The 288,358-nt window shown below is 42.0% G+C and overlaps 1 long non-coding RNA gene, 1 other non-coding gene and 1 pseudogene across 8 annotated transcripts; 2 read left to right on the top strand and 1 right to left on the bottom strand.

The window, feature by feature from the left end:
* Window positions 1-17,152: 17,152 nt before the first annotated feature.
* On the bottom strand, window positions 17,153-17,953 carry LOC131925660 (replication protein A 32 kDa subunit-like; annotated as a pseudogene).
* A 19,998-nt stretch (window positions 17,954-37,951) lies between these two features.
* Window positions 37,952-38,024, top strand: Trnak-cuu (transfer RNA lysine (anticodon CUU)). Its single transcript has one exon. It is a non-coding gene; the product is annotated as a tRNA-Lys (tRNA).
* An 8,798-nt stretch (window positions 38,025-46,822) lies between these two features.
* LOC131925793 (uncharacterized) lies at window positions 46,823-279,533 on the top strand. Of its 7 annotated transcripts, XR_009383342.1 has the most exons (8): window positions 46,823-47,089; window positions 53,260-53,333; window positions 78,814-78,992; window positions 123,763-123,878; window positions 143,492-143,603; window positions 147,746-147,967; window positions 275,029-275,142; window positions 279,416-279,533. It is a non-coding gene; the product is annotated as an uncharacterized LOC131925793 (long non-coding RNA). The 7 variants fall into 7 exon arrangements; XR_009383345.1 differs by lacking the exon at window positions 78,814-78,992; XR_009383343.1 differs by lacking the exon at window positions 123,763-123,878.
* The last annotated feature ends 8,825 nt before the right edge of the window (window positions 279,534-288,358 follow it).

Here is a 288,358-nt window from a genome sequence, read left to right as displayed (position 1 = left end):
GAGAGAGAGAGAGAGAGAGAGAGAGAGAGACTGACTCATGGTTCTTTCTTTGGAAAAGCCCTGACTAGTTCAGAGGTTGAAGACAATGACAAGGAGACTCCACATCAAGCAGCTCTCGGCTCTGCATCCTTGTTTCTGGCTCTGTGGCCGAACTGGGGTGCTGGCATCAGACCAGTGGACTTTTGTGTTGGCTCTGCTCCATCTTTACTGTTTGTCTTCTTTGTAAGTCTCAGTGTTCCAGTACTTATAGTGGGAATAATTATAAATAATCACAATGAGGATAATTATGAGCTGCATATGATGCAGACACATTTCTCAGCACAGTGTTTAGCAATCAGTCAAGTGTCTGTTGTCTTTGTTTAGGCAGCCGTTGCTTCCTGTCAATCTGTTATCAGCAATGTCAGTAAAATAACTTATTCTGTCCTTTTCATAAATGGAAAAACTCTAGATGAGAAAAGATGCATGACTCTCTCCCTATCTGTAATATCTATCTATCTATCTATCTATCTATCTATCTATCTATCTATCTATCTATCTATCTATCTACCTACCTACCTACCTATCTACCTACCTACCTGCCATTGCTTTCTTTTCTGGAAGGGTTATGTGAGAATGGATGAAGGAGTGAGGATGCCCTGTGAGTAAATTACCAAGGCTTGGGTATGCAGCAAACGCCGCAGGTTGTGGCCACTGAGCTGGGTGAAGAGGTGACAGTTGTGAGTAGAATTCCTGGGTAGTCTCTGATGCAAAGCCTCAGGCATTTGACCAGCAAACTACAGGGGAGGAGGAGAGGCTGTCCTAGAGGAGCCTAGCCAGTGGGACAGTGGTCATTTCAGGAGTGACAGTTCTTGGCCTCCTCAAACACAGTTGCAGAGAGGTAGGATATAGACATATAGACGTGCAAGGGAGAGGCTTTGTAGGAGGTGACAGATGGGGTTTAGTGTCTGACTCACTTGTTGGCTTTTGTAACCTTTCTTAATGTTAAAGAATCTCCCTTAAGAAGGAAAGAGGTCTGTCTGATGGACACAGACATTCTCAGGAAAGTACCTGCTCTCGGTATGATCTGATGGTGGAGACTGTAACATCAGGGTCAAATGTTGCAACACACAGTGTTCTCCCTGCCCGAGTTCTGACCCTTCTTATCTCTCTCCTCCCAGGAGAGTTTGTGAGGCCTCTGTGGTCTCATGGCTTTGACCAACACCTCTCAGAAAGCAACAGAATCTTATTCATGTATACAATTCAATATTAAGACTGTTCCTGAACCCACATGTTATTTCTGTTTTATTCTAAATATTAATACACATTAATTGTGCAAATTAATGTGATTCACTCTGGTATGTCCTTATGCCCATACAGGTACATATACCACACACCTTTCTTCCCTCTTCTGTGTGGTGGTATTTTACTTGTACTGAAATGTGATTTTAATTGTATGTTAATAAATAAAGTTGCCTGGGGGTCAGAGTTATAGAGCCATAGCAAGTGCGTGGCGGTGGTGGCGCACGCCTTTAAGGACCTGGAGGGCGGTACATACAGGCAATGACAAGGCAGTCACGTGTTTAGTTTACAACCAATGAGAAGGCAGAACATCTAGAGTATTTAAAGACGTACACACAGGAAGTAGGCCTCTTTTTCGGAGAGCTCTCTTGGCTGAAGCAGGATAGCTGAAGCAGGAAGGGTAAGGCTCTTAGTTCTGACCTCTTGGCTTTCTTCTCTGAATCGGCTCTGTGTTTCTTATTTAATAAGACGGTTGGTTACATCTACACTTCTGTCTCATATTCCTTTCCTGAATCCCCTCCTTAGTCCTTAATAATTGTTCTTTCAGATTTTTTTTTTTAATAAGAAGAAGACATGTGATTTTTGTCTTCCAGTGTCTGACTTACTTTGTTTAACATAATGGTTTTCTGTTCCATTCATTTTCCTGCAGAAGACAGGAATTTATTCTTTATGGCTAAATGATACTCCACTATGTTCATATACTATATTTTCTCTATTCAGTCATTTGGTGACAGGCATTGATGTCAATTCCACAGCTTGGCTGTTATGAATAACATCATAATGAACAGATATGCAGCATTCAGCTGTCTCTTTGGTATGCTGACTTTATTTGGTATGCTGACATTTTTGCACCCAAGAGTGAGATGGCTGGGTCACATGTTCAATTTGTTTTTAGGTTTTGAGAACCTGAAATACTGTTTTCAATAATAGCTGCCCTAATTTACATTTCATCCAGCAGTGTACAAGGGTTTCTTTTATCCATACCTTCGCCAGCATGTTTTCTTGGTAGTAATCATAGAACTCTACATTTTAGAATTGAATTCTCTTGATTTCAATCCTTGAAGTTGCTTGTTGCCTACATCCATGCTTCTGTCTGAGGTGTGGCTCCTGTGGCTCTAAGGTCCTGATGACACAAGCTGAGCTCACCCTTCCCCATCACTTCCAGGTATGTAAGGCTTGCCTTTCTCCACCAGTGTCCCAGGGCAAGAATGCAACAACGCGTGACCAGTGCCCTTCGCCACCTTCCAGGGTCTCCATTTCTCATTTTTTGCCCTGTCAAATAGCTCTGTTGAAATCCTCTGAGGAGTTTTGCTTATGGCCACTGACCCCACAATGTACTCACTTCTCACTGTCCTCAGCACCCCAGCTACAACTCCACTTTCTGCCTTCTGAGTTATGCCCTTGTCTGTCTGTCTGTCTGCAGTCATGTGACCCCTCTGTCCTGCTTTTCAGGTTTCCTCCCATCCTTTGCTCCTGCATTCAGCAGGATGCAGTGAGTGTGTCTGGTACCTCTCTCCTTCCTTGCTGGCCTTCCTCCAGCCAATGCTTATTCATTAACTATCTCCTCACATTTCCTTCTTGCAGTTTGAATTACGGTGGCATGATGGAGTAAACTTTACAAACAAGGCTGAGGTGCTCAGAAGTCTGGTCTGATCCCTTCCTGGTCCAAATATCCTGGGAAAGTAATTAAGGAGATCTATCATCTATCTATATCTATATCTATATCTATATCTATATCTATATCTATATCTATATCTATATCTATATCTATCTATCTATCATCTATCTATCTATCTATCTATCTATCTATCTATCTATCTATCTATCTATCTATCTATCATCTACTATCTATCTATCTCCAGATTTTAAAAATGCTTGTATGTATGCATGCCATGTCTCTGTGTGTCTGTGTGTCTATCTGTGTGTCTGTCTGTATTTATGTGTGCTTGTATTCTGTGTGTGTCTGTGTGTCTCTGTATATATGTCCCTGCCCATAAGCGCATGCAAAATATGTCATATTTCTTTTGTATGAGCCTTTTTTTTTTAATCTAGGTGGTGTTATGCATGTCTTACTATTTTGTTGCTGTTATAAAATACCGTGCCCAGGGAACTTGCAGAAGGAAAGGTTGATTTGGCTTGTAATTCCAGAGGGATAAGAGTCCATCATGGTGGGGAGGCATGGTGATAGGCGACAGGCAGCAGGCATGGCAGCTGGAACTGGATGCTGAGAGCTCACATCTTGAATTGCAAATACTGGAAGCAGTACAAGTCTTTAAATTCTCAAAGCCTACTTTTAAATTCCAGTGACATACTTCCTCCAACAAGGCCATGCGGCGCACCCCGACCAGCGGGGAAGCAAGACACGACTCCAAGATTCTTCCTCTATCACGGTTTTATTGAACGCTGCTCGGTTATGGCTTCTCGGGAGAGCTGGTACGGGAGGAGGGCCCCGGGCGCCGGGGCAAGCTGGCTTATATGCAGGTTCTGGGGGCGGAGCTTGGGCGGTAAGCTGATTGGTCAGTACTATCGGGCGGGAGAGCGACACGTTAGCATTCGGGATAAACAGGAAACCAGCGCCATCTTGTAATGGCGTTTGAGCCAGCGGACTGCTGCAGTTCCCCCTTTTTGTTTTTGGCAACCCAGAGCTAGGAGTCTCCTCATGATGAGCTTCCTGCTCGATGGGCGAGTGCTGAGTAGGAGGAACAATGATACTCTCTAAACGGGTGCAATGAGCAGAGCTCTCCGTGTGCAGGAGCAGTATCATAGGCTTCCTAATCGGGTGCAATGGGCAGAGCCCTCCGAGTGCAAGGACAGCCTACAGTTCCCTCAGCTGGGCCAACCAGATACTTGGGGAACCGCCAGCATCCAGGGCGGCCATAGCATAAGTGTACGCTCTGTACGATTGCGCTTTATCAACCTACAGAGGATCCAACCCAGTATGACTAGACCAATCAAGCCCACTGTTCCCATCGCCCACACCCCAGCCCATTCCTTCACATAAGATGCAGCTGTGACCAAAAAATCAGTAAATTCTCCCAAGGTGGTCAAATGAGCACGCGTCTGATTTAGGGCAGCAATAGAGGCGGTGAAATTCAATTGTAACATTTCAAATTCTCAGGAAGGTCAGCATCATCTTCTCCATCTTCCTCATGTTGTTGTACCCCTCGTGTTAGTCTTGTCGGCACCCAAATCGGGTCTCTTGCATTCTGTGGGAAAACACAAAGAGATCCCCTTGACCTACGTAATACGGGGTCAGGGCCCATCCATTTATTTGTTAGCACATCCTTCCATAACACCATCTCCCGAAGGACTGGTGTTGCGCCCACATGGCGATCAGCAGAGGTCTTAGATGCTTCATCCAAAGTTAAAAAATTAAGAGTGAAAAGAGCCAAGGAGAGGCGCTCGCCAGGGGTGCGCCCTATTCCCCCTTTTTGTTTTTGAAGCAGTTCTTTAATAGTACGATTTGCACGTTCCACTATGCCTTGTCCCTGTGGATTATAAGGGAGGCCAGTGGAGTGTTGAACATCCATTGTTGCACAAAAGGAATGGAATGAGGAAGAAGTGTAAGCCGGACCATTATCCGTTCTCAAGAACAAAGGCTTACCCCAGCTGGCCCATGCAGCTAGACAATGGGCAATGACATGGCGTGTCGTTTCACCAGTCATGGCAGTGGCAAAAATAATGCCAGAAAAGGTATCCACTGAAACGTGAACATATTTTTGTTTCCCAAACTCTGAGATGTGGGTAACATCCATTTGCCACGAGGCTAGGGGTTTCAGCCCTTTGGGGAGAACTCCTATATGCGGTGGATGGTGAAAGGCAACACAATGTTGGCAGTTTTTGACAATCTTACGAGCTTGTTCCCTGGAAATATTGAACTTCAGGCGCAAGGTGTTAGCAGATACATGAAAATTATCATGGAACTTTTGTGCCTGTTCACAAGGTGTACTCATAATCCAAGCAGCTATGGCTATGCGGGTGGCCTCATCTGCCAACGTATTCCCGGCTGACATTGGCCCTGGAAGCCCGCTATGTGCTCGAATATGAGTCACATAAAAAGGTTGAGAGCGAAGTAACATCAAGGCTTGAATCTGTCTTAATACCGGCGCCACCATACTAGAAGGTTGTATATAGGCAGCAATTTCCAAATTTTTAAGTAAATTGACAACATATAGGGAATCAGAGACCAAATTAAAAGAAATATTAGGATATTTCTCAAAAACCTTTTGTATAATAAGACATTCTGCTACCTGAGGGGAGGTGGTAGGAAACTGGAAACTGTAGGTCTGACCATCGATGGACATGGCACCCTTGCCGGTCTTTGAGCCATCAGTATAAATTACAGGGGCATTCATGATGGGATTTTGAGATGTGATTCGAGGAAAATAAACAGTATCCTCCGAGGCAAATGTTAACAGAGGATGTTTAGGGTAATGGTTATCAATATATCCTGCAAAACTAACCACAAGAATAGCCCACCATGAGGTCGCACCTGTTAAAATCTCAATTTGTTCTTTGGTGTAGGGCACTATCAATGTTGCTGGTGGCTCGCCGAAAAACTCAAGGCACCACTTTAGACCATTTAACGCCTGCCTTGCCACTAAATCGGGATAATAGTGGACATTTTTAGATCCCAATCCTTGTCCATGCAGCCACCAAAGAGGTCCATTCTGCCAAACCACTCCTAGAGGGACAACCTTTGTGGGGAGGATTACTAACTGGAATGACTGTGTATAGTCTAATCTCTTTAATTGAGCTGTTTTTAACGCTTCTTGTATCTTTTGGATAGAATTTTGAGCTTCCAATGTCAATTGTCGGGGAGAGGTCAAATCAGGATTACCTTCCAATATCTTATATAGGGGCATAAGGTCTCCTTTTGGAATTTTCAAATATCCCATTAGCCAATTAACATTTCCTAAAAATTTTTGAAAATCATTCAATGTATGAAGGCATGAAGTTTGTAAGGTAATATTCTGGGGCATAATCTCATCTGGGGAAATACGGGTACCAAGAAAATCAACAAGTATGCCCTTTTGTAACTTCTCAGGGCTAATATAAAGCTCTGCATTTGCTAAAGCTTTCAAAAGGCTTTGCAAGCATTCTTCGACTTGCTTAACCTTTTCTCCAGTTATAAGAAGATCATCCATATAGTGTATAATTTTCAAATTGGGAAACTGACTTCGAATAGGGTCAATGGCGCGGCCAACATAAAGTTGGCACATAGTCGGGCTATTAGCCATGCCTTGTGGTAAAACTCGCCATTGAAAGCGTTCATCAGGAGCTTCATGATTAACGGCTGGAACTGTAAAAGCAAATCTAGGTCTATCCTCTTCATGAATGGGAATAGAAAAAAAGCAATCCTTTATGTCTATTGTTATCACAGGCCATCCTTTTGGTAATGCTGTAAGCATAGGGAGACCTCGTTGTACGGGTCCCATAATAACCATCTGTGCATTTATGGAGCGTAGATCATGTAACAATCTCCATTTTCCTGATTTCTTTTTAATAATAAAGATGGGAGAATTCCACGGTGACGTGGAAGGCTCAATATGATGCAACTGAAGCTGCTCTGCAACTAATTGTTTTGCCGCTTGGAGCTTCTCTTTTGACAAGGGCCACTGAGGTGTCCAAACGGGTGTATCAACTTGCCAGGGTATCTTTAATGGTTGCTTATCCTCAGAGGCCCCTATGAAAAACCCAACCCTTCTCTATACCTATGGGATGACGGCTGAACTGGACTACTTCTTCCCTGAAGGTTCCTTCCCAACCCCTTTCCTGGAAAATATCCCTGTTTCCTCATGATAGCTTGTGATGCAGGGGAATACTCATTGGTAAGCTGCAAATGCATCTGTTGTTGCACATCCCGTCCCCATAGATTAACGGGGAGTGATACAACGAAAGGTTGGAACTTTCCTTCTTGTTCTTCTGAGCGCCAAGTAAGCTCCTTAGCGCTCATGCTAGGTGTTTCTTGGTATCCTAAGCCTTGAAGGGACTGGGAGGCGATAGTAAGTGGCCACTTTGAGGGCCACTCTTCCTGTCTTATGACACTCCGGTCAGCTCCTGTATCCAATAATCCAAGGAATCGCCTTCCCTCTATTATTAATTCTAACGTAGGTCTCTGATCCAAACCCATGGCAAGCATGAAGGCATTTTTCCCTGTAGATCCAAACCCATTAAGGCCTCGTTCCCTATCAGAAGCGGGAAATCTAGAATGATGAGAGGGGAGAACTAACATCTGAGCTATGCGGTCTCCTGGAGCAATTGAAAACAATCCCTTGGGAGACCAGCACATAATCTTGATTTTCCCCTGGTAATCAGGGTCAATAACACCTGGCAAAACCATCAATCCTCTAATGGAACTACCTGATCTCCCAATTATAAGGCCCACCTCATTTTTATTTAATGGATTCATAAGATCAGTATCAATGGCCTGCACCCCCATAGAAGGAGTCAGTACCATTGAGGAGGCGGCACACAAGTCCAACCCTGCGGCTGCTGACGTGGCTCTTTGCCCTGATTGGAGGGAGGCGGGGGGAATTCCCCCGATGCCTCGTTCTGAATAGCCCCGAACACTTTCGGGCCCCGGGGTCGCGGGCCCCGTGATCCGTTTTTTGAGACCGCAGGGAACATCGGCTGGAGGGGCTGCCCATTAACATCTTTCACTGATCTACATTCATTTGCCCAATGTTTTCCCTTTTTGCATCGGGGACAGGTGCCTGGCATCCTCTGTTGGTTTCCTCCTGAAGGAGACCGACACTCTTTCTTTAGATGTCCTGGCTTTCCGCAATTATAACATTTTCCTTTAGAGCCACTTCCTCGGTTGACAGCTGTCATAACTGCTGCAGCGAGGCCAGCATTGGTGAGAGGGCCCCCTATCTCCCTACATGCTTTCAACCAAGCCTCAAGCCCCTTCTGTTTCCAGGGCGTGATAGCCCGTCTGCACTCCTTTGTACATTGTTCATAAATAAGTTGCTGCGTTAAGGGGAGAGCTGTTTCCATATCCCCAAAAATTTTTCCCGCAGCATCAAGCATCCGGGCTACGAAATCAGCAAAAGGCTCATTTGGTCCTTGAATGATCTTAGTAAGGTTTCCACTCACTTCTCCTTTTCTGACCAGTTTTTTCCAGGCGGATACGTGTATCTCTTTCACTTGATTGTAAATTTCAATGGGGAAGTTTATCTGGTTATTTACCCATTGTCCTTGACCCAACAACATATCCGCCGTCCAGGCTGGCTGGCCATTTTGTGCATTACGCCGGGCCTGAATTTGGGCATGGTCTGTGACCAGAGACCTCCATTCTAGATAAGTACCAGGGGGTAAAGCTGCCCTTCCAACTTCCTGATAGTCTGCCGGAGTCAAAACATCCTTAGCTATTCTGTCTAAAATAGACAGAGGATAATGGGCAGTTGGGCCATAGGTCTGAACTGCTTGTACTAGATCTTTTAACATCTTGTAAGATACAGGCTCATGAGACCTGACCTGTGTGTTTGGGTCCTCGAACACCGGGAAAGCATTTGCTAGTTTAGTCCAGGTTTTGGGAGGAATGCGATGACTTCCTGCGCAGCTTCCTGTACTCACTTGTGAGTTAGGAGCGAAGGGCGGTGGTCGTGATAGCTCGGCTCCGGGCCCTGGGCCATAGCTTTCACGCTCATACCCCGCAGCCTCCCTTTCTAGGTCTATCTCATCCTCAGTATCTAACTCTGAGTCAGAATCAGACAAATTAATAGCGGCCAGCTCCGACCATAGGTACGCTGGTGCTGAAGGTTCCCTTTCTGTATGTTGTAATTTTTGTTTTTTCTTTTCTCTTTTATTTTCTTTATGTTTAGAATTTTCTTTGCTAGCTTCTGTTTCCTTACCGGTTTCGGACTGACTATCCTGCCATTCTGCCATAGCCTTTCTCCCCTTTGCTACTGCTTCCTGTGCCTTTTCCTCATCCAGACAAGATTTCACCAATCTCCAAAAAGGCAAGGTGGCTTTTCCTAGATCTTGTTTGTGTTTTTCTAAATCTTTTCCTAGCTTTTCCCAGGAACTCATCGTGAGATCACCGGATACCGCGAACCATGGCGCATGTTGATCTATCTCTTTAAGCGCCCTTTTTATAGAACCGGAGGAAACATTAATATCCCTTGCACCCAGTAATTCCTTCACAGGTTTGACAAAAAACTCAATATGTGAGTCAAAGTTCCCCATCTTTGAAACTGATTTCTCTACACCAGGTTTACTCAAAGAAAACAACGAGCTAACGAAAGACTGTCCCCACTAAGGAGCTTTACTTTCGTTTCGCTCGCAGCAACACAAACAAGTTTCCTCCGCGCGGTGGCAGCGCAGCCAAAAGCAGCACCCAATCACCAAGATAACCCACACAAAAAATATCAACGGGAAAAAGTCCAACAAAAAGGCAAGATTGGTGTCATAGGCGTCAGTCATACCTTATGAGTACTCACCGTTCCCGTGTGAGGTTCTGAATCTTCGGCCCTCCTCCGAGTCGTTCGCAAGGTCCGAAGTTTCCCGGGTTTCGGCACCAGTTGCGGCGCGCCCCGACCAGCGGGGAAGCAAGACACGACTCCAAGATTCTTCCTCTATCACGGTTTTATTGAACGCTGCTCGGTTATGGCTTCTCGGGAGAGCTGGTACGGGAGGAGGGCCCCGGGCGCCGGGGCAAGCTGGCTTATATGCAGGTTCTGGGGGCGGAGCTTGGGCGGTAAGCTGATTGGTCAGTACTATCGGGCGGGAGAGCGACACGTTAGCATTCGGGATAAACAGGAAACCAGCGCCATCTTGTAATGGCGTTTGAGCCAGCGGACTGCTGCAAGGCCACATACCTATATCTCCCAAAACAGCACCACCTACTGGGGACCAAGTGTTCAAGTACATGAACCTATGGGGGACATTCTCATTCAAACTGCCATCACACACTTGTGTTTTATAGAAATCACTGGTTATCTCTCCATATGGGCCCCTGGATGAGGTGTTCTGGCTAACTTGTGGAATCTGATCTAGATTGGTCTAGACTGGTCTAGACCAGAGCATTCAAGCTTTTGCACTTGTATCCTCTTTCACCCAAGAAATTTCTATGCTACTCCAGATGTATGAAATAGGCTTACAAATCAAACATTGACTGATTTTAAAAATTAATGAAATTATATTAAAATAATTCTTTGGTATACACATAATTTTACCATTTATCAAAGATTAAATCTGCATACTAATGAGATGGATAGGCTCTTTGTTTTTACATAAAGGATTAAATCTTTTCCAAATATCTGACACTGTAGGCATATTGCATCCTCAATGTTTTCAGAGATGACTGGGGCTGTGATTTTGTAATATTCAATGTTGAGAACTTTGATTTTCATAAATACATAGTAAAAACTGTCAGAAGTATGTTTAGGGCTGTTTCAGAAATGGTTGGAAATTCTGTTTTAATCCAAAGACAAAGTTTAATTACTGATTTTTTTTTAATTTATAAAACTCATGTCAGCAATTCAAATAGCACAGTTTTTTTTTTTTTATAAAACTCATGTCACAGTTACAAATCAAATAGTTCAACGCAGTATAATCCAGAGATAAAATAATTTGATACTTGTGTGCCGAGGAATGATGGTAGAAAAATATGAAAGTCTTTGGTGTCTATAATTGAATCGTTCTATTTCCATAAGAGAGAAACCTTTGCATGTTCAGTAAAATCCCTGCAATTCATAATTACAGGAGTCCCAAGTTTGAGCTAAGGAACTTTACACAGCATTGGCAGTGGCTCACACAGAGTGAATAGTGCATGTGGTATGCTCAGACCTATGCTGTCAGTGAGGTTGTGTGGTGTGGTGGCTCACACAGAGTGAAGAGTGCATGTGGTATGCTCAGAACTATGCCGGCAGTGAGGTTGTGTGATGCAAGATAGGCAAAAAAATCCAGAAACTCCTCAGATTCACTAGACATTGGACTTCAAATTAATTTTGGGTTGCTGTGCATACAACCGTTGTGTTGGGGCATGCAGAGTCATGACCCATGGTTTAGCCCATACATGCTGATTTGGCTTTTGCCTCGCTGATGATCATTACGCTGTTCAGTGCTAGGGTTTAGCTACATGGCTTCACTGAACACATGGTACTCCCCAATTAGTGCAAATGCTACTCACTAATCTGTCTTCTCAGGGTCACCATTTGTTGTTGCCTCACTGAGAGGTGTAGAGTAATTCCTAGGCAGCCCACACAAGGGCAACCTTAGTGCCAGGAACACTGAGCAAGATAGGTGTTGCTCCCGTTTTATAGAAGAGCAAAGAGAGACTGCAGAGCTAAAGTGAGTCTAGTTGTGGCTTCTCTCTTGCTTTTTTGCTTGTTGGCTTTTTATAGCGCTGGAGGTAGAACTCAGGGCTTCACACATGCTAGGCAAGTGCTCCACCACTGAGCCCTGCTACCAGCTCATGAGTGAGGTTGTTAAGTGAGATTAACACACATTCTCACCCCAGTTCCTTAGGCTCACTCTCTCCACTCACGGTACCATGAATCCCATGGTGAAAGAAGCTACAAGACATGCTTCTTTTCGCCCTCTAATATGTCCTAGTTACACAATAAATCTTAATAAAGCTTGATTGATTATTTGGAAGACAAATTAAGGCTACCGTCTTAGCAGAGTATTTTATTTAGGTAGTTCAGCAACAATAAGAAGATGCTGGCATCCTAGATTAGCTGGCTAAAATATTATTAGAAGTTAATTCATATTTTAGCAGATAATTCCTAATTAATTTGCTGTAGTTATCTTGTTAAATGTCAATTAACTCTCTCTACATCCCTTACAGGTTTCTGCCATTTCCAAAATGTAATTATGCAGCTATTGCTCGTGTACCTTTACTGCTTGTACAATCTCCCAGTTAAATATAAGTCAAAAAGATTTATCTTCCAAGTTCTTAATAACATCACTAAATGCTCTAATTAATAATCAATAATCCATTTGCATAATTAATTGTGGAAAGAATCCTAGTGGGATGGTGCTTGTGGCTAACTTCTCTCAGGCTGGAACTGCTATCTCCTGCAGCAGTCCTGGCGCGAGTAGAGTTTATCTAAGCCGCTCACATCCCTCCAGGGCACAGAGCAGGAGTGGGGTGTTTTGTGGGAAGTCCTTATTTATGCAGTTGCTTAACACTATGTAATATAAGTGTCTCTGTGGAGCAGAACCTATTTGCTGGATATGAATTTTCACCGACATAGGCTCCAGTGAACAAAAATAAGTTAGTTCATTTTCCTAAATGGTGATTTAATTTTCTACATCTGAATTCTCATCGTACTTGATACAGAAACTTAATCTAGCCACTTTCAGACAATGTAGTGTCTGCTAAGTCAAATGAGGTTGGAGCTTGGCTATAGTATAAATGACTCTTAGGAGGGACAGGCTGTGAGATCCCCACCACAGGGTTCTGGAGAGACCTGTTTTGGTCCTTCTAGGCTACCATTTTGAGAGATGTTGTGGAAGTCTGGTCCTGCCTAGAGTCCCTTTCACGCTTCACTGCAGGGTGCTCAGCCTCATTTAATTATGATTCTCCTTGGTGCCAACCTCACTCTCTGAAGCTTGTGGTTTTGCTTCAGCTCATAAATCACCCTTTACTTGCCTCATTTCCACTCTCAGGTGTCTGTCCCTATCAGTCCATCCCCACTATTCTTCTTTCTCAGACAGGCTTTCTATGACCCTAGAAAGACCAGGGGATTGCCGTGGGTCTTCACTGTGTCCACACACCTGTTCTGCCTTCTTGTTCACATATCCAGAGGCAAAGTTTTGTGAAGTAAATGATGAGGTCTGCACTTGGATGTGGGCCCAGTGAGACACAGGTTTCAGAAAACAGTGACTCTGTGAGATTGCCTCAAAGCAATGGAGACATGGCACAAAGATAGACCCAAACATCTACCTTTCAGATTCCTTCCAAGTCTTCTGATCTCCTTCCTGTTTAGGGAGACCACAGGGCAGAGGTGGTTCCACACAGGGAAGTCACCAATTGTACATTTCCTGGTCTTCCCAGAAATCCCTGCATTGTGTCTTAGAAGCTGACAGTATTCCATTGTTGTTCTTTTGTTGTGGTGTGAAAAGTAGCCTTGTCAACAGATAGAACAAGGGTGGTCAGTCACAGGAGTAAAGAAACAATAAGCCAGATGTCATCTCACAGTGCTGCTCAGCCACACCATTATCATGTCAGAACCAAGGTGGGAACACACAGTCATGTGACACTCAGTCCAAAGAGGATCACACCAAACATGCACCACAGAGGCACAGAGCCACACCAAGTCCTGAGGGTTCTGGGATGTGAGATTCAGCTTACCTGTGAGATCCACAAAGGGAGGGTGAATGAGTGGACCACAGTCCCCAGAAGTCTGCTGTCTAGTGGAGAGATGTTTATATGATTCGTTTTTCATCCCAATTCTCTGACTTCGTTTAAAACATAACTTTATATGCTTGGAGCTGAAAGCTACGTGTCCTAATGGCTTTCAAAGGTCAGGAAAAAGTAATTTCATATAAAATCCTGCCATTGTTCGTTGACCTACCAGTTGCAACTGGTAGAAGAAGATAATGTTTTGATTTAAGAAGAAACCCCTGTATCCATCCATCCATCCAAGCCTGGGTGCCATTGTCAGAGGACACTGTCAGGACAATCATGCAGCAGATCAATAAGACTTGTCACCTCTCAGAAAGTAGATCACACATTGAGGCCTCTCACAGGGAAGAGGTGCCCTTCAGATCAGAAGAGCAGGAGTGAAATGAACTACGAGTCTTGCCAAAGTTCCCAATGGTCTACCTGTCTTTTTAGCACTGGCGCATTGAACAACTGCTGGGCACCCCTGGGAGGGCTCCTCCTTCTTCACCATGCTCTGCAGCTCCACCGGGCCTTTTAATGGCTTATCCACAAATGGTGATGAAGTAAGTAAAAGTGGTGTGGGTGTCGTCTTGTTTTTCTGCCTTTATGTGTTCTATGTTCTTCCCATCCTTGGGGATTTCTGGGAATTAACTGCCTTGGAGGAAAGTATACAGATCTGCTTTCCCCCAGGATGCTGGTCCCTTGCAAAACAAGCCCTCCATGAGGAGAGTGGTGCTAAAAACGATGTTGAATTATCGGTAACATTTCAGGAAACTCTGAAAGGGAGACTGAGGTCAGGGTGAACTCTGTAGATAGTCCACAAATAATATGACATGAATAAGATAGGATATCTCTCTAGGGATTGGGGACAGCTGGTGGCGACTTCAAGAGAGGTGCAGGGGGCACTCCTTAGGAGCCATGACACCTGGTTCACATCAAACTTCCGTGAGCCTTGTTTTTCCTGTTGGTGAATTGGGGGCAATCAATGTACTTTGTAGCCTACTCTGAGAAGTCAACAATGGCATGGCATAGATGCCTCCAGGTTATTGTCTTAGTTCACACAGCTGTTATCACCCATGGTTACTCTATGGATTCAATCAAAAGATTTTCAGATGGGTAGTAGAATACTAAACTGTGTCAATGGGAGTAGTTACCCTTTCTAACAATTTATCTTGTAAATGTGACTATGCAGCCAACAAATACCTCTTTCCCCTTGGGGTGACAGAGTTGGGCAAGTGCTGAGGAGAGAGATTATATGGAGGAGAGTGGCATGGCTGGCCAGTTAGTATGTGAGGAGAGCTCTCTCTCCTCTGTCTGTCTACACATTGTGTGACTTTCAGTAACTAGTGCCAGTGTCAGCAAGAGCTGAGAGCTGGGCTGCAGATGTACCCAGACCACATCTCTGTGTTTTATATTTCCCAAGACTGACCCATGTGCAGCACATCTTCATTCTGAGATGGGTTTGCTTAGCATACAGCCAGGTAGATAGACACATTGTGAATTGTCGAGATCTGGAAGAATTACGAACTCTAGCAGAAATAGCCAACTAAGGAATAGCTAAGGCATGCTTTCCTTCCTCCATCCCCCACCAGCATTGCTGGGTGTGTGCATCTTCAAGCTCACAGGAACAATCATGCACGCCATACATTCTCCTCTTTTTGGCTCTTATTGGTATAGCAGCATTACTCAGGCTCGGCTCTCCCATCTCCAAAGCCGATTTCTTTTGCATCTCTGTTTATATGGATATCGTTTGAAGAACTATCCTCCACTCCTGCTGTCAGCTCCCATTCCGCACTTCACATATTATAAACTTATTTAAACAGAAATCTTTCTCTCTGGGTGTGTGTTTTTCCCATCTGCTTCTCCCCTGCCCCATCCTAGCAATTCTCATTTTGCTGCTTCCTGTGATATCATTCATTGTTACTCTTTATTGCCTAAACTGCTTCTGTCCCTTTCAGGATGCAAGGGGGTGGGGATAAAGAGCACTGTGATTGACATTCAGGGCAATGCTTCTTACCTCCAATATTTCTAGAAGTGCTGCATCAATATTTAAGAGCAAAGATCTCACCGATGACTATACTTCATATGTGTAGGATGATTTGCCGTTGGTTTTGAAATGTACTTTAATTTTAGGGAGTTTGGGAGGCAGGGGGAAAAGTGTGGCTTATCCAGCTTGTTCTAATTGTCCAGACTCCAGGTGCATATTGTATTGAGCGGTGTCTGGGTGTTCAGCTTCCCTGTTCGCATGCCCCTTAAATGTGTCTTCTGAATGTTAGACTCACATGTGGTAGGGATTGTTTAAAGATGGTTCTTATTTTACTAACCAGTTGAAATATGGTGAAGCAAGCCTGTCTCTGAATATGAATGTATTTTTAGGTTAGTAATATTTTCTGGTGGTTTCTATTGGTTCAGAGACTGTATTCTGTTTCTTGGATCCAGGATAAATGTTACAAACCCTCCAGTTCTGTCCCCTAGTTCTGTCCAGTTCATGTAAATGTGTTGGGACAAAGAAGAAGATCCATCTACCCAGGGTGAATGTTCCCCCTTTCTACAGCAGCCTCATCCAGATGACAGGTCCAGAGCCTTCTGTGTCCTCGTGAGGCCAGCTGATATGTTTGAGGAGAAATTAGTCTTTTGGGTCTTTGAGGAAGCATGGGTAGATGCCACACTCTGGTAGCAGTTTCGCCAGGTCACTGCATCTGTGTTACACATGGCGTTCCTGGCTCAACTCTTACAAACAGGTCACTTTCTTACCTATAAAGAAGAGATTAAGTAGAGGATTATCCCACCAGGCACTGGACCTTGAGTTGAGAAACACCTTAATAATTAGAAATCTTTTCAAGTGTCAATGGGCTTGTATTAAAACTGCCTCATGTATAAAGGACATTACCAAAGCATCATCTATCCTGACTAATGCTGAGCTGGACTTTACAAGCCTACAGCATATTAAGGCTCTTGCTCCTTTTTTTCTTGCCTTGAGAAAGTAAAGAGGTTCCAGTTGCCCCCCCCCAGTAGAACTGTTTTCTTAAATATACAGACACATTCATTTTCCAAATTTGTAGCAACATTTCTTCTGTATTCTGCCCTGTGAGGCTATCATGTCAGAACTGTGTTCACATAAACCCACTTTCAGCCATAGGCAAGACAAGAAGGGAAGCAAAGTGCAGTTTGAAAAGTAAAGCTACAGACCCGGCATGGGAAGCAAAAGTAGGTGGTCCTTATCTGGCTCTCAGCCCACAGGACGTAGTATTGTTCATCATCCCAACAGGATGCCCTTCAAGAACAGAAGCTTCCAAGCATTAAGCATCCCTGCCTCACTCTCTTAGTAGCATCCCTTTTCCAATCCTGTTCATCCTGGGGTTCTAACTAGCTTATTTGGAACTTCTGTCATGAAATTGCAGCCTGGTTTACTCCTTGCCTACTGACTACCTCCCTTTGAACCTTGATACAACAAAACAGAAAGCAGTAAGTTTCAAGAGGATGTCAGTTGAGACCTTCTATTTGAAACCTCCTTCTTAGAAGTCACTATCCAAACCTTCACAGCTGGAGACAACAGATGATGGAAACAGGTCCAGCTGGAAATACCTCAGGTATCCAAAGAGCTCTGGTTGTACCTGTGGAGTTAAAGTAACTATCATCCACGGTAGAATAAAGGTGTCCTTCATTGTTCAGAAAATCCATTGCTTGCTTGCTTGAGGTTATAGGTGTGTGTCAGAGCTGGTTCCTAAGATCCTTAAAGTTCAGTCCTTCTGGTATTGAGAAGCTTTAATCAGATCCAGCACTTGGTTTGGGGCCATAGTGTGGCCATTTGCTGGCATGAAGTTATCCCCCTGCTCCTGCTAAAGTTTCCTGAGTTCACCCACTCCTGGGTCGCTGCTAGACCTTCCTGCCGAGCATCATGTGCGAGTTGATTGCTTCCAGAATATGTGTGGCAAACTCATTTATTTCTTCCAGAGGAATAATCTTTTTATTCTGTGAAGACCTGAGAGGGCCAGCCACTTTCACGTATGTTTCTGGAGGAATCACAATGTTTTCACCACTGGCATCATGTGTGTCAGCCCACTGGTAAATACAGCCTTTTAAGCTTCTATTTTGTAAACAATATTAGTTGGAGCTTTTTCTGTATATCTGATTATTCCCAAACCTCAACATTCCCAGTTTTAAATACTTCATCAGTCAGGGTAGCAGAAAGCAGCTGAGATATGGTACAGGGCACAGTGTGGTGGGCTCCTGTGCTTCGTTTCTTTTCTACTTAGAAGGACCTGATGCTCCCAGACTGTATGTGCAGGCTCCTCCATAGGTGGAGGTGCTGTAGCTTTGGCATCTGCTATTCCACATTGTAGTCTAGGTTCCCTTGAGAAAGTGGTCCAGAAAGTTCCAGTCCAATAGGCTGGGTGACTACCTCACCACTGTTTGCTACCCTGGTGTGGTGGTGGTTGCATAACTACTTTACACGAGCATCAATAGCTATTTGTTTGTAAGAATGAGCCCACGACTGTCTTCCAAGGTTCATTACCACCCTGGGGAACTTCATTAAGCCAAAGGAAACTTCTCAGGGGCAGGTCAGAATTGCAAAGGGTTAAACATTTTGAGGGTAGAAAACACTACACATACTACAAAAACAAGACCTTAAACCCCAAAGCAGACTCTCTCTTCTGGATACTTGTTTATCCTTTGGTAAGTCAGTCAATAGCTTAGATCATGTAGAAGTGGGGTTGGGGGACCTAGGAGGAAGTCAAATAGTTGGTCAAGGATAGCTCAGAATCTTGAGTTGAGGTGCAGAGTCCCCAGAATACCTTACCTATGTGGATCTCTGCTCACCCTGCCACATACTTTCCAGTTGCCTTTGGAAGAAGCAGAACAGTTGACTACATGTGTCAACACTGCACTGGGTGATTCTGAGGGGCAGAGTTCTCCACTTTACTTTAAGAAACACTAGAGGGGAGTGGGGAGACAGAATCACGGAGAGACACTCAGTTTTCTATCTTACGTCTCATCGCTGGCACTCCAGATGTCCTTGTGGGGCACACAGGGAAGACTTCTGATGGAGTTGGGAGCTAGATTGAGAACGGTCACAGTAAGGCATTGCCAACAGGCAGGAGCATTTTCTTAATTAGATCTTGATTGGAAGTGGGGAGCTGGAGGGCACTAAACAGCTCAAAGGAGAAACCAAGACAACTCAAAGACAAACTCCACTAACTTGAAGTATTGGTGAGGTTCAATCTTTGACAAGGAATTAGTAGAGTTAGGGGAACAGAAAGGAACTGTGAGACAGATTGGGAAGAAGTCACCAGGAAATAAATGCTCAGGAGCTTTGAAAGACAGACAAAGAGGTAAGAAGTGTGTGATTAAGAGGTGGATTTTCTGGTATGTTCTCTAGGTGCCTGTCTGCCCCTAGGACACAGAATCATGTGACATCTGTGGAGGATGTGATGGTAGAGTTAGCTTTAGGTAGAATGAACATGCTCTCTAGGGGTGTGGGTGTGTGTATGTGTGTGTGTGTGTAGGGGAGAGAGAGAGCTATTGGTTGTGTATAACAGATTCTGGAGGAGAGAACAACCATCCTGATCTCAGTTCAATGATGAGGACACTCTGTGAGTACAAAGACAGTGATGCCACTCTAGAATCAGCCTTAAGTATGGTTATTTGCTGTTGCTAAACTGATGATATCTATCTATCTATCTATCTATCTATCTATCTATCTATCTATCTACCTATCTACCTATCTATGTCAAGCCAGTCCATTGGCATGCAAGGTGCCTAGCTCTAATCTATTCTGATAATGACTTGAGTAAACACGTTGAGAATTTCTCACTCTCCCCTAAGAATGTACAGTGGGGAAGGGAAGGGCCACAAGGCAGCCTTTTCATGATTAATCAAGGAATAAAATTACATCATGGATTTATTCTTTTCATTTCCCCCATCTTTCACAGCTTTGGGATCTGAATTGGGCGTGGAAAGGATAGGGGCAGGAGACAGGAACTTGTTCTTGGAATTAAAAATTCTCTTTTTCACAAGGTCTTGGTTCAACTGTCCAATGTCTGCATTAAACAAACATGAATTAAAGGACAGTCACATTGCCCACCCTTGCCAACGTCCATGCATATCCAGGCCTCCATGAACCAAGTCTTACAGGCAGCGTGTTCATCTTCTCCTCCTTAAATGCTTGATTTTTCTTCCAGATTTATTCTCATGGATATCGGATCACTGTGATGACTGCTAAAATAACACGTCTTTCTTGTGAAAGTTCAGCCTCTCTCTGTCAACTGCATTCCATTCCATTTAGTCCTGTTCCATTTTGTCCCCTTTTCCCTCTTCATTTTGGAAGGGGTCAGTGCTGTGGGATGGTCTGTATGTCAAGTGTGTTGCTGATTGGTCAGTAAATAAATCACTGATTGGCCATTGGCTAGGCAGGAAGTATAGGCGGGACAAGGAAAAGAATTCTGGGCAGTGGAAGGCGGAGAGAGAGAGACACTGCCAGCCGCCATCAGGACAAGGAAGATGTAAGGTACCAGTAAGCCATGAGCCATGTGGCAAAGTAAAGATTAATAGAAATGGGCTAAATATAAGAATAAGAGCTAGACAATGACAGGCCTGAGCTAATGGCCAAGCAGTTTAAATAATGTAAGAGTCTGTATGTTTATTTTATAAGTGGACTCTGAGACTGGCGGGACTTGGTGGTGGGAGCTGGAGAGAAATTCACCAGCAACAAATGGCGCCCAACGTGGGGCACGAGTTTCCACCTAACACCTGAGTAAAAAGATTCTAAAATGGAGCTAAAAACAGCTTCCTAATTGTCTCTCTCAAATGAGCGGCAGCTGCTGGTTTGAGCTACTGGCGGGTTCCTAGCGTGCGTGCTCGACCTGCCGCCGTATGGCGGGAATGAGGCCTCTGCGAATGGCACATTAAGCTATGTGGTGAATTTAGCCTTTGCTAGCACAAAACAAAACAAAACAAAAAAAAAAAAGAGGTTTCTGCGCTACACGCTGCTTTGATAGAAGCATAGACCCACTGTTTCTGAGAGTTGATGGCTCCCAGAGCTGGCGGAAAACAGACTACCGCCATGTTGGGAAGCTGAAGTGGGCGGAACCAGCAGCCACAGCGCCAGTGCCGTTTCAGGCTTAGAAGGCTACAGTTTAAAGCAATAGGCTCAAGCTAATATAAAAAAAATAAGCCACGTAAAGATGGCTACCACACAGAGAATCTGGATTATGTTCTCTTTGATATTCATAATTGAAGAAAAACATTTGATTACAAAAGCTGTTGAGTTATGCCAAAATGTATATTTTAAAGGTACCTTGACTTCAAAATTTGGATATAAGGATATGTTGCTTTGGAAAAGAGTCTCTGCTCTTGTTTCCACAGAAAGCCAGAGACTATGGATTTGTTCCAGATTAAGATACATCAGGTTTGACCAGCCAAGACCCCCTGAAAGGTCTCCAATGACACCATGGCCCAGATGATTCAACATCCAGAATGGTTTCAAGTCAACTGGCTCAGATATACAGCCTCACGGACTACTCCATGATCCTAAAATTTTCTTTCTGTCTCCAGAAGATACAGCGCCCCCCTCCAGCAGAAAGTAGTAAGAGAAGCTACGCCCAAATTCCCAAATATACCAAGCTGGCTTTAGAGATGGAATTGGCTCACTCCCCCTCTAAACCCAGACATATTGCTCAAAAAAAAAAAAAATGGTTAAGAGATTCTTATGTCCCAAATCAGAAGAGCCCTCTGGTGTGGGACAGACAAAAACCAATATTTTTATTTAAAGCAGGTTGATTATAAATACAATCTCTTTCTAAAGAAAAAAAAGGGGATAGTTTAGATATGATAGGATGAAAGGGTAGATTAATGAACCTACTTTTAAAGAGTAACAACTTGTTTAAAATGTTTTACATCGCTATAGATTTTAGTTTATTGATACAAATTTAAACTTAATTTTGTTATACTGTATATATATTTCTATTCTTGTTTGAGGTATTATGTTTATGTAACTCATTTAAAATTATAATGGATAATTAAAAAATAGATTAATAATTAGTCATCTATGATAATCATATTTGTAGCCATGTTAGTTAAGTCTTCTAGGTATACATAGTTATATTTCAGATAGATAGGTAGTCTTCAAACACTTCAAAGACCTACAGAATATGGCATTTAAAATGTTTTAAAAATTTAGACTTTCTGGACAGTGAGACATGTCTGCTCCTGACAGCACCGATTTACTTCAGAGAGGAGGATGGGCATCGAAGACACTCCATATGGAGTTTATCTTCACCTTGACAAAAATAGCCATTTGGGCAAGAAACTGTTCTTGCCTGGACTGCTTGATCAACTGGACATGCAGGACCCATAGAAAGGTGACCACTGAACTTTGCTTGACAAAATGGTCCTTCAGGTTCCTGCTTTGCAGAGAAAACTGCCAGACATTCTACAAGACACAGAAAAAAGTGAATAAGAGACTCTAGGCCTGTGGGCTGAAGACAGATGCCCCAACTTTACAAGAGAACTTTGAATGACTGTCCAGGCTGCCAGCTGTCTCTGTCTACCCTACAAGACTCCTAAAAGTTGCTTATATCCTTCTCCATTTCTCAGGTAGTAGTATATCCTTCTGAGGTCTTTGATGTGGTTAAAGACTAGATACTTACAATTTTCCTTAGTTATAATAAAAGATAAGTTAGATATAAAACCTTAAACTCACAAATATAAGATAGATAGGATCTCTTCCTTAATATTGTAACTGTAATTCTTGCTTGATAATTGTTTTGTTATATGTAATTTTACTATGTTAAAGTTAAAACCTTCCTTTTTAAGAAAAGAAAAGGGGAAGTGCTGTGGGATGGTCTGTATGTCAAGTGTGTTGCTGATTGGTCAGTAAATAAATCACTGATTGGCCATTGGCTAGGCAGGAAGTATAGGCGGGACAAGGAAAAGAATTCTGGGCAGTGGAAGGCGGAGAGAGAGAGACACTGCCAGCCGCCATCAGGACAAGGAAGATGTAAGGTACCAGTAAGCCATGAGCCATGTGGCAAAGTAAAGATTAATAGAAATGGGCTAAATATAAGAATAAGAGCTAGACAATGACAGGCCTGAGCTAATGGCCAAGCAGTTTAAATAATGTAAGAGTCTGTATGTTTATTTTATAAGTGGACTCTGAGACTGGCGGGACTTGGTGGTGGGAGCTGGAGAGAAATTCACCAGCAACAGGTCAGAACCCTGTGTAGAAGACAGAGCCCTCTGTGAATGCTCCAGGTCTCTCACCAAAGCTTCATTTTGGTGATTGGGTCAAATCTTTGTAAGTGCTTACTTACTTGCTTTAATCATCCTATCACCAACCCCTTTCCCAAGCTCTCTAACATTTGCCAACCTGGAATAAGTGCTGTGCACCCTCTTAGGAGGCTGGGGTCTGGATATATTGATAATGTGGGGGCATTACTAGAGGGAAATAGAAAGGAATGCCAGTCAAGGAAAATTTACAAGTGCATGAAATATATTTATATTTCTCTCTTTATATCAACACTTCTCTCCCCTCATGTGGGTCCTTATATGAACAACTTCCCTTCTCTTTTGGAGTCACAGACCACACACATTACCTTTTCACCATATGCCAGCACATGTGTGTGTGTGTGTGTGTGTGTGTGTGTGTGTGTGTGTGTGTGTGTGTGCATGCTCTGTGTAACCTCATCCAGGAGGAAGCCTGAACTTCCTTCTCATTTAGACACTTCTGCCCCACTGGCTCTCATTTCCAAGGCAAACACTGCTTAACTGATGAGCTAAAATATTCTTGAGGGAAAACAAAAAGAGTGTGTCTTTTTCTCCTTGGACCTTTGGAATTTAGAAGGAGACTTTAGAAATTATTGGACTCAAAGGAATAAATCTTATTTGGTGGAAATCTGGATGTCATGATAAAAATATTTTTAACTGTTTCTATCATTCAGTACCTATATATGTCACTCTTTGTTGTTGTTGTTTCTAAGAAAAGTCAGTCTTGGGGGTCAGTGAGAGAGAAATTCTGATTACATGTGCCTGGAGTGGATTAGCAACTTCATTCATTTATAAAAACCTACAAGCATTGCTCATTCATCAGGAGGCATTAACTGAACGCCTACTGTTTTTCAGGCTACAAGAGATGCCTAGGATACAGATGATGAATAGGGCAATATGGCAGATAGTGAAAAGTGATGACCAGAGCTCACGTCCTGACTTCCTCTAGGCCAGGAACACTTGCCAACTCTTTCCCATCCATCAAAATGGGGAACAAAAAGAAGGGGGAAGATGTAATATAATGCAAGCTTGAATGCAACCCATGCAACTCTCTGACTGTGGCTTGAGAAGAGGGTTGGAAAAGCAAGAAAAATACTTCAGTCAGAGAAAGCTGCTCAGCATATTTAGAAATCAGTTTCCATTTTAATAGCATGTGTCTTTTCCATGTCAAATGACATGTCTGGCAAACACTAGAAGGAACACTTTTGGGGGCTTTAAGTGTCTCAACAGTAGATGAAGTCATCTTAAAGGGACTGACCACAAAGCCACTTAGCATCTGGCACTCTTGTCTCCATCCTGGTGGGGACAAGGGAAAAGAGTGCTGTAGCAGGAATCTTAAAAAGTTCTTATTAATAAGATCAAACCTGAGCCAGGTATTGGGGTGAATGCTGGAAGATCAGAAAAACAGAACACGCCATAGCCACCTCACCTTGCCAGTTTCTCAGCTGATCCTGTTTCCTCAGACTGGAAACCTCTATGTCCTCATCCGGAATGAATCTCAGTTGAACTGTGCTGCTCAAAGCCTAAAAGCTTAACCAGCCCTATTTCCTCCTCCTCATGCCTTATGTACCCTTCTGCTTTCTGCCATCACTTCCTGGAATTAAAGTCTCACTTCTTGAGATTAAAGGTGTGAGTCACCATGCCTGGCTGTTTCCAGTGTGGCTTTGAACTCACAGAGATCTGGATGGAATCTCTGGATCTGGAATCTCTGGAATCTGGAATGCTAGGATTAAAGGTGTGAGTGCCACCATTTTCTGGCCTCTATATCTAGTGGCTGTTCTGTTCTCTGACCCCAGATAAGTTTATTAGGGTACACAATATTTTGGGGAACACAATACCACCACAGAGTGCTTCCAAGTGGCAGTGTGAATTTGGCTCCTGTCTTGATGTGTGGGAAGACCTGTTCACCATCTGACCTTACTAAGCCTGCATGGGGATGACTTCCCAAGTAAGAGTAGCACAGTTCATCATTACACATAGACAGAGTTTCCACAGAAATCACAGCAGAGCACAAAACAAGGAATGGAAGGCATTCACAGAACCTGGGAACAACCAGTATTGCAGTGTGTGACTATCTGGTCTTTTAAAATTCACATGTGTGTGTCATGTGTGGTGGGCATTTTCTTTGGGTTGCCAACCAGTTCCCAAATAAAGACACAGAGACTTACTATTATTTATGAATGCTTGGCCTTAACTTAGGCTTGTCCCACTAGCTTTCTTAACTTAATTTAACCTGTTTCTATTCATCTACATTTTGCCTGAGGGCTTTTTCCCTTTCATTCTATATGTCCTACTTTCCTGCTTCCTCCCTGTCTGTCTGTCTGGCCCCTGGAGTCTCCCTAGCATCTCTTTTTCTTTCTTCCTTGAGCCTGAATTCCTCTCCTACTTACTCTCCCTGCCAGAAAGTTCTGCCTATATCTCCTTTCTTGCTATTGGCCATTCAGCTTTTTATTAGACCAATCATGTGCCTTGGGCAGGCAAGATAAAACAGCAACACATCTTTACATAATTAAACAAATGAACACATCTTTGCATACTCTAACAAATATTCTGCAGCATGCATGAATGTGCATGTGCATGCATGTGTGTACATGCATGTGTGTGTTTAAAGCAAAGCTGAGATCAACTAAATATTTTTTAACCAATGTAGGCCTGGAGTTGTGGACATATAGTTTCTGTGGATTCTGGGCTTAATGCTCTGCTCTTAACATCATGCAATTCTTTTTAAAAAACATTTATCTGTCTGTCTTTCTATCTATCTATCTATCTGTCTGTCTGTCTGTATGTGTGTCCATGTGCATGTATGGAGGTCAGAGGTAGTAGGTGTCTTCCTCAGTCCCTCTCCATTTCATTTTACTCTTGAGATAGTGTCTTTCACTGAACTCAGAGCTTACTATTTTGGTTTGACTGTCTGTCCAGCAAGCTTCAGGATCCTTCTATATTCACCCCCTCACTCTAGGACTGCAGGCATGTAATATGATGTCTAGCTTTTTATATGGGTGCTGGGGAAGTGAACCCAGGTCCTCACGCTTGTGTGGCAAGCATTTTACTGACTGAGCTGTTTACCCAGCCCACCATCACAGAGATCCTAATTTTCTCTTTGGTCCTGTGCTTTGTAAATGAAGTCCAAAGAGATGTATGTAAGAAGCAGAGGTAGCACATGTAATGTGGACAACCTATTCCTGCCATACTGCTTGCACAGAGAACTCACAGGGGCCTCCCAAGCACAGAACTTTGATGTCTCCACAAGGGAAGGGCCCTTATTAAAATCAAAAGGGAGTGTAAGGTATCATTGCCTACACCCAAATGCTGACAGTTGGAAGAGGCCACTGTCCCCTGCAAGCCAGAGCTTGTCCCTAATGTCCAGAAAGAGAACAAGAAAGCTTTGTGGAATGCGAAGGCCAGAAGATTCCACTATGTTTTTCCTAATTCATGCCATGACCTCTGTCAGCCACCACCAGAAATGCCAGGGAAGGGAGGAGAGGGGATAGTTCTTCCTCTTGTCAGTGAGGCAGGCAGTTGGTAGATGGCCTTGGTATCAAGAGGCGAAGTAAGAGCAGTTGAGTTTATTTTTTGTATCATTTTTCCAGTTCTGGCAAGAAAGAAACACATGTGTATAAGAACACCAGACAAGTGATTTGGGGATCCTGCAAATGCGTTAAATGCTTTTATTTGTATTTAAAACTAGCACTGCATAGTAGAAAGATGACTGCTTCAATCCAGGCTAATGATTTAAACAGTAAGTTTTTCTTTACTTAGAACATTAAATAACAAATTTAAAAGATGCCACATTAAATCAAAGGAGTGACCATGAAGATGGAGTAGTTCCTTCTATCTTGCTCATGGACTCCATGTTAGACTCCATCAAACCCTACAAATCATGCAGCCAGTCTTGGCTGGGTAATACATTGGGATCATTTGTACAAGTCATTCAATATAATGTATTATTTATCTGCAGTTTTCAAAAGACTAAAAAAAAAGAGCAGAAAGTATGCATGTCACAGAGTTCTCAGGTTGTCAGTGTCCCCACAGAGCCATGCATTAAAACCTACACTGAGACCTCATTGCTACCCAAAGTCCAGTGCACATTACATTCATTCTTGTCTCTGTGTGTGCATAGTAAATGGTGTGTGTTTGTGTGCTCATGTGTACATGAGTGTGGAGGTCAAAGATCAGCCTTGAGTGTCGTTTCTCAGGTACCATCCACCTTGTCTTTTGAGACAGAGTTTCTCACTGGCTGGGAGCTTGCCACATAGACTAGGGTGGTGGCTGGTGAGCCCCAGGGCTCTGTCTGTCTCTGTCTCCCCAGCACTGGGATGATAAGCATGCCACCATGTTCAGAGTTTTTTATATGAGTCCTGGGGATTGAACTTGGGACCTCATGCTTGCAAAGCAAGCACTTTACTGAGCCACCTTGGCGTTGTGGTTTTTATATGTTTGAACAAATTGATAATACCACACATTCACTACTACAGGATCTTACAGACTAGTTCATGCTTTACCTACCAGTCCTCTGTGAGCTATAAGCATGGCTTTAAAGACCATTACTAACATCTGCACAGCAAATGGCTTCATTGGATGAGTGTATTTAACTTATCTCCTATAGCTTTGGGGACATTTAGATAGCTTACAATGTATTTACAATTAATTGTTTATTATGATAAGATGAGAATCTTGCAAAATTAAATTTCTATATGCATACATGGTTATTCCCTAAAGGAACATGCAGGCAGGATTTCTGAGTCAATGGATTTTGAAGAGTGTGGAGATACAGCCATAGAGGGCTCCAGGGGAGCTTGTATCAACTTGTAATTTTCTTCTTAACACATCATCCATCCTTCCAGTTCTTGTGCATAACTGCTCATTCTGTCTCTGCCAATTTCGATGCCTTATTTATTTACCAACAACACATTCTGTGTACCAGGCAGTGCATCAGGAAGGCAGTGAGACAAAATGGCAAGCAAAAGAAGACTCAACTTTATGGGACTTTTAGTCAAGTGTCAACTAATCCTATAAAGTCCTGTGAATTTACAAACTGTGATGAGTCTTGTGAAGAAGGAAGGAGAGTTTGTAGAGCACTTTAGAGCTGAGGGCTTGACTTACCTGCAGCATTAAGAAAGGTTCCCTCAAAGAATTTATATCCAGGTATGATTTGAGGTGGTGGGCAGAGAAACTGACCATGGTGTCACAAGTGGGGAGTGCCATCCTGCTGTGGCCTGGGGCATGAGGGTCAAAGCAGGGTCTTGGAACCTGAATGGCAGTTTGACAAAGCACAGAGATAATCAGGAGTGTGGAGGAGAAGGAGGTGGGAGAACCATCAGACTAGATGTAGTTTCTATCAATAAAGCTTTATTGGAAGACTGGTGTGCTTGTTTGTTTTGTATTGTCTATGGCTGACTTTGGATTCCAGTAGCAGAACCAAGTGGTTGCAAGAGACTTTGAAAAGAGTTCATTTAACTTAAAACACAGAAAACAGTGCTACCTGCTGGGCAGGAGAATACCTGGCTGTGATGTCTTTGCCTCCATAGTGATGGGCATGATTGGGGTTGAAAGGAGTAGGCTCTGTGAGGAAGCATTCTTTGGAATGGACTGTAGGAGGCACAGAATGCTGCAAGCAATCAGGGAAGACTACTGTGTTCCTGGTGAGAGAACTGGAAGGCCCCAGTGTGGGAGATGAGACACAGACCACTGAGAAGTAAAATGAAGAGAGTAGAAATTGGTAGGTGAGGGAAGGTGGTGCCCCATATCACCTTAGTTATATATGTAGATCACAGCATCTCACTTAGAGAAGGTGGAAAGGACCCACGGGCCCCTGCTGGATACCAGTGGTTCATGTGGCTTACTCTGGGCTAGCAGTTGATAAAGGGCTCTGCATAACTTGGCCAAAACTTGCTTTGTGTCACACTGTAAGTTTTTCAGGTTTGCATTTGTTGTTATGTTTCAACATAGGAGAGTCTCCCAGGGCCTGTGATGTGCTAAGCACTTGATTATCTTCATGGGGATAGAGACAGAAGGCAAGCATTGGTGAAGAGTGTTGGAGCCAAGCCTCAAATCTGCTGCTGGAGCAAACAGCAAAACTAAAGCCCTGAATGACAATGGAAACACCACATGCTCCTTTGGGAAGCAGGATGAGAGCTTTGGGGCAGCACAGAAGCATGAGGCCAATGTTCAGAGGCAAAGGGGTCAGCTGCAGCCCAGGAGGGGCTGTGAAAGCTGCCCATGGGCTCTCCCCTTTTCACTAAGTCAGGCAATCCGCCTGAGCTCAGAGCGGTGCTGCACAACTTTATGCTGCTTTGGCTGGCTCTGCGCTCTGTTTCTGCTGAGTGTTGAGTGCTGTGTCACCCAAATGGTGGAGAGATGGCACCTCATTCCCACAGCAGATAGTGAATCACTCTCTCCTCTGCTTTCTTACGTTGCTATATCTTTTGTTCTTGTCACACACCATTGCTATCCAGTATTGTGCATCTCTGTCTATCAGGCATGAACACCTTAAGGATTGTGTCTCTGTCTTCTGTGTCTTGGGCTCCGAGTACCCAGAATTGTGCGTAACAACAATGACAGTAGCAGACCACCACAGGGCTGAGTTGAACAGGAGCCAGTAACTTCTGGCTCCAGTGCTGGCAGGTTGAGTGATCTGATGAAAAGTCTCAGGCTACATGCTGGTGAGGACTGGGAGTGAGAGAAGAAATTGAATTTGAATAATTGAATTTTAAGAAGCAGGCATATGCTTCTGCTGTAACCTCCCCACACCAGACAGCATAGCCCAGATGCAAGTCAAAATGCATTATGTATTTAATGTGTCTCCTGGGGTTGGCAGCTGAGATAATAGGAGGAGAAGGCATGGATTAGAATCAAAGTAGCAACATCTGAAGACATTTAGTGGTGGTGAAAGGTCAGGGCAGTCCTTAGATATTTAGTCAACCTTGTGCTAAGGGAGAGCGGCGACGATGAAGGGCTGAACCTACCTGTGTGTGTGTGTGTGTGTGTGTGTGTGTGTGTGTGTGTGTGTGTGTGTGTCTACATGTGGGTGTGAGAAGTTTAGAGAAGATACAGGACAAACAGCACTGGTTCTGGAGCCCCGAGGCAGACATTCCCCCGTGTTACTGTAGTGGAATTTCAATTCTGGTTGTTTATATTGATTTATGGACTCAGTCTCGGGAAGAATAAAACTTTGTTTGGGAGACTGTGCCTTGCTTGTCAATCTCTCCTGAAGTCAGGGCCAGTGATAGGTAGTGGGGTTTTGTGGAAGCAAGGAGGAATTGTATTAGTAGCAAGAGGGAGACATTTAGCACCTGTCAAGAATTTACGTTTAAACGTACCCCCAGCAAAGCTGTGAGTAACTCCATCATCAAGCTGAGGCATGGGGGTCCAGGAGACTGTAGGGCATCCTTTAATACCTCACAGGCAGAGTCGGGGTTCAGAGCCAGGCTTAAGTAAGCCCCAGACCCCTGATGTTATCTTGCCATCATAGATTCTGAGATCTGGAAAGAGATTGTAAAACTGCTGAAATATCATTTTATATGGATTCTTGAATGGTGGGCAGGAAGGGAATACATATGGATATTGGCATGATATGGACACGTGGTTAGAGAGGCCAGGCAAGGCCCGCAGTTGAGTCCCGATGCCCACTGCTCTGGGGGAGCTGTCATTTTTACCTGGAGGCCTGCAGACTCCAAGCAGACAAACAGCAGGAGTGGGGGAAGGGAAAAGGTGTTGAAGAAGCATGGTAATACCTGGCTACTGGAGGCCTAGGAAACTGTTGTTAAGCTGCACCACTACCTAAACTATCTCCCCATCATCATTACAGCTTTCATTTTATAGATAAGCTGAAGTCCAGGGATTCACTCCAAAACTATTGATTTATTGTTACCACAGGTTGAACTCAGAGCCTCTTCCATATGGGTACCCAGGAGCTGCATACCCAGCCTCTAGCATATTGATTTCCAGATGTGAGCTTGTTCTGCGGGTCTTCTGGAGTCCCTCTCCACATCAGGCTGTCAGAATGTCTCCATTCCCTCAGGAGCATGAACAGCTCAGGACTTTTTATGGAGCCTTTCTTTCAGTTACTTCTCAAATCCTAGACAGTTGCCAAAGGACTTACCAGGATATCTTTATTGTATTGTATATGTTAAAAAGAAGAAGAAGAGAAAAAAAAAAAAAAGGAAACTGGCCAGGGCCGAAGCTGAAAGACTGAACCCTTGCTTAACACATGAAAAAACCTGGATTCTGTTCTCTGCACTGAACCCCATAGGTATTTCCTATGAAAAGGTAGTGTATTCTTAATGTAAAAACATTAGAACAAACAAAATTAATAGAAAAATATCTTTCCATTATTCTATCCATATAATATTCACAGTACTTGAGAAAGAATTTCCAGTCTTTTTTTTTTTTTTTCCTTTCCATGTTGCACTGTATAGCAATGTGAGTGGAGGGTTGGGGATCAGGAACTGAATTTTAGGCCTGATGGACCTGTGTGTATGTACACACATGGATTATGTGTGTAAACATACATATAGTGCATGTATGTACACACACACACACACACACACACACACACACACACACACACATATGTGAAAGAAGGCGAGATTGATGTACCAGCCTATTACCTATGAAATCTATGGTAAGGAGAGTCACTATATGTCTGAGACTTGGGCTCTGCATTCCCCTAGAGATAAGTGTCTGGCAGCCCCACACATTATCAACAGCTCATTTTCTATGGATGTCACTCCTATGGGGCCCTGGAATCAAACCTTGGCCAGAAAAACCACAATATCTATTTCTAGGGTACCCAGTCAAAAGACCCAGCAAAGGGGAAGCATGAAACTAAAAACAGGAACATGTCATCAAAGGAGTGGGACTCCCCTGGGAACTCATCAGTGCTTGTCACCATCAGAGAGTGGCTGCATGGTGAGCTCCCTGTCCAGGAGGAAAGACCAGCCTGAAGAACAGGATCCCCGGGTGGCACAGGGCTCTTTGGTGATTCTTGTTCCTGAGTATAGTTCTGGAGTCTGGCCACAGCAAACAGTGTCCCTGCCAATCCCAACACTGCTGGCTCTTTCACTTTGCCTAGCTTTTCACTATCCAAGAGCCCTGTTAACCAGAAGCCTTTACAGTACTGTGAGGTCCTGGTGGCTAGCTCCTGCTGGCCAAAGCTGCCAGTGGCTGTCTGGGGCTCCAGACATTTTAAAGATCAAAATCAGGGAGAAAAAAATCAAACCATCTTTTGAAGCTGCTCTTCAGCTTTCTTTGGAGTGCAGAGAGCCTCCTCCCTACCCACTGCCCCAGGCTCTGTCTGACCCAGCCTTTTATGCACTTATGCACCAGAATGTTTCTAAAAATATACATCAGCTTAAAAAAAAAAAAGCCATGGGAGCCACTGTTCCCTTGTAGGCAGTGACCGCGTCCTCTTTCTTGGAGGACAGAAGCCTGGGAGAGGAATGAAGCCGCAGGTTACAGGGCTGGGCGGCTTCATGGGTCTTAGTTTTGCCCTAATGCACCCTGGGAGGAATACCACTCTCTGGAGATAGTGATGCCATTTGGATGGAATGACACCCTGTGGGTACAGTGGTGCACTCTTGGAGGAGTGGTACCATATAGGTACAGTAGTGCATTATGGGTAGAATAGAGCCCTCTGTGTGGAATGTCACTGTCTGGCAGAACTTCTATCTGAGGATTCCCATGGCCATCATCTGCAGCAGTGACCCCAGGAGTTCTAGGCGACAGGCAGGTAACTGTTCCAGTGCTGCCACTCACTGCTTGAAGTGACCCTGGGCAAATTATTTAACCCTTCTGAGCCTCAGTTTCTTCATTTATGAGTTGAGTATAATTCTACCATCTACTGGGATTTTGAGAATTAGGTTTGAACATATAGCCAAAGCTTAAGACTGCTTACAGGGTTAGAGAAGCTGTTGTAGACATTTTTACCATGCCTGTGTTATTCCTGACTTCCCTTCTCTGGATTGCCCCCCTGGTTGAGCATTCTGTATTAGTCACTCAGCTTTGCTGGGGGCAGGGATATGTGGATTGATATGTATGGGAGTAAAAAACATTCAATGAGTTCCAAATCTGATGCTTAAGAGGTGTCAAGAACCGGACCAAGGGCTACAGAATTGGTTTAGTGATTAAGAGCACTTGTTGCTTTTGTGAAGGACCAGGGTCAAATGCCAGCACCCACATGGTGGCTCACAACCATCTGTCACTCCAGTCCCAGGAGATCCAATGCCAATTCTGACCTCTTTGGACATCAGGCAAGCACAGATGTGGCACACAGACATACATGCAGGCAAAACACTCATACACATAAAGTAGTAAATCAAATCTTTTAAATTAAAGAAAATAATAACAACAAAAGGACCAGACATAATCCTACTGCTCATCAGGGAAGAAGGTAGGGCCATAAGGTTTAGGATCTTTAGAAGGACTTCATGCCCACAAAGATTCCTGAACTCCCAGTACTAAGGAGACCATTTTTTCTCATAGGAAATACTTTTTCTGTTAGAGGAAAGATTTCACAGAGGGATGATGGCATAACAGGTGTCTGAGAAGTGGAGAAACAGAATAAGAAACTATCAAAATCTCTGGTCATTTGAAGATCACAAGGGAATTGAGTATCCAGGCCGTGCATGTCACTTTCTCTTAGTTGTAGAATGGGAGTTTCAGATTCACCTCATCCCTCTGGAATTGTGAAAAAAAAAATCCAAATGCCAACTGTATGAACAGAGATGAAGTTCTGTGTTATTCTAGAATGTTCTTAGGCTGTTCTACCGTGGGCCAGTCTTTCTTCTGCCTACCAGTAGAGTTCCAAGGTGGAGTTTGTTTCTGTCATACCCAGCCCTTTTGGCCACATGGCTGGCCATCTGGGAGCATCAGGCATGCAGCACAGAGTTCACCCTGACTGGGCTGGTCAGAGCAATGCTTTCTGCTAAATGCTCATTTCCTCTCATGCAGGTCTGCACGAGTGGTAGAAAATAGGAGTTGCAAGCAGCAGCAGACCCCTGCCTGTCTGCTCTGACAACAGCCTGGGTTCTCCAGCATGCTCCTCCTTTGTCCTACTTCCAAGCCTCTCCGTAGGTACATGAAAGAATATCAGATTAGGTCACAGTAGATGGGGAAGATCTTTCTAACTTAGCCCTCTACCATCCACTTTTCCTATACACCCTGGCTCCAGTGCATGGAAGAGCGAGGGACTTGGAAAATTCCCTAGGAACTAGCCATGGTGTTATCTAGAGAAGGGGGTCATCAACCAGACAGAACTTCTTGAGTGCTGGCCAGGTGCCTGGTGCTATGCTAGATGCCAGGCATTGGCCTAAGTGGGGCTGTCTTACACTGTATAATGGTGGTGAGGTACAGTTAGCAACTTTAAAAAAGAGGGTTGAAAGGTAAGCCAGAGTCCATGGATGTAGGAACCTCTCTCTGGTGGCAGAAAAAGTAACATGATTTGAACAGTATGTGGCACAACGAGAGAACCATACAGAGATGGAGGCATGTGGGTGATGAGCAGGAGAGAGTCAGTACCACTGTAGACAGGGCTATGTTATAGTTCAGTCTCCACTGTTCTGATACAATACTCTGATTAAATAGCAAATTAGGGAAGACAGGGTTTACTTGGCTTCTGAGTGTTAGTATTCTGACCCGCCCCTTGGAGACCCACCCAGCGTTCTGATGTCATCGTATGTTAAAGCTTCCTTAAGAGGAAAAAATTCATGCCCCCTTTCCCCTCTCGCCAGAGGTAGCACACACACCTCTCTGTCTCTGTCTGTCTGTCTGTCTCTCTCCCTTCTCCTTCCCTCCATTCCCTCTACCCTTCCTCCAAAAATAAACTTGCCACGTGGATGTCGAGTCTGCCCTGTGTGCAACTTTCCACTATCAGCCGTGATCCTGTGGTGTCTCACCCGCTACAGGGCACCTTGGCTCCAAAATCTGCCAAGGCCTCCCAAGTGCCATATTATTACACTGAGTCCAGGTCAAAGTCCATTCCTGGGGAGATGGAAAGGCAGGAACTTGAAGCATCACAGTCATGAATAGAGAGAGAATAAATCCTTGCTTGCTTATGCTTAGCTGACTTTCTTATTCTTACGTAGTTCAGGGCTCTGAGTAGGGAATGGCGCCACCCACAATGGCTTGGGTCTTCCAATGTCAGTTAATAATCAAGAAAATCCCTCACAGACATGCTTGTAGGCTGACCTGATCTAAGTTTCTCAGTAAGAATCTCTTGCCAGAGAATTCTAGGTTGTATCAAGTTGACAGTTAAAATTAACCAGCTCAGGCTTCTTACAAGAAGGGCATCTAACTGCATCATAAAGTGCCTCTTGAGTCATAGAATATGTGGATCAAATAAAGATGCTTGAGGAAGAAGGAAGAAGGCATGAGACTAATGTGTTGGTGTCAGGATGGGGGAATCCTGCCTAAGGTCAGAATCACATTGGCCCTGTGGGCAGTGTGAGGTACCAAGCCCTGAGTTAGAGGTGTGAACAGAGACTGGGATTGGGGGTAGGAAGTTGCTTGAAGCCTTGGTGTGGCAACTTGTACCTAACATAGTAGGTAAGGTTAAGATTGCTTGACTTTTCCCCAACAAACAATATAGGCTTATCCGGAACCTGACATTTACCTGTGCATTGGGATAGAAGTGACTCAGCATGTCAGGGAATGGGAAGGGGGAGTGTGTCTTTGGGGTGGAGTAGCAGGATTCTTACCTGAACTACAGGCTGAGGGGCCATGAGGGATGCTTCTGAAAGTGAAGGTCTAGTCTTCCCTGGAGACTGCAGATATGAAGAAGAGAGAGGGCCTGGGGGGCAGCTCTGTTACTGAAGTATTTGCTGTGCGGGCATGAGGCTCTGGGTTTGTAGTCCCGTGCTGGGAAGGACACAGGAAGCTCCCTGGAGTTCACTGGCCAGACAGCCTAGCTGAATAAGCAAGTTCCAAGTTAGTGAGAAACTGTGTCTCAAAAACAAGTTAGAGGGTACCCAAGAAATGACATCTGTGGCTGACCTCTGACCTCCACATACACGAACACACACATACATCTGGGCACACATGGATAAGCACATAAATGTACACATGCGTACACATGTACATACACACACACACACACACACACACACACACACACACACACACACACAAAGAGATTTACCACCAAAGTATGAATCAAGAAATCTTAGGAGTGACTGGTACATTTCTGAATACTCCTTTCTTTTTATCCTGAACTGAAAAACAATGAAAACGTCTCACTGAAATACACTGCAGGCATCTCAAAAACTTCTGTCAGAGCCCTGGCTGATGGCAGAGTGTTGCTGGAGAATTTCTCTCCAGCTCCCACCACCAAGTCCCGCCAGTCTCAGAGCCCACTTATAAAATAAACATATAGACTCTTACATTATTTAAACTGCTTGGCCATTAGCTCAGGCCTGTCATTGTCTAGCTCTTACTCTTATATTTAGCCCATTTCTATTAATCTTTACTTTGCCACATGGCTCATGGCTTACTGGTACCTTACATCTTCCTTGTCCTGATGGCGGCTGGCCGTCTCTCTCTCAGCCTTCCACTTCCCAGAATTCTTTTCCTTGTCCCGCCTATACTTCCTGCCTAGCCAATGGCCAATCAGTGATTTATTTACTGACCAATCAGCAACACACTTGATATACAGACCATCCCACAGCACTTCCCCTTTTTCTTTTCTTAAAAAGGAAGGTTTTAAGTTTAACATAGTAAAATTACATATAACAAAACAATTATCAAGCAAGAATTACAGTTACAATATTAAAGAAGAGATCCTATCTATCTTATATTTGTAAGTTTAAGGTTTTATATCTAACTTATCTTTTATTATAACTAAGGAAAATTGTAAGTATCTAGTCTTTAACCACATCAAAGACCTCAGAAGGATATGCTACTACCTGAGAAATGGAGAAGGATATAAGCAAGTTTTAGGAGTCTTGTAGGGTAGACAGAGACAGCTGAGCCTGGACAGTCATCCAAAGTTTTCTTGTAAAGTTGGGGCATCTGTCTTCAGCCCACAGGCCTAGAGTCTCTTATTTACTTTTCTCTGTGTCTTGTAGAATGTCTGGCAGATTTCTCTGCAAAGCAGGAACCTGAAGGACCATTTTGTCAAGCAAAGTTCAGTGGTCACCTTTCTATGGGTCCTGCATGTCCAGTTGATCAAGCAGTCCAGGCAAGAACAGTTTCTTGCCCAAATGGCTATTTTTGTCAAGGTGAAGATAAACTCCATATGGAGTGTCTTCGATGCCCATCATCCTCTCTGAAGTAAACCGGTGCCGTCAGGAGCAGACATGTCTCAGTGTCCAAAAAGTCTAAACTTTTAAAACATTTTAAATGCCATATTCTGTAGGTCTTTGAAGTGTTTGAAGACTACCTATCTATCTGAAATATATCTATGTATACCTAGAAGACTTAAGTAACATGGCTACAAATATTATCATAGATGACTAACTATTAATCTATTTTTTAATTATCCATTACAATTTTAAATGAGTTACATAAACATAATACCTCAAACAAGAATAGAAATATATATACAGTATAACAAAATTAAGTTTAAATTTGTATCAATAAACTAAAATCTATAGCAATGTAAAACATTTTAAACAAGTTGTTATTCTTTAAAAGTAGGTTCATTAATCTACCCTTTCATCCTATCATATCTAAACTATCCCCCTTTTTGTTTTAGAAAGAGATTGTATTTATAATCAACCTGATTTAAATAAAAATATTGTTTTTTCTCTGTCCCACACCAGAGGGCTCTTCTGATTTGGGACACAAGAATCTCTTAACCATTTTTTTTTTTTGAGCAATATGTCTGGGTTTAGAGGGGGAGTGAGCCAATTCCATCTCTAAAGCCAGCTTGGTATATTTGGGAATTTGGGCGTAGCTAGGAACCCGCCAGTAGCTCAAACCGGCAGCTGCCGCTTATTTGAGAGAGACAATTAGGAAGCTGTTTTTAGGTCCGTTTTAGAATCTTTTTTCTAAGTTTTTAGGTGGAAACTCTTGCCACCACGTTGGACGCCATTTGTTGCTGGAGAATTTCTCTCCAGCTCCCACCACCAAGTCCCAGCCCGACTAGCTCAGTCGGTAGAGCATGAGACTCTTAATCTCAGGGTCGTGGGTTCGTGCCCCACGTTGGGCGCCATTTGTTGCTGGAGAATTTCTCTCCAGCTCCCACCACCAAGTCCCGCCAGTCTCAGAGCCCACTTATAAAATAAACATATAGACTCTTACATTATTTAAACTGCTTGGCCATTAGCTCAGGCCTGTCATTGTCTAGCTCTTACTCTTATATTTAGCCCATTTCTATTAATCTTTACTTTGCCACATGGCTCATGGCTTACTGGTACCTTACATCTTCCTTGTCCTGATGGCGGCTGGCCGTCTCTCTCTCAGCCTTCCACTTCCCAGAATTCTTTTCCTTGTCCCGCCTATACTTCCTGCCTAGCCAATGGCCAATCAGTGATTTATTTACTGACCAATCAGCAACACACTTGATATACAGACCATCCCACAGCACTAGAGGATGAAGACAAGAGGTTATAGCAAACTTAAAACTTGCCCAATGGCACACAGTCCATCAGCTTAGGCTTGGAACTTCTAGATCTCCCTTCTCTATCTCCTGTTCCCTAACTCTATCATAAGCACTAGCTAACAGTTGTGAGCCCAGGGACTGATCTTGGACATAGGAAGAGAGAATTGAAGAGCTGAAGGGAGATTGAAGATGGGGAGATCTGAGGAAAACAGAAGGCATGGACAGAGGCAGCCTTTGGAGACTGTTCACCAGGCTCTGTTAGCAGCCTTTGGAGGCTGTTCACCAGGCTCTGTTAGCATCCTTTGGAGGCTGTTCACCAGGCTCTGTTAGCAGCCTTTGGAGGCTGTTCACCAGGCTCTGTTAGCAGCCTTTGGAGGCTGTTCACCAGGCTCTGTTAGCAGCCTTTGGAGGCTGTTCACCAGGCTCTGTTAGCATCCTTTGGAGGCTGTTCACCAGGCTCTGTTAGCAGCCTTTGGAGGCTGTTCACCAGGCTCTGTTAGCAGCCTTTGGAGGCTGTTCACCAGGCTCTGTTAGCAGCCTTTGGAGGCTGTTCACCAGGCTCTGTTAGCAGCCTTTGGAGGCTGTTCACCAGGCTCTGTTAGCAGCCTTTGGAGGCTGTTCACCAGGCTCTGTTAGCAGCCTTTGGAGGCTGTTCACCCAGGCTCTGTTAGCAGCCTTTGGAGGCTGTTCACCAGGCTCTGTTAGCAGCCTTTGGAGGCTGTTCACCAGGCTCTGTTAGCAGCTTTTGGAGACTGTTCACCAGGCTCTGTTAGCAGCTTTTGGAGGCTGTTCACCAGGCTCTGTTAGCAGCTTTTGGAGGCTGTTCACCCAGGCTCTGTTAGCATCCTTGGGAGGCTATTTACCAGGCTCTGTTAGCAGCTTTTGGAGACTGTTCACCCAGGCTCTGTTAGCATCCTTGGGAGGCTATTTACCAGGCTCTGTTAGAAGCCTTTGGAGACTGTTCACCCAGGCTCTGTTAGCAGCCTTTGGAGGCTGTTCACCCAGGCTCTGTTAGCAGCCTTTGGAGGCTGTTCACCAGGCTCTGTTAGCAGCCTTTGGAGACTGTTCACCAGGCTCTGTTAGCAGCCTTTGGAGACTGTTCACCAGGCTCTGTTGCAGGATGTTTCTATCCATCTCACCCAGGGATTGTACCTAGTGGAGGCTTCTCAGTGGAACATTTGGAGAGCCTTCTCCTGGTTCCTTCCTCAAGTCCTTACTAGTGAGAAGGCAAGAGAGTTGACAGGGTAGGTGGGCAGTAGCCCCAGCTCCCTTTCTTGCTAGGGGCATCCATTGTAGAGGCCCCAGGTGCTGCTCTGACTTGGGTTCTTATCGGGCACCTTGGCACTATGGAGGAGACAAGCACTATATAAATGCTAAATAGACAAGGCTGTGCCTGTCTCCAGGATAAATAGACCATCAGTTCCTGCTGTCAGCTCTGCACCTTTTATGAACACAAACATGTCTCCCAAGAAGAGGATGCTGGTCCTGTTCTGTCTCCACTTTTTTTTTTCTTGCAATTTCTCTCAGTCTTGATAACAAGACACTGGTCTGCTTTTATTTTACTCTCTTTTTGGTATTATTGGTTTCTTTTTCCAGAAGGACTTTACGGTTTGTTATTTTAGTTTCCTGATTTCATAGAAGACAGAATGGTGGGATTTCTTCTGGTTACATGTCTAAAATGAGAATAGTAACAACGATCATTTGCCTCTCACTCTTTTTTTTTTTTCCTCCGGTTTTTCGAGGCAGGGTTTCTCTGTGTAGTTTTGCACCTTTCCTGGAACTCACTTGGTAGCCCAGGCTGGCCTCGAACTCACAGAGATCCGCCTGGCTCTGCCTCCCGAGTGCTGGGATTAAAGGCGTGCGCCACCACCGCCCGGCTGCCTCTCACTCTTGCATGAATTACCTCATGAGGATCTGCCAGCACTGGATACCAGTGAACAGAACTCTGTCTCCATTCCACCACCTACCCTCTGTGTGACCTTTGGTTCATAATGGCCTCTGAGTCCTAATTGTTTCATCTGCCTAGTGGTCATCTTGGCAGATCTGTTCTTCTTACCAAGGAATGAGTAGGATAATTTATATGAAAACTTGAGGGAGTAATTGATTTTCAGATGAGAAATCTGAGGCATTGAGAGACCACTTGGTTTCTTGTACTATAGGTTGTCAACAGCAGAGGCTCTGTATAAACACAAGACTTCTGACTGTGGGCGATCTATCTATGCACAGCTCTGAATGGTGCTGAGATGCTGAGATGATGCAGGTGGATGTGGAAAGGTTGTCTTATAGGATATTCTAACAGAGTCTGTTGGCACTGGTCACTGCTAAGAACTGCCCTGTGTGAATTCATCTGGTTCTTCCTTGGTAATCCCCAAGCCCACCATTGTTACCTTGGCTGACATTGCATTGTTGCTCTGTGCCACTCACTGCAGGGCCCTCTGCCATTCTGCCGTGCTCAGGTCATATCTGGTCCAGGATCGTGAAGGTGAGAAAGGACATTTTCCTAGGACAGCCAAGGTTGGTTGGGACACAATTCATTTCTTGGAGACTTTCAAAGAAGAAGGGAACAGAGGCTGAGGTGGGGACCACCAGACTTCCTTTTGAAGTCTGCTCTTTGTGGATTCTAGCCTGAATCTCTAGAAGGGCAGCATCAGACTCTTGGAGGACTTGTTAAAGCACTCGGCACTGGGATCCCTCTGTCCAGAAACCCTCATGTGTTAGGTTCATTGCTAACACATTTTCAAGTGATGTGGTCTTGCATCCCAGGACAACATTGTTGAGAACCAGGAGCCTAGAAAGTAAGAAAGATATACCACTGGGTATCTGTGCCCCTGGCCTCCTGTTTCAAACTCACCTTCCCTGGATAAGAGAGACACTTAAATGTCCACTCGGGTTCTCTGTGGACATGTGCAGTGGCCAGGAGCGTACTCATGGGGCCAGGGGCTCATATTGCTCCTGTAGGCTGAAGACAGTGGCTCTGCATTGTGCGCGAGCTGCTCACTGCAGACTGAGTAAATAAACCCGGCAGTGACCAACGGATGGCCCCCGGCCTCCCAAGCAGACCTTCTCTTCACTTCTGTTGTTTTGTTCTGCTGCGTTCTCATTGCCTTGTACTGACAATAGTCGTAAATAACGGCAGTGCTGTAGAGAAATCATTTTAACAGCAGAGAGTCAAATAAATACATTAGACCTGACAGCTTAACTACGCGCAGTCCATTTGGATGCGGTGGCCAGCTGCTCCCAAGGACTGCACTTCCAGGAGCAGCCACAAGAGGGCGCACAGAGTTCACCAGCTGGGCTTCAAACAGCCTGTTGGGTGTGGAAAGATAGCAGAACACAGTCAGGATCTTGAGGTTGCAATTTGGGTGTTGGTGCCGAGACTTGTGTCTCCTGGACCTGTATGGGTCACCTCAGGGGTTGCAGGAGCCACATGTGCTACCCTTGTGCTTTCCAGCCCCTTGCAGACATCCAGGACCTTTCCTTTCCCACCTCTGTCTTTAATACTTGTAGCTGACACCCATGTTTGACCTGCCATTGCAGGTTTTAGGCCTGGTGTCTAGTTTGCAGGGGTCTTTGTCTCCTTCTTTCCCTTTCTGTATTTAGTACTCACGGTATTCTGGTAGATGCCATGTATTCATGTTGTCCACCCTTTCCAGAGGGCAATGTGCCTTGGGGCACAAGTTTCCTCAGGGCCAAACACAGTCCTGGGTTTCATCCATGACACTCATGATCTCTAGGGTCCCATTTCTAGGAGCTACAATTCTGAAACCAGCTTGGCTCAGATGACAGTTCACCAACCAATACAAAGTAACTGGTTGGGAGGAGCAGGGTGTTACAATACGGCTGTTCTCCTGCAGCCTCACACAGACGGCCAATTCATATCAGACCCCCAAATGGAAGACAGACAGGTTCATGGGTAGCTGTGCTGCTGTGGATTCTATTCACAGCCTAGAGAAATATGGGCAGCTCGAGGAGGCAAGGTACAGCTGACGGGAGGGGGTTCTCAGCTCAGCCCAAGCCCTCTGTCTAGCACAGTGGGACTGGGGCAGAGAAGGTGTGTGGTCTTCTGCTGCTGTGTCCAGGGTTGAGAGTTTAGAAGCAGTTAGCTCAACGTCTCTGAGCTCTGATGCTGGTAGGGGGTTGCTTTCTCCTCGCTCATCTTCATGTATTCTAGGTGTCAAACTCTTGTTTATATAAACTTGGTTTTATTCCTCTTAGAACCACCGGAGTGGTTGCTATACAGCTGTCTTTTCTTCAGAGCTGGATTAAAGGGGACACATTTTAGGAACACTTAGTAGCTGTCTTTGGATCTGTGGTCATGAGGAGAATATTTCATATTCTCCAAAGGAAGTTTAGATGACATCAGGCCAGACACTTTTTGACGTAGAAGTTATTAGATGTTATGATGAATTCCATGCGTAGCTCTTGCTTTTCTCTTGGGACCGCATGGCATCATACCATGTCTTTGCCTCTTCAGAGCTGGAAATATTTCCCTACCACCATAATGGAGCCCAGGGTGGTGGGGTCTTGCATAGGACTGCCTGTTCTCTACTATCTGGTGCCTGGTGGGTGTTGGCCATTCATGTGCAGGCTGCAGGAAAGTAGTCATGTTAAAAGAATCACTCTCCCTATTGCTTGCTACATTATATGGTCTGACAAGTCAGCTTCTGATCCAAACCGATTCTAGTACTGTGCTGCCCCATGGCTGTAGTAGAATGTTCCACAGTGGACATCACATGTATAGCCCCATGACCATAACAGAATGTTTCATCTGTTATGAGTGGACATCGTATGTACAGCCCCATAACCAGAGTAGAATGTTCCAGAGTGAACATTGCCTGAAATGTCTGTTCATCCCAAACTTCCCACCAGGTATTTTGTCATTGAAATCGGGTTCCTGGGTTCAGATTGTTTTGGCAACAATGTTTCTGAGATTATGGATGAGAAAAGCAGAGGAGAAAGTCTTTAAACCATACATACACATGGGGGAAGGTAAGGGAGAGGAGGAGGGAGGGGCAGGAGAGAGGGAGGAAAAATGAAAACCTGCATGAAAGCAGGAGAAGTCAGTTCTACGGCTCCTGAATTGCTGACATTGGACAAGCCCTAGCTTCAGGTTGTTCTAACCCTTGCTTTGACTCGGACCTTGAGTTCCCTGAGATGCTTTCCTGCTTCTAGAATAATTGTCTGTGAGCCCTTTTCCCCTCACCCCAAGGTCCAACAGGTTATGATAACATGAGATCAAAAGGCAGCCTGATTAAGATATAACTAACAGCAAGCACCCCTGCACAGCTCTGAGAGTCCCCTTCACTGTGCAGCAGGCTGGTCAGCACCACCAACAGCTTTGGCTCTTATATCTGTGTGTGCTCTTTTGCCTTGGACTCTGCAAGCCTGCTTTACCTCCTACAGCCTTGTGTGAGATGTCCGTCTGTGAAGCTGTCCTCTCAGCCCAGGGCAGATGCATTTGTTCCCATAGCCTGTTCTCAGTCCTCTTAAAACACGTCATCCTTGTGTGCTTGACTCCTGACACACTTTAAGTGGGATCTGTGCAAGGAATATGAGACTTTCAGTTCTACCCAGAGCAGTGAAGTCTATCCTGAAAGAGTCCTTTTGGGCAAGGGCTCCCAAAGGACAGGTTGGCGATAAGGTGATAGACAAAAGAATGTGTCAACCATAGGTTGAATACAACCTAGAGAGTACCATTTCCTTCTCTTTCTAATTCCCTTTAACCTTTGTCCTTTATTCCAGCATTTGCACCCCTGCCCCAGCCCCTACTCTCTCTCTTTGCCATTCTCCTGCAGTCCAACTCTTTCCCAGTCTTTGGCACTGACTTGCATCTCAGCCTCTCATGAACTATTGCATTCAGAGCCTCCGCCCAGCCCTTATGGCCAAAAAGAACCTCTAACTCCAAGGTAGAAGAGAACAAGGAAAAGAACTGAAGAGGGAGATGAGACAAAAGGTGAGAGAAAAAGCAATATCTAGTTTCAGCATTTTGTTCCTAGCCACTGGTGCGATCTGTGTGTTTTGTACCGTGTCTGCTTCCTCGTGGGAGTTTCATAAATTGATGATGATAACAGCATATTTCTCTTAAGTCCTTAGACATTCAGTCTTTATTGCTTTCTAAAGTCTGCTTGGGGCACAGATGAAATGAGACTGCTGAGATTTTGCTCTGTCTATTCTGTGAGCTCCCTTGCAGAATTTGCACCCACTATGCTACTTGTTTTCTGAGGTAGTAGGTCATGCTGCTGCAAGTGCCCCAGGCTGGCACTGCAAGGTCCAGGACAGATGGTCCAGGGAGACAGAGCAGACTCACTCTGGTGGCTGGACAGAGAGGAGGGATCCTGATTAAAGATCATTTGGGGAGAGCACTCATAGCTTTAGAAAATCTCCACCTGCACTTAGAATTGTCTTTGAAAATTATACAAAATTCATTTCCTTCCCAGACCTACAATGAAGTGCACAGTAACACAAATAGCAGGGTTTTGAATGTAAAAGTCATAACATTCACCTGATCTGCTTAATTACTGTAACACAATGGTTTCCTCCATAGCTGAGAAGCAGTGCCAACAGGAACAGTGCACTGATGGACACTTACTCCCTGAGCCAATACATTTTTTGGCTTTAATGTTGATTTCATGAAATAGAAATGTGTGTATTTTGGAGTTCACATCAGAAAACAATGAATTCTGCAGTATGTCATTACTTGCCTACGAGAGGCAGGAGCTGAACTCCATCCAGGCTGGGTGAAAAGCCTTTGCTATTAAAAGGAACCAGTTCTTTTCAGACTGGGCTCTCGCACCAGGAGGCAAATCAAAATAATCCCAGACAAGTGGGTTGGTTTTCAGCTCATCTCAGCAGCTTCAACCCACCCAAGTCCTCATTCATATCCTCACATGCCCTTCTTTCCCCAGAGAGTGAATTGGGGTATACTGGTTGTGCAAAATGGCCAGATAATTTTTTTTTTCCTGCAAGAACAGTATAGACTCCAGCAGTGTGTGCCATTCACAGCAAAGCTGTGCCTGTGGTGCAAGCCCCATAGCCTTGGCCTTTCAGCTGCAACAGGATCAGGTCTCAAGGAGCCTGAGCTGGAGGTATGCCTGTCCCTTGTTGAATACTATAAAATGGTGCCCTGGCTCCGAGGCTCATGTGCATGGTTTTCATATGCGGTAGATGCAAGGAGGCCATTAGGACAAGACTCAGCATGCATGGCTCAGTGCATGCAAGAAAGATCATGCATGCAAGAGAGCCAGCTTCCTAACATGCTGGAGACACCAGGCTTGCAGGATCAACAAAGCCATTATGATCCCCCCCCCCATCTCCCCAAGGGCAGGCGTTTGAGCAGGCACACCCTTGTACTAGCAGACGGCACAAGCTGGGCTTGACATCAGGAATGAGCTGGAGATTTACGGATTTTATTATCGTAATGAACGCTCATAGACAGAGGAGACTGTTCACCGCCACTCCTAGTATCTTATTTGAAATCTTGGTTTTGATGCATGCCATCTAGTGGTCGGAGAGAGAATGTACCAGTCTCTTAAGTCTTCAGGACTGGAGATTGAAGTGGCTGTCAGGGGAACAGGAGCTGTCGTTGAGTCCCAGGGTGTAGCAAGTGGGCAGGGGTGGATTGATGCAACCTTGCCAGCCCACAGCCTTGACTCCAGGCCCTACCTCGGCATGAACTGGCATCACTCTTATGAAAATCCTGGACCCAGTGGGCCACAGTGACGTTAAGAATAACAGAGGTGACCTGGGGGGTGATTTGACAGTTGTGATCAGAGTGCTAGACTGTTCCCCTTGCTTCCTTTCTGGTTCTGATTAGTAAACACCAGAGTGTGGCAGAGAGAGGAGGATGCCTAGGCTGCAAACATTCTGATTCTTCGCCACTGTGCCTTCCCAGACTGCAGCTTCCTGGAGACGGCCACCCCAGTGGTGGCCCAGGTGGGCTTCAGGCTATCCTGTGAGGTATAGCTCTCTGGGACAGGACCACCCTACTGGTCTCTCCCAGGACCCAAGCCCACACAGGCTATCCTGTGCTGGCAGCTGTCAGGTTCTCCATTTCCTCTGCCTGGTACCCAATGTTCGCTTCTGAGAAATGTCTGAATGATTGCTTGTGGCCCAGGAAGAAATATTTGGTGCTCGTACATGGTCCCAGCACAGAGGAACCTCCTAAAAACTTGTAATTTCTGAGGGAATAAAAAGTGTCTTTTGTTAGTTGTAATGAGTTCAACTGCCTGGCTTTGGTAGTGAGGTGACTACTGGAGGCTGCCTGGGCAGCTTATGATGGGGTGAGGATGGAACCTTCAGCTTCATCCTCCAACCACCATGAATGGGAAAGAGGCAGGAGATGGGTGCAGTCACAATGGCCCATTATCCAATGGGCTCTGCTTACCTAAGCACATCTCCATGGAAACCTCAGACGTGGGTCAGCGTGTCCAGGCTGCTGAACTGTCCACTTGATGGGGGTGTGTGGCACAGCTGGGTTGTATGGGGCAGGAGCTTGGCTCATCTGGAATTCACTGTAGGTTACTCTTCATTACATCCTTCATGCTGCCTTTGTTACAGAGACTAGTATAAGGACAAGTCTCACTGAGCTCAGTGAGCCACTCTACCAAACCGGTGAAGCTGTAGAGTGGTTGTAGGCATCTCCTGCTTCACTACCTGGTCAGTCAGCAATACAGGTACCTATGGAGCTGCTGGTGGCATCTCAAGTGGGAGGGATATGAAATCACAGGGCAGATCTGAAGTGGGTTGCAACCCCTAACCAGTAGCATTGACACTAACTTGCAAGTGTCCTCTGGGCTGCAATGAGTTGAATGACACCTAGCTAGAGTCCAGAGATTAAGAGAGAACTGATTGGCTTGAGAAAAAAAGCCCTATTGGTTTATATCAAACATGTTGTGAATGAAAGGAGCTCACCACTGGAAGAGGAAAACAACAAACCAATCTAATGCAGACATGGATTTGTTTAAATATTTAAAATCCTCTTAAACTGTTCAGACAGAGCATAGTTCTTGCTCCAATGGGAGTAAGAGACAAGTTTATTCTGAACCAAACACATGGATTGTGACCATGGCCCAGGAACCCGAGTTCCTGGTGTTCTGAATGGTTTACTTCACAGTGAAAGAGCTTGCATGAACTTCTTGGTCACAGAACCAGAAGAAGCCGGAAGTCAGTGCATTTACAAGCTCTCTGGTGAGAGCGCCAGGCAGGCTGGTGACAGCAGAGCCATGTCTCCTGTCTTCATGGCTGGTGGGAGCTGGAGGTCTGCTAAGTTGTACATTCCAATCTACCTAGTCATCAAAAAGATGGTCAGATTCTGAGGCTGGTAATGGCTGCTAAGGAGTCTGAGGACAGCCTAAGGTGACTCCCTCTCTCCAGGGACACAGAGTTTTGACAGTAGACAGGACATCCCCAGACATGGCTCTGAAGAACTTCAGCTTACAAACTCAGCAATTCCAGCTGTGTATTTAGGAACTGAGGTCTAAGAACTAGCAGTTACGACTCCAGGCAGAGCTTGAAGACCTCATACAACCCTGTCAGGTCACAGTGAGTTTTAAAAGTGTTATTTATTCCTCTCTCATACAATACATTCTGAGTGCGGCTTCCCCTTCCTTGACGCCTCCAAGCACCCCCACCTGCTGTCTCCCTGCTCTAGGATTTCCTGAAGGAGGTGGAGCAGGACAATCACAATGATTATTGTAACCATTTTACCCTTGGAGAAACTGAGGATCTGGGGAGTGCGGTTGATAACATAGTGATGGAAACAAAATGTAGCCCCCTCTCTGCTCCCCCATCTCCCTTTTGTCATCCTCCTCTGCCCTCTCCCTGTCTAGTCCCTTTGTACTTCCTCTCTGTCCTCCTCTGTCTTCCCTCTGTCCTTCCCTGTCCTCTCTGTCCTTCCCTGTCTTCCCTCTGTCCTTCCCTGTCCTCTCTGTCCTTCCCTGTCTTCCCTCTGTCCTTCCCTGTCCTCTCTGTCCTTCCCTGTCCTCTCTGTCCTTCCCTGTCCTCTCTGTCCTTCCCTGTCCTCTCTGTCCTTCCCTGTCCTCTCTGTCCTTCCCTGTCTTCCCTCTGTCCTTCCCTGTCTTCCTTCTGTCCTTCCCTGTCTTCCCTCTGTCCTTCCCTGTCCTCTCTGTCCTTCCCTGTCTTCCCTCTGTTCTCCTCTGTCTTCCCTCTGTCCTTCCCTGTCCTCTCTGTCCTTCCCTGTCTTCTCTGTCCTTACCTGTCCTCTCTGTCCTTACCTGTCCTCTCTGTCCTTCCCTGTCCTCTCTGTCCTTCCCTGTCCTCTCTGTCCTTCCCTGTCTTCCCTCTGTCCTTCCCTGTCCTCTCTGTCCTTCCCTGTCCTCTCTGTCCTTCCCTGTCCTCTCTGTCCTTCCCTGTCCTCTCTGTCCTTCCCTGTCCTCTCTGTCCTTCCCTGTCCTCTCTGTCCTTCCCTGTCTTCCTACTTTGTGCCCTCCCTCTGTCCTCCTTTTTTTCCCCCCTACCTGACCCATTTTCTTTCTTTCTGTGCTCCCACCCCCATCCCAGCTGTCTTACCTCACTTTGTCTCTCTCACCAATTACTCCAGATCAGTTCTTTGGTGTAGATAACTTTAAAACCACTTCACTTAATTGCTGACCACTGTTCATTGGTTGTTTTAAAACCATTAAAAGAAAAAAAGTCTGAAACCAAAACAAGTCTCTCTCTCCCTCTCCCTCTCTCTCCCTTCACCCCTCCCTCCCTCCCTCCCTCCCTCCCTCCCTCCCTCTCTCTCTCTCTCTCTCCCTCTCCCTCCCTCCCTCTCTCTCTCCTCCCTCCCTCTCTCCTCCTCCTCCTCCTCCTCCTCCTCCTCCTCCTCCTCCTTCTTCTTCTTCTTCTTCTTCTCTCTCTCTCTCTCTCTCTCTCTCTCTCTCTCTCTCTCTCTCTCTGTCTGTGTCTCTCTGTGTCTTTCTCACACACACACACCGGGTGGGGGAGGTGGTATGGATCATTCTGCTTCTGCTTTTGCTGTGAGGTCTGGGTTTATATTGAAAAGCTTTCTCTGAGGTCCACAGGCCAGCTGTGCATGATGCCTAGCATCTCAGTGGTGCCCAGGAGGAGGAGGGAAGGGTGATCAAGGACATGGGGCAGAGAGACAAGGGAGCATGGCCGGCATTGCCTGGAGGCCTGGAGGGGGAAAGAAGCCAGCACAGGGTTATACTCCAGAGTGATGTTCACAAACCACCAGTCCATCTTCTGAGGAGGTACAGAACACAGACAACCATGTTTTGTGGAACGTCAAGCCAAGATGCTCCTGGGCAGACCTTGTTTTTCCCTTTCATGTGGCCTAAGCAAATCAGCTTATTAGTTGGGCCATAGCTCAGCAAAGTCCCAGTGGTTTTAAGCTTCCATTTTTAATTGATGATAGGCAGGATGAGAATGAGGCAGGCTGCGGCCACAGATGGCTGTGGAGTTCAGTACTTGCTAATCTCACAGGCCTGGGGCTGCAGCTGCTTCTGGAAACCTGGATGGAATATTTAAGAAATGTCCGTGACTGTGGGAATGCTCCTGTGTGAGCAGCTTTCTCAGGGTGGCTGGGAGGCAGAGCTCAAATGTTTAAATTCTTTCCAGAATTTGCGAGCAGGGATGGGGGCCTCAGAGCTGAGGCCATACCACCCACAGAGCAGGATCCTAGCACACCTCCCTGTGGCTGGAAGGAACACTGTCTCTCTGCTGGGGCTCTGCCCTTCAGGAGGTGAACTTGTGGTGCTGGCAGATGGGGTGCCTGTGGGTGCATCTTTGCTTCACATCAGAGTGAAAACATTTATGTGGCCAAATGAAGCTGCTCTCTACTATCCAAAAAGCAAATGTCCTTTAGCTATTCTTGTCTGATGTTTGTCTTCCTGTGTATTCTCTCTTATCTGGGGACTTTGTGGATTTTCTAAAAAAAATCAATATAAGAGGCTAAAAGGAAGTTAGCAAGAGTTACCTATAAAAGCTACATTGAAAAGGGAGAGAGAGGGAGAGGGAAAGGAGGAGCTACCCGTTAGGCAGTGAACATCTGTGCGCCTAGCCACGTGGTAGGTGTTACAGCAACACGGGAAAATAAAGTCCGCCCACCCCTTGTGGGGCTGCCCGGTGTTTCAGAAGGGAACACAGCAAAGGTGCTGAAAGCTTGGAGGGTGATCAAAGGATGTGGCTCAAGTGTTGGCTCTGCCCCCCACCATTGTTGAAGTGACTTCAACATTCGGGGCCCAAAGAAGTAAGGTGAAGTTGCCAGAGCTCTCTAGAATAACCAGTGACAGGCCTGAAACAGCTAAATGGTTATGTGTGTGGATGCTTCAGGGAAATGAACCCAGAGCGTATCATAAACTAGCAAGAAATGCTTTGTTCCCAACATAGCTAAAGAATTCCTACCATTTAATAATAGAGTAATAATTTATCTAAGTAGCTCAACTCCATGTAAAACTGTGCTGAGGATATGAATGTGGAATTCACATGCAAAGAGGAAGAAATGCAAATGGCTTCCTTGCACATTGGAAACTACCCAGCAATAAGATAAACCTAAGTTAACACGAAACTGACACTTGTTTCAAATATCATTTGGGGGTCTACTGGGCTGGTAGGTTGTTGGGAACATTTTACAGTGTTGCTAAGCAACTTGGCAGAAGGATAGAAAAGTCACAGACATAGCTGGTGGATCCAGCTCTGCAGTTGTGAAGACTTACTCTACAGTTGTATTCACACCAGAGGTAGATTTAAGCTACAGCATTATCCACAGGAGACTGGGGATCACCTGGGTTCTCTTGAACCCATAGTAGTAGCTCCTTAAGTAAAGTGAATGAGATACGTCTCTACACCCAGGTCACCAAGGATCTCAGAACTCTCACTATGACATGTTAAGTCAAAACATCACAGGCTATGTATGCACATGTGTGTACCTGTACATAGCACATACAGTTAGCCCTCAGTTTCCACAGGTTTCATATGTCATTCAACCAACCATGGATTGAAAATATTCAGATAAAAATTCCACAAAGTCTGAAAAACTCAAAGTTGGCGTGGTTCTCAGCCTCACTGCTGGGCAGGAGGATTGATTGCTTTTCTCCCCTGGCTGCTTGTACTGCTAGGTACTGTGAAAGCCAGTCCTTAGGGAGGGAGCTTACAGGTCAAGTCCTATGTCCTAAGTGTATGACATCTTGGCAGCAGGGACTTTAACTTCTGGGAGACAACCAAGGGACTAGCACCAATACCTTCCATTGCTTTGGAAATCTTTTGGATTCCTCTGACCAAAAATTTCAAAGGAGGTTTCTCATGCCTGATACAGAGGTTTTTGTTAGTCTATGAATCTTGAAGGGAACACTATTACCCTAAGTAGCATATCTTCATTTAAACTATATACATATGTACACACATATACTTAATGAATTATATGTAACTTTAGGTCAGCAAAATAATATTTATTTCCTATGGCTTTTTCAAGCATTCTTCTTATTCCTTCTTTTTCTTGCTCCCCTACTATTGCCCTCTCTTCTTTCCCAGTTAACCTCTCACTGTGTTTTTACCATTCTCCCTTCCTGGACACCTGTGTCCTGTTAGTTCCTTCTCTAGAGCTCTCATGCCCATGAATTTACCACATACTGAGCACAATTCTGACTCTACATGAATGAAGTGAGATAAGGTCTACCGTGCTGCAGTTTCCAGGAGCTCATGGTCCCTTCCATCACTCATCATGGGGGTGTTGTGGGTCTCACCTCCCATTTGCATACCATATAGCTAGACCTGCAAAGGCTCTATCTGTACTGGGCATTTATAGGGCCCCTCCCCTGTCCTTACTTCCTGGACTCTATGATATAACAGAGTAGAACTGTTTCCATTGGATGTAGTGTTGTGTCATCTTGAGATGAATTAAAGTTTACATGGCATATGCAGGGGCTCTAAGCAAAAACTAGGTCATTTTATGCAAGTAACCTTTGCACCCATATATTCCACTGAGCAACTGTATAAGCTTTGCTATGTATGTTAGCTTTTGTGTAAAAATTGGAACTAAAGTTTCTTGCTACCCTTTACACAGTATGTCTGAAATACACTTGGGAAACTGGTAACACTGGTTTTCTCCAAGGAGAGATGTGGACTAGCAGACAGGCTTGGGGGAAGACACTTCTGTTGTGATGTATGGGAGTATGTGTACAGTCTTTGATAATGATGGAGACTTTCTTGGGGGAGCTAAGGTCCTAGAAACTTAATGGCCATCAAAGCTGTACAGAGCCAGAGCCAGGGTCTGATCATAGAGGGTTAGTTTGAATTTAAGAGAGAAGTTTATTGTAGATTCATAGGTGGAAGCTCAAAAGGGAGAGAGGGAGGGAGTGAGGGAGGAAGAGAGAGAGAAAAATAGAGAGAGAGAGAGAGAGAGAGAGAGAGAGAGAGAGAGAGAGAGAGAGAGAGAGAGAGAGAGAGAGGAGACACACTGGGGGCATGTTTTCAGGAAATAGGAATAGGATACTATCTGGGCCTTTTAAAGGACTTAAGGCAGACACTGGGGTGAGAGGTGAGGTGTGTGCAGAGGGGTGAGCTGGTCCATTTCAGGTGTCCAGGTTCTGCTTCTCAGTCTCACTCACATGTTCATGTAGCCTTTAGTCAGAGGTGCTCTTTTAAGAGGTAACAAAGAAAGGGGACAAGAACTCTCTTCTGCATCCCTACCTCCAGCAAGTATGTCCTCAGAACTGCCACTTTGGGGTCCCTGCCCTCCCTGGTCAGTTTCTGTCACCTGTTGTCATCAGCTGTACCTATACTTTTTGAACTTTGTAAGTCAAGGTTTCTGAAGTCAAATGACTAAATTTCAAACACCTATTGTTATTTCCTTTTGGGAAGACTTCCATGAACTCTATTTTAGGTCCTTACTGAACTTGAGAAGGAATTGTGAACTGCTGCTTCTTCTGGACACGTCCAGCGATAGATGACAGACAGGTATCTGAGTTGTATGTGGCACCTCCATTGCTGACCCTATTCAAAGTGCTTTGCTTACACTACTTTTAAACTTTGTAGCAATCCTCCAAACATGGATGGTTATTATCACCCACACCAAACAGCATGAAATGGTGCCACCAAAGTGGCTGACCTGGCCTGTGAGTCAGGTGCTGCCTCTATAGTATCTGTGCTCTTAGCACCAGGACAAATCACATGGCTCAGTGAGGAAGTCTCCAGTCCCTTCACACAGTTTGTGTGGCTCGGTGAAGGAGTCTCCAGTCCACTGTTTAAAAATTAGTAAGAATGTCAGCATCAAAGCAAAACATTAGACCAAGCGTGGAGCCCTTCTGAGCATGGGGCCCTGGGTGACTTTATGAGCCACACCAGCCTATACTCCAGCCTCTGTGTAGAACAGAGTGCTTCCTTTGCTCTCCTTAAGTGGAGTTCTAGATATGTCCTGGCTGATGCATGTTGGATAGCCAATTTGGTCAAGTTAATGTTAGAAAGACACTATTACAGTGAGGCAAAGACTGTGGTCATTGCTGTCTGACATGTTGGCCCAGCTCAGTTTGGGTGTGAGATTTCTTTCCTATTGGAGTGACTACTTGATGTCCTGCAGGATTATGGCTCTGGAGTCCACTAGCCTCTAGCCATCATGAAGTTTGCCTCCTTATTCCCAAGCCCTGAGAACCGAAGTTCCCAGGGGGTTGAGGGAATCCCATACTCATGTTTAAGGGTTCTCCAAGGCCCAATGGCCTGTTAGAACTTCATGATTGTGGAGAGCTGGAAGGTGGCAGATCTTGAGCTGTCTTTACTTCCCTCATTAGCTGTCCATTCCCACCTCTGTGTCTGACCTAATGTCCTTGGGGTTATCAGGTAGTCTTTGAAGCCCATTAACTTAGCAAAGTACTTTCTTCTGATAATGCAGATACTAAGGATGTCATCAGATTGTAACCTACCCACCTGATATTCTCACCAATGTGTTTGCAAATGCCTCAATTTAAGGATTTCTTTTGTTCCATGACTATGAAATGTTCATGGAACCTCTTATACAGTAGAACATGTCATTTGTGCAGGACAACCCAAATCTATATTCTCAGATCAGGGTCACATGTTTGTATTAAAATAAAGTATCTCTTATTCCCATGGAGACAAGAGACACATTTGGTGTAAATGCCTTTTTGGAGCCTACCTCACACTTGTGAGTGCTTGAGGGTCTCATTGTCCGAACTCCAACAACAGTAAACAAAGCCCAGTTCTCATGGAGCTGATTCCCAGCTAGAGAGGGTGGTGGGTATCATGCAAACAAGTGGGATGGCAGTGTGTATCAGGCAGAAAATACCAGTGTGACCTGGCAGAATGCCAGAGAACTTCTACAGCAAAGATGCCTGCATGGGTTTTCTTGAGCTATTTGAGTGTAGAATCTATAAACTTAATCCAACATTTTCCATTGCATACTTGCCATCCTGCAGGCTAAAGCCCAAGACACTTACTGTGGGAACAGAACTGAATGAATTCCTTACATGAACAGAGTTTTAAGGGCAAAAGTGTGGGCACTGGTAGCCCTAACAAGCTAGGTTCAGCCACTGGTCCCAATATACTAATTAAAGAGATGAGGGATCAAATCTACTGGCATGTTGGGAAGAGGAAATGATAGGGGGTTCATCCTTGGAGCATATCAGAAGTTTAGACTTAAATAGAGGAAAACAAGATAAAGGATAAGAGGTCTATATAGTTAAGAAGCCCTAGTGATGTGGTCTGCCCGTCAGTTCTCAGAGTTCTGCAGTGATCGCAAGAAGCCCTTACTGCTTTAGGGGATAAGGTAGTTTTCAAGAGATGATTTCTTCTATCCTGGGGTATAGCCTCCTCCTCATGTATTACTTTCCTTATATGGGATGGTCATGTCTGTGACATTCTGCTGTTCCAGGAACCCAAGATGACTTGATAGTAAAAATGAAGGGAACAGTTTATCCTTGTGTCTTTCAGGGAGACACACAGACAGACACAGTGAAGAAGGGAGGAGTGTTGGGCTTTCATCCACCTTTGAGTTGCCTTGTGGCTGAGTGAGGACTCAGCATTTTACAGCCAAAGCATCCTCTCAATGAGTTTCATGTGAACTGCAGTTCCAGAAAGAAAAGCTGAACTTGTATTAATGATTCTGTAAGGCTGATTGACTGATTAGGACTCTGTTACTGGAGAGTTGGAATGTTACAGGTCCAAAGCTAAATCACTTTGGGCTATCTTTAGCCCTCTTAATAGCCATTAATTGTCCATCTCTGTATATGACCTAACATCCTTGTGACTGTTAGATAATTCCTTTTGAAACAGGGATGCTTTGTTACTCATAGTCCAATAATTGAAAGACGTTCTTTTATCATTTGGTGTCTTAGTTTCTTTTCCTTTTGCTGTGATGAAATAACTCTGACAAATCAACTTAACAGAGAAGGTGTGTTCTGGCTTATAGTTTGAGGCAATCTTTCATCATGGCGGAGAAGATTTAGCTTTGGGGGTGGGGCTTAGGTAATAGCAGGAGGCTGGCTTGTCACACTACATTGTCAGTCAGGATAGAGAAGGAACAGTAAGTAGGACCTGGCTGTAAAACCTCAAGTCCTGCCCCTCATGTTCTACTTCCTTCAGCAAGGCTCCACCTTCTAAAGGTTCTACAATGTTTCAAAAATAGCAGGCCAACTGGAGACCAAGTGTTCAAATGCATGAGCCTGTAAGGATGTTTCACATTCAAACCATAAACCCATAAGAATGTTTCACATTCAAACCATAATATCCATTAAGAGTCTTTGCTTTTACAGCCTTTGCTCCCCATATCACCACTCTTCTATTTTCTGTTCTAGTCATACATGTTTTCTGAATGTTGGTCAATGTTACCCTTGATGCCCTCTGAAGAAATGAAGGATTTGCTTTCAAAATAATAGGTTCCGTTAATCAAGGAAAGAGGCCAATCTCTGCACTGGACCCAACCAGCCTTATTTTGTTTTGTTGGTGTCTTGGGGTAAGAGAAGAAACTCCAGTAAGCAACTGCAGAGTGTTGAATTCATTCACTGTTAGGACACACATAGAAATTGCACCATAGGCTCTTTAGGTTGTTGAGACAGTGACACTTTCAAAGCATTAGTCTTGTCCTAGGTTTCTTGCTTAAATAAAAGCCTTTAGCACTCTCTATACTCCTTTGCCCCTGGTTATAGAGATGAACTTCAGGCTCTTATTCATGCAGTCAACTTTTTGACTGCAGTGTCCAAAAGCAGTGTTTTCTCTTAAGTTTATTTTCTGAGTGTCTCTGTTAACCAGCTCAACCCTCTGTTTTGAATTCACTGAACTCAGCATCAAAGTGCTGATGCAGCTGAAGAATTTTCATAGAAATTAATTTTTTAAGTGGTAGTGAAAGGGATAAGACCCTAATCCTGATTCTGTGCCTGATTCAGGCTAAAACTGATAAATTTCCCAAACCCTAATTAAAACAAGCCACCAAACACAACAGCAGCAGAAAATCCAGGGCCTTTCCTAGTGATGAATGTAACCAGCCTGCAAATGTCTTCTTGCTGGGAACAGAGATTTCCTGTGCAAAAGCAGCTAAACACAAAGCTTCCTGGCAATTTATATTTGGTAATATGCATGCACTTAACACTGCTCAGATCCTCCCCTCACCAAGCAGCAGCCCCCACCAAAATCAAGCAGTGAATCCAGAAAAGGAGCTTCCTTCTGCACATGTGTGTCTTTGAACGCAATCACTGCTGCTATTGAAGGGGTAAACAAATATGGCAGGATATTGACTCTTACATCATTTGAGTTGTGAAAATCTGTGGTGAGCCATCTGCTTTTAAATTTCATCCTGGCCTTCTGTCAATTAGCACTATAATTTCAGATGCAATGTAGGTTAACTTCTGATTGATCTTCAATTACCACTGGTTCTTATCTATTTCCTTATTTAATTCGCTTTCTCTCCCAGATACACAGGGAAGTTGTAGAATGACCTTCCTATGATTGTAATGCTGATTGCTCTTGAGCATGAAAGAATCTGCATTCTTTCCTAAGCCCTTCATCCCTGACTTTCTCATAACCCAGGTACTGAACAGTCAGTAGGACAATATTTGCTAAAAGAGCATTAAGAAAACTTCAAAGACTCATCAATACATAATCCTTTTCTTCCTTTCCTTCTTTAATATAAAATTTAGAGCTGAAATTTTTACCAAATTCATGCATTACTCCAAAAATCCTACAAATGGTTCTAATAAGATTTTAAGGAATTTGGAAGTATGCAAAATCACAGCTTTTTAGGACACCAGCTCTCAGGTCTCAAAAGTCCTCTTCCCATGCTCCCTTGGGAGACAAGCCACCAAAGTGTCCTACCAAGTGACCACTAGATCTTCCTCAAAGCTACTATCAGGCAAAAAAAAAAAAAAAAAAGGCAGAATCTCCTTTACCTGAAGATGTACTTCCTGTGATGTTTTAGCAGCTGGCTCATGTTTACTGGCTGACATAGTTCAGTTACTTTTCAGGCAATCTGGAATGAGGTATCATGATTCTGATAATTTCTATATGGTTTATGGCAGTTTACCATTGTGAGAAGTTATTCACTTTTGCTTAATACATTTGCTTAATGAGCTGAGGATGTGGCTCCCACGGAAGAGTGCTTGCCTACAGTACAAGGAGCCCTCGGTTCCATCACCACCAGCATTTTATGACCCAGAGATGGTGATATACATCTGTAATCCTAGCACTTGGAGGTAGAAACAGGAGGATCAGAAGAAGTTTAGCTACATAGTGAGTTCAAGACCAGTTTGAGATACCTGAGACCTTATCAAAATAAATGAATAAATAAAGTTGACTTATGAAGGTGTGTTATCTTCTTGTTTCATTTATGATGCTGTGATAAAACAACCTGACCAATAAGCAACTTATCAGAGAAAGGGCTTACTTGGCTTATAATTTCAGGTCACAGTCCATCACTGAGGGATTCAGACAGCTAGTCATATCATATCCACTGATAAGAACAGAGACAAATGAATGCACCCTTGTTGCCTGCCTGTTCTCATCTAGCTTCCTTCTGTCCTATAGTTCAGGACTCCACCTCTAGGGAATGGTGCTGCCCACAATGGGCTATATGTTCCTGTGTGGTGGTATTGTGTTCCCCAAAATATTGTGTACGTTAATAAACTTGTCTGGGGTCAGAGAACAGAAAAGCCACAATATTAAACATAGAGGTTAGGCAGTGGTAGCACACGCCTTTAATCCTAGCATTCCAGAGACAGAAATCCCTCTGGATCTCTGTGAGTTCAAGGCTGCATTGGAAACAGCCAGGCATGGTGACTCACGCCTTTAATCCCAGAAAGCAGCCTTTAATCCCAGGGAGTGGTGGTAGAAAGCAGAAAGGTTATAAGGCATGAGGACCAGAAACTGGAAGCATTTGGCTGGTTAAGCATTCAGAATTTCAAGCAGCAGTTCAGCTAAGAGCCATTGGGATGAGGACACAGAAGCTTCCAGTCTGAGGAAACAGGACCAGCTGAGGAATTGGCAAGGTGAGATAGCTGTAGCTTGTTCTGTCTCTCTGATCATTCAGTGTTCACCCCAATAACTGGCTTCAGGTTTGATTTTATTAATAAGAACTTTTAAGACTCATGCTACATTCCTGCACCAGTTTATAGTCAAGATAGTGTCCCACAGATAGGCAAACCTCATCTAGACAACTCCTCATTAAGGTTCCCATCCCAGATGATTCTAGGTTGTGTCAAATTGAAACACAAAACTAATTTTATGATGGCTTTCATTATAGAAATTGGATTAACTTTAAAATAATTTGTTTATTATCAGCATACTAGAAGCTCTCTGTACTATTAAGTAAGGGATAGATTTTATGGATAAAGTAATGCAGGCTAATGAACACATTTCCCAATATTATAGTTCCATAGTTCTTGAGGGTCTTGAAATCTTCATTCAACAAACATTGGAGGAAAAAAAAAAAGCAAAAAGGAATAGCGATGAAGTGAGGGAGTCTTGTGGGCCTAAAAGACAATGCTCAGGGTCCCTTCATCTACAAAAGGTCAGAACTCAGTCGCAGCTCACATGTGGTGATATATTGTGTACCTCAATAAAGCTTACCTGAAAGATCAAAGAAGCAGAACAGCCAGCCACTAGTTCTTACCTCTAAGAAATCCTCAGTCTAAAGAGAGTGAGTTCCTGTTTCCTCACGCCTTAAATACCTTTCTCTGCCCTGCCATATTACTTACTGGGATTAAAGGTGTGTGTCACCACTGCCTGGCTCTGTTTCTCTCATGTAGTCCAGTGCGGCCTTGAACTCACAGAGATCCAGACAGATCTCTGCCTCCTGAGTGATAGAATTAAAGGTGTTGCCACCACTGCCTGACCTCTATGTCTAATTTAGTGGCTGGCTCTGTCCTCTGATCCTCAGGCAAGCTTTATTGGGGTACATAATATATCACCACACTCACACCTAACTAATGGCAAAGTTATTGGAAAACATAGGCTTGCATTAGTTCAGGAAGAAGACACTGGTCTTAAGCTTCAAGCAGTTCCTGGCACAGGGCTGTTAGTATTTTTTGCTTTTGTATTAGGGATCAGGGACATGGATGGGTTTTTGCAATTTCTATTCAATGTATACTTGAACTTGGATGGATAATAAAAGAGAGATGTTAAGCTCTTGTTAAGTGTCCAGGACCTCAGGGTATAAACATTGTTATATAGAAGCACAGAGGATTCTACCATGTGGTGGACTCATGTCTCTATCAAGATGTGCAATTAGGAAAATCACCTCAAGCGCTAGGCCTGTTTCTTTCACCTTTTAGAACTGTACCAGATCTTGCTGTTGTTAAGAGTACACAGTTGGCACTGTTCAGGGTTTCTGCCCCTAGGTGAGCCAATAACAGAATAAGGGGTGCAAAAGACACCCTAGGGGTCCCATAGGGCTCACTGTTTCTGACAAAACTGGTCTCTCTGTGAATGATCCATGAGATTTAAAAAATAATAATAAATATTGTTTTATATATAACAAACAATTAACATTTAAAAATAATAACAATAAAACAAAGTCTTGAAAATCTACCACAGGCCAGAAGCTCCATTCAGTCTCAAACATGTCCAGTGAAGAGATGTCACTGGGCAAGATGGCTGACATTATTATTATTATTATTATTATTATTATTATTATTAATTAAATATTTTCATTTATTTTACATCCCAACTGCAGTTTGCCCTCCCTCCTCTCCTCCCATTCCCTCTCGCTGCCTCCTTCCCTGCCCCCCATCCACTTCTCCTCTGTTTCTGTTCAGAAATGGACAGACCCCCCGTGGGTGTCAACAAAGCATGACATATCAATTTGAGGTAGGACTAAGCTCCTCCCTTTGTATTAAGGCTGGGTGAGGCAACCCAGTATGAGGAATAGGTTCTCAAAAGCCAGCTCAAGCATGAGGGACAGGTCCTGATCCCACTTCTAGGAGTCTCATAAATAGATCAAGCTACACAACTGTCACAGATATGTAGAAGGCCTAGATCAATCCCATGCAGGCTCCCTGACTGTTGGCCCAGGGTCTGTGAGCTCATGTGAGCTCAGGTTAATTGTTTCTGTGGGTTTCTTTGTGATGAACTTGACCCCCCCCCCAATATAAACCTTTCTCCCTCTTTTCAACAGGATTCCTAGAATTTGGTCCAGTGCTTGACTATAGATCTCTGCATTTGTTTCTATCAGTTACTGAATGGAGGCTCTCTGATGACAATTAAGGTAGTCACCAATCTGATTACAGGAGATGGCCAGTTTAGACACTCTCTCCACTATTGCTAGGAGTCTTAGATGGGGTCATCTTTGTGGATACCTGGGAGTTTCCCTGGCATCAGGTTTCTCCCTGACTCCGAATTGCCCCTGAAATCAAGACATCCTTTTTTGTTATTCTCCCTCTCTGTCCCACCCCCAACCTGCCCAACCTGATCCCTCATGTCCATCTGCCCCCCCAGTTTACCCAGGAGATCTCTTCTATTTCCTCTTCCCAGGGAAATCCATGTGTCTCTCTTTAGGCTCTCCTTGTTACCTAGTGTCTCTGTGGCTGTGGATTGTAGCATGGTTATCTTTTACTTTACAGCTAATATCCACTTATGATTGAGTACACACCATGTTTGTCTTTCTGGGTCTGAGTTACCTCACTCAGAATGACTTTTTTAGAGTTCCATCCATTTGCCTACAAATTTCATGATGTCATTGTTTTTTACAGCTGAGTAATACTCCATTGTGTAAATGTACCACATTTTCTTTATCCGTTCTTTGGTTGATGGGTATCTAAGTTGTTTCTATGTTCTGGCTATTATAAATAACACTGCTATGAACATAGTTGAACAAGTGTCTTTGTGGTATGATTGAGCATCTTTTGGGTATATACAGATTGGTACAGCTGGGTCTTGAGGTAGATTGATTCCCAATTTTCTGAGAAATCGCCATATTGATTTACAAAGAGGCTGTAAAGTTTGCATTCCCACCAGCATTGGAGGAGTGTTCCTCTTACTCCACATCCTCTCCAACATAAGCTGTCATTAGTGTTTTTGATCTTAGCCATTCTGACTGGTGTAAGTTCATATCTCAGAGTGGTTTTGATTTACATTTCCCTGATGTTGAATAATTTTTTAAGTGTATCTTGGCAGTTTGAGATTCTTCTGTTGAGAATTTTCTGTTTAGATCAGTATTCCATTTTTTAATTTGATTTTTTGGTGCCTAGTCTCTTAAGTTCTTTATATATTTTGGAGATTAGCCCTCTGTCAGATGTGGTGTTGGTGAAGATCTTTTCCCATTCTGTAGGCTGCCATTTTGTCTTATTGACAGTGTCTGTCGTGTCCGCCTCGACCAGCAAGGAAGATGCGACGCCAGGCTCTTCTCCAAGCAGTTTATTCAGGAACCTTGAACAATATTCTGACCCCGGGGAAAGTCATTTTCTTCTCCACTCTCACTCTCTCTCCCTCACTCATACTCACTCTCCCATTCTCTCTCTCATTCTCACTCACAGTCACCCCCACAGTCACTCTCCCAGTCACTCTCCCAGTCACTAATCAGGAAAGTCAGCCCACGCCCTTTATAGCCACTGGGCAATCAACCCCGTGGTGCCACGTGGACAATGCCGCTAGGGTCAGACATATGCAAGCAAGCCAGATTAGGTCCAGGTGTGCAGAAGCAAGCCAGATCCTAGCCTTAGCCAAATAAGGAGCTTCTGCCATCGGGAAGGCAGAAGCCAGATGTTGCACCATCTTTGAGGTACGGCTGTGCACGGCTCTCTACAAGTGTCCTTGGCCTTATAGAAGCTTTTCAGTTTCATGAGGTCCCATTTATTAATTGTTGATCTTAGTGTCTGTGCTACTGGTGTTCTATTCAGGAAGTTGTCTCCTGTGCCATTGTGTTCAAGGTTATTTCCCACTTTTTCTTCTATCAGGTTCAGTGTAATTGGATTTATGTTGAGGTCTTAGATCTACTTGGACTTGAGTTTTGTGCAGGGCAATAGATATGGATCTATTTGCATTCTTCTACATGTCGACATCCAGTAATGCCAGCACCATTCGTTGAAGATGCTTTCTTTTTTCCATTTGTATAATTTTGGCTTCTTTGTCAAAAATCAGGTTTCTGTAGGTGTGTTGATGTATGTCAGGGTCTTTGAGTCGATTCCATTGATCCACCTGTCTGTTTTTATGCCAATACTGTGCTGTTTTTATTACTATAGCTCTATAGTAGAGCTTGAAATCAGGGATGGTGATACCTCCAGAAGTTCCTTTATTGTACAGGATTGTTTTAGCTACCCTGGGTTTTTGTTTTTCCATATGAAGTTGAGTATTGTTCTTTTGAGGCTTGTGAACAATTGTGTTGGACTTTTGATGGGGATTGCATTGAATCTGTAGATTGCTTTTGGTAAAATTGGCATTTTTACTTATGTTAATCCTACTGATCCATGAGCATGAGCGATCTTTCCATCTTCTGATATCTTCTCCAATTTCTTTCCTCAAAGACTTAAAGTTTTTGTCATACAGGTCTTTCACTTGTTTGATTAGAGTTACCCTAAGATATTTTATGTTATTTGTGGCTATTATAAAGGGTGTTTTTGTTTTCTGATTTCTTTCTCAGCTCATTTATCATTTGTATATAGGAGGGCTACTGTTTTTTTTTTTTAGTTAATCTTGTATCCTGCCACATCAATGAAGGTGTTTATCAACTGTAGTATCTCCCTGGTAGAATTTTTGGGGTCACTTATGTATACTATCCTATCATCTGAAAATAGTAAAAGTTTGATTTCTTCCTTTCCAATTTGTATCTCCTTGATCTCCTTTTGTTGTCTTATTGCTCTAGCTAGAACATCAAGTACTGTATTGAATAGATATGGAGAGAGTGGACAGCCTTCTCTTGTTCCTGATTTTAGTGGAATCGCTTTGAGTTTCTCTCCATTTAATTTGATGTTGGCTGTTGGTTTGCTGCATATTGCTTTTATTATGTTTAGGTATGTTCCTTATGTCCCTGACCTCCCTAAGACTTTTATGATCTCCCCAAGACCTTTATTATCAAGGGGTATTGCATTTTGTCAAAGGCTTTTAAAGTACCTAATGAAATGATTATGTGGGTTTTTTTCTTTCAGTTTGTTTACATGGTGGATTATATTGACATATTTCTGTATATTGAAGCATCCCTGCATCTCTGGGATGAAGCCTACTTGATCGTGGTGAATAATCTTTTTGTTATGTTCTTGGATTCAGTTTGCCAGTATTTTATTGAGTATTTTTACATCAATGTTCATGAGGGAAATTGGTCTGTAATTTTCTTTCTTTTTTGAGTCTTTGTGTTGTTTGGGTACCAGGGTAACTGTAACCTCATGAAAATAATTGGGCAATGTTCCTTCTGTTTCTATTGTGTGGAACACTTTGAGGAGTATTGATATTAGCTCTTCATTGAGATTCTGGTAGAATTCTGCACTAAAACCATCTGGCCATGGGCTTTTTTTTTTTTTTTTTTTTTTTTGGCGGCGGTGGTGGGGGTTGGGGGGGAGACTTTTAACAACTGCTTCTATTTCCTTAGAGGTTATGGTTCTATTTAAATTGTTTATCTGGTCTTGATTTAATTTTGGTGTGTGGTACCTATCAAGAAAGTTGTCCATTTCTTTTAGATTTTCTAATTTTGTTGAGTAAGGTTTTTGAAGTATGACCTGATGATTCTGTGGGTTTCCTCAGTGTCTGTTGTTATGTCTCCCTTTTCATTTCTGATTTTGTTTATTTTTATATTCTCTCTCTGCCAGTTGGTTAGTTTCTTTATTTCATTGATTCTTTGTATTGTTCTCTTTGGTTCTACTTTATTGATTTCAGCCCTGAGTTTGATTAATTCCTACTGTCTATTCCTCCTGGGTGAATTTGCTTCTTTTTGTTCTAGAGCTTTCTGGTTGTGCTATTAAGTCACTAGTGTTAGATTTCTCCAATTTTTTTTTATGTAGGCACTTAGGGCTCTGAACTTTCCTCTTAGTACTGCTTTCATTGTGCTCCATAAGTTTGGGTATGTTGTGCATTTATTTTCATTGAATTCTAGGAAGTCTTTACTTTCTTTCTTTATTTCTTCCTTGACCTGTAATGGGTAGCTGTTCTTGCTATGCCTTGAAGCACTACCCCTAGTGAGGTAGCAGGTAACTGTTACACCTGCCTATGACCTTGAAGTACATGTGCCTGGGGCGTGGCTGCTCTAGACCTTTAAGACCTAGGATGCAGCATGCAGCTCTCTTTACTACCTTGTGGTTTTGGATGCTGAGATGGACCAGGGCAAATCTCACCAGAGAATAGCATTGGACTGTGCCTCACCCTTCCAGGATACTGTGACAAATTCCTCTATTTGTCTTGTGAGTTTTCTTTCACAAATAAATTCCTTTGCCCATTAAGCAGACTCTGTGTATTGCTAGCAACATAATCCCATTGTTGATCCATTGGTAATTCAGTTGAAAGTTGTTCAGTTTCCATGAGTTTGTAGACTTTCTGTAGTTTGTGTTGTTGTTGAATTTTAACTTTAATCCTTGGTGATCTCATAAGATACAGGGAGTTTATCCCATTTTAAAAAATATCTGTTCAGATTTGCTTTGTGACAGAATATGTAGTCAATTTTAGAGAAGGTTCCATGAGGTGCTGAGAAGAAGGTATATTATTTTGAGTTTGGGTGAAATGTTCTGTAGATTTCAAGTCCATTTGAGTCATAGCATCTGTTAGTTCCCTTATTTTTCTGTTTAGTTTCTGTCTGAATGAATTGTCCATTGGTAAGAGTGGTGTGTTGAAGTCTTCCACTATTAATGTGTGGGGTTTGATGTGTGATTTTAAGCTTTAGTAATGTTTCTTTTACAAATGTGTGTGCCCTTGTATTTGGGGCATAGATTTTCAGAATTGAGATGTCATCTTGATGTTTTTTTTTCATATGATAAATATGAAATGTCCCTCTACATCTCTTTAATTAATTTTAATTTGAAGTCTATTTTGTTAGATATTAGGATAGCTACACCTGCTTGCTTCTTAGGTTCATTTGATTGGAAAATCTTTCCCCAATGCTTTACTCTGAGTTAATGTCTGTCTTTGAAGTTGAGATATATTTCTTGTATGCAGTAGAAGGATGGATCCTGTTTTTCTATCCATTCTGTTTTCTTGTGCTGCTGCATTGGAATGCTCAGGTCTTGCTGTCATAGGATCATTAAGTTCTGATGGTGCCCTATTGCCCTTTCTGTTATTGAATGTATTCTTACACTGGTGTTTACACACCTGCATTTGGGATGATGGTAGGTCTGGGTGTTGATTCTTGTATTTGTATTTGTTGAATGGGTGTTTTGTTCCTTTCTTATCTGTTTTCTTGTTTTCTGGCCTGAATGGCCAAGAGTTATGGTGACTGGCAGATCTTCAGGTCCAGTAGGGTATCTCAGGTGAGGTTTGTGGGGGTATGGGTGACTAGATCCAGTGTATCTTCCTGTTCTTCCAACTAGTGTGGGCTATACCTGTGCCTTTTGAGTCTGCTGGAGTTGTAGGGAAAGGCAGGCCATGGGGAGGATGATGAGGTTGGGGGGGGTGTTGGGTGGCAGAGTGAGTCTTGGGGGAACAGAATCCAGTGGGTGGCAGTAGTGGTGGTGCAGCCTGCAGGCAGGTTCTCACCTGCTGGCTGGCTGGTGTATCAGAGCAGTGGAATTCCACCACAGTTGGGGGCAGGACCCAGTTGCCTTGCTGGTGCTGAGATGGGAGGGGGAGAGGCATGGTATGTGCCCTGGAGGTTAGGGCAGCTCAGTTGGGAGGCCAGTTACTCACCTGTTCTGTGTAGACCGTTCCTATGACTATGGAGTCTGCTGGAGTTGTGGGAAGGGTTGGCCAAGGATGATGAGGTGGGTGGGGGTGGCTGGCAGAGTGGGTCTTGGGGAACAACATCCAGTGAGTGGCAGCAGTGGTGGTCCAGCCTGCAGGCAGGTCTCTCACCTGGTAGCTGGCTGGTGGGGACTGCTCATAGTCTATTTTTATTTCCTGTATGATCTTGATAAACTGTGGAGGCATCTTTTTTCCTGGCCATTTCTTTTTCATTCTCAACATATGTAAAGGTCTTCATGTAACTTGGATAGGAGTTTATAGTCTTTGGAAGCCAGTCATGGTGGCTCATATCCATAATACCAATATGTAGGAGGCTGAGGCAGAGGGTTGCCATGAGTTCTGGGTCAATATAATGAGTTCCAGACCAGCTTGTGAGACTCTGAGAAAGAGCATGGCAGGGAGCTAGAATATGAAGGAGCCTGACATGGCTCAGTACAGCTTCCTTTTCTCCAACTCACACCATTTCATAGATGTGATTTTCTAATGTTATATCTCACCAGTTGAAGATGAGTGGTTTTCATTTCTCATTGTACTAAAAACATAGAACAGCTCACATCACTGTGACCACTTGTGGGTTCACTTTACTATTACTCACTCAGTGTGGTAGAGGCATAACTGCTTCTATCCAGATGCATTCTGACCTTGGAATTCCTCATACTTGGGGCTAAGGGTTTATTTAGGCTCACCATGGTGGAGAAGGCACAGCTGCAGGAGCATGAGGTTGCTGGTCACATTGCATCTGCAGTTAGGAAACAGCTGACAGGAAGTGAAGTGGCTAGGCTGTAGGACCTCAAGTCCTGCCCCTAGTTACCTACTTTCCCAGCTAGGCTCCAACTCCTAAATGTTTCACAAATTTCCAAAATAGTACCATCAGCTGGGCCAAGTGTTGAAACACATGAGCCTAATGGATATATACCACATTGAAACCATAACAGGTTCTCACCACTTGGACATCAAGATGCCCCTTGTAAAGCCATGCTTACTTGCAAGCAGTCATTGCTCTCTGGGTCATCCTGTCATATCCACCCAGGAGGTAGCCTATAGAGCGATGGCCTTCCCTAACTCAAAGAGGCATCAGTATTTCTTCACAATTGTTAGTTTTCCAGGATATTTCCCACCCATCTCTCCTCTCAACAGAGTCTGCTTTCTGCTTCAAATTGTGAGAGTGGTAACTTTGGACACAGGATCCTCTGTTTTGCAACAGGTTAGGGATAGTACTGAGTGAGACTTGCTCCTTTAACAGTCTTAATTGTCAACTTGCTTGGAGTGAGAAGCATCTGTGAGATAGTAAAGCAGGCTTCTGGGTTTCCACAAAGGATTAACTACTGGGAGGACCAGACCATCCTTGAATAGAAGCAGCACCATTCCATAGGCTGGGAGCCCAAGTGGATTAAAAGTGTAAAAAGGAGAGAGCCCCCAGTGCAAGCAGTCTCCTGGCTGGGACAATATGGTATACTCTGTCACAACCTTCATGGTGGCCTGAAACCCCTTAAAGCATGAACCAAAATAAATCCCTGCTCCTGGGAGAAGTTTCCTCAGGTATTTTGTTAGTCAAGGCAGATAAAATTACAACCAACTCCATGTGAGCCACAGTAGACCTGTCAGTGAACCTCCTGGGAAATGACACATTTGGTTGGAAGGTCCCTTCTCTTAATGGTCCACTGCCCTTTGCCTACTAGTCTTTAATAGGACCAAAGAAATTATCACTCAACAACTGTACCCTGAAGTATAGCTGGAAATGAAAATAGAGGAGAACATCATCCAATAGAAAGAAGGAAGATGGCAGACTGAGAATGGCTACCCCAGGGGAGATGGCAGGTCTCTGATACACGGCACTCTCTCCCTGGCACAAGCACTTAGGAGCCAAGGATACTTCTTTCTCTGGGGTAACAGGAACACCCAAGAGGGGCATGCTAGCTCTCCTTGCTTGTGGTCAGAGACCGGCACCTTTAACACAGTTTAAGGTGTTTTAATACTGCTGAGAGGTTGGCTCCTCTAGGAAGAATGTGGAGCTGGTGAAGGGTAGACTTGTCATTCAGCTGCTCTGCTTTAGAGGCCAAGACCAGAGAGACCAGCAGAGCTTGGTCCTCCTCCAGCAGTTAACAAAGTTAACATAAGTCACCCCCTGTACCCACAGACCTCTACTTTTTTCTGTCTATCGTTTCATTGTTTTCTCTTACAGATGAGTGTATGCTCACTCTGACCTCAAACAATTTTTATTTCCTCTGTTCCAAGAAGCAGCCAAACACAGAGAAATAAACAAATTTGTGAGGGTTTATATAGTGTTGCCATTTGCAATGAGTTGGGTTAGGAATATCTAGAATTAAATATTTCTCAACCAGTAGCTGTAAAAGAATGTTTACCCTTATTATCTGGACATGTCACAGCAGATCTGGTGGATTGGATACCAGCTACATGGTGAAGGACACAAACTTCAGCAAGATTTGGTCATTCACAGTGAAAGGCTTTGTTGGATCCCTGATACATAGGAACAGTAAAGAAGAACAGACTGGAGTAGAACAGACTGGGGGTCATGCCCCCCAACACTGAGTCCCAGCACAGTACTCTGGTGCCGATGGAAGCATCACCCCCAGCTGAGCCTAGCACAGTGCCAGGTGCTGATGGGGCATCAATCCTGACTGAGCCCCAGGATGGTGCTCAGGAGCTGATAGGAGTAGGCCAGCAGGTATGCAAACTGAGGGAAAGGGAAGGACAGGGGGAGGAGTGGGAGCAGGAGTGTTCTTTCACTGAAGAGGCAAGGTGCTGGGGGTGGAGCTGCATCCTGATTGCTGAGGAGGTGAAACAGCCCTAGTTAGATGAGAGAAGATGAGAGAGGACTGAAGGAGTATGATGACCTACATATCTGTAAAGGACTTTGCTAGGAGATGGGAGGATAGGAAGCACTGAGGGTTGGCTCCCTCTAATCCCATTAGTAGAGAATGAGAGCATTTTTACAGCCACGGTTTTTCAAAAGCGAACAGTAAACCTGGATTGTTCTTTTCCTGACTTCGCTCTTCCATGGGGCTGAGTGTGCGCAAGCTGTAATGAGACTTCTCTTAGCGCTGATTTCTCCGTCTGCGGAGAGGGAAAGTCGTCAGGTGTCGGTTGTGCGTGTGAAGACTCCCCTCAACAATGGCTCTGATGAAGCAGCTAGAAAGTCCTTAGGAGCAAGAAAAGACTCCCAGCCTTGGCAGCCGAAGGGGAGGAAGGATATAAAGGGCTGCACACCTCCAAATCACCCTTTAGGCTCCACGGAGTGGAGGCAGAAGGGGGGAAGCATGCCGCCTGAATGCCAAGTACATGTCTGGTCAGCCTAAATGAGTCTCTGGAGAGAGAGATTAAGGGAGGGGGGCAGCAGCTCTGCCAAGCAGCCTCTGGCATGCAGGGCCAGGCCAGCTGGGGTTAAGCTGTGGAGCTGTGAGTTTCTCACGCTCAGATAAATAGCCAGTGGTGCAGAGCCTCTGGCATCCAACTAGGCCAGTTTCTAGACCCAGCTCACAGTGCCTCTACTGGATACAGAATAACTGTGCCTTTTACTGGATCCTGGGGAGGACAAAGAGACTCACAGATCTACTACCAACAGACACCTGATAGGATTCAGGCCATTCAGCAGGTAACTGACCCCCAGATTCAGAACAATGCAATTTGTGAATGGGATAGAAAGGAGAAGAGAAAATTAATTTTCCATCTACTCAGCTGAGCTCGGTGCTGTACTGACTCAGATTCATCACCTCCCAGGTCGTGCTGTTATTTCCCACTTGAATGTTGGAATGTTGGAACATGATCAAGACTCTAAAGACATTCTCAGTATCAAAATGATTCCTTGGCAGTTCTTATTTAGAAGCAGTTAGCCTCTGCCTTCCTCCAGGTCAGCCTCCGGCTTTCATACACTCGCTTCTCCCCTGAGTCATCCCTGGTGCCTCCAATGTGCACTGCCCCTGTGTCAGTGAGACCAAAACAAACCTTGACATCCAACTATCAATATCTTTCTTTCCTCCTACCTTGGCTGATGCTACTCCATTCATCTGGAACATTCTTTGAATATCTCCCTCTTGGTCCCCTTCTTTTACTTGTTAAAATCCTATCAGTTTGAAGTCTCAAGAGTTCTCTTCTTGCATTAGGTCTCCATCAAAATGCAAGTTTATTTTCTCATTCTGGAATGCTCATAGGACCTTTCCTTTCTCTTGCAGTCCTTCCTATGATGCTGTTTGCTATAACCCTCTGAGGTTTTATCTGGTTCTCTGGAGTGATAGGATGATAGATATACACAGCAGCTCTGGGCTACTTGTGTTCTCTAGAGCTACTCCATTAATGAGCTGTCCTCAGAACTCTGGTATTACCTAAATTGAGGACAACTCCCTGACCTCCTAATCCTAAACTCAAATGGCTGCCTTTGCAGGTATCCTGAACACCCTCTGCTCATGCCTTGCCTCACCCTACCTCACTCTACAATAATTATCCACAGATGAATCTTATGAAGATTGTCCATTACAGAGCTGGGAGGTGATGGCATTAACATTGATGGAAATGTAAAAATGCCTAGTAACTCAGGAGACCCTGTGACTTGTGAGTGGCAGAAAGGCAGCAGATCCCAGAATTTAGGCTGGAATATGGTAGTCCAGGGAAGAGGTGACCATCCAGAGATGGCTGAGATGGATTCTCTCCTCATTCTGGTGTTCTCAAACTTGTGTTCTCAGTGTCATGTTAACAACCAAGCAGAAACTCCAAGATTAAACTACACCAGTCATCACTCACTGTTCTTTCAGGCAATTACAGCAGCTGTCAAAGGTTTCAGAACCAACATCTGACCTGACCCTTTTAAAATGACTCAGAAGTGGCATTTTAATGAGAAGGCAGAAGTGTGTGTGTGTGTGTGTGTGTGTGTGTGTGTGTGTGTGTGTGTGTGTGACTGACCAGATATGTTATGGAAAAATTGACAATTTTCCTGTCTGTTCAGAGTATGTAGGTGGGAGGGGGCAGAGCCGAGGGTTGCAGGCCTCTGCTTTCTGCTTCTGCTCCCTGTCTCTACTGGCTGCAGCATCTCACACAGAGCAGAGACGAGCATGTCACCCTGGTTGGGTGTAATGATGTAGAATGTTTTGAGGGTGACTCATTTACCAATTCCAGTCAGTACCCCCTTTCCTCATCTCAGTGTGGTCGAGGGGAATGTTTTGAGTGCCACAGTGGCCTTTAGTGTATTAATAAAGGTGTGCCTCTTTCACCCCTAAGTCTACAGTGTGTTCAGCACTCGAGAGGCGAAGCCATAGCTTCTGGCAGCTACTGTCTGTTCCCTCCCCCGACTCAGGTCCTGGCAGTAACTAGTAACTTTCTGTGTCTATTTGCCCATTCTCTGTATTTCCACACAAATTGAGTATTGTGTGTATCTGGCTTCCTCCAGCGAGCATATTTCCAAGATGAGACATTAAAAAGGACAGTCTATGAGACAGTATTTTGTAACATGAGTCTTAAAAGGTCTTATTAATAAAAACAAACCTGAAGCCAGGTATTGGGGTGAATGCTGGAAGATCAGAGAAGCAGAACAAGCCACAGCCACCTCATCTCGCCAGTTCCTCAGCTGATCCTCTTTCCTCAGACTGGAAGCCTCTGAGTCCTCATCCAAATGGATCTCAGCTGAACTGCTGCTCAAAAGTCTAAAAGCTTAACCAGGCCCAAAGCTTCTAGCTTCTGGTCCTCACACCTTATATATATTTCTGCTTCCTGCCACCACTTCTTGGGATTAAAGGCGTGTGTCATCATGTCTGGCTGTTTCCAGTGTGGCTTTGAACTTACAGAGATCCAGGTGGATCTCTGCCTTCGGAATGCTAGGATTAAAGGTGTGTGTGCCACCATTTTCTGGCCTCTGTATCTAGTGGCTATTCTGTTTTCTGACCCCAGATAAGTTTATTAGGGTGCACAATATTTTGGGGAACACAATATCATGTCTTTGCTTCCAATACCAGTTTTGTGTGGAGTCTCTAAGATGATCAAATTTGAGAATTCATTAGAAGTACTTATAAAACTCACTGATATACATTATGCTCATGATTATAGCTTGTTATTATTATCATCATATTATTAATATGTAGTGGTACCCACAAGGCACAGCTAACCAGAGAAGGTGCCAAGAGCTTTGTTGTTTATGTTGTTATTTGAACTTGATTGTGTAAACCTGGTTGGTTTCCAGTCTCCTTTGGTAGCCATATGCCCCAAAGTCTCCACTTTAAATTCTGTTAACATATGGCTGACCAAAGCTCCATCTTTAGGATATAACAAGGGTCTAAATGTTGTCTACCAGGACCCAACAGCAAAACTTTCTTTAGGTGAAGTTAAATTCCTTGCTACATATCTAGTTCATCCATGATGTGGCCACTATCAGTATTTATTTCCCTGTCAGAGTGAATTGAGATTCATTACAGGGATTTACCATGTTCTGTTTATCCATTCATTAGTAAACCTTGGATTGTCTCCACTTTTCAGATATTGTGACCAGAGTCATCTCTCCAGATCCAAAGAGGATGGTTCCCCACCCAGGAGTCCCAACCCACCAAGATGCTCAAGTCCCTTAAATAAAATGATAGTAGCATATAACTATACATGTCCTCCCATGTACCTTAAACCATCTCTATATTATGTATATTGTATAGTATAATGTAGATGTCCTATTAGTAGCTGCCACTATTTACAAAAGAAGTCTGTACATATTCAATGCACACATAACCTTTGTTAGTACTGCAGGAATGAGACTCAAGGCTGATCACAGTCACATAACATAGCTAAGGAACATGAGGACCTGTATTGGGAGGTCATAGGGCAGGAAGCTAAGGCAAGGTGTGAATATGTATCAGTTTATTCATATGAGTTCCTTATTGTACCTGGTACATGGAAATTTCAAGTTTTGCATTATGGGCATTTTTCCTAAGTATTTTTGATCAGTGTTTTTTGCTTTTTTTTTTATATTGAACTTTTAGTTGTAGAGGGCTGACTTGCATTATTATGAGCATTCATGTATGAGTCTGTCTATAGTTTCAGTTCTCTTAGATATATTCTGAATCATGGTAACTGTTTAATTCAATAACTACTGGTCTGTTTTCTAAAATGCTCACATGATTTAATAGCACATTATTATTATTATCATTATTTTTTATAATTGTCCTTATAGAATGTTGGGGAATTTCACTGTAGTTTTATTTCCCTAAACATAAATGATATTGGGCAGTGTTTCATGTTTATTGTCTATTTATATATCTTTTTGTAGAGATGTCTGTTCAATCCATTGTCCGTTTTAAAGTTGAGCTATTTACCTTTGTTTTGAATTGTGAAAGTTCTTCATGTATTCTGACATAAGCTTCTTGTCAGACAATGTCAATATTTTCTCTCATTCTCTGGGCTGTTTTTCCACTTTCTTGATAGTATTCATCAAAACACACAATTTCAGAATTTCAATTTAATTGTTCTTGTATTATTTTTTCCTTTTGTTTTAGCATGATATTTAAGAAATCATTGGTTTATGCCTACATTGCTCTCCAGTGATTTTATCTTTGATACTGACTGAGGTTTTAATCCAGTTCAAATAAATTTTGGATGTAGTGTGAGGTAGGGGTCTGACTTCATGCTTGTGGATATGACTGCAGTTACTGTTTTGGGACCATTTGTTGAAAAGACTGTTTTCCTTTTGTTGAATTGTTTTTTGGCTTCCTTGTTAAATCAATTTGCCGTAAATTTAAGGCTATAGTCCTGAACTCTAAATTTCATTCCATTGATTCACACATTTTTTTGTTATATTAATGTCATACTGTCTTAATTTTTGTAGCTTCACTTTATTTTGTGAATTTGTTTGTAGTTATGAAATTAAGAAGTAAGAGAGGTTTTGTTTTTCTTTTACAAAATGATCTTGCCTATTCTGAATTTCTTGCAAATTTTATAACCCATATGTTAATTTTTGAAAAAAGGGGATAAATGGGAGGCTTGGGTAGAGACTACATTGAATCTGTAAATTAATTTGGATATACTGTCATGCTGACAATAGCAAGTCTCTAGTCCATGAATACAGACTGCTTTTCCATTTGTTTGTGTCTACCTTAATTACTTTCAATAATGTGTTTCTGTTTCTAATTTACAAATCTTTTATGTCTTTTGTTAATTTGTTCCTTAGTATCTTATTCTTTCAATGCTATTCTTAATGGGATTGTTTTCTTGATTTCATATTTGAATTGTTCACTATTCATGTGTAGATCTTACATTAATTACATTAATTATCCTCTATCTACCAGAAGAGGTAAAAAGGGAACAGGTTTATCCAAAGCCAGCACTGAAGGAGTTGAGAAGACACATCTCTGTCTCAGGGGATTCATGGCACAGGCATCTTTAATGGGAGAAGAAAGTGGAGTTCAGAAGGACAGTGTTGAGGAAGTCCATGGCTGACAGACAGAATGGCAGTCACGACCTGTGTCATCCCCAGGTGGCTCCTCTTTCCTCTTATGGAGTCTGAGGAAGTGGGAGAGAATTTCAATGGGACCCAGTTACAAAATTGCTGGAACTGTCTACAGATACTGTATGTATCCTTTAATATTTTCTATAAAAGATCATTTACTTCTTCCTTTTTGTGTGTAACTTTTATTACTTTTTCTTGTCTAATTGCTCTGGCTGTAAACTCTAGTATGGCATTGAATAAAAGTGGCAAGAGTGGGTTTCCTTACCTTATTCCTGGTATCAGGGGTAAAGTGTCCAGTCTTTTACCATGAAGTGTAATAATGGCCGTGTGTTTCACTAGGATGATCCTCACAAGGTTGAGAAAATTCTCTTCTAGTGTTTGCCAAGTGGTTTCATTTTCTCAATGTGAAAAGGTATTGAATTTTGTCTGATTATGTTTGTAGCTATTATGATAATCATGTGGTATATTTCTTGTATTCCATTAATACATTGTGTTAAATTGGCTTTCATATGGTGAGTTAACTTTATAACTGAGACAGATACACTCTGGTCATGGCACAAAATCACAGAGATACTCCTGAGAGGTCCTCAACCATTGGCTTCTGTTGCTGTTGGGACAAAAACCTTGAGACAGTGAAGGTGTCAAGTTTACGTGTGTGTGTGTGTGTGTGTGTGTGTGTGTGTGTGTGTGTGTGTGTGTAGGTACTCATCTGTGCACATGTGTGGGGACCAGGTATCACTTTCAGGTGTCTTCCTCTATTTCTTCCTATCTTATTTTTTGAGACAGGGTTTGTTGCTGGACCTGGAGCTTGATGCTCTCCCCAGGGATCCCCTGTCTGCTTCATCAGCCCTGGGATTACAGGTGCTTGATGCTACATCTGGGTTGATGTGTCTGCTGGGGACTTGAACACAGTCCTCATAATTGTGCAGCAAGCACCTTACTGATGAGCCATCTCCCCAGTCCCAGGCTGTTTTAGGTGTAACGTCACTACTCCACTCAAAGGGTCTGTTCAGCTTAAAATGCCTCATCTGAGCCATGTAAATGTGTAGATACAGTGACCTTGTCCCTTTGTCTCTGTACCCCAGGACTGAGCATTGTATGGTACATAGTAGGTATCCATCCTGTGCCTTAAAATGATCCAATTCATACACACACAGCAATTTCTGAAATAAATTCTGTCTGTTTGGATGTGTCTTCTCTAGCCCTGGGTTCTGGAAGATGGTGAGGTGAGACCCCAAAGAGGCAGCTGTGCCACACAAACACTGGGGCTTCACTGCACACAGGTGATGAAATTCTTCCTCGTGGTTGTTCAGATTGATTTGGAGTGAAAAACAGCAACTGAAGTCAGTGAGCAGCAGTTTTCTTTAAGGATACTTAATCTGGTGCCTCTCTGTATGTATCTGAAATGCTAGATCGAAAGCAATCATTATTATTCCATTATGTGGCTTTTAATGGATTTTCTCAGCTCTGCATTTGTAAGAGTGATGTCAACCCTGACTGTATTATTCCTCAATGACTCGTGCTGCCCACAGACCATGGCAAAGGTCTAATTAATATGTGTGGAATAAATAAATCAACTAGCAATAGAGATTTTTTTTTTTTGAGATTTTTACTCTATAGTCCAGGATAGCTTAGAACTTACCATGTAGCCCAAGCTAGGTTTGAACACTTGGCAATCCACCTACTTCCATCTCCTGAGTGGTGAGATTATAGGAATGTGCCATTGCACCTGGCTTTAGAGATAGAGACTGAATAAAAGACAAATAATTTAAAAGGGAATTGTGAAGCAGGTATTTCTCTAAGGATCTGAATAATCTAACATATTATGTCTTGAGTCAATCCTGTCTCCTCTTTAATTTATTTATCAGAATTATCTGGAAATTTTCCCACCCTCTCTTTTGCTCATTCCAAGTTCCATCCTTGCACTATAGAACCTTTGTCTTAGAGAAGATAATATAGATCAGGTAGGGCTACCAAAATAGCTGTTGTTAAAGTGCTTGCCACATAAGCATGAGGAGCTGAGTTTGGATTCCCAGTACACATGTAAAAAGGCGGGCAAGGGAGTCCCTGACCAGCCGGTCTAGCCAAATTAGTGAGCTCCAGGTACAGTGAGAGATCCTGTCTTAAAATATAAGGTAGAGAGAGTTGAACTTTGGCCTTCATACACACACACACACACACACACACACACACACACACACACACACGAGAGAGAAGAGAGAGAGAGAGAGAGAGAGAGAGAGAGAGAGCACACATGCACCCCCACTCACAGCATGTGCATATACGCATGTACAGACACATGCATGAACACTCTCAGACAAACCCCTTCCCAAGACAGATCGAGAGTTAAGGCCCTGGTATCAGGTTCAGGGTGGTTTGTGCTGTCAAGGTTCATGCGTCACAAGCTTGGCCCCACTGTAACAGTGCTGAAAGGTGGTAGGAACTTTTAAGAGGCAGCATCTAGTTGCTAGGTAAATTGGATTATGTCTTCCCTTGTGAAGAGATGAATGCTGGTCTTATGGGAAGCTTGAGTCTCATAGGAGTAGAAGGTGAGCTGGTCCTACCTCATGTTCCTGCGTCTTCTCTCACAATACAGCTTCTCTTGCTCTTGCTTGTACTCTCCTCTCATTGCAGCCTCTGTCTTTCTCACATTCCTGCCTCATCTCATGATGCCTATGCTTAGAGCCTCTCACCTTCAGAACTGTGAGTTGAACAAACTTCTTTTTTGTGAAGCACCCAGCTTCAGGTCTTCTATTATAGCAACATAAACAAAAATAATCAGAACAGAATCTCAGTCTCCATTCTAGACTTCTTTACTACTACTAAAATCTACACACATGCATCTGATACACACACAAGAAGATGAACTCTTGTTATAAGAATTTATCTTAATTAGGAAAATGGACATTGAATAGACATTTCATGGAGGAAAAGAAAAGGTAAGAGACAGCAGAAGAGATAAGATGCTTATGGGCACCTGAAAGGACAGTTATAATGACTGAGTGTATTTGGAAGAATTCCATAAAGACGCCTATAGCAGGGATGGGGGATGACAGACCAGCAGATAGATGAGAGAGGACCGATCATGTCTATTGGACCATGTAAATATGAGGCTCCAGAGCCTTCAATTTGAAGTCTGTGGAGCTTGTGTGAAGTCTGGAGAACCTCAGCTCAAGGGCAAAGCCTAAGACATTGGGAGAAGGTGCTGCTGGGCAGGCCTTGAGGTTGTAATGTCCAGATGCAAGAGAAGAGTGTCTCAGCTCCAGAAGGAAGTTGGAACTCCCCTCATTCTCTTCAGGCCATTGGCAGCTGAAGGTGCTGTCTACATTGGATGTGAATAGATATTTCTTACTCAGTCTACTGATGATCACAGATTTCTTCCAGAAATGCCCTGGGACACACCAGAAATAATACTCCCCAGGTATCTGGGTACTCTTTAACCGATGAAGTTGAGATCTAAATTAACTATCACACTGGGGTTGCTAGAGTAAGAATGGACTGTGCAGAGGGAGGAGAAAGCAGAAGGCATGCTTACCTACAGCCCAGAGTTAACAGTCCTTTAGCACTGAGAAAGGCAATTTTGCTTATCTAGCCTGGGCTTGATATTTCTTCCATGAGAAACACTCCGGGGACTTTTGTTATAGGACAGTGTCAGGAATGGGGTAAGACAAGCTTTCCTGTCCAATTCCTTTGCAGAGAGAAGGATTGACAAAAAACAATGGGAACATCTTTCTGGCACAGGTGGACAGTGTGCCTTGCTTCAGGTGACTCCATTGAACCTAGTGCATTGGAGACAGCTCCAAGAACCACTTCAGCAATGTGTTAGAGAGTGAAGCTGTTGGCTGAGAAGGGGGAGTGGCATATGGACTGACTGGGTAAGCAGCTCTCAAGGGAAACATCAGGCAGTGTGCTGATGATATCATGGACAAAACACAAAGGGCAGTTGGGCTGGCTGGGGTAACATGAGACAAATGGAAATTGATGGAGGATTCACAAGATGGTGTCACACCAGGAAATTTGCAGGAGACCAGCATGCTCACATTCTTTCTTTTTTTCTCTCATTTTTCTTCCCTACACATTAAGCATCCTTCATCTTTGTTGTGCACATTTCTAGTGTAAGGAATCCAAAAAGACAACTTGAAAATTGCCTGAAGAAAGACCACATTGTGTGCAAGTCAAAGCAGTCAACAGATTAGAACAGGAAGGCATCACCCAGCTTCCTCCCAAGTTACTGTGCCTGGAATGTGCAGACACTACCTGGAGAGGGCTTAATATTCCTCCCAAATAAATTAAAAAAAACAAAACAAAACAAAACATTAAGCCCAAGGAAGACCCCTAAAACCTAAAACCACTAAACAACTCATCTACCCACTAGTAGTGAGGGGTCTGTGGGGGAAAGGTCTTGTCTCTTTCCTCATTTGAAGTGTATGTACTGAGAGAAGTGCAGTAAAATAGCAGAAGAGATTTCAGTACCTTTTACCTAGATAAGGAATCGTGAAGATGATAATGTGTTTAAATGGCTTTTCTTTCCTCTTCTTCAACAGATTCAAGCTGACAGTGAGTAATATCTTAAGCATGGCTCTTTTGTACCCCTCCCCTACTTCTGTCTTATTTGGTTTGGCTGTTCTAACAAAGCAGGACCCTGGGTGCCTTAAGCATACCAGGCAGACATTTCTAAGGGTTCTGGAGGCAGAAGTCCAAGACCAGGGTGGCTAGGTTAGTTGCTTTTAGGCCCCTCTGCTGAGTGGCACTGTTTATCTCTCCTGGCAGAAGAAGGGTGTATGACCTATGGGTGGCTCTTTCCTGAGGGTGCTAATCCTATTCAAGAGGGCTGAACCCTTGTGATCTAATCCTCTGTGCCATTTTATTAGGGGTTGTTGTTTCAACATCAGGATCTGGAGGAGACACAGGCCTTCAATCTACTGTAGTAGTCCCACCACAGATTGTTTGAGGCATTTGGGGACCACTCTTAGATCCCATCACTACCAATGAGAAGTGGCAGTTCCTGGATTATTGAAATTTCAAGGCATTAACTTCTGCTTTGAACATTTATTTTAGAACCTTTACCTAACTGGCTCTGGGTACCAATGCTTCCCAGTCACTGTGGCTTGTCTATGACTTAGGCCATCCTAGGTGCAGGAGAAAACTGGATTAGACCTCTGGCCACTGGTGAGCTACTTTCACTCATTTCCTGCCCCTTCTGTTTGATTTTAGGGTCTTGTGTTTCCACAGAGGCATGTCCTTCTAGGATGGGAGGACACAAGAAGGTGGAGGGCTGTTTCTCTCCAGTACCTACTGTGTGCACAGGGCTTCCCTCTGGTGCAGCGAGTGAACCTGAGATCTCCCAGCAGGAGTAAGAGGCTGAAGAACAAACACATCCAGCCACAGATGCATTAATTTAATTTCACGGCCTGGCATCAGCTGCTCCTCTGCACTTAAAAGGGACATTTGCACCCATCTGTCATCTCTTCCTTTCATTTCAGAATCTCTTTGCTCTTCTTTCTCTCCTTTCACTCCTCCCCCACCACAACTTGATGAAATAATGGGACACATTTAAAACCCAAGCCTGCAATTCAAATTCTGAAGCAATGTGATTTTGTTCCACTCCAAGTCAACTGAAGGGTATCTTGGGAGTAGAAATCAAGGGGCCAAACAAAAGCCAGCCAGAGAGGGAAGATTTGAATGCAAATGAACCTCTTCAACCTATTTGAAACAACCTGCTGTGAACTGGGCCCATTATCACCTTGTTAGGTTGTCAGCTGGAGTGGCCTGGTGGGGCTGTAATGGGGAGAAAGTGGCTGGGACCCTTTCCGAAACCTCAGCTCCTAGGTACTTATTCTTCCCTACCCACTTCTAGGACCCACGGGACCAGGGTAAGAGTCGTTCAAAAGAAAAGGAAAGTGGGAGAAACAACTTAATTAAACTTCTTAAATTAGGGGGAGAAGAGAGCTCCCAGCACACCCTTCTGACTAAAGTAGCACAGACATTAAATTATGCAGGGTCTGGCAATAGATTTGGGGGGCACACTCATGTGTTTGCATCTCCTGCTTCAGAATATAGTCTTGAAATTAGTGAAAGTATAAAGCATATGGGGGACCACATGAGAGAACCTCAACCCTCAGGAAACAAACTTTAATCATAAAAGGTATGACTGGCACAGGGATTCACTTGCAAATGCCTTTAAAAATGCCCTATTTGGGGGCTGGCAGACAGCTCAGTGGGTAAAGCACTTGCTGCACATGTGTAAGGATTTTAGTTGGGATCCTCAGAACCCACAGAAGGCCAGCACCTGTAACCCCAATCCTCTAGTGGCAGGAGGGGAGAAGGAGACAGAAGCCCCAGAAGCTCCTGGTCAGCTGGTCTGGGTTACCCAGCAGTGAACTGTAAAAGACTCAACTGCAAAAAAGATGGAAGGGGAGGCTAGAGCGCTGAGAGTTGTCCTCTGACCTTTATAAAAGGTCTGTGACATGCCTATGCCTGAAAACACGTATACATATGCGCGCACACCCCCATATGTATACATGCATGCTTGCACACATGCACACATAAAGGTTTAAACGAAAGGAAGAAAAAGAATGCATTATTTGAGAATTTGGACAAGGAGAAGCTTCTAGAATATGCTTGATTTCTTTTCTCTATAGTGCTTTGTTGAGAGCTGAGTTAGTGACGTTCACCCAAAATACCTGACATGCAGGTCGCAGAGAGGTGGTGCTGGTGACAATATTTGTTCTTAGATAGTAATGATTTCACAAAGCCTATCCTTAGGCAGTATTTGTTTTCTGTCCTAAACATGAGACAAATATTATGTAGTTTTCTGTAAGCACATGGAGGAGTCTTACTGACTCTTTAATTAGAGATGCCAGGAAGATGGCATGGGAGTAAAGGGCTGTCACAAGAGTGGGGCAGGAACATTCGCAGGATCAGGGTTAACGAGGTTGGACTAACTTAGGGTCACTGACCTTACTGACTTAGAGTCTGCATCGATAAATAATACAGCAAGCAAACAGAAAACAATAGTAACTGTGTGAGTTAGTGCAGAGGCTGGGAAAGACAGCTACCAGCTCATCCATGCTTTCCATGAGGCACCCTGCCAATTCCCAGCCATGCTCCTTTGAAAGCATTTGAGAATTATCTCGTCACCTTACCCACACAGGTTTAAGTGGTTTTGTTCCTGGTAGGATGATAGATTCATGATCTGTTAAGGTTGCTGGAGTGTTTCTGAGCTCTAGGTCTGCTTAAATGGCAAGAAGAGGTAAATAACCCAAGGGTATTTGATGTGGCTCTTATTTTGGACTGGAAGTGGGGACTGAGATTTACAAAACAGGAACAATTGCTTTATCTTTCTGTCAGGATGAAAAATCTGTAATAAACAACCACGTTTTACTTAATTTTATAAAAGTGCAATGTGAGTACACAATTTTGTTCATGTTGAAATGTTGTAATGAAAGTGCTAACCACGATGGTCTCTGCATTCACTTCCCAAGGAGCTTTTCCCCACTTCTTTTTGTTGGCAGGACCCCCAGTGCTAACTCCATACCTACCTTTCTTAAGGAATATGGAAATTTCCCAGGGAGGGCAGTGTTCCCATGCTAGCAAAGGAACTTGCAAGGTTAATGAACACCCACAATGACTGAGGAGAGCAGGCATTCTGCACTCATGATGAGGACTCTACATTCTCTCCTCAGAGGTGATGATGGTGAGGAAGGTGCCTGATGATCCAGGGGCAGCTGAGGGCTGCAGCTTCTCCTGCCTCAAATGCTTATTAAAATTCATTTCCATTCAAATAGCCAAACTCCAACTCTCATCATCAAACAAGCACACTCTGTACATATTTAACAGGCAGGAGACCTGTGCCGAGTTCATGTCTTTTTGAAGTGAAGGCCTGTTCTCTAATGAGCGTCCACACTTATCTCTGTATGGAAATTTCTTTCCCCCATCTTCATCCCCCCTCCATTCACTACTGCCCCAGTTCTGGGATCTTTGATGAGCAGCCTGGATGCTTGTTATAATGATAATTCATATGGAGCAGAATGCAGTCGTCTCCTCTAGTCTAGCTCATTATAAAGGTGAAGCCCCCAGGAGGGCAGGCTGAGAATGAACAGGTTTACAGTGTGTTTTATTGTTTGCTTGTTTGGTTGTTTTTTTCTTCCTCTAAGTGAGGCAGAAGCAGGATGTAACTGGCTTTCTTGCTTCTCTAGGCTTTGGGTGTCTTTCCCTCTGAAATCAACCACTATTCTCAGACCTGGTGACTGTCCTTTGGGACCCTGTGACCCAGACCAAGCAACTCTTGCACAGTTAGGAGGGAGGCCCTACTGCTGTCACAGAGGAGCCCAGCGATAAAATTCAAGTGAGATGTAATTACATGAACTGATACTTTAGAATTGTTACAGTAGCATTGAAGACCCATTACAAGAAAGCTGTTGTCTTCTTGTCAAAAGAATGGCATGTACCTCTGGGTGGAGACCTGCCATTCTGTTCTCCCTTAAAAATTAATACAGTTGAATTAGCCAGTCACCTAGCCAGGGAGCCACCCCTCAGGGGGTAGGTTTTCTTTAAGCCATGTGAAGAGATGGAAAGAATAATTATTCCTTTCCTGAGGTGATATGGTTTTGCTGGCCAGACTCCTCCCCATCTAGTGCAGTCCCTGTGCGGCACCATGAAGGTTTTCTAGATCTGTTCACTTTTCTGAGTACTGACTCAGAGAAATATAGATTTTCTTTTTTTCCCTCCTGTCTTTTTTTATCTTTTTAAAATGCTGACCTAAGTATGATTTATATTATACTTTGGGCTTTATCACTCCTTCGTTGAAATTCTCCTCTCTACCATGTGGCTTTTTGTCAAAAATACGACTGACCTCCATACCTGACTGGAACAACATAGCTCTCTTTCTTCTTCACAAGCTCCTACTTTTGAATTTACAATGAACTTCTCCTTAAAATTTACCTTCTGTGGTTCTGTTAATTTTCAACAAAAGCCACTGGTTTGGGGTAGATGTTGCAGAATATTTGTTTAACTATCCAAAGATGTGTTGCATTTGTTTAACTATGTAAAGATGTGTTGCATTTGTGTTGCAGAATGTTTGTTTGATTATGTAAAGATGTGTTGCTGTTTTTACCCTGCCTGCCTACAGCACCTGATTGGTCTAATAAAAAGCTGAACAGCCAATAGCAATGAAGGAAGTAGCTGAACAGGCAATAGCAAGGACGGAGGTATAGGCCGAACTTCCGGGCAGGGAGAATAAGTAGGAGCAGGAATTTAGTCTCGGGGAGAAGGAGACAGCAAAGAGACACCATGACCAAGCCAGCCAGACACAGAGGAATCAGGAAAGTAGAACATACAGAATGAAAGAAAGGTAAAAAATCTCCGAGGCAAAACATAGATGAATAGAAACAGGTTAAATTTAAGTTAAAAGAGCTAGTGGGACAAGCCTAAGTTAAGGCTGAGCATTCATAATTAGTTTTTGTGTCTTTATTCAGGAGCTGATTGGTGGCCCAAAGAAAATGCCAACTACAGGTAGCTTTGGTGGCATTTTAGTCATCAGGGACTCTAGTCTCTCAAGGCAAGAAAGACTCCATCATTCTTAAAGACACCCCAGTATTCCTGTATCAGAGGTATTGACCCCAGTTGTGGTATGCTGTGTAGAGGTTGGCCTGGCAAAGTTTACTTTAAGATTATGAAACATAAGAGACATAATTTTCTCAGGAGCTTTGGAAATCTCAGAGATGGTGACCAAAAGCAATACCACAAAGCCCCCAGCTCATCAGAGAGGGTCTTGTTAAACTTATGGCTAGGGTCTATCTTCTAGTATTGATTCACTTAGTAAATGGTGAGAATCTAACTAAAAACTAATTGGAGTAGATTACAAATGCTTTTTCTTTCTTTCTTTCTTTCTTTCTTTCTTTCTTTCTTTCTTTCTTTCTTTCTTTCTTTCATTTCTCTCAATTGCCTTTAGCTAAAAAAAGAAAGAAAAAAGCAAAAGCTTTCATATCTAAAATAATCTACCCAGTCTTATAAGCTAAAGAATCTTTTTCTTTTTTTCATTTGTGAAAAGTCCCGATGGGGGAGAGTGGTAAAGGAAATTGGTTTTACAAAACATATGCTGAACAAAATATAAAATAAGTGAGATTTTGGGTTAAGCAAAGAAAATATTTCTTGCTCAGGGTCTGAATCTCTTGTTTTCTTTCTTCTGCTGAAACATATTGTCTTCTAATTTTAGAAACATGATTATTTGTAGGAAGTTCGTTTTAATGAAACTGTGCCTGTATTTTTTTTCCACAAAAAATTGGGTAAATTCAAGAAGCTTTCTAATTCCCTCTGACCAGAGAAGGAAGCAGCCCACAGCATCCAGCAGTGGTTGCCAGAGCTCATTTTTATGCCCAGGAGCCCCAAGAACTAGCTGGCCCAGCATAACTTAGACACCAAGTGACCTGACAATACCCACTTCTGTATTATTGCTCTGGCCATGTTGTTTTTCACTTAGGGAATGCCGCTCACTGCTTGTTGACCAATAAGAATAAAGTCATAGGGGTGTAGAATTATTAGTGTAGCTCTTTCATTCTCATCAATATCTAGGTTGGCAAACATCCCCCTTCTTATCTGTAACAGAAACCAACCAAGACCCTGTGAAGGATTCCGGGAGAGGCGATAGGGATGAAACCATTTATTAGATTTATGAGAGCTGAAGGAAGGCAGTGTGACTATCCATCTTCTGTGCTTTATTGAGGAAAGTCCCAGTGACTCAGCCTATCAGGACGTATCTCTGAAGCAGAACTGAAGCTTTAAAGTAAGCAGAGAATGAGTGAATGCACCTTAGGAGAAGAGGGATGAAGGCAGGAGTCGGAAGTGTATAAGATATCCAGATACACTGAGCACCAATCCATGACCTTGTGCATACGCTTTCATTTCAGAAGGCTGTAGATGGGTAGATCTCTCTCCACTGGAAGCCACAGCTCCATACATTGGGGAATGGCAGCAAAATGATGACTTGGGTCATGTAGGGTGCATGTATATGAATAAGTAAATGGAACCACAAATTATGCACAGAGGAAATAAAAGCTGTTTAATTGAGCAGTGGTACCAGGCAGCTTGCTCTGCACCCTTGCTGTGTAAGGAGAGTGCTGCAGCAAGTCCAGCTGTCTGGAAGAAAACCCATTCCGTGCCAAGTGTCCAGAGCACCTAAGTTTAAGGCATAAACCAATCTGAAGACACTTGCATTAGTTAGAAATGTGACCACATGACTCTTGAATGCCCAGCAAGGGTTTCGTTTTCATAGATTAGACACTGGCTTCTGGTTTCTTTTTGGCCCAAATTCTGCCAGTCAGAACTGCTCTCAAGCCACACTTTTCAGTTTACAAGCTATGTGATCTGGGCAGATTTAATTTGTCTTCTTTGTGGCTCAGTTTGCCAGTAAAATGGGGATAATAATAGCTCTTAGTACATAAATAAAACTTTATAATGGCTAAAGTGACAAGATTGATGCTCAATAATAAATGCTGGATGTTAATATTACTTAGAAAAGCAGGTAAAAAACAGCCTGGGCCATTCTAGAAGTGAGCTATCTTAAGGCAGGAAGAGGGCTGCGGACCAGGAGGCTTTTCTTTGACAGTTATAGATAATTAAGGCTAAGTTTTTAATTTCCTTGAAAAAATATTCTAATAGTTAAAAATATTGCAGAGTCTGCAATCAGTGCCTTCCTGTAGACTGTAGTCATGGAATGGAAATAAATAAACCTTCCTAACTTCCTTTGCTCAGGGCAGAAATGTTCATTAATTTAACAAATGTGCATTGACTATCTGGCAATGCCTAGTTAAGCAGGAGATGCAGCAGGTGCTTAGCTTTACATGGTGGAGCCAGGACATGTGAATGAATGTCTTCCTAGGCCTTTATGACAAGAATGACTGACTTCTGAATGACTGACTTCTCTTCAGGTCCCAATGGTCACTTATTTGCCCCTCCTCCCTGGCCCCTATCCAACAACCATGGTGATCCATTTCCCCAAACAGAAGATGACCAGGGTCCACATTTTATTTGCAGATATCAGGAGACAAAATCTTAAGGCAGGAAGTATACACATCATTGTTTTCCAACTGTCCTTTGTATCCATTAAGCTTTCCAATTTTACATCAAAACACTAATTTTCTCCAAATATCCATATCTGCACCAACAGCTTTCTCTCTATCAATGTAAATTTCCTGAGGATTTTATTTTGTTTATTTACTTAGTGATTTTGTGCTAAGTTCTTCCACATCCCAGAGTCTATACTTTATCTCCCTGCCAGACTGCTTTGCACATTTTAGCTCCTGCCCCTTTATTTCCACTTTCAGTGTTTAGCATGACTTTTCTGGGAAACCTCTCCACAATATTCAAGATGGTTTATGTAAAGGAAATGAATCCAGTTATAAAGAAGAGCAGAGGATGCTGGTCAGAGCTCTTCACTCTCTTTAAGGGAACAAGGTAGAAATAAAATGTTGATGGTTTTTATGTCATTCTGATCCTAAAACACAAAATTACTGATTTAAAGACAATGCAATTATTAGATGGGGTGACACCATGTTTTTTTCTTTTCTTTTCTTTTTTTTTTTTTAAGTATTTGTTTATCAGACAAACACATTTGTCTTTGGTTTACTTGACAGCTTCAAGTGCTATGGGCAATATCAATTTTCAGTGAGTTTTGAAATCCCAACAATGAGAACAAGCCAGATGCCTGCCTCAAATGAAGTTGAATACATGTGATTGTCATATAGAACTTGGCATTCTGTGTTGCCTTATGAAGACTTCTCCCAGGCGAGGGGGCTGTCCATGGTCCTGAAACTCACACCTTGCTCTCAGGAAAATTCTGACTTAATACAGCTTCCCAGGGACAGTATGCTTCTCTTATAACTACCTCCCACAGTGTGATTTACTAACATCCTCTTTTTAATTGTTGTTTTCTCTCTTGATTGATTATGGTTCATTGCAAGAAAATAGCAGTGGTTCTAGGGGGAAGGAACTTGCCCTTACTAAAGGCAGAGTATTGAATTGTAGCTACAATTTGGCATTTCCTGTTTCAAAATCGTACTTCAAAAATTTTATAACTTCACCACAAAAATTATACCGTTGGATAACACTTTGAAAAGAAACAATGTTCTAACTAATTAGGGGGAAATCCCATAACCTGCAAGGTATGCTCACAGGAAATAAAATAATGCCGAGTGCTTGGTTTCTCTCTAGTCAGTACTCACTGTGTGGGATTGTGGTTGAAAACTGATCACTAAGTACCAGATTAAAGACTTCAAATCCCAGCACTGCTCAGCACTAGCCCGTGAAGTTCAGAAGAGAGCATTGGCAATGCTGCCAAGAAATGGTGAAGGTGTTGGAGCTCACGAGCCAGCTGCTACACACCTGTTGTAGTTTTTGAACCAATATCAGTAAGAGAAAGAGGGCTTTGAGCTGGCAAGAACACCTAGAACCTGATACTTCTGAAAGCATCAGGGAAGATGACAATGCTTGGATTGCACCCAGACACTCGAGCTTTCAGAGAACAGGCACCAAGGTTTCTTTACATAATGGGATTTAACACACATACAAAGGAAAGGTCAAAACTTAAGATTTCTAGTTTTGTGCTATAAAGTGATCCATATATTTCTAGCTATACAGAAAAAATAATGAAATGACATATGAATTTATTTTTTCTGGTGTGGCAAAAAAAATACCTAGAATTTTAATATGAAGAATATTTGAAACTCCTAATATGTATAAAAATAAAAATGTTTGTTCTAAAAGATAAATGACTGGCATTTGGCTGCACTGTGAATTCCTTATAGCCATGACTACTCAGATAAAAGAATATAGAAGTGGCATTCGCCTGAGAGTGCTTCTCTGTTCTGAGTTAATCTATTAAATGATGTGTCCTGGGTGGTGGAGTGGACAGCAGGCCCTCTCCTGCAAAGGTGTTGCCATTGTTGATGATGTCAATTTCTTTATTTACTGTTGTCATTACAACAGACAGGGTGCTTATCAGTTGATTATAACTACCAGAGTTACCAGGCAATGCTCTTCCTTCTTCTTCCTCTTCATCTCAGCCCATTACCTCACACCTGCTCCGCAGTGCATGTCTTGTATCTTAATAAGATAAAAGTTAAATGTGAGAAGGCAAAAGGCTGCTGTTTATGCTCCAGGAGTGACACAATAGTCTTGATCTCTGTTTTGTGAACTTTCTATGTGATCCAGGCTTCTGCAACATCCTCTATGTCCCTGCTCCTTGGTGGTTGATTGCAAGCCATCTTCTTTGTTTGTTAGTTTGTTGACCTGGATATTTTCAGGTCATAATTTTATAACTATCTCTGTGCATGTCTGTTCTAGGTAAATGTCTCCCTACAAGTCCAAATATGTACAGTGGCCTTGTAATTTTCCTCTTTGTCTGGTCCTCTAGCATCAAACTACTTCATGTTGAATTGTTTTATCTCACTTATGCTTTTGTAAACATCTGTATATAAAAGTGGCTGAACGCATTCACATGTTTGACACTATTTTTAAGAAGATTTTATTGTTATTTTCAATTAAGTGTATGTATGTGTGTGGGCATGTGTGAGTGTAGTACCTATGGAGGCCAGAAGAGGGCGTCATCTCCCCTAGAGCTGGAGTTACATATGGTTGTGAGCTACCCTATATGGGTGCTGGGAACTAAATATTTTCCTCTGAAAGAGCATTATGTGCTCTAACCACTGAGCCATCTTTCCAGCTCCAAGTAATGTATTTTATTCCATATTAATATTATAGTTACTTCAACCATAGCCAGACAGATGACCAAAATTTTGTACATTTGCACCACAATTCAATGGAACTGATGGAAGTATCCATAACTCAAGTGACACACACTAGTAGTTTTACCTAGATAAAAGTTTACACATCAGGTACTTTCTGCATTAAGCCATCTTTTTCCCAGTAAACATATATTCAGCATTATTCATGGCTTAGATGTGCTGGCTTCATATTCAATAGTCATAAATCAGAAAGTTCACATTCCTATGCCGTATGAAGTTCGCATTTTGACTTGACAAATATTTGTTTTGTAGGTATTTTATCTGTCTGGAGATCAGGATGCCATGGAAGTAAGGTAGAGGAGGGAAGACATGTTCCCAGCCAATAATGAGAAAGATGGTGGTGTGGCACCCCAAGCTAGCATACTAGCCAGGAATCCGCTGACTCCTCACATGCTTCAGGGAAGTCCTGTGGATAAGTGCTTGGTGGCCACATACCCACATGACCCAGAAACCTTGCAAACTTTGCCAATTTCAATATTTCAGAATTTCACTGTGTTGCTCAGTTGTTTTAAACAGTCAACTGTTGAGTCTTTGGCTACCCCTTCGTGTGGAGTAAGAAGATAATTGCTCTGATCCCAGGGTGAACCATCTGCTGGTACAAATTGCTCTGCTCTCTGCTTCATTGAAACACTTGTGTTCATTATATTATGTTGAAATGTTCACGAGATGTGGTTTATACTGAGCTGTGTTTCTGGAAAATTTGATTCTACAAATGGGCAGAAGACTCTTAATTGCAAAAGCTCTTCTCTCTCTCTCTCTCTCTCTCTCTCTCTCTCTCTCTCTCTCTCTCTCTCAATTTCTGAGCTGCTTTTCTGGTTAATATGGGTCCCTGGAGAGTCAGCATCTTTGCCATAGTGGCTGATTATTGGTGCCTGATCAGATGAGGCGGTGGCCGTCTGGATTTATAGCTCTCAAAGTGCTCTGAACTGTCTTTCAGAAAACAGACATTTCTGAGTTCTCATATCTGAAAAATGCCTGTCTCACTTTTTGATATAGTTCTTGTGCTAATGCTGCTCTCAGAGGGCCCAGTTAGAGCTCTGTCTACCCAGCCTCACACTTGTGTGGCCGCACAATAGGGGCACAGGAAGAGATGATAAATGCCCATTCTTATGTTTTTCAATGTTGGTGTGCATATCTGTTACTTTTCTTGTTGCTGTGATCAAATACCTGACAGGAAGCAACTTCAGGCAGTGCCATAGTCTGTTTTTCTGTAGCTGTGACAAACACCATGACCAAAAACAACTTGGGGAGGAAAGGTCTTATTTCTGTTTACACTTGCAGGTCAATATCCATCACTGAACTAAGTCAGGATAGGTGTTCAAATCAGGAGCAGAGGCAGGAACCATAGATAAAGACTGCTTACTGGCTTGATCTCCCTCATGCTCAACAAGCTTTCTTTAAAAAATGTTTTTAATATTTATTTTATGTATATGGTGTTTTGTAACTCTGTGTGTATTTCTGTGTACTCGTGCATGCCTGGTGCCTATGGAGACCAAAAGAAGGTATCAGATCCCCTGTGACTGGAGTGGGTGCCAACAGTTGAATACAGATCTTCTGGGAGAGGATCCAGTGTTCTTAAGGACTGAGCTATTTCTTCGTCTCCCATCAACTGTTTTTCTTATGCAGCCTAGGGATGGTATCACTCACAGTGGGCTGGGCCATGCCATATTGTTAATCATCAACCCATACAATTTCTCACCGACAGACATGACCACAGGACCACAGGACCTCAGATGGGGGCAACTCTTTAGCTGAGGTTCTCTCTTCCCAGATAACTCCAGGTAATGTCAAGCTGAGAATAATAGCTAACCAGCATGGAGAGGTAGGGGTTGTTTTGACTTAGGGTTTAAAGGGACATAGTCCATCATGGTAGAGAAGGTCTGGTGGCAGAAGCATGAAGTAGCTGGTCATATTGTGTCTACAGTCAGGAAACAGAGAATAGGTAGGAAGTGGCACCAGGCTATAATAACTCAAGGTCCAGTCCTAGTGACCTGCTTCCTCCATCAAGACCCATATCCTAAAGATTCTCCTTCTAACACAGGGCTGCTAGCTGGAGACTAAGTATTCAAGCACATGAGTTTATGGGGGACATTTCACACTCAGACCACAGTGGGTTAGGATGGATCTCTCAGTGGACCTACATTAACATTTATAGATGGAGTTTCTAGTTTTCTGTGCTGGCTTGGTAGAAATATTAGAAGCAAGAGTGAGGGCAGACAAGAGATGATTCAAGGACATTAACAATTTCTTCCTGCCTGGATTTTTTTTTAGTATATTGTAAATACATCTAACATTAATATATTTATCCTTGAATTATAATTTTTGTGTGTTTATGTGTGTGCATGTGGGAGGCATACATACATACATGTGTATGAATAGGCATATAAGTATGTGTAGTGCGCGCGCACACACACACACACACACACACACACACACACACACACACACACACATTTGCCTGCATATGTTTGTGCCAGAGAATAATCTTGGATGTCATTCCTCAGGAATCATCCACCTTGCTTTTTTTTTTTTTTTTTTTTTTTGGAGACATGACTTATTTGTATAGGCCTGACTCTCCTGGAACTCTCTTTGTAGACCAGATTGGCCTTGAACTCAGAGATCTACCTGCCTTTGTCTTCTGAGTGCTGGGATTAAAGACATGCATCCACTTTGCTTTTTGAAACAGGTTCTCTTACTGGCTTGGAACTTGTTGATCCAACTAGTCTTAGTCTATCTGGCTAGTGAGCCTTAGAGACCCACCCATCTCTATCCCCCAGGCACTGGGATTACAAGCATATACTATATTTGTATTTTCACATTGTTTCTGGGGATTGAATTTAGGGCCTCATACATACATGACAAGCACTTTACTGACTGAATTATCTCCCAGTCTTTGAACTACAATTTTAAAAGCTATAAGACAAAGATTCAGACAGGATGGCAGATCCACTAGATTGAATGTTCCAGTTACTTTCTGAGATCTGTTGACACTGTGTGGTTATCAGCAAACCCGGACCCACCACTCTGGGGCATTCCTACCTCTGCTTGATATCTGTGATCCAGGAGACTGGGATACAGCAACTGTTTCTTTGGGCAGAATGATGTTTACCAATGATGATGTAGATATTGGGGACAAGGCTGAGAATGAGTCGCCTTGGATCCAAATAAGAGGACATGGCCAATAGGTGACTTTTACATTCTGTAGTAGGCCTAGACTAGATATGGAGGCAGTTAGGCTCCTGTGAGGTAAAGATAGTTTTAAATTCCCTCCTTTATCTTCTGAATGGCTTCAGACAGCTAGGATCAAGAGCTGAGCTATTTACTTGAAATATCTCTTCTCCATCTTTCTCTTCTCTACCCTTCATCAGTTTGATTCCCTTTTTATTATCATTATTTATGTTTTGTATAACTAGAAAAATAATTTGTCATAGATTACATCTTATTTTCAAGAGGCTCTGGTAAGATGGCAGCCAGGCACACACAATATATCATAATTTAGCAGGCTCTGTTGTAACTATACTGAAGTAATGGTGGAAAAAATACATATAAACAAGTCTGTGGACAGATTTTGAATGATCCAGTAATTTTGATTTATACTTGGTATTTGATGGAACTGTATTAGCAGTTAAAGTCAATGGCTAAATGATTCCCAGCACAAAAATGAGCCAGAAGTACAAAAGAAGCCTTACAATGCCTTCTTTAGTGAGCTGAGCCTCCCAGCTTAGATCGGCAAAGTGCACAGTAAATTATAGGCCTGGTTGTCACTCTTAACTAACAATTCCACCCAGTATGCTCTAGCTAGGTAATTTGTCCACTATGCTTTTATGAAGCAGTAAACACCAGCTTAATTCCGTTGGTTTTTCTGGAGCAAATTGCCTCATCTCTCATATCTACTGCAGGGAAGGAGTGAGTTTCCCACCTCTGATGCAAGTCAGCCCAGCTTAGCAAGAATGTGGGAACTGTCTGGGTAAAAACTGCCTCTTTGGTCTGTCAGTGGCATGGGGAGCTGGCTACCCTCAAGTGTCCTGGCTGTTCCAAGTGGCCTTGTTGTAAGGATGCTCACAGTCTTCTAGTTTCCCTCCCTCCAACAGCCATATGCTCTTTCCACATTTCTGCTGTGGTTTTTCTATCACAAAGAAGAAAGGGATGAAAGATTTGAAAACCAAAACCAGGCTACTAATGGCAAATATTAATAGGAAGGGAAAAACATTCCAGACTTCAATAAAGAGACTCTGACCATCCAAGCAGAACATGCAATTAGGTCAGCAGAGGCCAGCTCAGCATCATCCAAGAGACTGATTTCTGCTGCTCTACTCAGCTGACTTATTATTCTGGACAGGTTTTTGAGTGCATATGGTATTTGCTTATTCATTTTGAGTATTCGATTGAAATAAAGACCTCACCCAAGCCAGGCAAGGGCTGTATTGTAACGTTATATCACTACCCTCTTTTAAATACAGGGATTCATTAAGTTGCTCAGGCTGGTCTTGAACTCTTTACATAGCCCAGAATGAACTGGAATGTTCCATGCTCTTGCTGCAGGCTCCTCAGTGCTGGCATTGTAGGCAGGCACCACTGAGCCTAGTACTCTAGGCAAAACGATCATACCTCACAGCACATGTCTTAGGCAGAAACAAATCCAGAGATTGCAGGTATGAGGAAAATAACATCCAAATAGATGTTTGATTCCTCCAGATGACATGGGAAAGTGAATAGATTTGAACAAATGCTTCCTGGGGCATCACTATTAGTCACCTAGGGAGCTTCTCTCAATGTGTGGATTGTAGACCACTGCAAATCTTATTTTAGCTTGGCCATTTTCAGACTCCAGTCAGCCCTCACATGTCTTCACTGGTTTTCATTGCTCTACTTTGAATCAAAGGATATAAGCTCTGACGCTGTCATTCATTTCAAAAGAGTCATTATAATAATCTAATCATTTATTTACTCATGAAATAATTACTATGCCTTCACTTTTGCTAAACATCATGATGGTCATCAGGGATGCAATCATAAAAAGAGCTTAGCCACTGTCCTCACAGAACTCAAGGCCTAGTGGGAAAGACAAGCATGTACATAGACATAGAATTGCAATGATCACAATGATATGTGTGAATAATAGATGTGTTAATAGCAAGTTAGGTATCAATATGCTTGGAAGTCACTGGTAATGGACCCCTCCCTTACAACCAGCAGTTTGTAAAACCAGGGACTCAAACAACAGGATTCTGATTACTCATCAAAGAATGGGATCTGAGTTGACTCTCTGACTCTAGGTGGAGACATGACAATTTGAACTGTCCCCAAAATCATAGGTTATAGAATTTTCTAGTAAAGAGCAAAGACATACCATTGTCCCTTTCTTCAGAATTAGTCCAAATGGGTCTATCACCTGGGTAAGACATTGCCCTTAAAAAACCATCTGTTCTAGCTACTTTAGTGCACAGCGTAAATCCAACCTAAACATGTATGTCTACACAGTTATCCCTTGGTCCTCGGCCCACTCTCACCAACTGTCAATGTCCTACACAGTAGTCTTTCTAGCAATGCTTTTCTTCTGCACCATTTTTTCTGATCATTGCTTGCTCTTGCCCCTTGAAAGTGTTTTCTTCCACAATAGTTGCGGTGGTTTGTAGCTGAAGTTTTCCTTGCCAGCGGTCTGGACAAATCTCTCCCACTTGGGTCCCCCAAGTAAACACACAGAGGCTTATATTAATTATAACTGCATGGCTGTGGCTCAAGCCTTTTTCTAGCTACCTCTTATATCTTAAATTAACCCATAACTATTAATCTATGTATCACCACATGTTCCGTGGCTTTACCTGCACCCCATTACATGTTGCTCCTTGGGCGGCTCGCTGGCGTCTCTCCCCTGCCTTCTTCCTGGCTCTCTCTTTGAATTTCCTGCCTGCCTCTAAGCTGCCTTGCCAAAGGCCAAATGACTTTATTTATCAACCAATCAGAGCAACACATATTCGCAGTGTACAAAAAGACATTCCCCCACCAGTGGTTTGAAAGAAAATGGCCCCCAAAGAGAGTGGCACTATTACGAGGTGTGGCCTTGTGGAGTAGTTGTGGTTTTGTTGGAGGAAGTGTGTCACTGTGCAGGTGGGCTTTGAGGTCTCATATATGCTCAAGATACCACCCAGTGTCTGAATCTACTTCCTGTTGCCTGTAAGATGTAGTACTCTCAGCTACTTCTGCTCCATGTCTGTCTACATGCTGCCATGCTCCACCATGATGATAATGGACTGAACCTCTAAACTGTAAGTGAGCCACCCCAATTAAATGTTTTCCTTTGTAAGAGTTGCCATGGTCACATCTCTTCACAGCAATAGAAACCCCGAATAAGACCATAGTCTCTTTGGAACTACCCATTCTCCATAGGTGTTTTCTTCTGCAATAGTCTCTCTGGCCACTGTCTCTTCTTCCCCTTGAAGATACCCACTTTATTCTATAATAAACACATCTGCCCCCTGTGTGGTATTCTGAGCATCTCATCTGAATTCATCACAAGGCCTGGAGATCTGAAAGGAGACTAGAGTGGGATCCTGGCAATCAGAACCAAGAAGCCCAAGAGCATCAAGGAAAAGGCAGCTGCTTGAGAGACACAAGGAAGAATTATAAGAACAAGTGATGCTTGAATGAGTCTCTAAAATCTTCTTGAGAATTTGCAAAGTTGGGTAGAGAGTTACTACAGAGGTAGGGGAAGGGGCCTAGGAGTACAGGGCTATCAGTCGATCAGGAAGACATTACTAGCTGATTACTGTGTTTTCAGCATGGGCAGAGGAGTGCATCATGGCAACACAACTATTATTTACCATAGGCTCTTCCAAAGGGACATTCCCTCCAGGGTGGAAAGAAGTGGATGGCACTGAGAGGTCAGGAGGTTGGAGTCCATTATTGAAAGGACACCTGGAGAAGAAGATGATTGTGAGGCAGCTTCTCTTTGGAAGTGCATCTTCTACCCAGCTGACAAAATGCTGCCATTTAAGAAGACCCTAGCAGAGCTTTACTCTTTAATTTTTCTGCTCATTAAGCCTTCACTTCTGAGGTGTGAAAATGACTCCAGGCTGGTAATAAACTGCCGGGCAAGTCATTATTTTAAAAATGATCTTTCTCCCAAAGGGGCTGGAGTGGCACAAAGCATGATTGCTTCTAGATCAACTCCTGCAGGACAGTGAGTGTTCCGCTGTCTCAGTTATCATAAGAAGAAAGGGGAGATGAATGCCAAGTGCCCAGGCATACTCAATAATCACAATAGCCAATTTTTTGGAGAGGGGAGATGGTGCGTTTCAATGGGGGAAATTATAGTATTGTTAGCCTTCATATTATAATGCAAAGGGAATGGAAAGGGCACAGAAAAGATCCAAGGAGACAGAAGTCACTCTCCTTTCAGGTTTTGTGGTTTTGAAGAAGAGACCTGAAATGAGCCTGAATAATACTATTGTTATTAGGAACAGAAATAAAAACGACCTCCAAGTGCATTTATCATTTCTTTTGAGGGAACTGAGCCCTGAGCAGGCAGCACCTCTTCAGCTTTGCTGTTTCATGGGTTGCTCATTTTGCCTCCAAGTTAGCAATGGGTAGGCTAGTTTCTCCTAACTATTTCCAGAACAGTGAGTCTTAGACCTTGGGAACATTAACTTTCTGGGTCCTGTCCTGTCCTACATCCTCCTGCATTTCTGCCCTACATTTCTTTTCCTTCCTTCCTGTTTTTCTTCCAGTTATTTATTCCAAGTGATGATTATAATCTCCCATGAACACCATAACTTGTCAGGTAACCTCAGCATTCCTTTTCAAATAAAGTGAGTTAGGACCAATTGATTTGGGGGACTTTTTGATCATACTATCAAGCCCATTTGGGATAATCAGGGAGCTTCTTATTGCTTCCTGCTTGCAGGTTGTGGAGTGTGTAGCAAGGAGTGGGAGACAATTTGACTGTGGATCAAATGTCATTCTTGGAAATATGCTTCTCATCTGTCGTTTTTGAAGCCTCTGAGTAGCTGTTAGTGGCAGCAGGAGAGGCCACGGAGACATAGCTCTATGCTGCTACTAGAGCACATGAGACAGTCTAGAGACTACCACTCAGGCAGAGCTGGATTCTTGAATCACTGCAGAAATGAATTCCAAGATGAGACAGTATAAAAGAGATTTTGAGTTTATAAAGAAGGGATTTTCACATAGATGTAAACAGGGGCATTAATAGTAAAAAGCACTTGGAAAAGGACAGTGTGCAGTGCAGTGTGCGTGTGGCTTCTCAAGAGAGAGACCCACTGAAGAATCTTAGCCATTGTCTTTTGTCAACTTGACACAAGCTAGAATCACCTGGGAAGAGGGACCAGAGAATGATCTATATGAAGAGGGCCCAGCCCACTGTGGGCTATGCCATTCCTGCACAGATGGCACTGGTTTGTGTAAGAAGGCAGGCTGAGTAAGTCATGGGAAGCAAGCCAGTAGCAGCATTTCTCCATGGTTTCTGCTCCAGGTCCTGCCTCCAGCTTCCTGCCCTGACTTCTCTTTACTGTGGTCTGTAAGCTGTAAAATGGAATGACACATTCTTTCCCTCCTCCCCAAGTTTTGATCAGTATTCTATTACAGCAAGAGAATGCAAACTAGGGCACCATGTGTTTGAATTTTGTGGCTTCTGAAGTTTCCTTGTTCAAAGGGTTTCTAAGGAATCTCACCCATTCCCCATCTTTATTTGTTAAAACCATAGATCACAAGGAGTCACAAGTAAGTTAAGACTTCTTCAAAATTGTAAGTAAAGTGTGTAGTCTTATTTGTGAGATTCTCAGAAAATTGAAGGTTTGTAGCTGGGAAAGAAGAGAGGTCACACTTGGAGGTCATATACATTTAGGCTCCAAGAATAAATAACTCCCTGCTAGTTTATCACTCTTACCCGAAATATTTCTCTGTGCAGACAACCTCACAGTACATTTTGTTAATTGTGATGGAATTCATAACTTTCAGCTATTGAAAGACTTCAACCAGACTCTGGGGTGAAGGACTCTTTCCTTGAACCATGTACTCCTAATTTCTTTTTTTATTCTGCCTCACAGTTATCTCCTATATCTGAATCAACCAAGGAGCATGCTGAGAGGGGAGATGAGCTGTTTGATGGCAGGCATGGATGGGGCCATATAAGGAAGTGTTTTTCTGAGTTCAGCTATAGATGTGGTCCAAGGGAGCCTCATGACTGCTCCAGCTGACAGCGGAAGGTGGGATTGTCCACATGGTGCTGGTGGTGATGGCCTGCACATACAATGCAGGAGTCACTAAGGTTCTAAAGAAAGTGCAAGAGGGTTGAATTCCCTGCAGGGAATGCCTGGGATGAAGTCTAAGTTATGATTGTACCCTTGGATGTTGGAGATACCAGCTGCAAACAATACCTTCTGTGGAACTCTGCAGGCACCCAGGGAGAAGACACATGTGCTGCAAATAGCAAGTCTGTGGAGGCCCACAAAGGTTTCCGAGTGAGATCTGAGCCTGCTTTACCCAGCAGGGCTGCATTAGAGGATTGCTTGACCATGTGTGTGGTTACCAGGTGATTGGAAAGGGTCTGCAATTGCCTGTGCTGGGGGGGGGGGTCTTTTGCTCCACCCCTTGACATTCCTATAAAAGGTCCTTTAGAAGAGACAGAAGGGGCCGGTGGATAATGATCCAGGCCCTCCAAGACTATCCTGTATTTCTGTTTCTCTTCCCTCTATCCTTCTATCTAATATCTCTTATCCCTCACTCCTCAAGAGTACCCTGTCGTAAAATGTGGGATCCAGTCTGGGGGGCTGGGCTATAGGATTGTCTGCCTTGATAAGTTCAGGCTTTCCTTGCTATCCCTCCCACTCCTTCCTCTTGGGATGGTGATAGCTCCTCTGTGCCATTGTATTTTGGAAGCATGTATCTTTCTGACTTCACAGGGGCTCACAGTGAAAAGATTGCTTTTAGTCTCAGTGGAGATACTGTGTTTTTGAACACTGTTGAGATTCTTGGGACTTCTGGTTTTGGACTAAATTCATTTTGCATTATGAGATGGCCGTGAACCTTTGGGGTTTAGGTAGAATATTGTGGTTTGATTTTGAAATGTTCTCCACATGTTATTTTATGAATACTTGGTTCCCAGCTTGTGGAACTATTCTGAAGAAGCAGGAGCCTTTGAGAAGTGAAGCCTGACTTATAGAAGTGGGTGACTAGGGCCAGGCCTTTGAAGTTTTGCCTACCTCTGGTTCTGACTTTCTGTCTCTTTCCTGGTTGGTGTCATGTGAATAAACTTCTGCTGCACACTCCTCAATCATGAACTCACATGTCTTTCCACCATGATGGACTGTGTGGTGGTTTAAATAAGAATGTCACCCACCCAGAGTCTCATAGATTTGAATGTTTGGTGACCAGGGAGTGGCTCTATTAGGAAGAGTGGTCTTGTTGGTGTGGGTGTGGTCTTTTGGAGAAAGTGTCACTGGAGATGGGCTTTGAGTTTTAAATATGCAAGCCAGGCCCAGTGTCTCTCCCACTTACTGCTGCTGTTGTGATATAGAACTCTGTTACCTCTTCAGTACCATGTCTGCCTATCATGACAATAATGGACTAAACCTCTGAACGTAAGTCAGTCCCAGTTAAATGCTTTCTTTTATAAGAGTTGTCATGGTCACGGCATCTCTTCACAGCATTAGAACTTTGACTAAGACAGACTGGACTGTACCCTCTGACACTGTGAGTCAAAACAAGACTTTCTTTCTATTGTTTCTATTGGGTATTTTGCTTATAGCATGAAAAGTAACTAATATACTGTGGAAGCAACTTAAATGTCCAAAATGTGAATAAACATATACATCATATACTTACATCCAGGAAATCTTGTCATGTGAAGGTACATGGATGAAGCTTCAGGATGTTGTGCTAAATTGTCACAAGAGGATAAATACTGAATAATTATACTTATATAAAATACCCAACATCATTAAACTAATAGAATCAGAAATTAGATGGTTGGCTTCCAGGTTCTAGGGAAAGGAGACATGGAACGTTCTGCTCAGTACATATAGATTCAGGTACGCAAGGTGACATAGTCCACAGATCAGCTTTGTGACATTGTGCTTTGGGGTGACAATTGTGTACTAATCTTTTCAGATTTTAAGAGTATAGAATTACAAGGAAAACATGATTAACCTGACTGGAGTGATAGAGGTGTGTTACTGTTAATCAGCTTAGATCGTATTAACTATGGTGTATTGCCTGGAAATTAAGGTCATTAGAACCTCTGTGGCTTATTAGAGAAGTTTCAATAGCTTTATTAATAAAATCACCAAACCAAAACTACTAAAACTATCACTGCCATCTTTATCTCTGTCTTTACCATCATCACCACTGTTGTTGTTAGTTTTTGCTCTTTTAGGGGACCCACCACCCAGCTCCCAAGTAAACACACATGGAGGCTTATTATTATTAATGCCCAGCCTTAGCTTGGCTTAGTTTCTAGCCAGCTTTTCTTAACTTAAATTGTCTCATCTACCTTTTGCCTCTGGGCTTTTCCCATTCTCTTACTTCTGTAAAACTTACTCTTACTCCTCTTACTCTGTGGTAGCTTTCTGTGTATGTAACTGGAGTATTCCTGTGTGCACCTGGCTCCTGTAGCTGCTCAGGCCCAATTAAACACACAGAGACTTATATTACTTATAAACTGTATGGCCATAGCAGGATTCTTACTATCTGTTCTTATATCTTAAATTAACCCACTTTTATAAATCTATACCTTGCCACGTGGCTCGTGGCTTACATCATGCTTCTCCTCATGGCAGCTGGCAGCATCTTCCTGCCTCAGCCTTCCACTTCCCAGCATTCTCCTCCTCCTTGTCCCACCTACACTATCCTTCCTGCCTGGCTACTGGCCAATCAGCATTTTATTTATCAATCAATCAGAGAAACATATATTTACAGCATACAGGACATCCCACAGCATGTATAGCTGGGTGACTGGCCCCTGGAGTCCTCCTCCTCTGGCTACTTCTTTCTTCACTCCTTCATCTGTTTTTTCCTCCTCCCAGATTTCTCATTCTATATAGTTTCTCTGCCTTCCAGCCCCGCCTATCTCTCTCTCTTGCCTTGCTATTGGCCATTCAGTTCTTTATTAGACCAGTCAGGTGTTTTAGACAGGCAAAGTAACACAGCTTCACAGAGTTAAACAAATGCGACATAGACAAAAGTAGCACATCTTAAAATAATATTTTACAACACACCATTACTATCATACCATTACCCCTTTACCACCACTATGATCAACATTATTGCTACCATTTCCACCACTGCCACCGTCATTATCACCACCATCACCACCCCCATAATCACTATCACCACCACCATCATTATCACCACCATCACCACTACAAACAAAAACAACCCCGTAACCACTACTTGTTGTGGGAATTACTTTATGTAAAGTTGTATTACATTTGTTTGTGCTGCAGTTGTTTAATGATGTAAGAATGAATTACATTTGTTTATGCTGCATTTGTTTAATTTTGTAAAGATGTGTTGCTGTTTCACCTGGGCTGCCTAAGATACCTGATTGGTCTAATAAAAAGCTGAATGGCCAATAGCTAGGCAGAAGAGGGATAAATGGTGCTGGCAGGCAGAGAGAATAAGTAGGAGGAGGAATTTAGGCTCAATGAGAAGAAGAATAGAAAGAATGAAGGAGAAAGAAAGAAACATGCCTAAGGGCAGAAGCCAGGCAGCTGCCAACCAGACAGGAGAAGCAGGAAAATAAGGTAGGAAGGAAGGAAGGAAGGAAGGAAGGAAGGAAGGAAGGAACGAAGGTAAAAAGTCCCAAGGCAAAACACAGATGATGAGAAACAAGATAATTTAAGTTATAAAAGCTAGCAAGAAATGAGCCTAAGCTAGGCCGAGCCTTCATAACTAATAAGTCTATGTGTCATGATTTGGGAGCTGGTTGATAGACCCCCAAAAAAGCCTGCTATGACTAGTACTTTCACTGACATTTTCATGATCATTAGTGCTACTGATTGCCTGAGGGCAATGAATTTCTAGATAAAGCTGTCTTCCTTATATTCCAGAAAGTGCTTGTACCCTTCCCAAGGAACCACCATGGCTTAAAAAAAAAGATTGCTTATTTTGAACTTTTTGTTTACTTTAAAAAATGTGACTTTTATTATGATGAGACCCAGGAAATAACAAAAGATACAGTGAAAAAGTCCTCTCCCATTCCTGTTCTCTGCAACCTCCCTCCCTCCATGCTCACTGGGGACACTACGTATGGGTGTGTTTCCTCAGATGGGCTGTACCTGGGAGGTCTGAGCAAGCAGAGTTTCCTCTCTGTCTCCCTGCCTCCTATAAATTTTCTTTTTATACAAATGGGAACACAATACATGCATCATTTCTAATTCTTTCTCAATACTGTCTCTTAGACCTCATTGTAAGGGAATATACAAAGAGTTTCTTCAGCCTTCTTTTATATTTTTCACATTAAATTTTGGCCTTTACTTATATTGATCCACTCATTCTGTTATTTGAGGTTGTTTAGGCATTTTTATTATACCTTCTGAAGGACACGTACTTAACAATCATTGATTTTCAGTTCTTCCACTTCTTGTATATAAGCAATTACAGTATAAGTGTGTGTATATATATATATATATGGTATAAGTATATATATATTTATACTGCTATATATGTGTGTGTGTGTGTAAGTATCACAACAGGTTAAATAGTATGTATTTTTTATTTTTCAGTTAAATACTTGAAAATTTCTATTCTGCTTTATTCTTTGACTTAAGTCTATTTCTTTATTTCTAAAATAGGGTGTTTTTGTGTTGTCTTTTCAGTATTGATTTTTGGCTTAATTGCATTGGGTTAGAGAATACATTCTCTAAAGTTTATTTTTTTTAACTCTGTATTTACTTTGTACCTCAGCATATAATTATTTTTGAAAATGTTCCATTTTGTTAAAGTAGAGAGTTCTTTATACATTTCTAAAATTAATTTTGCTAGATTTTTTGTGAATTACTTTGTTTTGCTCATGTTTATTTCTTATTCTAACTCTTTATAGTTGTAGTTTTGGCTTTTACATATTTGTAAGTTGTGTTACCAGGTGCAGGCAAATACAATTTGTTTCATTTTTCTGCTCAGATTCAGGTTTTTATCATTATAATGTATCCTCCTTGTTTTCAGCTATGCTTTTAATTTAGATGTTCATTTTCAGTGATGTTTAATCTGTCTACATGAGCCTTCTTTCTTTTGGAAAGTTTTCAATCTATTTTTTAGAAAACTGTTTTTAAGTTTTGGACATATTTCTTGTGTGAGGCTTCCAAATGAGGGAAGGTGACCTAGCCTGGCCAGGAGAACACAAGCTACTAGACCTTTTCTGAGGCTGGTGACACAGTCATACCAGCAGAGTTGGCCACTGGGCCCCTAGTCCTGATGTTATCCCTTCCCAGGCACACCTCCTCTGCTGCTCCAGCAGTATCTACTTTCCTTGGAGCTTCCAGAGGGCTACCATATGACTGTCCTCTATCCATTTTGTATGAACTGTATTTTGGTATGTTGAAGGGAGGCTGGGAAAGATGCCTTTGAAGGAGGTGGACTTCTTTCTAAAATCATAAAATGATTATAGCTGAAAATATAACTTTATGACAGTCATCACATCTGTGGGAGACACAATGCTGAATATGTGCAGATTTAAACAAAACCAAGACCCCAGGTCCCCCCAATAAATAACAGAAAAGCTTGAAAGCAGGCCTGTGGGTCCATTGCATATGGAAACAGTCAGTGGTCAGCTATAGCAATCCAGGGAAAGTACTGATTGTGGGAGACCAGCTCCCACATTTATTTACCCGAGGGACTCTTGAGGAATGAGGGATAAGAGACTTAGGTAGAAATAAAGAGGAGAGAGAAACAGAAAGAAACATAAGATAACCTTGGGTGGGCCTGGATCCTTATTCACCAGCCCAGAACTTTATTCCAAAGGGCTTTTTATAACAATGCCAAAGGGAGGGGCAAAGGACCTCCCCCTTGCTCTATACAGCCAAGTATAGACCCTTACAAACACCTGGTTGCTGTGGGATATCTTTCTGTGCACTTTGTTGCTCTGATTGGTTGATAAATGATAAAGCTGCATTGACCTATGGCAGGACAGGATGGAGCCAGGTGGGAAAATCAAAGAGATATAGCAAAAGGAGAAGAGTAAGGAGAGGCTAGCCCCCACTGAAGGAGAAGCAGCGAGCGTGCCAGCAGACTGGTAATGCCATGGCCATGTGGCAACTTACAAATTAATAGAAATGGGTTAAGTTATAAGAGCTAGCTATCAAGAAGCCTGCCATAGGCCATACAGTTTATAAATAAAAAAGTTTTGGACATATTTCTTTTTTTATTTTTAGAAATTGAAATAATGTTACATCTTTCTCCCTTTCCCTTTCTTCCCCTCAACCCTTCCCATGTACACCTTCTTTATCTTTTTTAAATTGGTGGCCTCTCTAATTGTTCACACACACACACACACACACATATGTATATATATTCCTAAATATGTAAATATAACCTTATCAGTCTGTATGTTACTTGTATGTATACAGTCTTAGAGAAGACCATTTGGTACTGGATAACCAAATGGGGGAGGGGAACTCTTCTCTTGGGAAGACTATTTTTCCCACTCTCAACACTCCTTAGTTACCTATAGTTCTTTATCTAGGGTTAAGACCCTATGAGATCTCCCCCTTTCACATTAGCATGTCAGTTGGTGTCATTCTTGTTCAGGTCTCATTTAGGCAGCCGTGTTGATGAGACTTCATGGATGTAGCTTCCTTTTTCTTTCTAGGAGATGCATTCTCATAGCAAACATCCTATTCCTTTGTCTCTAAGAATCTTTTCATCCCCTCTTCCATGATGATCCACATTCTTAGGTACAGGAGTTGTGTTGTAGATGTATCAGTTGAGGTGGGTACCGCACGGTCATCACAGGTATGCTTTTCTGTGGTGGTCTCCATATGTTACAAAGAGAAGTTTCTTTGATAGTGGGGTGAGAACTGCACTTATCTGTGAGTATAAGGATGGATATTTAGAATGTAGTTAGGAATTATGTTGATTTAGTAAAGTGATGATTATAGGTTTCCCTCCACAACTTCACTAGCCCAGGGTAGTTGGCTGTGTTTTCAGTCTTGTTTCTCTCTTGAGAATGACATGATTTCTCTCTTGTTAAGCAGGCCTTATGTTCAATTACCGAGTTTTTGGTTACTGCCAAGTTCTGCATGCCACTGTTACATCCTTCGGATTACTGTGCTATGCTGGTCATTGTTGTGGTTCATAGTGTCATAGGTAGGTAGGACTATTGGTTGCTTCTCTCTTCGGAAGCTTGCATGGTGCCTTTTGATACTCTGAAAACTAGTTCCCAGGGAGGGGCCTTTCAGGTCAGATCTAGCTCGGTTTCTCTGAGTCCTGCGTCCAAAGTGTACGGTATCTTCAGCAAGATGGACTTACTTTCAATCTCTGGGAGGCAACAAAATACAATAACAATAGCCTACTATGTTTTGGGTGTTTTGGATAACACTGACCAATAATTCGAAAGCAGACTTCTCATGCCTGGTGTTGGGACCTTTTTAAGATAGTCTTTGGCTCTTGAAGGGAGCATTGTCAACATAGATGGGTAAATTTCATTTAAAACACACACACACACACACACACACACACACACATATAATATATATAGAGAGAGACACACACAGAGAGATTTATGTGTATTATAGGTAATTTTAGGTAAACAGGTAATATGATTTCTTATGACTTTTCAGACATCTTTACTGTTCATCCCAGCCTCACCTTCTATACTGACTTTTCTCCTCCTCCCTAATTCCCTAACTAAAATTCAATAATTAAAGCCCTCATCTGGATTTTCCCATCCCCCCTTCAAGTCCCTGTACTCTGCTATTCCCCTCTTTATTGCCCTAACCACCTCTGTTGTCTCTTTATACTTTCTGTTTCTAGTGTTTTCCATATTGTATACTAACATCTGAAGACTTTGAGCAAGGAGACACAGATAAGCAAGAACATGATGTTTATTTTTCTGGGTCTAGGTCACCTCACTTTATACGATCTTTTCTAGGTCCATTCATTTACCTGCAGGTAATTTCTCTAAGCAGGACTTGAACTCAACATCCTCCTGCCTCAGCCTCCAGGGTCCATTACATATGGGCACCATCCACTGTACTTGGTTGAACTGACACATTTTTGTCATTATATATTCTCTCTTTTATAGATTTTTATGACAAAAGCACAGTTCTTATTTTTACTAGGGACCTCAAGTTTACAACATGCATAATAAGGGAGCAGTTAATCAGAATCTTAGGACCCATAATACAACTTAGTCATTTTAGGCTATTATGGCCTTCGGTATGTGTTGCTGTCCACTGTTTTGATACCACTTATTATCACACTGGGCAGTGAGCTGCTGCTCTGAGCAGGTTTTGGCTGGTGTATTTACTTACATACCTATACTGAAGTTCCTGCACACAGTTCAGCTTGCTTCATGGCATTGTCTCATCCCAGCCTGTGCACTGTGTAAGAGCACTTTGGAGAAGCCTGTGTTTATTATACATTTCTAAAACAATATATTGATTGTGTTCCCTTCCTTAAAGGCATTTTTTAAAGGTGAGGAGTTACAGTTTGGTCCAATGAAGAATTCATTTGCACCAATGTCTGTTGTCCATTGTTGCTGCAAGAATTTCTGTTCTCAGTCTGATCTTGCTGTGTTTGAGATGAACTCTCCCTCCCTCCCTCCTTCCTTCCTTTTCTTTCTTTCTTTCTTTCTTTCTTTCTTTCTTTCTTTCTTTCTTTTTTTTTTCTTTCTTTTTTTTTTTTTTTTTTTTTTTGGTTTTTTGAGACAGGGTTTCTCTGTGTAGCTTTGCGCCTCTCCTGGAACTCACTTGGTAGCCCAGGCTGGCCTTGAACTCACAGAGATCCACCTGGCTCTGCCTCCCGAGTGCTGGGATTAAAGGTGTGTGCCACCATCGCCCGGCTCCTTTTCTTTCTTGTTCTTCCTTTTCCCTCCCCCGTTCTCCTTCTTTTCTTCTCCCGCCCCTTATATCTAAGACAAGGATTCACTCTGTAGCCTAGGATGATCTTGAACTTAAAACATAGCCCAGGCTATCGATGAATTCAAGTCTTACTGCTGCTTACCTGAAGGTCTATGGAAAAAGCACACCGTTTGTTTTATTTTTAAATGTTGTCACTTTCTGTCTGAGAAGATGTCTCGGCTGGCAAAGTACTTACTGCATAAGAATGAGGATCTAAGTTTAGATCCTCAGAACCCAGATAAAAACCTGGATGCAGAGATGCATCCTTGAAATCTATCTCAGCACTGGGGGGTTGGGTGTGGGGATGGGGAGGAGGATGCCTGAGACTCGCTGGCCCGTCCAGGCAAATAGATGAGCTTCAGATTCAGTGAGAGAGCTTGCCTCAAAAAATATGATGGGGAATGAGTAAAGAAGACACCCAATGTTGGCCTCTAGCCTTCACACTCACACACACACACACACACACACACACATACACACACACACACACACACACATACGTGTATGTATATACAGAAAGAGAGGAAGAACAAGAAAAAGGAAGGAAAGAAGGAAGGAGGGAGGGAGGGAAAGAAGAGTTCATCTCAAATACAGCAAGATCAGACTGAGCAGTGAAATTCTCAGTAACAATGGGCATACATGTGTATACACATGTACACACGTGTATATACATATGTGGACATTACTGACACAGAAGACACAGAAACACACACAAAAACTCTATGGTAGAAAATTTCAAATATGTATCTGGAAGTAGAAAAGCTACATAATAAACTGTGTTGTGACTTTGTACCATGCCCCAGCCTTCAGGCTGTGATTATTTCCATGTGTGCCACACAGTACTGCACCTGACCCACAAAGGCCTTTGCTTCCTTGCTTCCCACTTAGTTGTTGAAGATTTTTTTTCCTATAATTTTTTTCACATTCTGAGCCTTCCTAATTCTGTTGTGGCTTATTGTACATTTCATTTATTTCTGTATACCTTGTGCTTCTTAAACATTGGTCTTAGCACTTTTAATATTTCTCCCTTGCTTCTTGCTCTCAGTAGCTTCACAATGATATGTATAACACCTATTTTAAAATGTTTATCTTGTGTGGAATCTGTAGGTCATCTGAAGTGTAAGAGTTAGTGTCTTCCCTCCATAGTAGATAACTCTCAATCCCTGTCATTTTTTAAATGATGTTTTAATTGTGACTTTTAGTTTGATGTATGCATTTTCAATTAATTGAAACCTTAAAAATTTTTTGAAATTTATAATTGTATGTGTTATATAAATATAAAATAATAATAGTTATTTTAGGTTTTTGAGATAGGGACTCTTTGTAGCCCAGGCTATCCAGAAACTCATAATATAGTCCAGGCTGATCTTAAATTTGCAGCAACCCTCCTGCTTAGGCTCCTAAGCCTGTCGCTCTGCCCCTTGAAGTCTCTGGTCTGGGAGGACTATACAACTTTACAGGTAGTGTAACACCTTGTCACTACTTGTCTAATAAGTCTTGACCTGTATTGTTCCCCTTTTTTTTTTAAAAAATTTGTTTTTATTATATGTGTATGAGTGTTTGCTTGCATGTATGTCTGTACATGTATCATGTACATACAGTGCTCCCAGAGGCCAGAACAGGGTATCAGATCCCCTGGAACTGGAGTCACAGTTGTGAGCTGGCCTGTGGGTGCTAGGAACCTAATTCCAGTCCTCTGCAAGAGCAGCCCACACTCTTAAGTGCTGAGCCATTTTTTCAGGCCTTAACACATAATTTTAAATCTTCCTCTCCATTTCTCTTTTTGCTGGAAGAGACTCTGGGCTTCTGAACATCCAGTGTCAATCCAACCCTGACACTTTTGTATGTATCTTTCCTTTTCTCTTCACACTACTGGCTTTTTCCCACAAGCTTTCCTCTGTCCTCCATTTCCTGTTTGAGTATGGTCTGCTTGCTTAAGGACTTCTGAGGTTTATCTTGGGTCTGGGGTTTGGTGTCTGTCACTAATTTGGGGAGATCCGCAGCCATTATTCCCTTAACCACATTTCCCTTCTCTCACGTGCTGCACTGCAGCTGGATTAGTTCCTCCCTGTGTAATTGTTGCTCAGTTCTTAGAGTTTCTGTCCTGACTTTTTGTTCTGTTTTTCACCCACATTTTGGCTCAGGTCAGGTTTTGCATCTAACACATTATCTCTGTCATGGTCTTCTGTCATTTCCAACATTTTCTTCTTTCTTGTGAGTGTGTTTTCACCTTGCTCATCCTCCCACCTGTTCTGTATGCTGTTCACTCTTTCAAGTTCTCAGCATATGAATATGGTTTATTTTAAATTCCTCCTAATAATCCTGACATCTCTGCTCTGTCTAAGTCTTATCTTCAACTTTGCTCCTGTTTCTTTAAATTATACCTTTTGTCTTTTAATACATCTTGTAATAATTTTATGAAAGCAAGATGTGATATGCTGGACAAGAAGAAACTGAGACAAATAATCCTTTAATGTGAGCTTCCGTGCCTCTCTGTCTTTAGGTCAGGTTATATTTATAATTTGTAGTAGGTGTCAGAGGCAAGAATTTGTTCTGGCATTGTAGCAGTATTAATCAGCAATTTGGCAGGATCTGGAGTCACCTAGAAGATAAACCTCCAAGCACACCTCTGAGGGATTATTCAGCTTCTGGGCTTGGCTGTTGAGGGTTGTGTTGACTAAGTTAATTGAGATGGATGACCATTGAAGGCAAGAACTGTTAAGGAGAGTAGCATGGGGCTAGAGAGATGGCTCAGCAGTTAAGAGCCTCCCTGCCTTTGTAGAGGACCAGGTTCTATCCCCAGTGCCTACATGGCAGCTCACAACTCTGAAATTCTAGTTCCAGGAGATCCAATGCCTTCTTCAGCCTACATGGATACCAGGCACACATAGTGCCCATACATACATGTAGGCAAACAGTTATGCAAGAAAATACAAAGAATATTTTAAAAAAATCCTTTGGAGGTGTTAAAAAATTGCTGCCACGCCTATCATGTGGAGATGTGTGGAGCTGGTCTTTGATTTCTACTGTGAGAGCCTGATAGAGTCCCTAGAAGTGAGCTGAGCCTCATGAGTATGTAGCTGCACATCACCAAAACTGGAGTTTTCACCTCAACCTCATCCATATTTGACCTCCAGTGATCAGTTCCTTGCAGTTAAGTCTTCCTACAGCAACACTGGCTCTGCAGAGGTAAATGGGCCCTGACTTCTGCTCCAGGAAGCTATGGTTCTTCACATCTATCCTGTGCTACTTCTGCTTGGGGCATCAGTCTGCTCTGTGCCTTCAGCTTTCATTTGGATCTAAGATAAGTTGTTGATTTTCATTAGTTCACTTGTTTTCTTCTGAAGATAGAAATAATGACTTCCAAGCTCCTTGCATGCTGGTTTTGAAAACCCTTTCCTCAAATGTCGTGCTATTCTAAAATGCAAGTATTTAATTCCTTTAAGTAATAGGCATAAAATGTTGCTTCTAAGGCCTTTGATAGCTGAAGTCATCCAGGCCCTGTCTCTGCTTCTTGCTGTTTGAGTTGGCGTTCATCCTTTGCTGTCAGTTTCCTTATTGGAGTGAGACACTTGGCCACCAATGACCAAGGATATTATTCTCAAAGGCCCAGAATAAAGACAACATCCTTTAGAGCTAACTAGGGTTTGCCTTTTAGGTACCTGGAGGATGCAATCAGACTTGACATTTTTGCATGCAAACTTGAGCCATTTCCATTCACCACAGAGCTTGCTTTACAGCAGCTTTCCCCTTCTCTCCTCACTTCTTCTCTACTTGCCCTGTCAGGGTGTAGATTCACTTCTAAAGAGCCTGAACACAGAAGTGGTGGAAGTAGCTCTTTTCTGCCTAATGTATATACATGTAGGAATGTGTGCATATGCATGTATGTGCTGTGTGTTTGTTTATGCATGCATGTGTTTATTATGCACATATTTTGTGGATATGCATGTGTATGTATGTACATGTGTTTATGCATGTTATGTGAAAGGAGATTGCTCTATGAGATTCTACTTGATTAGAACTTGCATTTTCATTTTGTCTTTTTATATTTATAGAACCTATCAGAACTCTAGATGGCTTTATAGTTATTTTACCTTGATTTTCCCAGGGTGAAAGTGGGACCAAGTGCCAGCTTGTTCCTCTGAGTGCTAAATCTTTTTCTATTTTAAGCTTCGCAACAGCACATCTTTTCAGCTCCTTTATACTTCAACAATATTCTGTCTAACATTTTACTTGGTCAGACCACACATCATCACCCTCTGCTGTGAGAAACAGGTATTCCCCGCAAGTCTTCAAAGTGTTTTCTGATTCCTCTTTCAGGCTTTCGTTCAATGATCTGTCAGAACCACTTTCTTGTTCTCACCTCAAAGCCAGCACACACTGGCTGAACTAGAGCCAAATCTTAGGCAGCTCAGTCTCCTTGGCTGTCAGTTCGGATGTATTTGCTTTGGTTCTGGTCCTGGGCGTGTGGTAGAGTAGGAGCAACTATGATGTCATCTCAAGTAGCAGATCTCTAGCCCATAAATTCTATAGGTTTTAGTTATCATTTTTCCCCCAACTACACCTTATGTCTTTAAGCCAGTTTGACTCTTTGGGGCAGTTTAGGTCAGAAGTTTTCACAGATGAAGAAATTGAAACCCAAAGACAAATACTTTTAAGATTGTGTGGGTAACTTTGGAAGAGCTATTTTTAGATTTGTGTTCCTGTAACTCAGATTCATCTGATGTTAACATACCATAAAGCCACACTACAATGATAAAAACTAGGAAATCAACATGGGCTGATGCTGACATTTCTTAATTCTGTAAAGATTTCCTGAGTTCTTTCCTCCAGTTTCCCATCTTTCAGGACCTAATCAAGGTTCCACATTCCACTGAGCTGTCAGGGCTCTCTCCCTGGTCTCTTCTGGTGTGCAACAACTTTAGTTTTTTCTTGTCATTCATCTCTGAGTCACTTTTGAAGAACTCTTGTTACGTTGCTTTATAGATTGTCTTTTACTCTTTGGATGGAGTATGGTAGCACCCTCCTTTAATCCCAGCATTCAAGAGGTAGGGGTAGGAGGATCACGAGTTCAAGGCTAAATGTAGACTAAATAAGACCCTGTCTCAAGAACAAAAAAAATTAAAAGAATATCTCTTATTTTTTGCTATATGTCTTCTCATAATTAGGTCAAGATGCTTCATTTTAGGGCTAATGTACCAGAGGCACAATATGCCTTCTCTGTAAATCATGTCAGAGTTCGTAATACTGATGGGACTTGTAACTGGTGATGTTAATCTTGCTCACTTGCTTGAGGAAGATTCACCAGCTCCTTCTGTGGCAAATGAGCCACTTCCTTTGTAATTAACACACACTTGGTTAGAGATTTCTAGAGATGAAACTGTGAGTTACAAGTTCTAATGCCAGGAAAGGAGGAAGGTTTCAGGAGCCTGGGAAGATAACAAGGTGGAGAGGAGCCATATACTGATCAGACACACTTTACTCACTTTGTGGGAAGGCCACCATACAGACTGCTAGGCAGGTAGCTACCATCAGGTACCCAGACATATGTTGGTGGCACACATAGGCCATGCGTATGTTGGCCCAGTTGTTGTGGAATATTATTTTAACTGGGCAAAGATGTGTTATATTTGTTTACACTGCAGAATATTTAACTATATAAAGATGTGTTACATTTGTTTATGCTGTGGAATATTACTTTTAGCTGTGTAAAGGTTGTTACATTTGTTTATGCTGTATTTGTTTAATGATGTAAGGATGTGTGTTTAATTATGAAAGATGTGCTGCATTTGCTTCATTTTGCTTGCCTAAGGTACCTGGTTGGTCTACTAAAAAGATGAACAGCCAATAGCTAGGCAGGAGAGGGACAGGTGGGGCTGGTGGGCAGAGAGAATAAGTAGGAAAAGAAAAGAAGAAGAGAGAAGAGAACTAAGGAGAAAGAGAGGGGCACACCTGGGTCCAGAAGCCATGCAGCTGCCAGCCAGTTGTGGAGACAGCAGGAAAGTAAGATTTACAGGAAGAAAGAAAAGTAAAAAGCCCAGAGGCAAAATGTAGATGAAGAGAAACAGATTAAAATAAAAGCTAAGCTAAGGCCAAGCGTTCATAACTAATAAGAGGTCTCCATGTTATGATTTGGGAGCTGGTTGGTGGCCCCAAAAAAGAAAGCCTGGTATACCCAGTCACACAAGTAAACTGACACACAGGCTGAACAGAGCTTGACACACAGGCCTTCATACACCTGGGCAGGCTAGTGAAGGCTCAGGCAAAAACTGTCTCTAACCTCTAGACCATGTTTATATGAACCCACAAAAAAGTGACATTCTGCCAAAATAGTTATACGACAGATTACATCACTGTTTACTTTTGAGGTCCCTGAAATCCTGTGTCAGCCATTTTGTATTGACTTGTAGGCCCCCAGATGTCCAACAGTAGCCACCTTGGTCCATGCTAGAGATTCCTATCAGTGACATATTGTCTAAATGGGCCTGATCAGCCCTTGGTTCCCAAAAGACAAAAGCACAGTTTTCTTCAAACCCTTTGACTACTTACTCATCATTCATTGATTTCTTCCTGTATAGTTTCCTTTTATGAAGTGGACTCTCTGGAGACAAAGTCATGTCAGATTTTCATTCTTCCTCAGGGACCCAGGTGATGATTTAAGGTAGTTTAGGTTGAAACCAGAAGAGAGATTTGATTTATGAGTGTTAACTGGTGTGGAGAAGTTTGGTCTCAAGGTGGAGTACAACCTAGAATTATGGATCATTGGTATAAATGAAACCCAGATGTGGCTGCAACTACTTAAGACCAGAACAGCTCATTAGCAGATAAAATGAAAACTTGGACGACTTTATAGGGCTTAAAGGCAGATGAAATCATAAAACAGCTTGTTGACATCAACTCAAAGAAGGTGAAATATCAGGAGCAGTGGCCAGGGCTACCTGGGTGATTAGAGCTAACAGTGCTGCAGAAGAGAAGGGTCATACAGGGGTTTTTCAGAATTCCTTTTATCCAATCCATGTAAGGCTTTATATTAATAAACAGCCAATTTAAATATATACTATGATCATCTAAGGCAAATCATTGTGTTGTATCCAGTGAGGTACTGGTCTGGACCAAGCTGCCTTTGCATTTGCTTTGCTTTGATAAGTGTGTCCACTACTATTTCTTCTCTCTGTCTCTTCTGCCCTGAGAGGTATTTTGATAAAGGCTGGGCACAGAATGACTCAAAGGAACAAGGCAGAATTATCCTCCCCCTTACCTCCTTCTGGTCGGGAATCCTTCAGTGAGAAGTAAAGGGTGTTCTCACAGCTTCTGGGTTTCCTTATTGTCCTTTCTCCACTGGGATGGATGATGGAGAAGACCTGCTGTTTGCAAGAGAGTCACTGGAGGACAAGAAGAAAAAGAGGAAGTAAGAATAGATTTTTATGGTTGATATCTTTGAGAGAGCCTTGAAAGAAGGGTGGGGCCTTTGCTACATATTACCTGCAGCTTATTCTGTGTGACAGGGTAGAGGACAGATATTCATCCAAGAGCAGGAAGAAATGACTGATTATCCCTCAGCTGCTTTTGTTGTCACTACCTGTGTTGACAATGTGGGCACCATAGTTTTGACAATGGGCAGCAGGGATCCTTTGGGATTGGTACCACATCTCAGAACCTCCCATTGTGCCCCCTCCCCCAGTCTCATGTGTGAAAATGCCGCTTCTCTTGAGGAACATCATATAGCAAGTTAACATCCTCTGTGGAAGAAGCACTAACCAGGTATTTTGAAGCCTTAAGGCTCTGTAATAGGTTTCTACTACTGTTTCAACACACTACCAGAAGCTTAGCTTCTCTTGAGGAACATCATATAGCAAGTTAACATCCTCTGTGGAAGAAGCACTAACCAGGTATTTTGAAGCCTTAAGGCTCTGTAATAGGTTTCTACTACTGTTTCAACACACTACCAGAAGCTTAGCTGCGGTCCTGTAACTAAATCTCAGGTGTTTGTATTCCTTCCAGGAAAGGAATCTACTTCTGACTCTCATAGTTGGTTGGCCAATTCCCTGTGGTGTCTATACTGCCATTCTTCTTTCTTCCAAGTTGTCAGTAGAGGATCATTTTCAGCTTTTAGAGTCACTCTGCATGCTTTGGCTTCTGTCCTATATCATCGAAACTAGCAATGGCAGGTTAGGTCCTCCCTCTCCAGTCTCTGCTTCCGTCTTATATTTCTTACTTTTCCTTTGTTGTATCTCTTTTACAGACTCTAGCTGCAGATGTTGCTCATATTTTAAGGGATCAAGTGATTAGGTTGAGTACAGCAGGATAATCCAGAATAATGTACCTGTTTTAATGTCTGTAGCATTAATTAAATCTGCCAAGTCCCTTTTGCATTGTGATGTAATATAGTAATAGTCACAGGTTCCAGAATTTAAAGCTAGTATTTGGCTTTGCATAAGCTCAAATAAGAGGAAAAGGGAAGAGATAAGAGAGTAGACCAGGTCCTGAAACATTGCCTTCAATAAGCTTGCAGGAGGACACTAGGTTAAAGCAACCCAGGGAGCATGTGTGGGTCCTGTGAGTGGGTAGGAGATAAGAATTAAAACAAGAGAGGACAGCAGGGATGGAAGATAGCACTACCTTCCTGTATGTGGCTAGGCTGGCTGTGTTGACAACAGAGAGCGGGGTTGGCACTTGAAACATTCAGCTTGTCTGAAGAGTGTGTGGGTCTCTACCTCCAGAGAGACAGGTGCAGAACACCAGATAGGTCACTCCTGAAGAATGACCTGTGTGCTCCCAGGCTCAGCCCTCTGACCCTTGGCTGCATTGCCAGAGGTTCTGTGGCAGCCCTTCTGTTCCTCTGCTTACCAGCAAGAGGTTCTGAGACATTCTCACATTCCCCTACATTCATACTGACAACCTTTCTGCATTCCAGTGCCATCCTGTCCCTGGATGCCAGGATATCAGATTAGACCCATATAGTATACTGGATTCCAGGAGCATCTTCTCACATCTGCTCAGCCTGATTTCACCCCAGCCTCTTCTAGGGAAGCTGCCTTCATACAGGCATAAATCGCCATCTCATTGCTTTCTACCATTGTGAAATGAGCATCTTCACACTCCTGAGAAATAGGCAGGAGTTTTACCCTTGGGTTTCTGACCATGGAACAAGGGGGTTTGAGATAAGTAGTCTCCATATCCTTCCCAGAGTGGATGTTTCTGAAGCACATTTTATACTCCTCAGAAGAATCCAAGTGTACTGGCTGGTTTTGTGTGCCAACTTGACACAACCTAGAGTCATTAGAGTGGAAGGAGCCTCGGCTGAAAAAAATGCCTCCAGTTATAAGGCATTTTCTCAATTACTGATCAGTGGGGGAGGGCCCAGCCCAATGTGGCTGGTGCCATCCCTGAGTTGGTGGTTCTGGGTTTTATAAGAAAGCAAACTGAGCAAGTCAAGGGAAACAAGCCAGTAAGCAACTCCCTTCCATGGCCTCTGCATCAGCTCCTGCCTCCAGGTTCCAACACTGCTTGAGTTCCTGTTCTGACTTCCTCCAGTGATGGACTGTGATCTGGAAGTATAAGCCAAATAAACCATTTCCTATCCAACTTGCTTTTTGGCCATGGTGTTTCATTGCAGCAATAGAAAGCCAAATGAAGACACTGAGAAGACTGAAGTTCAACTGTCTAGAGCAGTGGTTCTCAACCTTCCTAATGCGACTTTTTAATCCAGTTCCTCATGCTGTGGTGACCCTCAACCATAAAATTACTTCACTGCTACTTCTTAACTATAATTTTGCTACTGTTATTAATTGTAATATGAATACCTGATATGCCAGATACCTGATACTTAACCTCCAAAGGGGTTATGACCCACATGTTGAGAACCACTGATAAAGGAATGATCAGTTTGACAATATTCCCCTGTATAGGCTTTTCTTTCTCCAGTTTTAACCCTCCACCCCCATTTCTTGATTCCCATTTCATGAGATTGCTTGATAGAGAAAATGACCTGCATGCAGCTCTGGCTCAATGACTTCTAAGACACATTCTTATATTAGCAGGTGAAGCTGAGGAAATTCTGAGTCAGGATCAAAAGTTTTTAATAAGACAAAGCCTGTTCTTAGACAAGAGTTAGAAGCCAGGCCTGGGAAAAAGCCTGTGGCATCTTTCAACATGACACCTGGCTCCTGGTGAGCCATAGGGCTCTGTAACACCCCAGGCTGTAGTCAACTCACTTGTGTGAATAAAAAAGGCAGTGAAGTGTAGCACTGGCATCATGCTAGTGTTGTAAACATCTTATATGGGCATCATGAGGAAACTAAGCAGAACGCTTGTGATGTATCAGTTCCTGAAATGAATTAATTGTAGTACTCTTACCCCCCCCCCCTTTTTTAAGGGTTAGGGAGAATTAGGCAGAGAAATAAGGCCACACTCCTCACATATCTTTCATTTAAAATGTATGATTTTGCTGAGGATATAGCTCAATAACAGTACTCTTGCTTAGCATCATGCACAAAACATTGGAAAAAGCATGATAATGTCTGGGGAAAGAGAGGTATTTAAAGATGCTAGAAAGGCCAGGCAATATAAGGCTGGTATAGAAACAGCTCAGCTTCCGTTCCCAGGACCATGCAGCCAAAGCCTTAACACCCCAGAACTGTAGTTGTCTTATCTGACATTTGGGGATAGTAATAATTTTATTCTCAGTGTTATAGGAATCATATAATAAAATGTATATAAACTCAAGTTAACAGACATGAACTGAGAACAATCTATATATCAGGACTTCCCTTGACACTTAGGATCAAGTGTTATGTGCCCTTGCTGCTGAAGAATTCCGGGGTGATGAAAACAGACAAGCTTATATGTGACTCCATAGAAGGCAAGTCATAAATGCTAAAATCTGAGGGATCCAGAGGGGAAACATTCAATAATCCTGTGTGGGAAATGATGAGCTGAAGTTTAAGCTAGAGGATTAGCTGTGGTCTTCAGGCACAGGAACTAGTGAAATGAGAGAGAGAGAGAGCAGAGGAGACAGTGCAAGAGAATGTGAGAGCACAGCTGAAGGCATGTGGTGTAAAAGTGAGAGACAGAGTTAAGGAAATGGGACGCTTGTTTGGGTCTTGTTAAATTCAGAGTCCCCTGGGCCAGTGTGTTATCCTGTAAGTTGCTGCAATTAGAAGTCGGAGACTTGGGTGAGAGAAGGGAACTAGACAGGCTTTGGACTAATTTGCATGCCTGCAATTGTTGATATGTGAGTGGAAACAGTGCTCAGGAGGCAGGTGTGTTGAGGGTAGACATAATTGGCTCAAGGACAGAAACCTGTAGAATAGCAATGTGTAATGGTCAGGGAAAAGAAGATGAACCTGCATGCTAATTTAAACTGTAGAATTGAGAAATCAAGACACAAAAGCATAATAAATTATAAATTGGTTATGGATAGATAACCAGGCATAGATTTAAAAGTACAGGAAAATGTTTTGTGAGGTTCATATCAATGAGAAAAATGCAAAAAGATGTGTAGCTATTTATGAGGACTTCTTTGGGAAAAATTAGATCTATGATTCACATTATATCTCATTTGAGTTCAGAATGGATTAGCTGGAGAGTTTGGAATACAAACCTCATCCTTAGAAGAGAGAACTATCAACTGGCATCTAATTCATGCCTACATAATCATTGAGTGAGAGACCAGCTGAGCTGTCCATGGAACCACTACAGAAAGTTACTGCATTTCCTCAAAGTGTGTTCGAGTCCCTAAAGAAGAACATAAAGGTCAAAGAGAGAATATAGTGCTATCTACAAAGTTATCTTAACCAAGAAGTTTGTGTTTATCAGTTTCCTATTACTGTTTAAAAATAAATAAACACCCAAGGCTATCATTTTTGCAAAGGAGGAAAGGGCTGTTTTGTCTTTGAGCTCTGGAGGTTTCAGTTCATCATCTTTTGGCCCCATTGCTTTGGGTCCATGGGATCAATCCTGGCCAGAGCAAAGCTGTAGCTAGAGTTTTCCTGCTTGGCCCAAGGTCAGGGCAAATCTCTCTCACCTGCCAGTCCCACAGCCGCTCAGACCCGACCAAGTAAATACAGAGAATTATATTGGTTACAAACTGTATGGCTGTGGCAGGCTTCTATGGTGGTATTGTGTTCCCCAAAATATTGTGTACGTTAATAAACTTATCTGGGGTCAGAGAACAGAAAAGCCACAAGATACTTAGGCTAGAAAATGTTAGCACACACCTTTAATCCTAGCATTCCAGAGACAGAAATCCCTCTGGATCTCTGTGAGTTCAAGGCCGCACTGGAAACAACCAGGCATGGTGACTCATGCCTTTAATCCCAGAAAGCAGCCTTTAATCCCAGGGAGTGGTGGTAGAAAGCAGAAAGGTTTGTAAGGCATGAGGAGCAGAAACTACAGGCATTTGGCTAGTTAAGCATTTGGCTGGTTAAGCGTTCAGGCTTTCGAGCAGCAGTTCAGCTGAGAGCCATTGGGATGAGGACACAGAAGCTTCCAGTCTGAGGAAACAGGACCAGCTGAGGAACTGGCAAGGTGAGATAGCTGTGGCTTGTTCTGGTACTCTGACCTTCCAGCATTTACCCCAATAACTGGCCTCGGGTTTGATCTTATTAATAAGAACTGTTAAGATTCATGCTACAGGCTTCTTGCTAACTGTTCTTACAGTTTAAATTAATCCATTTCTATAAATCTATACCTTGCCACATGGCTCGTGGCTTACCAGCATCTTCACATGCTGTTTGTCATCGTGGCGGCTGGCAGTGTCTCTCTCTCAGCCTTCTACTTCCCAGCTTTATTCTCCTCCTTGTCCCACCTATACTTCCTGCCTAGCCACTGGCCAATCAGTGATTTATTTATTGACCAATCAGAGCAACACATTTGCCATACAGAACATCCCACAGCACAAAGCTGCTCAGGATCACAGGAGAGAAACAAGGGGCATGTAATTCCATAGTCCCCTTTGACTGCACACCACTAATGACGTAAAAACCTCCCACGATGAAGTCCCACTTCATCCTTCCACCTCCTGGAGCTACCAGATGGGGAACCAAGCCTTTAATGAATAGATCTTTTGGAAGCACTCCAGGTCCAAGTTAGAGCAAAGCCTTATGCTAGAGAATGTTATATGGAGGCTTCAGTCAGAGAGCCCCCACCCTAACTCTGCATTATGCCCATGAAGGAAGTACCAGCTTTAAATTTCTTCCAGGCTTTGAGATAACAAAACCACTTTAAGAAAGGAGCAGACAGGAAACAACTTTTGCCCTCTTCTTGTTTTGCCTCCCATAACTCAATCATGGCAGGTTTCAAAATGGCAATTAGGAACAGTAAGAAAAAGGACAGAAATCAACCCCACTTCTGCCCTTGCTGGCACCCGCTTTTCTTCATGCTCTGTTGGGTTACACAGACAGGAGGAGAAGTCTGTGCTTTTAAAGAGTGAAATGCCAATTAATGGTTAATAATTTCCAATTTTTAAATCAGTTTCTATGGCTGATAGAATTCATTGGTTCTATCTAGTTCCCAAGAGTAACTGTCAGATACTTACCCAGGAATACCAGAAAGACATTTTCCAATGTCAAAATACAAATAGACAAAGAGATACTCCCCCCCACACACACAAAGATTTATATTCCATAAGTTTCAAAATTCCAAGGAGAAACTAAGAAGCTGGGGAGGGGGCAGCCCACAAGGGTCAATTAGAGATGTAGAAAGGAAGCAAAGGAAGAATTTAAAAATAGAACTGGAACAAGACACAGATATTCCCCATAACAGTGAGTCTAAGTGGGATTACCTATGAAGTCATAGTATCCCCCACTCCAAATCCATCAGTGACCAGAGGCTTTAATATACGCTGAAATGTGTGAAGAAATGAGCCCTTTCTAGGAGAGACTCTCCCAGTTGCTGTAAGTGCTGTAGCATGATGGGAAAAAACTTATTATAATGAGAAGGCTTGTCTGACCCTTAATGAACTTTAACAGCTGCACATGGACTGGCATGATGGATCAGAGTCTTGATAATCTCATTCATGGAGTTTCCACACATGAAACACCTTCCCCACTCAATCTTTGATGAATGCATTGGGACAGTTTTCTAAAGCCTTGGGTTATGCAGAAGAGTGGAGAGGGATTTTTTACTCTGGTATGAAGGGTCTTTTCTAAGGGGAAAGTGAGATCTAAGGGGCATAGGACAGAAGAGATGATAATTGCATTCGGCCTTTGCCAAGTACAGTATAGTGGAAGTGTAGATAGGTCTGCAGGCTGGATAGATCTTCCAGAGCATAGGGAACTGAGATCAGAGCTCAGGAGCCAAGGAAACCCTCAAGTGACCATAAGAGTTATCAGCCAGACTGTGAAGGAGAAAAATACTCTACACTGTGAGCATCAGGGAAATCTACAGATTTTCACAAGCACAGATCCTGATTCTTGCTCAAGGAAAAGATCTCATTTCATCTTCAGAATAACTGACATTGTTGGGAAGTTTGATGAAACCGAAGTTGCCCCAAATACCAGATCCAGTTGACATGCATTCTAGATTCAATCCACATTTGAAATCTTATCTGCCTTGCATAGAAAGAGGTATTTTCTGGGGATAAATATAGTTTACTTAATCTTTACTGTCTTTTTACACCTGACACCTTGAATACAATATGAACTTATAAAAATAAAAAGAAGCTTGAGAATGTGAACTATAAAAACCAAAAAGAAAAAAACTATGAAAGATCCATAAATTATCCAGCTGTAGAAATTAAAAGATGAGGGTTTTAAATGAGCCATTATAAAGATAAATGTTTCAGCAGATAGAGTATAAAAAAGAACCACATAGCAATATTAGAAATGAGAAATACAATATCAGAAATAGATAATCTATTTAGTGATATGAATACTAGTAAATAGTGGCCAACAATTTTTCAAAACCAACGAAAGACATCAACTCACAGAAACCCAAAGTTCAGCAAATCCCATGTAGAATAAACATGAAGTAAATGAAACAAATGCAAAATTATCAAATTTATGAACAGAATATATAATGGTGTCTTGGGCCAGCAAAGTGGCTCAACAAATAAAGGTGCTTGCACGGTAAGCCTCATGACCTGACTTTGACCCCTGGAATGCCCCCTCATGAAGATGGAAGGCAAGAGCCAGAAAAGTTGTCCTCTAATACACAGTCAAGCTGGGACAAACAATGCTCACATAATACATTGAGAGTGCACATACGTACACACACTAAACAATGATAATTTTTAAAAAAAATCTTAAAAGTAGTTAAATAAAAGTTATATGTCATATACTGTGCTGAAATGATAAGAATGATGGCTGACATCTTATCAGAAATAATGAAGAGTTCTTATCTCAAAAAAGCAAAACAATCAAACAAAAAAAAGTGACTAAGAAAACAAAGCAAAATCTTATCCTTTAATTCTTTAGTTTGTATCCAGTAAAATTATCTTTGTTTTTTCCAGACAGTTACAAATAGATAATTACTCTCTAAAAAAGCTTAAACTACAGAATGGAAACAGGATGCTACCAGACTGAAATCTTGCTTCCCATGAAAGAAAAAAAACAAAACAAAACAAAACAAAACAAACAAAAAAACCAACATAACAAAGAGTTCATCTGTAAGCACAAAAATCCTTTTATATTTAAATTCCCCTCAAAGGATTTTGACTATTAAAACACACACACACACACACACACACACACACACACACACACACACACACACACAAAATGATGGCAATGTAGGATAGTGTGAAGAACTAACCACTGTCCTGTGTCCTACAGGATCAGGGCCAAGAATTCCATTAGGATGCAGATGGTGCCAAGGATGCAATTTGTAAAGTCATAGTAGGACAGCCACGCCCGACAGAGACTCAGTGGTCAAGGAAGAGATAGAGAAAGTAAGTGTTTGTACCTTGTTGGTATCTTGGTTCTTACTACTAATTAGGCGTTACAAACATAGAAGAGGAGAGGCAACAGGAAATTCTACAGTGTTGAGTTGGAAGTGGAGGATCTGGTGTAAACTCATGGCACTGTGTCTCTCTAAAAATAGATAGGAAGGTACAGGAATAGAAACAAATATGCCTATATACACACTTCATAGCTTTGCCCATTGGGAATATATAAAAATCAATGGCACTTCAGGAACAGTGGACACAGCTAGGTTTTGATTTTAAGTGTCATTATTTAGGAAAATTAGGACTTTTTAAAGAAACATTTTATTCTGGAGTTGGGTCACAGGTTTATAACATCATTTTATGATGGAACAGAAGCAGGTGTCAGACATAGATTGACCAAGACATGACAGGGATATACAGGATGTGACAGGGATATAAGAGACTGCTACTTTAAACATTACTGGCTAAATCAGAGATAATTTGAACATCAAAATAACTAATGGTTTATTATTCATTCCATAAAGAATCTATAATTCCATCCTAAGACAAATGATGGAATAAAATAAAACATAAATATTTGAGTAGTTATAGGCATTTAAAAAACTCACTGTTTTACACACCATTTTGTCATGTGACATAGGCAAGAATCATCAATGAATTGTAGGATTAGCAAATTCCAATTTATGTAGAAGCAGTGTATTTTTGTACTAAGAACAGATCTCCCATACATTATTAATTAATAAGTAAAAATGCATGTTAATTAAGTTTGCTGTGGAGATACTTAGTAAAGTTCACTTTAACCAAAACACGCAAGTTAATAGCATCAATGTTAGAATGAGCAGTTATCCTGGATGTCTTTACATGGTTCATGGAGAAGAGTGTAGAATCACTGTAAATATTACTGCAGGAAACACGCGACCAGAATACAAGTGTGAGGAAGCATACAGCCTCCTCCTAAGGGTCCCTTCTAGGTGACTGACTGCAGTGACAGGAGCATCTGTTGGCTTCTCTGCTCACATATTTTAGTTTGGTATAGAAATGGGAAGCTTCAGAGGGTTCAGGAAGATAAGAGATCAGGGATTCGGAGCAAGCAAGACTTTGAAAAAGCCCTTTTGCTCTTCATGCTTTTTTAACACCAATTAGGGACTTTCTTTTATGACTAGTGAGCTCTTCTTTTAGGACAAAAGACATATAGGAAAGTAAAAACCCATATTATTACCTTAGTAGAAATTTCTTTAATTATATAAGTTCTTTCTTTGAACACTATCAGAATCTTAATTTGAATGAGTTGGATTTCCTTCTTTCACCCTTTTAATTCAATTATTTTGGGGTATTGGTGGTATGCTAGTTAGTTTTAACTGTCAATGTGACACAACCTATAATTACCTGCAGTGAGACTTAATGAGATCTAGATCACATTGGCCTTCAGGCATGTCTTTTGAGGATTATTTTTATTGTTATTTTATGTAGAAAGATCCAACCCAATGTGAGCAGCACCATTCCCTAGAAAGAGGGTCCTAAACAGTGTATAAGTAGAGACAGCTATTGCACTCTAGTTTTATGTCAACTTGACACAAGCTAGAGTCATTTGGTAAGGGTGAACATCAATTGAGAAATTGCCCCTACTTTATTGGCCTGCAGGCAAGACTGTGGTACAATTTCTTGGTTAGTGATTGGTATGGGAGGGCCCAACTCACTATGAGTGCTAGCCCTGGACTAGTGGTCTTAAGTATTAAGAAAGCAGGTTGAGCAAACCATGAGGAGCAAGCCAGTAAGCAACATTCCTCCATGGCCTCTGCTTCAACTCCTGCCTTGAGTTACTGCTATGTCTTGACTTCCTGCCCTGATTTTCCTTCATGATGGACTGTGATGTGAAGGTATAAGCCAAATAAACCCTTTCATTTCCAAGTTGCTTTTGGTTATGATGCTATATCACAGCCATAGAAAGCCTAACTAAAATAGCTAGCAAGAAAACATTGTGAATTCATTCATTTCTCTCTTCTCTTGACTGTAGTTGTGATGTGAGTAGCTGCTTTGAGTTCTTGCCTCAACCTCTGTCCAACTATGGACTGTAACATGGAGCTGAATAAAAAAATCCCCTTCCCACAAGTTTTTTGTTGGAATATTTTATCACAGCAACATAAATGAAATAAGAACAGGTAGAAACTTGGAGCATGTGGTACTTAGGCAGATCCATTTGCAATGGAGGAAGGTCAAGGGCACCCCATAGTGTTGGAGCCCTGCAGAAGAGAGCAACAAGATGGCAGTTGAAGATGGAAGAAAAGAAGCCCAACCAAAATTTTTTTCTGTCCTTTCCCACCCTTGTCTTAGCTATCTGCCTTCACATCCTGAAAATTCACCCAAATGGCCACTGTTCTGTGGGAGAAAGGTAATTGTAAACCCTTAGCATAGAACTAATGGCCAGTCAGGAAGGTTTCAAGGGAATAACGGTGAAACTTGTGCAGTCATCCATCACATCAGAGTGCTGACTAAAACTATAATCATCTGGGTGGAGTTGCAGCCCTATAGATGAATGGGGCTGGAAATGTCACTGGGGTTCCAGAAAGCTTAGATAAAAGGCCATAAGGCTTGCTGTTCTGTGGCTTCAGAAACATGATTCACTGAGCTGTCTATCATCCCAAGGCCAGGCCTGAAACAGTAGCTGTCCTAGAATGTGGACTTGGACATTGAATTATCAGAAAAGTGGGAAAATAGAACAAAGCAACACTGGGCTCTGTAGTCACTTAGTCATGACTCTGTAGCCAGGAAGAGAAGAGATGGCTTTTTAATCTAACAAAGACAAGAGTGGGAAGCAAAAAAAAAAAAAAAAAAAAAAAAAAAATGTCAGAAGGCTTCTCTCTGTCTGTGCATCTTTTAACTCCATTGTCTTCTCAGATCCAAGGAAGAGACTCATCTTGGTGCTGCTGCACTCTGGTGGGTTATCTGCAGACCCATCATCTGCATTGATCAGCGTGATTAAAAGGACAGAAACCCATAGTCAGATTTGATGGCATTTGCTAAATGAGAATGTCACAGACACCTTTGTGCTTAAGAGATTCACGTTGAGATCAGAGGGCTAGAGAATAAATTCAATCATCACTTGGGCCTGGGTCAGGGCAACCAGCTCATCAGTTTGCTCAGGACATTCCTGGCTCAAGCATCATGTCTTCAATACCTCCTTCATCCCAGACAAATCTGGAGAGTTGGTAATTCTCCCAGCAGGCCAGCCTCAGTGATTTGGAAAGCCCCTCCAGTCTTCAATTCCCTTTATAATGATGCTTGTAAACATAAGGCAATGTTGCTTTCATAAGGTGGCTTGAAAGGAGAAAATAATGATGGTGGTGCTACAGGGTATGGAGGGCAGAGTACTGGTCTGGGAATTGGTGCATCTGCCAATAAACAACTCTGTGACCTTGGGAAAAATCTTTCCTCTTTTAGTTTTTTATTTTTCCCCAAACGAAAGGAATTCATACAATGTTTTATAAGACTCCTTCCAACTCTACCATTCTATGGCTGTTTCCAGTGAATTTAAAGTGTGTCGTGTGAGCCTTGAGAACAGGTACTTGCATACCAATTCTCCCCATACCTGAGTGCATCAGGGGAGGGTGGGGAAATCGAGTAGCTACCAAGAAAAATAGAGTGTGGGAAAAACAGAGCTCAGAGGGTGTATTACAAATCTATTCATTTATCATTGCAAAAAAAAAAATGCCTTTTAGGTGCATAAAGCCCAAATTCCATCTTCATACCTTCATGCTAGAGAGGAGTAGAAATTTGGTCAAGGTGATACAGGCCATGACTGGTGAAGGTCAGAAGCTGGGTCCATGTCTCGAGGGTGTGCTGGCTTCCTTCATGCCTGTGCAGCCTGTGACATGTCCTGTCTTTAATAAGGGGATTAGTAGAATCTTTTTCTTTTCATCTTGAGCCTAAGAGACTACTAATGTCTAAAAAGGAAGCACAAGAGTCAGAGAATAATTTTCAGGCTTCAGTTCATCTACCAACTCATTGTCCAACCCTTGGCATTGTTGACAATATCAGACACGGGTTAAATACAGCAAGACGAAGTCAATGCTACACCTTAAAAATTAATTATTCAAGTATTCGGTCATTTCAGAGCAATGCACCGTGAAATTATGTTATTCCCTGGAAGAACTTCCATAAAGTTTAACATGCCATGACACATTCTTTTTCCACTGAGGTTTGTTAAAAACCGCGTACCATCTTTGGAGTCCAGGGATATGAGTGAACCTTGCTGCAGATGGCTCCAGACTTGTTAGAAAGGTGTTCAGAGCAGCAGATGCTTTGGGTGGCTGCTGAGGGACCTTTTCACCAAGCAGCTTCCGTGAATGCCTGGTATCCTTGGAGGCATGGGTAGAAGAAGTCATTAGTCTTGGTGCTTTTTACTGTTATTCGCACTGGGATAATGAGATTATTAGAATTTTTTTTTCTCTAATGAGTATGAGACAGAATACCTTGGTCTCTAAATGATTTAGTCACAGAGGGAAACACATTACTCTTCTCCTGATTGCTGTCAAATGCTGGAAAATTGGAATATTATACTGATATTTATCGTGATGGGCAATATTTTTCCTGCCTTCTCAGTGTCAAATGAGATGGGAAAAATATTTGTCTGAGAGTGATCTCTTTTACAAGGTTTGTAGAAAGGAAGACAGATGGAGATCTGGGATAAAGAATGGGAGATGGAGGTTAGGAGGACGATAATTGGAGGATGAGTTTTTGCTGTTTGTTCTTTTTTCCTCTTTTGATAAAACTCTCTCCTTGTTTTCTTTTCCTACAGACTTCTCTTGTGTTAGCTCACCAGTGTTTGGGCTAATTAGATGCTGTTTAAATTCACAATAGAAGGTTAATTTCAAGGGAAAATGGGCTGGTGTTGGTCTGAAGGTCACTAGGGGCATCTGGTTAATTTGTTTCTTGGGAAGGATGGCAGCCTGGGGAGAGAGAACTCCTTACAAGGCAAACAAGGTTTTTGTTCGCTCTTATTCTCGAGAACTTTTCACCTTATTCACCAGCAGTTTCCAGGACCTGCACAGACTAATTGGAGGCCCACTACACTGATGGTCAATCCAGGTCTTAGATGCCGTGGCAGCTGCACTGGTCCTGCCCCACCTGCAAACTCCTCTCCCAAGAAGGTGATGAATAAATATAAAAGAAGGAAGGTGTCTTCCCTGCCATTTTTTTTTTTTGTGTGTGTGATGTCATCGTTTTGCTATATCACCAGCAGGGAATTTTAGTGTTCTCAAATATTTTACTTTTCTTATTGCTGTGATAAAATACCAAAAGGAGCAACAGGGAGGAAGGATTTATTTTGGCTCATGGATGGAGGGGTACAGTCCATCATAGCAGGAAAGGAAAAAGACGTTGCAGGTTGGCTTATTCACATCTTACAAATCAGGAAGCAAGGAGCTAGCTGTGCCTGAAGCAGGACCAGACTGGTGACCCATTTCCTTCAGCAATTCTAACATCAAAAGATTCTACAATTTCCCACCACAGCACTACCAGGTAGGGATCAGGTGTTCAAACACATGGGTCTGTGGAGGACATTTCACATTTAAACTGCAATGTCAACATTGACACTAGGATTTAGACACTATGTATGTGACTTTCAGACGTCCTCTGCAGGATTCATTCTGAGGTCACCATTGTATATACAGACATTGATGCTCCAATCAATGAGGCCCTGATTCCATTAGTTGGGGAGATGATCTATTCATTTGCATTGTACCAGGATTGAGGCCTGCACACTTGAGGACTGACAAAATCCAACAGCTGTGTAACAGAAGAGAAGGCGTTTCCTAGGAAAGAAATTGACTTTCCTAAAAAAACACAGCTGACAGGTAACAGGGTTATTACTTGATCCCAGAGCAAACTCTGATGGGTTTTACTTGATCCATGCTGGGCCCCATGCTGAGTCCTCAGTGAAGACATGGACAGCGCCTGCCTGTTTCCTGTGCACCGTTAGTAACTAGTCATCCTTCTGCAACTGTGCATCCCCTTCTTGTGGTTAGCCACGAGGCTCTAAGGCATAAGCCAAAGAGCAGATTTTTTGTAAGACAGACACATAGACATGGATGTAAACCATGGTTCCCCTGGGAAAAGGAGAGACTTCAAACATAGAACACACAAGAAGTAGACACTGAAGACCATGTGGGAATGAATGAGATGCATATTTATGGAGCACATATGAACCTAGAAGTTTCTGGAAGAATTTGTATTTCAGTATTAAGTTATGTGTCATTTTGTATTCCAATGTCTTCTGAGATCAAGAAACTTATTATCCCAGGGACCCCAGAGAAGAAATATTCCTTCCTGTCAGGCAAGAGGGCACTTAGTCCAGATGATTCTCAAACCATAGTACCTCCATGAAACTTTGCTATCCTTTGAAATTCTTATATACCTCTGAGGTGATGATAATCACCCTGACTTGGTCCATTGGCATCTGTGGTTGTAAGTTAGTTTTGACTGAACTGAATATTGCTCAATGACATAAACCATGTATTTTGTTCATCTCTGTCCTACCACTGACAGTTTCTAGAAAGTCTCACCTGTAATTGACATCCAATCTATTTTCATTGATGTGATTCATGGTCAAAACAGAGAGGTGCACCCAGTGCATGATACATTCCTCTATGGATTCTGATAAAGTCCCTGGCTTCTGACTTTTGCCTTATTTTTTCCCTTCCTGGCTAGTCCCAGAAAAGTCACAAGTTTCTAGTTAGTGTTCACCTCTTTCTTCTTCTTCTTTTTTTTTTTTTTTTTTTTTTTTGCCTTTTCCATGTTTTTATTACTTTTCCTTGTTCAGGTTTATAAATAGGAACTTAGCCCTTTAGTGAGTCTCTGAAGTCTAAATATCCCTCATTTTCTCCTGCTTATACTTAGTACAACACAGATTACTTAACCTCTGTTTATCAAAACCTGTATATTTTCCTCATATGAGCTAAGCAGTTCTGCAGCAGGCAACAGCTGCTGTGCTGTGATTCAGTGTTGTTGGGGGTTTTTACTCTTTTGGGGGCCCAGCTACCTAGCTCCCAAATAAATCACGCACAGAGGCTTATTCTTAATTATGATTGCCTGGCCTTAGCTTGGCTTAGTTTCTAGCCAGCTTTCCTTAACTTATCCCACCTACCTTTTGCCTCTGGGCTTTTCCTATTCTCTTACTTCTGTAAATCTTACTCTTACTCCGTGGCTTGCTGTGTAGCTGGGTGACTGGCCCCTGGAGTCTTCCTCCTTCTCTGGCTCCTAGATCTTTCCTCCTAGTTTTCTCCTTCTATATATACTCTCTGCCTGTTGCTAAAGTTTTCCTGCCTGGCCCACGGTCAGGGCAAATCTCTCTCACCTGCCAGTCCCACAGCCACTCAGACCCGACCAAGTAAACACAGAGACTTATATTGGTTACAAACTGTATGGCCGTGGCAGACTTCTTGCTAACTGTTCTTACAGCTTAAATTAATCCATTTCTATAAATCTATACCTTGCCACATGGCTCGTGGCTTACTGGCATCTTCACATGCTGTTTGTCATTGTGGTGGCTGGCAGTGTCTCTCAGCCTTCCACTTCCCAGCTTTATTCTCCTCCTTGTCCCGCCTATACTTCCTGCCTGGCCACTGACCAATCAGTGATTTATTTATTGACCAATCAGCAACACACTTGACATACAGACCATCCCACAGCATCTGCCTGACATCCCTGCCTATCCTTTCTCCTGACTTGCTATTTACCGTTCAGTTCTTTATTAGACCATCAGGTATTTTAGACAAGCACAGTGTCACAGCTTCACAGAGTTAAACAAATGCAACATAAAAGTAACACACCTTAAAATAATATTCTACAACAATTCAGTTCAGTTCTGACACTTCCTGGGGTCTCATCAGATCCCACAGATTGAGGGAGAAGTTAAAGAGAAGTCATCTCAGGACAGAATGAACTGGCTTATTGAAACCATATGAGGAATGAAACCTCTGGAAGTGCCTTGGTACTTTTGCTATATGCAACCAGCCATAAAGATCCTTTCAGAGATGTTCTTCATGTGTGAAGGCTAGGAACCCTTGTTCTCCTGAGACTGGTCTCTGGCTGTGGTGAGCTGAATAAAGAAGCTCCAATGTGATCCTTAACTTTCTTTAGTTCCCGCATCCTGACAGATATTCCCTAGCAATGTCCCTGGAACTTCTCTCTAGAGTTTCACTTGACCTTTGTCAATGTACAAAGCAGAGATGCCTTACAATTGACCATTTTTTTAGAGTCCACTCCCTTGGGAAAAGCTTGACTCACTCCTGTGATTTTTCTCTTTTAGATTGTCATTGGGAGTACAGGAGATGTCTACACTCATTCTCCTCTAGACATTAGCCTGATGATCTCCTATAGTTCCAACTACAGACTGGGTTCCCATGACTTTCTCCTTGGTTCCACTACTTTGCTCCAATGTTTCTTAGAGCTCAAGGAACCATGTTATCTCTGTTTACTAGTTTGTTACCCAGGATACAGATAAGAGCCTGTGAACATAGTTTGTCTGGTAGAACGCTTGCTTAGTGAGCGCAAAGCCCTGTGTCCCATCTCCAGTATCACGTAAACTGGACGTAGTGGTGCATACCTGTGATCTAGCACTGGGGAGGTAGGGGCAGGAGGAACAGAAGATCAAAGTCATTCTCTGATACATAGCAAGTTCCACTCTGGGCTACATTAGACCTAGTCTGACAAATAGGAAATACAAAACAAAGACTAAAAAAATGGCCAGCCAAAGGAATAGATGCAAGGGCTGGGCAGGTAGACTGCAGCGGACTTCTGAGCTCTCCCTAGATATGCCTCTATCTAGGTATCTTCAACTATCCAGAAACTCATTAAACCCAGTGCTTCTGGATGTCTGTGGAGCTGCAGAATGAACATGGTTAACCATTTAACCTTCAGCCCTTCTGTTCTCTACAGGGAGAGAGATGTAGCTCAATATCAAATCTCTGTAGTCAAGCTTAGGCCTTTCTGGTGACCAGTCCCATCCTAAGCTCCTAGGGGCTGCTGGCCATCCCATAAGCAAATGGTTGGCATATATAAGACACTGATATCACTCTGGAGACTCCAAGGGCTCAAGCTTTGGGCCAGGAAATGACAGGTTCAGGGAACCAACTATACATTTCCCATTGCCTCAGTGGTTAGTGGCCCCCATTGCTGCTGAGGACCCTGGAGAAGCTGGGGACTCAAGTTTCATTTTTGCAACTGAATGCAAATGACTTCCTGGGAAGAGAGGGATAGGATATTCTAGTCATGCTCAGTTAGTTTCAAGATTGCTTGCATCTCACCCCTAGTAAAACCACTGATCTATAGCCTGTCAATGTATTGACAAGGTGGGAAGCAAGACTGTCCTGGGGTGTGGTGTGATCCAAGAAGGAGTGCTAATTGTTCCCTGATAGTTTATTTGCCAGGACATAATTGCTCTCTTTGGAATAAGTGTATGCCTGAATTTACTATGTGCTTGTGGCCTTGAGGGACAGACAGAGGGGCTGAGAACCAAATACCCATTCAGCAAAGATTTCCCAGATGGCAAAGGAGGGCTAGAGAAGGAGGATGGAGGAAGGAGGAGGAAGAGGAGGAGGAAACTGAGATTCTAATTCTACTCTTAGGGTTTTCCTGGAATTGATGGGGCCATGTGCTGTGGGATGTTCTGTATGGCAAATGTGTTGCTGATTAGTCAATAAATAAAACACTGATTGGCCATTGGCTAGGCAGGAAGTGTAGGCGGGACAAGGAGGAGAATAAAGCTGGGAAGTGGAAGGCTGAGTCAGAGAGACACTGCCAGCCTCCACCATGACAAACAGCATGTGAAGATGCCGGTAAGCCACAAGCCACATGGCAAGGCATAGATTAATGGAAATGGATTAATTTAAGCTGTAAGAACAGTTAGCAAGAAGCCTGCCACGGCCATACAGTTTGTAACCAATATAAGTCTCTGTGTTTACTTGGTTGGGTCTGACGGCTGTGGGACTGGCAGGTGAGAGAGATTTGTCCTGACTGTGGGCCAGGCAGGAAAACTCTAGCAACAGCCATGGGTAAGGTGTATGAAGAAATGTTTGTCTACATAGATGAAGAGTAGGAATCTTGTCCAGGGGAATCAGCATCATGGTTCAGATGGGTGGTGAGCTTTCCTACCACACAGGTAGCAGCAAGCATGGATGTGTACAATGGGGATAGGGAATCCTTGGAGCTCATATGCTTCCTTTCCTCATTGGGTATCAACATGGAGACTGGGGAAGCCTGTGGTTTTTCCAGCTGAAGCATCTTGCACTGGTCAGTTTAGAGCTGGAGACCCCATGAACTCTGCTGGCCACAACCTTTAGCAGACTGCCATGCAGGAGGCTGGGACTGGGCTGGGGCAAGTTTTCTTACAGGACTGCTGGCTGAGGGATGGGCAGTGCACAGCTGACACAGGGAAAGGCTGAACATAGGAGGGACGGGTTTCCATCAAAGCAATTTGCCCAGCTTTTCTCTTTATTTCCTTATACATTTTTAAAGCAGACGTATTGCTAGTTAAAGTGCTGGCTGGACAAAGCTCACCCCTGCTGTGTATGCTGCTTTCTCTTTTCTGAATATCTGTGAACCTCTCTAGGCATTTTGTCTCTTGGACATGGACTGGCAGAGAAACTTAGATAGTGTGGATTCCCAGTTCACTTTCTGCAGGAGGCTTTGCTGGCTTGCTGGCAGCCCTGCCTGGCTAGCTACAGCCCTGCAGGGCTGAGGCTGCAGGCTTGCAGCACCAGATGGAGAGAGGGAAGGCAGACCCAGTGAGAGTACCCAGGAGGAGTAGCAAAGGCCCAGGAAGAGGGAGCATGTGCAAGGCTTTCTGGACATGAGCCCAGCCTGGAACAACTCCCCTGATTTGGGGAAAATAAAATCACAAATGAGAATAGCAGGGGGCCAAGAACCAGCTGGAGACAAAGGAGTGTTAGCTTCTGGTGGAGGCTGTGAGACCAGGAAGGCTCTGATGACATACTCAAAAGTCTGGCCTGCCACGGACAGCTGCCATCCAAGCTTTGGACCTGGACTGTTGTCACAAGCCCAGCAAGCCCTGCCGTCTGCCTTATTTGAGATGAAGAAAGACTGACAAGAAAAGAAAGCCCCAAGCTCTCTCCTGCCCCCCAATCTTGCAGCCTTCCAGGCACCACAGGCTACTTAGCCAGTAGGGCCAAGATCTTGCTCCTTCCCCCTAGGTAGCTGACAGCAGGAGGAGGAGGAAGAAAAGGGGGAGATGGGGAGGATATGAGGAGAGGAAGGAGTTTTGAGCTGCTGATGAGGAGAGGGGCCAGAGGGGAAGGAGGTGGAGAGGGGGAAAAGGGTAGGTGAGGAGGAAGAGAATATGAGGAGGAGAGAAGGAGGAGGAGATGGAGAGGAGAGGAAGGAGAGACAAGCCTCTAAGGGTGAGAGAAATAAAAGGGGAAGGAGGAAGAGAGGAAATGGAAAGATGATGGAGAGGAGGAGGTAGGAGGAAAAAAGTGGAAAGAAGGAAGAAGGGTAGTTAGGAGGTGAACGAAGATAAGGAAGGGGAGGGGAGGGGAGAGAGGGGAAGGACAATGAGGTAGAAGAGGAGGAGGTAGCAGTCCAAGGTTTAGAGACCATGTAAGTTTCAGAACACAGTGGCTCCTCACCGCTATCATCCCTGGGACACTAACTCCAGCAGCAGCTGAGACAGTCTTTGCAAATGGCTCTGCAACTTTCACCCCAAGAAATGAAAATAGAACAGTAGCTTGGGGGGTTCCAGTCTTACCTGTTGGGCATATATCATTCTCTAGATCCATTCTTGAATCACTCATTATAGATATACTCTGAGATGACTGCTCATCCTGCAGGACTGAAGGGCATGTCCGCAGTCAGGAACCCTTTCAGGTCTGCTACTTCATTGCTTAGCATGCGAAGAACCCTTAAACCTTAGCCTCTCAGAAACAAAAGAGCTGGACCTGAAATTTAGCTATTGCTTTGTGCTAACTGGTTATCATCTCTCTGACCTCAGGCTTCCAGAATATTCTCATACTTGAATAAAGGTGGGTAGATCTTGAACAAAGAACTCTTCCCAGTAAGGGAAGAGTGAGTCTGTCTCTGAAGTTCTGAAGTGTATTGTGTTACACACACACACACACACACACACACACACACACACACACACACAAGAAATAATTATACAGAATTACAAATATTCACATATTTTTTGCATTTCCAGGTACATTGTTCTCATTGTTGAGGCTCATGACAACCTTCCAAGATACATAAGATTGAAATCCTTGTGTCATAGAAGTTAAGGAGCATGAGGTTGTAACATATAAGTTCACACGAATCCTGAATGACACAAGTGAGATTAACACCTAGTTTTCTCATCTAATATAGTATTTCATGTTTTTTCTATTATATGGTTCTGACTCTCAGGTATGAGTTGGGAGAATGGGAGCATGTGGGCCACTATTGCAATGTTGTTCTCTCTTTTTCCCAGTAATGCACCAGGGGCTACTTTATCTGTGGTGGTTCTTGGATCAGTCATTCTAATTAGAGATTATGAATCCTCAGTATTTACATCATAGATCCAGGATTTTAACAAAGATTTGTTAAAATTTGTTCCATAGTCTTGGTCTGCCCATGACTCTGAGAGTGAGTGGACAGTGTAGTACATCCAGGATAGAGAAGTCCCTGGGAATCCTTAAGCTTTGCCACCAAGCAGATCTGGGTTTGAACTCTGTATCAGTGTCAGCTCTGATAACTGGGGCAAGGTCCCAGAAACCTCAATTTCTCAGCTGTGACAAGGACAGCAATAAGAGCCCTCTTCTTTGTGTTTATAATTTTGACGGAAGAATTAAAGGTGGGTCCCCAACACAGCTTCAGACACAGTGGTCACTAAATAGCATCTTCAGATGATCTGTGGATATTTCTGTTTACATTTAGGCTATATTCTGTTTACATTGCCAAGGTGGATGTGATTTGACAGGATTCACTTAAACCTAATGGCCCATGTGGATCAAGATATTATCCTTGCAACTATTGAACGTTGCCACCTAGAAGAGGACTTTTGGGGACAAAACTAAGACTTCAAGGGATGAGTGAGATTCCCTAAGGGCAGAAAGGACCTCCAGATTCTTGGTCCTCTATCTAGCCATACCTGACATCTCTCAGATTGTTGGTGCAGCACAGAAGAGCAGGGCATGGAGCCTCTTGTGCTGCTCCCATCCTGCCCTGCCCTGAGGAGACTGTGAGAGTCATGTTTTTCCCACCTGACCCCATCCTGTGAGCTTCAGCAGGTTTTCTTTGGCTTTTCCTTCTCCAATGGACCAAAAGTGAAGAGTTGCTGCTACTGTAGCTACTGGACTGGAAGAAATCCTCCCGGCATCCTATGATGGTTGATTCTTACTGGAAATTTGACTGGGTTTGGAATCGCCCAGGAGATAGCCTCTGAGCTTTTCTGTTGAGGATTCACTAAGGAGGGAAGGCCTGCCATAAGAGTGGGGAGTCTGAAATAGAGTCTTTCTGCCTTTGCTTCTTCCTAATTGAGTATGCCTCCATATCCACTGATGGAAATGTCAGCTTCTTGGTCTTTCAGTGTGGGTTCCATATGGTGACTCTCCAGATATCATCAGGCTTCCAGCACCAGCTTGTGTTCTCTTATCTTTTGAGTGTGCAAGCCACATTTGTAATCAGATGTTTTTTGTCCTGATTGCCTGCTTCCCATCCTGGTAGCTGCTTCCAAATTACCACACAGAGACTTAATATTACTTATAAATGCTCAGCCAATAGCTCAGGCTCATTATTAACTAGCTCTTACATTTTAAGTTAACCCATATTCCTTATTTACACTCTGGCATGTGGCAGTACCTTTATTAGCATGCTGCATTCATCTCCTGCTCCTTCTGCATCTGGCTGGTGACTTCTGACTCCACCCTTCTCCTTCCATCATCCCTAGTTTGGTCCCCCTGCCTATACCTCCTGCCTGGCTACTGGCCAGTCAGCATTTTATTAAACCAATTCGAGTGACAAATCTTTGCAGTGTACAAGAGGATCATTCCACAGCACACATTGCCATACTATGTAGCTCCTATGGTGTAAGTCAAGACAGCATCCCCCTTATGTGTATATATACATTCTGTTGGTGCTATTTACCCACCTCTCACCCTAACCCAGATTTCATGTGCCTCTTTGACATTAGCAGTGCTGTCAACATACTTTCGCAAAGACAGAGACAACACTTAGCTTACAGAGGAAGTCAGCACCCTACACTTTCTTTGCAGATGCTGTGCAAGGCTTGTGAGAATCCGACTAAGAATGATTTCTGTCTCTTTTTGTTACTTTGTACTTCAAATTATTCTTTTGCTTTTTCTGTCCTAAAAATAGAATAAAATGCTCAATTTCATCCTCTGCTCTGACACAGCCACTGCATCTCTAGGCCTTATGTATTTTTTTCCCTCTGATGCATGTGGCATCTTAATAATCTTAACACTGGAGTGGAGAAACAGAATAGGAAACAGCATGACAAAATACTTTTGGGCCATGTTGGAATTAGTGATATTTTTCAAGAGTGATCAATTACATGACTTAACTAAAGAGCTCAGATTATAAAGAAAAATATAATTAGAAGCAAGTGTGCCCAAGCAATGGGAGCTCCTCTGTCCATTTCTCCAGGTTCCTTCAGGATGCATGCAGCAAGACTCCACCTAAGTTCTTGACAGCAGAAACAAGGTGGCTCTGAGTATTGCCTGTGCTGAGTGGAAAGAACTCCTACAGGGAAGCAGCAATCCAGCAACCATCTGGTCTACCTCCCTCACCAGGCTGTTTTCTCCTCTGTACAAGAGGGTTGCTGGGGTTTGGACAAGAAGTGTCTCCCACCACCTCATGCATTGAAAGTCCCCAACTGTGATGCTATTTTGGGAAGTTTTGAGGTTTTGGAAACTTTAGGAAGTAGTGGATCACTAGGGAGTTCCTTTGGTGGATGAACCATGTTCAGGATCCTCATTGTCTCTGCCTCTGTCTGTCTGTCTTTCTCTCTTCCTCACTTCTTCTCTCCCTCTCTCCATCCCCACTCCACCTGGTCCACTACTAGGTTAATAGCTTCTTCCACATGCTACTGCCACCGTGATCTGCCTTAGACCTTTGAACCCACAGGCTGAAACAAGCCCTTCCTCCAATAAGTTGTTTGTGTTAGGTACTTTGCCTCAGTGACAGGAGGTCTGACTAGTGGAGTGCCTATCACACCAATCCTTCCTGCTTGCCTATAAGCAATGGTGAGGCTGAGGCAAACATTTGGATGTGGACTTACTTTGAAAATTAGCATCTCTCTACTCATTCACAGGGAGGTTTAGAATATTACTTCACTTAATCTGAGTCTTAGAGAACTGGTTAGGAGTTGACTTTCTGGAAATGGTATGAGGGTTATCAGTTCAAGGGTAAGGCACAAGCCGGGCATGGGGCCCAATCACTAATTTGGCTGTACTGTGTGATATAGAAGTAGAAGCTGGAAACATTATATCCAAAATGTGTAACCTGGGCAGAACTTGGGGGCAGAGAAGTTTGGATTTTCTTTCAAAGCAACCAACTAGTTCCAGCAGGAATGGCATAGTCCAGTTAGCCCTTCAGAAAGACAGTTCGAAGTATCTGTGCAGAGATCTTTGTTGGGGTTTGGGGGAGGACTGAATAGGAAGCTAAGGCAAGAAAGGTGTATGTGCACTGGGGAACAGCTTGAGCAGGGAAATGTTGGGAGAATTCCTGGGCAGAAGTACTGACTGAATTTGACTGAATTGCCCAGAAGCAGATAGGATGAGAATTGGGGGGTGTGGATATGGGAGAAGAAGATTCATCATGGATCAGAGTCTGGGTCATAAAGCACCACTCAAATAGCTAAAAGAAAGAAAAGGGCAGGTTAGAGATCAGATGAATCAGGGCATTCTGAAATTAGGAGAGGAGTGATGCTTGGAGGGCATTTTCTGCCTTTCTTCATAGGCTTCTGGATTTCCCAATGAAAGGAAGGTGTAAGGACCATTACCACTGCCCCACCAAGGTCCTGAGACTGTTCTGAAAACCTTTCCATTGCCAGAGGCCACTAAAACCCTGGTCAGTCACATTAGTCTCTAGGAATATAGGAGACCAGTTTACAACTGATAAGGAATCACTCTTGATGCTGAATTTAGTGTTTTGGATGTCCCCAGTCCCCCTTCTTTGGGAATACATATGGTCTCAAGGGCAACTGCATTAATAGACAGCTACTCCTCTTGACTGAAGGAGCCTCCAATATAAAAGTGTTATCCGCACATTCCTTGCATCAGGAAAACATGACCACAGGCTCAAGACTGTCATAGAAGGGAGTGAATGAATGAACTGACAGAGTGCAAAGCTACACAACTTTTTGCTTCATTGCTAAAACTCCATCCTGGCTCACAGTAGAGATGGTGCCATCTTTGCTCTTACTTCTGGGTTTCTAAGTATTATTTTTACTGTGTTGTTTGTGTTTGTGCATGTGAATTTTGGTTTTTAAATATCAGACACATGCCTTACAGGAAGTGTATTGGTATTTCAGAAGTCACTGATGTTTTGCGCTATCAGCTGCTAGGGACAGGGGTCAAGCTGAACAACCTGACATAAACATTACCACGCTTGCAAACCTGTTTTCAAGTGAGACACCCAAGGCAATATTCATAGCAAATTTATGAGCTCAAGGCATCTAAATGTGATCCACTTTTAAATCTCATCTTTTCCCTCTGAACCCTTCAATCTAATTAGGCTCACATCAGTATATTATTACAGAGAGTAATCATTCCTTTCTTCTAATAACATTCATGGATAATTTTATTTCTCATTTCCAGCCTCCTCCCCCTCCTGTGGTGTAATTAGTGTCTCTGGCACCTCGTGCCTCTCAGAATGAGCTGCAGCTGCTAATTGCTAATTGAAAAATTAGAAACTCAGTTAGAAAAAGGATCTAATTAAAATGAAATTAGATAAAAATCCCTTCAAACCAGCACCCCCACACTTTTCTTTGTTTTTCTTTTTCCCTTTCTGCCTTCTTTTTCTACCACTATCAGCATTTGTAAAATACGTGAAAGTGCTGGGAGGCAAAGACCTTTCACAGTGGACAGCACAGTGGCCTTGATGAAGCAACTAGGGAAAGAGCATAGCAACTGAATTGAATGTAGAACTTGGGCTTTCTCCCTGTTGAGTGTAGATTGCATCTTACCAGTGTTTCTCAGGTTCTCTGGCATATGGTCAGCCTGGGTGATTCTCTTGAGTTTATAAGGCCCACTGTCCTCTTTCCTGACTGGAAACTAGGGATCCACTCACTGCTGGAAGCAAATCTGTCTCCACCTTTTTGTACATTGCATCCTACAACAGATAACTATCCAGTAAAGACTCAATGCTGGAGGAGACACAGCAGAAACCGTGGTCCCTTCTGTCTCCAAAAGATGTGCAATATGCTGAGAAGTCTAGACAGAGAGGATTAACAGACTAAGAGAATATGGACCCATGCAAAGTAGTTTTTCAGATATGTGGTGTTTGCTGCAAGAATGCAGTGTTCCCTAAGCACCTTTATACATGCCAAGAACTGCACAAGAACTGGGCACACAAAACACACACCACCAAGTTGTTCCCTAGATCATATCTGGGTAGTTAGTGAAATGTGATGTTTTATGACAAAGTCAAGAACACAAATGCACAATTGACAAATGAATTCAGTATGTGGGTAGGCTACAGGAGACCATGACTTCTTCCAACTGCTGTGGAAGTTCACAAAGAGAGAGTGAGAGAGCAAGAGTTAGAGAGAAGCATACATACAGAGAGCGAGAGAATGGGGGGGGGTGCCTCCCCAGTGGGTGACATTTTAGAGAAGAAGCCTTGCTCTATGAAACACATACAGCTATATGGTGACTTCTGATAATTTAAGGGACTGAGAATGTTTGAGGCTTAAATTGAAAGATGTGTGGCCAGAGTCAAGATTGGGGGAATGTGTAGAGACTGGGCCACAAGAATCTTGTATATATTAAAAAATTAAAGGTGTGAGAGGAGGGCTTAAAATCTGAGGGAAATTTTATTTCACATCATGGGATGCACATGATATTAGCTATGGATTTTGTGTGGTGAGAGAATATTCTAGATTAAAATTTAGTAATGAAAAAGTTGCTGTCAAGAACGTGAGTAGTTTTACTACAGCAGAGGGGCAGCTTACAAATACAAAGAGATGATGAGTTCAGATCATTTTAAAAACAAAAATAGGGCTGGAGAGATGGCTCAGTAGCTAAGAGCACTTGCTGCTCTTGCAGAGGATCTGGGTTTGGTTCCCAGCACCAACGTCGTGACATATGAAGATCTGTAACTTTGGTTCCAGGGGATCTGATACCTTGTTCTGGTCTCCTCAGAGTCCTGCATGCAGATGATACACATAAACTCATACAAATAAGTATAAAATGTAAAATAGGCTTATGTGGCTTGCCTTATTTTGTGTAAATAAATCAACTTTCCTTTTAATTGTGGCAGATAAAGCTGAGAAATCTTCAATTATTTATTTATCAAAAATCTTGAAACTAACTGGCACTTTTAAAAGACTAAGTTGTTTTCCCCACACTGTTAATAACATTTGTCCTCTGCTCTTTCCAGTGTCCTCTGCCCTTCCTTTTTTTTTGCTTCATACACTGACTAACTTGGGGAAGTCCAGACCTCCATGGTCCTTTTATTGAAGGGAGTGTATCCCTGCATCTGTTGCTTTCCAGGACTCCATGGCCCAGCATTTGAGGCATCTCATACCTATTGATCGAGGAGCTAGCACTCAGGGGAAGCTATCCTATTCCTCTAGAACTCCCAGTCAACAAAAATCAGGAATATGAGTGAGGAAAAGGCAGGGACTAATGGGCTGGGGAAGAACTTCCCTGTGTGTGTCCTGGAAGGAGACAGGTAGTACCAGGAATCCATTTGCTACTAATTTGCTATATCTAGAAAGGTCCAGTAATCAATTTTCTGCTTTGGAAATGATGGCCTCCAAAAAAATCTGAAATCATAGGTATAAATTTTCTGTTGTCATAATTTACTCTGATCTGAAGTGGTGTGCTGGCCTGGTGATTTAGAACAGGTTATGCCTCAAGATGCCCTTCTTTATCATTACCGTTCAGGCTTCAGTTCAGCTTCCAACCTTGCTCAGTGAGGTATGGCATTTTTGATTAATCTTCATCTTCTAGAGTCTTTAAAATGCCCAGGTTTGCTTATGATCAAACACACTGAAGACAAGTAGGGTAGATGAGGATGAGTAGAGAAGCACTCAATGGTGTTTCCATAGTGTAAATTTGTCATCAATGACATGAGTTCAAATCCAGAACTGTGTTCAGTAAATCCTGGCCATTATTTTTATTTTTGTTGTTGGAATAGAAATGGAAAGAAAGGTGAGAAAGTAGAGAGGGGAGAATGGAGGAAGGGAATGGCTGCACTGTTTGTAACATGAACTAGAGCCCAGCTAGACCCAGGCCTCTCTACAGCAGCAACTGTCCTTTGCTTGATTTGCTGCATGTGGCTTTTGTCACTGAAGTGGTACTACTTCTTTGCTAGTTCAGTAGAGATAGCTTCAAGTATTCCAAGATAAGAAGTGACACTGCTGATCTCTTTGTTGCTTATAGGAGGAGGCTGATCAAGAGCTCCTGTCACTGTTAGGAATAGATACTTGAGATGCACACCTGGGGCTCTCTCACTGCACCATCCTTGTGGATCTCCTGCTTCTCCTTTTAAAAGGTACTTTGAACTCTTTCTGGAAAATTTCTAGGAAGAATTTCATATTCATATCTCTTCAACTTCTGGGAGGAAGCCAGTATGGGAAAGTTATGTAAATTACTATGTTTTGGGAAAGAGTGTTGAAGGAGGCTTCCCAACTCAGGGCAATGTGCTCTGAAGGTATATTCTAAAAACAGGAACACTTTTTTGGATTACGAACTGCTATACACTCAAACTTTAGTAGCCACCAGCACATGCCTTGGGAAGCAGCCTCAGTAAAGGGCCTCTAGACCAATTTGCTAGACTATTCCTCATGGTCCATTCAGCAGCTCTTTCTCTGTTTTCCCTTTCACCTATCAGTGCAGAAGTACTTCAATCTGGCACATGGGGGAGAAGCATGTTATCACCCCCTTCTGGACTTTCTTTCTCCTTCCTGTCAAACATACATCCTAGAAATCAGCCCAAGCACCAAATCTACATTGTGAAGTGGGAAATGGGAAACTGTACATCTGTATTTAAAGCACAGTCCTATGGATAGGTCATTTTTTCTGGGATTCAAGTCATCTCTACTTTCATACACCCTGACTACAGGCAAGATGGGCAAGCTATTGCTGTTAGCATCGCTGCAAAGGAATTTTTAGAGAAAGGTGACCGGAGGATTCAAGGTGAAAGTCACTGTCAGCTGGCAGAGCGGGCTGTTTGCAGACAGAATTCACCAGGGGATAAGGAAGGACCAGGGCTCCAAGTGTGTGATGCAGCTAAGCTTCCATCTCAGAGAGGCAGCCGCTCTAATTATCTGTCATGTCACCTTGCTCTCCAGAGAGACAGATGTTTCCTTCTTTGAGTTTTTAAAAATCCATTTACAGTCATGGAAGGCCTTTCCCACCCCAACTATCAGAGATTCTAGGAATCAAAGTAAAAGTGGTAAAATGAGGAGAGATTTCTTCAAGGACTTTTGAATATGCTAATATCCAAAAGGAGGCAATGCTGCTGCTAGTCCCACAATTGCCTTCCCATGGATGGTTACTGTGAGTGCTGTCCAGCCCTTGTGGGGGAGTAGTGCTTAGGCTAAACCCACATACGGAGAATGATGCAGTACGTTAATGTGTCACACACAGGACTTGGCTGGCCTGGCCTGTGGGGCACCAACATTATTATAATAATACCAGCTTCCATCATGTGCAAATACCTTAAATCCTAATGCATGGTGATGTTATCAGAGAATTCAGAGTCAAAGGAACTGAAGTCATGTGACCAAGGGAGACCTGGTCTGTAGGAGGCACTGAAATTTTCTGATGAGACGTAGCAGACTCACCAAGGTTTTGGTGCCTCAGCTGTACAGGTTCAGAAATTTGATGATGCCAGTGTCCTCAAGTTCACAGGAAGAATCCATCACTAGTCACCGTACAGTGCTTAATAGAAGTATGCCTGTGTACATCCTTCATAGCACTGAATGACTGAGGCCTAAAGGAAACAGTCCAGGGACTGATCAGATTCAAAATGACAGGATTCAGTACTATGCCTGCTTCCTGATGACACAGTTTTCTGATGGTAAATGTCTGCTGTGTGACTTAGTGGCTGGCTAGTTGGCTGGAGTGGATGGTGGTATGGATGGCTGGAGGCATCGAGAAGCATCAGGACGGAAAAGAAGTCAGATACAAGGTTATAGTATCCACACTCCTTGATATTTATTGCTTGGCACTGTGTGGTGGTATTGTGTTCCCCAAAATATTGTGCACCCTAATAAATTTATCTGGAGTCAGAGAACAGACAGCCACTAGATACAGAGGCTAGAAAATGGTGGCACTCATGCCTTTAATCCTAGCATTCCAGAGACAGAAATCCCTCTGGATCTCTGTGAGTTCAAGGCCACATTGGAAACGGCCAGGCATGGTGACACACGCCTTTAATCCCAGAAAGCGAGCCTTTAATCCTAGGGAGTGGTGGTAGAAAGCAGAAAGGTATATAAGGCGTGAAGACCAGGAACTAGAAGCATTTGGCTGGTTAAGCTTTCAGGCTTCTAGCAGCACAGTTCAGCTGAGATTCATTTGGATGAGGACACAGAGGCTTCTAGTCTGAGGAAACAGGATCAGCTGAGGAATTGGCAAGGTGAGGTAGCTTTGCCTTGTTCTGCTTCTCTGATCTTCCAGTATTCACCCCAATACCTGCTTCAGGTTTGTTTTTATTAATAAGACCTGTTAAGATTCCTGCTACAGCACTGTGTATCCATCTGGTGATGAGTTGGTTTTTTTTTTTTTGTTGTTGTTTGTTTGTTTTACATAAATTAGTTGATAAGCCTTCAAAAGAAGCCAGGAAAATGGAAAAGTAGTGCCTCCCAATTTTACAAACAAGGAAACAGATTTAGAGGAAGGTAGGATGCACAAGGACACTGGTCAGTAAGTGTCATATAAGTATTAAATATTAGGAACAATTCACTAGATACAAGGCACAGGGTAGAATTTTTAATTTAAGATTTTATTTATTTACTTATTAATTTTCAGAGTGTCCATCTGTGTGTTGACATGTGAGCACTAAAGCACATGTGTAGAAGTCCGAGAACAGTTTGCATTAGTTAGTTTTCTTCTATCATGTAGTTGCTGGGGGTGGACCTCAGGTTGTCAATCTTGCTAGTAATGACCTTTACTCACTGAGCCATCTCACTGGCCCAAGGGTGCTAGAATGTCCAAGGAGACACCACAGTTGGATTTTATGGTGGCCAAACTTCTGATCAGCCATGTTTAAGCCTCCTTGTAATCAAAAGTGTTATTGTGGCCTGTGATCCCAGAATGAAGTTTCTATAGGGCTTGAAGATTTTTACATTGCCTAGTGCCTTTGTGTGCAACTACAACAGAGGCACACCACCAAGTGATTAAGCCCTCACAACTCCAGAGCTCATCTCCCCTTGACAGCACCAAGGCGAGAAGTTTTCCTATATCTGCTATTTTCCTTGTTCACCTGTTATCCTGACTTCTCCTGGAGGTCAGAATCTATTATGACCTTCTCTGAGGTTTCTACTCTGGTGCAGTGTGGATAGAATTTAGAATTACTTATGGTTAGCCTTATTTCTGTCATTTTTTCTGCTCCTGGGGTATGTCTTAGTGTTTCTTAACTTACCTCTAGGTGAATAGTGCAATGGGAAGGAGCGTGGCCTACTCAGCTGGATGATAGCACTTCATGGTCTCAGCCTGGTACCTTCCTACTCTACATCCATGGTGACCAGGGTAGTGTCATTTACAGAACCAAATTTGACAGTCATCAAATTAAAGTTGGTTTTTGTGAGACCTATCATAACTTTTCAATGTTCTATGAACCAAATAAACAGGAGAGATTTTTAGCTTTTGAGACTTTTGACTGCTCTCCTGCCTCAGTTTGTGAACTCCCACACTGGTCTTCTAGTCTGAATATGTATCATGGCTCAAGGACTTCAAAACTGGACACAGACCATATAATCACCTCCTTGTATGAAATAAGAGATACTGTGTGGCCACATCTTTTAAAACCACATGTCTATTTGGACATTAGAATGTCAAGATTACGCCATAGTCAACTTGTCAACTTCAAAGTTAATTGTGAACTTTTTCAGCGTATGTAAGACTTTTCTAAATCCTTTCTTGTGGTGGTATTGTGTTCCCCAAAATATTGTGCATCCTAATAAACTTATCTGGGGTCAGAGAACAGACAGCCACTAGATACAGAGGCTAGAAAATGGTGGCACTCACACCTTTAATCCTAGCATTCCAGAGACAGAAATCCCTCTGGATCTCTGTGAGTTCAAGGCCGCATTGGAAACAGCCAGGCATGGTGACTCACGCCTTTAATCCCAGAAAGCAGCCTTTAATCCCAGGGAGTGGTGGTAGAAAGCAGAAAGGTTTATAAGGCATGAGGACTAGAAACTAGAAGCATTTGGCCTGGTTAAGCATTTTGGCTGGTTAAGCATTCAGGCTTCTAGCAGCAGTTCAGCTGAGAGCCAATGGGATGAGGACAGAAGCTTCCAGTCTGAGGAAACAGGACCAGCTGAAGAATTGGCAAGGTGAGATAGCTGTGGCTTATTCTGGTACTCTGACCTTCCAGCATTTACCCCAATAATTAGCCTCAGGTTTGATCTTATTAATAAGAACTGTTAAGATTCATGCTACACTTTCTTGACTTTGTGGAATTTGAAGGTGAACAGATGATACCTCAAGTCTAGGAGAAGCTGGATATCTTCTGAGATTCTTCCTTGCCATTGAAGAAGCTAGACGAAGACAGGAGCTGATTGTAGCAGGAGGTCAGCTGCAGAAGCAGGAAGCTAATGACAGGGGATTTTCTTCTTGCACCCTTGTCCACTCTCCTTTACCATGCCCCCACCCTCCAGCTAAGAACTCACCAAAGCTGTCCTTACAAAGGTAAGTAGGACTTGCTTTTATACCCCCCTCATATTTCTTCTATTTTTGGTATGCTTGTATCACAGTGCTCTCTGGGTTCTTCATTATCCACTTATTTTCTGTTTGATTTGCCCCCTTCTCTGGCTAGCAATTTCACTGGTAGAGCTCAAAATTACTTTTAACAGTGTCTTTCAACTCATTTAAAATCACCTCCCCTTCATGCTAGACTAGGCTTTCTCCTAAACTAATCTCTGTGGTAGCAAATTAAGGTCAATCCACATTAGATATACCACCAATCAGAGTTTATAATGAGAATCCTTCCACTTATTAGTTTTGTTTTAAATTAAGTGGAATGATAAATGGGAAAGACTCAGAGAACTGAAGACCACGGCCGGAACTCTCCAGGCGAGAGTGGGGAGGGGTTCATCATGTGGAGAAGGTGCCCCTCCAGACATCCCCACACCAGAATAGCAGAGCAAGCTGCCTTGTAGGGGTGAGTTCTCATGGACCTGTTGACAGGTCCTGGACAGTCCTGTTTCTAATGTTGAAGAACTTCAGGGCACAAAGGCCAGGTAGTTCTCACATTCTGTAGGTCTAGATGTTTAAACATCCAGAATATAGCAAACTCATAAGTAAATACTATTCTTAATGCATTGGCAATTATTGTGACTGACTGATCGCCAGCTTACACTCAAGTTCTTAAACTCAGAATTCTCAGGGTGCTGTGCCATATGGTGGCATGGAATTATGGGGATAGCTGGTTCCTGGCATTGGCCTTTTCCTTTTTACTCCTATCTCTAACTTGCACAGAACCTTTAAACATGTGCTTGTGATGCCATGATGATCTATTCTTGTTTTGTGCAAAAAAAACCTGGGCAGAGGCTTAGCAAGTGTAGGACAAGTGTCCACAAGGCTCATAGACAGAGGCAGGCTATCATCCTGAGTGTGGGTATGGTCCTGATAGGTGGGTAAAATGGCATTATGGACTCTAGGTATCTTTGGCCTCTTGGTCCCATGGACCTTTTATTTTATGGGTTTGAGTGCAGTCAGAGGAACTGGATAGAAAGCAGGGATTCTCCAAAATGTAAGGTCAGGATTCAGCCCTCTCTTGATGTCAAAAAGTCACAATGGCAAGGGGACCTTCTAGGGAAGGAGAAGCAATACAGTGCCCACATTGACCAGGAGCAGTGGGGACAATTCACTAAGTAACTACTATTCTTTCCCAGTTGTAACAAAACTTCTTTCTGTTCTCGGGGAAGGTTAACTAATCAGGAGAGAGTGCTTTCACCTGACTCTGGAGGAGAGGTGCAGAGGTAAAATAGTGCACAATCAAGTGCATCAACTGCAATCACACAAGTCAACACAGTTTGACAATCAGAGCAGTGACCATTTTCCTACCCCAGGCTCCTCCTGCACCACAATTTGATTGGGTTTTTTTTGATCAGTTTATAAATAGGCTTTCTGGTTTTTGTGTGTGTGTGTGTGTTTTTTTTTCAATGAAAGTGAAAAGGAGAGCCTCTCCCAGAATTCCTCCTTGAAGGAAACAAAACATAGCAGTCCATGTCCTGACCTACCTAGCACTCACAGCCAGGTCATCTTAGTGTGATTCTTCCATTGTATGTAAAAAGAAAATGTCACCATGCCACCCACAGAACTGTTAACGTCCTCCCCACTGATTTGGTTTATTGACATAACTGGTCATAGAATTGCCTTCACTCTCTGATAGCTGCATCTCACTAAAACCCAAATCCTGAGATGCCCCCAAATATGCATTCTCTCCAACTGCAACGAGGAATTAACTTGTTTAATTCTAGTCATGGAGGCTGCCACTTTCAACCTTCCTAAAAAGTCTGCTTACACATTTTTTGTTTTTGGTGACTCTAGGAATGGAATGGTTGGTTGTGCTAAAAGGGTGTGCTTAATTTTATTAGACAGTTTCCAATTGTTTCCCCAAGTGGTTGCCACATTTTGCAGTCTCATCCCTATGAGGCAAGTGCATGGATTGCTCCACATCTGCCCAGAACTTCATGTTTTCACTCTTTTAGATTTGGCCACCCAGGAGGTATAATCTAGGAGTTATTTGCCATTTTAAATTCACTCCCTTGTTCACTGATGATATTAGCATTTCAAAAATGTGTGTTTGTGTATTATATCTCTTTTGGATTAAATAACTCCCTCCCTCTTTAAATTTGGTTGTTTGTCTTTATTGTGTTACAATAATCGCTAGAGCTCATTATATTTTGCAGATATTTATCCTTTTCATGGTTTATTTTCCCCTTTAGAGTATAAAGAACAACCTTTAACAATTTGGTAGAGGCTTAATTATCCATTTTTTATCTTGTAGTTTGTGCTTTTTAATTCTAAGACATCTGTGCTGGTTAGTTTTTGTTAACTGATACAAACTGAGACTCCTGGGAAGAGGGAAATTCAGTTGAGTAATTGATCCCATCAGATTGGCCTTCAGGTATGTCTGTGGGCATTTTCTTGATTTGGTGATTGATATGGGAGGGCTTGGCCCACTATGGGTGGTGCCACTCTCTTAAGCAAATGGGCCTGAGATATATTAGGAAAGTAGCTGAATAGACTAGGGAAAGATGAATTAGAAAGCAGCCTTCCATCCTGACCTCTACTCCGGTCCCTACCCCAACTTCCTTCCATAATGGACCATAGATGATAACCTGTAAGGTTAAGTAAACACTTTCCTCCCTCAAGTCAGTTTGATCATGTTTTCTCACAGCAACAGAAAGCAAACCAGGACAGAATTGGTACCAGATTGTAGACTATTGCCATGATGACCCTGACCATGCTGTTTGCAGAGGACTGTAAATGCCCTCGGAACTGTGTGTTGGAAAAAGCCATGGAGAGCCTAGAGCTTCATGAGCTGTTCTTTAGGAGCTTGCAAGAGAGTACAGAAAAGAACATGTGGAGGTCTGGCTTGTGAAGTTTTAGAAGAAAATGTTTGTTTTCTTAATCGAAGGATAAAGATTTTCCCCTATTCTTTTCTAGAAATCTTCAATGTCTTATTTGTATTTACACCTCTAACATGTTTTACCCACACAGGCCATTTTTAATTGCTGGGTACCCTCTTCTGACTGATAGCCACCACATCGAATGACTGGAGACGAGGTGTTTCAATATCATTGACCTTTTCAAGAGTCGGTCTATGACTCTGATTTTTCTCTGTGACTGTCCTGTCCAACCTTTTGATTCCTGTTTTTTGTTTGTCTCTTTGTTTATTTATTTTTGCTACTTTGGAAGCAGTGGCTTGTTCTTTGTGGAGTTTTTTTCATATAGAAATTTAGATTGCATATAAGATGTTTTTCTTTTCTATATTTAGCCCACACATTTTTAAATATTTCCCTATCATAGCCGTACATGCTAAGATCTATTTTGATTTTCTTTTTGATTCCTTCTTTTACCTTTGTGTCATTTAGACTTAATTTTGTAATTTTTGCTTTCAGATATCTGGGATTTTTCTAGATAGATTTTTTCTATTAATGTGCATTTTTGTTCTGCTATAGTCGGGGAACTCATGGTTTTAATTTTAAATGTATTTGATGCATGTTTCATTGGCTAATATGTGGTTACTCTGTGAACATATTTGTGCCCAGAAAAAAAGAGAAGTGTTTTATTCCTACTGAATAGAGAACTCTATTGCCAATTGGTCTTTGTGAATATGGTAGTCCTGTGTGTGTGTGTGTGTGTGTGTGTGTGTGTGTGTGTGTGTGTATAGCCAACTACTTTTTATCAATACCTGAGAACAGTCTTGACATACATAATAATAATGGTGGATTTATGTTGCTACTTAGTGCTGCTGATTTTCTTCATGTGCTGTCAGGCTCTGGGTGTTATGTGCACACACGTTTAGAACAGTTATGCCCTTATGATGAACCTTGACCCTATTATCACTTGGTTGTCCCTTCTTTATACCTGCCAGTGTCTCTGATTCTAATATCTACATGTCTGAACTAATGTGACAATGCAGAATTTATTTTGAGAAATATTTGTCTGGCATACCTCTTTCACCCATATTTATTTATTATTTGTGTGGTGCTAGAAATAGGCCTCACACTTCCTAAGCAAGTGCTTTATCACTGAGCTAACTGTCTAGTCCCACCCTCTCACTGTTGAGGTCTATGTTTGTCAACAAGGCACATTTCTCACTGACAGTAAAACTGGGTTTAACTTTTTAAACTATTCTTTCAGTTGTGACTGTTAATAGAGATGTCTGACTATTTCATTTAATGACATTGTTGTATGGGCACTCATCTGCCACCTGGCAATTTCTCTTCTACCTGCCACATCTTCTCTTTACTTCTGTTTTTCTCCTTTCTATTAATTAAATTTAAACACCACTTTCATTCAGCCTACTTTGAGCTGATTCTCTATTTATTGTAGAGTTTCAATATAGTTTGAACACATCACCATCTAGGTAATATTAAAATAATAGTTAATATTGAAAAGAAAATTATGTAACATTAAAAGAATCTGTGTGTGTAAGAGTCTCACCATGCTGTGTCTCCTTTCTCTTTCCTGCAATTTCAATCACTCATTTTATGTTTTTTATTATCATATTAGTTTACTATTTTATTTTCTTGAAATTGTCAATTATCCACTAAAGAGATTATAAAATAAGATAAAATGTTCTTTATATTTAAGCCTATATTCACCATTTATTGCTATTGTTCATTCATTTTGTAAATTGAAAATTACTTCAATTTTTAATGTGTACGTGCATTAGTGTGTGTGTGTGTGTGTGTGTGTGTGTATTTATATGTGCATGTATGATGTGTGGGGGTGTATGGGCATGTATGTATATATGTGTGTGTGTGTGTGTGTGTGTGTGTGTGTGTGTGTGTGTGAATATGTATATATGTATGGGAGGCACATTTGTATGTATGTGCCCATGTGTGAAGAAGACTAGAGGTTGATATTGGATGTCTTCCTCAACTGCTTTCCACTTTATTTTTTTTGAGACAGAGTCAGAGCCTAGAGTACATCAGTTTGGCTAGATAAGCTGACCAGCAAGCTTCAGGGATGCTCCTGTTTCTACATCCCTAGTGCTGGTATTATAAGAGTAGGTCATTGACCATTGACCCTATTGTTTTATAGGGCCTCTCAGGGATCAAACTCAAGTTACTTTACTGATTGGGATATCTCCCCAGCCCAAAGTATATATATATATACTCAAGCATATTAGTTGGTAATATATCATGTCAGCTGTGGGTTATTTTTATCTTCATATTTGAAATATATTTTTTCTGGATATTGAATTCTAAGTTAATAGTTTCTTCTTTAAATGCTTAAAACTATTTGTCCATCACCTTTAGTATTTTAATTGTGAGCATATGCATTATCTGTACAAATCAGTAACCTTCCCTGACATTCCATTCTTACGCAGACTGTGTTTTGGCCATGCTCCTGTTTCCTAACACTCTATGTTACCCTCCCCTTCTCTCACTTCACCAAGACCTTTCTTTCCTCACAGTCTATCTGCTCTTCTCAGCTCACCCTTTCCTTTGCTTATTTTACTTAATGTAATTGCCTCTAGTTTTATCTACTTTCCAATATGATCTACAATCTTTGTATCCTTATTACTTTGCAAGGATGTGAGTTTCCTCTCTTGTTTCTTTGTAAGGTTTCCTTTTTTATCAGGTTCAGAAATTTTATCATATTACACTATGGTGTGCTTTTTGTTATTCTGCATTTCTTTGAGCACATTGCATGTGTGTATCTATGTGTTCTTCAAATTTGGAAAATTTTGATTAATTTCTTCAACAATTTCCTGTCCCTCTCCATATTATCTCAGACTGATATACATGGCCATTTTCACAATGATTGTTGATTTAAGTTTTCTAATATTTCAGTTGTATAGAATGTTGTGTTGGCTGTTTTTTAATGTCAACTTGACACAAGCTAGAATCATTTTGGAAGAGGGAACCTCAATTGATAAAATGCCAGGTTGGCCTATGGGCAAGCCTGTGGTGCATTTTATTTATAGGTTATTGATGTGGAAGAGTCCAGCTCATGATGGGCAGTGCCACTCTAGGGCTAGTGGTCCCTGGGGAAATAATATAAGAAAGCAGGCTGAGCAAGCCATAAGAAGCAAGCCAGTAAGCAGCACTTCCTTATCACGTCTACATCAGTTCCTGCCTCTGAGTTCCTGTTTGCTTGAGTTCCTGCCTTCCCTCAGTAATGGAACATTACCTGGAAGTGTAAGATGAAATAAACCCTTTCCTCACCTAGTTGCTTTTGGTCATGGTGTGTTGTCATAGCACTGGAAACTATAACTAAGACATATGTGTTTCTATGTCTCCAGGTTTACTCATTCTTTCACTCATCTGTTATTGAACACAATCTTTTGTGGCATTCTGCGTCACCACACTCAGTGATAGTGACAATGAAATTGTACTCAGTGACTTAAAATATGAACCATTCTATGCAATAACATGCATGACTCTCAGAAACATTATGTAAACAAAAGAAACAGAAAATAAAAGGCTGTATTTTATATTACTGCATTGGTATAAAATCAAGGAGTAGTGGCAGAGAAGATTGCCTGATTGAAACAGCAGATACAAATGCTGGCAGAAAAGAGCAGCAAGAAACTGCAACTGTGGGGTGTGAGAAATGATCCTTGTCCTAGCTGGAATGGTAGTCATGTCGGTAAACTTGTTAAACTCAATGGACTTGTATGACTAAAGTCAGGGGTAAGAAGGGTACACTTCTCAGTAACATTCTAAATCTAGGTATGTGTGATACCTAATCTAACCTTAGCTTCCAGGCAGCTGGGGTTGGGTGGGGGGACCTTGTATTTGAGACTAGCCTGGGCTACACAGTAAGTTCAAGGTCAACTTGAACTATATAGTAAGATCTTGTCTTGAAAAAAACAAGAGCTGGGGGGTGTGACTGGCATGTACAAGACCCTAGATTTAACCTTTCTGCTAGCACTAAAATAAACAAACAAATCCTAACAATAAAAACAAACCAACTTACTCTAGTTTTCCTGTACTTCTAGAGTCAAGTGAAAATGTTTTCATTCCTTCTCCTGAGGTAATTTTCCCAAGAATATTGAGAAATTTAGTAACTTGTGCATTTTATGTCCAGGAATTCTATTTGAAAACACACACACACACACACACACACACACACACACACGCACACGCACACGCACACGCACACGCGCACGCGCGCGCACACACCTATCTTTTTTCATTTTGTTCTTGTTGTCTTTTTCCTTTCTGAACATAAGAAGTATATTAAAGACAGCGACTATAATAACTTCGTTGTATAATTCTCTGTCACCTGTCATTTCTAGTTCCATTTCAATTCAATTTTCTCTGGTTCTGGTTCATATTTTTCTACATCTTTGCACATGTTTGATTGAAAACAGATGTGAATGTTTTGTGTTGGAAGGTTGGACTTTGTAGTATTATCTTAAAGATTGCCACAGTTTGGCTTGCTTTTCAGGTACTTCATATCTATTTGACCTCAGTGAGTCTCCTTTTTTACTTCCCTAGTGAGGCACAGAGAAACATTTTGCTCAGGGATGATTAATCACCCTTCTAAGATGATTTCATACCAAGGGCATCTCCAGTGCCACAGGAACTGGAGTAAAGCCCATCCACAGCAAAGTCCAGAACTCTCGTTACTCTGGATCCTGTTTTCTGAAGCCTCTCTCCAGCTCACAGTCATGGTCTTTCTTCCATAGCCATATGTGCTCAGACAATGGCCTTTCCTCAGCTCTCTGAGCTTTCTCTGGGGCTGTCTCCTTCACTATTCTCTTCCTGTGCAATCTAGATAACATGATCTCCCTGAACCCTGACCTGTAGCTCTTCAGTGTGGTGCAACCATTATGCTCTCCTTGGATTCCACTCTTCTGAGCAGTGACTAGAAAACACAGGCAAATGAAAACACACTTCAGAATAGACCACAGTTTAGCATTCAGGTATATTATCTTCAGTAGACAGACAATTGCCTTGGTTGATTGGGTGAGTGTTGCCCTTTTCTCTGTGGACTGAATGTCTCTTCTCTCTTGCTCATGGCCTTTGATAACTTGTGGCTTTACTACATTAATGCTGCTCTTCGCCGGGCGGTGGTGGCGCACACCTTTAATCCCAGCACTCGGGAGGCAGAGCCAGGCGGATCTCTGTGAGTTCGAGGCCAGCCTGGGCTACCAAGTGAGTTCCAGGAAAGGTGCGAAGCTACACAGAGAAACCTTGTCTCAAAAAACCAAAAAAAAAAAAAAAAAAAAAAAAGCTGCTCTTCCTTCTATACGTGTCTCCTCTTCTGTCCTTCTCTTTTGTCTGTCTGATTATGTGGTCTAATTTGGCTGAATTCTTTATTCTAAGTTTTATCACAGTATGTGGGCTGGATGATTGCTGGAATAAGTACCCATTCTGGTCCAAGGATTTGTAAACTCGTAGCAAGAGCATGGAGTACCAAAGTGATGGCCCATCACTAAGGAATCACTCAGAAGTGTTGTATAATGCCAGCAGGAACTGAGAAGTTTTCAGAAGGGACAATCAAAGATACCATATATCTTGTATTGTCTGTACAGTCTACAAGTCTTAACTAAATTATTGAATGAGTAGGAAGGTTAAGATCTTCTACTTTGAGTAGAGCACTCAGCTAAGCTTCCTCTGTGCTTCTATCATGTGTCTTCTCTGTCTCCTTGTATTTCTTCTCTTTTGTTCCTTTGCAAATCAATCTGGAGTTAGATAATTACAGGTGGGCAGATTCTTTATTTTTGGATGAAATATGGTGTTTCATTTTCAGTAGCATCTTATTTCATGACAGCTAAGCACCTCATTCCTTATTATCTTGTATAGCAGATATGAGGATTCAGTGAGACCTTTTATCTGGTCCCCAAACCTAGTGTCTGTATATAGGGTGTGTTTAAGAACAGCTAGGTATTGTCTTCTATACTCTTATGTTTGGTTCTTTATTTAGACATATCCCAAACTCCAGAATTACTTTGAAATAGTTCCCTTCTTAGCAGAAGGTCTTCCTTGTTATTATAATGTTAGTAGCATTTAGAGGCAGCAGATTGAGTAGCATACACATATTAAGTTTTGCTAATTTATGTTCCCATCTTAACAGGGGTTTTGGTTTTAAAAGAGAAGTTCATTAACCCCCACAATGTTAGAGTTAAATATATACATCTTTAGCAAATCTAAGCTAGATGCAGGACAACTACAGGAATGTCAATTTAGGAGAAAATTTCAGGGAGTTACTTTGGCTCATTCCACTTTGAACAATTCCAATCAGCACAGTCAATTTCAAGTTTAATGTCTACGACTCCTAGAGATCAAAGGTCAGGTAAGTGCACTGTTTTTGTTGATAATCATCAGCCATCAAATGCTTAAAAGGTGGAGCAACCAAGTTCACAACATGAAGATTAGAAATGTTTTACAAAGAGAAATGATACCTGAGGTTGACCTCCAGGGATGGACCTGACTGGGGCAGTGAGTGAGTGAAGAAAAGACAAATAGATGGACCAAAAGCTGGAATTAGATGTTTGGGTTCTTAGCCAGAGAAACCACAGCATCTCAGAAGTTCAGTGTATTTATTATATAGATCTAGATAGGGAGACAAGGTTATTCCATGCAGCTAAACAGGGAGGTGGGGTTATTACATATTGATAAAGGAGGAGGCAGGGTTTATGGTATACAGCTGGACCAAGGGGACAGGTTTAGTTAATTTCAGTAGAAGTCTCTGTAAGGCTGTAAATATCCAGGAGAGAAAGATATAGTGAACATTTTGTACACATACTATCAATATCCACACCTGGACTGGAAGGGAAGGCTTTGCCATTTCCTTCTGAGCCTCACCCTGGATAGAAGGCTTTCTCATTCCTTCATGGGTCTGAGGCTCTGGTGTCCTTGACATGGATATGCTCATGTCAACAATACTTGCCCACTCAGGACTTTACTCACTCAGGGCTTGAATAGCTGATACAGACAGAGCATTTTCAACATTGATAAGTTGATCTATGTTTTGATTTTGTAATAGTCAATGATGCCACTTTGCATAAATACAGAAAACTGGCCTGTGGCCTGGCAGCCAGAAGATACCCAGCACTGCCCTGCCCCCATGGCCTGGAGTGGGTGGGTGCCACCACAATGAACAAATGTGTAATGGAGAGGTGGGAAAGAGAAAAATGGAGTGGTGCAGTATGTGCACTATGGAGAGATGGAACTGGAGATGTGATGGCGGTGACAGATGGAGGAGAGGGCTCTGAGGTCTACATGCTTTCATTGCCCAGTAGGGTCATTGGGATGGTATACAACAGTCTGGAGCTTAGGCAGATGCAGCCTCAGCCCCCAAACCTGATATCTGGCTGCGGGACAGATGCAGCTCTGTCCGAGATGAGGAAAGGTTCTGTAGCAAGAATCTTAACAGGTCTTATTAATAAAATCAAACCTGAAGCCAGGTATTGGGGTGAATGCTGGAAGATCAGAGAAGCAGAACAAGGCACAGCTTCCTCACCTTGCCAATTCCTCAGCTGATCCTGTTTCCTCAGACTGAAAACCTCTGAGTCCTTATCCAAATGGATCTCAGCTGAACTGCTTCTCGAAAGCCTGAAAGCTTAACCAGCTATAGTTCCTTGTCCTCACACCTTAAATACCTTTCTGCTTCCTGCAATTACTTCCTGGGACTAAAGGTGTGAGTCACCATGCTTGGCTGTTTCCAGTGTGGCCTTGAACTCACAGAGATTGAGGTGGATCTCTGCTTCTGGAATGCTAGGATTAAAGGTGTGTGCTACCACTGCCTAACCTCTATGTTTAATATTGTGGCTGTTCTGTTCTTTGACCCCAGATAAGTTAATTAGGGTGTACAATATTTTGGGGAACACAATACCACCACAAGTTTAATTTTCTGGGTTGGACCTCCTCAAAGGACCACTATGATCTGAGATACTACAGGAGGCCATGTTGGTGTCAGTGGTCCATGCTGCTGCCCCAGACCACCATGAAGCCTAAGATCCATGTGGACATAGGCAGTGTGTGCTGCTGCCTGCTGCCTCGGTAATGCCCTTAGGTGTTGCTGCTTTAGGGAGTCATCTGATGTGAGTGGCATGTGTACCCACCTGAGACCATGTTGAGGCTTGTGGTCCCTGTAGCCACTGAGGGCCATGAGTGGGTCAGTGGTCCTGATACAGCCAAGAGCTGTGTTGATGTCTGCAGCCATGTAACACTGAAGTCTATGCAGATGTCTGTCGTTGGGGCTGAAGTCATGTTACTGTCCATGGACATGGGAGAACTGGCCTGGCTCCTCACTGGCCCACAGCACTGCTGTGCAGGTGGTGGCTTGGACACTGGAGAGCTCACTCTGCCCTGCTTCGGCTACCACAGGGCTCTTCTCATCTGATGGCTTCGGGTGAAGATGCAGGCAGAGAAAGACATATCCTCCTTTGGGAGGCTGGGCACTAAGAATTTGACCATGCTCCAGTGAATATATGGACAACACAAAATGGACTTGTTTTTTGGAGGAAAGTCATGGGGAGAGGGGATGGACATGGGAAGACTGGGAGGTAATCATGATTGGGGTGCATGATGTGAGATTCCTAAATAATCAACAAAAAATAATTTTAAAAAAGAACTTGTTGCCATCAGCACTATCTGCCATTGATGTATTTTTTGCATAATCAAGTATTATCTCACACACATGTCTGATTTTCTTATATTTAAATTTCTAATAAGTAAAAACATAAAATAAAATAAATACAGAATGCTGAATGCCAGAAGTATGTTCAGGGTCATTCAGAAAATTTTAGAAATTCTGATTTAATTCCAAGTCAAAATTCATTAATTTTTCAATTAATGAATTCAATTAATTAATTATTCAATAATAATTATTATTTTTCTTTAGGGATTCAAGCTGGCAACTCAAACACTTTTTAAAGGAAACAAATATTTGAATGCCATGTGGTCTAAAAGCGCTTTAATTTCATATTTACCTGTCGAGGAATGATGATAGGAAAATATTAAGTTTTCTATATTTAAGTCATTATATTTATAGAAAAGCAGAAAATGTTGTATGCTTAGTAAAACATTGCAGTTCATAATATACAGTAGTCTTGAATCTGAGCTGAGGTGTTCCAGGTAGTGTTGGCTAACAATCCAAAGCTGGAGTACATGCAGAGCATTTTACAGAACCAGGTGATACCACATGATACAGCAGGAGCAACTGCTGCCAGAAACGCATCAGAGTCATCATACTGCATCAGAGTCATCATACTGTGGTGACAAATAAAGCTTGCCTGAAGATCAGAGTGCAGAGCTAGCCACTAGTTAGCTGGAGAGGCCAGAGAGTAGTGGCCACACCTTTAATCCCAGCTCTTGGGAGGCAGAGGCAGATGGATCTCTATGAGTTCAAGGCCACCCTGGGCTATACAAGATTGATCCAGTTTAAAAGAGAAATAGAACCAGGTAGTGGTGACACACACCTTTGTTCCCAGCACTTTGGATCTCACACCTTTAATCCCAGTACTAGGGAGGTAGAGACAGGAAATGATATGGCTGGGCAGAGAGAGGAATATAAGGTGGGAGGAGACAGGAGCTCACCCCTCTTTCAGGCTGAGGATTTGGTAGAGGTAAGAAGTCTCTCTAGTGGCTGCCTCCTTTACTGATCTTTTAGCATTTACCCAGATATCTGGCTCTGGATTTTTATTAAGACCAATTAGAATTCATGCTACATCCTACATTGATCTTAATTTTTTCACTAATGTTCAAGAAACCTTTTGACATTGCCAAGATTTTCTTGCCACTCATGTTCAGTTACATGACCCCTGTATGGTTCATGATCCACAGTTTAAGAAGCTATGTCCTCAAGGAATTAGGAGTCCCCAAGCCTTGTCCTTTCTTTTTCATCAGCTATGTGCTGACTGCTTTCTCTACTAATGGTGGGATGCAGTGGAGGAGTGGGCATTGGAAGAGAAGAGTTTCCAGACACAGTCTAGCTCTTCAGCATTTACAAGAATCTCTGTAAACTGGTCACTCTCCCACCCTCAATTACCTCTGTAAAACCACTGGTTGGCCCTTCTCTGCATCTCCCTGCTTGGGAACATCTTGCTCTCTAGTTATTTTAGCAGTGTTTCAGGCTATGCAGCCAAACAGGAATATTATGCTCTTTGTGAAAAACTGAGGTCAATACAATTTCTTCCCAGGAAAATTATAACCTTTTGTATTGAGATTGGGATTTTGGGATTAGGGTAGGGGAGAGGAGGAAAAAAGTAACTGGGGTCCCTAAAGCCCTTATCTCTTTCCAGAGCATCAGAGCTAAGACTATAAGTTTATTCTTGACAGAAAAACAGCTTTCCATCTCTCAGGCCCCAAAGAGAATGAAGAGCTATTCACAAGTCACACTATCAGGGCACTTACGTTGCGTGGCATGTGTTTGGGTTTCCTGGTGACTTCTCTGGACTTTGCAATTTCATTCCTAATTCCAGCATGGAGAGCACTGTATTAGCCACATCTCCACTTGCTGTGACAAACTACTGACAAAAGTGACTTGTGAGAAAAAGGGATTACTTCTGCTCAGAGTTTAAGGGTACAGTTCATCATGATGGGGGAGGTCCTTGTGGCAGGAGCCTGAGGTAGTTGGCCATATTGCATCCACCATTAGGAAACAGAAAGAAACAAATGCTGTTCTCTTTTTATTCAGCCCTTCTTCTTTTTATTCAGTCTAGGACCCAGTCCATTAGATGGCATCACCCTCATTTATGGTGGGTCTTCCTACTCAACCTCATCTATCTGTGACATGATCAGAGGCTTGTCTCTTGAGTGATTGTAGATTCTAGTTAAGGTGATGATACTGACCATCACAAAGCATGTTCAGTCCATGTCACAGTCTTGTTCCATGTCCGGGTCTTGCATTGAACTTAACAAAACAGGGGTTTGGAATTTAGCTCAGTGGTAGAGCACTTGCCTAGCAGGTGCAAGGCCCTGGGTTCAGTCCTCAGCTCCGGAAAAAAAAAAAAAGAGAGAACTTAACAAAACAAAGGCTGTTTTATGTGGCACTGTGAGTATTAGTTGTTTTTCTTGCTGTGGTAAAATATTTAACAAAGTCAACTTAAGGAAGAAAAAGCTTATTTTGGCTCACAATTCAAGGTATAATCCATCATGACAGGAAAGCCACCTTGGCTAGAATATGAGGCAGCTGGTCACATTATGTACACAATTGGGAAGCAGAGAGATGAATGCTGGTGACACTCACCTTTTTACTCAGTCTAGAATCCAAGCCCATGATGATGCTATCCACGTTTAGAGTGGGTCTTCCCACCTCAATTAACTCAGTCTAGAAACTTCCTCATGAACATGCCCAGGGCTTTGTCTCCTCACTGATCCTAGAGTTTGTTAAGCTGACAGTATTCACCATCACATTGTGTCTTGAGAGCTCAGGGTTATTGTAGAAAGTTTTTGAGCCAGAGGCATCTGAATTCAAACCCATTCTGTCTCTTATTATCTTCATGACCTTCATTTTCTCATTTACAAGCTGAAGGTAATGACACTTTGAAGGTTGATGTAATTTTAAGTGTATATCTGTCTTTTAATTTGTTATGAGTTTACTTTTCATTAAATGAATGCTGGCTGAATATCACGTTATCTTTGAAGGAAATTATACTTCCAAAGGAATGTGATACCTAGGTTGAGAGAGATGCAAGGAAGAGAGGAAGAAGTAGGTAACACTGACTTTGGGGGACGTTGGTGCAGCAGGTATTGGGAGGGTGGAGGAGGCTGGGAACTGGTTCTAAATATCCAGAGCTTCCAGGATATTCAGCCATGTAGAACCCCTCTTGTCAGTCCCAGGCTACTTTTCTCTGGGAGCATACCCCCAAAAGGACCATGTCCAATGCACAATCAGTATTAATGGTCTGAGATTACTAGCTTTTGAAGTGTCAGGATAAGTTTTCCATAGAAATGACCCTTTTCGGCCATCCCATCACCAGAGTAGGTAGGTCAGTTCGGGATTTCTCTACCATTGCCAGTAGTCTATTGTGGATGCAGAGATCCATGGCCAAGCCCCAGGTGGAGCTCCAGGAGTCCAATCAGTGAAAGAGAGGAGGGATTATATGAGCAAGAGATATCGAGACCATGATTGGAAAAAGCACAGGGACAAATAGCCAAACTAGTGGAAACACATGAACTATGAACCAATGGCTGAGGATCCCCCCATGGAACTGGATCAGACCCTCTGGATAAGTGAGACAGTTGATTAGCTTGAACTGTTTAGGAGGCCCCCAGGCAGTGGGACCAGGACCTGTCCTTAGTGCATGAGCTGGCTTTTTGGAACCTAGGGCCTATGCTAGGACACTTTGTTTAGCCTAGGTGAAGGAAGGAGGGGACTGGACCTGCCTCAACTGAATCTACCAGGCTGAACTGAATTCCCCAGGAGAGTCCTTGCTTTGGAGGAGGTGGGAATTGGGGGGGTGGATTGGGGGGAGGGTAGGGAGTGGGAGGAGGGAGGACAGGGGAATCTGCAGCTGATATGTAAAATTAAATTAATTATAAAATTAAAAAAAAAAGAAATGACCCTTTTCTCTACACCCTTGTCAAAGATTAAGCTGGACCTGTTCCCTCCCTCTTGTCTTCCAAATCTCAATCTCTCTGTGTGTCTGTCTTTGTTATTCTCTTTTTTAAATCTATCTATCTATCTATCTATCTATCTATCTATCTATCTATGTAACTATGTACTATCTATGTATCTATATATCTATGAATCTATCATCATCTATCATCTGTCAATCAATTTATCTATCATCTATCTATCAATCATCTACATATCTACCTATCCATCTATCATCTATGTATCTATGTATCTATGTATGTATGTATGTATCTATCTATCTGTCTATCTATCATCTATCTGTCATCTATCTATCTAGCTGTCATCTATCATTTAGTTATATGTTTGAGATGGCACTTAAGGCCTTCAAGCATACAGCTAAGCACTTCACCACTGAGATACATTCCCAGCACTTTTTGTGGGTTTTTATTTTGAGACAGAGGTCTCATTAAGTTTCCCAGGCTAGTCTTGAACTCACTATGTAGCTCAAGCAGGCCTTGAGCTTTCAATATTCCAGCCTCAGTATCCTGAGTAGCTGAGATTATGACTTCACCTCACCTCAGTCATGGCTGTGGTCCCTTTCTTATAAAACCTGGAGTATTTCTGTTCCTTCCAGAGTGTTTTCCTTTGTGCAGAAACATACTAACCAGACAGGCTTATTTTATGCCTCACTTTCCTCATGGAAAGCGCTGCTAGGATGCTATCAGTCTAGGATTACAAGGAGTCAGTATTCATGGCAGGAGTTTGTGTGTGTGTGTGTGTGTGTGTGTGTGTGTGTGTGTGTGTGTGTGTGTATGTGTGTGTGTGTGTGCATGAAGTTGCATCATTCAGTGTTCTGCTTCTTTAGACATGCATGGAACAAGAATCCTTGGATATCTTAGACACAACACATTCATGTACATCGTCTCTCTTCTTTACAACAAATGCAGGCATTCTTATGCTGTTTTGCAGACTCTAAAATAGAATCAGTAAAGTGGCTCACCAAAAAGTACATGAGATAAGTGGAAGGGCTAGGATTTGAACCCATCACCAACTGACAAGTTTGGCTTCTTTCCCAAAGCTCTACATAGCAGTTTCCCCAGTGAGGAGGTGACTCTCCCCAGGGAAGCACAAATGGTAACATCCAGCACAAACAGTGCTATAGCTTTAGAGAATTTTAGGATCCCTTCTGAATTTGGCCCAAACTATGACTTTTCTTGGTAGAAGCATGAATGTGTGTATCAAATTTTGTATCTAGTTTCTAGAGCTTAACTGAAGTCCTAGCCTTATCCATAGGCTAGATGCTAGGAATTTCTGACCTAATCCACACCATAGATCTGTACTAAAGATCAAAACATATTTTGCCAAACAAAAAGAATTTCCCACCCAGTCCAGTTTGTCAGTGTGTGGATAAGCAAGCACTAAGAAAGAGGAAGGAGACATTTAGTCCCCTCAGGCTGGAAGCCAGTCCACTTGTGTATTATTACATAGTAGGACCGCCCACACTCAACCATGCACTAGGAAATTTGGAGCACTCAAGCAATGAATTCCAGTCAAGGTGAGGGGAGGAATGGGCAGTAATTACATAAACACTGTTTTCCAGTTCAAATCACTGCTGGCTGCAGAGGTAGCGTGCACGGGTGGCTTTTGTTCCTTCAGGTGTTTATTAGTCCAAGAAGCCCGAGTCTCAGACACCTCATTTACTGGAAGCAGTTTGCACACAGAGGACTTGTGACATCAATATTCCAGCCTCTCTTCACACAGACAGATCAATGGCCCATTCTTACCCGACAGCATCACAGACATTTTTCCCTGGATCGAAGCAGGAAGAGAAGAAATATCAGATAGGATTTGCAGCTGGCTGGCATATCATGATTTTATTGAAAGGCTTTACTGTCCCCTATTGCCTGGATCCCCAAATCTGTATAGTCAAGTGTCTCAATAGGCATGGAAGAGTAGCAACAGGGCCATGCCTGTCAGCGTGCAGTGTCATTTGAGTCCAGTCCTTAACATATTGGAATGTTATGTTCTAGGATTCAAGCAATGTTGTGTTCTTATTAGAAAACCCATGCCATGTTTAAGTACAAATCCATCCCAGACCTGTTGAGGGTCCTCCCAAGGAGGGCCTATATACAAGGGGCAAATGCATGAAGTCACACTGTAACTTGGTTTAATTTCCAAAATGCACCACTCAGGGAAAAATCAGTTTTATAAACTTTATTGATTGTGTGCCTGGGAGCATGCCAGGCAATGGAGATATAAGATGAATAAGACCCAAGGCATTTATTTATTCATTCACCCATCTACTCAGCTGTCCATATTTTAAGGAAAAAATGTCTATGATTCTACACAAGCAGAGGAGTAAATACAAATCAAATTAAAGCCTTAAAGCTGGCTCTGGTGGTTCATACCTGTAATGTCAACATTAGGGAGGCTAAGACAGAAGGATTGGTAAGAGTTTCAGGCCAGGCTTGGCTACATAGTGAAACCCCATCTCTATTCAAAACAACTACAACAACAGCAGCAGCAAACCAGTTGATGAAATGGAATCTAGACTGATTCCATTTCTTGGCAATTTTAAATATAGCATCAGTTAACATAGATGATCAAGTATTTCTGTAATAGGACAACAGAGTCCTTTGTGTATATGTCCAGGATTGGTATAGCTGGGTCATATGGTAGTGCTATTTGAATTGTTTTTAGAAATCTCCAAACTGATTTTCCATTGTGACTGTACCATTTTACTGGTGAATGGGTAATGGCAATGAGCTACATACAAACACAGTGGAATTTTATTCAGTCGTAAAGAAAAGTAAAGTTACAAAATGTACAAGAAAATGGATGGAAATAGTAAATATTATATTAAGCAAGGAACTCAGGCCCAGAAAGACACACACCACATGTTCTCTCTTATATGTAGATAGTTCTCTCAGATTTTAAATATTTGTGTTTAATTAGGAGTTCATGTAGAGGCCAGAAAGCTAGGAAAGGGCTCTTGAAGTGATGGAAATGCTAGATGGAGAGACATAGGAATCAGTTGCAATATAAAAATAGAGGCAGGGCATACTGGGGGTATGAATGTTTAGGTGGGATAAGGAGTAGAAAGATGGTGATGGAGTCAGAAAAGGGTTAACTGAATCTAAGGATTATGAAAAAGTCCATATGGAAACCTACTATTTTGTAAGCCAATTAAAAAATATAATTATTGAAAGAGGAGTTGATGGAAGTGTCCTAAATGGATGGATAATGTGTACTCCTGGAAGCCATAAGTTATGAAATGAAAACACTACTATCAGATGTGGAATTCCCTCCTTATGAGTTTGTGGTCCAGAAGATCCTCAAACAGTATAGACTATTATTATTGCTGTTGGTTGCTCATCAGAACTAGATAGTAAAACCCTATTGCTGAAGACACTGAACATTGTGGTTGCAGGACACAGAGAAATAAAGCTGGAGCTGAAATGGAAGCTTCCTCCCTGCTGGATAGCATTCATGGTACTGAAAGATGGGTGCTATACAGGCTGCTGGTGGTGATAGGGGCATCATTAATGGTCATATATAACTGTGAACCTTGATATTGTAACATTGACCTGCCAGGCAAGATGTGCCAGTTGGTGCAATAAGAGCATGTCTGTTATGGGAGTAATTATTCTGCTGGGCTTGAAGCATGCTCCTTAGAGGTAATTCATGACTGGTATTATAAAGCTGATCAAAATCCCATGGCTTAGGACATCCTAGGTCCTGGGGAGTACCTACTAATGTCATTTTGCAAAATAGACATGTTATCAAATGCCTTCTAAATATTTGTTTTTAGCCATAGACTAGTGCAGATTTTAGATTTGGTCAAAGAAACTTCTTTCTGCAGTTGGTATTAGTTAATGTAGAGACCTACAGCTGGTTAAAGTGCAGAGAGTGATTGTTAAGTGTAGCTAGAGTTTTCCTGCCTGGCCCACGGTCAGAGCAAATCTCTCTCACCCTCCAGTCCCACAGCCACTCAGACCCGACCAAGTAAACACAGAGACTTATATTAGTTACAAACTGTATGGCCGTGGCAGGCTTCTTGCTAACTGTTCTTATATCTTAAATTAATCCATTTCCATTAATCTATACCTTGCCACATGGCTCGTGGCTTACTGGGATCTTCCCACGCGGCTTGTCATGGTGGCGGCTGGCAGTGTCTCTCTCTCAGCTGTTAAGTGATCAACCCTAAATGGAACATGCATATGGTGTAATGGAATTAAGAGGTAAGGCTGATGAGGCTATTCTGTCACAGAAGGAAAGAAAGCACTTATGAGAAGGTGCATTCCTACAATGAACAGTTTTGCTAGCCAAGACACCTTCAGCCCTGTGTGGCCCCAGCACTCATTCTTTCTTGAGGGTACATCTTGAAGGTATCATGTTGGGAACTGATGGCATACATCAACAGATAACCCAAACTACCTTGATCCTGGGAATTCCCAGCCTACAGACAAGAGAAAATGGGTTTCTGTGCTTTATAAATTACCTAGATTCTGAAGTTCTAGGATAGCAGCCTTTATGGACTAAGACCATGAGTTTTGGCAATCACATGTATTTCACTATTTCTGGTATAAGGATGAAGACTGCAAAGTTACTCAGTGGCCAGATCAACAGAAACTTTATGTGCTATGAAGATTGATCTTTATCTTGAAAACCACAAGGAGCAGTTGAAGGATTTTTAATGGGTGCACATTTCCATTATAAATGGATAATGCTGTCTGCATGGAGGAGGCCATGTCAAAAAGGGGCCAGGCTTTAGGATGGGAGATAAGTTAGAAGGCTGTTTTTTTGTAATCCAGATTAACTCAAAATAAAGCAGTAGTGACTACATGAGACAGGAGGTAAATATATTAAAAGGATATGCAAGATATAAAAGACTTGGCCTGTCTATTTGCAAGTATGAAAAAAAAGGACATTATGAGGAGAAGGTTGGTGAATGGGAGAAATGGTGAACAAGAAGTTGAAAGCACCTAGTGACAATACTTCCAAGAAGGTAAGAAATAGAAGGAACAGTAGGCATAATAGGCAAGAGAGGATGAATTAAATTTGGGCTATTGTGAATATAGGAACAGTAGGCAAGAGAGGAAGCTGGAAATTCTGTTGAGTTAGTGTTATTGTAGGGACACTAGACAAGAGAGGACTCTATTAACTGTGTTCAGTTAATGTGGTTGTAGGAACACTAGGCAGGAGAGGATGCTATAAATTGGGTTGTGTTAGTGTGGTTGTAGGAACATTAGTCAAGAAAGGAGGCTGTAAAATGTGTTGAGTTAATGTGGTTGTAGGAATACAAAGCAAGTAAGCATGCTCTGAACCATGTTGAGGTAGTATGTTTGTAGGACACTTGGAAAGAGAGGTGGCTGTGAACTGTGTTGACAAAGTGTGGATGTGGGAATACTAAGCAAAAGAGAAAGCTGTGTACTGCCTTGCATTAGTATGGTTGTAGGAACACTATGCATGAGAGGGTACTGTGTGCTGAGTGACTGACTGTCACTGTAGGAATATTAGGCAAGAGAGGGCTTGGTAAACTTTGTTGGGTTAGTGTTGTTGTAGAACACAAGGAAAGAAAGGACACTATGAATTGTGTTGATTTACTATGGTTGTAGAAGCACTCAGCAAGAAAGGCTGCTGTAAACTGTGAAGAGTTAGTGTGGATGTATGAGCACCAAGCAAGAGGGGATATGTGAACTCATTGAGGTGGTGTGTTCTTATGAAGACTGGGCAAGAAATTACACTGAACCATGTTTAGTTACTTTGGGTGTAAGAACACTAAGCAAGAGAGAACACTGGACCATGTTGTATTAGTGTTATTGTAGGAACACTAGGCAAGAGAGAATGCTGTGAATTATGTTGGGTTAGTGTAATTGTAGAAACATTGGACAAGAGAGGGTGCTGTGATCTGTGTGGGGTTAGTGTTGTAGGAGTACTAAGCAAAAGAAGACATTATAAATTGTGTTGAATTAGTGTGGTTGGAGCAACACTACATGAGAGGATGCAGTGAATTCCAATGAGTTAGTGAGATTGCAGACAAGAGGGAATGGTGTGAAGGTTGTGTTAGTGTGGTCTTAGAAACAGTTAACAGGAGAGAATACTGTGAATTGTTTTGAGTTAGTCTGGGTGTAGGAACAGTAGGCAAGAGAGGACACTTTTAAGTATATTAGTTTAGTATAGGTGTAGGAACACTAGGCAAGAGAGGACACTGAACAGTGTTGAGTTACTGTCCTTGTAGGTACACAAGGCAAGAGAGATTGCTGTGAACTGAGTTGAGTAATCGTCATTGTAGGAACATTATTTGAGAGAATACAATGTGATCTGTGTTGAGTTAGTGTGGTTGTAGAAAACAAGACAAGAGAAGTTCCAGTGAAGTGCATCAAGTTAATGTAGTTTTAGGAACCATAGGCAAGAGAGGAGGTTGTAAACTGGGTGGTGTGATTGTAGTTGTACGATACTAGGAAAGATAAGATGCAATGAACTGAGTTGAGTTAGTGTGGGTGTAGGAACACTACACAAGAGAGGATGCAGTGAACTGAGTTGAGTTACTATAGGAACTAGGCAAGAGAGGATGCCTGGAATGGTTATTAATTAGTTTATTAGTTATTATTAATTAGTGGTTCTATGGACACCAGGGAAGAAAGGACACTATCAACTGTGTTGACTGAGTGTGGTTGTAAGAACTCTAGGTAAGAGAAGATGCTCTGAACTGCATCGAGTTCTTTGGTTGTTGCAATACTAGGTAAGCTAGAACACAGTGAACTATGATGAGTCAGTGTGCTTGTAGAATATGAGGCAAGAATAACCGCCAAATGCTGCCTTGGTTTAGTGTGGTTGTTGCAGGACTAGGGAAGAGAATGCCCTGTGAACTGTGTCCTGTTGGTGTATTTGGATGCTTGCCCCACCTATAGTTCCTGCCTGGCTACTGGTCAGCATTTTATTTATCAACCAATCAGAGTAACACATATTCACAGCATCCAGAAAGACATCCCACAGCATGTTGGTGTGATTTTGGGAATTCTAGACAAGAGAGGACACTGTGATCTGTGTTGAGTTAGTCTTCTTACAAGAACACTAGGCAGGTAGGCTGGGTTAGTGTGGTTTTGACCACTAGCCAACAGAAGATGCTGAGAACTGTGTTGTATTAGTGTAGTGTAGAAACACCAGGAAAGAGCATGCTGTGAACTTTGTGGGCTTAGTGTGGTTGAGTGAACACTAGGCAAGAGAAAAAGCTATGAACTGTGTTGTGTTAGTGTGAGTTTAGGAGCCCTAGGCAAGGTAGGATGCTGTGGGATGTTCTGTATGGCAAATGTGTTGCTAATTAGTCAATAAATAAAACACTGATTGGCCATTGGCTAGGCAGGAAGTGTAGGCGGGACAAGGAGGAGAATAAAGCTGGGAAGTGGAAGGCTGAGTCAGAGAGACACTGCCAGCCACCATGATGAGAAACAGCATATGAAGATGCTGGTAAGCCACAGGCCACATGGCAAGGTATAGATTTATGGAAATGGATTAATTTAAGCTATAAGAACAGTTAGCAAGAAGCCTGCCATGGCCATACAGTTTGAAAGCAATATAAGTCTCTGTTTTTACTTGGTCGGGTCTGAAAGGCTGTGGGACTGGCAGGTCAGAGAGATTTGCCCTGACTGTGGGCCAGGCAGGAAAACTCTAGCTACAGTAGGACACTGTGGAATATGTCTTGTTAATGAGGGTTTAGGAAAACTAGGCAGGAGACAACACTGGGAACTGTGTTGGTTTAGTTTTTTTAAGGAACACTAAGCAATAATGGATGCTGTTAACTATCTTGAGTTAGTGTGTTTGATGGAACACCAGCCACAGGAGAACACTGTATACTGCATTTAGTGTGTTTTTAGAAACACTAAGCAAAAAAGGACCCTGTTAACTGTGTTGGGTTAGTGTTGTAGGAACTCTAGAGAAGATAGAATATTGTGTACTGCATTCAGTGACTGTGGTTATATGAACACTAGGTAAGAGTTCTTGAAGTGAACTCTGTTGATTTAGTGTGTTTGTTAGAACAGTAGGTAAGAGAGGATTCCCTGAACTGCATTGAATTATTTGGTCGTAGCAACACTAGGCAAGATAAGACCATGAACTGCTTTGAATTAGTGTGATCATAGGAACATCAGGCAAGAGAAAACTCTGTGAACTGCCTTGGGTTAGTGTGTTTGTAGCAAGACTAGGAAAGAGATGACACTGAGAAATGTGTTGTATTGGTGTGGTTTTAGGAAAACTAGGCAAGAGAGGCCACTGTGAACTGTGTTGAGTTAGTGGGGTTATAGAAACACAACTGTCAACTCTGTTGGGTTAGTGTAGTTGTAGTTACAGTAGGCAACAATGGTGACTATAAACTATATTGGATTAGGGTGGTTGTAGGTACATTAGCAACAGAAATTTCTATGAAAATGAGTTGAGTTATTGTCATTGTAGGAACACTAAGAGAATACTGTGTGAACTATGTTGGGTTAGTGTGGTTGTAGTTACACTATGCAATAATAGTGGCTGTGAACTATGTTTGGTTAGGGTGGTTGTAGGTACACTAGGCAAGAAATAATGCTGTGAACTGTCATGGTGAGAGTGGTTGTAGGTACACTAGGCAAGAGAGATTGCTGTGAAATGACTTTGTCATTGTATGAACACTAAGAGAATACTATATGATCTGTGTTGAGTTAGTGTGGTTGTAGGAACACTAGGCAAGAAAGACTTGTGAATTGTGTTGAATTAGTTTGCTTATAGGTGCTGTAAGCAAAAGAAGAGGTTGTTAGCTGTTTAGGATTATCATGGTTGTAGAGCAATATGCAAGAGAGGATGCTGTGAACTGTGTTGAATAGTATGGTTGCAGGAAAACTAGACAGAAAGGGACCCTGTGAACTGTTTTGTGTTAGTGTGGTTGTAAGAACACTTTGCAAGAAAGTGAACTGCATTTATTTAGTGTATTTCTATGAATACCATACAAGAAAGGAGATTGTAAACTGTGTTATTAGTGTGTCTGTGGTAACACTAAATAAGAGAGGATGCTGTTAACTACTCTGTTATTTTTGCTATAAGAACACTAGTCAAGAGAGGTCCTTGTGAAGTGTGAAGTGTGTTGAGTTAGTGTAGTTATAGGAACCATAGGCTTGAGAGGATGTTGTGAACTGTGTTGGGTTATTGTGATTGTAGAACACTAGGCAAGGGAGGATGCTGTGAACTATGTTGGGTTAGTATGTTTGTAGGAACACTAGGCAATAGAGGATACTTTGAACTCTTCTGTGTTATTGCCCTTGTAGGAACACTAGATAATAGAGGACCTTCTGAACTGTGCTGTGTTAGTATGATTGTAGCACACTCTTCATTAGAGGATGCTGTGAACTGTTTGAGGTAGTCTGTATTTAGGAACACTAGGCAAAAGAGAACCCTTGAACTCAATTGAGTTAGTGCGATGTAGAAACACTAAGCAAGAGAGAATACTGTGTACTATGTTCCCTTAGTGTGGTTGTAGGAATAGTAGGCAAGAGAGGATGCTTTTAATTGTGTTGCTGTAGCATGGGTATAGTAACACAAGGGAAGAGGACACTGAACTGTGTTCCATTAATGTGATTTTAAGCACACTAAGCAAGATAATGCACTGTCAACTATGCTGATATAGTGTAGTTGTAGGAACACTAGGCAGCCAGCTAGGATGCTACGAACAGTGTTTGGTTTGTGTGTGTGTGTGAACACTAGGCAGAAGAATACTATGTGAACTGTCTGAGTTAGTGTGGTTGTAGGAACACTAGGCAGGAGAGGACTCTGTGAACCCTGTTGAGTTACCGTGGTCTAGGACCGGTAGGCAAGAGAAAAACCGTGAACTGTGTTGTATTTGTGTGATTGTGGGAAACTAGGCAAGAAAGGACACTGTGAAGGTTGTTGGGTTAATGTGGTACAGGAATACTAGGCAAGTAGGATGCTGTGAATTGAGGTGGTGTGCTTTTAAGAACACTGAAAGGATGTGGGTACCATGATCTGTCTTGACTGTAGGAACACTAGACAAGAAAGAACACTATGTCCTGCATCATGCTGATGTGGTTATAGGAATTGTAGGTGAGAGAGGATGCTGTGAACTATGTTGAGTTAAAGTGGTTGTAGGAACACTGGGCAGGAGAGGAGAACATTGTGAAATGTGTTGGGTTAGTGTGGTTGCAGGAACACTAGGAAAGAGAACATTGTGAAATGTGGTGGGTTAGTTTGGTTGTAGAAAAACTAGGCAAGAGAGGATGTTGTACACTCTGCTGTGTTTGTATAATTGTAGGAACACTAGGCACAATAAGCTACTTTTAACTGTGTTTAGTTAGTATGATTTAGTCTTGGTGGGAGAGGACTGAGGGTGTTTATGTCCCAAAGAAGAAAAATCACTTATAAAGGGAGCAGTTTAACAAGAGAGAGAGATTCAGTGGGTTGCCATCTAAGAGGCCAAAAAAGAGAATGAGACCTAAAATCCAAACAGAGAAATCATGCTCAAAATACGGCAGAGGAAGGAAGAGTCCATGCATGGAGGAAACAATTGAGGTCATGGCTGAGAAAGCCAGCAGCAGTCATCTTGTGGCTTCTATTTTCCCCACAATGACAACAATTTTACATTTGAGAGGAACTGGACAGGTACCCCAAGGGGACTATTGGACCCCATGCTGAGTATAGGCTATTATAGGACCTACCATGTATCATAGAGTTACGATGGGACTAAAATGTAATCTTATTTTGGACTCAATGTTCTCACATTTTAATTTGAGTACAAATGACAATTGTACTTAAGTGTCAAAGAGCAGCTGTGAGTGGCAGGTGGCACAGTGAGCAGCAAGACTGAGAATCCAGGGTCTTCTCTGAAGGGACAACACTCTGGTTGTGAAACAGGACTAGTATTTCTAGTCTGTTAGCCTCTCAGAGGTAGTAACTATGGGTGAGAAGCCATCCTGTTAATGATGTGTCCAATGATGGATGTTCTGCTCTGAGTATGGATGGTTCTGTGTCTGATATGAGGCAAAGGCAGCTTCAGAGGGAAACAGCAAAACACAAATGAGTAGAAAGGAACTCAGAGACAAAGGATGAGCATATGAGTGTTTCTTCTCCCTTTTTGTATTTTTCAAGAAAAAAATGTTTCAGGTTACTAGATACATTGGAGTAACTAAAGAGCAAAAATTACCTATATCAGGGTTATGTCTGGGGACTCCAGATGTAGCTCAGGGAGTGAACATTTGCCCAGCAGGTGCAAGAGTCTGGGCTCCACCTTCAACCCTGAACATAGTCATGTCTATTTCTGGGAATGAGGGCTAAATAGATTCAGTCTGGTTGGATAACTTGGAGACAAGTATAGAAGTTAGGAAAGGAAGATAGAAGATGGTACTAAGATAGCTCTTTGAAACTTCCAGAGGATGTACCTCCAGGGTAGCTCCCAGGTCCCATGTGGCATGAAAGGGAAGGAAAGGAAGACATCTTGAGGAATCTCTGAGATGACTTCTCTTAGATTTATTGTGTGTGTGTTGAGACACATGGGCGCCAGTGCCATGACACGTATGTGGAGGTTGGAGGACAATTTCCATTATTATGTGAGTTTAGGAATTAAATTTAGGTCATTAGGCATCACCAAATGATGCTGTTGCTACTTCTCTCTCTCTCTCTCTCTCTCTCTCTCTCTCTCTCTCTCTCTCTCTCTCTCTCTCTCTCTCTCTCTCTCTCTCCTGGATAATCTGGTACTTCCCACTTAGACTGGTTGCCAGAGAGTACCACATTACCACATTTGCTCTGTGTGTGTGTGTGTGTGTGTGTGTGTGTGTGTGTGTGTGTACATGGGCTGCTCTATTGAATTTCTTACATATAAAGTCAGTCCAACTTCTCAAAAACATTATTCTGAAATGCCATTTTGTTCAACACATTTTGAAGAGAAAAAAAGAGAGAAAATCTAAGACATAATTATAGAGCAATAGGAAGTAACATGTAACCCAGACTGAAGCTATGAGTCACAGATTGTAGGTCTTCAGAAGTCTCCAGGGGAGGGCTAGAAGATCGCAATTGGAAGAAATATCAAAATCAGAGTTTAAAAGTACTTCCTTTTTCCAAACTTCATTCCATTTTGCAGTCTAGGATACGTAGGCTCTTAAAGTTGAATTTACTTGCTTGGGATGCCCAAGTGTTGGTGGCAGAGCTGTATGAGGACAAGAAAACATTGGCGGCAGCAGCCCGGAGGAAGGTTGTCAAAGCTATGGATGGTGTTATAACAGCAGGAGCTTCTGTGACTGCACACAGCCTCCCTGGTGGAAGGGTCCTCTGCATTCTCACAGCGCCATCAAGCATGCCTCCCATTTAGTGCCTGTCATGGCTCTCTGAAGTAAGTTGTAGGCACTGGTGGGTTCTTGTCTGTCTGTTCTTTTTCTGTAAAAGGTAGCCATTCAGAGTCTGAGCAATTTTATTTGTGAAACCCTTTGTTTTCTTTGGGGGCAGAGACCCTCTCCACAGACATTGAAAATGTAAAGCAATAGGTAGATGGTACTATTATCACAGATCACTGGATCTGGAGCTGGATGAGCTAAGATTTAATCCCTGTTTTATAGTGGTAATTTGGTACCTGGTGAAATTACTGGGCTTTTCTGTGCCTCAGTTTCCTCACTGGTAAAAATGGGGATCAAGGGCTGCCCCACAGAGGCCGTGTAAACATTAAATAAGTTAATATGTATAAATAACAGAGAAGTACTTGGCATGTAGTAAACACTCAATAATTGAGAGCTCCCACCATTATTTAACTTTCCAGTACTGCTAGTATGTCGGGCCTAGGCTCATGAGCCAGAACTCACCAGACAGACACACTTCCACTGACACAGGCTTTCTAAGGTGACAAGACCTTTCAGGTGTGCATTCTCTAAGGACCAAAGATGCCAGACACTTATGGTGGAGTGTCCAATGGCTCTGAGTCCATTGTCTCATGGAAATGAAGGTAAAAGACTGCATCTTGTGGGAGTACGCAAAGCTGAAGCTAAGTATATTAAGAATTATTAGGGAACAGTGAAAACCTGAAGGAAAGTGAGAAATTAAGAAAAAGCTAGTGGAATCTCTTGAAGGGAGGCATTTCTAGGAGAAGAAGCAGCTGTCACATTCCTTCATCTAGGGCTTGCACAGGGCTATGAGAGAAACTGGGCAAAGGATGGGTAATTGCTGAGACTGGTTAGTTCTCTAGGCTCCGTGTACTGAGCCAGGAGAATGGTTGAAGCCCACCTACCTCTGTCCATCTCTGACTCCAGCTTTATTGATTTCTGACTTTGACTTTCTGCTAGCCTTGGTCACTAGGCGAGTGTTCCTAGCTCCAACCTTGCAGGTGTCTGGAGTGCTGTTAATTTTGCTAAGTTTGTTTTGATCTCACATTCATTTGATCATCTTGTAGGTTTACCCTGGTAGAGGGGTAACTCTGTCATGCCACTGAAATTTAGCTGCAGTCTTTCATGGCCACCCCCTTGTTGGAAGGGTGGTCTGGAGTCTCTTTCTTGAAATGAATACAGGCTTCTTGGGAGTCAGCCTTACAGTTTAGTCTGCCACAATTAGCTGTGTTAGAAGCACAAATTATGAAAGGATAATAGTGTCTTATATCTGTCTCCTCACTGGCCCAGAGTCCTGTCCCTCCTCTTATTTGTATAGGTTGGTTGTCTCCTACCCAAATATTAGTTCCCTTATTCATCATCCTCAGCATCCAGGCTTTGCCATGTTGACACTTAATGTTCCTTTGAATTGAAATCTCTGTTCTTGCTGCAACATATGCGAGAAATTTGCAGTTTTTACCACAGGACTTTCTTCTTACTACCTACAGAGAGCTATCTCCTGCACCACCATCACATAGTAACAAGAAAAAGCAAGAACTACTAAGTAAAGTCCCTCTAGTGCCCAGTGGTTGTGACAGCAGCAGGAGCCACTATCACCAGATTCTAAAGACATCACTGCCAGCCTTTGATTGTTGGCACTTCTTAGTCTACTCAAATCCTGTTAGCAAATGTCTTTTCTCTTTAAATGTCCATCAAGTGTCTGCTGCTTCCATATAAGAATGCTGATTCAATAAAGTAGAGGTAAACTATTTTTGGATGTTAGCAGTTAAAAAACTTGTTCAAGCCTAGTGTAGAGACTAGGATTCCAATCTAGGTTCTCCTCATTCCAAATTCTTGCTTTTGTGTGAAATGCTATTCTGCAAAAGGCTCCAAGCTCTTTTTGTGTACCCCCTGTGTACAGAAATTTCCTGTGTGGGGCCCCTAACTAGTCTTCTGTGTGAATTCTGTTCCTGCTACAGGAATTATTGCCCTTCATTTTTGTCAGTTATCCACCTTTTATGTTGCCTTTCTTTTCTCAGAGAAACACACACACAGACAGACAGGCACACACACACACGCACACGCACACGCACACGCACACGCACACGCACACACACAGGGTAGATGGTGGTCAACATCAAAGCTGTCGATATACATAATTGTACTAGTTTCCTGTCTCTGATGAACCAAATAGCTTAAACCATGAACACTCACAGCTCAAGAGCTCAGAAGTCCAAAATAAAGGGGTCAATACAATTGGAGTCCTCATGAAGAGTCTGCCCTTTGCCCAGCTCTTGATGGTGCCTGTAAATCCTGGCATCCTTGTATCAATCCACCTTACCCCTTTTACCTTCATCCTGCCTGTGTGTCTCTTCTTTGTGTGCCTATATTGCTCCCTCTTTCTCTTACAGAGTCTACCCTAACTCAGTAGAGTCCCTTCCTAACTGAGTGCAGGGGCAAAATCCTTAGCTCCACGTAAAGGCGTGCTCACAACTATGGGGTTAGTACATGAACAGGTCATGTTGAGTGATATCATCTAACTCAATATCAGTGAGGAAAATTAGAGCATGATACCCTTAAAGTACATATGAGTATAGCTGCAAAGGAGAAAACACACAGGAAGCATCCAGGACAATGGTCTGCATGGGGCTTGCAACAGGTAAGCTGCTGGGAGTGGGGGAGCATGTGACCCCTCCTAGTAGGTGATGGATCTATAATGACAGAAAAGACTGTCATCTCTTCCTTCTGTACCTTCCCCCAGGTACTCAATACCACAGGGTATTCATTGATATCTTTTTTAAAGTTAATTTCTTCTATTGCATATATCTATAAATTCAAAACACACAGATAATAGAGCATGAGCTCATGACTTTACCACTACTTACTTGTATTGCTTTGTATCTTACTTTTATCTGTAATAGCAAACAAATCCACTTCAGTTTTTCATTCCTTTGATCTGTAGCTAGTGTTTCCATTCCCCCCGCCACTGTACAAGAAAACACTTAACAAATGTATGCCAAAGAAAGGAACCATAGTGTGTCTTTAGAATTGATTCTGACAAGCAGAGTCACTTTGTCAAGGAGTGGCCATGTAAAGTGTTCCCAGCAACTGCAGCCTCACAGGAATGAGCTCCCCAACTCCTTCTTCATAAGCAGTGTACATGAACATCTACCTTGGTGTATTGTCCACCTGGATGATTTGGGGATTTGCTAATTTGCTGCAGAGCTATATCTTTTCCACATTTGATGACTAGTGAGGCTGAACTGTTTTTGTCAACTCTGATTTCTTCTGTGAACCACCAGAAGAAATTTAAACAATTTTTGTTAGTTTCCTTATCTTTTTCTAAATTTGCAGTCATGATCCATACATTTTTCTGTGGTCATTGCAGTCATTTTTCTTGGAATCTTTCCCAGTGGTTATCATTATTCTGGCCGTTTGGATATGGAAGTCCGAGTGTTAAGTCTCATCTGTGTTTCCATGTTTCTACATTCCCTGATACTTTAGTAGGTTTACATTTTACATTTTTTCCTCGTTTTTTTTTCTTTTTCTTCTTTCTTTTTTTAATTCTTGGACATGATACAGCAGTGTGGATTTACTTTTCCAAGGAATGGCTGATTTCAATTCATTATTGAGTAGTCAATACAAAGTAATGGCATGCTGCAGACCACAGGGCAGCTCTGCCCAGCCCTATCTTACTGAAACATAGCTGCTTGTTCTGTGTTGTCTGTAGCTGCTCTCCCACCACATGCCAGAGCTGAGCAGTTGTAATTGAACCTTGGGGCCCACAAAGTCTGGACAATTTGCAATCTTGTCCTGGAATGGGCGATCTCTGAGCCCTCCTCTCTCACTGCCCCCAATACTTCCTTAGTACAAGGAGAGCTGTCCTGTGTAATGATTCTTTTTGAGTTCTATTTTGGTCCACTGAATTGCAAATCTATTCTTGGGTCAATGGCATCCCATATGATGATTGGTTCAGAATCTGCAGTGGTAACTGGTGTGGCAAAAGCCCCTTTTATTCCTTTTTCAAAAAAGTCTTTGCTCTTCACATACTGTTTTATTTACAGCCAGCCCTCTGGACTCTGCATCTGTGGGCTCAATCAACTATGGACATGGACACACACACACACACACACACACACACACACACACACACTTTAAAATTGTGCCTGTGTCAAACATGTAAAAGACATGGTGTTTTGTTTGTTTTTGTTTTTGTTCTTTTTTATTTGTCTTTACTTTCTAAGTAAAGGTCTATGGTCAGGTCTTTACATAGCAATCTAGAAATGATTTGAAGTCTAGGGCATTTGAAACAAACACTGTGTCATTTTATATAAGGAATTTGTGTGTCCATAAACATTGGCATCTACAGGGCATCCTCAGGCCAACACAACATTGACACAGGACTTGCAGGACCAACTTTAGACTCTCCTTCTCAGGTGCTAAACAAATAAACACACAAAAGTTCATGTGCTTTTGATCAGAACATGAGTCGGATGGAGGACTGACAGGGTTACAGTATTGATGCTGCACCTTCAGAAGCATGACAGGCCTCATCATTTATGTTAGACTGTGGCTTCCTTGAGCAAAGGTTTATGGCTTTCTTCTACAGGTCTTGCATATTTCTTGTTATATATTCTTGTTAGACTTGGACATGAGCATTTAATAGATTTTTATTGCTGCTACATATCAAACAGGGCTAATTCTGTCATTTTTGTCTCCTATATTCCAGTGCTGTGTGAGGAAAGTTTCAAGGTACAACTCCTACCTACCCCTTACTACAGAAGATAAAGCAGGGGCTGTTTATTCTCCACATTCTTGACAGCTAGGGAATGAGCATATAATTTAAGCTTGTTCATTGGAATGCCACTAGTAAGGACTTTAAATCTTAACAAATATGGTATGGGAGTAATGGGGGGTTGCTATAACAGCTGCTTGAAAGCCAGTATCTCACTCAGGGGGACCACAGAGAAGGTACAGGAAGGAGGCAGCCTAGCAGCATGGCAGTGAGTTCCCAGGATGCTCATGGGGCTACACTCTGTGACTCACCTGGGCATGACCTGACTTGGCATTGCCTGCCTTAGTTATGCCAGGATCTCTCCTAACAATCAATTTATGGATTCAACTCCTTTCAGGTGTGCTTCATTTCTGTCTAAAATCACAATAATTTTTTTAATACCCGAGAGTACACATGAAAATTCAACCCTCATTACTATTCATAATTGGCTATTCTGGGTATCTAAACAATTGCTGATTTATGTAAAAGTCTTTGAAGTCAAACCAAAATGTTGTATTTTCCATTCATGTTATCTATGCTTCAAGGATTCTGAAGTTGTAATATACCAAGATCTCCTGGTACTTGACCACCTACTATGTGACAAATGCGAAATTCCTTAATTACATCCAGTCTCTGAAATCTTCATGGGAATAGAAAAGGCATATTTGTTTTTACAAATGAGGATTTGACATCTGAAGGGAGGAATATGCCCATGACTACATAATGGTCAGGGATGGACTCTGAACTCATGCTTCTTCTGTTACTAAGCATCTTATCTTTTTAGTTCATCAAGCTGGCTTTCCAAATAAGCCTTGCCTTTTAAATATTTACTTCTGCAGCATATCTATGAAATATTTAGCATCCTTTTCTCTGGGCACCCTGCTAAGGCACTAGGTCTTTACTTTAAACTACCAGACTTAGTTCAGCATCCTCTTTGCCCTTAGCTGCCTGGCACTGGGGACAAGACATTTTTTGCTCCATTGTCACAAACATGCTACTTTCCCCTCCCCTTTCTTGTTTTACATATTTGAAATCAGCAGGAACCTTCTATGAGTTCTCTTCTTCCTCTGAACTTAAGCATCTCTCAGTTCCATTCATTTAACATCCGATCTTCCACAGCTGTACATTTTTATTGGCTTTTAAAGCATGGTTCCTCCACCACCCATGTGGAACTATTCCAAATCTAGAAGGCAAAAATGTACTCTGTTCCCCATCATGTCTCATAGCATCTGTGTTAAATGGCTTGCCCACAGTGACTCCAGCATCCCCACTGACTTTAAAATCTCTGAGGTCTTTAAAAGAACCAACCCATATTCAACCCATGAATGAGAAGATGATTTTTGTCTTCAAATCACTTTGGACTTGGTGAATATTACTTAAATGACTAAGGCATTGATAAGGACCAGCTAATTATTACAGTACCATTCCACACATGTGGAAGAAACTGGGCAGGGCTGCAGCCAAGGGTATCACACAGGGGCAGAGGAGGGGAGCTGCAGTGGAAGGGGGAAGTATCTTCCAATCAGCACAGCACTCCCCACAGCTGGGCAGAGGCCCCGAGGATGGGTCTTTTAGGCAGTATGGAACTCTTCCTTATTCTGAAGGAAGACAACTGCCATCAGTGATGATTTTTATTCTACAGAAATTTTAACTACAACAAAATGATCATGTCTTCTGAGAGTGTTTTATTTACCTAAGCACAACAGTGACAGGTGTGTGAGTAAGTGTTGATTCTCATAAATCACTGAAGTGTCAAAGCACTTTAAGTTTCCTTGCTCAGAGGATCTAAGAAAAGAAGTTGGGGCTGCTGAATCAAGCTGGTCTCATTCTGGAAGTGGAGAAGGGTCAGTGTCCCCAGTCTTTGACCCTTTCCATGTGTATTCCCATCCAGGGTCTCTCTTCTCAAGTTGGGCACACAAGAATCACATAAACATAGACTAACTCAGTATAACCTCTGCTGTGTCCCCAAGTCCTCCGCTCAAGCTCACTACCACACCACAGATATTTTTTTCCCCCAGAAGCCCTTTCAGATTGGGGGATCTTTTCCTGGAAAAGAGGATCTTCTTTTTTTGCAGGAAAAATACAGTTTGGGTTTAACAAGAGACCTTTATGAGAAAAACGAAACATAAAGCAGACTCTACAAAAAACTTCAAGGTATTTTGTAAAACATAGTTATTTGAGCACAATTTGGTAAACTTAGTCTTAGACTAATAGTGCCATCATCAAAGTGCCTTAAAGATCCCTCCCTCTCCTTCTCTTTTCCTTTTTCTCCTCCCCCCCAAAACCCTTTCTATACAAGGTTTTACCATGTAGGCCAGGGAGGCCTCCTTGGCAATACTATCAACCTTGGCTAGAGATCACTTCCCTCACTTCTGGTTACCTGCTCTGACCAGGCATGGTGACCCGAGGAATCAACATGAACATGAACATTTGAACATAAATCAACACATTCAATTTCCACCCTGCTTATATTTCACACAGTTTAACTTTGAGGGGCAATGAGGTCCTTGGTGTGTCTTCCAAACCTCCTGCTCAGGGGCAGGTGCTCTTCTTGGTGCTCAAGTCGTCCAGTCTTGGCAGAGGTGGCTCCTTGGAAGGATGATTGCCCACACAGCAGCCCTGAGGCTACCCTTTTCCTGAGCTTCCTCTGTGCCCTTTGAGGAGGTACAGCGCCACACTGTCATGTCCGGATTCAAAACTTAAGGACAGCTGAAGTTCCCACATTGACTTTCCAGCCATTAGCTTCCTCTTTCTAGAGGCTGAAGTAGTTTAGTTTGCATACTCTAACTTGCCCCTAATATGATTCAGTTTCCAGAAACAGAGTTATCAATACCGTTAGGGTTGGTTCCACCCTCTGGGTTAATGTGCTGATCAAATGTCCTGAAGATTAGGTAGCCACCTTTTCCAGTCAGAAAATCAGAATATGTGGTCTGACAAGGTGAGGAAAGATCTGAAATTGGGACTGACTTAGAAAATCCAGGACACGCAGCTGTCATACATAATGCTTCTGTGTCCCAGATAGCACTGTCGTTCCCGCATCGTGTTTGCCTCTGGACAGCTTTATTTGATGTCCGAGATAGCCTGTCTCTTTCTGTTTTGGGTCACCCATTCGGTAAATCCCCATTTCCTCTCGAAGGGATGAAGCCAGTGTTCATCTGACTTGTAGCATGGGATGACTGACAAGCTGCTTCTTATTCAGCTCTGCCTACTTCTAGGTCAACTTGGCTGCATGGGAAGGTGGCTTTTCTAGAGCCTCTGGTCCTGAAGGGAAGCAGCCAAGCCATACCAGAGCTAGAAGTGTGGAAGACTGTTGTTGGTGCATAAGATCCCTCTGGAAACAACCGACAAGAGATACAGGAAAGAAAGGATTCTTTTTACAGTCCTCTGAAGGAAGGCTTGGAAAGAGGAGAGTAAAGGTGGGGTGTGCTTGCTTTCCCAGGCAGCACTGAGATGAGGAAGGGTTGGTCCTGGTTTGGAGAAAGCTACAGGGCTTGGGTTTTTGCTGGGCCTTGGGAAATTCTGGCCATGAGTACCTTTCTTAGGACTCAAGTAGCCAAGGAAGACAGACAGCAGAAGAGGACCCCTCTTTCTATTCTAGAGCTCAGGTTTCCTAGTATTGATAGCTGGTGAGGCAACAGAAAAGAACTTCTTCAAGGGATAGAGCTAGGCCTGTAGATTCATGTCTCCGAGTATCAGAGAGAGCACCTGTAAGGGGTGATTGTGGTTAGGTGACCCATAAGGTGCACCCCTACCCAATCTTACTGAACCGCTGTCCTTGTAAAACAGGAATAGACCCTGGGGATGTTGCTCTTTCCACCTTGTGAGGACATGGTGAAAGGTGGTTGTCTTTAAGCCAAGAAGAGACCTCACCAGAAGCTAAGTCAGCCCACAACCTTGATTTTGGACTTCCCAGTCTCCCAAACTGAGAAAGTTAATTCCTATAGCCAAAGGCACCAGCTGACGGCTTTGTGTTGTGACAGACGCCACAGACTAAGATGAAACCTTCCACAGATGTCATTGCTCTTAAAGGAGAGGCTGAGAACTTGAAAGATGGATGAACAACAAAGGGGCAGCACTCTGTAGCCAGAAAGAGTAGGTTTGCATCCTGCCACTTACCTGTACTGCAAGACTGGGCAAGTTACCTCTCTCTGTGCCTGCCTTATCTGAAAAAAAAAAAAAAAAAAAAAAAAAGCCGAGGAGGGGGAGGTACAACAGCTTGAGGATTAAAATACAAAGTACATAGAGCAGTGGCTAGCATGTAGAAAGCGCTAGTGTTGCTCTTAATGGTTAATTTTAGTGCTACTGTAAGGGAAATGAGAATACAATAGTTTTAATGGAATTATTTTTTAGTTAATTGCAGATCTTGCTGAAGCTCCCTCAAACAACCTGCCTAGGTCTTTATAGAAGGTGTCAAGAACCTGTAGCCAATCAGTCAATTCATGCATCTTTGCAAATTTATACATAAATATTAATGTGACCTCATTCATGCCCACAGGCTGACGAGACTGTGAATAAGTGTAGCCTATAATTACAGTTTCATAACACACTGTGCAACAGAAACTGCCAGCCTCCCACCAAATCAAAAGCCTCCCCCTTTTGTGCAGGTGACTTTGGCACTGGCAGAAAGTGACAGAAACAATGTGTGCCCCCTGCAGGCTGAGCCTCTGAGAACTTCCTATGGGGCTATCTCATGAGCACCATTTCTAGGCACCAATAGCACCTATAAAGACCAGCACAGTGCCCTAAACACTGCAGATCCTGCCTAACCTGGGCCCTTGATGATTAGTACTGTTCACCCACCTGGCAAGAAGTGCATTTTTGCATATTTATCTTGTGTAGTCTGGAGGGTTATTTGCTGTATCATTTAGCTAGTGTGTTTCAAACATTGTGAGCCTCTTTTAAGCATAAAATATTTCTTTCACATTTCTTCAAAAGGGTTATTTACTCACAGCTCCATTATGAAGCTGTTGCTATAAATAAACAAGACTCATAAGGTTTGATCAGAAAGTTGTGGGTGTGAAAATGTGTGTGGAATGGGGTGGGGGCATAGGTGTGTGTGTTCATGTGCAGGTGCAGGTGCAGGTGCACGTGTTGTTTTTTTTTGTTTGTTTGTTTTTGGTGTGTGTGTGTGTGTGTGTGTGTGTGTGTGTGTGTGTGTATCAGAGGACAATTTTGGGTGTTGTTCCTCAGATGCTGTCCATCATAATTTAAGAAGCATCTCTTGTTGTCTTAGAGCTTACCAAATAGGCTAGGCTGTCTGATCAGCCAACCTCAGACATCTTCCTGTCCGTACATCCCTAGTGCTGGGGCTATAAGCACACACTGTGATGCCTATTTTTTTATGTAGGTTCTGGAGACCAAACTCAGGTCCTCCTATTGTATAGCAAGTGCTTTAAAGACTGGATTATCTCAGCCCCAGAAAACACTTTATGTTTATCTCTGCTATTGTCTCACATCTGCTCAGTGGGAGTAGTCCTTTGATTTCCATGCTACAGACTCAATTTGGCAACTGCAAATATGGACTCCAGTGTAGAATGCATTCCCCACTTCCAACACCATCAGCAGGCTAGAGTTGACTTTCAATTCCTCTACTGGGAACATGTGCCAGTGAGTCTTCCTTCCTTGGGGAAATATGGAGCTGTGGCTGCTTTGTATTTTATCTGACCCTTATAGGTTAAAGTGGAATATATACTATGGGTAGAGGTAGGGGCCTGGGGGACTAGGAAGGACATCTCTGCCTTACAGGCACTGTTGGCCTGAGAGATACTGATATTTTTATTTTTTCTTTCAGGCACTGCTGGCCTCAGTGACATTCTTTCACATCTAAGCCTTTCTTTCCTGCACTCTTATAGACTCTTTTGAAAATTGCCATCATTGATAGCTTTCAACCACCTGAAATTCCTTTGTTTGTATATGCATGCCTCTATCCTCATCCCTAGAAATTTACCCTCCCTCCCCCGCCCTCCTGTTCTCTCTGTTAAGGACCTAACAGCATCTTTTCAGGGGAACTATCTCAAAAAGCATCTGAACAAACTCTAACCTTGACCCATTCTTTCTAGAACCCTTTGCTTTGTCAAACTTTGAGCTTGTCAACAAAGCAGAGATGCTTCTCTCTTCTGCCACAAAACAGCAGCCAGTTCACCTTTTTCTGTACAGCATGATGGTAAAGTGTAGGTCCACTGTGGAGTTAGTTCTACAGCCCCATCCAAACACAGGGCCATGTATCAGCCCTCTGAGTCTTTCCCTATTAGTCTCTCAAAGTCAGATAATAGCCAAGGTGGAGGCCTCACCACAGATCTCTCTTCCTCTGTTACCTGAATCTTACTTGTCTTTAGTAAGGGAGGGAAGAAAGTCCCCAAAAGTCAGCACTTTGATTCTTATCATTTTTTTCTCAAAGTTTGTATCTTGGTGAGATATCTGAAGTTTGTATTCCTTGGGTGAAGCAGCCTAAGATTAAGGACACCTCCAGGATGGCACCTTCCCAGATGGGAGACCAGACAAAAGGTTAAAGGAAATTTTGGTGAGATGAGAGCACAGAGAGAGGCTACGGGCCTTGCAAGGGTGGCCAGATGCGTGAGTCAAGAATTAGTGACTTCAGTCTTTGCTCACTGTGACTGTGGGTTTGGGTTTATTTTTTGAGGGTTAAGGAAAATTGAGGGTGATTTTGGACTCTGAATAAAAACCCTAGGACCATCCCCTGAACCCCAGACTCTGCTTTTTGGCCCAACCAGAGATGAAATGATCACCAGCACTATACTGTTTGGGCTTAACTTTGTAGTCAGCTGAGAGCTGCTCTGTGTGTCCTAAACCCAGGATGTGTGTTGAAGACAAGAAACAGTTTCCACATTTACTGTTGCCTGCTTATTGCTGAGCTTTGGGCCAGCTGGAAGCTGCCAGGCTGCTGGCCCTCCTTTAACCCTGTAGTTAGCTATAGGTGGTTCTGCCATGGGTATATTTTTAACTTAGTGGGCGGGTAGTAGCATGAAGTTTCTATTTTGTTTTATTTCCATTCTAGCATCTGAAAATCTGCCTCCTTCCCTGGAGCCTATCCTTGCACTATCAGAGGCAGAGTGGTTAGAAAATGGCAGAGTGGTTAAAAAAAAATCGTTGCCTTAGTGGGGCTGATGATTCACATAAAAAGGCTAACATTAATTAATTAATTAGTTGACCATGCACAACATTATTAACAATGAGAGCCACACAAAGGAATGTTCTAGGGTACCGTGGAAACAATTGATGTTGATGTGTTTGTGAAAAAATATCATTGGGAAGTGGAGGTGCCAAGTGCAGATGTATGAGACAAGTGCTGTAGGCAGAGGGAGGTGGCTTTTGACTTTGGTAAATAGCAAATCTGAAGAATTCAAAGAGCAGAGGCCATTGTTCCCAAATTAACCCAGTAGATCATGTCATGCCTAGATGGCCATGTACAAGATTTGGGTTTTAATCCTTAAATGTATGAAAACTTATTGAATGATGCAAAGTAGGACAATGAGGAATCATATCTGTGCAAAGGTAACTACCATAAATGGGATGTGTAGGGCCAGGTAAACCTCATTATGGCTAGTCTTGGTTTCATTTTTCATTGCTGTAATAATAAGATAACCCAAATAGAAGCAACTTAAGAGAAAAGGATTTATTAGGCTCACAATTACAGGTTATAACCCATCATTGATGGGAAGTTAAGATGGCAAGAATGTGAAGGAGCTGATCATATTACATCCACAATCAAGAACAAAGAGCAATGATGGAATGCATTCACGCTAGTGTTCACCTTGCCCTTCCAGGAAACGATACCACTCACTTTCAGGCTTCTTACCTAACTTTCCTAATTAAGAAAATTCCTCACAGGCATGCCTGTCTAACCTAATCTAGGTAGTTCTTCACTCATACTCCTTCCTGGATGAGTCTACATCATGTCAGGTCAACAACCAAAACTAACATAGCTGTATTGGAGTTCAGAAGTGTGCATTGGACTGAGCTTAATTATGGGGACAAACAGGAAATGGGCAGTTTTTCTGGGATACATTTTGGGTACATAAACAAAAGGGCTTGGAAAGAAATGGGGTGAGAGAAAGGGGAGTATTAGAGATTTCTCCAGGGTCCCTCATGGGCAGATGAATGGAGATGTCAGTCACTGATGAGGGGAACTCTGGATAGGATCCAGTTTTAGGTGGAATGATGACAAGTTTAGTTAAAGACTCATCAAGTGTGAGTCTTGTTTGGGACTTTTTGTCTTTTAGAGGTGCTGAGCGGACATCTGTGTGCAGCAGTAGAGAATGATGAAGAGAACGCTGTGTGGAAGTCAGTAGTAGGTACTTTATCATTTGAAGGTTGCATAGGACAGTAGCCAGAGACACATAGCATTATTAAAGACAATGTATCGATAAATACCTGGTCACTTCTGTTGCCTTCTGAAGCAGTATCAAGTAGGAGGAAACTAAAGAGAGCCCAGAGCACTTTTGGGGGAACATTTGGGGGCACAGTAGTGTCAGAAGCCAGTGGAGAAACAACTAGCAAGAAATATTATTCAGTAGCTAGCAAGCAGTCATTCCAGGATCAAATACTGAAATGAGAAAGTTCATGATTACATAGGCAAAGCATGAGATTGAGGAGGAAGCAGAGCAAGAACACAGAACGAAGCTAGGGTGAAGGCCACACAGAAGAGAGCAAAGGACAATTAAGAATAGAAAGATCCTAAGGAATAACTCACTCAAAACCCCACACTATTGACGAGTAAGCAGGGGCCTAGAAATAACTTTGTCAGGGTCAGAAGTCACAGAGCTAGACCTGGCGCTGGGTTAGAACCACCATTTCATCAACACTTTCCCTGCCCACATTCCTCCCAAGGACTCTACCTATTTCTGCACAGATGTAGGAAGAGGAATGAGGCTTGGTTGCTGGGCAGCACCTGACTTCCACCCAGAAATGTCAGCAATCTGTAGCTCACAGCAGGGGAATGCTGGCTGGAAACCACCAAGCCTCAGCCTGTAGTTCATTAGCACCTGAGCATGCTTCTGCAGCTTTTTGTCTCTTAAGGTTGTGCAGGCTTAGGCCACGGGGCTCTCCCTCAATCCTCTGTTGGCAGGAGGACTTCATAAATGACATTTGATTATGCTCAACACAGCAGCCAGGGGTTGTACAAAAACTGCAATAAAGATGGCAAACACTAGCAATCTTCATAAAACATGGACGCCCCAGGGGATAAAATCGAAGTCTTAATGTACAGATCCTTGGCCACTAAGGCAAATGACGGCAAAATGTGAACAAATTGCAAAGCCAATAATAATAAAATTCCTGCTTGTGCTGTCCAGAGGCACTCAGCTCGTCCTCATCAGCCCCAGAAAGCACAGCTGGCTCTGTAGGGGGTCAGTGCTGGCTGGACCCCTGTGGTGGCTGAAATGGCACTGTGTTCAGTGGAGGGCTAGCCTTCTAACCCTGCCTTTCTCCTGAATAAGTCACAAGCAAATGTAGCCTCCTTCCTAAACCAGGAGCCTTTGAGATGGTTACTCTTGAATACAATTTAGAATTTCAATGCCAAAGCCTTGGGAATCAGTTACCCCCCATAAGCATACAAACTAAGATCCAGAGAAACAGAAATATTCCTCCCAAATCACCCTCATGCCATCCTTGACCTGGAATCTGGGACTCTATATGTGCAGTCACCGCTCTCGGGCAGATGCCGTGGAGGGAACTGAGCATTAAATGAATAAAGAGCTAAATATAGATGCTCTTTTCCCTTTTTCCATTTTAGGGGATTCACAGCATTTACCTCAGGGGAAAATCTATTTTGTTTAGGAACACACTTTATTATTACTTTTTTTCTTTTTGGTCATAAAAGGCACAGCCTTGGGTCTCATCTCAAATGGGGACATTCAGTTGTCTGTAAAACTACAGCAAGCAGAAGTGCACTTCCTCCAGGGCCAAAGAGGTTGCTGTGATTCATCTGACTGAGGAGAGTGGGCTGATGGATTGTCTCCAGAGATGGGCTCTGGTTGGCTCGCTGTGGCTGGAGGGAGACCATGCTAGGTTGGATGAATGAGGGCTGACTGTGGACCCCAATCGGGAAGAGAGCAGGGTGCAATCTCCCTGACAGGAATAAAGATATTCTTTAAAAAAAATTGTGCCTCTCCATTCAGCTATCAGGCTTTTAAAACAATGGACCCTAAGGAATTACAATTTTCCAGGAATCTTATTCTGGGAGAAAGAAAAGCCAGAGGACCAGCTTGACTCCTGGAAGGAGACTCACATTCTGACTTTTCCAACTACTTTGCAGGAGAGATGGGAGATCGGGCCCACACCCAGACAGGCACTGCTGAGTATGCATATCTATGCATATCTCTTGCTGTCCGCTTAAACCTACCTCGTGCCAGGACCCTAAAGGTAGACGTGGGAGCTCCTTGGACCCTTATTCCTCTTCCCAGTGTGCACATTGAATATATATCTTCATGTTCTGCTTTTCACCATTACTTTCTGCATCACCGTCTTGCTGAGCAAGGGTCCCAGGCCCCTATCTTAACAACTTTGCTAACACGTAGAGCCAAGGAGGAGGCTGGAGAGACCTTTTCTGGGCAGAATATCTGATGCTGTCCTTATATTTTTCTCAGTGACCTTTCAAGGAAAGGTTATTTTCACAACACTGCATCATATTAACTGTGCTGAGGGAGGAACGCACAGCCTCTGTAGAGAAGAGGAGGACAGCTTTCTTGGCCTTTTCCTTCAAGATGTGTAGGTGGAAGTAGCCAGAAGGGGGAATTACATCCCAGGGTTCTGACCAGCAGGTGCGTGACACAAGGAATGTAAGAAACATGACCTGACTTGGCAGCAAGGGAGCCAGGAAGGACAGATTGGACATAAGGCAGGGTCTGGGGACACTGGATTGGGCTGGGAACATGAATGGAAAGTGGGAGAAATAAGATTCCACTCCAGGAAATGAGAGACTAGACAAAGGTCAGATCTGCCCAGGGTAGGATGCTGGCTTTAACTTTATTCAATGACATTGTCATCATATTAAGAGAGGTTCAATTGTGTTCATTAAGGTTCTGACTATATGGGGTCCTGTTTTAAAGTACCATGGAAAGAACAGAGTCCTTTAGCTCCCTTGCACTTCTGCCTCATGAGAACTCCTAGCTCACAGCTAGGGAACTGCACAAGTTCAATGTACCTTCCCCTCTGCACCCAGAAGTGAGATCTTTTCGAAGAGCTCTAAGCAAAGGGATTTGGAGGAGAGGTGACTCTATGCTTAGCCCTTTGCAAAGAGCCACAGTGTTTCTTCTTCCTCCTTCATATTTGTAAGTTTGGAATGGCAGAAGAGTGAAATATCTTCTCTTTGGAATTTTGAAGTGAAGAGCCCAGAAAATCCCTCAGTGTGTAAAACAGTAACAAAGAAGAAAATCTGTTCTCATGACCAAATGCCACTGTGAGGCAAAAGAAAGTAAGGAATACTTTAAAGACATGGAAGAGGGGCATCAGAAAGAGTCCCAGCCCCTCATGGCGAGGTCTCCAGAGCTTGTGAGAAAACACCAATATGTATTTTTAAGCTGTGTACACCTTATTTCACTGTTTAAAAGGAAAATAGCAAACCTAAGCCACAGGGGGCCCAGACAGAGAGAGGGGGCCTTGGGGCGTACACACGCTCAATACTGTGACCTTCTCTAGTGTAAACCATCAGGAGATGAATTCTTTATGATGGCTGCTGGTGCTGAGATGGCTTCATAAATGAATGAATTAGGTTTGGCCACAGTAAATACAAACTGCATGAGTGCAAGGCCAGCAGAGGAGAACCTGCATAGCTTTATAAGAAATGAACTATTTCTCAGTTGTAGCCTGTGCAGCAGACATTAATTTTTGTACAGTAGGTTAGCTCTAAAGAGAGAAAAAGATTTCTGCTCTTTAATGCTGGTGCCTTTGTCTGTCTGCCCCATGATGCTTCTCTTTGCCATAGTGGTCAGGCAACCCTGGCTTGTTCAGGGTGACCCAGAGTCCTATTATTTCCCAGATCTCTCTTGCATGTAGGCCAATGAAATACCAATGGAAGTTACTAAATGGAACTTCTGGGAAATGTCCTTAGAAGGGGTACAAATTAGCTGGCCCCTGTTTATTTCTACTTGTTCACTCTCCTGCCTTCTTCTAGGAACTGGAGCAGGCCAGTCAGAGGATCATTTTGTTTCTTTATGCTTAGAACTATTCTGAGACCATGGTGATTTTGTATTTCAAGGTGTACATGAACAGAATAAAAAGAAATACTGAATACTGCATATTCTCTGTGGCCTTACCTGAGGATGCATAGGTAGAAGTATGTAGACCCTCTGCCTGAGGCAGCCACACAGGGATGGCTGTCCACTGTGGTATTTCCTGGAATCAAAGTTGCAGAGGGACCTCCCAGCAACCCCTCACTGCTAGAGTGATGTGATTTATAAAATACAATGCTGCATCAAAGCTAGAAACCTTGTTCACCCTCTGAGGACAAAATTTCAGGTAGATAGTCACACTGTTCCGAGTAGATTCTGAAGTCTTACTAGGTGTTTTCATGATCAGCATGGTAGATGGAATGGGATTCAGAAGACAAAAAGACTGTGCAGCTGCCCAAATGGCCACACTGTGGATGTCTAGAAAGGAGACCAGGACAAAGCTTGAGGATAGCTGACTGTTGAAGATACTATTGCACCTGCATGCTTTGCTCATTCTAGGGAAGTCTTTCTGTGTCTGAGCTTCATACAGGAGGAACTGACTACCGTTGAATTTGACAAGTCAGGCTCTACTTAAAAGAGTACGAAGGAATCTTTCCAGATTCTAGGAAGAACATTTTACAAACCATTCAAAGACCCCCCCTTTCTTAATTTGATGGCTTATCCCCACCCCATCCCACATCAAGTTGTACATGCTCTGCATGTTTTGCTTAGGTCCACTACAGCTTAGGTCCTCTTCAGTGGGCATGCTACAGGTGATTAATTCTTGCTTTCAGTAACAGAGCATTCCCATGGAGCACCAAAGAAAACATCAGCAACTGAGCAGTTAAGGGATGTAAATGACAGCAAAGATAGTAAAGGAAGCGAAACTCCAGAGCTTCCAGACCTGTCAATGTGCTCTGTGCCTGTGAGCTCAGCCCTAGTGATGAGGGGAAGACAAATATACTAACAAATCTTTCTCCAAATTTGGCAGCAAGGTGACTTTTTCAAAGGAAGCATATTGGAGATAAAATCAAGCAACCTTTTAATATCCTACCCCCAGCTGAGTTATTATGACTTGCTTTGTACCAAACAGCACCAGAAGCTGTGTCCCTTGGCAACTTCCCTAATGTTGCTCCCAGACATCTCATTTGTAGATCTGATGGAGACCCTGTAGAAAGGGCAGCTGCCATCTGAACAGTCCTATTCTGCAGGACCTCCCTCACACACAACATGCACAAAAGGAATTAAAATTGATTTTCAGGGTTTTGGCAGCCACCAGAGACTATGATCCCTCCAGTAGCATTTCCCAAAGATGACATTACTTATCAGAGCTGGTCAGCATCAGCAATTGCTCAGATAAATAATTTATATGAGGAACTAATAAAATAATGGAGTACTTTGGGAATGGTAATAAGCCAGTGAGACCAAGGCCTCCTGGGAAACAGGACAAAGGCATGTAAACCCCAGATTAGGTGTGCTGCTTACCTGGCTCTTGTTTCCCTGAGCCCCTCGCCAACAAGGCCTTCCTGACTGTGTCTTATATAAGCCTTGTATAAATCCTCCTGTATCCTAATAATCAGCTCGTTCACACCTCTCCAAACATAGTATCTCTCACCTTCAAATCTCTGAAGTAATTTGTTTATGTGATATGATAGTAATTTCTCTACTGCCTTACAGACATGTGAAATTCATGAATATTTCTTTACTTTTAGCATTTTGTCATGTAATTTCCTATTTCAGAGTGATCTTGAACTCATGATCCTTTTGATTCTGCCTCTGGGTGTTGGGATTACAGAAACCACACCTCCATGCTTGCCTTTATTTATTTTTAATGGCTCTTGCCCCCCCCCAAAAAACTCTATTTTTTTAAATCTGTCTTCTCCTTCTCTCCCTCCTTCTCCCTTCCTCTTTTTCTCTCCTCTTTCCCATCTCCTCCCCTCTTCTCCCCACTTTGAGATAGCATCTTACTGTATGTAGGCACACTAGTCTCGTACTCATTATATACATAGTTCAGGCTAGTCTTGAACTCACTACTCTCTTCCTTCATCTTTCCAATTGCCCAGACTATGGGCATATGCTACCATGTTAGTTTAGATTATAAGATAATTTGAAGGTGGGGCATGCTGAACTTGTATTTGCTGACTCATCTTAGGACAATACTCCTCTAAAAGAATCATTTTTTCTATCATGTGAGTATAACAAAGAATTGGGGGTCTACATGCACTGTATACTCAAAGCAAGTTCAAAGGCAAGAATTACTGTTTGGTTTTGAGGAAAAGAATAGTCTATGTAGGTCCAAAAACTACAGTAAAAATCAGATTAAACAGAAGGAAATTTGTCAAGAATGGGGGAGACAGAACAGCATTTAATCATTGTAGAAATTGTCCTTTCTATGATGTCTTTTTGTTGCAGCTTACCTTGGGTCAATAGTGTGGCATCAAAGAGACAGGGCCCTAGAAGCAGAAGGCCAGTAATGGCACAGAGCACAGCTGGTTTCAGCACACAGTAGGCCTGGCTCCTCTGTTTGATATCTTCCTTGGCAGGCTGTCTGAATTCTCGTCTCTTACCTAGGGATCTTCTTTGCCTAGCAGGGATCTTTCACAGAATCTTCAATTCTTACAAACATTGCTCTGTGGAGCCCTGAGCTGGTTCTCCCCTGGGGAAGTTTCCCATCTTTGCCTATCCAGGAAATCCCACGGCCTTTGATGAAAGCAAGGTCTCTGATGCCCCAGGTCCTTTTCACCTCCACCCCAACCCTCTAGACCTACACAAGAGCTCTGTGTCCTTCAATATAGTGGGGGCATAGTTTCCTTTTGGGTATTAACAGCTCTTCCAATTCCATCTGTGTCTGTTGGTATCTAGATTCAGACTAGCAACAGCATCCAAAATGCACATTGAATTGAAAGAAATGTAGAATATTCCTGTTTAGAACCTCAAATCTGCAGGAAAAAAAATGACAGCTGTCTTTGTCAATGAAGAGAACAAAATGTTAGAGAATTATATAGCTCTTCCTTCTTTTAAGAGACAATAAGGCCTGGGGTTATAGCTCACATGTATGAAGCCCTAGGTTCAATCCTCAGTAGTACAGAGACAAAGATAAAGGGATGTAGGGTGGTGGAATAGGGCATGTGGTCATGTGGTCCAAATGAACTTAAAGGAATCTCTCCTAACAGCAAATAGAAGCAACAAGATCATAATTCTTTCTCTTCCTCCATCTCTCCTCCCTTATTTTCCTCCCCTTCTTCCTCTCCTTCTTCCTCTTCCTTCTTCTCTACTGACATCAATCCTTCAGTCATATAACACGATTTATAAGGTACAACAGTCTTCAAACCGGCATCACAGGAAAAACATGGAGGCGGGTTGGGAATAATCTTTTCAGTGGTATAAGATGGTTGGTGTTTTCTAAACAGGGCCAGGCAATCTTTCTAGAAAAAAAAAAAGAATACATCCTCAATGATGAGTAGGAAGATGTTTTCACCAAGTATGACCTGACTTAGGTTTAGGGTATCATTTCTAGAGGAATGGAGAGGTTCATGCTCTGGTTTGGTTAAGTCTCTAAAGTCTGAGCTCTAGGTCACAGGCATTCTTTGATGTTCCTTTGTAATTGTCAGAGGAGTCTTTCATATTTCAAGATGTTGGCTTTGTTGGTCCGGCATATATTATTGAGTGGCCTCCATACACTAGGCATTCCCTCATATAGAATATGTCACATGGAGCAAATGATTGTGCTCACTACCATTACTGAGCTCACAGTCTAGCTGGTGAGAAAATCTTAAGAATAATTAATAAAGACTGATTCTCACCTGTATGAAGAACTATGAAACTGGAAGGTGAAGATGTGTTGCAGTAGGCACCTGGAAAGGGGCCTGGAGCAGATTTGGCATTGTGGCTGACTCAGAAGCTGGCAGTCAGACTGAAGGAGAGAGTGTTGTTGTTTGGTTTTTACTCTTTACTTTTTTTTCTTTGAGAGCCTGCCACCCAGTTCTCAAATAAATGCACACACAGAAGCTTATTCTTACTTATGAATGCCTGGCCTTAGCCTGGCTTGTTTCTTGCCAGCTTTTCTTAACTTAAATTAGCCTGTCTACCTTTTGCTTCTGGGCTTTTACCTTTTTTTATTTCTGTATACCTTTTCTTTACTTCTTATTCTGTGTCTGACTGTGTGGCTGGGTGGCTGGCCCTTTCTTTTCTCACTCCTCAATCTCCTCCTTCCTTCTATTTCTACTCTTTGCCTGCCAGCCCAGCCTATCCTTTCTCCTGGCTCACTATTGGCCATTCAGCTCTTTATTAGACCAGTCAAGTGTTTTAGACAGGCAAAGAAATACAGCTTCACAGAGTAAAACAAATGCAATATAAAAGAATGCAACACATCTTTGTATCATTGAACAAATGTTTCACAGCATAAACAAATGTAACACATCTTTAAATAATATTCTACAACATAGAGGCTAGGATAGGTAGTTGCATCAAGAGTAGCAGGTGCACTGGGTTTCTAGGCAACACTACTCAGCCCTTCCTTTTCTGCCCATTGGCAGACATGAGTGTATATGTGGGTGGGGACTGTTGTCTTCTGGTATAGCTAGGAGATTTTATGGTAGAGTAAAGGAGGCTGTTAGAGAATGTGTTATCATCCATAACGGTTGGGGGTTTCAAAGGATTTTAGGGGCACTGAGAAACCTTGAAGAGAAAGAAGTCTTCCAGTAGTCTTGACACACAATGTCAGAATAAAGAGCTAGAGGAAGATGGTGGAAGCAAAGGCCAGGCTCTACAGTATGAAAAATGACTTCCAGTGTCCAGATACACACATGTTTCACTGACCCATGTTGGCACACTGGACACAGGTATGCTCTCTTTCTGAGTAGTAGTGGGCCCGGAGAGGGCAGGTCAAGTTCAAGCAAATGACTTGAGGGCTCCTGCAGTCTCCGAAGGGCTGCCTACTGTCAAATGTGTAAGTTTTTCAACAACATCTAGATAACTGGATTTTCACAAACAATTAATTCATTTCCAAATATTACCTTCCATTGACAAAAGCACTTTGAGGATTGAACAATACCCTTTGTGAGCTGTGAGCTACATGTCAACCCAGGGCTGCAAGTGGCATGGAGATGGGAACAGGACTTGCCTTTGCTACTGTGATCTCTCACGCCCCAGAGCACCTGAGACCACTGTCTCCAATGTATGTGGGTGCCCAAGCACCCCTCCTCTAAGCAGTTTGGCTCTGCCTATCCAGCCACACTTCTATAGTCTGAATTTCTATAAGATATCAGTTTAATAAAAGATAGTCCAGAGAATTAACCCCCCACCCCACATTTGGAGGACAGCCATTCCAGTACTTGATTTCTTTCCAGCTTAATCACACACCCCAATACACCCAGACTTCTGTGGGTCAGACTGAGCTTTCTCATGGGTTCCAGCCTTTTCTTTAAAGCAGCTATGAAGAAGCAGTTATTTTTCCCCAGTCTGGCGTCTCAGAGCAGTTTTTACCAAACATGTAGTTAATTAACCCTAATTAATTGGAATTTCAAATGCTTTCCAAGTCTGTGGCAGTGTGAAGCTGTCCTCTCTCTCTAGTACAAAGATTCAGTGGGAAGTCTGTATTACCATTAAGAACATAGCATTCTTAAAGCAAGCTCTCATAAAGGGTATGAAATTGTTCAAAGGGAAAATCAGGAGAGATTGTCTCTATCAAGTGGTACAAAGCTATTTAGATAATGTTACTTTGTCAAGACAGCTTTGCGCTGTTATCCTTTGTCAGATATATTTTTTGCTTTGAGCATCTTTTTTTTAACACTACCCTACCCCCAATTCTTGTTAAAAAAAAATCAATATTCTCTAGAAGAACAGAGAAGAGAGTCTTTGGAAGACTCCACCTCCTGTTTGCTGCAAAAACATTAATAAATGTCACTAGCAAAGTTGGGTACCAGGGGAAACAGGATGACCTCATGAATATATTTTCTAAAGAGCTTAAAATGTCCATCTTGTATATTATTCATCCCTTAAAGAGTCTAAGAGCTATTGATCCCTTCGACTGCTGCAAAAAGCAATTTAAATGCACCAAAGGCTCTGTGTATGGATGGACAGAACAGAGCCAGTTCAGAATGGCTTTGGAATGCCTATTTTTCCATGTGCAGAGCCAGGCTACAGAAAGTGTGCCCCTTGGTGGGGCAAATGGTATCACTAGATCTATTACAGCAAAATAATGGGGAATTAGTGCTGCCTTTGCCTAAAGTGGTAGCATTTTATAGACCTGCTAAAATTCATCTGCTGATAAAAAGAGATTTAAAAAAAATTAATCAACTCCCATTGCAGGGCTATTTCCTGGTTCCTAAAGGGGCAGACATCAGACACTGTTAGCACTGTACCCACTGACATGCACTCCATGTATTCCAGACTTGAACAAAGCACAGAGTAACATGAGTAAGAAGCCACAGACAGAGATCTGAGTCTTACAGAAGGTTAAATGGTGCATCCTTTAATTTTTCTGCTCTTTTTTTTTCAAAAAAAAAAATGCATACTGGGTTGCATACAAGCATACAATGAACTTTGAGCACATCTGACATACACCACTACCTTCCCTTACCTCTTTATCTCTAAACAATTTAGAAAATGTGTTGTTATCACTGCAGAAGACCTTCTCTAGAGTATGCTGGACTACCTTTTTCACCTGCTTGGTATTTTCCTTGACTCAAAGACCAGCAGGAAGAAAGAAGACAAGTGTTTCCTGACATGAGTAGTGCATGTTTTTTCAAAGTGAGGCAACTGCCCATCTTGGCCCATAGTCCTTAGGGTAGAACACTTTTGTCCATCAAGAATTCTAAGGTGCTTTGAAGTGATTAGTTCTGGTTTTGTTGCTGCCATTTGAGAACCAACGGAGACCTTTTATTAGATCTAGGCTATTTCTGTTCCTTTATTTATATTGACACATCTCAACAGCGATACACATGGAGACCTGAATTCCCCAGTGCCCAGTGATGTGAAGAGTCAGACATATTTCTTACCACAGTAGGGGTAACACATGGCAATGATTATAAACCTGGTACTGAGGAGATCAGCGGTGAACTAGTTGAGTAAACTTGGCTAAGCCACTGGTGTTTCTGTGGTATGGATCAGACTTCTTTCTTCCTAAGGTCTTATGTGTTGGAGACTTGTTTCTCAGCAAGGCAGCACTAACAGGACGGTGATGGCTTAAGAAAGAGGACCTACCGGGAAGCTTTTAGGTCATTGTGAAGGCTGTCCTCAGGAAAAAACTTCTTTAATTTTCTGATTTTTCCATGTCTTGAGGTCATGCTAAATTAATTCTGGCATGGTTCCTGAGCCTTCAAAACTGGGAGCTAAAGCAGGTAAATCCTAAGACTTGAGGATTTTTTTTTTTTAATAGTACCAGAAAAAGACTGATTCAGATATCAGGGAGATACACGTTTTTGTATCTGTAAAATGAACATTCTAATAAAATGGTGGGAGCCATGAACAGGAAACTCTTCTTTAAAAGATAGGCTAGACACAAACAAATATTCCAAAATATCACCGGGAAGAGTTTCTCACCAGTTCTGTGTGGCTTCTTTGTGTTCACAATTCATCCTTGATATTGGCTCAGCCTTTTATTCTAAATTTCTCTCTAAGCCCTGTTACTTCTACTCCTCCCCCAACTCTAGCCTGAGTGTGAAAACTCTTGAGTGCTAATAATCTTCTCTTCAGCAGCTTTTCAGCTTACAGTTTACTGAGCAGATATGATACTTGCTTCTGCAAACATGAATAGAAGTGAGCCCATGACCATTATATTTTACCCCCATACATGCATTTGTTTTATATATGTATATTAAAAAATTATATATATATATATATATATATATATATAATTTTTTAAAGGATCCTCAGCTAGTAGCCAAATAATTTAGCTCTGTATACTCTGTGGTGTCAGTCTCTGTCAAATGGTAGATTCTTTCTCACTGACCTTGTTATGCTGCCCTCCATATTTGCTATAGCTTTGACAGATTCCAAATAGCAGCTGCATACTTCTCACAAGCAATAATGTCAGGCTGGGCAAAGGTCATGCAGTTTACAAAAGTTCACCGCAGGCAGAAGAGAATGCTTCCCTTCTGGAAAAGGGCTTTTGTTTTCTGATGTTGTGTTTAGTATGCTCATAGACCTCCTCAGCCCATGAAGGCTTTATTCCACAGTTGATCAAGTGGTGCAGCAAACTCTACCCACAATCCACAGGCCTTGCCTGGAGCCCAATATAAACCAAAATAAAACTAGCACATGTGTTACTCTGTCATAGTGTTCTAAGGTCATTGACCCCCAACAGGCTGGGACCTTCATCAGTTCTTCTAATTTACTATGATTCACTAATTCATGAGATCATTTTTGAACACAGATTGTTGTTACTGGACTGGACATTGTTAATATATATAATGGAGTTTTTATCTGAATCTGTCAAATGTTAATGGACTAGACATCATTAATGTAATCTTGACTGTGTATATTGTATATACTTACTGGATATAATTTTTCTTGTATTAGTTATAAGCTTTTTAAAATTTTAGACAAAAAGAGAGGAAATGTGGTATTGTATTCCCCCAAATATTGTGCATGCCAATAAACTTATCTGGGGTCAGAGACAGAGCAGCCACAATATTAAACATAAAGGATAGGCAGTGGTAGCACACGCCTTTAATCCTAGCATTCCAGAGGCAGAAATCCATGTGTTCAAGGATACAGACAGGCATGATGACTCATCACGCCTTTAACCTCAGAAAGCAAGACTTTAATCCCAGGGAGTGGTGGTAGAAAGCAGAAAGGTATATAAGGTGTGAGGACCAGAAACTAGAAGTATTTGGCTGGTTAAGCATTTGGCTGGTTAAGCAATTCAGGCTTTCGAGCAGCAGTTCAGCTGAGAGCCATTGGCATGAGGACACAGAAGTTTCCAGTCTGAGGAGACAAGACCAGCTGAGAATCCGGTGAGGTGAGGTAGCTGTGGCTTGTTCTGTCTCTCTGATCTACCAACATTGACCCCAACAACTGGCCTTGCGTTTGATTTAATTAATAAGACCTTTTAAGATTTCTGCTACAGATTGCTCTTTCCTAGGTCACATGAATCCCACAGGATAACCAACACTGAGCTATATTTCTAAAATGGCAGTCTGATCATGTTCTCTCACTGCTGAAGATGCCCTTTCACTTATGAATTCCTGAGTCTTACTTCCAGGACTACTTATTTCTGGGCAAGTACAACCCCTTGAAAGTCTACCTTTTGCCCTTGAGTCCCTTTATGGACACCTGTTTCTGTCATCCTGTTTGTTTCCTCAAGCTCTTCTCTGTCTAAAATGTTCTTTTGCTCATCGTCTGATGACATAACCATAGTTATTCTTCAATGTCTAGATCAAATGTCACCTCAGTGTGAAGTCCAGTGACCCTACTCTCTCATTACATATTTCTAACTACCTCATGCCTACTTTTCTGTTGCTCTCATTCTCTTCAGTGAAAGTTCCTGTCATAGACAGAGACATTTCATATCTGCCTGGGTACCCGAGAGCTAAGCTAAATGCTTGACATATAGCAAGTTCCAATAAATCTTTCAGAATAAAAAGAATGAGAGTTAAAATTAGCAAACTTCGACTCTTGCTAGTTTCAACCTTCCTTTTTAAGACTGCAGCATTAGCTCCTGCTTCACCTGTGTACCCCTCACAGTTGGCAGGTATCTCATGTGACACATCCTCTTTCATACTCTGCAGTCTTTTAAAGGAATCAAAACACATCCCCTCTTAACTTTTTCTTTGCCAATGGTTCTAATCTTTCTAATTCATTTCCATACATTGCATCCTGTTGATAATTTTAGTTATTTTATCTAGGGCTTTGGAATATTATGTAGCTAGAGTTTTCCTGCCTTGCCCACAGTCAGGACAAATCTCTCTCACCCGCCAGTCCCACACCCAACCAAGTAAACACAGACTTATATTGCTTACAAACTGTATGACCGTGGCAGGCTTCTTGCTAACTGTTCTTATAGCTTAAATTAATCCATTTCCATAAATCTATACCTTGCCACGTGGCTCGTGGCTCACCGGAGTCTTCACATGCTGCTTGTCATAGCGGCAGCTGGCAGTGTCTCCCTGACTCAGCCTTCCACTTCCCAGAATTCTCCTCTCTCCTTGTCCCACCTATACTCTGCCTGGCCACTGGCCAATCAGTGTTTTATTTATACAGAACCATATCCACAGCAGTATTACTCCATCATTTATAAAATGAGGTGGCTTAGGCAGCCTGAACTGATTGCAGGAATCCTAAGTGAAAGATTCATGGTTTGTATAAGGACACAGCATCGCTATGAGCTTATTGCAATGCCTTCTTATCCCTAAAGGCCATAGACTTTCTTTGGGAAGTAGTATCAGCATAGCCCAGATCCCTTAACCATTTGCTAATGATTATTCAGAGCCAGCCCTTAGAATACAGATGTTTTCCCTGAAGTCACTGCCTTATACTCTTTGATTGTGTGGAAATATGTCACCATCTTTCAACCTCCCCATGGTTTCTTCTTACTTCTTATGTGTAGGGCCTCATAGAAGGAGTCTTTTTGACTTGAAGAAATTCCTGACTACCTGTAGACATGGGGCTCTAACTAGATATTTTCTCTTCTACTTAATTGGCTAAAAATCTTAAATGAGAGCGATCAAGATACTAAAATCTTGGTGATCCTATTATTAACATTTTTATCACAGAATTCCCATTTATTTCAATCCTTTCACTCTTGGATCTATGCCAGTTCCCTGTCTTTGAAGAAAAAGAAAAGGAAGAAAGAAAAGGATCTCTAATTCAGCAATATTTTAGAAAGAAAAAAATATTACTTAGTGTATAATTTAGTTGAAGGCTTTTTGGAAGTAGAAATAATTGCAGCTCTTAATCCTATTTTACTAAGTTCTAATTTATTCTTTCAGAAACACCACAAGAACCAGGTTGCTGAGCCAAGCTGGATAAAGGCTAGATCTAGCTGCTGGTGGTACCACAAATATGCCAGTCACTAAGAGGGCCAGGAAGAAAGAAGGAGGAGAAAAAGGAAGAGCAGAGAAAGCCTAGCATTTGCAGTCTAGAGACCTGAGTAGGTGTGTGTATGTGTGTGTGTGTGTGTGTGTGTGTGTGTGTGTGTGTGTGTGTGTGTGTACTTGTGTGCTCACACAAAGAGATAATGAAGGAGACAGGTACCTATGAGAGGAAGCTGATAAACAAGCAGCCCACAGACAGCAAGTAGAATCCTGGTAGGAAGAAAGTTCCTTCAAAAATGGTTACTTCAATGAGCTGGAACTTAAGTTTTCAAAGGGTCTCAATATACCATATTTGTATGGATCTATAAGGTTGACTTCTAAAGGTACAGATTTCTTGTTTTTTTTTTTGTTTTTTTTTTTTCGAGACAGGGTTTCTCTGTGTAGATTTGCGCCTTTCCTGGAACTCACTTGGTAGCCCAGGCTGGCCTTGAACTCACAGATTTCTTAAGCATGGTTCTCCCTTGGTGAAGCTGCAATTATACACTACCTTTTACTATTGAACTTAAAATCACTTAGCAGACACCTATAATTTGTAGGTTATTGTGGAGGGAATGGAGATAGAGAGGATCAGATCTTTCTTGTGCTTTGCACATACTGAGGTCCTGTGAATTAGTCTACACATAGCACGGGCCTCCACCTACGTCCCATAGGAATGAAGGCTGAGGCAAGAACTGAGGAAGTGAGAGTAGCTCTAACATCCTTCTTCAGGTCCCCAGGCTCTTGACAGGTAGTAGAGTAGTGGTTTTCAAACCACTTCCCAATAGAGGCCAAGGAGTCAGAGGAAGGAGTCCCAGGGATAGCCTCAGCAAGAATGCTCAGGTCTTTTGTCCCAACTTCAACTAGGCAGTTTCATATTTAGATGATACATACATTGGAATTCTACATGTGACATTGTACTGGAAAGGTTTCCTTTCTTTACAAGATCAGATGTGAGGTAAAATTACAAAGCATTGTATGGAGTCCAAAAGAGTTGACAAAGGAACCTCCATAAAAATCTCACACTTGGAGATCTGGAAGGAACTCAGACACCCAGAACTTCTTTGAAAAGAGCAGCTTTGGTTTAGGATTCATGAAACCATTGGGAACATGCATAGAATCTCAGAGTAGACTCTGTCCACTGTAGACCACATGCTCAACAGAGGAAGCCTTTACCTTCATGCCCAGGAGCAGCAGATGATCAAAGGGGAACAACTTCTATTAGTTGCTGTGGAATGGTATAAGAAATGAAGTTCAGAGTGGTGAAGACTTTGGCTCAATGGCATGTGATAAAATAACTGCAGGTGGAGAGAAAATTCCAGGGCTTGAAAGTTTGATGATACCCTGTTGAGTCAAGCAAGGAGAGCAGTGTCTACATGCAGCATCTCACTTCATCTCATTTCCAGCCCTCTGCTTAATGATGAGGCATAGAGACAGTCACATTTCCAAGTCAAGCTGTTGGTAGCCTTGCATTCTGGCAGTTTCCATTAGTACTATGTGAGGAATGGTTCCCTCCGTTTTGTTTTGTATTGATTCCCCCTCTTGCTCTGTGGAATCAAGGAGAGTCCTTCCAGCAGCACTGCTGTGTGGCAAACTGATCAGGAGATCAGGACAGAAGTTTATGAAAGGCTGGATGTACTGGGCAAGGCTGCTCTGTTCTACTTCCTCCTTGTTTTCCCCCCTCAGTGGTGTTATTTATGATGCCAGGGTATTTCTTTTTTATTTAGAAAAGAAAAAAATTCAGCCTTGTATAAGAACAAGAGTGATGATTCAATAGGACTATTCTGTGCCAAATGACTTTCTGTAATCACATCTTTAACAGTGTTTCTTACAGCAGCAGGCTTGCAGGCATGCAGTGAAACCACTACCCAAATGCTCCTCTCTGCCACACAGCTCACTCCTAACACAGCCCCAGGATACCCCTCTGGCTTCGTGAGCTCAAGACAGGCTAACTAAGTAATTCTGATCCAGGACTAGGGTGTGTGTGTGTGTGTGTGTATGTGTGTGTGTGTGTGTGTGTGTGTGTGTGTGTGTGTGTGTGTATGTTGGGGGGCTGATAGTAAGCCATCAGGGGTAATGAAATTTTGATCGAATCATCTTTTAGATGATATAAATATTAGGGTTTGGGGCAGTGTAATACATCAGAAGATCATCATATTTAAGAATGTAAATAGCATTGAAAGGTACCTGTTTTAATCCCTTCCTGTCATAGATAAGGAAGCTGAGACACAAATCAATTCAGTAAGGATTTATTGACTTTCCTGCTGTGTGTAAAGGATTGTGGTCAGCCTATGTGGCCAAATGACTTTTTCAAAGGCCCTCTACTTACTAGCAACAGCAGACTGCTTACTGTCCTCACTTTCTTACAAAACTTCCTGTCACTTCTCTAAAATTTTGTTGTAACTGGCTTGCTATGTAGAATATGAGGAGAGGGAGATGCGAGGATGGGGTGAGAGAGAGAGAGAGACAAAGAGGGACAGAGAGAGGAGAGAGAGAAAGAGGACTGTAGCCAGGAGAGGTATACTGCATCTAAACTGAGGACAGTAAACCAGGGGTGCCAACTTTTGCTTAGGATTATATAGACCTTGATTACATTTCCAGTCCTTCCACTTACTGTATAACCTTGGCTCAGCTTCACAGTCACTTTCAGATTTACCTTGTTATATAAAAATGTACAATAAATATGCTTAATGCTTAACTTTAAAAGAGTATATGCAGATTCACACATGGTTTATTTTATTTAACACGTGCACATGCACGAGAGAGAGAGAGAGAGAGAGAGAGAGAGAGAGAGAGAGAGAGAGAGAGAGAGAGAGTAGTGATCAAGCCCAGGGCCTTGTATAATCCAGATAAGCACTTTTCCACTGAGGTCTAGCCATGACTTAATTTAAAGGTATAGCCCAGGCTTGTTTTGAACTCACAATCCTGCCTTGCCCTCTTCAGTATTTGCTCATTGGCATGCATTACCATGAATGACTTTTTTCATATGCTTCAATATCTTGGTTGGGCCTTTTTGACTCTGGAGAGACTGATGTCTCATTGCAACTCCACATGCACATCACCTTTCCTGTCAGGCTCCCATATTCCTGGCTACTATTTCTCTGACTTTACCATCCCACCCACAAATTCTAGACCAATAGGGCCAGGGTCCTTCTATCCTTAACCCACAGAAATTACTCACACTAGCCAACCCTAAGCCCTTTTATTCCTCTGAATCCATTCTGTCAAAGAAGCTGGAGTAAAGGCTTTTGCTTATATCCTTCCATTCCTTTGATTTCTAGAGCCTTGGTGCCTTCCTTGTGTCCATGGGTTCTGTGTTCCTGTCTCTGGAAATCCATGAAAAACAAGTATAATTTCAATGGAAGCTGCCCCATTTATGGCATGGAAAAATGGAAAAATAATATGATCTATACCACAAATCATAGAATGTTTCATAAAACACCACATGTATAAAGGCTCCAATGTCCTTCATATATCACAAGGTCCCCATGGAATACTGTGTGTGAAGTCACTATATACACAGATATGAATAGTATCTATTTCCCTCTTTCAAGGTACCTAATCACAGAGACTTATCACAGAATGAGGTGAGAGGTGAAAATTTTTTTCTGTGACAGGAGGAAGAGTTTAAATCAGTAGTTCTCAACCTGTGAATTGTGGCCCTTTTGAGGGGGTCACATATCAGATATTTACACTATGATTCATAATGGTAGCAAAATTACAGTTGTGAAGTAGCAATGAAATAATTTTATGGTTGGGGATCACACAACATAAAGAACTGTATTAAAGGGTTTCAGCATCAGGAAGGAAGGTTGAGGACCACTGTTATAAATGATAGAGAAACAAAGACTCAAATACAGTTTTCTGATGAACAGCCCAGAGTTGGGCTTTCACTGGGACCCATGACTTTGGGTTTTAGCTTGTCTTGTCTGCAGAACAAGAGACAAAGCATGCTTGGATGCCCCTGACACAGCCTTTACCAGCTAGCACTTAATATCTGGGATTCTGTGCATGCACTACTTGAGGAAAAATATTCATTTCTTTCTTGGCCTCCCTTCTATATTCCATATTCATTTATTTTCAATAAACAGCTTCAGATTCCTCATTTTTCCCCCTAAAGCTTACAAATAAATTTTTCTGTCTTGCCTTTCTTGCCACATTTACATAAAAGCCACAATGAAAAATTTATAGCAGTAATAGAAATCTTCAAGAAAACAAAATGTTCTTAGAACTTATGTAGCCTTAACCCTGTGCTAGGGAGCAGTGTGTTGGGCTCACAGGCTCTCAGACTGCTCAATTCCTTGGGAAGGTGTGGCTAAAGTGCCAGGTGTGCCAACAATTGTTGAAACTGGGCCAGTTAGAGAGACTGGCATGACTTTACTCACCAATGTCTTCTAGTCCACCTTCTCTTATAACCATGCAAGTAAATAGAGTTTTACTTGCTAAGTTTTGAAGCAATTGTATAAAGTCTATGAAACTTTACTATTTGGGAATATTAAAAGAAGGTTAGAGCAAAATATGGCTTCATGGAAAATTTAAACAGCAATCCTTTATAAATACTTTATAAAAATTACATTTTAATTAGTTGGAAATATAACACATGTAAGACAAGAGAAAAATAATTCTTCCTTTTATCCATTGAAGAGGTAATAAGCATGCACCTAGTACTGAGGACTCAAGGCACTCTATACTCCCAATGTATTTCCAGCTTAATGCTCATTAAAAGAAAATTAATATTAATAAACCAAATTAGTTAAATTGGTAAAATGGGTTATTTTATAATATAGCATAAACATGAAAATGCTTGGCACATGAGAATTTATTTCTTAATGCTTAGAAGTAAAAGAAAGCTTTCATTTATGGCCTATTCAATGTATAGAAGTTTCTGATTTTAGGTGGGAATCCATTTTATCCTGGAAAAGATATGATTTTGAGTCTTCTTAGTCAATCCAGTCACATAGGGTGACCATCATGACAGTGGTGCTGAGTCCATGTTATGTGGACTCTATAGGCTTGGCTGGTGCCTGCAATATTGCTCAGGCCTCAGTAAAGACAGCAGGTGGAGTCACTGGGTGGTTTCTAGCATTCCCTTCTTTAGACAAGAGAGTAGGGTAGATATGGAGTTTCTGAGAAGAGGAACAGAAAACACTGGCCTCTAATGGGCTAAATAAAACAATTAGACCTTTTTTTTAAAGTAGTTAGTGTCTAGAACTTCTCAGTCCAATTTTTCTAATTTTCCATCTCTCTTTTGACTCACCCCTCCCCACCTAACTCCAGCCCCTTTCTATAAAGTATGAGAAATTATTTCAGTTCACTGGAAACACAGCTAAGGTGTTCCCACCTTAGATGTGTCCTGTGTTCAGCATGGGCAGGTCTGAATGCTCTTTTCTATGCTGGGGATAAACTAATGAGGTGTGCAAAGGAGAGGGCATCTGGGCAACCAGCTGGGCAGAAAGGTTATACTTCTGGGAATGTCCATGGACCTGGCCATTGACAGGCTGTCTTTCTAGGAGGCAGCCATTACGATTGGAAGGAAGAGACTATGAGGCTTAGCATGAGTGTGAGCAGCAACAATTGGTACAACCTCTTGGGAGACAGAGTCACTGGATTACTGTTTTTTTCCTTTTGCTTTATGGCTTATGGAAAGTGGAACACAGAGCTATTTAGGCTACCCTGGACAATGCAGGAGAGGTTGAGTGATGCTCTTACTCTGTTTTCTTGACAGTCCTCAGTAGAGTGCTCAAACTGTCCTCTGTGTGGTAAATATTTTAATATAACCTCTCATACAGTGAAGATGTTAGTTTCCCACTCTCCTCAAGTAATAAATTTGACCTTTACAACAAGAAAAAAATAGCACACAAATAATCTGGCCATCTTCTCTCATATAAGGCAATATGGAATAGACTCTATATTCTAAATGGCCGACTTTAAATTCCAGCTCTGCTATTTTTTGATTGTATGAACTTGATCAAATCACCTAACCTGTTGGTGTTATATGACAGACTTTTCCTGGGGAGATGCAACACACACACATACACACACACACACACACACACACACACACACACGCACACACACACATGCACACGCACGCACACATGCACATACAGGCACACACATACATATGTTTTTGTTAGGAGCACTAACAGGAATGTATGTGAGGGGTTACTTATAGGGGCAGGGATGACTCAAAAGCAGCTGCATCATTAAAAAGCTTACCCTAACTCAGGTGACAATTCACAGAAAGCTGCATCCCTGGACTCTCTGCACAACTTGTAGAAAGATTGACAGGTCCAAGAATCTTCTCTAGGCAGTTTGGCTGGTGAGAGTCTTGGGTCTACCATTTCCATAGCCCTGGGGATGGGGTCCTTGACATGTGAAGTTAATTATTTCTTGAGTCTCACAAGTCTCCCCATCTTCTGGAAGGAATGTTTCAATTTAGAGGAAACTGTTTTACAACAGTATATGCTTCTGATTGAGGACACTCTTCCTCACATAGTTGATGTGAGGATCAGCACTTGCTTTGAATGTGGTTGTCCATGACTATATCATTTGCAACTACCATTTCATATATTCCTCACATCAATCCTGAAAGAGAATGTGTAGCCCAATAACATGATAAAGAAAATTGGTTCATGAAACTTCTATGGGTTCAAGATCCAATGGCTAATAATTGAGAGAGGCAGAGATTAGACCTGGGAGCCCCTCTGAAAATCTCTCAGTGTTGTGTAGTCCTTTAACATGGCAGCTTGTACACAGTCCCTTTCTTTGCCATTCTTTTGCACATATAATTTCATTTACCTGGAATGAGCCTCCATCTAGTTTATCATATTGCTTCAACTTGCCTTGAGAATTACTATCAAAGTGCCCCTCATATAGGAAGTCTTCCTCCCCGGCGTGTACCTCTCCCATGGATGCTATACTGTATCAAGCTTGGTTTTCTTTTAATGCTGGTTTCTGTAGGAAGCCCTAAGCTTTATGAAACTGAGTTAGTGGCTTTTTAAGATTGTTTCCCTCTAGTGCAGAGCCTAAAGATATTAAGTGCTCAGAGAAAGACTATAGAATGACCCTTATACCAAGAACCATCATCTCCCCAATGCCCAGATGCTGAATTCTTTGAATTAGACTCTCATTTACAGACAGCAAGCCTAAATTGTACTTCATAAACCAGTTGAAGGATCCTCTCAAAGACAGCCTCTGTCATGGTAGTCAATTGTGGTTCTTAGACCTTCCTTGGGCCAAATCCAAGTTCCATCCTCCTTGGTGGAGGCTTTCAGAACTTACTAAGATAGGTGTATGACACATGTGACAAGTCAGGACTTCCATGCAGTGCATTCCTTGTACTTTCCTAATCCCAGAGGTGGATCTTATTTTCATGCTATCACTAGCACTAACAGGGCTGCACAATTTACAAAACTGTTTACCCACACATTACATCATTAAGCTTTCTGCTAACCCTGGTATATTGGTAATCAACTATATTGTTTCATTTCTTCTCTATGTGCTCTACAGAAAAGCACCATGGTGAAAAGGCCTGGCAACAGAATGAGCTAGACTTCTGGTGGGATCTCACCTGGGGCACTTACTAGCTGTACATTTTTAAGTAAGTCAGTTAACCTGGGGAATCACAGGAACCCTCTGTAGAAGAGTATTTTAGCCACACCAGATTGAAATTGTGATTTGACTCCATCCTTGAAACTTCAGAAATGTTTCAATCTTGCTGTAAAATTGAAATGGAAAAGACATAACGCTAATGAAAATGGGAAATGCTACAAATGATTAAATTGAGCAGCATGGAACATTGATCAAGGAACTAAATTGGTTTAATGGAGTGCACTGGAAACATCCTTTTTCCACAAAAAAATATATTGATGTTATCATAATTTTACTTAAAATATTTGTACTTAAAATGCAGTTGAAGGTCAACATGGAGTAGAGATGAGCACAAAGTCTGATCCCACTTGCTTACTGAGAACAACTTCAAGTACTTTGATCACAGTATCATTCAGCTATAATGTCCAGGGAATAGAATTGTCATGTGGCCCCATTTTATGGAGATGGAACAAAAGCTGGCTCTACCAAGTATAGTATTCTCTTTGATACTCTCCTCATCTTAATCTACCACTATCTTATTGCCTCTCTATTGACATTGTATGATTTTTCAGCCCCATCAAATAAAATGTTTGGATACTGAAGTTCCTCCAAGGCCCCTGTGTTACAGGCTTACTTCCTTGGGTGGTGCTAGTGGGAGATGATGGGACCTTTAGGAGGCTGGGCCTTGTGGGAGGTCATTAAGCCATTGAAGGTGTGCCTTTAAGGGGGATTGTGGGACCCTCATGTCTTCCTCTTATTCCTTGGCTTATGAGGTAAGACTTTTTGTCATATACCTGTGCCATGAAGTGTTGTCTCTCAAGAGATCAAAAGCTATGAGGTGAATCCATCTTGAGCTAGAACCTCCAAAAATATGAGCCAAAAATCTCTGTTTCTCTTTGTATGTTGACACAGGGTGTTTCTTTATAGTAACCTTAAGTTGACCAGTACCAAGTCTAATCTGGGTGCCAAGATCTGAGGGCTTTGCTATCTGCTCCCAACTTCTTTGCTGGTTTGTCTTCTTATGGCTCTTGCACATAGGATACTCTGCCTATGTCCTTTCCTGACCCTATTTACAGAATGTTCATTCTCTACATAGGTTCCTGTTCTATCTACCCACCTTTTATCAGGTAATAGCCCTGCCTTGTCACATGTGTTTACTCAGGTCACTTTTCTCCATTTCCTGGAGCACAGGTGACATTTTGACATTTTACATTTTTTTTTTTAGCAGAATATAATCCTGTGGGGATTTCTGGGAGAAGAGGGGTTCTCTCTGTCATGTATATTGCTTTGTCTCTAGAGACTGGAACACTATCTGTTGCACAGTAGGTGTTTTATGGATAGTTTTTTAATTATGAAGAAATAAATGAATAGGAGCTCTTCATACACGAATCCATTACTAAGTACTAAAGGCCCTGCTTCCAGTTGAAGAGGCCTCATAGTGGATATATCAAATCCAGTTTGCCAGCACTCCTGCCCAGCTTTACTCTGACTACAGAGTTGCCCAGTACTTACGCAGTTGGTAAACTTCTTGACCCAGGCTTCTCCTCCCCAGTCAATGTTCTTTTGTTCCGACCTGCCATCCTGAGTTGCATAGCTCCCATTGGAAGGAATACTTTGTTCCCATGAGTGTCTTTCCAGTACAACCATGCTTTACTCAGTTAACAGATTTTTTTTTGTTGGGATTATAGGAGTGATTTCTGAGGTCTGCAGAGCATGTAAGCAACCTGCGCCTTTAGAGGAGGACTGAGGGCACTTTGGTATTGGTCCCTGTTTGCAGGTTGCAGATTGCATTCCTATTGACAGGTGTAGCATTGTGGATGTGCTTGCTCTGTCTCTCAGGTGGAAATTGATCTCAATCAAACAACTAGAAGTTGAGTTTCTCAATGACAAAATCAGCCCCTTTTTCTCTGCAGATTAAAAAGAAAGAAAGAAAGAGTTAAGGGATAATAAATGAGGCCTGTCATTTTGTAAGGAAAGAGACAATGATGGGTGAGAAGAGAAAAACAAATATCAGTTAAGATCATAGAACAATATTGAAAATAGAACAAGATCCTTTATTCTGAGCAAGGTAAGAGGAAGAGTTTTTGAAAAGAAAGGGGAGCCTTGAGTAGGAAAGGAAAAGGCATGGCAGAATTAGAAGACAGCCCAGTGACTTTCACTTGGATTTTGAAATATTTATTTGTATAAATGAAATTCTAAAGAGAGACAGGAAAGAAAAACCAATCACAGATCCCCTGAAAAAAAAACACAAGGAGAAGGATCCAGCTCAAAGTGGAGCTGTAGCTCTAGGGCTCATTGGATCATTCACTATGTTTAAGTGAGTCCACTCTGACCTGGCTTAGGAGTGGTGTTTTCAATGTGTCTGGGCCACCCTGATCCTCTCCACATCCTTGGTCATCTCAGGAATCCACCAAAGTTTTGTATCATAAACCAGCCAGTGGTTGGGGCCATGTGTGAAAGGAAGAAAGAAGAAAACACTGAGGCCATGTAGGAGTTCATGTAGACACAGGGAGAGATAATGGGAAGGGTTAAGGAGAACCAAGAAATAATTTGCTGCATGGTTACAGACATAGAGAAAGAGTCTTCTGGAAATAAGCAGGTAGAAGAAGAACCTGACATGGAGTGTCAGTGGGCCACCTGTCTTGAGGTGGGACAATCCTGCTGACGAGGCTATCTTTTGGTCCTTTAAAACCTTTCAAAATAAATAACAGAATAAATTTAATAGCTTTTCTGCAAAGCTTCCTGTAAGAGGTTGTAGGGGTATCTTGCATATCTTCTATCTTGGCATGGCTCATTTGAAAAATGCCGATGGAACACAGACCCTTATCTCATCCTGTAAGCATCTCATTTATCATGTGTCTCTACTTCTTAAGCTAGGACACAAGCATCAGTGGGATGGGTATTGAATGTTATATTAGCATAAAATGTACGAAAATAATGATAGTTATTATTCTCATTTCTCTGTAGTGCTGGGAATCAAATTCTGAGTCTCTGACATGATCTGCAAGTACCTGTGAACTACACCCCAGCCCTAGAATTGTTTTGAAATGTACATATTTGAACCCAGATCTACCTAATATTGTTTTTGTTCTGTTTTGTCTGATTGTTTTATGGGTCTTAATTGTTGGGATCCGGGAAGCTCACTGTCGCCTATGGAATAGGAGTCTGTCTATTGTGACGTAGTCACTCATTCCATGAATGTGGGTTCCTCCAAAAATCCATGTTGAAATTTAATCCCTATTATGGTGGTCATAAGAGGAAGGGCCTTAGTAAAGAGGTTGTAGTTATTTATGTACCTATTAAAGAGGCTTGAGAGCTACCTGGCCACCATCTCTTCACCCGGTGTGTGGATATGGCCTTCCTCATCCAGAGGATTAACAACAGGTTGCAGCCTCAGCAATGAGACTGAGCCCCCACCAGACATCACATCTGCAGGCCTCTTGATATTGGAGTTCCAGAACTTCGAAACTGGGAAATGTTATTTGTAAGTCATCATTTTGGTATAGCAGTAGGAATGGACTAAGGCCCCCATCTGCATGGGGCTAGCAGAATCTCACACTCAGCTATGAGGTGGGTCTCCTGGGCTCAGCCTGGCTCTGGGATCTGTTTAGCAAGTGGCAGGTTTAGTAATAGATATATAACGTACTCTGGTGATGATGCTGCATGGTCATTTGAAGGAAGTTTTTCCTCCTTGAGAGAATGATGGGAAGTTATGATTTCCCTTTTTATCATACTTGCTCAAACTGCAAACACCCATCCTTGTTGCTGGCAGCTGTTCTAGATGAATGGACTCAGAACTGAAATTTGTAGTGTGCCTGGCCAAACAGTTTGGAAATAACCAGTGTCCTTTATGAAAACCCTGGGTCATCAAATTAATAAATTCCAAAGTTCATTTCCCTTCATTTTTATGATATACACAGACACATTTTCTTATTTTTAAACTGATTAGATGTGGACTTTTTACTTGAGGCTGAAATTATCATAATAGATAAACATATTCAAGCCTATCACTATAATAGTGCTACTGATTTCTTTTTCCTCAATAAATGTCCCTAATGGAAGGTAATGCAGTAGAGTTGCCTCTAATACATTAGAAAGGGTGTATAACTCTAGGCAGGTCCATGTGGTCATGGTTTATTGTAGCCACTCTCATGTTTATAATAACACCATCAAAATAAGTACAAGGTAAGTACTATTCTAACAAATTTAGAGACAATAAAAGATCACATTATAACAGGCTCCCAGACCTTGGTAGGTCCCAGATCATAACATAACTGGTGCCATAATGGAAGTACCATTCAGGCTGTGGAACCAAGCATGTAGGCAGCAACAGTTACCAAAACTGAGAACAAAGACCTAACTAATCCATCAAAGTCCATAGTTCTGGGGAAGTCTCGCCATGCACTAACCTTGCTTTTTGGCTTCTGTAGTTCCACTTTGGGCTAACTGTTCTTGCTAATTGAGGTGTGTACATGTACACCCAGGATATGTTTTTTGTGCTTAAAAGCTCACCTTAAGAAAGGCTTGGGATTGCACTGGGGTCCTCGACACCTGGTATAGTCACAGGCTGGCTAATAGTGACTTTCTATTGGTTTAAACCCATGTCCAAATAGTCTTATTTGGTAACTACTTCACAACAAAATTCATCTGGGAAACTGTTTATCTGCTGAACTGAATGAATTTGAGCCTTCTTTGCAATAGGAGAGGAAGATTTTCTTTCTATTTGCAAAAAAAATTTAAACTAAAAAATAATTACCTCATTTCCTGCTCCTTCTCCCTATAACATTCCCCATCACTTTTTCTAAAATTCATGGCCTCTTTTTCTTTATTACTGTTACACAAGTATATAAATGTAAAAAAAAAAAAAACAAAAACAAAAACAAAACATTGCTGAATCAATTTAATGTCACTTGTATATATGAGTTCAGGACTGATCACTTGGTATTGGATAGCCTATTGGGGGCTGATCCCTGGGAAAGACTAATTCTACCCTTCTCAGCAGTCATTAATTGTCTATACTCTTCATCTAGGGCTGGTGCCCAGTGAGATTTCATCTTTCCACATTAGCATGTTTATTGGTACTGTCCTTGTTCAGGGCTTGGTCAAGCAGCCATATGTTGAGGTATCATAGGTGAAGCTTTCCTATAATTTCTAGGGGATATAACCTTGCAGAAGATGTCCTGGCCCTCTGGCTCTTACAATCTTTGCATCTCCTCTTCCTCAGTGTTCACTGAGTCTTAGTTTAAAAGAAAAATGGGTAGGACTTCTTATAAATTAGGAGATGAATTCTTGGCATTGGCCTAAAAAGCCACCTCAGGGCTATTTGAGGGGAGACTCATGTGGAAAGGGATTAAAGATAGTATCTGAGGGCTTTGTATGAGCTTGCGTGATTTCACTCTCCTATTCACCACAAAGCCTAAGAACAATACTCTTGCCTATTAGTCCCCTTGATAATGTCCAACAAGAAGCTCATCTTTATCATATTAAGTTCAAGGTCAGAGCTGCTAATATTCTGAAATGATCATCTGTCTTGTGGAGGAAGTTGAACTCATTGGCCAAATATGAGACTTAGATTTTCTGTGGGCCTTCCTTAACTTGATCACCTAACAAGTCCGAAGGGTAGATGCAAAGCTTGGACAAAGCAGTGTCCACAGCTCATGCCTTAAAGCCTGCCTAGAAGTCAGCGTAAGACCAATTAAACATTTAATATAATTATTTAAAAATTTTTAATACAATTAAAATATCTCAAGATGAGCTATAGACCTAGTAGGTGGAGCTTCTTTGTTTAATGACCTTTCCCACAGAGTGATAGCAAACACAATAGGATGGCCTCATAAATCATACCTCCAGTGAGCATCCACACAGCCAGTTCCACTGTTTGCATATTCAAATGTCACCCTGATCACAAGAGAAAAGACAAAACACTTTTTCCTCTCAAAAATGTCAGCATGGCTGGATTAGAAAAGATAATTTGGAAGTACTTCTAGACAATAATTACCTCTGGCACCTATCTGCAGTGTACTTAACGAATGGAAAGAGGACATTTTTTTAATTTTTAAAAATTATGATTATTACAGTAATTAATCAGCTGCTCCATGACAGCTTCCTTGAGGGGGAGAAAGCATCGCAAAGGCCATCATGTTTCGGTAGGGCGCCTTGTTGATCTCACATCGAGTATGCAAAATATGTCTCGTTATCATTAGCTGCTAAAATGCTGTGGCAGTGGAATTACCCTCCATTTCCTAAATAGCCAGGAAACTCGGAAAGTCACATTTCACAAGTGGAAGAGAGAAGGGAAAAAAATCCTAATCCCAAATGCTAGTTTGGAAAAAAAATGTTTCAGACTTGCTCAGCTGTGGTTGTTAAACCAATCTCCTACTTAATTACATGCAAAAGGTTCCCAGTTCTAATTACAGGCCTTGGGGAAATAGCCCATCTCCCCAAACCAATAACACCTCACGTTCGTTCGTTTGCTTCCAATCTTTTGTGCTTAATGTGCTGCCCTGGATTTCATCTTCCATGGATGATCTGAGTTCTGAGTTTTGCACTTCAGTTCCCACCACACTGCTCCAAACAGGATTAGGAGACTCACCTTCCTGGGTGACTCTTTTAGGAAACCTTTTGCTACTGAGCACAAACCCTCTAGCCACAGCCACATCAGAGGCAAAGTCTTTCTTCTGGTGCATTCTTCCTCTCTCTGAAGCTTGGTGCCCTCTGTGACTGTGTCAAAGCCTTGGAGTGATGTGAAGGCAGCAGCCTAGTGGTGAGGCTCATTGTCCCAGCCTGGAGGTAGAGGGCTTCTAGAGGTCAGCTGTTCCTGGGTTTGCTTCTCTGAACACTGCCTAAGCAAGAGCTGGCTGGAAGCAGAAACTTTACACCAAGAGCCAATGGAGGCTGCTTATCAAAGCCTTTGGATAAGTAGGGAGCCAGAGAATGAGCAAGGGAGAAAGATGTCCTTCCATCTTAGAGGCAGATAACAATTCAAGCAAGATTCTGCATAGTCTGGTCTACACACAGATGGTACTGGGGAATGGCTCTCTAAACTGGATCATCTTAGACTCAAATTATAAGGTTGCATTCCCACATCAAGAGAAGATGAATACATATGAGCTAGTTTACTGCTCTGGTCCTGTGTTCTTTAGCTCTTCTGTTACAGAATTCACTTCATGGATCTTACTATTCAATGATATTTTAAGGAGGATTCCAGGTATAAAAATCAACTTGTTTCCATTGTATGTATTCACGGTACACAGTAATGTGCTACTTAAGGACAAGTATACATTGTCTGGTGATCACTACCCCCTTGGTTAGGTTTAATTGTCAACTGGGCCTGTGGGTATACCTATGGGGGATTGAATTCATTAAGCTAATTGATGTGGTAAGACCCAGATCACAGATGAGAGGTCCTGAACTGCAGAAGAGTGGAGAAATCAAGCTGAGCATACGCAAACAGGTGAGCATGCATGCATTCATTTCCTTCTACTCTTAGCTATAGATGTTCCAGCTGTTAAACGTTCCTGCCTTGACTTCTCCACAGTAGTGGACTGTGACCTTGAACTGTAACCTTTATCCCCTAAGTTGCTTTTTGTTAGAGTGTTTTATGAGAGCAACAGAAATGAAGCCAAACACCCTGCATCTTTCCTTCCTCCGATCCTCTCTCCTCTTTGTCCCCTAGACAAAGGAGTTTCACTTCTGCTTTCCTATCATATACACATGCATGATAGTGTATCTATATAAAACCTAGGACTCACAAGTGAGAAAATGACATTTGTTTTTCTGAGACCTGCTTAATTCATTTATTATGATAACCTCCAGATGCATCCATTTGTCTGTGAGTGATATGACTTCATAACTTGTTGGACAGTGTTAATGGTTACATTTTTTTGCCCTTTATATGAAGCTACTGCTTATTATTTTGTACACAGTAGGTGCTCAGCTCAAAATGGCTCAGAAAAAAATGTGTGAGTGATCTCATCCTGCTTACCCCTCCTTTCCTTACCCATCTGTACTCACTGCAGACCAAGTACAGGATTCTCCTTCTCCCTTCTCTGTATTAATGACTTTTGTGCCCACAGCCAGTGTGTACAGGATATAGAGAGTCCCATGATCACAGACAGTTTTCTGTTTGGTCTACTCTCCTCATGTGTTTAATTTCTTGATGAGTCTTAGCTCCATCAGGGAAGGTACTGTGTGTAATATTTATCTGTAGGACCCTCAGCACCTGGCACAGGCTTATTTCAAGCAAGAAATCAGTCCAGATGGATTGCTGCAGACACTGTGGTCTTCTGCAAAGCATATGGTTTTATACATACATGGGCTCTTTGGCTATATTTTGTGTTAAAAATTTATTTTGCCAACTTTTAGGTAGGTAGTAGATCGCAGTTGACTGCAAAGAGATAGCTATTCTTCAAGGAGACAGAATGCCTATGAGTCACAGTGAAATAACATACTAAATGGAGCCAAGAAATCCACAGAACACAGATTCAAGGATGGGCAGCAAACAGACATGGTTGGGTCAACATTAGTAGCTGGGTAAACCCTCTGCTTGTAGAGCAGGATATTTGTAATTTGTTTCTGGAGTCACTCTCCAAGAGATGAATATAGTCAGTTTCTGCCTTGGGTAATTAGAAATGGTGAAAGTGACAATTTACCATGGATTGGGGCACAGAGCACAATTTAAGTCAACAAATGTATAACAAGTAACTAAAGCAAGTGCCTAAAATTCTTATCTTTCTTTGTTCTAGAGTAACAAAAGAAAGATTTGTAAATTTAACTACATAAACATTAAAAATATTTGCCCCGCAAAAATGTAATTTAAAAAAAAAAAACAACCTCACAGTTGTAAATACTTGCTAAGAACATATGCACACCATGGGCTGAGAGCTAATATATCCTAACAAAATAAACAACTTTTAAACTTGAGAATAGTTCCAAAAACTTAATATAATAATAATGATGATGATGATAAGTAAGAGACTTAGGTTGTCTCATAGTGCGTGACATCATGGAAACAATACAACAAACAAAAACACACCCAGGGTGTTGCTTCTCAGCCGTCTGACAGGAGTGTTTCGAACTGTCCTGTTCTGCCACTGGCTGTTGGGGAAAGGCCTGCCATTTGTTCTGGGGGGAAATTTAACAGCATCTATCAAAAATATGTACCTTCCTTTTGACTTATACCAACATGCTCTGATCTTATTCACGGCATCTTAGGCATTGTCCTGGTTCATTCTGTGTTCTACCTGACACAAACTAGAGTCTCCTGGGAAGAGGGGACCTTGATTTTGAGGAATTTCTCAGATTAGATTAGCTAATGGGCATGTCTGTGGGGCGTTTTCTTGATTGCTAATTGATAAAGGAGGGTCCCAGTCCACTGTGGGCAGTACCGTCACTAGGCAGGTGGTTCTGGGCTATATAAGAAAGCTTGCTGAGCCAGCTAGAGGAAGCAATCCAGTAAGCAGCATTCCCCTCTGATTTCTGCATCAGTTACTGCCTGAGTTTCTGACTCCTCTTAATGATGGATTGTGACACAGAACTGTAAGCCAAACTCTTTTCTTCCTAGGTTGTTTTTGGTTATGTTGTTTATCACAGCAAGAGAAAACAAGCAAGGACAGGCAGCCAGGAGTTTCTGCATTTGCTATCTTTCACAGCAATGAAAGGCATCTTGGTTTAAGGCTGAGAGCAGCTTTGCCTCAACTTGGTTATTATTACCAGTTTTAATTTTTTTCACATCCTTACATTACTTTGAAATGTAATACATGGAATATTTTAACAATTTAGAGAATGCATACATTTTAATAAGAGCAAAAAAAAAACTACTTTAATTCTCCTATCCTGAAATTTGGGCTTATTTCCATCAAACATTTCCCCCATGCTTTTAAAACCTTATTAAGATCATTCTGTATATTAATGTAATTTTTTATTCCACATTTTTGCTTAAGGTTATGATTTTTCCATATCATTAAAAACTCTATGTAAATATCATTTTAATAGCTGTTCAACATTCAATGATATTAGAAATTTCATTTTTAAATTTGACTTTGTGCCTAATATCAAAATGAATAATATTATTTTTGAGGAGTGTTAGCTGCCTGTCTCCATGGCTTGGTGACACTCTAAGGTTCTCTTTAATATGTAACAAAATTTTCTTTCTCTCAAGCTATGGCCTCCATCCAAAATGGAACAGGAACTCTGCTGGATGATTCTAGCACTTTCTAGTAGCCCTTCTTCCTTGCAACTTCTGACACTAATGTACACTTGGTTTCCCAGCAACTGAGCCAGTAATGCCTTTAGAATGTCACTAAGGTCAGACACCCTGAGAGAAGAGAAGAGGTCCCAGACAACTGCCTGTTTCTACCATGTACTGCGCAGTGATTAGTAAGCCATAATTTATGGCTCTAATTAATTCTTCTTTTTATCATGGAGAGAGACTCACTCAAGCATACTATCCAACAAAGCCCTGATATCCTGCTTCTCTCAACCCTGGATCTCCTTGCTGGGAACTCGTTTTGCAAAACGCATTAAGCTGGCAGAAGATCCAAAGCACTAGGGAGGGAGGTCCTTCTTCTTCCCACTCATTCTATTTTATTCCACAAACAGACTAACAGTAAGCAAATCCCACTATAGCCTTTAATGGAGGCCAAATCTCCTTCTAGAAAGGCATTTGGGGTGTCATTACAGTAGGGTACAGTCAGGTAGACTCCTATGGCTTCTGATATGATGTAGCAGGAGGTAAGCTGGCCTTCCAGCAAGCCCCTACCTATGTATGCTCCTGTTAGCATCCTTGGTGAGCTGGATTGGACCTCAAGTACTACTCTAGCTCTGAACCTATTGACTGGATCCCAGTGGATTCATTTTTCTAGAACTTCACAGAGGGCCTTTCTATAATGGGGCTCACTTGTGATTAGCACCTAAACCGAGGAGCCCTCTGTGTGAAATCTGCCCTTCTATGTGAGTGATTAGGACTAACTGAATATTAGGGACTGATTGATTCATTGCAAGACAGCTAACTGGGGTAGCTGCCACTATGGCTAACCACAGTAGATGTTCTGAGGGAAGGACATTGTCTTGTTCCCCACTGTATCCCTTTAACTTAGAGCACATACAGTATAACAGTGTTGAAAGCATGAATTCCCATTTCACAGAGCTAATATGTGCCATAGTAAAATACAAGAGTTCTTCCATTCTGGTTTCATAGCACATACTCTTAAACCTCTTTTGAGTATGTCCATAGGCTGAAGAAATGGCTCAGTGGGTAAAAGAACTCATGATATAAACCTGTGCCTAAGTTCAATCACCAGAATCCACATAAAGATGGAATGAGAGCAGTGACTTCTACACGTGTGCCATGGAACACACACACACACACACACACACACACACACACACACACACACTCTACTACTACTACTACTACTACTACTACTACTACTACTATAACTACTACTACTATTTTTAAAAGACTATGTCCTTGACATCTTCAGAGGTTTGAATTTATTTCCACTTTTGCAGAAGGATAAGTGTGACAAATAGGAAAAGGTTTTGAGTTAATGATGTAGTATGGACGCCAGGTGTTAATCACCACTAACAGTCAAAGTCCTGTGGCAAGAGACAGGTAGGTGTAGCTGTCTGCTAACTGGTAACTGATGTGGTGCCTATGTTGTTATTGAAGTAATTGTGGTCTCCCACCAAAGAAAATGTTTATTTTTTCCATCTGGAGCCACCCTGAATTATCTAAGTTTCCTTTCTTAGGACAGGCTTTTTCAATCTTCAGACACCTTCACCTTTAGACCTAAGGAAATGACCCATCTCTTCAACCACAAGGACATACCCCTTTCTCACACCTCATCTTTGTTCATTTGCCCTCTCAGTGCAATTTAATTTAATTTCTTCTTGAATCTTTAGATTGATAAAAATGTTCTCCTCATCTCCAAGCCTGCCTGAGCCTCAGACAGTGGCCTGGGTGGACTACATGAGAGAAACACCCAGGGCCATGGCTGAGAGAGAGGCATTATTTACATATTTATTAGAAATTCTGTCCTGCTGGCAAGAGACTCTCACTTCTGACTTTAATTCCGATAAGTAAACAACCCCATTGGCGAGGAAGAGGGGGAACAAACTAGAATAGTTTGCACAAGATAATACAGTAAGGAGGAACAATACTCGTAATGCAAAATCCATTTGCAGTGCAAAGCAAAAAAAAGAAAGAGAAGTCTTTCTCTAAAGACTAGCTGAAGCTAAACACTCTGAAGAAATAATTGAGAAGTAATTCAATTATATTTGGTATCAGTTTCCTCACAGGCCAGTGGAATGACAATTAATCCCTTGGTGCTTTTCTAAAATTTTTAATACTTTGTGGTTTGTTCAGGATCACCCTCCAGCAGTTAGCCACACTCAGCAATCCTCTTGCTGATTGAGTCTGTCTTCCCCTCCTCATCCATCCTGGCCTGATAACGCTTCACACCGGGGAGCCATTCTGTGAATTCAGCCTTCTCTGACCCTTCTCTCAAGCTGTCCAGCATCTTACCATTTTGCTTAGATGCCCTCTTGCTTCCCTTAATTATATCACATTGCTAGAACAGCAATAGAAGGAACTTAACATCCTACAGCTTTCTGTGAACATCCAGCATTGAGCCCACATCATCAGTCCTGTGACAACACAATGCATTAAATCCTCAGCGCCGCATGTCTCGCTATCCCCAGAAAAAATTACATTTAGGAACATTAAAATGGACTGACTTTAATCCACAATAGAAAGGGAGCGGGAGATATGGCTTAAATCCCGCCTGATGTTCTGACCTGAACTTAACTCCACAGATAAGATCACACTGAATTCTTTGCATTTGTATGGCTTCTTTCTGTCAGAGACTGCAGGGCACTTTATATACATCAGTCAGGGGCTTCAGGGCATTGCATACACAGAAGTAAGATTCACATCTTCTCTTGGTTGTTGTAACCCAGCTCCAGGATGGGTTGCTGCATCAGAAAACTGAAGGATGATGGGTGGAAGAAGACTGATCCAGGCAGCCTTCTAGACTGGCCCTGGTACAAATTTAAGGATGCAGGTATCTGGACAGCAATGCTCAATACTAAATTTGTAGAAATCATTGTGCTTCTAAACTGCAAAGCTATTTTTAATGCAAAAACAAAAATGGTGAGATGAGAGTTTTGCTTTGTTCTTTGATGATCCCATGCACATGAACTCACAGACTTAGAGTAAAGATAATTTCTGCTCTTAAATGCTCACCTGTTCTTTCTCGGTCATCCTGGTGTCCATGGAGGACATATGTTTTTAATGATGTGATATTTCCAAATATACCACTGGATATAAAAATAAGGAAGACATGTCATAAACCAAACAAGTGGGTTTATGGGATGGGGTCAGGGGGCACAGAAGCTGAGTCTGTGTCCTGTGATGATAGCTGCAGCTAACTCAGGGGGAATGATTGGGCAGCTGCTGTGTTAGACCTGTTCTGTGCATTAATGTAATATTCCTAGCAACAGACTGAGTCAGCAATCTCATTTGCCAGACATGCACATCATCTGGATAACTTCTCCAAGTTTACCTAGTCTGTTAGGCAGAGCTGGGATTCTTTTGGAGGTGGTTAGACCCTGGTGTTAGATAACATAAAACATACATCTGGGGGCAGTGGGGGAGGAAGAGGGAGAGGGGGTCAGTGGGGGAGGAACAGGGAGGGGGGTCAGTGGGGGAGGAACAGGGAGGGGGGTCAGTGGGGGAGGAACAGGGAGGGGATGTCAGTGGGGGAGGAACAGGGAGGGGGGGTCAGTGGGGGAGGAACAGGGAGGGGATGTCAGTTGGGGGGGAACAGGGAGGGGGGCCAGTGGGGGAGGAACAAGGAGGGGATGTCAGTGTTGGGAAGAACAGGGAGGGGGGCCAGTGGGGGAGGAACAAGGAGGGGGGTCAGTGGGGGAGGAACAGGGAGGAGATGTCAGTGGGGGAGGAACAGGGAGGGGGTGTCAGTGGGGGAGGAACAGGGAGGGAGTGTCAGTGGGGGAGGAACAGGGAGAGGGGGTCATTGGTAGAGGAACAGAAAGGGGGGGTCAGTGGAGGAGGGGGCAGTGAAGTGGAACAAGGAGAGGGTTCAGATAGGAGTGACTTAAAATCTTTTTTAATCTTAGACAAGAGGATCTCCAGCTCCTGGAAGGAGTTTGCTAGAGCTCAGAGCTCTTTGTTTCAAACAAAAGAAAGGCAGTTACCTGCTGTGCTTAGGAGCAAGTGTCCTGGGGGACTACAGTGCATAGGAATATGGGGCAATTGTTCTGCTAGACTGACAGCATGCAGAAACTGTGATGTATACATGGACCAATGGGAAAAACCAACAGACAAAAGCAGCTCCATTTTCCCTTTTAGCAAGGGATTCCTCACAAAAGTGGAACCAGAAGAACATATGAGTAGCCAACTTTTCTGCTGGTTTCTCTTCTCTATCTAAGGATATAATTCCAGGTACCACTCTGCATGCTGGTTTCAGTCTCTTTCAAGTTGTTTGAGTCTCTCTGGTTTTCCTTCCTTGTCTTTCATGGCCTTGACATTTATGAAGAACATCCATGAGTTATTTTTAGGAAAGATCTCTACTTGGATTTGCTTGAGTTTTTCTCCTGAGTAAGTGGAAGGCACACATCTTGGGAAGAGAATCAGAGGGATGCTATGGCCATCTTACTGATTCCTTATGTCAGAGTGTTGGGCAATATTATTTTAAGGTGCATTATGTTTGTTTATGTCGCATTTGTTTAACTCTGTGAAACTGTGTTACTGTGCCTGTCTAAAACACCTGATGGTCTAATAAAGATCTGAATGGCCAATAGCAAGGCAGGAGAAAGGATAGGCAGGGCTGGCAGGCAGAGAGAATATATAGAAAGAGAAATCTTGGAGGGGAGATTGAGGAATGAGAGAGAAGGAGGAGGACTTCAGGGGTCAGCCACCCACCCACCCAGCTACAAAGCAAGCCACAGAGTAAGAGTAAGATTCACAGAAGTAAGAGAACAGGAAATACCCAGAGGCAAAAGGTAGATGGGGTAATTTAAGTTAAGGAAAGCTGGCAAGAAACAAGCCATGCTAAGGCTGAGTGTTCATAATTAAGAATAAGCCTTTGTGTATGATTTATTTGGGAGCTGGGTGGTGGGCCCCCCATAAAGAGCCAAAAACAACAACAATATCAAAGTGTTTGATTTACTATGTCTTATGACTCTAATGTTGGGAGGGGTATCTGAGAGATCACATACCTGTTTTGTTATTTTGTTATACCAGGGTTTAGGTAGGATGTAAATAGGTCTTACTATACTAATGTTAACTTTGGTCACTGGCTGATGACTTGATCTCTAGTATTCTCCACTTGGATAGTACTGTTTCTGGTTCCTTTGTAATGTAATAATTATTTTTGCATAATGATTTGATACTAATGGGCTTCCTGAAAAGCAAAAATTTTTAAATGTGATTATATTTATTCTTTCTGGTGAACAGTGTTATGGGTTTTGATGAAGGTGTAGATGGTTTTGGGTGAAGATATTCATGTATCTGTCATCAGTTTCTTGCAGACTAGTGCCATCAGCTCCAAAATGTTCTTGTCTTCTTTATAGGCAACTGTTTCCCTCATCATGAAACCCCCAGAAGCCAAGGCTCCATTTTCCTTTCTTAGAGTAGTATGTACGTAGAATCATTTCATGGGGTACATTTTGAATTGAAGTTCTCAAACTTTGCAAAATTCATTTAAGGGTGATCCTCTGGTTTGTTAATCAATAGCTTGTTCCTACTTAATGGCTATGTAGTAGTCCACTGTTTTCATTTCTTTGGGGTTGATAACTAGAAGTAGTGTGGTTGGATTGTATGGTAGGTATGCATTTAATTTTTAGGAACTTCAAAACTTTTTTTCCAAAGAGGTTGCAATTGTTTCCATTCTCAGTGGCTATATGCTAGTGTGATAGTTGATTTTACTACTTGGTGTAGCCATGTTAAAAAAAAAAGTGATCAGTGGGGCTGGAGAGATGGCTTAAAAAAAAAGTGATCAGTGGGGCTGGAGAGATGGCTCAGCAGTAAGAGCCTGCACTGGTGTTATAGAGGACACAGTTCAGTTTCCAGCACCCACATCAGGCAGCTCATGATGGCCTGTAACTCCATCTCCAAGAGACCCAACACCTCTGGGCTGCTTGGTTACCTGTGTCCCTGTAAACATACCCATACACAGACACACATGCATACATATAATTAAAAATAAAACAAATCTTTTATAAATGTTCACTGTCTTGTTTTTTGACCTTTGCTTTTGCTGTTGTTTTGGTTTTGGTTTTTTAGAGACAGGTTTTTTCTGCTTTCACTATGCAGCTCAGGTAGCTCTCATACATTTCTAATTTTGGTGAATTTTAAGCTTTCTCACTTAAGAACCATGCTTTTAATGGTGTAGCTGCTTCTTCCTCTAATACAAGTTTTCACAGATTCTTCCTGATATTTCCTAACAGTTTTTAGTTTCATGTTTTATATTTATGTTTAGAATCTATTTAGAGTTGATGGCACATATGATGTGAGGTGAAGGGTGACATTATTTTTGCTTATTTGCAAGTATTCTGTACTTGTTGAAGACACTGTAATTCTTTTATCAATGGAATGTGTACCTTCCCAGTCAGCCCACTGTGTTTTATTTTTGCCATCTCTTTCCTTTCTCTGTCTACCCCCTGATTTATGTGTCGATCATTTTTCTGTACTATGATGTACTGAGTACCGTAGCTTTACAAAAAGTCTTGAGTCAAGGAAAATGTGTCCTCTTCCTTCATGTTTTCTTTCTGAATCATTTTGGCTTCCCTGGTCCCTTTGCTCTCTTTGTGTTAGAATCACTATGGCAATGTTTACAAAGATATGTGCTAGGCTTTTGTTGAATCCATAGCTTGAACTGGGGAGAACATTTCCACCAAGCCTTCAAAGCTATTTCTATTGATCGTGCTTAAACAGTTTTTAGCATTTCTACTCCATCAGTATTTTATAATTTGTAACATATAGATCCTATATATGGTTTTTTAAAATTTAGATATACTGTGGCATGATAGAGTAACATTCTTACTCATCTTTGAATTGAAATTGCTAACTTCAGTCTGTGACTTTGTCAAGCTCCTTTACTAGTCTGAGAATATTTCTAAGGAATTCTTTTGGGAAATTTCTACCTAGTCAATATCATACTTGTAAATGCACATGATTTAATTTTTATGTCCTATTTTAAGTAGGAGCCTATATTTCCAAGGATATCCAGATGATCAGCAAAGCATTCAAGTTCACCACCCCATCTCTCAGTCATCTCATGTGGTTTTAGTTCTTTGTAAAAGAATGACTTCAACTTTTAAAATGACACTTAATGTAAAGTTGACTGAAATTTTAGATTACAATTATTTTGTGTGGGGGGGTGGGTATAGGTATGCTCATGGTGCTCATGCTATGTGTGGAGGTCAGAGACCACTTTGTGGGAGTTGGTTTTCTCTTGAGTGTGCCAGGGACCAAGCTCAGGACGTCAGACATCTGCTGAGCATTTCACTGGCCGAGTATACATGGTTTCCTTTCTCTTTCCAGTGTGTACATTTTTACAGTTTTTCTTGCTTTATTATACTGCCCAAGCCTTGCAGAAAATAGTTGGGAGAGAGACTAGGCTTTTCCTAGGTAGGTGGTGAGTTTTTCTTCATTCAGTGTGATGTTCCATTAGCACTTGTTGGGTAGGAAATTTTTCTTTTATTCCTTGTTGTTGAGAGAGTTTTACCATAAGTGGAGGTTGAATTTTGTTGAGTTATTTTTCTACATTCATTAATGATTACTGGTTTTTATTCTTTATTTTATTGTTTCAGGGCCTTATTTTTATTATATATTTTTGCTAGCTTACCTTAGGCTTGGTTTGAGCCACTCCCCCAGTTTAAGGTAAAAGTTATGCCAGTGATTTGAACTTTTTTCAGTTCTTTTAAAATATTTTTATGACATTTACTTATTTGGTGACTGGGTGTGGGTCTTGGGCATGGCATAGCATTTGTGGAGGTCAGTGAACAATTTATGAGAGTCAAGTTTCTTCTTCTACTGTTCAGATCCTACTCTCAGACTCAGGTTGCCAGGCTTGGCAGCTGGTGCCTTTCCCTCATAAGCCATCTTGTCAGCCCTCCTTCTTCTTGTGGAAGATACTTTGTACTACTACCACTCATGTCCATGTAATTGCTACTCTGGAAATATCCCCCACACTTGGAGGCATTATATGCTCGCTTTTATTCACCTCAGAATAATTTTAGAAGTTTTTTTCTTTTTCTTTCCTTCTTTGACCATAGGTTATTTGTGACTGTGAAGTTCATTCACAAGAGTTTGCAGACTACCAAATGACAGATAGGGGTGTAGCATGAATCTTAAAAGGTCTTATTAATAAAAACAAACCTGGACCCAGGTATTGAGGTGAACACTGAAAGATCAGAGAAACAGAACAAGCCACCTCCAACCTCACCTTGCCAATTCCTCAGCTGATCTTGTTTCCTCAAACTGGAAGCCTCTGAGTCCTCACTCCAATGGATCTCAGCTGAACTGCTGCTAAAAGCCTAAAAGCTTAAAGAAGGCTCTAGTTCCTGGTCCTCACGCCTTATATACCTTTCTGCTTCCTGCCATTACTTCCTGGGATTAAAGGGATGTGTCACCATGCCTGACTATTTCCAGTGTGGCTTTGAACTCACAGATATCCAGACGGATCTCTGCCTCCTGAATACTAGGATTAAAGGTGTGTGCTAACACTGCCTAAACCTATGTTTAATATAGTGACTGTTCTGTTCTCTGATCCCCAGATAAGTTTATTGGGGTACACAACATATCAACCATATAGGGGTAAGAATGTCTCTGGCTGCAGTTATGAGTCTGCCTCGTCCTATTGTTCACTTCTAGCTTAATTCTGCTATGGTCTGAGAATTGTAGCACTTGCTGCAATTTTTATTCTCTTGAGTTTGTGGAGATATATTTGATGGCTCAAATATGATCTTGCTTGGAGAATATTACATGTATAAAAATGAAAGTGTATTTTGCTCTTTGGTGATAAATGTTTTATCAGCATCAAGAAGGCCTAATTGATCAATAACATCACCCCTTGTTCTTGCGGTTCTCTCTCTGAATGCTCTGTCAGTGACCGAGATGGGTGAGAGTGTCCCCTCTAGTCAGCTGTAGTAGTGAGTCTGCCCATTGGGTTCTTGTGGGTTTACTTCCTGATATTAAGATCATGTGCATTTAGAATTATGTTTTCTTTATCCATATATAATGTCTCTCTTTATCCCCACTCTTCCTTTTTTTCTGAAGTCTTTGCTTTGCTTGATGTCAATGTATTTACTTGGCTTTTAGGGGTTTGTGTCAGGATCACGTGGTTTTTTTTCCTTTTGTTAACTTTTAATCTACATTTATCTTTAAAATTGATCTAAAATTGATTTCTTGATGGGAGTATATAGTTGAGGATTGCTTTTTTATTCAAACTGCCAGTCTTGCTGTTCAATTGATGCATTCAAGCATTCATATTTAATGTGGTTATTGATATGGTTGATTTTTTTTTAAGACAGGCTCTATCTATTATATAGCTGTCCCAGAACTCACTCTATAGACCAGGCTGGCCTCAAACTCACAGGAAACCACCTGCCTCTGCATCCCAAGTGCTGGGATTAAAGGTGTGTGCCACCATGCCTGACAGTTGATGATTATTGATATGCCATTTTGCTTGGGTTTGGTTGTTATTGTTGCTTCTATGTGTTCTCTATTTTTAAAACCTCTTTTCCAGCTTCACATTGATCATTTTTTAATTCCATTTTACTTCCTCAGTTAGTTTATTATTTATGCCATTAAAAATGCTTTTAGTGGTTACCCTATGTTTTGTAATGCATAGCTGTACCTGCATAAAATAAAGACAAGAGATCTGTAAGTTCACTGTCTCTTATTAATGTTACATGCCAGATGTTCTAACACTTTACAGTTTATGAACTCATTCATTGCTGTTAGCAACACTAATGTAGATCTAATTGTTATCCCCATTAGACAGATAACAAAATTGAAGCAAGAAAACCATTTCTTGTGGTCATTGTCTAGGACCAGAAGTCTAGTCCTACCTCATAGCTTTGCTCAGAAGCAGCAATTATGCTGCTGGGGGTGAGTTGGGAAACTGCCACTTGGAATTCTGAGAGCCAGACTCTCAACCTATCACAAATTCTTTGAGAGCATGTGTCCAAATATGAAGGAAGTTAGGAATTCAATAATGTCAGTGAGGTAGCTTGTATACAGTCAGAGGTCCATACCCTTCAGAACCTGAGCTCACCCGTGGTGACAGAAGAAACACCATGAATGGAGAAGTCAAGCCAAGTTTATGGTCCTGATGACTTGTAATACATTGTCTGGACTTGGTTTTCATCATATTTGAGTATAGATTTTAAGTGATCCTGTTTTCTTGGAATCTTCACTGCAAGGCTATAGAATTGTAAGCTAGAGGAAGCAGAAATCAGATAGCTCACTCCAGCATGACCACATTAAACCAACAATGAACTGAGGTATTTCATCCAAGATAGTCTTATGGCTTTTTTCTCTCAAGTAAATGATAAAGGTCATTCCAAGGCATCCCAAGCCATGGGAAGAGAATTTTAAAGGAAGCAGCCAAGGCCAGAGAAGTATTGATTCAGCAGAATGCCTAGTAGTGCCACACCACAATACCTATCAATTACTCAGAACATTTCTATTGCATAGAAAAGCAAAATGAATACTCAGGAAGTCCAATGATGTCCCAACAAAATGAAAAAGGATGACTTAGCAAAATTCTGAAAGGTGATTTGGCAAACTATCAAATGACTCAGAAAACCATCAACTAATGACTTAGCAAACAACCAATGATGAGTCAGTGACCTAGTGACTCAGTGGGGGTCCTAATGATGACTCAGCATAAAGCCTAGTATCCTGTATTATACTTTCTCTGTATCATTTCACTTTACTTTTTGAATGCTTTTTTAAATGAACTGTTGACACCTTTTCCTTTCCTAAAAGCAGCACCATATTACTGTTTTTCCTCCTTTTTTCTTCTTCATCCAACTGTTTTTATATCTTAATTTAATATACATTATCAAATCAGAAAATTACAAAGGAAATCACTAGACTCAATAAATACAATTTGGTACCAGTTAGCTTTCTAAGGTCTTGCCTCCTGGGACCTTTAACTAGAGTAAATTCCAGACATGGTGGAAATCCTAGGGAGGTTCCACAAGTCCCTGCTAATGCTACTTCACCTGTTGGAACCTTGATTTCTCTAGGAATGATCTCAGATACCTACAAAGATCACAAAATACTATTATGTGTCTCTGTTATAAGAAGAAAGGATATAGGAAAACCTTCCTAATGACTATCCTAAACATGGAAATTTTAGTTTCTTTAAAAACTTTTAAGGATAGCAAACAAAGTAATGAATTTTATCATGTCATTTTGTTTGTTTGTTTGTTTTTTAAGATAGGGTTTCTCTGTGTAGCTTTGCACCTTTCCTGGAACTCACTCTAGAGCCCACGCTGGCCTCGAACTCACAGAGATCTGCCTGGCTCTGCCTCCTGAGTGCTGGGATTAAAGGTGTGCACCACCACTGCCCAGCTTTTTTTGTTTGTTTGTTTGTTTTTTGTAATTTTTTTATTCTCTGAAAATTTGATATATTTTGATTGTATTCTTCACTTCCCCCCAACTCCACCCAGGTTTATCCACATACCCTCCACTGAACTTTATGCTTCTCTCTCTTTTTAATGCTATAGAGTCCAATCTGTGTTGGCCAAATACTCTTGGGTGTCAGGCCTGTCCTGGAGTGTAGTCAATCACAGAGTGATATGTATATATGACATGCCTTCTATATCCATATTCTATTTAGGGCTGAGTACACTATTGTCTCATTCTCTGCATGGTAATCAGTTGTGGGTCTCTGTGTTAACTGTCTACTGAAATAAGTATCTTCTCTGATGAGGGTTGAGAGATTCACTGATCTATGGGTATAGCAAAATGTCATTTTAATGCTATGCTAATAATAGTAGTGGGCCTATGACCTATCTAGCTATAGTGCAAGGTATGGGTTGTACCTCCTCTTATGGAGTGGGCCATAAATTCAATCATAAGTGATTGGTTGCCTTTATAATATTTGTGCCACTGTTGCATCAGAAGGCATATCTTGAAGGTACAGTCATTACTATAGCTTGTAGTGTGCTAGGGTTCACAGTTGGATATGATTCACAGCCATTTTTCTCCTTTAGTAGCCTGACAATGCCTGATCTCATCTAATCAGCATTTTCATGCATATGTGTCGTTATACTTTGTTCTTATTCATTCCCCTAACCCATCTTTTTCCTCTTTGCCTTCCCCCATCTCCAGCTGGTTTCCATTCTTCCCCTAGATAGTCTTGCCTTCTATATAATCTATTACTATATTTTACACTTTCTTTAGGATCTTTAACTCTCCTTTCATGATCACTTTTTCTAGTTTTGTTGCCTAAAACACATATATAAACATGTATACCAAGCTCATAAATTATGACCAGTATGGACTCTATGTATTTAAAACGGAGAGAAAGAGGGAACATAAAGTTTAATGGGTAAGACTTATGTAGATGAATCTTGGAGGAGTGGTTGTATTATCAAAATACATAAATATATATGTCTATATGATTTTAAATCTAGGTTAATTGTATCAGAGGAAACGTGGCTTTGTCTTTCTGAGCCTGGATTCTTTTGTTTAGCATGATGACTCCAGTTGCATCATTTTTCTGCATAGGCCATGATTTAATTTTTCTTTAAAATTATCTTCACACTGTTTTGAAATTTTATCTCAGACATTTCAGATAAAAATTCTTAATATTAAGAAATAGAAAGTGGGTGTTCACAGAGAAGTTAGCCTACATTTCTGTGCTGAACTTTATAAATCAAGCCCTATTATTAAATTAGTGGTATCATAAAATGATTGCATTTTCTGTCACTTTATTTTAAAACTGAGAACTTGGATATAATCCAAAGCTCTCATTTTGCTGATAAGGAAAATAAAGCCCAAAGAAATTAAGCCTTGTTTGACAGTGACAGTTGGATGTTGAACCCATTCTGCAGCTCCCTGAGTGCTGCTCTCTTCCTCTGCACTCCTATGCTATTATATTACATACCCACACCTCCTATTAATCCTTAAATTGCATGAATGGTAGCCTCTGTCCTCTTGACTGAATACCCTTAGCAACTGTCTTTATAATATACAGTTTTCTGAGTGAAAGATCTTCCTATTTTCATTTTGTTTCACATCTCGTCTAAGGTCAACCAATCTTCCATAAAACATAAGGAGCCCAGCAATCTTCCTGACTCCATAACCTTAACACAGTATGGAACTTCTCTCCCACAGAAGCCAGAGTTGCCTCAGAACAAGGAAGGTATACCAGGACTTAATTGCATTATCTCCAAGTTGTTGGAAGCTCTGTCCTCCGTGGGACACAGGTCAGGATGTTCTAGATCTGTATTATGTATCTAGAAAAGACCTGCCCAACCACACTTCTCACCCTCACCAGCTCCACATTGCTGCCCCCATGCCTGCAGCTGAATCTTTTGTCCTGGGACAGGAGCACCCTGTAGACCCCACAGGATCTCCACGGGAGAACAACCCTTGCCTTTGCTCATTCAACCTCTGCTGTCAGACACTTTGAAAACCTTGAAGCTCACATTTGTCTTTGGTGTGTGCTTATTGACAGAAATGACTATGTGTCACTAATTGTGTGGACTCTGGTACTAGACGAGGCCTGGCCTGAAAGAGTATCAGTTGTCTTTTCTGAAGGTAGTTATAAATCCAGGCCATGGGGCTCAAACTCCAACTTCTTCATTTACTGGGAAAGGATAGGGAATTTTGGTTGGTAATTTACTTCTTCAAGCCCCTTTCCCTCAGTTGTTAAAAAGGCATGATTTTTCTTCAGAGGAGCTTAATAACAATTATTGCCCAAGACTTTTCTAAGGGGTGGACTTAGATAGCACAATGTAAGCATTTAGCAAGTGCCTGGCACACGGATCATTAATGTTTAGCTGTTGTGATTATCGTTAATCACAACATGATTTAATATACAGAAGAAGGGCTATGGTGACTTTTCATTTCACAGTTTTAAATGTACAATTCTTCAAATAATTTGACACATGGCTGTCATTTACTTGATCAGCTCCTTAGGCCATCTGGATCAGCACTACTCAAAAAGAACTCCAAGTCTGTCAGAGGCCAGAAGGAACCTGAATGAGCCTTTGACCCTGTCCTGGGGATGGCGAAGTGAGAGTTCAGTTATAGACTTGTTTAGTAGAGAAAAGAAGAAGTCTTTGTGGAATAAGGGGCCATGTGTATGGAATTTGGGACCCAAGAAGCTCCGATTACGGGGCTTTGCCAATGAGACAAAAGTGTCAGAGGGCTAGGGAAAGCAATCCCTTGGGAGGCAGTGCCTAAATCCTCAGCTGAAGCAGAACTTGAAAAATGGAAGCCAGTCCACTGAGACTTGACAGGAAGCTCCAGGGAGCTCAAGGGCCAGTTTCAGAGCTGGGAAAGGTCAAGTACTTCTGGAGAAAGGTGTGTAAAGAGGAGGCCCTGGGATGCTGCCTCCATTTTTCTGTTGTTTCACTCATCTCCTAGAGAAGCCTAGTGTGATATTTTATTTGTGCTCTAATAAATAAAGCTTGCATGGAGATCAGAGGAAAAAGCCAGTCACTATATTAAATATAGAGGCCAGGCAGTGGTAGCACACACCTTTAATCCTAGCATTTGGGAGGCAGAGATTCATCCGGATCTCTGTGAGTTCAAGACCACACCGGGAACAGAGCCAGGTGTAGTGGCACATGCCTTTAATCCCAGTGCTAGTTAACCATAGAGGTCTGGAGGTCTGTACAGACAGACAGGAAGTGATAGAGCTGGGTGGAAAGAGGAAATTGATGTAGCTGGGCAGAGAGAGGAAATAATTTGGCAGGGCACAGAAAGGTATATAGGCATGAGTATACAGGAAGTAGCTCTCTTTTTGGCTGATGATTTTCTTGCGGTAAAAAACGTGAATGATTTCTTTCTGCTTCTCTCATTTCTCAGTTTTCATCCCAATATCTGGCTCTGGGTTTATTTTTTACTTATTTTTTTATTAGTAAGACCATTTAAGATTCATCTTACAGCCTAGATTATTACTGAAGACACAATGATTTCCTATATGCTTACTCAGTGGCTGAGAATGCCAGGGAGAGAGATGAGTAAGAAAATCAGAATAAGCTGGGCAGTGGTTGGCACATGCCTTTAATCCCAGCACTCAGGAGGCAGAGGCAGGTGAATTTCTCAGTCTGGTATACAAAGTAAGTTCCAGGAGAGCCAGAGCTACACACACACACACACAAAAAAACCCATCTCAAAAAAAACAGAAACAAAACAAACAAAGAACAAAGAAAGAAAAGAAAAATAACCAGAATAAAAAAAGAAAATCAGAATAAACAGCATCTTAGTCCAGTTTACAAGAGATCAAATATGGATTCCTGAGGAGCTGTGGGTCATGTCAGTGTTCCTAGTGGAGCCCTGAGAAAGGCAGGGGATGGAGAGATGAGAGAGGGTAAGCTATGTTGAAAGGTCTGGTGTGTTCCACCAGGAGTGAGGATAGGGCAGGTTAAAAGGAAGGCAGAGGACATGGCTTGCAGTAAGTTTTCAATTTCATTTTGAATTTCATTGTATGGGTTTTCTTTCCCTAAGGCCTGCTGCTAGAATCAAAACTCTGTTGTCATTGCTGACAGAGTGGCTACAGTGCCTTCATCAGTCTGCCCTGTTTCAGGAGAACATTTATTCCCAGGAATGTTTAACCAAAATGAATAACTGCAAAAGCCCCAGGTAAAGTGTGCCCCTTTCCTACATTTTATATTACATAATAAATATTTTTCTAGATGCACAGAAGTGAGTTTTCCTAACTCCAAAGTTAGTATCAGCCTTAGGTAGATGTCCAAGGAACAACTAATAAATGGATGAATGATTTAAGTGAATGATGACCTGAGTGAATGAATGATATGAATTTTCTAAGTGTTATGCAGTTTCAAGGATGAAGGAGAGAAGTTTAATCAGGGGATTCTTCTAGTCACTGATGAATCAAGGAGAAATGGGAAACATCTTTGTAGTGCTGGGTGCTGATTTAGATAGTAAAGAACATGATGTGGCTGAATTTGGAAGCAAGATGGGAAGAGCAAGTCTTTGCCATCATGGTGGATTGGCAAACACATGAGGCACACAGGTCAGTGTGTCAAAGCAGAGCAAACCATGAAGCAAGAACACCAACTGTCAGATGAAGGAGGCTCAGAGAAAAGTCACTGTGAACTCCTTTTGGTTCAATAATACAGGAGAGAAGCTGGCTAGTTTTAGCTTAGTTAATTGTGTGCATTAAAATTATAAATATAAATACTACTTGTAGAGAAAGGAAAACAGAAATGGAAATTAACTTCTCAATTAGCAAGAAGAAAGGGGCAAAGTAAATGTGGCCAAACTGATAAAAGTGAAACAGACAGATGGAGGCTATCAAATAAGATCATGGAGACGAGAACAAATAACAGGGAACTCATAATAACTTTGAGGGAATATATTTACCTATTAAAAGGCAGATTGTAAATAGAAAAATTTGTGCTATGTCCATGAACTCTGAAAATATGACATTAAAGAAAAATAAATGCAACCAAGGCTGGATGATGACTCAGCGATTAAGAGCATTCATTGCTTATGTGGAGGACCATGTTTAGTTCCCAGCACCCACATGGTGGCTTACCATCATTTGTAATTCCTGTTGCAGGGGATCTGATGCCCTCTTCTAGTTTCTGTGGGCATCAAACACACATACACATAAGAATAAAAATGAGTAAGTTTTTTAAAAAATACAACAACCTTTGAAAATCAAGACAAGTGTATTTACAAACCTAGTTAAATGGTAATCCAGAGAAATAATGCCGGGTGCCTAAGCGGGTGACCTGTCCCAGGTTTTTAAAAACATGTATGCATTGCAACTAAAAGGAAGAATTTGGAGGTTATTGTCATGCTGGTTTGACTGCTTTGGGGAAAGATAACAGAAACAGAATTATCAATTGGCTGTTAAGAGACAAGTGTGGTGTTAAATGAATAATCAGAGATAGGTCAGATGGGAGGGATAACATGTTATAATTTTACAAAAATAGGAGTATCAAAAAGTGGTTGGGCTTAAGAAACCAAAAGAACATGTGGGAAGTAAATATAAAGTCACAGTAAATCAGATGCCTCACTGAGGATTTTCAGACAGGTCTTGTATGCTAATAATAGATATTCTTCTTGATTTCAAGTTATCTTTTAAAGTTTATATTAACAAGAATAGCAATATGTTTTCATGAAGATTCAGTATTTTCTGGAATATTCACTAGAAAACTTTGGTCTTTATTCTGTACCATATTCACATTCACTAAAAGATTAGTAAGCTTTTCAAATTTGTCCATGAACTAAAGTTACTATGTTTATTTACATCTATATGCAGCAGCAAATGTTATACTCTTTAGCTATTGCTTAAGGAAAGGAAAAACATATAGTCTTAAGAATTTTTACTAAAGAATTAAAAATCACAAAAAAAATCAAGTGTGAGTGTTGGAAGGCCTGATTTGCCTCACTTATGAGGACCAGGCCTAGGATATGATGATAAGAAGAGGTATACACCAAATAAGGTTATACTTCTACCCCTGAAAGTCTACGTGTCATGGTCAGCACCTTGTTGGGGTATATGGCATAGGTTGATGCACCTGAAAATTGTATTCCTAGGTACTATTGAAGCTTGTAAGCCTTAAGACACCCATTTCTCCCTGCTCAGTAGTCCTCTTGCCTTGCTTAGTGATAATGAAAATATAGTTACCCTCTCCACCCCAAGTTCTGTCCCTGTCTCCCCTTTATGTTAATAAAGTAAGAGGAGGTAAACTTAACATGCATGATTTTTTTTTAGTAAGTACATGATACACACATAGTTACTATTTAGATGTTGTTATCTCATTGTTATTATACCCCAGTATTAATCATAATATCTTATTAAAGTATGGAAGGAGTTACAGTGACCATTCAGAACATAGTCTGGCCACATTGAATTCCCATATACCTGGGTTGATTAGGAAGAGGACTAGTGAAATGGCAGGATGCACCAGCATTTACTAGCAGGAAGTAGTGTCTTAGGGTTTCTGTTGCTGTGATCAAACAGCATGACCAAAAAGCAAGTTGGGAATGAAAGGGTTTATTTGGCTTACACTTCCATATCACTGTTCATCATGACCAAGGCAGACATGATGTCTTTGCTAGAGAAGATTAATACGGTGTGTTAGTGACTTTTCTCATTGTTGAGACCAAATCCCCAACAAGAAGCAGACTAAAGGAAAGGGTGTATTTTGGTTCACAGTTTGAGAAGGGGTGTATAGTCCATCATGGTGGGGCGGGCATGGCTACAGCAGCATGAAGCAACTGGTCACATTATGTCCATAGTCAGGAAACAACAGGCAGGAACTGGAGAATGTCTGTAAAACCTCAAGGCCCACTCCCACTGTTCTACTTCCTCCAGCAAGACTTCAGGTCCTAAAGGATCCTCAACCCCCTAAAACATCACCACGAGCTGGGGAACAAGTGTTCAAACACATGAGCCTGTGAGGGGCGTTTTACATTCAAACCACAGCACATGGCACCAGATAAATGGCATATAACCACTGATCTAGAAAATACATTTTTCCATCTTCAGAAAGAGAGAAAATGTATAGGTTTCCATTTATTTAAAACAGACAACAAGATACATTATGAGTTTGCTCCAGGGCTGTGTTAACTCCTCTGCCCTTTGTTAAAATATAGTATGAAGAGATAGAGACCATCTGGAAGTCTGGGCAGAATACCTCATTTGTTCACTATATTGATGTATGTTTACAGAACCATATGAACAGGAAGCAGATGCTGGTTGGAGGCTCTGTTAAGTGTGTGCCCCGGACAATTAGAGACTGTTAATAGATCTGAAGACTCAATATTGCTAAGAGATCAATCCCCCCAATTCAATCTATAGATTCAAAAAATCCCAGCCTATATTTTAATAAATGCTGCCAACGTGATCCTAAAATGTCTGCTGTTTGTAGCTTGAATGAGAATTATATGCCTTTCTCAAATAAAGATCAGATTACTGAAGCTTCAATTCCCAGCATGAAGAGGGAAGCAAAGTGCCTGGTGGAGTTCTTTGGGTTGGAGGAGCAGAGTATTGTATGTCTGTTTCTATACACTACATGACAGGAAGGGATAGGAGATTTAAAGGGGTCCACATTTTAATGGGGTCCATCTCCTGATCACCATCTTGGGGTTACTGTTATACAGTCAGAGGAGAGAAGTATTTTAGTACCCAAGTGATACACCGAATATCTTTTAGAACTCCTGGACCAAAATTTGATAGTAAGAATGAACTTCTGACTCACATCACAAGTAAGTCTTGAATATCACAGATGTATAAAAGTAGACATCCACACTTTAGATAACAACAAAGTGGCAATGGTGATTACCACAAAACCTTTCATCCTTTGTGTTTTTCTGTCAGATTGCTAGAAAAAAACTGGTGAACCCAGGGGAATCCACACAGCTCACAAGTGTGGTCTGTGGTGAACACGTGGATCTACTACCAAATCCTTCTTCATTAATGAAGGACTTGGGGCCCAGCTTCTGGGGACTCTGGTGGAAAAGTACTCTCATCCAGAAGCTTCTACAGGGATTGCATTGACCCTAAGCAACACTTTCTCCAGGTCAGCTCACATTGAATAAATAATTGAATATAAAACTATGAAATTGAATATGAAATGTAAAGTCTTGGCACTCTTACCTTAACTCTGGGCATGAATGAAGGACCATGCCAGCTCTAGTATCTTTTGTAGGATGTTTGGCTTTTTTCTGTGGAGTGGTAGACAGATATCTGTTCACACTGGCAATACACTAAACAAATGATTCTGCCCACATCTAGCTTGTTGAACCAATGAGTTTATTGGTGTTAACTTGCAGGAGCATCAGTTGAAGGACTACTTATAGAGGTTTGGGTGGTACAAAGCAACTGTATCAAGGAGAACTCATCCCATCATGAATGCTTACTCACAAAAAACCATCACTTGAGTCTCCCTAAGAGTCTCCTTTCCCTCAGCATTTGTTTACTGCTTCTGTGACCTCCAGAAGGGACACATGAATCTCAGATGTTTCCAGAGGTTCTTGAGGTTTTGGGCCTCCATCTTTTCTCCAGGAAAGAATATTTCAGTCCAGAGAGAATCACTATACAACATGAGGTCATTTAGGTCTTATCTTTCACCTGCTCATCACTGTCTCAGAGTCTGCTTCTCAGAGCTCAAGTTACAGTAAACATTCTTCTATACTGAAGATGTAACAGAAAGCATAGTTATGGTGGAAATAATATATATGCTTATATTTTCAAATTTGTTTGTTAAATTCTGATTAACACCAAAAAGATAAAACTATATGAGTACAAGTTTTTTTTTTAAAAAAACACATTGCAGATATTAATAGATCAAGAAGTTGATATAGGTAAGCTATATAAGGCTACATATGATCTGTAAAATATTGAATCAGTGATCAAAACATTTCTCCCTACAAAAGGCATCATGACAACACAGGATTCTGGAGAAAGTCAGAAATTCAAAATCCCTGCTTGATAAAATTTATTCAAATGCATAGACAAAAGACAGCAACAGCCTATCACAGGATATCAAAATTAGACAGAATACAAGAAATGAAATTGTCTTTCTGATATCATGGTGGTCCAGATGAATAAATCACACCATTAGCAAGCCCAGGGTTACAGTTGAAGTTTGTTATGATGAAACAGAGTCTATCTCTAGGATACAAAGATGAATCAACATTCAAAAGCCCACACATAAACAGAGAAAAGGAATAAAAAAAAGAATGCATGCAGGTCAATGGATATAGAAAATATTTTGTTAAAAATATCCATATAACCATAATCAAGATACATATTGTACGAGAAAAGAATCTATTTTTAATTAAAAAATATGGAAAAAATCCATATAAAACTGGGCATGGTGGTTCACACCTCTAATCTTAGAACTTTGGAGCCTGAAGCAGGTGGATTTCTGTGAGTTCTAGACTGTTTTCATTGCTATTGTAAGACCTTCCTTCACAAAACAAAATAATAACAACAAAAATCTATCCAAAAATTAAGGGAGAAACACTACATTATTAATAGAAATATCTTTAACCTTATGAAGACTGTACCCCAGACCCCAGACACACTTTGTGGCCAGATTCTATGGCATACACATTAAACTTAGGACAAGATACTGTGGATCAAAGCCCTTTCTCTATAGCAATTACAGTATGTCCTGGTCAATAAAAAGTGATAAAAATAGGAATTAAAATTATTGAAAAGAGACACGATTGTGAATTAAAGATGACATCAGTGTTTTATTCAGAACACAAAAGAATCCACAAACCAAACAAACAAAAAAGAATTCACAAATCATTTAGAATTAAAACTTTAAGAAAGGAGATAAATACACGAAAATGGTTAGATTTTGATTTAACAGTAATTGGATAATAGAAAGCATGTTAAAAAGTATGCATTTATGGGGCTGGAGAGATGACTTATTGTTAAGAACACTGGATGCTCTTCTAGAGGACCTGAGTTCAATTCCCAGCACCCACATGATAGCTCATGACTACCTATAACTCCAGTTCCAGGGGATCCAACACACTTTTCTGGCTGCCTCAAGAGCTGCATGTATGTGGTGCACAGAGATACACTCAGACACTGACAGATACACATTGGATAAGTAAATGTTCTTAAATAATATTAAAAATACCCATTTGCTATTGCATTTAAACTTCCATGATGCCTAGGAGAAATGACCAAAAAATATTACTTAGTACTTTTATACAAAGAAATTATAAAACTATTCAGGTAGAAAACTAATTTATGACTAAGAAAATTTAGCTTGTGAGCATATACTATAAATTTAACTCAAAATTGATCAATAAATTCAATGTAAGTCCAGTAAAAACCTTAACAAATATTTTAAAGTACTTTAATAAAACATTTCTAAATTCTTGACTATGAATAAATATTCAAGACTAGGTATGACAGGATTGGGAAAAGTTGCTTTCCTGGATATTATTTTAAATAGATCAATAAACTATTTCAAGGCAGTCATAATTAGAAGTGTGGTATTTTACAAGGTTAAAATATGTTAATTAGCTAGACTTGAGAGCTTAGAAATAGATGCTAGGGTCTTTGGGACCTAGATTTATGAGATAGGTGGCCTCACATATCAGAAACTTTTGTAATAATTAGTCATCTGTATGGAAACAAAGATAATTAGAGCTTCTTCTCTGTGAAAATAAATTTCAGGTAAATTAAAGGCTTAAATCTAGTCAAAATGGTTTAGAAATACAATGTAGGGTGACAATTTTATAATTTCACAACAAAAACTGTTAATTATATCAAATAAAAGCATGAAAACAAAACATGATAAGTTTACATTAAGATTTAAAATACTTGCCTGACGAAGTAACAAGGCAGAAAGATATTTTGCAAAATGCTTTGTAGATGAGAAAGCTATCCCAACTGTATTCAGAACATTTTCCCCCATGCCAGGTACTGATGCTGTGTTACTCACTTACTATATGCTGCTGTCTGATCTAATTGGTTAGATTAGTCAATGTGTTTTTACTCTTTGAACCACTATAATTAAGCTACAAAATACTATTTTAATCTCCATTTTCTTCTCGAAGGGACTGAACCACAGAGAGGTCATGTCACAACCAAGTCCACACAACATAAAAGTGACAAATTTATATTTGGAATTCCTGAATTCCTGTCAACCAGATATAGAATGACATATACATTCCAATCAAAGATAGAAGATTGGAACAGGTTGAAGTAGAGTAAGCCAGGGCTGCAGATGAAAACACGTCCAGTCTTATCCATTAGGGATGCAGTTTCTCAAGTTTCTCACCCACTGGACTGACAAAAGTTTCAGAACTCCTAGAGATGCCAAAGTTTGACCAACGCTTGATGCAAAATAGGAATTAAAATTCTTTCAACAGGGAGTATAAATTTATACCCAGACTTTAAAGAATGAGTTGACAAAAGCTGGTAAAGTGTTCACAATGCTGACTGGTGAACCAGAAACTTTACTTCCAAGAAAATGGTGACAATAAGGGCATCCATGAATTTCAAAATATATAAGCAAAGATTTGAGGAGAGTTAAGGGAATATGAAAATAAATTATAATATATTGATAACTTGTAGTACTCTGTAATAAAAATTAATGAACTAAATATTTTGCAACTTGGGTATTTCTCTAAGTCTTGACTGTTGGACAGAACCAAGGTGTCCAACCTGAGATTCGCAAGCTGCATGCTCCCTGGGATAGCCAAGAATGTGGCTCAACACAAAATAATAAACATACTTACAACATTATCAGATTTTTTTTGCAACTTTTTCATTGTGAATGGATTGCATAGTTCTCAAGTATTGAATTGGTAGATGACAATACCACATTGCAGTATAAAAGTTTGGACATGCCTGATTGTAGATCCTGTACATACAAAGAATGTGGCACCATATGAAGGACATTAGGACATATGAAATGTCATAGTGCATATATAGGCACTTCAAACATAAATACAGGGTATGAACTACTTTCATGAAAAAGACTGCTTTTGGAAAGGAGGGCATATGTTTAGGGGCTTCAGAGTTGCACAGAGGCTTGGAAGTCACATTCTTAATATTTCTTATAAACAAAGGCATATGGTGCTCAAGAGATGATTTTAGTTCTGGTGATAGGTGCATAGACTGATTCTGCTCTGTATATCTCAGTAATTTTTAATATGAAGGGGAACAGAATAAGCTGGCAAGATGATTAGGGCAGGCTCCTTAACCACAGAGGACTCATGTCTAATCATTCTAGCAGAAGCTTTGTAAGTCGGCACAACTCCTCCAAACAGCAAAGACCCAAGGAAAATAGCATTTCCTGCCCACATAGCTTCTAGTGTGTCCTCTTGTGCTTTTGAGTTTTCCTATGGGTAGCATGTCAATCAGAGCAAAGGCAAGGTACAGAGACCATCCAAGCATCTCATAGGATGGAGGAGAAGGCTGGCATTTGATCGAAGAATCACTTCTAGACTGGGAATCATATTACCAGAACCCTGATTCCAAGCCCGTAGACCAAATTAAGCCCATAAAAAGGGTTTGTTTGATCTATGCATGGTGTTGTTATTTTGAATTAAAGAAATGTGATATTTCTATTTATTGTCTGTAGAGTAAGCTGCAACCCTACCAACTCCCTGTATTCTTCTGTGAGCACCATTCAATGTTCAACCTGGCCCTCCTGTTTGTGCTTTGATTCTCACCAGAGAATATTTGACTTACAGGGACCTTAGAGAAGCCTGCCTTGTGTTCCCTTCAGCTCTTACTACTGCTTCTGCTAGTCCTACCAAGTGGGATTCACCTCTGCTTGGACACATCAGCCACAGAACTTGTACCTACTCATAGCACAGCTCATTTTTTAATAGCTCTGACTATTGGGAAGTTCTGCTTTGTATGGAGTCAAATATGCTGCAGACTTATTCCCATTAAAGCCTCTTTAGAGGCATGTGTGACAAGTGGAGCTGCTGCTTTGCAAACATCTGAAGACAACACTAACTATGGAACTAGCACATTGCTTCTTCAAAGTAAGGCCTTCAGACACCTTTGTCTTGTACACGTGCTTAGTTACATTCTTGGTTTATTCTTCTGACCTCTGGTGCTACCTCACTGGGTGTGATCCAGCTCCTTGCCACAGGAAGACAAAGGAGAGATACTGCACAAAGTTACCATCCCCAGCACTATCTGTCCACCACTGGATCATCCAGCTACCCATAGCCTAAAGAAGGGCTTGGCTTCCACATTTTTCCTTTTTGTTTCCTCTCTGTTACCCTCTGCCATGTTCATAGAGTATTTAGATTCAATGGCAATATACTCATGTAAAGTTCCCTAAACAACTTAAGAAGTGTAAAATGGTGTCCTTGTGTTATTCTATATCCTGCTTTCTCCATATGAAATATTTCACCAATGTCATCCCTTGGGAACTCCTATTTATTCCTCAAACCCCAGCTTTTATGTTGCTGTGTGGAGGTTTCCTGGGCCTCCAACCGTCCCCTCTTCCTCCCTCACACCAGTCTAAAGTAATCATGCCCTCCTTCACACTGCCCTCCACACTGCCCTCACACTGCCCCTCCACACTTTCTTTATAACTTGTTTGTATTTTTTGTCTCTTTATTCTATATCATAACCTCTTGGACAGAAGTGACTGTGTCTTACTCTGGTTTTGTAGCTACAACAGTCAGTCAGCACTGTGACTGGACTTAACAGGTACTTAGAAAACACTGGTGAGTCGATGAGCTAAGGTGGCCCTGAGACCACTGGGTATTTTGCAGACTGAAGTTGTATGAAGACCAGCTTGGTTTACCTCTTCTTTAAGCAGGACTTATGCTTGTTTCTCTTGCTCTCCTAATAGGAAGAACAACTTCCATTGCCACTCAGATGTTTGCTGAATGAATAAAGAGGATTCAGAGGGGCAGGGTATGCTGCTTCAAGCATTCTTGGGAATATTGTTTCTCTGGCTCTTCATTGTAGAGAAGGGAACAATACACACACAGAAAGATTAAGTTTATATTCATACATATGTGCTGTACACAGCACCATATGCATGTATAAATAAAGCCCTTGCCTTTGTGCTCTGCTGCTACATACATCTTCTGAATTGCAGTGTGCACGCAGCTTATTTGAAGTCCCACACAATGTGTCTAACCTTCCAGGCAAAGTTTCTTATTCATTTCCTTTGCCTCCACCAATGTGTGATTTATTTACAGAAACCACCATGCAGCAAATTAAACAATATTTGTTCTACCCAGAGGGAGATTTTCCCAGTACCACAGGATGGACATGCCCTGTTTCAGAGGATAGGAACAGAGATACAGCTCAGGACCCCAAGTCCAACTGTGTCTTCTGCCCTACTCCCAGTAGGTGCACTCCAGTGTCTGATTAGCTGGGAGAGGGAGAGGAGAAAAACAACAAAACAGAGATTGCTTGTGGTCCTTGAGCCTCTCCATTTTTTTTTTTTTGGTTATCTCCAATCCTCACCATGCCACAGGGATTTGCTCAGAAACCAATATGAGTAATTGGAAGTCTTTTTTTCCCCCTATCTTCCCTCCACCTTTCAAAAGAAAAAAAAAACCTATATTTTTATTGCTTAAACAATGAATGCCAAACGTTTAGCCATCTGTTTCAAAATTGTTGCACAGGAAAAGTCCTTGAGCCATCTCAGCCCCAACCTCTGGGAAGCTATCCAAGGGAGATAAGGAATGCATCCTACCCAAGCTTCACTCTTCTCCCTCACAATCCCAACCCAAATGAAAAAAAAACAAACAAAAAACCATAAAACAAGCTACGAAGTCAGGAATGTATAAATTATTAAATATTGACAATAACGTTCTTATCTGGCTTGCAGATATGTACCCTCTACAGCACAGCCCCTTCTACTAGCAGAAGGCAGCTTTGGTTCATGAATCCAGGGACTGTCAGAGCTTTGATTTCCAGTTTCTCTATGCTCGGCATCTTCAGAGATGTTCTTTGTTGGAGGATTACACCAAGTAGATAGGCTTGTGATTGGACATTGTACATGTTGTTTCTATTCATCCATTTAGACAGTCTATGTGTGAACACTTGCTTCAAGACAACACCAAAAAATAATAAAGATCCTGTCTTCATTCTGTTGGAAGTAGTCATTGCTTCATGGTGAGCCACCTAGAAGCTGCATGCATTTAAATTTGGTTACAATGAGAGAGGGTATGGTAAGGGTAGCCTGAGTCTCCCATGCCTGGGAGCTGATAAAACTCAAGAATAACTGGGGATCACAGCATCTGGAGGTGTTTTCAACAGTGCTGTAGATGGCAGTGGAGTCTGTCTGTATCTAGGACATCAACTGGCCTGAAAGTCAGTCATCATGTAGTTCTTGTGTGTTGGGGCCTTCCTCAGAACATGGGGATTCTTGAGCATTGATTCTAGGGGACAAAGTCCTAGCTCTGGTTAACTAGGACTTTGCCAATACACTACATCACTGCAAGTCACAGGCCAAGCTAGTCCTTGGGTGAGGATATGGATGCTTCTTTTTATAAAAATGATGTCAAGGTGACCTTGTCTTGGAACACACATGATGGGAGAGTTTCATGACCATTTTGAGAAAATGCAACATGCCACATGCAGCCACAGAACAGGGGAGCTAGACTGGCAAACATTCCAAATCCAGAAAGAGTTGTGAGGTGAAGGTAAAATCTGGAGGAGTGGTCACTCGTTTTCTTCTTTTTCATGCAGTGATCAGGGTGGAACCTGAGTCTTCCTATGTGACTGCCTTCTATGCAAATGTTCTACTACTGAGCTACATCGCTGGCTTTTAACTTTTATCTTTATTCTTAATTTTTCCAGTGTTGAGGTAAGGTCATGATAACTGATGCAGAAGTCCTTGATCCTGTGTTTGCCTCAGCCTCCCAACTGGGATTATAGGTAAACATCACCAGGCTAGCAAGGTGGTAGATGTGCATCTTATGATGGGTAAATTAGAGTGTGTGGTGATTTGAATGAGAAATGTGCCCAATAGGCTTATGTATTTGAATACTTGGTCCTCAATTCGTGACACTAGGGGACATTATAGATTCTTATGAGGTAATGCTTTGATGGAGGAGGCATATCACTGGGGTTAGGCTTTGAGGATTTAAACAGGCTGACTTCCTGTTCTCATCCTCTCTCCGTTTCTTGTGTGGATAAAATGTACTTTTCTGTTCTGCCACCGCACCATGGCTTCCCCACCATCATAGAATCCTAACCCTAGGAAATTGTAAGGCAAAGGAACCTTCCTTCCTTAAGTCACTCCAAGACATGGTGTTTATCACATAACAGAAAAGTAACGGATACCAAATATGCCCATTTTACCGGAAGTCACTGAAATTTGGGGTTTTTAGGCAGAATGCACAATGAGGCACTCTTTTAGCAGAACATATGTAGTTAACACATGCTTTATGTTAAAACACACAAATAAAACCACAGAAAGTCCTGTAATCATCAATGCCTGTCAAATCTATCTGTGAGTTGAAGAGCTAAATTTGAGTTGGAACCTGTAAGTTAGGGTCTGCCCCAGGGCTGCAGTGAGAAGAGGGCAGAATAAAATGTTACAGGGTGCCAGGACAAGCATCCAAATTTACTGCTTAGAAGCTCCTGCCACCTTTGGAGGCCAGTAGGAGAAAGCTGGCCAGGCATGACTTACACCATCCTCCCAGGAACACACTTGGTTTCTTACAGAGTAGATGTCACCCCAGGAGTCACCCATTCCAAGTGTCCATCTTGATGTGTTGTTTGCTGTCTGAGGTCATAGGACTTGGTGACACTGTATAAGTGCCATCTTCAGGGGTTGACTCATAAAGGATTGGACCATTTAATGACGTTATTGAAGGGTAAGGTGAATCCTTGTAGTTTTGTGGGAGCCCAAAGGCAGCCAGGAGAGGACTGAGCACCTGGGCATGAATGACTCCACAGCATAGTGGGAAGCTGTCTGCATGCTTTGTTCACTTTGTGCTGCTGAAGAACATTGTGATTTGATCCTTGCTGAGCCTGGGCTTCTAACTCAGTGGAAATGAAATCCAACCTGTGTGAGCCTAACTTCCCCAGCACAGCAAATCTGCTTCTCTCTCTGTCTCTGTCTCATCTCCCTGTCTGATGTGGAGAGATGCACAGCACAGCACTAAAATCTGCCAGTGGGAATCCACTCTGGCAAGCTCTGAGATGTCTGAAGAAATGAAGGAGGGGCTTGCCTGGAGCAGAGACAGGAGGCAGACCATGCCTTTCCCACACTGCTGGAATGGCAGTTTTCTGTGTGCTTCTTATCTATACACATTCTCGTCTGCTCAAACACATAAGGAGAAACGTGCCCAGCCAGACACTCCCTGGCTTATCACACTGTATCAGCCCAGAAGCAAGGCAGGTTTTCAATTTCTCCATTTCTAAGTACAGTGACTGCTGTGTGGGGACAAAGTGAACATTGGTGCAGGCTGGATGCTAGAGGTGGAGAGAATCCACAAGATAGGTGGAAGGGTGAGAAGGTGTGGGGATCAAGGCACTCATGTCGGAAAGGTCTGACTGGCCATACCAAGTATTTTGTATCTGGATTTAGGCTAGCTCTCTTTGGCTTCTAAGCTCATTTATTACTTTCCTAGAACTTTCTATCTAGTTCTCTACCCCCATTGCCCAACTAGCTTATCTCTTTTCATTGTTCTAAGGCCAACTCTACATTCAAGGTTCCATTTGATGCTACTTAATGTTTTTATTACATTTGTTTATGTGGTGGGGCTACATGTACCATGGGGTTCATGTGGAAGTCCAGGAGAACAGCTTGCCAATGTCAGTTCTCTTCATCCATGTGGGTTCTGGGGATCTAACTTAGGTTAAGATCTAACTTCGGGATCAGGATTGATGGCAAATGCCTTAACCACCCTGCTGAGCCATTTAATTGGCAGGGATGTTCTTTCTTTCTTTCTTTTTTTTTTTTTTTTTTTTTTTTTTTTTTGGTTTTTCGAGACAGGGTTTCTCTGTGTAGCTTTGCGCCTTTCCTGGAACTCACTTGGTAGCCTGGGCTGGCCTCGAACTCATAGAGATCCGCCTGGCTCTGCCTCCCGAGTGCTGGGATTAAAGGCGTGCGCCACCACCGCCCGGCTGGGATGTTCTTTCTTAATGGATATCTTTTCCTCCTGTGCATCCTCAACCTTTGGACTTATTTCTGGTATCGTCTTACACGGCATTTAAGCTTTCTTTTCTTACACATCTGATTCCTCAACTAGTCAATTAACTACTTGAGAACAGGACACACTTTCTCCCAATGCAGCTCTATTTCTTTGCATGTAGAATGATCTCTTGCTCATTGCAAGGGCTCAAACAGAATAATAGTTAATAAAAAAGAATTAGCTAGAGATTATAGAGGAACTGATGGGTGTGGTGGTATTTTACTTGTACTGAAATGAGATTTTAATTGTATGTTAATAAATAAAGTTGCCTGGGGGTCAGAGCTATTAGAGCCATAGCAAGCAAGTGCATGGCGGCAGTGGCGCACGCCTTTAAGGACCTGGAGGGTGGTACATACAGGCAGTGACGAGGCAGTCACGTGTTTGGGTTTACAACCAATGAGAAGGCAGAACAGCTAGACTATATAAAGACATACACACAGGAAGTAGGTCCTTTTTGGAGAGCTCTCTTGGCTGAAGAGGATTGCTGAATCAGGAAGGGTGAGGCTCTTAGCTCTGACCTTTTGGCTTTCTTCTCTGAATCGGCTCTGTTTCTTATTTAATAAGACAGTTGGTTACATCTACATTTGGCGCCCAACGTGACAAGAATCCATTAAAAACCGCTTAACTTGGCTTGGTGGCAGGTCCAGTTTCCCGCCTGGGCGGCCGGCAGGTCCGGTTTCCTGCCAGGTCAGAGCTAAGAACCTCACCCTTCCTGATTCAGCAATCCTCTTCAGCCAAGAGAGCTCTCTGAAAAGGACCTACTTCCTGTGTGTATGTCTTTATATAGTCTAGCTGTTCTGCCTTCTCATTGGTTGTAAACCCAAACACGTGACTGCCTCGTCACTGCCTGCATGTACCGCCCTCCAGGTCCTTAAAGGTGTGCGTCACCGCCTCCACGCACTTGCTATGGCTCTAATAGCTCTGACCCCCAGGCAACTTTATTTATTAACAAACAATTAAAATCTCATTTCAGTACAAGTAAAATACCACCACAAATGGGTAATAGTTAAAAGTCCAATAGATGGGTCAAAAACTTTATTTTAAAGTTAGGATTTTATAATAAGATTTCAAAACAGAAATTGGGGTGATGTTTTTGTTTAGATGTGAAATGCTCTCCATGGAGTCATGTGTTTGAATACTTGGTCCCAGCAAGTGGTACTATTTTGGAAATTTCTGGAATCTTTAAGAAGTGGAGTCTCTCTGAAGGAAGCAGGTCATTGGAGGTAAACTTTGAGGTTTTATAGCTGAGCTCTATTTCCTGTTTGCTACTTTCTGACTGTAGAGCAATGTGACAACCCCCCCAACACACACACACACACACACACACACACACATACACACTCACTTCTCACACCTTTGCCACCTTCTGGGCCAAAATGGATATATCTTCTCAAATGGTAAATCCAAGTCAACTCTGCTTCCTGTAAGTTGCTTCTTATCAGGTATTTATATATAAATACATAAAAAAAATTATATATAAGCATATACAAAAATCCAAATGTGTATTAGATTGGCTGACATAATAAAATTCTTTAGACTGAGTGGCTTGGACAGTGGACATTCATTATGGAAGTTCTAGTCTAGAGACTAGAGTCTAGAGACTGGAAGTTCAAATGTCATGGGTTGTGGGGCGTTTACCCAACCACCCCCACAGTTCCCCAGAGTTTTCTTGAGTGCGAGCAGCAGGAAATATTAGATAGAAGGATTTATTGCGGAGAATATCGCGGAGATAAACAGATAGAAAATAAAGGATAGCCTCGAGAGGGCCTGGAACCTATTCCAACGGGCCCCGACTGTCTCTGTCCCAGGGTTTTTATAGAGACGCCAAGGGGTGGAGCAAAAGACCTCCTCCCCCAGCACAGCCAAGTGCAGACCATCTCAGACACCTGCACTCAGGCCCGTGGTCTAATCATCCTCTATGAGGACCTGATGGGTAAAGCCACGAGGAACCCGAGAACGGGCTCCCACAGGTCCCCCTTTCTTAATATATAAAAAAATAACTATAATGGCTTACAGCAATCTCCATAGCTGTTACACCTCCCAGTATGGGAGTAGAGGATGATATAGATGGCATTTCTCTTTTGAATTAGGTCCAAGGTGACTACAGCAGTCTTAGCTGCCTCAAGCCCTTTCTAAGCCAAAAACTCTTAAGGCAACTACAAACTTAAAGAATCCCTTAGCTTCATCATTACCATTAACAGGTTAACATAAACAGTGCTATACATAGCCACAATTCTCTGTCTTACAACTCAAAGCAAACTCTTAACAGAACCATTTGAATTAGCATATATGGTGCTATATATAGTTAACAATTTTCTCCGTCTTACAACTTTAACTCAATCATTTGAATTTTCTTGTTAACAGAACATAGGAAAAACTTCGATGTATTCACATCAAACTTAAATATTTCCTTAACTCCACAAAACCAGGGTGCATTAATATCAATAGGGTTCTGCAAACATAATTCAATCTCATAGCTCCTCCTTTTCTTTATAATTTTTTAAAGAAAACCTCAAACCTAGTTAGAAGAAACTCATACAATTCCTACAAATCCATATTGAAAAGCAGTCTTCTCAATCTAACCATTAACACTTTGAAAACTTAGCAAAACATCCAAAAGCAGTTTCTTAATAAAACTCTTTACACTTTAAAAGTAGTCTCTTAATATACCCCATTTGCCTTTCTTACTAACAAAACATGACATTAATCCACTCAAACAACTTTTGAAATTAGACTAAGGAATATTATCTCTCCCCCTTTTCTTTATAATTTAAGCAAAATCTCAAGCCTAGTTAGAAAACCCAAACTTCTGTTTAAACAGTTCCGTTTGTAACACAAACCAGTTCCATAAGTAATTCCATTTTACATAAACAGTTCCACAAAACAATTCATGAATCACCAGTTAATAAAGCATATATGCATACACAAAACTGCATCTTGATTCTAGGTAGAAATAAATTTCTTCATTTAAACAGTTCCATTTTTAACCCAATTCCAGAAAACAGTTCCTAGGTCATTACTATAAGTAAACTCAATTGTCCCATTGCAATGAAATCTCTATTCATTTCCTTTCTTAAGTCCCAAAATTCAAATGATAAATTCTGGTACTAGCCTTCCAAATATGAAGAAATCCATAACCAAAATCTTTCTGTAGTTTTATCTCATTTTAAGTTCAAAAAGTTCAAACAAGAAATAAATTCTGGTATCAGGCTTTCACTTCCAAATATGAAGAGACATTTTTCAACCAAAACTTTTTGCTGTTAAAAATTTTAGTTCAAACAAGCGTCTCTGAACTTATTCTCAAGCCAGAGACCTTTTTAGGTACAGTAGTATTCTAAACCGCACCGTTTTTGATGTTAGCTCAGGTTTTTCTGTGTTGCATCGATTTTCCACGGATCTCAGCTGCAGATGCCTTGTGCTGGTTCTCGCGTCCGCCATTCTTAGCTTCTTAGCGGCTTCTGGAGCTTTTGAAACCATTCAGACTGCCTACTTTGCAGTCTGCTGGGACACTAACCTTCTGTGTCTCGGGTTCTTTCACCATATACATTAGGAATAGATTCATGTTTAACATTTACACTTTCTTACAAATTCACGTATAACATTAACATCTACTTATTTATACTCTTTAAGAGAACTATAGAACTACTTTAGCAAATATATTTCTTACTACTTCTTATGTATTTCTTATGTTCTTATTTAAACTTACATTTACAACTAGCATCTTTACTTATTACAAGCTTATTACTACATGTCTTAGGACTACCTTAGATTCTTCTTGTAAGCTTATATTCTTAAAGGAACTCTATAGATCTATTTTACAAACTTTTATAAGGCTATCATTAGCATATATTTAACTTAGCAAACACCTAAAGATTTCTTAACACAGATCTAACAAGAGAATTTTTACAAACTCACATATCTTATTTTCATCTTTTTCTATTTCTTACTCTTAATTATTAGTACTATCTCTATTAGACAGATTCTCTTAACTAGACAGGAAGTACATACATCATTTCCAAAGTTTAGAGTTTATAGTCAGCTTTGTTATAAAGCACTGGGATTTAGTGAGTGTTGTTGTTATAGAATTGTGATAGTTGTTGCTAGGGGACTGTAACCTTCCTGGGATGATGCCACACTCCAAAGTTGCCAGTTCTCTCAGCCGTTCTGGACCGGCAGAGATGCACTGTCAGCGGTAGACGGTGTTTAACTAGAGGCTGTCCCTTCACCCAAATTCATAATAGTTCCCCTAAGTGCTTCAATTCTAAGACAACGTTCAGTGTATAAACTGCTTTCCCTTGTTTTAAGGATTTTAAAGTGGCTTGTTTGCTCTTATAGGTAGCTTTCTGTCATCCAGCTACCGTAAAAACTTTGCACAGCTATTAGGGTAAATAAGGCATTTTACCAACGGAGCCCCAAACCGCGAAGCACCTAGTTCCATATCCTTTCAATTTTTCATTGGAACTGACACTTAAACTCTTAGACGACTTTCCTCCTTATTCTTTTAAAAGCTGTATTTTCAGTTTACCATGAACGTATTTTTGAGCTGACAAACGTGTTTCAGGGCAATGTCGCCATCTTTAGTGGAAAAACTACCTTTCCCAGAATGCATTTCCCTTATATCAGTCCATAATAGTATCAGTCCCTTAAATCAGTCCTTTATATCATTTCCCTTATATTAGTCATTTCCCATAGTTCTTTTTGGGTCTGAGAGTCAACTTTTAAGTTCTTTTTTTTACCAGACTTGCTTACAAATTCTTGCCCGGGAGGTTTGAACAAAGTTTTTTGCTTTTGCAACGGGAGATTTGAACAGGCATTTTACATTTTCAATTATGGGACATTGGGAGGGTTCTGGTCTCTCAGCTGGCTTTAACAGGTGTCTCTCCTTCATTTGACACGGGCCCCCAAATCAGAACTGCACCTGCCTCGTTAGCTGGCATTGAGGCTGGCGTTTCTGATAGCAACTTTCCTAGGGGCTTGTGTTTTAGCCAGTCAGTGAAAAACAAGATCACGTACAACAGCTTTTCCATAGCTCCTTCAGAGAGATTTTCTCCCACTGATCTATCTCATTTTGCTTGTTCCTTTTCCTCCAGATGCAGAGTTTCAGGTATCTATCTGCAGCTCTGTACCTCTGCTAGCTGCCCTTGGAAGTAGGGGCTTTTTTTCTCCCCCCCGAATCTGCCTCAAATTCTAGCAGCTTTTTCAGGTCACATTTTCTGGGGAGGATTATGTCCCTTCTGTTTCTTCAGAGTCTTTCTCCCAGACAGTTCCCAGTTTGGTCTCAGTTTATCCCCTTTACCCCAGAAACAGTTTCCAACACTACAGTGGCGGCTTTCCCTGCTACTGAAGGTAGGGGTTTTTTTGTCCGTTTCTTTCAGGGTCTGTGTGGTTTGCGTACAGACTGAAAGTCTAACAAGGGAGGTTTTTGCCATTTCTAAACTCTCAGTAGGACAGGTGTTTTGCCTTATCAGACCTTCACCTGGCCCAGTCCCCCAGTGGGTTGCATTTGCTTGTCTGGGTGCTCAAGGACAGTTTATTCCAGAGGCAATCACCCCTCAGGGCTACACTCCCTCATCTCAGGGGAGTCAGTTGAAACAAAGCTTTTCTCAAAGAGGTGTTTTCTCTGACAGAAAAGAAAGCTTTACTCCTGGGTAGTTCTGTTCTGCCCTGGCTGGGCTCTTTCCCCAGACAGCGTTCTGACTCAGCAGCACAACTGCTTTAGACACAGTTCAGCTTTACTGTTTTCCCAGAAAGGTCCTTACTCTGATAGGAAAGCTTTTTTCTCAGATTTCTTTTTGCAGCTGTGGACCTATCAACCCAGGACTTGTAGGAAAGTGGACAACTGTGCTGCTCCCACTGGTTTTAGTTTTGGTTGTTCATTAGCAATCTTCCCCTGGGTCCTGCACCTTCCTGCCTCAGCTCTGTGCTCCAGGAAGTTTACCACTGCAGGAACCCTAGTATCCCCAAAATTCACCCCAACTCAGAGACTGGCCAGTCGCCTCTGGGTTTTTGGTCAGAAGCAAAGATACAATGCTTCAGGGGATCTTTGATTTAGGAGCACCTTTTCATTCTGAAATGCTCACTCACAAACAAAACCCTTGATGCCTCAGCTCGGCTGTAACTGAAAAGCTTGGCTTTTTTGCTTTTCTCAGGTAAAGTTTCCTGCCCTTTTGGGCTTTGTAGCTCTTTACCCACACTCTCCCAAGCGTTTCCCTCAGGGTACTCTGACCCACTGTCTTTTACTAGTTTAAAGAGACAGAGCTTAGAAGAGGTTTTTTTAGGAACTTGTCCCTGCCTCCTGCATTGCAGGGAGGATTTTTAAAGCTTGCAAAACAGAACTTAGAGGTTTTGCTGTCTTAAGAGGTTTGTTGTTTTTCCCTTAGAGCTAATCACAGGTGGTCCCCATATTAATATCTTCAGGTGATTCTAATTTGCCCTTTTGAGAGAAAGTTAAAGGATTTAGTTTTTAAGTTTGAGAGCTTTTAGTTTGAGAAAGATTGACTTTTTAGAGTTTTTTCCCCCCCCAAATTTTTCAAGAAAAGCTTTTTAGTTTAAGAGAAAGATTTTTTCCCCCCGGAGAAAGACCAACTTTTCCCAAAACTTCCCAACTTTAAACTTTGGCTTTTTACACCCCATTTTTGCCTCAGGGAGAAATCACTTTCTCCTGCCTCTTGGACTTAGCATTTCAGCTGTCCCCAGGTCAAAAGCTTCCATAGGAAACTTTTTCTTCCTCATAAGCTCAGAGAAGAGCTTTTTTACTACCCAAAAAGCCCAAAGAAAGATTTTTTTCCCCCAGTTTGCGTTCTTAGCCCCCAAAGTTAGAAAATTGTAGAGTTTTTCTGTCTAGTTGCTTTACTTATTTTTTCCTACACAATCTTACACTTCTAAGTTTTTCCTACACTATTCTACTACCCTATGCCTTATTTTTCACAGATAGAAATTGAGAAAGGGATAGAAGATAGAAAATTTTGACAGAAGAGAATTTCGCTGCAGCATCGGACATCCTTCCAGTCCGCTTTCCTTTTCTCTCGAGGATAAAACCCCTGCCTCTCAAAAATATATATAAAAAATATATATTTTCCATAACACCGGCATGCCTTATCCACTGGCAGGGCTGAACTCAGCACTTTCGCCAAAAACTCTGTAATAAAATTATTGTTTTCCTTTATCTTTAGTCCCTATTACTTTGTCTTTAGTCCCTGTTCATTTGTCTTTAGTCCCCCCTTTTTTTAGTCCCCCTTTTTTTCTTTAGTCCCCCTTTTTTTCTTTTTTCTTTAGTCCCTGTTCATGGCGCCATTCTGTGGGGCGTTTACCCAACCACCCCCACAGTTCCCCAGAGTTTTCTTGAGTGCGAGCAGCAGGAAATATTAGATAGAAGGATTTATTGCGGAGAATATCGCGGAGATAAACAGATAGAAAATAAAGGATAGCCTCGAGAGGGCCTGGAACCTATTCCAACGGGCCCTGACTGTCTCTGTCCCAGGGTTTTTATAGAGACGCCAAGGGGTGGAGCAAAAGACCTCCTCCCCCAGCACAGCCAAGTGCAGACCATCTCAGACACCTGCACTCAGGCCCGTGGTCTAATCATCCTCTATGAGGACCTGATGGGTAAAGCCACGAGGAACCCGAGAACGGGCTCCCACAATGGGTGCAGTTTCTCCTGAGAGTCTTCTTCATGGCTCAGTGGGCAGGGAGAAGCAGCAGCCAGCTCCAAGAGGGTCTTCCTACAAGACATTAATTTTAACATGAGGGACCCATCTTTCTGTCCTCATCTAACCTTGATCACCTCTCAAAGATGCCCTTTCAAAATACCATCACATTGAAGATAAAGATTAGGGCTTCAGCAGGACTCTGGATATTGATAACATCTAGTCCAGAAGGCAGGGACAGCAGTGCTGAGACCTTGGTGAAGCTGTCTGATACAATCAAATGATGGCAGGAAGCAGGCAAGATGTTTTCAAGAAATAAATTCTTCAAAATGAATAAATAATACAAAATATTTATATTAAAATGATTCTATAATCCTACTTCTGGGAATATAACCACAGCAAATGGTTTTAGGAATGGTTATATATGCAAATAGGATTCATTGTAGCATTGTTTATAACCCTAAGAAACAGGAAATGATTTGAATCGTATAGGAATGGTTAAATAAGTGACAATGTACTATAATAAAGTACTATATTATGTAACCGTTAAAATGAGAGATTTGAGGCTTGTTTTGCTGCATAGAAAATATTTATTATATAATCCTTAGTTAAACAATAAAATGCACCTTTACTATGGTTTAAATTATATAAATTATATTAAATTATGTCTTTGGGTAAGGTCTGAATAGGAATAAATGAAAATTGCTGTATTTATTGGAATAGCTGGACTTTGTTCAGTTCTTAGCTTCTTTTGTGTAAAGCCTTTTTCATGCTTTAATGTAATTTTTAGAAGAAAGATTATGACTGAGGAAGGTACGGGGAGCCAAATCACAAGGCTGACCAATTCTTACTGCAAACACCTCTCAGGATGGGTTTATTTCAGGTAATCTTGTCTAATAGTTACTGAGTCCCATGTTCTTTCTGTGAGGGAACCTCAAGATTGAATCAGAAAGATCGGGCATCTGGATTTTCCATTATTTTGTTTTAATTTTAGCCTTCTAGTTGGCAGACTCCAGTTTGTGAGTTCACTCCCCACTGTGGCACAATTGTTTGTCTAAATGCAAGGTTCTGCAAGGTCACAAATGCAGTTATTACAGTGCCAACTGTGAATAAGCTCCCAGACCCAGATCAATCAATTATTATTTGCTCAAAAAACTATACAGATCTTGAAAACCTTCACTCAAGGAAAGAACACATCAGAAACACATTATGGATGTGAAACATATTATGGATGGGGCAATCTGGCTAAGAGCCAGGAGAGAACTAAGAGAGTGGAAAGACCTCGGGTCTATTGGAGCATCACTGTAAGAAAGCTAGAAAAATCCTTCTAGGTCCCCTCTCTTCAGCTGAAGAATTTGGAGAATAATATCCATCTTATAAGAATGTTAGCTGTTTGTCTCACATAGTTGAGCCTGGCCTTGAACTCCTGATCTTCTGCTGGGATTACAAGTGTACAGCAACACTCCTAGCTTCCATATGTGGTAGTTTTTATGAGTCCTAATGAATAATGTATGTGCATATACACCTAACAACCTATTACACAGATTCTTCTGCAAGTGAACACATATTTGCAAGCACTTACCATATTTCAGACTCATTAGGAGGTGCATCAATGTTGCAGGACTCACAGACCCTGGCCTCTTCTCACAGGTTGCTTTGCATCCATAGCAAACTTAACATCTCCATTTAAGGATTCATGACAGCCAGAAGGCATGCAGATGATATGGAGCCACTGGGACCCTTTTAGAGAGATATGGTAGCTACATCAGAGATAGATGAACATAAGGTCTGTGAGGGAAGAGTTCAGATGCTCTGTCTTTTCATTCAGTGGATAGTTCATGGGAGAGAACCCTGGACCCTGCAAATGAAGCAACTGCAACATTTACAGGGGCAAAATGTACAATGAACAGATCCAGACAGTTGGGCACATGCACCATTGACCTTGTTTAGTCTCATCCTGGGATTGCTTTCTCTAGAAATGACTATTTGTGATCTGTAGCTGGAGTTTTCCTGTGTCCACCCGTAGCTGGAGTTTTCCTGTGTCCACCTGGCTCCTGCAGCTGCTCAGACCCAAATAAACACACAGAGACTTATATTACTTGTAAACTGTATGGCCGTGGCAGGCTTCTTGCTATCTAGTTCTTATATCTTAAATTAACCCATTTCTATAAATCTATAACTTGCCATGTGGCTCGTGGCTTACCAGTAGCTTTACATCTTACTTCTCATGGCTGTGGCGGCTGGCAGCATCTCCTGACTCAGCCTTCCAATTCCCAGAATTCTCTTCTCTCTTGTCCTGCCTATACTATACTTCCCGCCTGGCTACTGGCCAATAAAATCAGCATTTTATTTATCAATCATATAGAGCAACACATTCACAGCATACAGAAAGACATCCCCAGCAGTGATCTGAAGTGCTTCATCCATACAGAGATGGAAGACAAGGAAGTGAGATAGCTGGACTAAGAGCCAATGAGAGGGCAAAACACCAAGGCGATAAAAGCCTGGGTAGACAGGAAGTAGCTCTCTCTCTTGGGAAGCTACAGCAGCATGGTGAGCTAAGATTAGCTGATGACTCTCACCATTTCCCTGATCTCTATGGCTTTCAGCCCTATATTTGGCTCTGTGTTTCTTATTTAATAAGACTTTAGAAATTTGTCTACTAGAGAGTCCTTTGCACATCCTCAGGCCTCCATTCTATGCAAATGAAAGGGATTTTATTTATTGACAATCAATAATGAAAAGGCATAATAGAAGACTGGGGAACTCTGGGCTTCTTTCTCTGCTAAAGATCTCCATGGTGATATGATGCAAATGGATGAAGTTCTATGTGTCACTTGAACTTTGTGTTTTAATAGCTCATCCAAACTCCGGTTTGTGGGTATGGGAAAATAGTTCAAGGGGCAAAGTGTGCTTTACTTGACTGTGCAGGTGTGTCCTCCCAGCAATTTCTTCTCTGTTATGATTTCCAAAAGTGACCGTGAAGACTCTGCTTTTCATTCATACAACTAGAGTTATGCAATCAAAGCTCATGACAACTCAGAAGTTACTCTTTATTCAGTCATCCTCTCTACTCAGAGACAAGAAATAAAAATTAATTGTATTAACTTTAGGGTGGTGGAGAAAAAAGAAAGCCCCTGCTTAAAGCTCTTTGACAAATTTCCTACTCATTAGTGTGTCTGTGGTCTTGACTGGCCAGGACAGTCTGCAGAGTGGCTCCCTGAAGGGAATAGGAACTGGGCTGAGGTCCTGTTGTTTCTTCCCCCACAGTACCAATGTTCCATGTCCTGTGTAGAGTCAGGCTCTTATCTCCTGCTACCTAATCATTGCCCCTGAGTTGTTTGGAAGATAGGCAGTGCATGGGTAAAATATTTTAATAATATAAGTAAATTGTATCATTTTTACATACACACACCACACTCGTACACACTCACACCATCTCTCTCTCTCACACACAAACACACTCATATATACTCATACCATCTCACACATACAAACACACTCATACACACTCACACCATCTCTCACACACACACAAATGCACTCATCACACTCACACCATCTCTCACACACAAACACACTCGTACACACTCATACCATCACCCACACACACCTGAATTCATTAAATATGTATTCTATGAATGTTATGCATATTTTATTCCTTCTTGGAGTATCTATTGTCTTTCTCTGGAAACCACCTGAAGAATTCTGTAGCACAAGTAGTTCATGTCTCAGAGCTAAGAGGGCCACTCACATGGTAGAGGAATGCCAGAGCAGTGAGAAACCTTCCAGGTGGCAGTGTTTCTTCATATCTACCCAGTACTATGCTAGTCCTCATTCCTGATTGTTTCTGTTTGTTCCTTGCTGGGAACTCCAACCAGTGATGCATCTGATCTGTGATGCTTCCCAATCCCCTGTGTTCTTTTTACTCTAGCAAGAGGTCATAGGGTGTTTAGTTTTCTAAGTAGTTAACACTGATACAAAATTTTCAAGACTTGTCAAGGCTATATTTGTTTTATGTTGTGGTTATTGTTTGGTGCAGGGGGTTGTCATACCATAACTTGAACTGGGGACCTCATGCATACAGGGCACTCCATTGATGAGCTATGTTCCCAGGATTTTCAAAATTGTGTTTTGAAGCAAAGTCTTACCTAACTGACCAGGCTGGCCTTAAACTTACTCTGTGGCCCTGGCAGGCTTCAAATTTGTGATCCCCCTGCTTCAGCCTTCAGAGTAGCTGAAATTACAGGCATATGCCACCACACTACCCAGGCTCTCCTCAATAAGTAAATTTCTTTAGGATTCCTTCCCTGGTGTGGCCAAGAGGAGATCCCAACACTTACACCCCAGACTCTTTGCCTTGCTGCTTCTTAGCATGTGCACTTCTTCATGTTTGTTCCCGTGTGTTCCAGTGAGAACAGTCCTGGTGTGTCTGGGATCCTAATGGTGATGATGACTCCTTTTTATGCATACCCAATTGTTGCCCTACATAGGTCATTTACATACATGTTTTAGGAAGCCTTGTATTTCTCCATTAAGCTCTGAAAGTGCATACTCCCTGTTTTGTATATTTCTTCTGGAATCCTTCCCCTCTCTCACTTTTTCTCTCCCTCCCTGTCATACATTTTTATATGCACAGTATTACTGCCAAGCTTTCAAAGTATCTTCCCCTGTTGAATTCTCTGTGTTTTCTCTGGCATTCTGGAAGAAGCATGGTTTTATTTTGCTCCTTTAAGTGCAAAGAAGCATCTGCTTGTTCCATTTTAAGCTGAGACATTATTTTCCTGTGTAGCCCCAGCAAATGTTTCCCTGTTGGCTGGAGCTGCAGACCATTGCTTTGGACTAAACTTGACTCTGGTGCTGTGGGATAAAAATAATGATACAAAGTTTAACGATAATCATGTTACTGCCTAGATTACAGGCTGCATATGTAAATATATCTGTCTGTCTATGTAAGGTTCTGAGTACATCATCAATTCTTAACACATTTCTGTAACTCATGTACCTGTCGGGTTAGGTCCTCACTCATTCAGTCATTCAGTAGGCACTTGTGCATTCACAAGTCATTTTGTATATAACAGGAGTCAGTGCTCTGCACAAGTTTCAGATCCTCTTCTCACAGAGTCTGTGTTCCAGTGATAGAGGCTAGCTATGAGCAACAGGGAGGTTAAGATGCAACAGGTCACGTGGAGATCAGTGATGGGGAAAGAAACTGAAGTGAGTCACAGAGATCAGGCTGTTGAGAAAAAAGAGACATTATGCTATGCTGAGTATTAAAAGAGCTCACTGTGAACTGGAAAACAGACCTGTGGAGATGGTTGGGGAAGCAGTGGGGCTATCTGGGAAGTCCCCAACAGATGGAAAGAATAGCATGGGCATCTTTAACTAGGGTTGATGTTTTTACTCAGGGAAAAGCCAGAAAGATGCCATGTCTAGCATGGGATAAAATAAGATAGAGATGGTTTTATATATAAGATCATAGAGGTCATGTATGGAATGGCCTTAAATGCTGTTAAAGGAACTTGGTAAGAGACCAACCACTGGGCCTCTAAAAGATGAGCATGAACTGACATTTTACTGTAATACTTTTTAATGTTGTACTGAGAATAAACAGAAGACCAGAAGACTGGGAGAGAAGAGGCAGGGAAGTCACTTAATCAGTAATAAACAATTCTGACAACCTCAGGAAGGAACAGTGCAGCTTCTACCAAGGTAATAACAACAGAGGTGATGAGGACGATTCTGACTGTGTGTGGGGAATAGAAAGAGCAGTGTAAGAAGTGATAACTCCACTTTGGCATTGATTAGAAATTATTGGCAATTATCAGATAATTGTGTAATCTCAGGAACTATCAATCATGAGTGAACACCTGATGATCTAAGTGGGAGCTGAGAGGAAGTGGAGGAGGTAAGTGGAGAGGGACAGATCAGCTCAGGGACAGTTCACTCAGGCCACATATGCAGCAATGGGGGCAGGTGAGTGAGTGGTTGGGAATGCTTTACTGATAAATTCTGGTATCTTCCTTGAGAAGAGACCAAGGTCATCTGTCAAAGACAAGTGGAGAGGAGAAAATGGAAATTGGAAAAGAGAACAAAGAATGCAATGGCTACCTAGGAAAGAGGGAGGAAGACACACACTGGCAGGGAATTGTGCTGAAAACCAAGAGCTTAGTTAAGATCATGAATACAGTTAGCAAAATTTGGTGCTTTTTTCTAGACACATTTAAATGCTTGCGTGGGACTTCTGCTGGGTGATTATGGTGGAGAGAAAAGGAGAAAAAGAGTCAAGGGCACAGAGGCTGTGTGCAGGGGGCTGATGATAATTGTTCATCATGGAATTTAAGCCCATGCTAAAAAAATAATTTTACAAAGCAGTAAAAGATACTGAAGTTCATGGGCTCAATAGAATTTTAAGTGTAGTTTGACAAGTTTGGGAGGAAGAATTTTTGGAGCTGTGGCAATTTCAATGACTTGGAAAGACAAGAGAGTTGTTGGACTATAAAATGTTTTAAATTTACATTAAGGAAGAGATGCAGCTATTGATAATGATGAAGTATGGAAAAGGACCTTTGGGTGGGATGACTGACACACCAAGTAGATAAAATTATGGAACTAAGAGGATATGGAAAATACTGTTCCCTGCATGCTGAAATCAGGAAGAACTGTGACAGGATGTAGTGGAGAGAATATCACTAAAGGGCCAGGGAAATGGCTCAGTGAGTAAAGTGCTTACCTTGCAGGCATGGGGACCTGAGTTTGATACCTAGCAACTACGTAAGGAGTTGGGTATAGTGGCATTCACCTAAAATCCCAGCACTGAGGAAGGAGAGATGAGAGAATCCTCAGAGCTCTCTGATCAGGCAGTCTAGCCAAATTAGTGAGCATCAGGTTCAGTGAGAGATGCTGTTTCAAATATGGTAGTGTATAACTGAAGAATACACTTGAGGTTGGCCTCTAGTCTCCACAGGCAGGCTCTCTCTCTCTCTCTCTCTCTCTCTCTCTCTCTCTCTCTCTCTCTCTCTCTCTCTCCACACACACACACACATATGAAAGAAGAGTTTTTAAAAAGGCTGAAATCGAGCAGCAAAGAGGCTTAATTCATCATTTTGATCTCTGTAGTGGACAGTATGAGAGGTCATTATTTAATGACATGAATGTCAAAGCTTGGAAGGGAAAGGACAGAGTCAGCAAGTGGTGTAAGGGCTAAAGGTGTGGAAGAGACAAGAAGCACTACCTGTAGACAGTGTGACCTGTGGTATGGGGATCTCAAGATTTCTAGAATTTTCTGAGTTAATCTACTACAGAGTAGGCAGTCTTTCCAGGAAGAGGTAGTGCCAATCAAAGCAAAAAGTTTCAAAGAAATGTTTGGGTAAATAGGATCCTTTATTAAGGTAGGAACGTTTCAGATTATATCAAAGGCCTTAGAATCTTTATTTAGATCGTAGCGTTCAACATGCCACAGATTATATGTAAACCTGTAATAATAGAAGATTCCAAGTTGTCATATTTCCTGGGTTATTATTTTGACAGTTCTGGTCCCTTATTGTGTAAAGAAAACTCTAAACAAGATACCACCTTCTGCACATAGCAGCAGTACCTTCTCAGGCATTTCAATCTGGAAGAACGATCAGACTTTCCCCTAGAGTGTCAAAGCACCAGGAACTGCGCTCTCCCCCTGGACTGGAGCCTCGAACCAAGATGGAAAACAATCAACTTTCAATTTTCTGTGCTTGTTTGCTTTCTATCCAGAACACATAACAAAGGCAGTTGAGCAAACCTGTGGGTTAAGTTTTCAAGGACATCATTCCATTTCGCTGGCACAGGATTTGGGAGCCAGTTGCTCCTGGGGCCCTGGAGCTGTTTTTTTTTTATTATTATTATTTAAATGGGGATGTCTTCACAGCAAAATAACCTCAGATGTTCAACCTAAGCCCCCAACCCACCACTATTTGCTAAATGAAGCCAAGCATCATAAAAGCCTTAATGGTGTGGATTTATCACTTAACTGTTGTTTTGAGATCACAACAAATCATTAAAATCATTAACTGTTCTAGCTAAATTAGAGCTCAGCTCTCTCACAGTGCCTGGCCTGTGTGGCTCTCCCCATTTCACCCCCACCTCCACTCACTTAGGCTCCTCAGACTTTGCCTGTGTAAGATGAACTGGCTTAATATACCCAAGTCACAGTGCTAAGCAGCTTTGTTCCCCCTCTCTGGTGTTTGATACTCCCCTCCACCCCAGGGCCATTTGCCTAAGATATGTGGGTAGCAGACAGCCAAGCTAAGGGTTTGGGTCAGTGCTGACGCTGGGAGCCTGCGCTGCCAATTTCACGAATCCAGGGAGTTTGGGCTTTCCCAACGCTCCTGTGTAAGCAGATACCCTCAGCAGTACATCCAGCAAAGGTAAGAGTGTGTGTCAGCAGACGTCTCTCTTTGAATGAAGCAGAGTAGAGTTTGGATTCATTGTCTGTCTTCAAAGGTTGTCTCTAGGCACCTCCTGAGCTTATTCAGCCCAACAGATCTGCAGGTAAGGAAGTACATCTCCCCTCTGTGGCCTGATAGTGTGGATGAGAGATAGGAAGAATATGCATCTTATGGGTCCTGGGATACTGATCCGGCCTCTCATTCCTGTTTATAAAGGAAAACTTCATATTCATTGTTCTGGAGATAGGCCAACACAAGACTTGAACTTGGAGAGGATCACATAATCATCTCTAGGTAGGAAAAAGGACATATGTAGCCAAGATATGGTTCAGTAGGTCCAGTGCTCAGGAAGAATGATGAGTTAAAGGGGGTTAAGTAGACTGGTTACACTCATGCAGAAAAGAAGGCTAACTTAACTTTCACTGCTGAACTCAGTGACTAGAATCACATGTGGTTCAGTGATGGTAGACACCAGAAGATGGCCAATTAATGTTGATTGAACTAAAGAATATATGCAAAAATCTCCTTTTGAGGTCTATGGCTAAACTCACTTCTTAAGATTAGTTTTTGTCTGATTAACAGTATGTCCCTGATAATTAACACCATAAGCCCCTTGCAAAACTATCTGGTGAAAATGTCCCCAATTCAATAGTTGGAATTCAGGTGCCAGAGTTATACTCAGTGTGTGATTTATTCCCTGTCATGGCAATAGGTTGTGAATTTTATTTGTGTTGGGAAGGTCTTGCTTTGACCATTTGGCTATCCCTGATGGACCGGGGCTCTCAGACTTAATCTCACTCAGAGATGACTTCATTATTCAAGCTATGGTTGATAAGAACAGAGAAGTAGAAAAGCTGATAGGAAAAAAAAGCTAAAACTCAAATCTGGCCAAATGAGTTGCTAAGAAACCAAGAGTCACTTCCATGGGTGAGCTGTCTCCCCACTTTTCCATTTGATTTGCCAAACTGGTAGGTGGGCTCACTGAAGCTCTCTTATGTTTTAATTATATTCTGATTGCAAGTACATGTATATGAAAGTCCATTTATCTTTAAATAGAACATCTTCTAAGCTCTGTCTTTGCTACTAGAAAATTAGTCTTTTATCAAGCTAATTCAAAGTCCAGATGAAGGACAGTGGAATATAAAGTGGATGACCTTTTATAGAGAAAGTCAGGAAGGGAGAAGCTATGGTCTGGGTAGAAGGCTTATATCCCTTCTCCACATACCCACATTGATGCTTGTAGAAGAGGAAATCCAGGGTGGACACAGGAAAGGGACTCCTCACATTACAGGGCTTTGTACTCACCAACAGATAGGATGGTCTGAACCCAGTGCTAACACTGGAGTCAGTCTGTGGACCACCTGGTAGCTCAGGCTTCAGAAGTCTCTTGTGGGAAAGTATCACATAGTGATACCTTCCTCGGATCCCACACTGTCTTGTCTCTGCTTTTATATTTGTAAGAAAAGGCATGGAGTGACAGAGCATCTGAGCTCTGAGCAGCTGCAGCACGTGGCTTGCCAAATCTGCTTTCCTGCTCATTCCCTGCCTTGATCTCTGGTCATTTCCTAAGTCACTCTGTTGGCTTTACATCTGAGCTATGACTCTGGGGAAGCCACCAGTGGCAGCTGGTGGGCTTTGTTTTACAACCCAGTTGTTCATACCCAGGCTGTCACTAACACAGTAAGGATCCAAGTGGGTGCGCAGGCAGCTGTCTGACCTTGCTTTAGAGCCTCTAGGAAGACTAGGATTAGTGTTCTGTCTTCTTCTGTCCCTATCCCTGCCCCATCCCCACTGTTCTCCCTACCAAACCCAATAAGCAACATGAAGAAAAGTATCAAAATAAGAGCAAAAAAATGTTTAAATAATACATATGCAAACTACTACTAGTATCTTCTCTTACCAATTCTGTAAGATATTATAACTTGCATTTTATAATCTGGGAGTGGGAATCTGAAGTGGTAAAAAGTAAAGTGACTTGTATAAGGTCACAAAGTTTAGGGTGGAGCCAGAGTTTAAACCTTGATGGCAAGTGGAGTTCTTACTACAGAACTTTGACAGCACAGTGTGTGGCCTCGATTACTAATACAATGTGAAGACCAACACCAGGGCTGGGAGATGGCACAACCACTAAAGTTTTCCTGTTGCTGATATAAAACACCATGAAAAAAGCACCTTAGGGGAGAGAGCATTTATTTTAGCTCATAATTCCAGGTTACAATTCATGATTGCTGAGAAGTTAAAGCAGGAACTTGAAGCAACCAGTTACATGCAGTCAAAAGCAAAGAGAGGACTTATGTATGCAAGCTTCCCAGTGCTTGATTCATTTTTCCTTTTCATTCAGTCCAAAGTCCAGCTCATGAGTTGATGATGCCCTAATCAGTTAACACAGTAAAGAAAATCCTTCACATGCATTGCCCACAAGCCAACCTCATGGAGACTCTTGCCAGGTTATTCTAGATTGTGCCAAGTTGACAACTGAAACTAACCTTCACATTGTGCAAGCACAAAAACCTGAGATTGGATCCTGAGCATCCACATAAAAAACTGGGTGTTGTAATGTCTTTAACCCCAGTGCTGAGGAGGGAGCAGAGACAAGTGTATGCTCAAGGCCCTCTAGCCAGCCAGGCCAGCATAATCATAAGCACAAGACCAAAAAGAGACTCTATCTCTCAAAAATTAAGATGAAGAGGAATTAAGACACTAATATCTGACTTGTACCTACATGTGTGCATGAGTGCGTGTACACACACCCACACCCACACCCACACACACACACACACACACACACACACACACACACGCTCACCCTGCCTGTATGTTCTTACTAAGGAAATTATGCAACCACTCAGGCATACATTGGCATATTCCTTGTCCCTATGGCTCTGTTATCTTTAGCGTGTATAGGGCATCATAGAGCACTGTGGTGATAAGGGCCCCACCAACAAGAGTCCAAAGTGCAGTTATCACTTGGAGTATTACACTTTTCTTTGTCTTTTTCTTTGTTTTCAGCAGCAAAAGCAGGCATCAGTCCTGGCCTACATTCCTGATTGTGAGTCATTGACACAGCTGGGGTCTCTGTGTCTCCATTCTATGTCTAGTGTGGATTGAGGTAATATGTTTGCACCAGGATAGTGCTTGGTATGCAGTAAGGACCTTATGAAATGTACCTTTCAGAAGAATCTTCTCTGTAGCAGGAATCTTAGAAGGTCTCATTAATAAAATCAAACCAGAGGCCAGTTATTGGAGTGAATGCTGGAAGATCAGAGAAGCAGAACAATCCACAGCCACCTCACCTCGCCAGTTTCTCAGCTGATCCTGTTTCCTCAGACTGGAAGCTGCTGAGTCCTTATCCAAATGAATCTCAGTTGAACTGCTGCTCGAAAGCCTGAATGCTTAACCAGCCAAAAGCTTCTAGTTTCTGGTCCTCATGCCTTATGTACCTTTCTGCTTTCTGCCATCACTCCCTGGGATTAAAGGCTCACTTTCTGGGATTAAAGGTGTGAGTCACCATGCCTGGCGGTTTCCAATGTGGCCTTGAACTCACAGAGATCCAGAGGGATTTCTGCCTCTGGAATGCTAGGATTAAAGGCGTGAGTGCCACCATTTTCTAGCCTCTGTATCTAGTGGCTGTTCTGTTCTCTGACCCCAGATAAGTTTATTAGGGTGCACAATATTTTGGGTAACACAATACCGCCACACTTCTCAAGATGTCTTTTCTGTTATATCATTCTCTTGATAAATATGCCATTGCCCCTGTCTCTTACCTCCACTGAGCCCAATCACAAACCCAAGCAAGATGCAACTTCCTCATGACTAGTTCCTCCTTCTCACAAGTCTCCCCTTCCTCCTTTATGGGGCCTCTCTACCTCCTTCTTCGTGAAACTCCTCTTCTTCCTCCTCCATAAGAATCTTCCTTTTTCCCCTTGGGACTTCTCCTTCAAGACCAAAGTCAGGCTCCCATTTGCCCTGCAGGGTTCTCTCAGTCATCTGAACTAAACTTCTAGGAAATTGTCTGTGAACCTTAACTATATGCCATCTTATATTTCTATTTAATAGTTTCATGGATAACATCTTAAAAATTGTGATACTATCAAATACCAAGCTCACAGAGTAAGTGTTGTCCGTAGTATCAAGAGTGGTAGCCCAGTGCTAAGAATGAAATGAGAATTTTAAAATATTCAAATTATATTAAATTAAGATTCTGTTCTAATCAAAGTTTACACAACACATTATTTATCAAGTTTGAATGCATGAACTCCCTTTAGAGAAAAAAAATCTCATAAACATCCAATGTTTATTTTTATTGTCACTTAAACATATAAACATAAAACTAAGTATAAACTCCTAATAAAAGCTTAAGGTTTTTAAACTGCTATAAATCTCAAGTAAATTTGTAAAAATTAAATATAAATAATACCACAATACTGTAAAATTTAAATTAACAGTATAAGTTTATTGTGATATATGATGTTTGCTGAATCCAAGCTATGTAGGAAACTGGAATGATCCAGTTCTTTGGAGCTTTGAGCTGTGTGTGAGAAATGTCTTAGCACTGTCTTCTGTTCAGCAGAGACCACATGCAAATCTTCATTACAACAGTGTGGTGTCAGGTCAATGGGACATCTTGGAACAAAACAACATCATCATTATTAAGGCTGTTCTCTTTTCCAGACTTACACTGCCTTGTGTGGAAATAGACTGGCAGTATGTAGTCACCCAGAATATTGAGATACACTTAGTGTAACTTTTTAGAATTATCACTGGAATTATAAATATGAATTGAAATAACCCATGAAGAGCATTTATCTTTAGGGCTGCTAAAATGACTCAGTAAATAGACCACTTGTTTCACAGATGTGGAGACCAGAGTTCAGATCCTCAGAACCCACATAAATGCTGGGAAGGCATGGCTGCCACCCGTAATTCCAGCTTATAGAATTCGTAGATGGAGCAGAGATCCTTTAATCAAGCTGGCTAGCTAGACTAGCTGATTGGTGAGATATGGGTTCATAGATAGACAGACCTTGCCTCAGTAAAATGGAGAGCAACTGAAGAAGACACCTGACAACAGCTTTGCACCTCCACACTCATCATACACACATGCAGGCACACCTGCCTATACACGTGTTCCCCCACACACATGAGAATACACATGCATACCACATATACACATGCAAAAAATAAATTCAAATTTAAAAAGCAAAATATATCTCCAAGACTGGGCATATGGTTCAGTTTGTCAGATGCTTGCCTATGACCAGGCAGCCCTAGGTTCAATCCTCAGTACTCCATAAAACAGGTCTGGTGACGTAGACCTATAATCCCAGAACTCAGGAGGTGAAGACAGGATGAGACGTTCAAGGCTACCCTCAACTACATAGTGACTTTGAAGCCAGCCTGGTTATGTGAGACCTGCCGGGAAAAAAAAAAAGATTCTGTCTGTGGATCCTGGCTGAGTAACATTGTCAACACACTAGTAGAAGAGGTGTATAAAGTAGAGGAAAAGGACTGCATTCACCCTTCCTTATTTTTTTTCTATTACCAGACATAGGCTTTTAAATTTGTTCATAGAATCTTTTTGTCTTCTAAGAAATCAAAACACAGATCAGAGGAAATCTAAAGGTCATGGATAAGCTTAGAAGAGAACCCTGTGTTCCCAGAAGCCCACCCTCCAGAGATCACACAGCCGTTAGTTGTTCATCTCCTATTGTGATTCACAGGCCAGGAAATGTTCAAAGTGTATTGATGACAGCTTCACGGACTGCAGGAGTAAAACAGCATTGTGCTGTAGATATTATTAGTATTCCTATTTTGTACATAATAAATTGAGGACTAAATAGTTTAAGTTACTTTTAGATATATAGTTACTTTTATATAGAGAGGTACAGCAGGGTTCTAACTGAGGTAAAATGTAACCGTGTTTGAGTAAAAAAAATGGTGTCATATATGAGAACACATACAGGACTTGGGACACTGCTTATTTTTCATTTCCTTTAAAAATACCATCTATAAATACCTTTTAGTAACCTATGGTGTCAGAGGCCTCAGATGGGTGTTTGTTTTACATTTTTAATTATTATAGACAATGCTGAGGTGACTGCTATATTTGAGCTTATCCTTCTTTGGGAAAACACTTCTGTATCTTAAGTGTTCCCAACTGAGGAAGAAAGCATACGGAGGTGTAGGTGTGCCCTGTAACTGTTGGTTTTATCTACTAGGTAAGTGCCTGACTACCTATAAGGCCCAATTATATGTATTTGTTTCGCATTCAATCAAATTTTAAGTTTTCCCTCAAAGCTAATAGGCACTTTTCAACTGTAAGTACTCACGAGTGAATGAGAATAAAACACACAATAAACTTAAATGTATGTCCTAAATTTTAGAAATTAGAAAGCCTCTATTCAGTTGTTCTAAGCCAGAAATTGTTGCTCCCCATGAGCAGGGAGCATTTTATTGGGTGGTTTAAAACCCCATTTTAGCCATTTGTTTAGGGGAAGGAGAAGGAATAGAATTTTCAGAACAGCTTTGAGTCGGCCTGCTTTGTAAGCTGCTATCATTTGACCTGAAATGTTCTCAGATTTCATGTGTTGAAGGTCTAGTCCTTAGCTAGGTGCTCAGAGGTGAGGTGTTGGAGAAGTGATTAATTGGATCAGGAGTCACTGTTTTGGAGTTTTCATTTTCCTTTCTTTCCCTTTCCTCTTTCTTCTCTACCCCTCTCCCCTCTTCTTTTTTAATTTTCTTTTTAGAGTCTCACTGGGTAGCTCTGGATGATCGGGAACTCATTATACAGACCAGGCTGGCCTTGAACTCACAGAGATCTGCTTGCATCAGCCTCTTGAGTGCTAGGATTAAAGTCTTGCACTATCATCCCCAGCTTTGTCTTCCTTATTCTTTATGACAACATTGTTCCAATTTAATGGAAGAAATATTTTCTATTATCATTCTGGGAATATCAGTCATAATTTAGGTTTTTGTGAATCATTATTTATGTTTGTTCACATCTTTTGTATTGGATGACTCTTGCTTGTCTTTTCTAGTTATCATTGAAACACTAAAAGACTTTCAGTCAGCATCAAGGGACTAGGTGTGTAGTGATGATAGGTTCTACTACAGGGTGACCTGTACTAAACAGGATCAGATACTGATGTTAGAGGTCTTCTGAACCTGTAGGGCTACTATTCTGCCATGAACAGAAGAGAAGCAGCTGACTGGATGGACAGGTTGGAGACTGGGACCCAACAGTTTTAGCAAATCCCTGACTTCTTCCAGTTCCTACCATCCTGAGCCTTTCCCACTGCCGGTGCTGAGGCAGCTCATTGTGTTTGGCAACACTGTATCTGTGCACTTGACTTTCTAGCTTGATACCACTTTCACATCTTTGTGGAATCCGGCTGAGTTACAGGAGCCTTCACTCATTAAACAGAGAATTGATGTGTCTGTCTGTTGTTTGTTTTTGTGCATGTTAACACTTAATAGCTTTATCTACTTGAATCCAAGATGTGTCCCAAATACTCAAGTTTAATGGGGGTGGGTAAAAAAGGCTCTTAAGAGAGCATTTTTGAGTCCTTGTTACAAACTATGGGAAGAATATAGGCTGAGAATGGAATGGCTCAAAAGGAAACTTAAGCAAGAGAAAAAACAAAAACAAAAAAACAAAAAACAAAAAACAAAAACAAAATAAAAAAAACCTTGGGCAAGTTTTTGACCTTTGTTTGTTCTTTGTACCCCACTAGTAGGCATATGACTTTTATCTGTGCTTGAAATCCTTGATACAATGCCATCTCCTCCGTGAAGCCACCTCTGATGGATGTAGCTGACAGTAGCCTCCCAGGTCTCGGAACCACATGGTATGTGATCCATCATTTTCTCGTGGTAGTTACTCACCGTGTGCTGTGTGTTGTCACTATGTGTGCAAATCTCCAGCAGGAGGTTTTCTCATTAATTTATCATCCCTTTGATCTCAGAGGATCGGATTCATATCTTTCTCACCTTGGACTGGCTCCTAGTGTAGCGCCTGAAAAAGCAAATGCATTCAATAAATATTGAACAAATATGTGAATGTGTGGAAGCCACAGCAGTGCTCGCTATTGGAAAAAAGAAGACATATTTTAAGGCCCCTTCCCTACCTTGCTGTTAATTCCCAAAATAAACAAAGTCTGCAGCAAGGACATTTTTTAACTGGAAGCTCTCCTGCTGTATGACAGGTGCTCCTCTCCTTGGAAGTTCTCCCCAGAAGTTGGGCAGCTTCTTCAGCATACTCCAGCAGGTAGACCTTCCCTTCATTGCCTTTCTGCATACACTCCTCTTCTGCTTTTTCCAAGTGATCATGAACCAAGAACTCTCTTTAGAGCTCCTGTTGAATAATAAATATAATTTCTTAAGTTGAGCAGAGCTAGGTTTGAATTTTGCTTCCATCACTTTATGGGAGTGGTGATATGGATCTTAGCAAACCTGCCTCTAAGTAAACATCCTCCTATGGCAAATGGAGAATACATTCTTTCCCACAAGGCTGTCAGAAAAGTTAAATAACAAGTAGTAATCATTAGAAAAGACATGGGTAGATCCTCTTCATATTTTCCTATGGAGGGAGAGAGGGAAGGAGAGAGAAATAGAGGTGAATTCAGAAAGAATGTCCCTTGGTGATATTTCATGACTGTCACGTCAAGGACTTCTGAGGTCTATAAAATGTTTTGTGTTGAATCATCATTTGTAGCTCCAGATCTTAGAGGAGAAAGCATTAGGAATTGCTTCTCTGAATGGAAGCAAGGCAGAACAGAAAGTAAAACCAAAAGAGCAAAACAGACAGGACTCTGTTTGTTGAGACTTCACTTATGAGTGTTTAGTCGCAACAGATGATCTTCAGCTTTCTGCCTTTGTTTCTTCCATTATTGTAATGGTTTGAGTATAAACTCTCCCCCAACACCTGTATATTGAATGCTTGGTCTTCAGCTGGTGGAACTACTTGGGAAATTATAGAAACACTGGGATTTGGGGCCTAGCTGGAGGGAACAGGTCATTGTGACTATGCTTTTAAAGATTACACCCAGTCCTAGTACTCTGCTTGCTCTGCTTCCTGTCTGTCCTGAGGTGAGCAGGCTCTGCCACATAGGTGCACTCCATGATGTTCAGCCTTACCACGGGCCCAGAACCAACAGATCCATGGCTGAACTGAATCCTCTAAATAGGGTTGGATGAAGTCCTCCCTCCATTGAAGTTATTTATGCCATGACTTTGTCATGAAGACAGAATAGTATCTAACATTTAATTTTATCCTTTACAAGGCTTATTCTTAGTAGAAAAGAACAGTGTTTCCTGAGCACCTATTCTAAGTACAGGTTTGATCTGTTTGTCCTTTTAAAGTTGGTAAGTTCTCAAATGATGGCAGTGGAAAGGACAACTTTGTACAAGAAAGCAGGCTGGAGGGTGGCTGCTGGAGTTGTAAGGACCTACTATTCAAAGCACTTCTCAGAGTGCTGGTGTGCTCGAGGAACTCGTGCTTGACAAGATACATCTGGCTTCTGATTAGCTCTGCCAGGCGATCGTCCTCCTGTCCTCCAGCATGTGTGCAGACAGTTGCCAGGATGTTATGATGATTTTCCCTGCATGAAGGTAGAGTGGCTTAGGAAACTGTCCTGCCATATCTCTACAAGCTAATGCCAATTCCTGGTAGCCTTGCCCACCTTCAACTTCTTGCTATGGCAGGAATGGAATGCTACTTCATGGCAACAAAGCCCATCAGAATCTAGAAATGAGGTTGGAGATCCTTCTTATAACTTCAGTGTGAAAATATACAGCATTCCCTGTGGGAGATTCCAGGTGCAGCAGAAAGGAAGTGGCATTTATCAATGTCTCTTATATATAAGGTGCTACCTATAAAATACTTGATCCTTTGAGAAAGACATTTGGAGTCACACTTCCAACATAAATTAACTCAGCAAGACAGAAATTTAAATACAGTAGAAGACTCAGAAGGGGTTTGATGACTAGTTATGATTGCCAGCTTCATTGGGATAAGAGGTACTTATTATATTATCCAAACACACTTTTGAGTGTGTTTCTGAGGGTATTTCTAGAGAGGATTGATTGACTGAGGGGGAAGACCCACCCTAAATGTGGGGAGCACAGTTCATGGGTTGGGGTCCTAGAGTGAATAAAAAGGAAGAAGAGAAGGGTGGCAGCTCAGTAGGTAAGTGTGATTGCCCTGCAAGCTTGGTTACCCGAGTTCCACCTCTGTAACCCACATAAAGGTGGAGAGAGGAAAAACTTAACAAAGTTGTCTTCTGGGCTCTACATGTGCACCACAGCATGCATGCCCTCAAGGATCCATCAACACACACACACACACACACACACACACACACACACACACACACACACACACTTGAAAAAAGAAAGTAATCGGGAAAGCCAGATGGGCACTAGCCTTCTCTGCTTTCTGCTTTCTGATCCACAGAGATGTGAGCTTGCAGCTGCCTCATGATTCTGCTCCACAGCCACTTACCACCACTCTGGAGCCAGAATCAATCTTGCTTCCCTTTCTTTTCATGTATTTGCTCACAGTAACTGAAAGAGTAACTAATAAAGGGCTCAAGTCAGAAACTCAGATTATCCTTTCTTTATTAAGAAATTCCAGAATGGGATGAGCCAGAAGACCCCAGAGAATTCACAAAACAAATGTTTAGAATTAGATGTAGATGAACTCCAGCTTTCTGCCCTCCCTGTGGCTGGCAGGCCTCCTGTCCTGAAGTGGCTTCTCACCAGCCTCTTCTTTTTCCTCACAGCCAAATGTATCACCAGTTGACTAGCAGCAATGTTTCCCCCTTCCTTCTTTTTCTCTACCTCCCTACGAGAAGAATGTTTTGTCTCCTAAAGAACAGACAGCTTTGCCACCATCTGGTCCCATTCCAGAGTCATCAGATTGCAGCATGAAATACCCAAGCTCCCCAGGATTCCATTTACTGTGCATGTCATCCTACTACCTTCAGAGCTCCCGACAGAGAACCTCAGCCCCCAAAACACTGAGGTATCTGTAGACCACAACTGACTCGTTTTAGCAATGTGTGGACCTTCTCTGTCAGAGTCACACCACCTGTGGCAACTTCTGTGTTCTTCATGAACTGAAGAGCTGGCTAAGCAGACAGACAGACAGCATCCACATGTTGTTTAGCTGCTAGTGACAGCTTAGAATATCTTTTGTACAACCTTTAGAAAACTCCAAACCTGGTCACATCTGCCAAGCCAGCAGCTGTGGTCCTTCCTGGTCCAAGCTAACAGCAGTGATGGATGCAGAGCATCAACTTATCTTTCCTGGTTACCTTCAGCCAGGCGTTGGCACAAGGCAGTGTTACCAGTAAATGGGCATTTTTGTGCCATTTGTGAAAATTAACTCCCCTAATTAACTCAGCTGTACAAATGCACTCAGGATGAAGACATTAGAATGATTACCTAGGAAATTACTGCCTTGGTAGAGTCCCCCATGCCCCCTTGTGCCGCTTAAATGTGCCAAGAACAAAATTGCCCTGATAACATTGTCAGATCTCTGAGAGCAGGTAGCTGATGAATGAAATCACAGTGCTGCATGCTGGTGATGTTAACCCTAATTTCAGCTCCTAGATTCTGCTCAGCATGGGGTGGCCAAGAAATTATTTTCTCCATACAGATGGGAGCACTGGTGAGGACTAGAATTGCTTCTGGGTGCATAAGCAAGCACCATCTTGAGTACTAGGCTACACAGCAATTATGGCTTAATAGGTTTTGCATCAATTAGGATGACTGGGGGGGTACCCTAGAGGGAGATGTGGGAGGCCCACATCTAGATATAAGAGGCTTTGAAATTCCACTCATTTATACAACCTACAAATATAGTTTTATTATTTTTCTTATGAATCTGGTTATCTCTGCATAGAGCTCTAGAAATATGAGCCATTTCCTGTTTGGGGACTTTTCTTCTATCTCTCTGAAGTGCCCTATGAACCAGCATTGATCGGTCCTTATTACTGGTTTCCAAGATTTCTGGAAATTTTCCATTATTTTACTCTATCATACCATATGAGTATGTTGCTCTTGGAACAACATATTTTCCTTCTATCTTTTCCCCAAATGTTCTGCATTCTTTGTCAGGCCAGGCATGCACTGAAGAGCTGAAGATAAAGGGTCCAGTTCCAGTTCAGGCTGTTGTAGATGGAGATAATGGTGTGTACTTACTGAAAACACTGGGGTGAGTTGAAATACTCAGTTTAAATTGATAGTTTCCAACTCTACTACACATTCAATTCACTTTTTAAAAAAATATATATTTTTTTTGTCAATGCCTGGGCTTCACTTCAAACTATTTAAATGAATGTTTCTGGGATGTGCAGTCAAAATGTCTCCACAGTTTCCAGATGATTTTAATGTCAGTCAGGTTTCAGAATAACTAATTGATTTTGGTCACTGGTAACTCATCACTTTCCTATAGGTTGGAAATGACATCACCATCTTCACAGAGCTTGTATGCAGGTGGATTTTGATCATCAACAAACAAGATTAAGAAATAAATAGCATTCAAAAATTGTAAGTTGATGGTAAATGCCAAGAAGAAAAGCAAAGCAAAGAGGGGGGAAATCACTTGTGAACCCTCAGCAGTGAAGTTTTGCAGAATGCCTGAAAAGCCTGGGAGGCTCTGACTTCGGCTAAGGATTTGCATAAGACTGAAGAAAAGGAGGAGTATCCAAGCAGAGGAACTGGCACAAAAGGACCTGCCAGGCCCAGGAGAAGAGGATCAAAGGAGAGTGTAGAGTAGTGCTCCAAGGATGAAACAGTCAGCTTGAGATGCACTGTCTCTAGAAGTAATGTACCCTCATGCCAGAAAATGCAGGTGGTGTCTCCTTAACATCAGCCAAGGAATAATTGACAAGAGAACTTGGTCAGCCTAGAGGAAATTGAGCATAGGAGTCCAGCTGCAGAGCCAATCCTAGAGAACAGTGAGCAGGAATAGGTTGAGACCACTCATTTCCCTGAAGAGCAGCTTTTCCGTCAGTTCCTGGCCACCCCAGAGCACTAGTAACTCACCTGTCGACAGAGTCCAGTCCATCTGCTTGCTTCAGTAAGGACAAACATACACTATTGAGGATCTAGGTATCTCTTGAGAGCTACAAGGAGGAATTCTATAGGATTTAGGGTAAGCTAAAGTTCAACTTTTGGTGGTCTTGTCTGGTATTGTGGGTTGCTTGGTCAGTGGTACAGTCTTTAGAACATGAGGATGTGTTCATGGTCACTGTAAGGACTGTTTTTCTTTAGTCATATAGAACCATAGATCAGAATGAGCTGGTGTATAAAAGGAGTTTGAGTGTAAATTGGGCTTGTGTGGTTTCTTCTATATTATTGGTTAGTGTGGGTGTTGTGGTCTATGAATAGTGATGTGTTTATGCTAATTATGGCTTTTGTCTCAATTCTAGTGGGTGAATACATTTAATGAGGGAAATAGATAATGGGTATGATGGAGGTGGAGAAGAAGCAGCAGACACTTGGGCATTCTGTGCACTAGGGCTAAAGCAGCCCCTGCACCTATTTTTCTCTGAATTTTATTCCCCTTCCAATAATCTTTATCCCACAAACTATTTTCCATCAGAAACAGATCAATAACATCTAGGGAATGTTTTTAAGAGGTGAAGTGGGGCTCCTTCTCATTTTTATGACCTTTATAGAAGTCAGATATTGAGCAAAGCCTTCTTCTTTCTATCTCCCCCATCCTTAGGAAGAGCTGAATACCACTTAGACTGGCTCTGTTTCCCATGAATCTTGTTAAGGTTTATTTTTATTTTTTTATATAAATATATGTGTGTAAAACTCTCTGTGTGTTTGTCATGTGTGTGCAGGTTCTCTTGGAGGCCAGAAGAGGACATTGGGTCCCCTGGAGCTAGAGTTACAAGTGGTTGTGAACTCCTCAACATGGGTTCTGGGACCTGAACTTGAGTCCTCTAGTCTAGCAAGTACTTTTAACTACTGAGCCATCTCTCTAGCCCCAGGTTTCCCATGGATCTTAAGAACCATCATCCAACCATCTGGAAGATACCCACATACAGCCTGAAATTTCTGGTCTGTGTCCATCTTCATTCCCAGGAGATGCACTCTTCAGAATGACTCATTGCCTCTGATCACTGGCAGCTTTTCATTCTCCTCTCAAATGTTTTACTCATTGGATCAGAGAGTGTGACCCATGAAATTGACCCTGCACATGCTTTTGCTTTTTCCAAAGCTGGTGTCAGATGTGTTGGGTTCCAGCTTCTTCTTGTCCCCCCAGGCTGTCCATTTGAAACAAACCCTAAGACTTCAGCTGGCATTGATATAGGTTACTCTCAGATCTTTCTTTAGCCTCAGAAACACCCCGGGGATATATAGGATAATGTGGAAACCTGTTTGGGTCTGCATAACTAGAAGGGAAAAAGATACTTGGCTTAAGTCTCAGACTGGGACCAGAATTATGGTATTGGATATATGCCAACTCTTCCATTCCTGCTTCAGGCCTTTTCTGACTCCAGATCCCGGTTTGCTTTTCTGTATACATCACCAGAAACCACCCCACACTGAGAAACTAGATAATAATGACCCTTCTTGAAAATCCTAGAGGGTTTGTAGGAAGTGGGGATCTGGTGCAGGAGAGAGAAAGTGAAGCATGGCCCTTTATTTCATCAGTCTTCCTGGAAGGATTTTGTTCAGGACCTCATCTGACTTTCTCCCATGTAACATGTTCTCATCATGAAAAGAAGTCTCCAATGGAGACATCTCTCATTCAGTTTCTCCCTTGTTTGTCCATATTTTTTTCTGTAGGATAAAATTTTCCTTTTAAAATCTCTTATGTTTGTGGTTGTGTAGCATAATACAAAAAACAACAACAAAACACTCAAGTGATGACACCTCCCAGTCTTGATTTTGAGTGTGCTCAGTGTGGCCAAATGACCATAGAGATATCCATCTGCCCCATGCTGGGTTAGTGGGGAAAGGATGGGTTAGCATTAGGTGGGAGATTTGTTATGTAGCTTGGAACTGCAAACTTTTTTTCCTTTACACAACCGATTCCCTGAGCCAGGCCACATCCAATATGAGTGCAGAGAACAGAGACTTGTGGATCAGTCTCTGCAGCTAGATTAGTACTTCCTGTGCCTCTTAGGGATGTATCTTACTTACAATGTATCTATTGCTGTGATAAAACACCATGACCAAAAGCAACTTGGGGAGGAAAGGTTTTATTTCATCTTACAACTTGTAGTCCATCATTCATTCAGTGAAGTCAGGTAGTAAGTCAAGATAGGAATCTGGGGGATGGAAACTGATGCAGAGTTCATGGAGGAGAAATGCTTACTGACTTGTTCCTCATGGCTTGCTCAGTCTACTTTCTTATACTATCCAGGATCACCGCCTATGGATAGAATCACCCACAATGGGATGGGTCCTCCCATAGCAATGACAAAAAGAAGCCCCACAGGCTTGTCTACAGGCAGATCTTATGGAGGCATTTTCTCAGTTGAGGTTACCTCTTCTCAGGTGACTGTAACCTGTGTCAAGTTGACATAAAAACTAACCAGAACAGGATGCTTCTAGATTGTCATCCAAGAAGGAGACACTGCTTAATATATTTCACAATGCACCTGAGGCTGCCTTGGAGCTCAGGCAAATACTTTCCTGAGATTCCCATTTGCAAGTTTCATTTCATACATTATCCTTCCAAAACTACTTGATGATTCAAGTCATTTTTAATGAAGAAAAGAACTGGAGATAGTCTGGGTGACTTCTTCTGGACCTTACACACCCACCCCACATCCTCAGTTCTTAAAAAGAAGCTGTCATGTAGGCCAAAGAACCCCTGGATGGGAGCCCAAGGTCTGAATTCCTCTGCTCACTGTGCTGTTGACATCTGAGTTACTTGGACAAGTTCCTTCATCTCCAGGTCTCAGTGTTAGTCTCTCTGTATAAGTGAGCTTCTGTGATTTCTAGATACCATTTCCAACCCCAGCAACAGCCCTGAGAGGTTGGGGCTCTTTGGGCCTTTGAAATACCAAATTAAGTAGTCACTTAATGGCTGCTATTCTGATAATAGCTGGGCAGGTGAATTTTTAGTTAGAAATTTTTTTATCATGAAAATAATTAAGATGTTGCTTTTATTCTTTTGACCTCTTGGCTCTCTATTTCTGTTATGAAACTACACTGCTTATCAGTGACTAGGCATTGGGCAGTTCTCTCCCTGACCCATTATAGAGGTGGGGTGGGAAGAGCACTGGAGTGAAAAGTCAGGCAATCAGGGTCCTGTTCTGCTCTGGCATTAACTAGCTCTGTAGCCTTGGGCTTGTATTGGCCCCTCTCAGGGTCTCTGTTTCCTCCTCTATTAATTGGGGTTGACTGAACTAGATGATCTTTGTAGTCCTCAGTCCTTGCATCCTATGAATTCCAAGCAATGACACCTCCCTGGAGAGCTAGAGCTGAGTGGGAACCTTGTGTCACACCACTCCAAATGGCACACAATTAATTATGGAATTCCAGCAATCAACTGCCTCCCCTGTTTCCTGCCCCCTGCCTGCCTGCACTAATGGCATTTCTACAGCCTTCTGCTTAGAACATGTCAGTCTCAGACTAACTGGCATCTTTCCATCTGTGTCAAAGGGAGTGGAAAGGGCTCTCTGCTTAGAATGCTCCTAATTCTCTTCTGTAAGATTTGTCTTTAGCTCTTAACTTTCCTTCCCAGCTACAAAGCTGGTCCTAGTAGAACTTTCTTCTGTCTTCCAGTTCCAGAGTATTTTGAGCTGCCCAATAAAGGACTGAATTTCTATAGCATGTAAAAATCGTGGAGTTATTAGACCAGCTTGTCATCACCTGAGAAAGACTCAAGTTTAAAAAGAAAAACAGAGGGAGGTGCTCTTTCTGTTTGGTTACAGCATTGTGTGGTCTTGAGGGCATGGACTCTGCTGAGATGGGTGTATTGAGGGTGGTATGGCCACAGTCCTGAATACAGACTGACACAGCACAGACTTTGATGGATCATAGACTCTGCTGAGATGGGTGTATTGAGGGTGATATGGCCACAGGCCTGAGTACAGACTGACACAGCACAGACTTTGATGGATCATAGACTCTGCTGAGATGGGTGTATTGAGGGTGGTGTGGCCACAGTCCTGAATACAGACTGACACAGCACAGACTTTGATGGATCATAGACTCTGCTGAGATGGGTGTATTGAGGGTGGTATGGCCACAGGCCTGAGTACACTGACACAGCACAGACTTTGATGGATCATAGACGCTGCTGAGATGGGTGTGTTCAGGATGGTGTAGCCAAAGACCTGAGTATAGACTCTGGAGACAGCTATAGTGCTAGAATCTGTTTTTACTGCTAGGTCAACCGTATAGCAAAGACAAACCAACTTTACCTCTGCTTTCTTCTCTGCAAAGCGAGGCTAATAAATGACAGACTGACCTCAGAAGCTTAAATGAAATTAGGTTTGTGAATTAGTTTAATCAATCTAGTGTTCAATGCAGGAGTTTTAGTATTAAAAGTATGCTTGACATTGACATTTAGACTATCCAGTATTTTCTGTCTCCTCTTCAACTGGCCAAATCATGTTTTGTTTTTGTTTTTCTTTCTGGTGTTTGGTAGCCATCCATCCCAAATCTCCCAACTCCTGTGAAGCCTTGGCCCTCTGAGCTCCTTTGTCAAAACTTCCTGGGGACCCCACTGTTTCTGAATGATGGCGTGTTGGCTAGTTTTATGCCAACTTATACAAGCTGTAGTCATCTGAGGGGTGCCTCAATTGAGGAGATGCCCCCATAAGATCAGGCTGTAAGCAAGCCTTTAGGACACTTTCTTAATTAGTGATTGATGGGGGAAGGTTAAGTCCATTGTTGGTGATACCACCCATGGGCAGGTGGTTCTGGTTTCTGTAAGAAGGCAGGCTGAGTAAGCTATGAGGGGCAACCCAATAAGAAGCACTTCTCCATGGCCTCTGCATCTCCTCCTTCCTCTGGGTTCTTACCCTGTTTGAGTTCTTGTCCTAACTTCCTTCAGTGATGAACAGTGATGTGGAAGTGTAATCTGAATAAACCCTTTCCTCCCCAAGCTGTTTTTGGTCATGGTGTTTATAACAGCAATAGTCACCCTGATGAAGACAGATGGCTTAGGGAAGTGCTATTCCTCCTGTCGATATTCCCTTACCACCTTGGGATGCTGCCAACTCCTGACCTAATAACAAGACCACTCAGTCCCTTTGCTAGAGAGGAGATACTACCCTCAGGATGGCACCACTCACCTGATGCACTCTCAGAATGCATGGAGCTTGAGATCTGCCCTCATAAAAAGCATTCCATTGTACTCAAATGGAGGGTCAGGCTTCCTCTGTGTAACTCCTTGAACTGAGGACTGTGCTATGTTAATTCTTCACTTATCAAGGCCATTTCTTCTCTTTCTATTCCCTTCCTTCAATACCAGCCTTGAAGCAGTGTAGCACACAGGAGACTTTTCTGTGGCAGGTGGCGGGTGTCTATGTGTAATTTGTTTAATGTTTCTTATCAATTGATGGGTTCAAGGCAAGCCCAAGTCACTATGGCATCTTTATGGAAATTCAGAATTAAATGGAACTATGACAAGGAGCCCATCAGCTAACAGACAATGGGTCCTCCCCTCTCCTCTTTCCCTACCTTCTCCCCTTTCCCCACTGCCCTTCTTTATCTTCTCTTCTCTTCTTCCTCTCTTTCTTTTTCTCTCCATCTCCACTTTCTTTTATTTCTTTCTCTTTCCCCTCTGTTCATCTTTCTATCCTCTCCTTATTCTCTCCCACCATTTTCTTTCTGTTCCTGATTTCTCTCTCCTTTCCCTCCCTCTCCCCCTCTCTGTCCTCCCTCTCTCCCTGTGTGTGTGTGTGTGTGTGTCCTCTTCCACCCACATTGTTCTTAAAGAAATCTCCCTTGGGCCCTTCCCGTGATTGCTCTTGGAAGACCAGGCTGGATAAGAGGCTAGAAAATGTTCAGATTATAGAATTCAGTGTAACAAGACTCCTGGATACTGGTAATGCATCCCTCTAAGTATATAAACAATACAATGAAACAATACTGAATGTAAAAGTTGTCTGAATTGGTAAAGATATCTATCTATCTATCTATCTATCTATCTATCTATCTATCTATCTATCTATTAGCAACAGTTCAGCAAATACTGCATACTTGGCTTCCTTTAATGTCAAGATGAGCACCATGATAGGGAACATCTGAAAAAGTCACTGACAGGCCTATAGACTGGAGACCAGTGACTGAAAGCCATCTCCAACTGCTGTGTAACTTAGGATATGGAGGAGAAATGCAAAGTGGAATGAAAGTGAAGTCAAGCTGTGTGTAGAATTTAGAATTGTGTCTCTGTTCCAAGAACAACACAGGAGGAGTGGGTGAGGTGAGTGAGCCTGAGACAGCAAACTGTAGCTGGAAGATGACCCAGTGCTTCTGATGAACCCGATGTGCATCCTGGTAGTGGCCAGAAGTGATCTGCTATGTGTATCCAATAAACAACTACAGATACTTTTAGATGTCAGTCTGTCATGAACCGTGGGTAGACTAGAAAAGGCTAGAGCCTAGGGAAAGGCCTGGGGATAGAGCTCCAAAGCTCAGGATTATTACTTTAGAACAAATTCTCTCTGCCTACCCAGAATGCTTTGATAAAAGATTGGCAGCTGGGCCCATGCTGACTGAGACAAGGAATGAAGACTGTCTCAGAGGACGATGAGTTCTAGAAGCAATTTAGCTGATGAACTTTATTGATTATGTGGCTGATAACTTCCTAAGTTCATGTTAACACGTCTCCATTCTCCTGATGGCAAGCTCACGTCATCCTCACCACCTTACAGCATGTTTCTTTCCTGTGCACAGTAGTCAGAGAGGAAAAGAATTGGCTACGTACAACACATCAGGGATGTGTTGGTCTATACAGAAAGTAAGATTTTTGTCCCAAGGAGTCCCTGGAGTTGGGGGTCCACCCCCTCTCAACTGTAAAAGTTGGATTCTCTGGCCAGTATGGGTAGTTAATTTTCTATGCTCTATATTCAGCCACTGGTCATTTTCAGGGGCAAAGACTGAGCTCCAGCCTGCCCAGAAGTCTCTGGGTACCTTAAACCAATTACAGCTCTTCATTCCTGTTACAGATTTCAAAATGTATCTGGGATAATGTCAAACAGCATGGAGAATGGGCTTCACTCCTCAAATAAAGCAGCAATGACCTTCTTACCCTCAATTTTCCCTGGATGTCAGCACACCCCTCCACTGAGGGAAGGAGTATATAAATTTAATCTGGTTGTTCATAGCAGAGTTGAATGGAGGGATGGGTCAGTTGTCACTCTGGGCATGACAAGCTCATAGCCTTGTCAGTATTGGGCAGTGGAGCACAAGCTGCTGTTAGATTCATCCACATCACCAGAGGAAGGCAGGGAGGAGTGGAGGAGTCCCCACAGGCTTAGCTTCTGTAGAATGTAGAATTGCATACACTGGAGAGGCAGCAAATTCCTAAATAGTCATCATGTCTGAGCCTGTTGCTAGATTCTTATTCAACCATCGATTCAGAAGATGAGGAGAGGTTTGGCAGCTGTGACTTTCCATCTTTCTCTCCTCAGATCTCATGACACACATTTGCCTAAAGGAAGCAAGATGTGATCCATGAACCAGCAACAGCCTCAGCTAACCCCGGGACATGTTGTAAGTGCAGAGTCTCAGGCTGCCCCAGACTCAGCAGCCAGAGTCTGCATGTTAGCCAGGTTAACCTGCTGCATATTGACTTGGATGTCTAGAATAACTAGCTTAGAAATTTGTGACTCCATCGGAATAATTTTCCTGAACATATTTCTGAATATAAACTTTTTCAGTCAGTTCAGCTGGATGTAGTTTCCCACGGGGAGAACTTCAGTTTCCTCGACCTGGCAGTTGTAGAATACCATAGAAACAAAACACACATTGAATGGGAAGGAAATAAAATTCAGTTTGTCTTAGGTTCAATCCCTGATTTTTTTCAGGCTCAAGGCCAGTTTTATTCTCATGGCTCAGTTTCTGTCTGCGTGTGTG

The sequence above is a fragment of the Peromyscus eremicus genome, chromosome 15, assembly GCF_949786415.1.
Source record: "Peromyscus eremicus chromosome 15, PerEre_H2_v1, whole genome shotgun sequence".
Lineage (NCBI taxonomy): Eukaryota > Metazoa > Chordata > Mammalia > Rodentia > Cricetidae > Peromyscus > Peromyscus eremicus.
The sequence above is the reverse complement of the archived record's forward strand: the minus strand, read 5'-3'. Positions and strand labels throughout refer to the sequence as shown.